Here is a 227,356-nt window from a genome sequence, read left to right as displayed (position 1 = left end):
CAATACACATGACAATATGTTGTCATGGCGATGTCGTATTGTTGACCTGACCCACGTTTTACCGGCTTTCTCTCCACTTCTGTGACTAAAATGACATCTGGTTTGTTAGCGACGGCCGTCTGCCCGACTGCAGGTGAATGCAGCATCAGTGTAACGCTCCATTCCTCCTCACTGCGTTACCGTGGTGACTTTTCACAGACGCCACTTCGACCTGAGCTGACAGCTCCGGTCGAAGTCGGTCCGAGTTTCCGTGGTTTCCTACCGTCACCATGGCGACACCACATGGCAGCAGCACCGAGCTTACCCGCTCCATGGAGATATGAATGATATGAACGGCTCATTCAGAGCTGAAAGGAACACTTCACTTTGTTGATGGGGGGGATTAGCCTATTGATGAATGAAAAACAGATTTTTGAACGAAATAATCGATTTTCATGAATAGATAGCAGGAGAAGTTACACAATGTACCTTTAAGGGTGGGGGTCACTTTTTCAAAAACTTTTGTTCTGCCATCACTATGTTGGCAGTGATTGATTCTACCAAAATCACAGTTAATTCAAAAATCCCCAAAGAGGAGGGGGATGTGAGGAGCCAAGTCTTTGGTGTGTGAGGCCACACCCTTACAGGGATATTTATACCAATTTTCTACTCATTGTCATGCCAAGGAAGGGTTTGGAGAACTTTCGGAGTCATCAAAACGCTTTTGGAGTTCATCGTTGTAAACCATTGGATGTGTGATGTAAACACGGAAGAACATCTCGCAGAAAATCTCACACGTGTGTTTTGGATGATTCAAAAGTGAGCACTATCCGCCACCATTATATGAAAATCTGTTGGTAGCCGGACCGTCCCCCTCTGGAATTCCAAAAGCGTTTTGATGACTCTGAAAGTTCTCCAAACCCTTTCTTGGCTTGACGGTGAGTGGAAAAGTGGTGAATTATCAATTTTGGGTGAAGTATCCCTTTAATATACATAATTTGAAGACTCAATTATTCAAGATTCATGCCCCACACAGTTGCCATAAATGAGGGACTTAGCTACAGGGAGCTGCTGGTTTTTGTATCAGGCTGAAAACATGTTTATTTCGGCTATAAAGCTGGACATTTTATCATGAGAGTCTATGGAAACTGAATCACTGATAAAGCCAGACTCTAATGGTCAGTAGAGGAACTGCAGTTTTCAGTAGCTACGTTGTGTTGGCCCAGGTTTTCAGTCCCACAGATTAATGCTTGTTTGTGACAGACCTTCACAAGGTTGATTGGAGGTTAAGACCTGGTTTTAACGTTCAGTTATGAGGTTTAGATTTCAGATCATGTTTTTTGTGATATGGACAATGAAGATAAAGAAGTCAAAAGAAGAAGTTTTTTTTTCATTTCATTTCAATCAAAATGTCTCTAAAGCAAAACCCACACACTGACATTCAGATTCAATACAAAGCCAGAACGAAGGTTTGAAATCATTATTTGTTACTGTTAACATAAGGTTGACACAGGTTGACACAGCTGCCATATATCACGAGTTTATAGCTAATTCATTATGGCGTAACCAGCTTCCCATGTCTAGTACATCCAGCAGACACAGACAAATACAACATGACAATCAGGTTCTCATGTGTTGTTGGTGTTTGTGTCACCTGATGAATCTCGGTTCATTGTCCCCTGTCTTGTAGTCCTGTGTGGTCTCCACCAGGTCATGAGGATCATATTTGGCTCTAAAGCTGCTAAATGCTCCCCTGTGTTTGCTGGTTGCTCTCTGACTGTGTCTGCTGATAAATCTGGTTTCCATTTCTGTAGGACTATACTTTAATTTCTTCTTCTTCATTTTCTGTGGGCACAGACACAGTCAAGCTGAAATCTAAAAGAGAATCTAAAAACTGCCATTTACAGGACATGCTAACACCACAAATGCTAATGTAAAAAAAAAAGAAACATCACTTAAAGCAGAAGTAAGTGATATATTTGTGTTAATATAAGTCTTAAATAGTTATATCTTCCGACAGCAATCACTTACATAGAGTGTTTGGACTGAAACACGGGTTTGTCAGTCCCTCTGCTCTGCTCTGAGCCGAGGAGAAAACATTTATCGTATCCTACAGTTTTTATCCAATGAGGAGAGAGAACGGCATGCAGGGCTGTGTGTGCAGCCAAGGGACGCCGTGAATGTGGCGACGTAGGGACGAGGACTGTTGGTGGTGCGTTCAAGGAAACTCGTATTTTTCCGACCAGTTCGATCTGGTACGACTTCACGGGTCGGAAGTTACGAGTGGCCGTTATAGTGACTTTCACCGGTAAAACAGGTCGGAGAAACACGAGTGGGTTGCCTGGAGCGCTACAAAGTCGTAAGTTGTGACTTGAAGCTGTAATTTACGATTTCAAAAGCCTGCCTGGAACGCAGCATTAGCGAAAACGACCGGACCACTTACTTCTGCTTTAAAGGAGCATTATCGCAAATTACAATTCTTTGTTCGGCCACTAGATGGGGCAGGTGGTGCAGCGTATCTGAAGTAAACATCCTACATAGCATGCCGTTCAGGAGCGGCCGGGCCGGCTTGTCTCATAACAAAAAGAAATGGCTATATTTTGTATACATATACTTATGGCTCCCCTCGACCTATTTATTGCATATTTCAGTTTTTTTTATTGCTATTACTGCTGTATTTGCGATAATGCTCCTTTAATGTTTAAAGGTGCTTCACGGTGATACTTACTGAACTTAACATGCTAACTAGCAAGGCCTGGCTCATCCCATCTTCTTAAACAACATTGTACCTCAAGAGGCCCAATAGTTTCACTGTAGCATCCAGCTTGCTCTCTGTTAAACATGAGAGGATGAGGAAGTAGTGCCACACAGAGGGCAAGAAAGCACATTTAGCAGAAAAGAAGTGATAGAGTTAACACTATAAGGGCCCCTTAATTAACGTTAGTTAGTACAATATTAAGCATTAGCCTAATTAACAGTTTTCAGATATATTAACAATCATTATTATGTATTAGGAAACATATTAATTAATGTAGCCTATTAGTAAGCAGTTAATTAACGTTTACTACTCAAAGTTAGTTAATAAATTGAAAAGTTGAATAATGTAATTAGTTATCATTATGTATGCATTACTCAGCATTAATTAACACATTAGTTTATATATTAATGCTTAATATACTAACTAGCATTAATTAAGGGACCCTTATTGTAAAGTGTTACCGAAGCAACAAAGGACTTAAAAGTAGTATTTCTTTTGGGAGTAGCTGAAGGAATGATGTTTAATGCTGCACTCAAATATTTCCTCTGGACTGGAGAGTAAACAACTGTTAGACGGGACATTTTATGGAAACATCACATTTTTAAGGCTCTTTAACACATATTGAAGTGGGTTCTGTCATTTTCAGGCTCCCTAGATTGAAATCCATGTTGTTCTACGAGCTGTTCCCTCAGTTGTCATTCAATGATGTCATTAGTTTTCAAATTTGCCTCCTATGAGTAGCCTACCAGTACCAGTAGAGGGGGCGGGGTGGGGTGGGGTCAGCAGTGGTTCATTTGCATTTAAAGGGACAGGCACTGAAACCAACCATTCTGAACAGGGCTGTTTTGAGCAGATATAAAGAGCTGCTGTGATGTTTGATCCTTGGGGGATTTTAACCAAATCATTTCACAGACATGTCTTTAAGACACCTGGGAACTATTTTAATTTGTGGAAAAGGGGCAGAATATGTCTCCTTTAATGCTAACTACTTTAGCTAAGTAGCAATAGCAAATACTTCCACTAACTAACCCCTTATTTTAATACTTTACCTAACTTTATTCAACAAAAGTGAACACAGCCACTGTCAGTAACTGTGTTAATGTCACTGCAGTAGATCCTAAAATCATACATTACTTGTCTGTAGCTTTTTTTTTTCCTCAACAAAACATGCACATTTCTCACCAACAACCAGAAGGGTTTTCAAACCGAGGAACAATAGATGAAGAATCAGGGAGGTGAAGAAGCAGGAACTGTTACCAGGTATGTTTCCACTCTGAGACTGTCATTGATGCCTTCTCATACTTAGTCTACTCACCTGTCATGTATCACCAAACTAAAGCATGACAGGGCTGTGTGACTGACTGACAAATGTTTGTTCCTCAGGGCTTGCCGTACCAGCGTGCATGAGACAGTTTCATCCTACGAACAATGTCACTCAGCTATTGTTGTAGACATGGTTAAGTACAGCGATTCAAGTGTCCACCTCCCATGATCCTATGGGCTTTACAGCACAAACACATCAGCCAAAAACACACGGCAATCAAACATTAGAAATGCACTGGTGGTGACTGCAGAGGCAGGAGAGCTTCATTCAGCAATCTGCAGAACAACACAAACAAAAAGGCTTTTAGACCAAAGAATTTACTGTGAGCTATCAAATTGAAGTGAATGAGAGTGAGACTCACCACTGCGACCTTGGTGATCTGCTCACGTGTCCGGATGCGCAGCTTGTTGACCGTTGTCTCGGCGATGTCTGCTCTCTCCTCTGCGTCATCCAGTTCGTGTTGAACTTTCCTGAAACGCACTGTGCTGCAGCTCACCTGCTCCTCCTGGTGGACAAACAGAAGAACGACACGTAAAAAAAAAACAGGTCTTGCATCTATTTAAAGGTCTGTTTTGTTTAATTTTATGTGATAACATAATGATAAGCCCTTACAGCATTCTCAGCCTGTCTCTTGTAGCTCTTGACTTTAGTCTGGAGCTTATCAACCAGCTCCTGCAGCCTCAGCAGAGTCTTCCTGTCCTCCTCTGACTGCAGGAACACAAGGAGAATGGATAAAGACCTCAGAGAATCAACACAACATCTGGCTGATGTGGACAGGAACAGCAGCAGGGGAATGAGAGGCGATCAGACCTGGTATGTCAGCTGTTTGACTTTCCTCTCATAGCGACGGACTCCTTTCTGGTACTCCTCACTCTTCTTCTGCTCCATTATTAGCTCCGTCTGCAGCTCCCTCACCTGCACACACAGCAGTCCAGTGTTATATTGACCCTGCTATATCTGGATCAGGATAGTTTATTGTAGTATCTTATATCATTTTGGAGATAAACAGCACCTTCCAATTCATCAGGCCTCAGCCAGGTTTAAATGGCATCTGTATAGATTGATCATGTTCTTAAAGTGTAAGTAAAAGAGCAGGGTCACTGGGAAGTGAAATCCTTTAGCTTGGATTGAATTGCTTAAAATCCACCCATCATGTTTAAAGGGATATTTCAACATTTGGGCAAATTTGCCCATTGCCGTAATCCCTATAGTTTTAAGGGTAGGTTCGTTACCTTTAATTGCCGGTGCAAGCTATTTCTCGATCGGCAGAGCAGAGATACGAGCTTCTCAGCTAACGCTACGGAGGCATATGGTATTTCCGGCTTTCCCTCATCAAACTCATCAAATACACAATCCAACAACTCCAAAATATTCTCTTGGACAAATTGTGACCTGCACATTCATCACACTATGAGATAATAATGTAACATTACGAGACAGGGATGTTTTCGAGGCAAATACGTAGCCGGGACTACATCCCAGACACGGCTGCTCAGCAGAGTGACTTCAAAAGCGCAAGTAGTTCCGAGTATTTGCTTCATGTGTCGTAATGTTACATAATTATACGTTATTATTTCAACTTGTCCACCAGAGTGTTGGAGTTGTTGGATTGTGTATTTGATGAGTTTGATTGGGGAAAACCACAAATACCATATGCCTCCGTAGCATTAGCTGAGCAGCTCTGCTCCGCCGATCGTAAAACAGCTTGCACCGACAATTACAGGTGACAAACCTACTGCTATGACTGTAGGGATTATGGCAATGGGCGACTTTGCTAAAATGTTGAACTACCCCTTTGAAAAACTTCTCCCTCTGTCTGTTAACTGTGTTTCCATTAACTTGCTTAATGTGCACTTTGAAATTGTGATCTTAAAAACGACTAATGGAAACATATGGATTTTGCTACAACAATAAAAAACATCTCTGACACATGGTTGCTGACAGATAGAAGAGGTTTGCCTTTCTGTCATGATGTGCACCAGATGCCCTCATTGCCAATTTGCCAATCAATTAGTTATTGTGGAGGATAAGATGTTCCAACACTGTAAATCCGTCACCATGTTTAATTGGAATAATATTGCGAGAGGATAAAAAACGTAGCTTCATTTGCATAACACCATGTTACCATAACAACAAAGCATCAGTTTTACTCACTCTTGACTCCAGTTTAAGAAGCTGTTTCTTTCCTCCCTTCAGTGCCATCTGCTCCGTCTCATCCAGTTTGACCTGCAGGTCTGTGAGAGGAACAAACACAGATCAGACCATCTCTGTGTTGGACAGAGGAGTCATTAGCACTGTGTGTGCTGTTATCGTACCTTTCACTGTACACTCCATGTTCTTCTTCATTCTCTCCATCATGCAACTGCTGTCCTGCTCCTTCTTCAGCTCCTCCGCCATCAGAGCCGCCTAGAGACACACATGTATGCACAGAGTACAGGTGAGTTCAGGCAGTGTTCGAATTACGGGGGAGCTCAGGGGAACCGAGTTGACAGATGATGATGTTGATGATGTCAATCATCAGGTTAAATAATGACGCAACCAGTGAGTTTTTGGTGCAAATAAGGAGGAAAGCTAGCCTAGAAATCTAGACGCACACTAGCGGCAGCAAATATATTTGCTCCGTAGGTGGGTCTAGAAACGAGCCATAGGAACTTTTTGAGCCTCGAACACCGTTTGTGTTCACCAATCACAGCGCTCTATCTGTTTAGAGAGTCGTTGGGCGGTAGCCTCGCATCACCAGGCTCTTCAGACAAGCGAAGAGCCTCCGAATTTCGTCTGCATTCTGGTTCCTGTCTGTAGCGGATACCGAAATCACCAAATTCACCAAAATAAAAGTGTTCGCCAACATAAAACTTATAAAATAAACATTAACGTGTAATACAATAAAAGCAAAATGTTAACTTAATGGCTCGGGGACTTTCTCGTAAATTATATTCCTTAAATTAAAGAGTTTTACCGCATTTTATTAGCTTGGTGCTTTTATTTTGACGGAAAGGTCTGTCTCTCTCACCCTGGATCCGTTTCCTACCAAAACAGCGAGTCAACGGCCCCAGACTAGGCTAACGTCATCCTGCTCTTTGCTTTGATTGGTCGTAGTGCTACCCTATTGCGTGCAGAGGCAGTTTGAAAGACAGCCTTCATCCCGCCCCCTGGATTGAGCTGAGGTCTACCGGTCGTTGCCAGACTAGACATTTTAATGATATAGTCTGGCTTGTCAGGCTAGAGGAAAGCAGGAAAAAAGTAAAGAAACTAAAGGACATAGAAATAGCCTATAGCAATAAGGAGGCCGAGGGTTCTATGGACAGGTTGTGGGCTCCCCCAAAAGTCGCTGTGTAATTTGAACACTGAGTACAGGTAACACTGTCGGAGCACAATAATTTAAGAATTTCAAAAAGAAGCAGAGCAGAAGGAAAAATCGTACAGCAGGAAAGAAAACAAAACAAAAAAAACAGCAGCTGGTTTGATCAGAGGTTAAAAGGTCAGAGGTCAAGGTGCAGGACTGACATCAGTGATAGCTTTCTTGGCTTTCTCCTCAGCGCTGCGACTCTCCTCCACCGCCTCGTCCACCTCTCCTGTGAGCACAGACAGATCGGCCTCCATCTTCCTCTTGTGGTTCACCAGACAAGCGTTCTGAAGCAAAAGCAGGAAATCAACACAAACACAAACACTTAACAAATAGTACCCGCTCCTACATTGAATCACTACACAACAAGGATACCAGGACCCAATTTACAAATATAGGCTACTAATGGTCAAAATTGCGATCAAAATAATAATCTCTTAGTTTCATTTTAAAACTAACCATGTTTCTTTGTTGTATAACATAATTCGGAAGGGCATTCTATATTCTATATAATACTGTACCTTGAGAGAGTGCCCTGGGTAAAATAAAATAACCTCCAGCAGCGTCCAGTTGAATAATTATGTATGTTTGAACTAAAAGATAATTTTCTATACAAAATATATGGCATTTTAGTTGTTATAATATTTCTAAGAAAAACCATCAACAAATATGACAATCTGTGCTTAACATCCAGCCAACCAAGACTGGCATGCATTTGACAAATATTCGACCTTATTCCACACATAAGTGCAACACGTGCTGCTTTATTTTGTATAAGTCGCAGTACCTGTGTAGCGAGCAGGTTAACTCTCTCCGCCACCTCCACCAGCTCGTGTTCAGCCGTCCTGCGGGCGCGGTCGCTCTGCTCCAGGACCTCACGCAGCTCCTCCTCCTCTGCCGTCATCAGAGAGCAGCGTCGCTCCAGCAGGACGATCTGTTCTCGCAGCTGATTGGTCAACTGGACTTTATCCTCCAGCTCCACCTGCTGCTCTTTCACCTGGAACCCCGTAACATTGAATAATTAAATACCATTTAGCATTTCAGAACATAAGAGTAGTATTAGAAATTCTGATGAAAAGTCTTCTGTAGCGAGACACTTTAATACTGCTGCTGGCCATGATGTATGTTCATTGAGATTTCAGGGCATAGAAGAAGTGAAACCTTTGAAAAGAGGGGGAGATAGGGAAAAAGTTTTACTGCAACGTGAAGCATTTGGGATTCACATGTTACAGACTGAGTACCCTAAAGGTATGAATGAGGGGTTGCTGTTGGGATGTTTTCTATAATGTTTTTCTGTAAAGTTTTCTATTATGTGCATATGGTGTATTTCATGTATTTTGTACTTTGTGGCTTGATGTAGGGCTTCAGTTTGGTACTTCATTTTGGTACTGGATGAGTATCATATTATATAGGGTGCTACAGCTCTTCTAGCGCTTTATTTTTTCACTGTGCTGATTTGCTCTGTCTCCTTTTATTATAATGGTTGGCCGCGCTTTTTTAATTGTTCTATTTACCTATTTACATGTATTTACCTATGATACTTTAGATGTCTGAGTTCTTGGATATTTGTGACATTTTTACATTTTTCTACATGTTTCTATTTTTCTAATATTTGTGCATTGTGAAGTTGTTATTCTTCTCAATTACCGTTACTTGTCTATCAAGTGATTGACCACAGCTGTGAGTATTTAAATACATCACTTCCTTCCTTCCACACTGTCGAAACCGGTCTGTGTGTGTTAAGCGCCGACGCAGTCTGCAATAAAACACAATGAGAAGGACACGAGTGCTGCTGGCCTTTCTTCTTTTTCTTTAAAGGGATAGTTCACCCAAAATTCAAATTTCACTCAAATGCTTGTCAATGGATACCAACTTTCTTCGTCCAAAAAAACACATCAAAAAACATCCAAATACCCCCATACTGCTTGTCTGTAATGTCCCTCTTGTATTGAAGCCCCGACATGAGAAATTGTTCCGCTGGTGATTTGCACTGACTGAGCAGTGAACCGAGACACTGGGAGCTTCCGCTACAAACAAGCTTAAAATATAGACTTATTTAATTTTTTTTGGAACAATTTCTCATGTCGGGGCTTCAATACAAGAGGGACATTATAGAGTATGGAAGTATTTGGATGTTTTTTGGTGTGTCTTTTTGGACCAAGAAAGTTGGTATCCATTGACAACCATTATATGGACAAATACTGCTGCGCGGACCCCCCCGTAACTCAGTGAAGGAACGGAGGACTCTGAAAATTCTCACAGCTCTTAGTTGACATGAGGGTGAGTAGATAATGAGTGAAATTTGAATTTTGGGTGAACTATCCCTTTAAGTGCAACTTTTGGCGGTGCACCTCCCCAGTTTGTTCCTGATCAATCATCCAGTATACAGGATGTCCTCAAGTTGAGTTTGTGGTTTTAGTATCTTGGATTGATTTGGATCAGATGGATTACCTGTGTCTGCAGGTGTCTGATGACCCTCTGGCTCTCAGCAGCCTGTTTGTTGGCGTATCCCAGCTGAACCTCCATCTCATTCAAGTCAGACTCCATCTTCTTCCTCAGACGAACTGCCTCACTGCGACTACGGATCTCTGCCTCCAAACTGGCCTGCATGGTCTCCAGGGAGCGCTGGTGGTTCCGCCTACAGGTGGGCAGCAGATTTTTTAATTGTTTTAAATTTGGTACCTGTAGTTAAAGGGATAGTTCAACATTTTGGCAAATTGGCCCATTGCCATAATCGCTATAGTCATAGCAGTGGGTTCGTTAACCTTTAATTGTCGGTGTAAGCTATTTTTAGAACGGCGGAGCAGAGCCGTGAGCTGCTCAGAGCTACGCTATTGAGGCTAAAGAAATTTCTTGGTTTCCCTCATCAAACTCATCAAATACACAATCCAACAACTCCACAACGCTCTGGTGGACAAGTTGTGACCTGCACATTCACCACGCTATGAGATAATAACACAACGTTACGAAATGGAGCCGTTTTCGAGGTAAATACAGAGACTGTTTGCTGAAAAGCTGTCCCTGAACACAACGCGCATCAGTGGTTTTGCATGAATTCACGTCTAAAACAACTCTGTCTCGTAACATTCCATTATTATCTCATTGCGTGGTGAATGTGCAGCTCACAACTTTTTGGAGTTTTTGGATTTTGTCTTTGATGAGTTTGATGAGGGAAACCAAGAAATCCCATTAGCCTCCATAGCGTAGCTCTGAGCAGCCTGCTGCTCCGCTCCGCCGTTCTAAAAATAGCTTGCACCGACAATTAAAGGTAATGAACCCACTGCTATGACTATCGCGATTATGGCAATGGGCCAATTTGCCAAAATGTTGAACTATCCCTTTAAGATGGACTGTTGAGATTGTTACTTTGCTACCTGAGGTTGTCCACCTCCTCGTCCTTCTCTGCAATCTTGCGCTCTATCTCGGTCCTTATCTGCTGCAGCTCCATCTGGAATCTCACGGTCTTGCTCTCCTCGTGCTCCAGAGTACCCTGGTGAGTAGAGATGTTGACGGGTACAGAGGTCTATTAAATAATCTGGATGGTGGAGACTTGACAGATAAAGTATCTGCAGCAGGTAGGTCAGATACCTCTGCTTCCTCCAGAGCTGCTCGGATGTTGCTCTTCTCCACATCAAGGATTTTCTTCATTCTCTCGAGTTCATTGATGGTCTTGCCTCCATGACTTATCTGATCAGTCAGGTCAAGGATCTCATCTACAATCAAAATTCAATTTGTCAATCAATTGAAAATAATCATTTCAATTAGTTTCTTTGTATTTTTCATTGCTTTTGAATAACTAGCTGGCTAATTACTTGGTTGGGAACATCATCTCCAGCAGACCTTTAAACTTCTGATATATCTCACACAAGGGCGTAATTTTCGGTTAAATATTGAGGGGGTTACAATCTCTGCCCATATAAGGATATTTTTAAGCAAAAAAGAGAAGAGCGCAAAATCATTAACTTTGATAAGAGTACAAAGCTAATGCACCTCTTACTTTTGGCATTCCCATATTAGTAACAGTAGTAAAAGGTATTTCAGTCATGCATTTTAATTTGTTGTTAATCATTTATTCTGACAGGACTAATGCTTATTAATCAATTGATCATATCACCACTTGCCATCGTGTAGCTATGTCTTACCAGGCAAATGAATTAATGACACAATTTGTGGTTTAGGCAGCTAGGCTGTAACAAGGCTAACAGTTAGCCTGCCTGCAGAGGCATCATGGACATAGAACACCACACCTTGTCATTAAAGACCAAATTGAGAGAGTTTTCAGATCAGCAACAGTAAATCCTTTTTCCTCTTTTTGAAAAAGGGTCCTATGTTCCCTGTTTTTCCCAAAAAGGGTCCTATGTTGCCTGGTCGCAATACATACTGGGGAACATAGGACCCCTTTTCTAAAAAAGGGTCCTATGTTCCTCGCTGTTGCTGGTCGATGGACTCTCCCTACTTATCTGGACTCTCTCCATCTATCTGGCCTGTTTAGCCTCCATACTAAACTTAACCAACTCCTTTCTTCATTGCCTAAACCCAACCAATGGGACAATTCCACTTCTCGCTCAAAGTCACAACTGGGACCAAAAATTGCAGGTTCCCCGGGTCCTTTTGGAAAAAAGTGGTCACATACACAGCGGGGAACATCGGACCCTTTTGGGGAAAAGCGGGGAACATAAGACCTTTTTTTTTTTTAGAAAAAGGGTCCTATGTTCCCCGGTCCCATACAAAGTGGGGAACATGATGATCCCCTAGTAAACTAGCATGTAGCTACACATTGTAAGGTTATAGAAAATATTACTTTTGGTTGCTTGTAAATTAAATTACATCAGTAAAAACAACAACTGCTTCATACCAGCTTGAAGATGTGTTATTCACTGCAATTAGCTATATGATTATGTAGGGGGGTTATATTGGCTGGATTTTTTTGGGTGGGGTTATAACACCCCTTAACCCCACCATAAATTACGGCCATGATCTCACATGAGGAGACTCTCCAGACTTAAAAACCTAGCCTAGATCCACAGGAAGTTCATCTTGTGGCTGCTGTAGGTATAGCCTAAAGGAGAGAGTACCTTGGAGGTTCCTGTTTTCTCGTTTAATCGTCTCCAGTTGGTCCAGAGCTTCTTCGTAGCAGTTCTTGAGTTTGAAGAGCTCGGTGCTCAGACTGCGAGACTCTCGCTGCGTCGACTCCAGCTCCGTCTGACTTTCCTCAAACTTCAGCTTCCAGTCACTCAACAACTGCATCAGACACAAGCAGCACTCGATTGTTTCTGAGCTTCTCTTACTGCCACCTTCCACATCTCCTATACTTACAGTCATTTCCTTTATTAAATACAAAAGGTTGCAGGATTATGTGATGTGTTGTGGACTGACCTTGTCAAAGTTACGCTGCTTCTTGTCCAGAGCCAGAGCAGCAGCGTTGGAGCGCTCCAGTTCAACCACCAGGTCTTCGATCTCTGTCTGCAGACGCACTTTGGTTTTATCCAGTGAGGAACATTTGGCCTGAGACGCCCCCACAGCTTCTTCAGCAGTCTGAAGTTTGGCCACTAACTTCTTCCTGCAAAACAACAAAACGTAGCAAACTAATGAAATTAACAACAACAACAAAAAAAAACCTTTAGGTTCCTGAAGCGTGATCCAGATCAGCTGGTGAAAGCAGTTGTAGACTGCAGTTTAAAGGGACAAGCAAAGCGTTTTCACACTACATTTATGAGCCTCCGTGCGCACCGTGAAATTCTTTGACCGGCGCAAGACAGACTCATGTTTTCATTCATCAAGAATTAAAGTCAGAGGTTCAAAGACGATCAGATACCGTCGTAGTTCTGACCATAAACGGCAATTTGGCGGCGTTATTCTCATGACTCGCCACGAAACCGGAAGTAAGGAAACGCTGGTCGGCTTGCCCAGCATTTCCACCACCACTAATAATAACAAAATAACCATAGAGACAAAACGATATATTTATCGAAAATGGGCCCAATGACAAGTGTGGGTAACGTAACGTAGATCCACATTAATATAAGACTTTTTTATTGTTGCGGAATTTTTCGTTCTGCCGATGGAGAAACTCGTTGTCCCTTTAAAAGTTGGCCACTGGAGGTAAAGTCCTTCCAGAGGGTGTTACTGTAACACAGTTACACACTCTGCAATTCATTCTAAAACCCAAATTAGCATAAATGAATAGTGTCATATGGTCTTACTTTGCATCTTCCAGTTCCTCTATCCTCAGCACAGCATCAGTCTCGTACTTGGCTCTCCACTGGATCACCTGGTTGTTGGCGTTGGACAGCGCCCTCTGCAGCTCGGCCTTGGCCTCCTGCTCCTCCTCCAGCTGCTCTTTCAGCAGACTACATTCATGACGGGAAGCCTGCACGGCGTGAGCCAGGGCTACACGGGCCTGAAACACACCCACATCCCTTCATCTACTTTGAACCACATACCTGATGCTCCTACCTACGGGTCATTTCTTTTAACACAAGTCAATTATGTGTTCTACACTCTAATGTTAAAGGGATACTAGCATTTTTTTTAAAGTGGGGTTGTATGATCTACAAATAGCCCCTAAGTACTTTAATTGCAGTAGAAGACTCTCTGTACTCCTCTCGTTAGCAACGCCAGCCCATAGCCCTGCCCAGAGATTTACAACATACAGTGTTGTGAACAGACCCAAAGAAACGGCCTATTTTCGCAGCCTAAAAGAGGTTTGCTATAATATAATTTTTTCCAGCCCCTCAAAGTGCAGGAAAAACACAGTTTTTATTTGGACCTCATGTATCCCTCCGCCCAGGGTTAGCGCCCGCCAATCAGCAGTTGGTTAGGTCCAAATAAAAACTGCGTTTTTCCTGCACTTTGAAGGGCTGGAAAAAATTATATTATAGCCAACAATGGAACTGTGTATTTTTTTCCAGGTAAAACCTCTTTTAGGCCGCGAAAATAGGCCGTTTCTTTGGGTCTGTTCACAACACTGTATGTTGTAAATCTCTGGGCAGGGCTATGGGCTGGCGTTGCTAACGGGAGGAGTACAGAGAGTCTTCTACTGCAATTGAAGTAGGGGCTATTTGTAGATCATACAACCCCACTTAAAAAAAAATGCTACTATCCCTTTAAAGGGGACATATTATGCTCATTTCTGCTTCTTGACATGGTACCTTGATGTCTAAAAGTAATGTTAGTAACATGCTTTGGTCAGAAAAACCAAAAGATTGAGCACAGCTGGGTTCTCTACACACCAGTTTCACAGCCCTGCTCTAAACGGTCGGTTTAGAATCTTCGCTCTGGTAGCTGAGGTAACCATAGTAACCATGGGAGCGAGGGCTTGAATATTTACATTACCCGGCTAGCCAGGTGAAATTAAAACGGCTTGTTAAGAGACACATTTTCTGACTATGGCTAGTTTACAAAATACAAAAATGTTGACGTAGTTGTCAAAAATGAAGCGTAGCGTTAGTTCTGGCAGGCCATGATGTCAAGCTCTTAATCAGCACAGCGTAGCTGTCTTCACCTGTGCAGATCAGCTGATGGCTCAGCTGACTCCCCGTGGCTGCTTCCTATTGGGGAGTTGCATTCAGAGCTCCGCTATTTAAACTGCTCTAGTCCGACGTCACCTCCCTTGCTGCTGCTGCTTCCTCTGCCGGCTTTTTGCAACCCACCTCCACCCCAGCTCCTCCTGTCATTGTATCTTGTTGGTTGCTCTGCTCTGTCTGGGTTTTCTTGGCTGCTGCGCTCCCTGCTTATGCCGTTCATGATGGCTCGTAAAGGGCAGGGAGGTGCTCTTCCTGCCTCAGGCTTTCCACGCAAGCGCGTGGAAGAGCAGGGGGTCCCAGAACAGTACCATACCGCCAAATAAAACTTGTGCAAGTAAATAAATATTATTTTGACATAGTGGTCCTGACAGAACTGACGTTTAAGGGGTGAGGAGGCACTCTGGAAACGCAAATACACATAGGAAAGCAATGAAAAAGTGAGTTTTGCATAATATGTCCCCTTTAAGGTCAGCCGTACTTTGCTCTCCTCCTCCATCTGCCTCTTCAGATCATCGAAGCTCTGGCAAACCCCGGTCTTAGAGCGCTGGAGCTGACCAATCATGGCGTCTCGCTCCTCCACACGACGGCTGTACTCGGCTGGAAAAGCAAAGAGAGAGAAGAAAGATGATTATCAAATGAATACAGGTTCTATCGATGTCCTTGTTAGTTTCATGTGTCTCTGATCACGAAAAATATCAACTTCACGTCATCTCTCATCCTCATTGGCCTTGGCTGAAAAATATATTTTCTAAAATGAAATTTCATTCAGGAACACTCTCATTGTTGATTAAAACCATTTAATGCTACAAATAGTGTACAGTTAGACTTGGCGCTCAGGGCTCCACTCCGGTAGCCCCCTGGATTTTACACTATGTCATTCCAGAGAGCACAAATAATAAGTGGAATTGAGGCACGACATGGGAGCCATTTGGACTCTGAGACACTGAGATGGTGGAGGCTGGGGTGGCGGCAGCAGTTTCATGAATGCAGCAGTGTTGAAGGGGAGATCAGTGTGACTGCCTAGATTTAAATAGACCGCCTACTGTGGGAGAATGAATGTGATTGGATGGAGACTAATGGGCTGGCTGTCAGCTGACTGCAGCTGGGGCTTATGAGATCTGTGTCCTGCATGGATTTATGCAGAGCTTCATTTGACAGATGATTGTTATGATTATTGTCAATTTGTCATCGATGAGTTTGTTCTGGGGGTGTGTGTTGTACCTGTCTCGGTCAGGGCTCGGGCTTTCTGAGCAGAAACTTCAGTCAGTTGTCTCTGCAGCTCGTCAGCTCTGCTCCTGCTCTCATGCAGCTGGTCCTCATAAACCCTGCACATCTTCTCCACAGCACCCTGCAACCCCCCCCCCACACACACACACACACATGCATAATGATTTCACAAGCCCTTTACTCTAAACCAGGGATGTCAAACATACGGCCCGCGGGCCAAGACCAGCCCGCCAGAGGGTCCAGTCTGGCCCGCAGGATGAATTTGCAAAGAGTGAAAATTACATAGAATCCAGCAGAACAATAATATTGTATGTCTTTTTCTCAAGAAATTTCAGTTTGTTCATAACATGTTTTGTAAAAGGAGGGTTCATTTGCACTAAATCAAAGGGAATATTTAGAGTTCTTGTTATTTATAGGTTATTATACTATTATTTCACTGGTCCGGCCCACTTCAGGAAACAAAATGAGTTTGACACCCCTGCTCTAAACTAACCATCTCAACTGAGTGCCTAACCCCAACCCTAAAACCAAGCATCTCAATCAGCCACTTAAAGGGACAATGAGGAGTTTTGGAAAGCGAAGTGTTTTCACACTACATTTCCCATGACCCGCCGGGCAGCGTCCAGGAAACCGAAATAATAATATCAAAATAACCATAAAGACAAAACTATATATTTATCGAAAATGGACCCGTTAACAAGTGTGGGTAACGTAGATTCATCCACATAAATATGAGACTCTTTTACAACCAAACGCAAACTCCTCGGGGTCTCTTTAAACTTGCGGCACATTGTTCTCTACTAATCTGTCAGTTCCTGGTTTTCAGACCCTAAAATTATAGTCTAAACTTCAATCGATAGATTAACTTCAAAGACAACTTGGTTTCCTGATTCTTCTATCACTACGGCACCTTGGATCTGGACAGCTGTTCCACGTTGGCAGCCAGGTCGTCAGCCTCCAGCCTGAACTCTGCCTTCTCCTTCTCCAGTTTCTGTTTGGCTCTCTGCAGAGCGTCGATCTGCTCGCCGAGCTCCGCCACCATGTCCGAGTGCTTCTTTCTCAGAGTGGCGGCCGTGGCCTCGTGGTGAAGCCCCGCCTCCTCCAGCTCCCGCCGCATCTTCATGAAATCTGCCTCTCGCTTCCTGTTGGACGTGAACTCGGTTACGGTTGGTTGTCACAGGGAGCACAGCTCAGATAGCTGGGATAACTACATAGTTTCAGACAGTATCTCAGGGTTTTAAAGGGATAGTTCACCCAAAATTCAAATTTCACTCATTATCTACTCACCCTCATGTCAACTAAGAGCTGTGAGAATTTTCAGAGTCCTCCGTTCCTTCTCTGAGTTACGGGGGGGTCCGCGCAGCAGTATTTGTCCATACTGTATAATGGTTGTGAATGGATACCACTTTTCTTCGTCCAAAAAGACACACCAAAAAACATCCAAATACCTCCATACTGCTCGTCTGTAATGTCCCTCTTGTATTGAAGCCCCGACATGAGAAATTGTTCCGAAAAAATTAAATAAGTCTATATTTTAAGCTTGTTTGTAGCGGAAGCTCCCAGTGTCTCGGTTCACTGCTCTTCCTGTGTCATTTGCACTGACCGGCGGAACACTTTCTCATGTCGGGGCTTCAATACAAGAGGGACATTACAGACGAGCAGTATGGAGGTATTTGGATGTTTTTTGGTGTGTCTTTTTGGATGAAGAATGAAGCTTAGCGAAAGTTCAGACAGGAAGACTATCTCTTTAAGCATGATTCATGTTTTCCCGCTATCCTCTCGCTCCACCCTTATTCTCATAATTCAACCAATCACAGTCTGCCATCCTCTTTCTCTTCCACCAATCAGTCATTAGCGTCAAATTTAAAAGTTCTCTCTCTCTCTCCTGTCATCCAGCCATCATTTCAGCAAACTCTCAGCCCACCTCCACCTCTGCACCACCTCCATCAAGATACAGACTGTCTTAATCCGGATCTTCAACCGAGAAGTTCCCTCATCCAACGACTTCAAGCTTTCCTACCACCACCAGTGTCTAGGCCCGGGGGGGATATAACTACTTCAGATGCAAGCTTCTCATCCCCAGACCAGTTTACTCGGCTGGTCTACACCCCATGGTCTAAGCGCCAAAGTTTATTTTGTTCACAATAAATATAATTTCATCTTCATCTTCAAACCTGGCTCTCTCGTCGTAAATGGTCTATCCTGATTGAAATAGCGGTATCCATTCACAACCATTATGGACAAATACTGCTGCGCGGACCCCCCCGTAACTCAGAGAAGGTACGGAGGACTCTGAAAATTCTCACAGCTCTTCGTCAACATGAGGGTGAGTAGATAATGAGTGAAATTTGAATTTTGTACAGAACTGACTCCTTGTGAATTTTTTTTTATACTCCCGCTGGTGCTTCAGAGTTGGGGAAGGGGATTGTCATCAAATCTTACCAGAGTTTTTGGACTTAAAAAAAACCCCTTTTAGTGCTGTAGATCAGAAAAACCTTACTGTAAATATGTACACTGTAAATACAAAGTATAAATACTGTGTTTGAATTTAGTCCTTTGTTTACTTTTTTACAAAACAAAGTCATTTTTATGTAACAAGCACATTTTGTTAAAGATTATGAGTAGGAAGTGTGGCTGCCAGTTCCCTGTGTTCAGTTGAACACTAACTTTGGTCACAAGCCTCAGCAGGTGAGGTGAGTGCTGTAGATCATCTCAGCCTCAGCAGAATTCTTAAAAACCTTTTGTACCTGTTACATATCAGTGCTTCAACACCCATTAAAACATTAAAAAAACAAAAACAAAAAAATAGAATTTTGGGTGAACTATCCCTTTAATGTGATGATGACCTGTTGAGAGCGATCTGAGCGGCAGAGGCTCCTCCCGCCTCCTCCAGTTTCTCTCCCAGCTCTTCCAGCTCTCTGGCGACGTCGTTCCTCTGACGTTCAGCTTTGGAGCGCCACGCCCGCTCGGCGTCCAGCGCCTCCTCCAGCTCCTCGATACGAGTCTGAGGGAGCGATCACACAACACCAGGCCTGTAGCAGCAGCAGTGATAGTGATGAAGACCAGGAAGCTAAACAAGTCCTGTTCTGGATCCACCTGACCTACCTGAAGCTCTTTGATTTTCTTCTGAAGCTGAGCAACCAAATTCTGCTCATCCTCCATTTTAGACTGAAACTGACCCAACTCAAAATCTTTTCTTGAAGGAGGTATGAAGAGAAAGGAAGAAAGAAAGAAAGAAAGAAAGAAAGAAAGAAAGAAAGAAAGAAAGAAAGAAAGAAAGAAGGACAATGGAAAAACAGAGGGGTCAGTGATAACGTTTGATTGGTTTTCCCACTCTTGTCAGTGAGGCAGACATTCGATACAAGATCAAATGTGTTTTCCTACTTCTTCAGGCTCTCCTCCAGCTGGTCCTTCTGGTTCTCCAGGTCCCTCACTGAATCCATGGACAGCTTCAGATCCGACTCCAGCTTCCGTTTGGTTCGTTCAAGATCCACCCGGACCCTCTTCTCCTGTTCCAAGGAAACCTCCACCTGCATGGGAGAACATAGATTGTTAACGCGTATTCACACCAGGAAAGTCCAATAGTTCACTTGCTTTGGTGCGGACTAAATTTTTTTTTACTTGGTGCGGTTTGTATTCACATTGCATTTTTTCACAAGCGGATCAACTTTGTAAACAAAAGCATGTGTGTCCCACAGTCGCTCAGTCATTGGATAAAAAATATCAACGGAAAAGTCACGAAAAGTCCACAATGGAGGTCATGAATGCGTTTCTTGCTGCCCTTTCAATTTGGTAGTATTTCCAGTTCACCTGTCCTGTGCTTATTCATCACTTGGAGGCTATGTGGCCGTTATGCAGCCGTCTCCGTGAAGGATGGTCAGACAACAAACACACAGACGGCTGCATGTGCGTCTGAAGGATGGTGCGCTAAAAAAGAAAATGAAAAAAAGGACGGCACAGCAAAAAACAAAACAAAAAATATTCTCTCAGGATGCCGCATTGCCGATCGGCATTTAAGCCTAGTCACATTTATTTCTGTTAACGGTTATTAATCGGATAACGACTTTCTGTTATCAGTTAAAAAATATATTAAGAATGTGCATCCTTAACGGCGACGGGTGCGTCCTCTCCAGCATCTGATAAATGTTTTCCACTGACCAGATATGAAGGAGGCAGTGTGTCTATCTGTGCTCCATGTTGATCCACGGCTCATTGTTGATCATTTCCACATTTTCTGACAACAACGGAAGCCTGTTGAATCCAAAAAGGCGCTTGGATTTTGCATTTGGTTGGGGAAAGGTTTGGATTGCATTCACACCGGACGCGAATCGCACCAGAGTTCGTTTGGGACTCTGGTGCGACCAAACAAGTGAACCGAGTCCCAGCTGCAGAGGTGGTCTCGGTTCACTTGTTTGATCCGCACCAGAGTCCGGTAGTTTGTATTCACACCTCCCCAAAAGGTCCGCACCAGAGTAAAAGTCCGTTTCAAGCGAACCAAACGAGCCTGGTGTGAATACGCCCTTAGACTCCATCACTAGAGGCTCCAGACAGTGAATGTGTGTGTGTGTGTGCACAGGCAGTTGGATCAGTTGAACTTATTTTTGAAGTTTCTCTTTGTAGAAACAGTTAAACAACTGACACTTTTCTTACACTGTCCACGTGCTGCTCAAGCCGGGCCTTGGCCTTGGCCAGCATGTTGACTTTGTCCTCCTGAGCCTGAAGGTCATTCAGAGCCTGCTGGTGAGCTTCCTGCAGCGCAGCTTTCTCTCTGCTCAGAGACATGATGGATTCATCCAGAGCGCACATCTCCTGGGACAGATTCTTCACCTGGACGGGGAGAAAATAAATCATTCAACCGACGTTGATGTTCTCGTCATCACCAGATCGAAGCTCCTCAACCCGACTCACCTTGTTCTCCACTCCATGTCTCTCTTTCTCCACTTTAGCCAGCGTCATCTCCAGATCGTCCACATCTCTCTTCAGTGACATCACCTCATCCTCCAGCTGCCGTTTCTTGGAGGTCAGCGTGGCGCTCACCTCCTCCTCGTCCTCGAGACGCTCCTGCATCTCCTTCAGTTTGGACTCCAAAGAGATTTTGGACTGAATCAGCTGATTGCAGCGATCCTCTGCATCCGTCAAGTTGTCCTGCTCCTGGATGATTAGGATGGAAAAAATATATAACCTTTGGGTTTTTGTGATTGGTTTTTAAGTTAAAGGGACAACGAGGAGTTTCTCCAACGGCAGAACGAAAAATTCCGCGCCAATAAAAAAGTCTCATATTAATGTGGATGAATCTCCGCTACCCACACTTGTTAATGGGCCCATTTTCGATAAATATATGGTTTTGTCTCTATGGTTATTTTGTTATTATTAGTGGTGGTGGAAATGCTGGGCGAGCCGACCAGCGTTTCCTTACTTTCGGTTTCGTGGCGAGTCATGAGAATAACGCCGCCGAATCGCCGTTTATGGTCGGAACTCCGACGGTATCTGAACCTCTTTGAACCTCTGAGTTTAATTCTTGATGAATGAAAACATGAGTCTGTCTTGCACCGGTCAAAGAATTTCACGGTGCGGAGGCTCATAAATGTAGTGTGAAAACACTTCGCTTTTCCAAAACTCCTCGTTGTCCCTTTAACCCATGAAGACAAGATTAATCCTGGAGACGCATGGTTTATACTGGGAGGAAACAAACTAATTACAGAGGCAGAGCTGTTCTGTCCAAGACTCAGAGCTTGAAACCAGACACAAACTCGCTGAACAAAGAACCATACAGAACCACAGAGAACTTCCATGGGACTTACAGCTTGGAGCTGCAGAGCCAGGTCGTTCTTCTCCTGAACTAAAACCACTTGCTTCTCCTCAGCCTCCCGACGCTTCACCTCCGATCTGATGGAGAAAAAAAGCAAGAAGGCAAAGAGACACAATGGAGGAACTGGAGGAGGAAACAGAAACAGCATACCTCATGAGGCTACAGTGAATTCATTCTCCACTTACACTATAATCTATACCACTTAGTAACATTGTAAAGAAGATAGAGTACAACAGCAGGCAGACAGACCTGTCGAAGGCCTCTTTCAGTTTAGCAAAGTCTTCTTTCAAAGCAGCCAGTTCTTTCTCCACCTGTGCACTCCTGAGCAGGGGGCGGAGCTTATAGAACAGCATCATCCAGGGCCAAGTCCTCACAGAGAAGAACGCTCTGAGGTTGAACTGAATCACCATCACAGCGTCTCTGATGGGAGGAATTAAAGAAGTTGCTGAATTACAATGCGAAGGCTTAGAACCAAAGGGGCGTAAGTGACATTCTATATATGAGTTCTATATATCAAAACACAGGTCTCGATGAGCTCTATCCAATGATGCCAAAAGGACCCATCTGAGATCAAACTGTATTGAATAAAGCAACAAAACAATAAAGACCTAACACAAAAGTGTGAGTAATGTTTGGAGCCGGAAGGGCGTAAGTGGACTTACGCCCTTCTGGCTCTGAAAAATACATGTAAATGCATGTAGGACCCACATGTTTGTTCAGTGTAGTTGGTGCCCTTAAACAGCATTGAAAATGGCTGAGAAAACTGCAGACATGGAACTGTCTGAGGCAGAAATGATTTTGATGAATATTATGAAACAAACCTTTATTAAAGAAGTTAAAGATGAGTCAGAGTTGGGTCATCCCTTCCCCGGATCCTATGTAGCTGTTTTGTGTGTGACTGGGGAACATAGAACCCTTTTTTTTAAGAAAAAGGGTCCTATGTTCCCCGCCTATCCCCAAAAGGACCAGGAGAACATGCAATTTTTAGTCCCATACCTGCAGTGGAGTTGTGACTTTGCAGATTTTTGCCTATTTTTGAGTGAGAAGTTGAGTTGTGACTTTGAGTGAGAAGTGGAATTGTCCCATTGGTTGGGTTTAGGCAATGAAGAAAGGAGTTGGTTAAGTTTAATACAGTAAAAAGACCAGGTAGAGGCTAGACAGGCCAGATAGAGAGAGTCCAGATAAGTAGAGAGAGTCCATCGACCGGCAACAGTGGGGAACATAGGACCCTTTTAAAATAATGAATGAATGAGTTAAATGACAATTAATTACTTATTCAAGTGTTAATTATTCAATCAGTTCAATGCATTGTTCAGCAGATACGCCCAATATGTCCTAGAAGACTTGGAAATGTTTGGTGCCAAAAAGGCGTATGTGACGTTTTTGACATATTTTTTTTAATTTTAAAATGTTTAAGAACATGTTCATTGTGTTAATATGTCATACGTTTATTACATAAATACTCATTCATATAAGTATGTCTGTGGTTGCAATGTTGTGGTTTAAGGTTAATGAATACAGTTGATTGAAGTCTGGTCAAAATTTTGTTTTGTTTTGCCTCTCCTGTAAAATTTGTCAAAAGCCACTTACGCCCTTTTGGTTCCAAGCCCTCGAATGGCACAGTTATGTAGATATAATAACTGAATAACTGAATGCAAAACAAAACGTATTATTCCTCATGTTATTTCATATTATTCATTCATTCTGTTACAGTATACTGACCTCCCCTGCATCATCTTCTGTCGTTCCATCCTCATCAGCTTCCCTCTGCACATGGCCTGGACAGTGGTGAGGATCTGAGACAGACGGGCGTCCCTCATGTCCTCGAGCAGACCCAACAGACCGGCCTTAAAAAACACCTGAGGGAGGTGTTGTGGAGATGAAGGGGATCATGTTCAATCACAATATTTACAGTGGGAGCTGCAGTAAGTTGTAGGAACAGCAGTATTAATGTTGGACCTTTGTTTGTCCAAACTTGTACTGGGTGTGGTCTATGTCCAGAGAGCCCAGCAGCTTCTCCACTGCCTTCCTGCTGTCTACAAACGAATCCTCCGGAATCGCACAAGGATTTAGGATGCGATAACTGAGAAAACACAATTACAATGTAATAATGTCTCACATAACAGCATCCAAATCATACCAAATACAAGGCCAAAACAAAATAATGATGATACAGATACAATTTCTAATACAGCATTGGTCAAAAATGTAAAAGAAATGATACTGGATGTGTTTTCTCAATCCTTTAAAATTGACCAGAATTCCCTGTTTGTGATCAGTTCTGACAACGGCAGGTCAGAACACAGCATGAATTAAAATTTTTCTGCAATTAGCACCAATACAAGTTAACAAAATGGAAGGTAGCATTTGGTAAATTGTCACACAAATGATATGTTATATATATAGAAAACAACAGTGGTCCCAGAATGGAACCCTCAGGCATGCCAGAGGAAGACCCAATAACCTGAACACACTGTTGTTCTTGCAGACACGTTGTTGGAAAACCAATTAGAGGCATGCTCAGACACAGCAATATTATGGGCTCTATCAGTCAGAATAACATAGTCTACTGTGTCAAAGGCTTTTGACAAATCAGTAAAAAGAGCTGCCCTGTATATTTTTCAGTCCAGTGCCTCAATAATGTCATTCACCACCTTAATACCAGCAGTTATTGGGCTATGTTGCTTTCTAAACCTGACTGATGTGATAAAATACACAGTATCTTTGTCTTAAAGGGATAGTGCACCCAAAATTGAAATTTCTCACTCATTATCTACTCACCCTCATGTGGACTAAGGGCTGGGAGAAGTTTCAGAGTCCTCCGTGACTTCTCTGAGTTACAGGGGGTCTCGGCGTAGCAGTGCATGTCCTGACGGTTGCAAATGGATACCAACTGTCTTCGTAACAAAAAGACACACCAAAAAACATCCAAATACCTCCATGCTGCTCGTATGTAATGTCTGTCTTGTATTGAAGCCCCGAAATGCAAAATTGTCCTGAAAAAAAAAGAAAAAAGTCTATATTTCAAGCTTGTTTTGTAGCGGAAGCTTCTCGAAGCTCCTCTTCCCGGTTTGTCCAAATTTGACGAACCGGGAAGAGGAGCTTCCACTACAAACAAGCTTGAAAAATCGACTTCTTTAATTCTTTCGGGACAATTTCGCATTTCGGGGCTTCAATACAAGACGGACATTACATACGAGCAGCATGGAGGTATTTGGATGTTTTTTGGTGTGTCTTTTTGTTACGAAGACAGTTGGTATCCATTTGCAACCATTATATGGACATGCACTGCTACGCCGAGACCCCCTGTAACTCAGAGAAGCCACGGAGGACTCTGAAACTTCTCCCAGCTGATAAGTAGATAATGAGTGAAATTTCAATTTTGGGTGAACTATCCCTTTAAAACTCTTTGAGTTGTTCATTCACAAATCTTTCATGCACTGTAGCCAAAACATAACTGAGGGATTGAGCAGTAATTGTTAACATTGGATGGGGTCTCCTTCTTTCAGCAAAGGAAGAACAGAGTAGAGGCAGATTTACGATACTAGGAATGACATCATTAGATGTGTGTGCGTAGGTATTTGGACTCACCGCTGTTTGAACTCAGCATACAGGATTCGGTTTGGAAAGCCCTTCCTGCAAATCCTGATTCCCTCAAGGACTCCGTTACACCGTAACTGGTGCAGGACCAGGAAGGGATCCATCACACCTTGGAATCAGAAAGGTCAAAGGATGTACGAAATGTAAAGTTGTTGTCAGTTTTCGTGTTTTTGTGCTTCCAGTTTACATGCTGTTTTTTTTTTTTTATCCCCTGCCTCTTGATTAACTCATTGAAACCCTTGTGATTTTCGCCTAGTTTGGTGTATGATGCATATTACTGTAAAACTTTGCAGGATTGCTAGTGAGGCTACAGACTGTTGGGTTACCTGGAATCTTGTCTTCATTGGGGATGATGCAGCGGACAAAGTGAGGCTGAGTGCTGCGGAGATTTCTCATCAGCTTGTTGAGATTCTCCTGTATTTAAGACGACAAAGAAATGGAGACAGTCTATTTAGTGTTCTGAGAGTCAGTCAAAGTAGTTGATGCTTTCATAATTGTGCCTATAGGCCCTGAAAACGAGAAGTGGAAGTAGTGATCAATTAACTCTGATCATCAACAGTCCGGCTCACCTTGTGTAACTGTGAAACTGTCTGGAAGGAAGCTCCTTTCCTCTTCCTCTGTTTGGTTTCAGCCTTGGGATCCATGGCTGAAACAGCAGCACACACAACACATGTTACATGTCTTCCCATTAAGGTGCCTGGTTTTACTCTAATTTAGAGTTTTTAAGGGGTTTTATTCATTTTAATTTTTTTTTTTGATTGTTTCTTTGTCGAGTTACCCATCTCAGAGCTGATGTAGTTCTCAAACAGTCCAGCCATCAGTTTGTTGGAGGATTTTTGGAACAGAACAACCACTGTCTCATTCAGAGGGTCTCTGTTTTTATCCAGCCAACCTGTGATGTTGTATGGCACCTGCAGTGAAATACATGTTTTTAAATTCCTCATTGTCCAATCTAGCATCCACCATGGATAGACTTAAAGTGATAGTTCACCCAAAATTCAAATTTCACTCATTATCTACTCACCCTCATGTCAACTAAGAGCTGTGAGAATTTTCAGAGTCCTCCATTCCTTCTCTGAGCTACGGGGGGGTCCGCGCAGCAGTATTTGTCCATATAATGGTTGTCAATGGATACCAACTTTCTTGGTCCAAAAAGACACACCAAAAAACATCCAAATACCTCCATAGTGCTCATCTGCAATGTCCCTCTGTATTGAAGCCCCGACATGAGAAATTGTTCCAAAAAAAATTAAATAAGTCTATATTTTAAGCTTGTTTGTAGCGGAAGCTCCCAGTGTCTCAGTTCACTGCTCTTCCTGTGTCAGTGCAAATCTCGCGTGATTTGCACTGACCGGCGGAACAATTTCTCATGTCGGGGCTTCAATACAAGAGGGACATTACAGACGAGCAGTATGGAGGTATTTGGATGTTTTTTGGTGTGTCTTTTGGACCAAGAAAGTTGGTATCCATTGGCAACCATTATATGGACAAATATTGCTGCACAGACCCCCCCGTAGCTCAGAGAAGGCACGGAGGACTCTGAAAATTCTCACAGCTCTTAGTCGACATGAGGGTGAGTAGATAATGAGTGAAATTTGAATTTTGGGTGAACTATCCCTTTAACTTCTTAAAATATTCTCTTTCAACCTCTCTGTCCTTCTTTTGGTTTCCTTTGTGTTAGTAAGAACAGATTTCACAGAGTCCCTCAAGCTTCTATTCTTGGACCTCTTCAGGATCTATTAGCAACTATTCAACTTGAGCAAAGACATGCTAAACATGAGCAGGACCACCAAAGGAATGATATGAGCTGATACCCACCACTCCAGCGTAGTGAACCACCTCAAAGTGAGTCTCATATTTGCGCTTCTTGTCCGGCCTTGGCCTCTGGAAGTTGGGCGATTTCCCCAGGTGGTTGTCGTAGAGTTTGGTTTTAAAGCTGTTGTCTGTGGCCTTGGGGAACATACACTCCTCTTCCATGATGGACAGAATACCCATAGGCTGCATGACACAATTATAGATTATTTTGGCATATTTCTCTGTATCAGATATACTATATTTTTCATCTTGGAGAGATGAATCATGCCATAATATTAACATGTGAGAAGACTCCAAACCAGCAAACCCTTTCTATGAGGTCTATGCAGGCCTGCAAGTCCAAACCGAAGTCTATAAAGGTCCACTCTATCCCCTCAGTTTTGTACTCCTCCTGCTCCAGGATGAACATGTGATGGTTGAAATACTGCTGCAGCTTCTCGTTGGTGAAGTTGATGCACAGCTGCTCAAAGTTATTGAACTGCAGAAAGACAGAAACAGTTTTGTAGTTTGTTCCGACACTTTCAGTAATTTCTGTACCATAAACAAGTTTCATATAAATCAGCCAGGCTTTCCCCTTTACCTCAAAGATTTCAAAGCCAGCGATGTCCAGGACGCCAATGAAGTACTGACGAGGCAGAGCGGTGTATAGAGACGAGTTGATGCGACCCACTAACCATTTAAACATGCGGTCGTAGGTGGCTTTGGCCAGGGCTGCCACTGCATAGTTAACCTGTACATGCATCAAATAACCAGTTATAGGCTCACTGACCATTTTGACAATTAATGTGACACAATTAGGTATCTGGATTGATCGGATCGATCTGTTACCTGCTCTACAGTCTGTCCTTTCACAATAAACTCATTTCCAACTTTAACGCGGGGGTTCAACAGGCCTTTCAGCAAATCAGCAGAGCTAATGCCCATCAGATAGGCTGCCTTATCCACACCTGAACAAACACAACACATCGTCATATACACATACAACAGATAACACCATCATAACAAATTAGTTCAGATTTCAACAGAAAAAAAATTATTATTATTAATATTATATATTCATTAATTTTATTTTCAGCTATTTGTTTTTATTGTCGTGCTGTGTGTGACTGGTTCTGTGAGGGCAGTTGACCACATCTATCTATCTATCTATCTATCTATCTATCTATCTATCTATCTATCTATCTATCTATCTATCTATCTATCTATCTATCTATCTATCTATCTATCTATCTATCTATCTATCTATCTATCTATCTATCTATCTATCTATCTATCTAAAAGTTTGCAAGTGATCACACAAATCAATGAGAAAAGGTTGGACCATGAACTATCTGCTGCAAAACTCAACCAAAGTCAAACTTGCAGCTTATGCACATAAACATATCCTCAAATTGTTTTGTTTTTTATCTTTTAAAAGTCATATCTGTGATTCCATAGTATTACAGTAAACAATAGTTCATTAGTTTACAGTAAGAAGTGGCAGCTCATGTGCACCACAATCGGACAAAGTAACTGCTGGTTTATCTCTCTCAGTGAGTATTAAAAGTATAAACCACAGCAGAAGTTTATCTGAGTACAGAACATTGTGTAACTGAAGGTGAGTCTTACTCTCGGTGCCGTCGGCCTCGGCCTGCTCCTCTCTCTGTTTCTTCTTGAACCTCATGTTACCAAAGTGCATTATGGCTCCAACAATCTTATAGCAGCCGTACTTCTCCTCTGGAGTGAAGCCCAGTGTGTCCATGGCGTGCTACACACACACACACACACACACACACACACACACACACACACACACACACAGACAGGTTAGAGGTGGTACGACCCACACATCTGTGTGTCTGTTTGGGATGATGTGTTTCTTACATCAGTGAGGTTCAACTCTTCTCCATCATTGATGCTCTCCACTGTGGTCACACCCTGAGAGCAGAAGTGGTAGTCATAGGGGTTGGTGGTCACCAGCAACATGTCTGCAACACAAAACCAGAGAAATGAATGTATGTCACTGAATAATATTTATTTATAATATTTATTAATTAACGATTTTTAATACAGGTTTTATATGGTAGTTTATAATGGTACCTTGTAGTTCTGGCTTGTGATTGGACAAGATCTGGTAGTAGATGTGGTAGCTTCTCTCTCCTGGCTGCTGGAACACAACTCTGGACTTTTCTAGAAGATCTGACATAACACTTTTCTGCTTTAGCATAAAACAAACTACAGCAGGTTGTTGTAGTTTATTAAAACACAAACACACTCACAGATGTCGATGTCAGCAGATGCCAGCCTCCCTGTTGTCCCAAAATGAATTCTGATGAACTTTCCCTGAGATGCACAAACACAGACTCACACTCATTGTAACACAACACAAACTTAAAGAGTAGGTCAAAGTGTTTCAAGTCTGTCTTAAAAACATGGTCAGACGCCTTGTCACCTGGATGAAATTGTATTGAATGACATTACAGCAAGAAAAAGCAGTCATAGTAATACAGAACTCCTGAGCCCCAGCATCAGTCTTCATAACCACTTCATGTAACTCACAAAGCGAGAAGAGTTGTCGTTGCGGATGGTTTTGGCGTTGCCAAAGGCCTCCATGGCTGGATTGGCCTCTATGATCTGGTCTTCTAGAGATCCCTGAACACGCACAGACAGAGAAAATGAGCTTAGTATGTGACACAGTACAATACCAGTATTCACAGTAATTCTGCCCTACAAAGGCAAAGTGCAGTATCTGTAAAAATGCCAAACTGAGAAAAACAGCTTTTTGTGTTTTTCATTGTCAGGTTTAAGCATCAAATTATGAATAACTACCAAGTCTATAATTGATTAGATAAAGGTGGACTGAATTAAATTAATTTTGTAGTTTGTCTTTCTGACCAATTTTGACCGTTTTTTGGCATATAAATGCCTTGGTTTTGGTGCAGATACTGCACTTTGGCTTGGTTTTACTCCAATGGATATAGAGTAAATTATAGAATGTAGGGAGTACAGTACTCTTTGCAGATGCACTTTGCCTTGGTTTCACAGTGCTTTTTTGGATGGACAGCGAAATAAAAAGCCCAATAACTCTTTTTGCAGCGCCAATATCAAATTCTACCAGATTGAAGAGAATATGCCACACTTTTGATTGGTCAAAAAAAAATGTTTTTTGAAAAAATGCAGATACTGCACTTTGCCTTTGTAGGGCAGAACTGCAATCTATAAGAAACTTACATGTATTCTCACACTAACAGCACAGACTTACCCCTTTCTTCACATTTTCTCCCAGAGCAGCAATAATGGCAAAGTATTGGATCACCCTCTTGGTGTTGACAGTTTTCCCTGCACCTGACTCACCACTGATAGAAAAGAAAACAGACTGTACCATTAGGTAGTGATAGAAAAGTTATCAAATATATATATTTTAAAGGTCCATACTGTGTGTGGAAGAACCAAAAAAACACCCCAGTGTAGATTTACAACTCCTCCCTCAGGCATCTCTAGTAGCATCAGGTCACTGAGCCAATCAGAAGAGAGGAAGCTCTGAACCTCTCTTCTGATTGGCCCACTGCTTTCTGAGTGATCCAATAAAAATACAGCAGATTTTAGGTAATGACTCAGAAAAACCAAATCCTTCAGGAATGGATGTTGGCTTTGGGTGTGACTGAGAGGTGACCGGTTTGCAAAGTTACAGAAGTCCCAAGAGCTTGTTTTACTTGACATGAATTCCTGTGATTACTTCCCAACAATGTCACTTGTGTGGGTCTGGGGATCTAGTGTCATCAATGTATGGCATCACATTTATCGGCAAGAATGCAGATGTTACAGCTGTGGTTCTGACTTACGTGATGAGCATCGACTGGTTCTCTCGATCTGTGGAGGGAAATGAAGCCACATGAAAGAATGGCAGCAGTAGAAGTAATCAATATGATTGGTGATGGTTGAGGTCAGGATGAGGCAAATATTAGAGGTCAGAGGTTAAAGGGATAGTATGATCTACAAATAGCCCCTAAGTACTTTAATTGCAGTAGAAGACTCTCTGCACTCCTCCCGTTAGCAGACAGACCCAATTATATTATAGCGAACAATGGAACTGTGTATTTTTTTTCAGGTAAAACCTCTTTTAGGCCATGAAAACAGGCCGTTTCTTTGGGTCTGTTCACAACACTGTATGTTGTAAATCTCTGGGCAGGGCTATGGGCTGGCGTTGCTAACGGGAGGAGTGCAGAGAGTCTTCTACTGCAATTAAAGTACTTAGGGGCTATTTGTAGATCATACAACCCCACTTTAAAAAAAATGCTACTATCCCTTTATAGGCGACTCACTCTGCAGCAGGTCAGAGTAGGCGTTATCGGCGATGGCGTAGATGTGGGGCGGGGTGTCTGCACGACGCCTTCCTTTGTAGGCCGTCACCACCTCAGCAGAGTAAACCGGCAGCCACTTGTACGGGTTTACTGTGACGCAGAACAGACCAGAGTAGGTCTGACACAGACACAGGGTTAGAAGTTCCATTTTAATAGAAAACAGTTCCATTGTACAAAGATCTGGAAACTTTCTGAGGGAAATGTATGAATAGTCCACTGATAGATACTAACATAGATCATCCACATGCTGTATCTCCTCTTCAGGTTGAAGAGCACTGAGGCTTCATTGAGATGAGTCAACATGGCCATGTCCTCTAGCATGTCAAACTTAGGAGGGTTCATGGGCTGGAGGTCATCTTCTTTTACAATCAGAAACTGAAACACACACATGTACAAAATCAAGGGTGAACCTCTCAGATCTTTGGGTCGGTACTGGAATCAGCTCTGCCTCAGTGCCTTTCAGTGTTGCCAGATCTCACGAGAGAAACAAACAACTGGAACTATGAAAACAAGCCCAAAACAAGCGAAACCCGACCAGACCCGACTGCTCCTTCTTTGGTCAGTCGGTTCTCATCTTGCTGTTGGTCAGGTCGGACCATGGGCTTTCCTTTTTTTTGGGGGGGGGGCTGGTGCTCATGCGTCGGGTCTGAGGTTCAACACCCACGGCGATCGTGAACTTGCAGAAAATAGAAATTGAACCGGCTTCTAACTGAGACCGGCTTTTATTTGAGAATTTACGGTAACGTTAATTCTCTTGATCAGTGGAGGAGAGTGTGGTGAAAGCGCCAGCAGTCTCGGGGTGCAGGTGGGGGGAATAAAAAACACCTCTGCTATCACTGTGGCAATGTGTGTGTACGGGGGAAAGAGAGGGGCGGAGGGAACGGGGGTGACAGATCCAGCAAGAGGATAAACTATCCTGCGTTTAAATAACATATCGAAAATATCTACTTGACAACTCATGGAGCTGGAAACAAGCCTAAATAAGCAACTATACTTTCACAACAAGCCCAAAAAAAAGTTTTTAGAAGCGATTTCACAGAAAAAGAAGTCCAAAGTCGCTTATAATAACATTACTGCTTTTTCTTGTCGGCAGCCCCCCCCTACAGCCACTGATGTCAGCTTTTGACCAGCAATTCAACTTTTTTCTTTGGTTGAGCTGCTTTTATTAGGCATTTTATGGAGCTAATTTATTCCCTCATTCTGGGGAAGATGTACTGTGGCGTGGGCGGAGTTGTGTTTTGTTTAGTTGTTTTATTTGGCCAATGTGAGGATCTAAATGAAGACCCAGGAGATTTTACCGTTTACAACATGTGACATGAATAAATACAATGGTCAGTCCAACATATTGGCCAAAATTGATGTCATCATAAACGTATCAGAGTGTATGTTCTTCATTATACTGCTGCACAGAATTGCCAGTATGTTTATAGAAAGTCCTCCTTTACATATGGACCATCAGTAAACTGGAATTGTCTGTAGTTTTTGAATTCAACAAAGGGATTGTTGTTAATAATGTATCTGTTTTATACCAACTATCCCATGTTATCAGGCTGTGGTATAAAAAGACAGCTCTGGATTTTGACTAATTGAGATTAAAATGACTTTTCCTTTGATGAGGCAAAACTATGAAAATGTCCTGACGGAGAATCCTCCAGAAAACAAGTATTAGCTATGTCCCTAAACCTGAAATCGGACATATTTACATCTGCTAAGTGAAGAGGTGAATGACTTATTGATCAGCAAAAACAGTTGATGGATCAACCCACCCGCCCGTCCTTGGTCTCCACCGTGGTCTTGTCTCCATTCAGTTCTTTGATTTCCACTTCAGTGTAGGCTTCAGTTTCATCAGGCATCCAGACACGCTTTGTACCTGAGACCAAAGATTTACACACTTATAAGCTCACAGTCTTAATGTTAATTTAAAATACACAAAAATACACATGGTGCGTGTGTGTATGTACCATCAAAAGCCTGGGCCTTCGCTGCCAGCTGCTCCAGGTTGGTGAGACGAAGGTAGTGACCAGCTTCTCCAAAGTCCTTCATATCCAGAAACCGAGACATCTGAATACGAGAACACATGGAAACATAGGTTCTTCAAAAGTGCAGTTAAGATCATAGTTTCCTTAAAGCAGATAACAGCGGCACGGCCGTTTCGGCTAATGCTGTGTTCAAGGCAGGCTTTTGAAACCGTAAGTTACAGCTTCAAGTCACAACTACGACTTGGTAGCGTTCCAGGTAACCCGTAGCTCGTGTTTTTACCGTCCTGTTGTCTGTGAAAGTTCCCTATAACGGCCACTCGTAACTTCCGACCCGTGAACTTGTACCAGATCGAACTGGTATGACTTCACAGGAAGGAAAAACACAAAGTACGAGTTTCCTTGAACGCACCATGAGTTAGCAGCCCCCGCCCTTGTCAGGCATCAATTGGTCCTCGTGCTACGTCACCACATTCACGCGCATCCCTTGGCTGCACACACAGCCCTTCATGCCGTTCTCTCCCCTCATTGGATAACACTTGTATCCCACAAGGAAAATTTTCTCCTCGGGTTACAGCAGAGCAGAGTGACGGAGAAACTCGTGTTTAGGCTGAAATACTTCATGTAAGTGATTGCTGACGGAAAATAGGACTATTTAGGACTTATATTAACAAAAACATTCCACTGATATCTGCTTTAAGGTCTGTGGTTTCTGTCTTTGGACCTTATCACCTCAGGGACACATTTCCTAATCAGGACTCCAATGAGGAACCTTGGAGTCATTTCTGACCAGGACCTTTCCTTCAGCTCCCACACAAAACACGTAACTCGGACTGCCTTCTTTTACCTGCGCAGTATAGCTAAGATTAGGAATATCCTCTGTCAGAGTGATGCTGAGAAGCTGGTGCATGCATATCACCTCGGCTGGACTACTGTAACTGAGTCTCCAGCTGGTCCAGAACGCTGCAACGAGGGTTTTGACAGGAGTTAGGAAGAGAGAGCACATCTCTTCCACTTTAGCTTCTCTCCACTGGCTTCCTGTAGGATTTAGAATAGACTTCAAAATCCTTCTGCTGACTTATAAGGCTCTTAATGATAAAGCTCTATCCTATCTGAAAGACGTCATCATTCCTTACTGTCCTACCAGAGCACTCCGCTCCCAGAACGCAGGTCTGTTAGTGACTCCCAGTATCTCTAAAAACAGACTGGGAGGTAGAGCCTTCAGTTACCGGGCTCCTTTACTGTGGAACCAGCTCTCTCCATGGGTCAAAGAGGCAGACACTCTAACTACATTTAAGTCCAGGCTTCCTCTATGACAGAGCTTATAGTCACATGGAGGTTACATGGAGGTTACTCCTCTACTCTCATGCACATTTTTGTCTTGTCTTTATCTGTGGTACCTTGTCATTTGTCCTTGGTGTCTTGCATCACAGAGTTCTCTGACTCCAGAGCTCCATCCCTCTGCACCAACTGCTGCCTGCACCATGTTTATGAACCAGCCTGCCCACCAGCAGCTGACTTCACCCACCCCTTTTCACTGAACCTCAGGGCCGCAGAGACTGTTGAGGTTTTTAAAATAGGCCTTTTAATCAGGCTTCGTATTATATTTAGTTTTTATTCTATACGATTTCAGCTAATTTTATATCCTCACTTTATTTTATCTTATTTCACTTATTTTATTTTCTATTATTTTTATACCTTTTATCTTATCTTATACTGTCTATATTATCTTACTGTTTTAGTTTTTAGCTTTTACTGTCTTAATAGGCTTAGTTCATTGGGTTTTATTTCCAGTGTTTCCTCCTGGGGGCCTGCCACTCTGGGAGTTGCTTTTGGTCTACTGATGGGGGTGCTGCCCCATGGATGGCTCTGGCCTGGGTGGCTAGAGGACAACATTTATTGCACGTCTGCCTCTCCTGGGTGAGGGATCTGTCGCTCACCCTAAGGTTTTTCCTTCTGTTTCCCTGTCAAGGGTCTGTCAATGTGAGGATCTAAGGGCAGAGGATGATGTTATCATGCTGCCTTTTGAGAAAACTGAGGAAATATTTAATATTTGTTAGGGACTGTTTTCAGAGGTGGATTAATCCATATTTGATGCTAAAATGAAGATCTGTCTCAGCAGGGGGACTGAGTTAATGACAGTGACAGTGGAGCTCTTAGGCTCAGACACACAGCACTTGCTATTAGATTAGACACAGTGTTGGTTTGTGATTCGGCATTTGTGATTTTTTTAATAACAGGACTATAGAATATCACTGTGTCAATTATTGAAGGCTTTCTTGGCATCTCACTGTCCACTTCACCTTCCTTATTTAGCTGTGTAAGTAAAACCTTAACACACAACCTAAACTGCACAATGATGTCAACAAATTGGCATGGCAGCCATTTTTACAATGTTTGGCCTACAGTACCTCAACACATTACTCAGGATTTGGGACAGAGCTACAGCTGCCACATCAGCTCAGCAGGATCCATGTGCCTCCGCCTGTATTATTTTCTTTCCATGCCTGAGGTGAGATGTTGTCGCGCCCACAAAGAAGCTGCCTGGACAAATGCTAACGGTAAATATAACCATTTGATTGTGCTGTTAGACAGCAGATGTTGCTGAGTGTGATCATGCCTTAACTTAGTCTTGATGCCTTTTATCCTTCCTTATATGTGACAAACACACATGCACACACACACACATACAATGATGAAATGATTTAGATTTTTTTTTATAAATGAGAATTTAAATTTTTCTTTTTAAGATGTTAACTTGTAAGAAGATATCTTTGTGTTTTTAGAAGCAACACTATGTAGGATTCCCAGTAGCTACTGGTACTCTGGTTGAGAAGAGCAACTGTCTGCCACTGTGTCTTTCCCAGAGAGGTACAGCCACACGGTTTACGAGTGAAATAATTCATTTGAAACATAATGTTGATCAAAATACGACTTCCATCGATTTATAATTGCATCATTTAGCGAATCTGCAAGACTGGTCACATCGCTGTTTTGCTGAGCCTCCTCCCGGTCGTGCATTTGAAGCCTTTGATAATCAAACAGTGGATCGATGGATTACCATACACGTGTTACGGTGTGTGTATTGTGTGTAGTCGTATCTGTCATAAACAAGAGATTAACTTTACTGTTTACGGGGTGCATATGTGTTGCGGAGCCGCGGTGCCACCGAGACGAGGAGAGCTGTGACACCGGGTCAGAGGCTCTGATCGCAGGTTTGGTTTCCAGCAGCGATGTGGAAGGAGCCTCCACTCTACTTGTAACAAGTTACAAGTGGTTTATCTAACATCACAGTCAGTCCGAAGCTGTTTAATGACGGTAAAAAATGAAACATAAAGTAAGTATCCTGCATAGTTTCTCTTTTCTGTGCTGTGCTGATCAGAGCGGCGTCCCTAGCAACGGTCATTATACTTGACGACGGTCATTATACAGAAATAACGGACCACAGAACGCAGCGATGGACCAATCAGAGAGCAGCATTCAATAGAGCCGCGTAATAAATAAATAAATAAATATATATATACACACATGGGACCTTTAAAGTTTTCAGGTACATTCATCATAAACTATATTTTTTTAAATGTATTTTTATTTTTATATTTTTTATTTAGAAGACAGGGATACAAGCCCAGGTGTTAATGTTCTTGTATCAAGTCTTCATGTTACCAAAAACTCAAATGCATTGGTCCTGGGCCTCTTGGGGCCTCCTGGGTCCTGGCCCCCAGTACAGTTTTTTTTTTTTCTGATTACATTCTGACTTCCACTGGACGAAGTTTCTAGTAAAGGCACCGAGACTCACGAGTAGTGTAGTTTTTTGTTTGATATTCAAGATTGAAAATTACTCCCAAAACCTAATTATGATGAAATGAGTTCCATAAAGTATAGATATCATTTAAGATAGTTAGAAATCTCTCTGGGTTGTGTACTCACTCTGCCGGGTTGGTCTGGTCTGGTCAGAAGCTCTTGATGGATTTAGTGTCTTTGCTGCAGTGTAGTTGGTGAGGATGTGCAGAGGAACAGAATAAATGACTTAACCGAGCATCACTTCACTTTATAACCTCTCTGTGAAGGTCAGCACAGCATGTGACCCCCTCCGCTGCAGCTGACTGGTCCGACTGCTCCAGCTGAACGGTCATAAAAGGCCTGCTGTGGTCAGGATGGAATCCCAAAATGAAGCAGAGAGGCAGAGCTAAAGCCACATCTGCTCTCTCTCTCTCTCCTCTCTCTCTCTCTCTCTCTCTCTCTCTCTCTCTCTCCTTCCTTCTCCTTCTGTATCTGTGGGCTATCTATGGAAACGTGTACTACTGGGTTATCTATCTATCTATCTATCTATCTATCTATCTATCTATCTATCTATCTATCTATCTATCTATCTATCTATCTATCTATCTACCTACAGTACCTATCTATATCTATCTACCTGCTGATGAAGTGCTGTCTCAATTCAATTTTCAATGAAAAGCACTTTATTAGCATGACTGTTACAAATACAGTGTTGCCAAAACAGTTACAGTTACAGTTTTACTACTTGAATTCAGAGTCAAAAGCAGCATTTGCCATTGCAGTAATGTTGACTTCAAACTTTTATCTCTGACTTTTTAAAGCAGAAGTAAGTGATATATTTGTGTTAATATAAGTCTTAAATAGTTCTATCTTCCAACAGCAATCACTTGCATAGAGTGTTTGGACTGAAACACGGGTCTGTCAGTCACTCTGCTCTGTTCTGAGCCGAGGAGAAAACCTTTATTGTATCCTACAGTTTTTATCCAATGAGGAGAGAGAACGGCATGCAGGGCTGTGTGTGCAGCCAAGGGACGCCGTGAATGTGGTGACGTAGGGACGAGGACTGTTATGGTGCGTTCAAGGAAACTCGTAACTCGTGTTTTTCCGACCTGTGAAGTGGTACCAGTTCGATCTGGTACGAGTTCACCGGTCGGAAGTTACGAGTGGCCGTTATAGTGACTTTCACCGGTAAAACAGGTCGGAAAAACACGAGTGGGTTGTCTGGAACGCTACAAAGTCGTAAGTTGTGACTTGAAGCTGTAATTTACGGTTTCAAAAGCCTGCCTGGAACGCAGCATTAGCCAAAACGACCGGATCGCTTACTTCTGCTTTAAGACAATAAGTTTGGCTGAAAATAAAAATCTTAACAAAGTTTTAATTTTTTTTTTTTTTTGCTAAATGTTAATTAGTGCAGTCTAATGATGCAATAAAAGACTGATGGAAAGTTCCCAGGTCAAAGGTCAGCACCTTCACCAGCTGATAACCATGTGTAACATCAGGAACATGCTGCCTGCGTAGTGTATATGACATGGCTGCGTCCACACTGGCTGTGTGAATGCTAATGCTAGCTACGTAGCAACAGAAAAACAAATGGGTCCCTTCAGATTAGGAAGTTATGTACAAAGTATGTAACAAAGATTTACATTGTAGTAAAACAAAATTATCTTTTAAAACAAACATGGGCTCCATGTCAAGCCACCGTCCCCCTGTATAATCCCCCCTCAGATGGTGACAGATAGATGAGGTGCTGGCACACGCTATCTTTCATTCATCGATGGTCAGACTGACACACACACACACACACACACACACACACACACACACACACACACACACACACACACACACACACACACACAGTGAGTATCATTAGGATTTGGACAGGAGTGTATTGTGGCTATTCATTTGATCTGCGGTGGGATTAAACAGGAGCAGCTTCAATATGAGGCTATTTTTACTCGTTAACTTTTGGAAGCGTCAGACCTTTGCTGTCAGTCAGTCTCATCCTCTGACCTGCAGCCTCTTCGAAACAGGCCTGTTGGCCCAGTGTGGAGTTTTCCTGTCGCCTAAATCCAAACACAAGCGACGGGACTCATGTTACTGCAGAATGTCCCTGTTGTGGACGCAAATCCTGGATCAGTTTAACAGTAAGACACTTCTAATAACTTACATGTTCTTAAAATGTCTCTTTATGTTTGTGAGTTATTATCTCAGTGTGAGTTACATAGGGCCTCTGGCTTCCTGTTGTTCAGGTCAAACCTGCACGGCCTCGCTCAGAAAGAGATCGGGTCCATGTTTATTTGACTGTAGCCGACTGTCCAAGCAGCTCCAGGCACAGCTTAGCAATCACAACGAGCCACAGTGGGTGAGTCTTTGGTTTGAAGTGTGCTTAAAAGTACCACATACATTTGTTTATAGCATCAAGGCTTTTTGACTTTGTCAGGAGTCTCTATTTACTAAAAAAAATAAAACCAAAAAAAGGGTCCATTTTGACCCGGACATAACGATAAGAACAATAACTAAAAAATTTCCTCTGGGGAAATTTTGAATGGGCCACGGGGCTACTGCCGGTTTTGCCATCTCTGTCAACATGGGAGTCAAACCCACGATCTTATGTAAGGTCAAGACAGAACTGATCATCTTTCTATAAGCACTGATATGGAGGAGCTGTAACCACATTAGGTTACGTGTGTGTGTGTGTGTGTGTGTGTGTGTGTGTGTGTGTGTGTGTGTGTGTGTGTGTGTGTGTGTGTGTGTGTGTGTGTGTGTGTGTGTGTGTGTGAGAGTATGTACAAAAAGTTCTGACCTGACAACTGTATGAAATGTGTGTGTGTTGGACGTGTGTGTCTGTTTGTGTATGAGTGTAGGATTTGTGTGTGGTTAGTGTGTGTCCATTTGTGTGTGTGTTTGTTGTGTGTGCATGTGTGTCTGTTTGTGTGTAATTGTGTAAATTGTGTATGTGTTTGGTAAGTGTATGTGTGTATGCTCATTTCATAGCTGTAGGGATCAGTGCCCGGTGCGATGGCCCGTGGCCCTAATGAGAGTTAAAACTGAAATCATAAGTGCAAAACAGTGAGTTTTACAGCCGATTTAAGACTCAGGTCAAAACTGACCCTAACACCATAGATGGTAGCAGAAAGCTGACAAGAGGAAGATTCAATTGAAGCTTGAAAAAAGCTTCAAAAAAAAAAAAAAGCCCAGAGGCCCACACCAAAAAATATTGAAACCAATATTTTCATGAATAAGGAAGCCTAACAATGTAACCAAGAGAAGAAAAACAAATTGGATGAAAAAAATATTTTTAGTGTGTTTTACAGCTGATTTAAAACAAGAGTCAAAAGTGACCCAAACACCATAGATGGTAGCAGAAAGCTGACACAAGACGAAGGTTAACATTTATAACTAGAAAATTTCCTCTCGGGAAATTTTGAATGGGCCACGGGAGCTACTGCGGGTTGTGCCATCTCTGTCAACATGGGAATCAAACCCACGATCTTAAGGTCAAGACAGAGCTGATCAGACAGACACATGATCATCTTTCTATAAGCACTGATATGGAGGAGCTGTAACCACATTAGGTTACCTGTGTGTGTGTGTGTGTGTGTGTGTGTGTGTGTGTGTGTGTGTGTGTGACTGTAATCACATGAAGCTGGCTCTAGAGTCTGTGTGTGTGTGTGTGACTGACTTGTCACATAGTTAGTTAGTAGCTGCATCCTGTGTCAGTCTGATTTAGCTGTGTCTGTGTTTATAAACATTTAAACGAGCGCCAGGTGGATTGTTTATGAAGTTAACGAGCCCTGGCCTGAGGATCAAAGAGGTTACCACGGCGATAGGGGCCCCCGCAGGCTGAGACAGACAGAAACGTGGAGAAAAACAGCCATTTTCTGCCTCGAAACCGGCCTCACAATTAGGCTTAGCATGACAAAACGGTAACTCCTATCAGAACAAAACACAGATCAACGTTGCTCTAAGGACTTACTGAAAATTTCGGTACGATTTGGTGTTTCTACAGTAAATATTTTGGCGACGCTGGCAGTTTTAAAACATCAGGCCGTTCTGCTCCTCTCAGAAAATATTTGTATTGGACTCAATGAGGAGCAGGGACAGACGTGGCCGCACTCAGAGGCTGATTCTGTAAGTTCTGTAAGTCTCTCTGATATTTTGAGCACATGACATGAGAGATAACAAGTTTGTCTTACAAATTCTGAAAAAATTATGTCTGTAGAGTGTAAATTGTGGCCGTGGTGGCAATTTATCCAGAAAAAATACAGAATGTTTCTTCACTCTCTCCCACTCTAACCGATGATGTCACGCACTCTGACACGAACATTCCATGCAATACACACCCATTATAAACTCATAATTTCTCCAAAAATGATCATGGTCATTGATCAGGGATTGATCAAAAACTATATGACCTATCAAAACGTGGAGTAATACGACAATACACAAGACTTGTGTCTACTGTTTAAAGTTTAAATGGAGTCTCTAGGTGAAAGTATGCCTGAGCAGTAGACTTTTGTTAAACTCCAATGATTGGTCTTTTTCGGTCTTTTTTTTTCGCCCGTCCCATTGACTTACATGCAAAATTTTTGCGCAGTTTTTCGCGACTACGTCGCGAAAAATTCGTAAACTGTTGAGAAAAGTAATAGCACAGCGATCCCGATCAAGACGCACGTTTTGATATATAATATGTCCTGCAACTCTTCGAGTTGCAGGACTAGTAGCACATCGAAATCTGGCCGGAAGTGGAAAAATAATAACTAGAAAATTTCCTCTCGGGAAATTTTGAATGGGCCACGGGAGCTACTGCGGGTTGTGCCATCTCTGTCAACATGGGAATCAAACCCACGATCTTAAGGTCAAGACAGAGCTGATCAGACAGACACATGATCATCTTTCTATAAGCACTGATATGGAGGAGCTGTAACCACATTAGGTTACCTGTGTGTGTGTGTGTGACTGTAATCACATGAAGCTGGCTCTAGAGTCTGTGTGTGTGTGTGTGACTGACTTGACACATAGTTAGTTAGTAGCTGCATCCTGTGTCAGTCTGATTTAGCTGTGTCTGTGTTTATAAACATTTAAACGAGCGCCAGGTGGATTGTTTATGAAGTTAACGAGCCCTGGCCTGAGGATCAAAGAGGTTACCACGGCGATAGGGGCCCCCGCAGGCTGAGACAGACAGAAACGTGGAGAAATAGAGCCATTTTCTGCCTCTAAACCGGTCTCACAATTAGGCTTAGCATGACAAAACGGTAACTCCTATCAGAACAAAACACAGATCAACGTTGCTCTAAGGACTTACTGAAAATTTCGGTACGATTCGGTGTTTCTACAGTAAATATTTTGGCGACGCTGGCAGTTTTAAAACATCAGGCCGTTCTGCTCCTCTCAGAAAATATTTGTATTGGACTCAATGAGGAGCAGAGACAGACGTGGCCGCACTCAGAGGCTGATTCTGTAAGTTCTGTAAGTCTCTCTGATATTTTGAGCACATGACATGAGAGATAACAAGTTTGTCTTACAAATTCTGAAAAAATTATGTCTGTAGAGTGTAAATTGTGGCCGTGGTCACAGTTTATCAAGAAAAAATACAGAATGTTTCTTCACTCTCTCCCACTCTAACCGATGATGTCACGCACTCTGACACGAACATTCTATGCAATACACACCCATTATAAACTCATAATCTCTCCAAAAATGATCATGGTCATTGATCAGGGATTGATCAAAAACTATATGACGTATCAAAACGTGGAGTAATGCGACAATACACAAGACTTGTGTCTACTGTTTAAAGTTTAAATGGAGTCTCTAGGTGAAAGTATGCCTGAGCAGTAGACTTTTGTTAAACTCCAATGATTGGTCTTTTTCGGTCTTTTTTTTTCGCCCGTCCCATTGACTTACATGCAAAATTTTTGCGCAGTTTTTCGCGACTACGTCGCGAAAAATTCGTAAACTGTTGAGAAAAGTAATAGCACAGCGATCCCGATCAGGACGCACATTTTGATATATAATATGTCCTGCAACTCTTCGAGTTGCAGGACTAGTAGCGAATCGAAAATCGTCCGGAAGATGAAGGAGAATAATAATAATAAGAAGAAAAAATCCACACAATAACAGTAGTGCCCGGGCTTCGCCCGGGCACTGGTCCCTGCAGCTATTTCATAGCTGTAGGGATCAGTGCCCGGTGCGATTGCCCGTGGCCCTAACTAGAAAATTTCCTCTCGGGAAATTTTGAATGGGCCACGGGAGCTACTGCGGGTTGTGCCATCTCTGTCAACATGGGAATCAAACCCACGATCTTAAGGTCAAGACAGAGCTGATCAGACAGACACATGATCATCTTTCTATAAGCACTGATATGGAGGAGCTGTAACCACATTAGGTTAACTGTGTGTGTGTGTGTGTGTGTGTGTGTGTGTGTGTGTGTGTGTGTGTGTGTGTGTGGTGTGTGTGTGTCTGTGTGTGTGTGTGTGTGTGTGTGTGACACCAACAAGGTTTAACTTTAAAACCAGATTAAATCATGGTTTAAGTTTAAATTCTGTTGCACGTTAACTGTGTTTTAATCACATGAAGGTGTGTGTGTGTGTGTTTGTGTGTGTGTGTGTGACTGTAATCACATGAAGCTGGCTCGAGAGTCTGTGTGTGTGTGTGTGTGTGTGTGTGTGTGTGTGTGTGTGTGTGTGACTGTAATCACATGAAGCTGGCTCTAGAGTCTGTGTGTGTGTGTGTGACTGACTTGACACATAGTTAGTTAGTAGCTGCATCCTGTGTCAGTCTGATTTAGCTGTGTCTGTGTTTATAAACATTTAAACGAGCGCCAGGTGGATTGTTTATGAAGTTAACGAGCCCTGGCCTGAGGATCAAAGAGGTTACCACGGCGATAGGGGCCCCCGCAGGCTGAGACAGACAGAAACGTGGAGAAATAGAGCCATTTTCTGCCTCTAAACCGGTCTCACAATTAGGCTTAGGGTGAGAAAACGGTAACTCCTATCAGAACAAAACACAGATCAACGTTGCTCTAAGGACTTACTGAAAATTTCGGTACGATTTGGTGTTTCTACAGTAAATATTTTGGCGACGCTGGCAGTTTTAAAACATCAGGCCGTTCTGCTCCTCTCAGAAAATATTTGTATTGGACTCAATGAGGAGCAGAGACAGACGTGGCCGCACTCAGAGGCTGATTCTGTAAGTTCTGTAAGTCTCTCTGATATTTTGAGCACATGACATGAGAGATAACAAGTTTGTCTTACAAATTCTGAAAAAATTATGTCTGTAGAGTGTAAATTGTGGCCGTGCTCACAGTTTATCAAGAAAAAATACAGAATGTTTCTTCACTCTCTCCCACTCTAACCGATGATGTCACGCACTCTGACACGAACATTCTATGCAATACACACCCATTATAAACTCATAATCTCTCCAAAAATGATCATGGTCATTGATCAGGGATTGATCAAAAACTATATGACGTATCAAAACGTGGAGTAATGCGACAATACACAAGACTTGTGTCTACTGTTTAAAGTTTAAATGGAGTCTCTAGGTGAAAGTATGCCTGAGCAGTAGACTTTTGTTAAACTCCAATGATTGGTCTTTTTCGGTCTTTTTTTTTCGCCCGTCCCATTGACTTACATGCAAAATTTTTGCGCAGTTTTTCGCGACTACGTCGCGAAAAATTCGTAAACTGTTGAGAAAAGTAATAGCACAGCGATCCCGATCAGGACGCACATTTTGATATATAATATGTCCTGCAACTCTTCGAGTTGCAGGACTAGTAGCGAATCGAAAATCGTCCGGAAGATGAAGGAGAATAATAATAATAATAAGAAAAAATCCACACAATAACAGTAGTGCCCGGGCTTCGCCCGGGCACTGGTCCCTGCAGCTATTTCATAGCTGTTGGGACCAGTGCCCGGTGCGATTGCCCGTGGCCCTAATAATAACTAGGAAAAAATCCACACAATAACAGTAGTGCCCGGGCTTCGCCCGGGCACTGGTCCCTGCAGCTATTTCATAGCTGTTGGGACCAGTGCCCGGTGCGATTGCCCGTGGCCCTAACTATGTTCTCATAGACGGATTTTGCATGTAAAACACGAGTGATGTTGGATTTCATATAATATATATATTAGGATCACATGTTCATATGAACTATAACTTTATAACATCTATTAAATACTCATGTGTAGTGAAAAATGTCATTATAACCTTATAAGTTATATGTGTGTTTGTTAAAGCAACATACTTAACAGTTCTCTTTGTTGGTAGATGATTTTAGGTTGATGATGATTACATTTACAGTAAACATGCCTTCTCATTCTGGTCTGAGATGTTTGGACTCTACTGTTTATCAGCTCATATTAACACGTTTGGGATGGAAATATATCCATGTGACGTGTTTCTACAGTGTTAGCACATACGTCATATCGTTCTATTTGAATGTGAAGTGAGTTCTCTCATTTCCAATACTTTCCCTACATATTTATATTTAACATTTGCCACATGGAAATTCAATACATATTACATTTGTCCGTGGGGACAGCTGTGGACACATTTCAGACACCACTTAGATTTTGAGTTGCTTCATGATTACTGTAGGCTACGTCTGTATCTCATCATGCATGAACCAAAATGAAATGAAAATACATGTGTTCTTGTAGGACATGTCAGTTTTACATCTTGTTTGTTTTGTTTGTTGTCTATGAAGCTATCTTAACTCAGTTTTTCTCAGGTTGTGTTTTCAAAACATGATCCCAACAGGCGTTGGACCACATGGAGGAGGTGTCGCTACGGAGCTGCTGGGTCACACTGCATCCAGTTTCAGTTTTATGAGCTGCTTAGCTCTTGAAACAATGACGGGCTCAAGTAAAACAAAAATAAATTGATTTCACAGAAGACGTGGGTGCATGAGTCAGGGGAACAGTGTTACAAAACTGCAGTGTGTGTGTTTGTGTGTGTGCAGTGAGTGAGTGCGCTCATGTGTGAACTGCAGGTCTATAGGGTGTTATTATGGGGGTGTGAGTCAGTATTTAGGCTTCACACAAAGTTATCCTGGATTAGGGAGAATCAACTGGAGAGACAACTGTGGAGAGAGAGGGACGGAGAGAGGGATGACAAAGAGATGAAAGAAAACTGACACTGCGAACAAAAAGGGGGCGGTGAAGGGAGATGGAGGGCTGTGACGGTAACGGGGGGGGGGGGGGGAGATTGCAGACAGACGGGATGAAGAGAAAAGGGAAATTGATTAAGATTAAAGTCCATCCTTCACTCGTTTGTTTTTTCTCCCCCTGATGAATGGAGGGATGGAAGGGAGGGAGACAGCTGTTGGGGATGGGAGGATGGACAGAGGGCTTACGTAGGTATGCAGCAGCATCAGCAGTAAGTCTGTGAGTAAACCTTTATTTATAAAACACCTTTAAACACAAAGGGTCAAAAAGAGGCTCAGCAGCAAGAAAGGAAAGTGAACAGGAGGGAAAACAATGCCTGGCGGCCATGTTGGAAATAAACGTTCTGACTTTACCGTGAACACGTTTGATTCAACTGATTGTGATTTTGTTCATTTTGCTTTGGACGTTTGATTTTACTGTATTGATTTAACTTTATGCACTATTCACTACAACAGAGTTATCACAAGGCACAGCAAAATGTGGTGGACAGAGGACACTACATCAGTCGTGTGAGACCATCATGCATTGCGGCCTCTCTTGTGAAAGTTCCACAGCAGAAGTCATCTCACTAACAGGCAAGCTGCCAATGGTAACTGTGTATTTTTTATTTGACATATACATATGCACAAACACAAACTCAACAAAAATACCGAGGAGATGTATTTTATATACAGTTAGACGTGATTGAAGTTCTTTGAAAGTCCTTTCTGATTTTCTTATGGACTAGTCACTAGATCTTAGTATTCTTATACTTACACATCATATTTCCCATAGTCCATTCACCATCCATTAGCCTCGATCGGCATACAGCATTAATAAAAGTACTTTACAAGTGAGAAAAACAAAAAAGGAAGGAAAAAAAATACACTGCTATAATAAAAGACTAGAGTTGTGGCATTGCCTGTACTAATAAGTGTTTCTGTGACTCTTGTCTCCATGAGCACCAGAAGCTGTTGCAGCCTCCAAAATGAAGGTGACTTGACACCTCTTTAACAGTTTTAACAAAAACTAAACACTGTCATGAAATGTCGTGTTCGATGTATTAGACTGTTTTATTACCTAATGAACTTCAAACTGAGTTTAAGTCCTGCAGTAAAACTGCCAACACCAAACCACTGAGGGCAACAATGCTGGAACTTTGTGATGTCTGGTCACTTTAGTTCAGCAGACCGGCCGACAGTGAACGCATCATTCACTTGATAAGATTTGATGACAGACAAACAGCCTCTCCTTTATTATAGCACAATTGAGATTTGCTGAGCACCAGCTACTCTACAAGGACATGGAATAAGAAACTTTTCCTTTTATTGAGCAAATTGTATCATGTTTTTATTTTAAGATAGACAGATTATTTTTAGATAAAGTGTTTGGATAAAGCATGCCTACCTTCTTTGTGTGTGTTGCATCGTTTTGATGACGCACAATAAGACAAATGATAGATGCAATTTGTACACACACACCACTTGCACAGTGTTAATACCATGATAATACAGCATAAACCCTCTTTATATGAGCTGAGCAACACACATTCACACCTGTCATACCTCATACTCTCTCTCTCTGTCTCTCTCTCTCTCTCACACACACACACACACACACACACACACACAACTCTATTGTACCTCTATTTTTTACGAGGACATTCACTGACAGACTGTACTCCCTGCCTCCATAAATCTGGAAAATTCATGAATTATTTTCATTTTAATTACAAATGACAAAAAATGACTAAATTGATTTCAACTCTTTTGCTGTGTAAGCTGATTTTATTCTTCTTTTTATAGCATTTAAACTGATGATGTCAGTTTTCACTATTTAATCAAAATTAGTTATCAAAAAACCAATGGAAAGATGAATAAGATAATAAAAGTAATCATTATAGTTGCAGCATCATGTGTTGATAATGTTATTATCATTTAGTTTATGGGGCCACTCTTAACAATAGCACCTTTATGTCTGAAGCCGAGGCTCAGTGAGCCCAGCAGCTGCTGCAGCTGAACAGCTGGAGGTTATTGATCCAATCAGGAGATAAGATCAGACCCACCATAAAAATACCTTTCTGGAAATGACCTTGACTAGTAAAACAAGGTATCTGGGTCACACACACACACACACACACACACACACACAGGCTGTGGTCTTGGTGACTGGGTTGGTCAGGCAGTTACTAGGCGCTGCATTCCACTGAGGCTCCACAGCAAAGCTCCAAAATCCTACTGGAAGCTCTGCAGACGCATGCAGACACACACACACACACACACACACTCACATACATTTAAAATACACATAAACCATAGGCACCACTCAGACCATGACATCACCTGTTCTTATGGAAACAAGGTAGAGAACAATGAACTGTATTCATAGGTCAGACATGTATGTACATATAGTATACATAACACACACACACACACACACACACTGACAGACAGCAGGATGAGCTCAGAACAATAAACTATTTATAGACAATCTTACACACACACACACACACACACACACACATTATATTATATACATTGTCTTGTGAGAAAAGAGAATTGATAACAGAAAAGTATTTAGGGATGTCACGATTATAGATTTTCTTAGTACGATTATTGTCAGAAATAATCACGGTATTATGATTATCACGATTATAACACTATGAATGTGTAAAATCAAATATAGTCAAAATATAAAAAATATAATTACTAAACTCTTAATATAGGACCAGTTATTAATCCCCCGGGGGAAGTGTTTTAAATATTTAAGTCATTAATTGTCATCTATACCAAACGTTTAAGTTTATTTTAATATTTTTTTTTTTCTTATTACAAATGACACGCTAACATTTAAATTCCTACCAATTCAGTGTTACGTTAGATAAATGCACCAGTATCTGTGCATCTTCCTACTTTGGCGCACATCTGCCGATACGGTTCCGTCGGAAAGTGACGGTATTTAGGAATCTTTACGATCAATTAATTGTAGCGTTTAATACCGCGATTAATTGTGAAAACAAGTAATCGTGACATCCCTAATTTACATAAATATTAAAGTATAGATTAATGTTATTTTAAGGAGCAATCAATGCCAGCAGTATAACCTCCCTGTGAACATGGTCACTTCAACATTCATGTAATTCAGTTTTACTGTAATGTAAGTGTCACTGAAACCCAAATGAGACAGAGCAGAATCTCCAGACTTCTAAATAAGTGAGAAAACATGCACTTTGTTCTTCATATGAAGTATTTTATTTTTTTTGAAGATGTGTAGTCTTCATTACACCGTCCTCCTCTCACACTGTTTCTCAGTGAACAAAGGCAAATATTATTTTCTGTTCATAAACTTGAGGCTGAGCTAAAAGCAGGTCATCCAGTGTCTGAACTAACAAGAGTTTCTCTCCATAAATATATCACTATTAAACCTTTATAATAATAATATAGATCACTTAAAAACTACATTTTCCCCAGATTTACATTTTAAAAAACAAAACACACACAAACTGGGTTCAACTCACTTCACATTCAAATAGAACGATATGACGGAAATGGTTAATTCTGCCATCAGAGAGGAGAAGCTGCATGTTTATATTAACGTCTTCTTAAAATGACAAAGGTGAGTTGATGCCTAGTTATTTTCTGAGCATACACACACATACAGTACACTTTATGGCATTCAAATTCATAACAGACATTAAAAGGTTGCAGACTTTCTTTAGCCATGTGCTTTCATGTTTGTGTAGAAACAAGTTGCAAAGTTTGTTCTGAACCATAAATCTGTAGTTAATATTTCAGCATAATAATTGGGCAAATAATGGTGCTCATGTGTGGTAATCATTTCATTGAACAACACTTGCGACAATCAAAAGTATGTGTTGATTTTCAGACAGATTTTGAGTTGGTCATTTGTTGAACTCAATCACTTCCAGGTTGATCTACACAGAACATCACCGCTGGGACTTTACAGCTGGGTCACTATTGAGTATTGGTAGCTGGACGGCTACAGAAAGGGCACAAAAACTATGAAGAGGTTCAGATTTGATCTCTGAAATGCTGATATTTCAGGCACAGGCTGAGACCAGGAACCAGAAATCTGGAAGATTCTGGACTAAACTGGTCCTGCAATCTGAACCAGGGTCAAACTGTGGACTTTAAAGATTCACTTAACTAATCTGAACATGAAAATGTCAACAATAATTTCCTGCTAACGTTAGCTTACTAAGATCATTAGCTAGCATACCAAGCTATTAGCTAAGTCACATTTTATCTATAGTATTGAATATTTGTATTTCAGGTCTAAAATGAGAAGAAAAAAAAAATCATGAGATTTTAAAAGAAATTCCAACTTTACATGCATAGGTCATCAACGGATTTAAAAGAATCAAAACATGAACCAAATTAAACTTAGCTGTGATCCTAACAAAAACATGTTTTTATTTTGCTACAGTAATGGTGTTCACTCTGTGTCCCTCTGCAGCTGCAGGTCTTGGCAAGACCCCCCCCAAAAAAACAGTAAACGCAAAAAAAAAAGAAAAAAAGTGAGAAACATCAGTTGCACATTTTATCGCTGTACTCTAGTGTTTTTCCTTATGATAACCATCATATGATGATAACCATTGTCCTTTAGAACAGTCCATCAGCCCAGCTGTATGGTTTACAGATATCGATCTTGAAGTGAGCAGTCCATCCACGTCTGACTCAGTCTGTCTTAACTCTATGACTTGTAGATCTGGTGGTTTCCTCCCGCGGCGCTGGGCGGTATGGCAGCGCTGGCTCCGGCCTGAACGTCAACGAATCCCATCCTCTGCCTCCTCTTCCTCTGCTCCGTCATCTACGGACACACAGGATTTATCTTATCACAGTGAAAAACAACAAAACTAAACTGCATGTCCCACTAGGCTCACCAGATGAGAGTCCCCCCCCCCCCCAAAAAAAAAAAACTTTGCTAAACCCTTTTTTTTTGCAAGATCTCGTTAGGCTGCTGCGGTAAACCTCCTGTGCTGCGTGTTCAGCTCCTGGAACACCAGTCTACATGTCAACAATGAATGAAAATTAGGTAACACTTTATAATTAATAAATACTGAATTCTTCATTTATAACGCATGAATAAATTAGTAGTATGTAGTTAAACACAGTTAGTGCTTATCAATGATGGGTAAAACATTTTAACTGTGTTTATTAACTACATACTAATGAGTAGGCCTATTCATGTGTTATATATGATTAATTCAGTATTTAATGATTAACTAATGCTTAATAGTGTGTACTTATTATAAAGTGTTACAGAAAATTATTATCAATTTGCGCCACTACTTTAAAAAACTAAAACGGCCATAGTTCATGTAGGAACAGCTGCAGGGGGCTGCAGGACGACTCAACCACCATGATCCTTGTTTAATGTTTTATCAGGCAGTTACCACCCCAGACTCTGCTCTAGACGATTAGGGCAGGATTCAGGACGTCTGGTCACCCTATGTACCTCCTAGTGAACAGGTGGGGTTTCCTCTTCAGGGATACAGGGGCTCTATCCCAACTACCTAGAATTAGTGACAGCCGGATTGGATTTAGTCACCTTTATTAGGCTTTATTTTTAATTTGCCTTGCTTTTTGCCTTTAATTGATAGAGAGAGACAAGAAACGAGGGAGGCAGAGAGAGGGGAAATGACATGCAGCAAAGGGCCATCGGATTCGGGAATCGAACCACCTGCAGCGAGGACTGCAGCCTCTGCTCAACCCACTGGGCTATACGGCACCCCAATTTATTAATCTTAATGGGGCGAATAATATAAATTAAAAAAGATACATATATAATAACATATCATATATTTTGTGATGTTATTATTAACACTAATCACTGTGTTTTCTCAGCACTTATTTCAACACAGAGGCGTAACACACAAGGACTTTAAGACAGTGGGCCCTAGTTTGGTGGCGCAGCGCAGGTGGCGCAAGGTAACGCAGCCGGTCTAATGCAAGTTTCGACCAGCGCAGCCTAGCGCAAAGTCAGATTGGAAGATTGGCAGATCGCGCTGCGCTGAGATAGGCGTGGCCGCGCAGCAGGGGGAGGCGTCACAGATTCAGCTTGGTGCAGTGGAAGTTTTGTGCGAAAATGTCCCACCGAGGGTGCGCTGAAAGCTCGCCACCTCCAACCAGGTCTACTCTCAGCGCAGGGCGGAGCGCAGCAGGTGCAGTGGAAGTTTGGCTGACTGACCTGCAGTGCACACACGTCACCAAGACCTCACAGGCAGATCTCCACAGTTCCAGGCACATTTCAATGCAATAAATATCCACAATAACCACTATTTAATGCAACTAACGGAATCAACACGTGAATTTATATCTATATAGATTGTCCCGTCACATCTGACGTCAGATCAAAGCAGAGATCAAAGGCTGTGGCAGCGTAATGGAAACTCCACCTGAATTAACACAGCAGGGACGAACTGGCACTGAAAAGCAGCTGTGGATGTCCCAAAAGCAGGACTGAGGGTGGATGACTGCATGTCGCTGCCGTGTTGAGATACCACTCTGCCCTTGTGATGATCGCTTTATTTATTTATTTACTTATTAATTCAGTAGCGCGCGACCGCATCACGCGGCCGTAATGAAAAACAAAACACAAATCATCATCTCTCTTAGTCCACCACAACAGCCTCGGTATCAGATAGTCAGTATATAGCCTACTACAGTATACTCAGCATCTCTATCACAGAAAAAAAAAGAGACGGACAGAGAGAGAGAGAGAGAGGAGGACAGAGAGAGAGAGAGAGAGAGGGAGAGAGAGAGCGCTCGTGCTTTACGCTGATTTAATCTCATCCACATGGCGTTTGTTTATGTTGTGATTAGTGTAGCCTACACCTCTCATCTTATACACAGAGTTTGAATAAATGTGAGTTTCTTTATTAGTTTATTAGTTGTTGTTTCTTACACTGAGCACCGGTTCTCAGTGTATCAGATCAATCCTGGTTAAGTATATTAGTAAACTCATTATTGGTCACTCTGAGCTCGGACCTCCGGACCAAAACAGCTGTTTCCTCCTGGGAGAGGTTCGGCCTCTGGCGTCGCTGTCTCCTCCGTCCATGTCAAAGTATAAAAAATGACAAACTTGCAGCGCGCATCACCCGCCGCGCAGTTAAAGGTGAGGAGAGGAGCTCATTTGATTGGTGAAGATCTGACTCGGCTGTGTCAAACCCACTCCACGCCTTTCTCTCCTCCTCCTGTCTCCCTCCCGCCCTCTCTCCTCCCTCTTCACCGTTTGCGCCGGTGGGAGGGACGAGGGGAGGGATTGCGCTGGTCTAAGTCTGACTGCGCTGTCCAGCAAACTTGCGAAATGGACCTGGGCCACACCCCGTTGGCGTGGCGAAGCTGCGCTGATGATAGACTTCACCTGGTCGACGAAACTAGGGCCCCGTGTGTCACTAAAGCTTCATATTGATAGCAGAGTAGACACTTGTAAATACACTGGTATCGGTCAACAGTTATTCTCTATGTCTTGTATTTAACTTTGATCTTTAAATATACATTTAAACAGGTGTGTTTGTGTGTGTGTGTGTGTGTGTGTGTGTGCACCTGCTCTTTCAGCTCAGTCAGCTGAGTGGTCAGGGTTGTCACCACTTTCATCGTTGATGCCAGTTTGTCCTGTAACATCCTCATCTCGTTCTGCTCCCCATCGCCGTCGGTTACAACCAGAGACATGGCCTGCATCCGTGGAAACCAGTCCAGGTTGTTGTTCTGAAACATGTTCAGGTGTGTGTTAGTCTGGATCACATTAGCAAGCAAGCAAGCTTTATTTATGTAGCACATTTCATTCCATGTGGAAGCACAATGTGCTTCACAGAACATTCCACAAGGCAGTTAAAACTATAAAAACAGTAATAGGCCACCACAAATCAAGATTAATAAATAATAAAAATGTTTTCAGATCTTTCTTAAAAGATAATAATGTTGGGTGCATCTGATGTGGAAGGGGAGGCTGTTCCATCATCTTGGGGCATCATAACTAAAGGCAGCCTCAGCAGTTTTCATGCTGACCCTGGGAACAGTCAGAAGGCCTTCTGCTGATGCAGGGCCGGCCCTAGGATGTTGGTGGCCCTAAACAAGATTTTTGTTTGTGGCCCACTCTAAGCGCAAACACCAAATCACTGGTTAAAACTGAATACAGACATGTTTATGCCCTCTGAGGTTTGAGGCCATTTTCTCAACTTTTACATATTTTCTTAAATTGATCTTTTTAACTCATTGAGTGCCACTGACGTATATATACGTCAATCAAAATCCAACGCTTGAGTGCCAATGACGTATATAGACGTCAAATGCAGTTTTCTGCGGCTGGTAAATGGGGACGCTGTCGCGCACACTGTGAGTAATTTTGGGGCTTCTGGGATGTGTAGAACGAATGAGACTGTAGATCAGAGCAAGAAGTGAAGAAGAAGGAGAAGACGAGTGCGATCGGTACAGAGATAAAAAAGTTGGGAAAAGTTTCTATTTCTAGAGGAAAACGACGGGCAGAGCCTGGAACAAGTGTAACGTGGAGCTGGAGGAAAGCTTAGCCACGGTGCTATTAGCATAGCTCCAGCATGAAGTGATCAGAGGAGGCAGGAAAGGTAAACTGATCTAGATGATCAGCACCTAAATGCCGAAGCGAAAGCGGATCGCGGAGTCAGTTTCACCAGTTGCTGTAAACCGACGTCGTGACGACGAACCGAGAGATCAGCGCGGTGCGTCGCTGCCGCGGCCGCGTCCAGCAGAGAGGCTGAAGACGCCAAGACGTCTCCCTCCCTACTGCAGAGACGAGGGGAAGCAGCAGGAGGAGAAGTAGGAGAGGGGCAGAGAGGGGGTGAGGGGAGGGGGGAGGAGAGGGTTAGGAGAGGGTGAGGGGGCAGCAACTGCAGGAGAAGGAGGAGAGCAGGCATCACTCTGCAGAGTAAGACTCCTACTTGTTGTTGTATTTTAGTTTTTTTTTTTTTTTTGTACAATGAAAAAACATGTGAAATGAAATTTTCAGATGTCTTACATGTTTTTGAAGCCAAAATTAAAACGGATAAATCACTGTTTTTCTTGACAGACTCTCTTTCACAAAAATGCATTTTTCTCAGCTTTCTAGAAAAAAAGTGGTCTTTTTGGTGCAACCAGGCTCTATTCAACTTAAGATAAATTAAGAATGGAACAAGGTACAAACAAATGGTTTTTTCCCTAGTTAAATAGAGAGTCTCCTCTTTGCTTTGAGCTATTTTGTGTTTTCAGAGTCATAGTACAAAATATTCTCTTGGTCTTAAAATATTACTCAAAATGCCCCGAAACGCTGGCACATGGCACTGACCATTTTATGAAAGGGCTGGCACTCAAAGAGTTAAGATACTTGCAGATGTAGCAATACTCAAGTGTTTTATGTCTAAATATTAGAACCCCCGCTGTAAGCACACTGAGGCCTAGATCACTGTATAAAGAAATAACTTGCTGGAAATTTGAGGTCTGCTTTTTGAAAAAAATTCAAATCGCTTGTGAAAACCATAGACTGTAAAAAGAATGGACGTAGCGTCCGTGACGTCACCCATTGGTTTTGGGGAGTCGTTTTTGTGACTCAAATATGGCGGCCTGAACAGCGCCATGTTGGATTTACCGGCCGAGAACCCGCCCACTGGCCTCGAAGCAGCTGTCCACGGAGCTGCTCGGACCTGTCACTCAACGTTTCCGCGCCCTAATTGGCCAGAGTTTTAACCTAATAACAGTCAAACGGTAGAGTTAAAAAAAATTCACCCCCCTCAGAGTGTGTGCGGGGGTAGAAACTATCGATTGAGACGAAAAAACGTTCTGACACCAGGCTTTTAACATGTTTACTGAGGACGTAAAGTCGGCGATTTTAACACGGGGGTCTATGGGGAATGCTCCCTTCTCACACCAGCCCCCAGAGGAATCCGAGGGGATTGCAGTTTTTTGAACGCGGAAGTGAGCTTCACTTCTCAGACCGACAACTGCCCCCTTGGTGAAAACACTCCTTCAGTCATGAGAATGAACTGTTTTGGTGCTTGAAATAGGATATGAATACAGTAATAGATACAGTAAGTGTAGGGCCTAGAAAACAAGTCTAAAATGAAATTTTGTAAGATTGCTTTTTGAGCACAAATGTTGTCATTCTGCCGTTCTATTTTCACCAAATGTCTCAAATGTGAGATAAAAGAAGCTGAATATTGACTTCAAATGACATATAAAGCTCATAGCGTGTGTGCAGACCTCAGGATGTTTAAATGACTTGAATGAACCCCGGTACCTTTCTGATCATGTGGCCCCCCCACCTAACGGCTGTGGCCCTAAACAACCGCATAGAGTGTTTATGCCAGGGGCCGACCCTGTGCTGATGACCTAAGGGGTCTACCTGGCTCATGATATAAAAGCATGTCTCAACTTCAACTTCAACTTTATTGTCCTCAGAGGGACATTTGCATTGCAGGCAGGTAAAAACATAAAACATATAGAGCACATTCACACAAGTTCTGACAGATCCTGAGGCGCCAGATCATGCAGGGCCTTAAAAACCAGGGTTAGCATTTTAAAATCAATTCTAAAATGTACAGGGAGCCAGTGTAAAGACTAAAGTGTTATGTGATCATATTTCCTTTTTCTCGTAACAACCCCACCAAGATGAAACCAGTAAAAAAAATATTTCTTTGTATTTCTTTTACCCTTAGGTGAATCATAAGCACAATCAATTATTTTTTTGACCTTGTGGTTTCTAAAATATTGATCTCTACCAAACAGTTGAGATGTCGTTTAATGGTTTAAGTACAGAACTTCATACAAATACCAGAGACAGTAGATACATTCACATAACATGCTAATTTATGAAGAAATAAACAACAAAAAATGTCTGGGGCATTGAATACACTATTTTTTTTTTATAGATAGATGATGATATTTATATAAAATATTAGACATTTAATTTATGTTTTTAGATGATATCAAGTGACATAATTCTGTTTAGTAAGAACACATATGTCAGAAAACTATCTGTACCTTTCAAATTTTTACTGAAAACAGTCAACATGTCGCAGATGATTTTTAGGGGCCGGGCAGCATCTAGTTAATATTTCAGCGTAATAATTGGGCAAATAATGGTGCTCATGTGTGGTAATCATTTCATTGAACAACACTTGCGACAATCAAAAGTATGTGTTGATTTTCAGACAGATTTTGAGTTGGTCATTTTGTTGAACTCAATCACTTCCAGGTTGCAATCAATCACTTCCAGGTTGCCAGGCAACTCCAAAGACATGTGCCCCCCCCTCGTAGGGGGGGCACAATAAGCGTTTAAATTTTAAAACTTTGAAAATTTCTACCAAAGCAACGGTACATGCTAAAGTTTTGAAACTTCACCAAAATGTCGCCCCAATACTGCTGAAACTTTTGTCCACTTAAACTCTTTACAAATTATGGAGTCCATCACTCTGTTATTTTCAAAAACTGTAAAACTTTTAAAACCTATCTCCTCCCACAATTTTTGCTTGATTGACACCAAACTTGCTAGAGAGCATCTTCAGACTGTCCTACACAAACCATCCACACAGATTTTTGATTTATCAAAAATTGAGCCTACAGTGCATGAAAACGTTTGACTGTAAACAGTACTGTAAACATATACCATCCAATTCTTGATAAATACATTTTCAATCTTCCTGAAAAAAATTGACAATATTTTGGTGTCATGGTTGATGAAGTTTGGCAAATATCAGAATTTTATCATTTAACATTTTGAATTCTGCTCTCATGGGAACAACTGCAGTCAATGTAAGAGTGACATTTTTAAACATCAGATTTTCTCTTATGAAGAAAAATACTTATCATTAAAAACAAATCACCAACATTTCCATGCTGTCTAGATGCAATTTATGTTTTATCTGATTTTTGTTTAGATAATACAATTTGTGACATTTTGACAATTTTGCTGAATGTTGTTTGTGTCCGCCATTTTCTTCCAGCATTCACACTATTGTTGTTTGTGTCAGCCATTTTCTTTATTATTATTAGTGTGAATCAATGAATAATCTCACATTCATAAAATTCTCAACCTCTCAAGTATTGCTATAGTCCAGTGGTAAGGTGGCTGCTTCCCAACCGCAAGGTCACTGGTTCAAATCCCACCATGCCAACTTTGTTAGTGTACCAGCCTGTTTGAACTTAAACTACTGCCACTTTCTAGCATTTTGCTTGGCTTTCAGCCATCAATGAATAACATCAAAGTGCAAACAGTCACAGTGCAAAATCCCTGTTGCAGCAAATGAGTCTCACTGTAGCTCAGTGCGTATGGTGTCAGCTTGGCAACACAAAGGATGTGGGTTCGTAACTCGCTTCAATAACCTTGTTGGTGAATTTTCCAACTGATCTGTCTCTTTACCTCTTTTTCTTTCTCTCTTGGTTTATGTTAACATGTTTCTTGTAAAATGTTCACAAGACTTTCAGACTTTTCACAATAAGTGTTTCAATGTAAAAACTTTGAAAATCTTTACCAAACTAACGTTTGCAACTCTCACCAAAATGTTGCCCCAATACTGCTGAAACTTTTGTCCACTTAAACTCATTACAAATTATTAAGTCAATCACTCTGTTTTTTTCAAAATCTGTAAAACTTATTAAACCTATCTCTTCCCACAATTTTTGCTCAATTGACATCTCTTGCTAGAGAGGATCTTCAGACTGTCCTCCACAAACGATCCACACAGATTTTTTTTTTACAGTACTGTAAACATATACCATCCAATTCTTGCTAAATACATTTTCAATCTGCTCTCATGGGAACAACTGCAGTCAAAAAAAAAAGTCAAAAAACTTTGAAAATAAATTCATAACAGATAAACCATTTGTGCTACGGCTTTGCAACTTTCACTTTCAAATTGCCCAATTTTGTCTATAAAAAAAAAATTGCCCAGCCCCGCTCATTGCTGCTTGCTGTGTTTCGGATTTCCTGGTTGTAGGGGGTGTGAAGAAGAATACTATTTAAAAACACAGTGCCCTCTAGTGGATTTCTTTAGCACAGCATACCTCAACCGAGTGGTAGAGAAGGCTTAACATGGTTGAACCAAGTTAGGCACTCCTTGCATTGAGATATAGTGACCCAAAATGAGCTCAACCAAATGGTCGAGCGGGCAGTTAAAGGGTTAAAACTTAGCATTATGGTTCATATGTTAAAATGCTAAATTAAAACTTTGCATTTTGTTTCCATTTATACTATTTCCATTAGCTGTGTGTGTGTTCTACCTTGATCATGTGTGCGACATAGCTCTCCGGTCCGGTGTAGTCCGTCTTGTTTTTCTCACGCACCAGAACGATGAAGTACAGGTAGTTCCAGATGTTGTGCTCCATTTTGATGTGCTCTTCAAACGACACCGTCTTATTGTCGAACTTGTCTCTCTCCAGCCCTGTAACGACGCACAAAACTCTGTCAGTTTAAGAAAGTGACACTTGGCAGCTGCGGATCACAGCGCACAGTGTCCGCAGTCCCCAGTGTCTCCCTGCTGTCCATCAGACAGCTGTCCCTCTCCACCCACCACAGATGAAACACGTGGTCTTCAGGACCTCCTCCTTCTTCTGCTTCTCGCTCCTCAGGTCGGCGAACGTGTCGATGATGACGCCGAAGATCAGGTTGAGGACGATGATGATGACGATGAAGTAGAACAACAGGTCGTACACAACCCGGGCTGGAAACAGTGGCTCCTATACACACACAGGTACACACACACATACACACTATTGGTGTCACATATTTTAGCTACTTACATGGGGGGATGTCTGTCAGGACCAGTCAGTTCATGTTGTCAGGATTTAGTTCAGTTTTCTGTCTTTGTCTTGTCACTTCCTGTTTTATTTTGAAGTCTGTGTCTTATGCTGCGTTCAAGACAGCGCGGAACTCAGGTTTTGCCGACCTCCTGCCAGAAAAAGTGCAATCCAACACCAAGGGGGTAGATCGGACTGCACGCAGGTGTAGCTCACAGTCGGCCATATTTGAACGGGCAACTTGCTCTGACTCTGGCTGCAGTTACAGTGCAGTAGATGGTGATCCAGTCATCTTCACTAAAAAAACGATTCATAACTCTGTGAAAAATAAATCAGTATGTAGCTATTTAGTCTACTTGCCAACAATGAGTACCCGGAAATGTTGAGTACCCCAAAGTTTTATGTTAGAAATATATAGTATGGGTCCCAGGTATTCAGAAACTGCCGGATGCTAACTTATATATATTGGGCAATTAGCATAACTGACATAATTAGCATACATTAGCATAAATGCCTATATGGGCAATATTTCAACAAAATTGACTTGGCTGATCTGGGCAATATTGGAGTGGTTTTAGGGGTTATTGATGATGCTGAATCCATTTCTGACATTTTCAAAATTCAAAATGGCTGTCTAAACCGGTGACCAGATTTTGAAATCCATCAAAATCGGCCCACTGGCGGTTAAAATCTGGTCACTTCCGGTTTAGACAGCCATTTTGAATTTTGAAAATGTCAGAAATGGATTCAGCATCATCAATAACCCCTAAAACCACTCCAATATTGCCCAGATCAGCCAAGTCAATTTTGTTGAAATATTGCCCATATAGGCAATTATGCAAATGTATGCTAATTGTGTATGTTATGCTAATTGCCCAATATATAAGTAAGTAATAAGTAATAAGTTAGCATCCGGCAGTTTCTGAATACCTGGGACCCATACTATCTATTTCTAACATAAAACTTTGGGGTACTCAACATTTCCGGGTTCACAATGGGGCCCTATGGGCTGGCAAGTAGACTAATTACTTTAACTATTTGCATAATGTCACTATAATGTTACTTTTAAAAACATCCACTGAAATGCTATTTTAATGCCAAAATACATTAAAACGTTTTGAAATACTACAATGCTCGGCGCAAAGAGGTACACTGGCCCCGATAAGCCGCTGGCTAGGGGGGGGGGGTTAGTGCTCCACTGTCTTTTGCCTGGCCATAATGAATGAATAAATGTGTTTTTTTTCTGTCCATTATGTGGGTACCGAGGACGCCAACACACATACTGTACACACCTGCGGGTATTGACTGTGCGCTCGCGCACACACACGCACTCATGTGTTTATTATACGCCGCCCGTGATGGGCGCGTTTTGAGTTCCGTGAAATACAGAGGTCTAACAGACAAGACTAGAAGTAGCGACTTTGTTTATTGTTTCCCTACGCAAGCCGGTCCGCCTGCAGCAGTGTCGGCATTGTGCCAGTTCCCCTTATCCTTATTGTAAGGGAAATTGTTACAATACAATATTTATAACTACTACTTAGTACAGATTACCTACTGATATTGTGAAACGCAATAAATTCATGTTGTTATTTCTCTTTGATTTTAAATGATCTGTTTCATTATTTTAAAATGCTTATTTTTGTGCCCTTTGTCATGTTGTAATGCTTTATGTGAAGAACTGGAAAGTTTGTGGCGGTCGGCCATGTTTTTGGTTACTCTGATGTGGTGCGTCTCAAATGCTTTGAAGTCAGAAATCTGAGGCCCTGTCCCATTTCTCCACACTTGGCTGAGTGCGCTTGGTTACGCACACACTTTGGTGATGTTTTGCTGGTGGAACGTACATTTGCATAGTGTGCAAGCATGTGCTAAGTGTTCAAGCGCGCGGGGATAGCAATTGGGACATACTTGACAAGTGCAGCCTGTCATCTGAGTGCCATTGTGCACACTACAAGTCCGACACACATGCTGCAGCACAGCAACAGTTTTGATAAACAGTGCTACTGGATCACAGTCTCATCTACTCCAAAAGTTTCTCTTATGCGCAAGATTCAAGCCCAATTCCATAATAAAAGAAAAGCACAGAGTGTGATGAAAAATATTCACATAATAATTATGCCATAACAGGTCAAGAATGATCAGATGTACAAGTAAACGTAGCCTAAAGACAACAAAACTGAAATTGAAAAATATGAGATAAAAGAATATAAAATATGAGATTAAAAAGTCATAATTATGAGATAGAAAGTTAAATTCATTTTATTGAAATTTATTCGGTGGCACTATTGGTCGTTGGAGAAATAGGACACACTTCCGCGCTTACACTAAGCACATGAACACGCAGAACTGGGCAAATTCCAATTCCGAGTTGTCTTGGAACGCAGCATTTTCCTGCCTGTGTGATCACATGCCCCGCCCTAATGCCTTTCACCTGAGTCTCCTATCCCCTCTCCCTTGTGTATATGTGCTGTGCCAGTGTCTCGTTGTCATCTTTTGTGTTTTTGGTTTTGTATTGTACTTTTGGTTGCAGACTGTTTTTGTGTTCTTTTTTCATGACGTTTGGGACTAATGCTGCATTCGAGACAACTCGGAAATTGGAGTTTCCCAATTGAAAATTACGATTTCCGACTTCAAATAGTTTGAGACGCACCGGGTCAGAATAACCAGAAACATGGCGGACCAGCACAGCGCTTCACCTAGGGGATTAAAACATTACAAAGGGCAAAAAAACTATTAAAAAAACGAAGCATTTTAAAATAATGAAACAGATGAAGAGAAATAACAACATGAATTTACTGTGTTCCACAACATCAGTAGGCAATCTGTAAGGGCAAGTAAATATTGTATATTTCATAATGTTTGTAACGACGCTGTGTTTTCTGCGCGGCTGCAGATTGCTGTATCACGTCAGACAACTGATTCTCAGAGAAGTCGGGTTAGATTTTTTTTCTCCTACTTTTGCTCCAACATGAGGTGGCGTTCAATTGCACTTTTTCAAGTAAGAGGTCAGAAAAACCTAGCCTTGTAAACCAGTCTCTCCCGGAAATGCATTTCATTTCATTTCATTTCACAGGGAGAGTCTGGCCTCATTCACGGCCTGAAACCCTCAGAAGGCCGAGCCAATCAGCATCGCCACTCAGATTTCTGTGATAACGTCACTACACCACCTCTACCACACTTTGTCTTGTGACTTTTCCAGGGGTTTTGAGTGGCGTTGACTTGCGATTTACTGTTGAGCGATGGGGCCTTCGTCTTTTAGCTGCCCGTGGTGTTTTAGAAGGCGATTATCTCTGTCGTTTCTCTGAGTCTGTTTGGGGTGGTGTAGTTTTGGGTGTAGTTGTTGCGGCCGGTTCGTTCTTTGGATAGTTTCCATTTATTGAGTGTTGATAACGATGCCTCCATTGTTTTAACTTCTTGCAAATACGAATGGATTTCCTCCTCCTTGACTTTTTAATTCTGCTTTCCTAGCGGCTCATGTCTTTTTAGTTTTTCTTTTCTTTTCCCTTTTTAGTGTTTACTTGAACTTAATTAATCTGTACCAGTTCGCTTCTTTTGTCTTGCTTTTTTTCTCACCTCTTTTCGTTTATTTATTTAGTGTTGTTATCATTACTACTACTTTTATTTTTACTATCAACATCTTTCCCGTATTTTTCATTTTTTTCCTATGTTTTTTAAAATCTTGTTATTTCTATACCTTGCACAAGGTATGTGATTATTATTTCTTTACTGTGCTTCAATTATTTGTTAGATCAAGGTGAGGTCATGTTATAAGCCTTTCGGGTTTCAGACCTCACCTGCACATTTCTTTTTCGTATCTTTCTTACTAGTAAGAGAGATAAGTAAACGTTTTGTTTTATTTTATATGTGCAAATAAATAAAGTCTAAAAAAAGTAAAAAAAAAAGTCCTGTGGCTGCAAGCGTAGTCCATATGATGCCAGACGATAAATATGCTTTGATTGTCAGGTCCTTCACGTTGATAAATCTTCTTAGTGTGTGTTAGACGGCCGTCTTTACGACAGTTTTCATTGCAGAGACGGCAAAAATCATTTATATTGGATTCGGCCATAATATTTTTCTAGTAGTTTGCTTGCGGTCACTTATTTTGAAACGCTGATTGGCTGAATGGGGTTGTCTGTCAACGCTACTACTCCCGTCCAGCTCCCGCCCACCCCATACGCTTACAGGGGGAATGAGGCCAGACTCTCTCTGTGAAATGAAATGAAATGCATTTCTGAGAGAGGCTGGTTTACGAGGCTAAAGGCCCTTTCACACCGCGGACGTAACGAATAAACGACACGAAATTGCGAAATATTCGCGGCCAAATATTTCGCATCAAAACCATTCACACCGGCGGCGACACGAATATGCGACAGATGTGACAATTAGATTCCAAAGTTTCGCTTTGCGACGGGTGTTTCCTCGCCTCCACGTCATGTCTTTAATCTGTTAATTATCCCTCACGTGTTCACTATGCCACTGTTGTCTTGTTACCAACTTCACTCAACACAGCAGCTCACTGTCTGATCACTGATCAATATCTGATCACTGTCCTGACAGTATGAACACACTCTATTGCTATTTCTCCTCCTCCTCTCCTCTTTCCACTTACCCCCCCCCCCCCCCCTCTTCCTCTCCTCTCCTCTCCTCTCCTCTCCTCTCCTCTCCTCTCCTCCGAGACACAGGTTATTTACATTGTTTACATTAGCGGCCAAGCACGTGTCCATGCGCCCGTGTGTGTGTGTCCGTGTGTGTACGTGCGGTGCGACCGTACGCCAGAGAGACGGCAGGTGGAGGGGCTGACTGGCAGAGATGAGAGCAAAGACGGTGAAACGCCAAAAAAACCCAACTTTTTTCCTGTGAGAGACTGTGGCGGCCGAGACTGTGCGGCCACCGTCTGTTATGGGAAACAGCTGTGTTCTGACGTGGGGGCTGTGACGTACCTCCTATTCACGCCACATGATTGGTTGATGCGTTTATTCGCCGGGCGAAAGCTCAGAAAAATCGACCTCGCTCCGAAAAAAAATTATGTCGCATTTTCGCCGCGACACATTCACGGTCGGTGTGAAAGGACCCGTTATGAAAACCGGGGTTCGAAAAAAAATATTGACGGGCCAATTATTCGCACGAAAAATACGTCTCCGGTGTGAAAGGGCCTTTAGAAAAACCTGAGTTCTGAGTTGTCGTGAACAATAAACCCGAAGACCTTTTATTGGTACGTGGTTTTCTTTCTGTTCAAAGACTCTTTTCATTTGCCCCTTTTTCAATAAACTACCTCATGTTACCCATCACCCTGTGGTCTGTTGCATCGGCATTTCGGTCTAGTTTTGTCCCGAAACGTGACAATATCAAAGGCGTCTTCAATCGCTCCCAGTATGTCTGGTATTATTGGATAATCGTCTTTTGCGATATATTAGTGTGGAGTAGCATTTCAATGTTGAAGCTTAGTGTCACTAAATTACAATTGTTGGGCCACAGATACAAATAAATAGTAATTGAAGGTGTGTGTGTTGAGGTGTGTGTAGGTGTGTGTGTTGAAGTGTGTGTAATGTTAAGCAGGATCCTCACGTTCTTGGATGGTTTACGGAGAACGTCTCCGACTCCTCCTCCGTTCCTCAGTCCGTGGTTCAACACAGTCACAATACACATCAACAGAGTGTCACATGCTCGCTCCGAGTTGGCCCCCTCTGAAACACACACACACACACACACACAAACACACACACTGTTGTGACTGCAGTCCTTCCTCTGTCACTTAAGGATCAGTCATGGTTGAGCTTTATAGACACAGAAACCATCCCGCATATGTTTCATTTCCTCAGCATTACACATTACCTCATGATCACAGTCATAGACAACAAATACAACACAATGAATTCTCACACCCCCAAGACAATGGATACCAGTCAGACAGAGAAACCACTTTGTTATCTCTGATGTTGATGAAGTTGTTTTATTTAAAGAGTTATTTTTGGGTCATTTTATGCTCAAGCCCGTATGGGATGTGCTCTAACTACTTGACCACTAATTCCATCATCATCATCATCATTATTAGTATATGCCGCTGAGAGAACAGCAGCTGCACTGATACACTGACTCTCACCTTCCTCCTCCTCCTCAGCAACAGCGCTGGTCTCCATGGTGCAGCTGACTCCATCTGCAGAGCACGATTTGAGGAAATCCTGAGAGGCTTCACTTTGAGGAGCTGAAGACACACACACACAAACACACACACACAGTATGAGCAATACAATGACTTCATTTGACCCCCAGCAACCCCATCCTTGTCTTATTAGCCCTTTTTATAACTTGAACTGTGGACTGAGGCTTTGATACTTTCACCGTATTAATATAGAACCTAAAGCTGCTTTATAATCACACTACACATGGACATCTACCTTTATACTGTATGGAGCTTTAACACAAACATCTACCTTTATACTGTATGGAGCTTTAACACAAACATCTACCTTTATACTGTAAGGATAGAGATAGTTCATCATTTTGGCAAATTGGCCCATTGCCATAATCGCTATAGTCATAGCAAAAACTGACCCGTTTTAGAGGTAAATTCATACAAAACCACTGATGCGTGTTGCCTTCAGGGACAGTTTTTCATCATCAGTCTCTGTATTTACCTCTAAAACAACTCCATCTCGTAACGTTCCGTTATTATCTCATAGCGTGGTGAATGTGCAGGTCACAACTTGTCCACCAGATCGTTTTGGAGTTGTTGGATTGTGTATTTGATGAGTTTGATGAGGGAAACCAAGAAATCCCATGAGCCTCCGTAGCGTAGCTCTGAGCAGCTAGCGGCTCCGATCGGCCGTTCCAAAAATAGCTTGCACCGACAAATAAAGGTAACAAACCTACTGCTATGACTATAGGGATTATGGCAATGGGCCAATTTACCAAAATGTAGAACTATCGCTTTAACACAAACATCTACTTTTATACCGTATGGAGCTTTAACACAAACATCTATCTTTATACTGTATGGTGCTTTAACACAAACATCTACCTTTATACCGTATGGAGCTTTAACACAAACATCTACCTTTATACTGTATGGTGCTTTAACCAAATGGTGGCAGTTCTACTAATGTGCGAACAGGAAAGTCCCAGTCATAGCTAAAATAAGTGGTGAGACAACAGGTTGGTGACGTGTGACAAGACCTGCAGTGAGCTGCAGCAGAGGGTCCACCTCCATGATGAAGTCCTCCTTCAGGCACAGGAAGCCCACAATGGAGAAGAGGTATACAAGGATGAGAGCCAGCAGCGCCGTCAGCAGGATGGAGCGGCCATTACGAGTCACACTTTTTATTACGTTGAAGAGAGTCTCCTCCCGGTAGATCAGGTCAAACAGCTGCACACACACACACACACAAAGATGTGGACTGTTACTTGATGTGTGTTTCTAAGTAAAAGAAGGATAAGCAGTTGTCAGGATGAGTGTGTTGTTCACCAGGATGCTGTAGAAGAGCTCGTGGACGAAGAGGCCCAGTGTGGAGGTCAGGACGTAGGCCAGGTGATACAGGAACTCCACATCCATTACCATGGCCTTATAGCCCATAATGAAGGTCCCGTTGTTCCCCACGAAGCTCACAACAAACACCACTTTATTGAGCAGCTGCAGGTGAACAGAAACACAGCAGGGCGTCACACTGACCTTCGCTTTCAGGTAGATTCAGTACCATGTACCCTTTAATTTAACCAACTAGTAAATAGAAATGCAAATGCTTTATTCTACATTATGAACACATCACTCTGGATCATGATTAAACTGCCGCTACATTAGTTATTCAGCTCAGGTGCAAATGTTAATTTCACAATTTAAAAAATCAATATTGGATCATTCGACTGAAAATCATAACTGGAAAAATAGTTTTACTCAGTCTCAAGCTCACTGAGGTTTTACTAAAGTTTTCATATCCAATTTATAATGTTTCTATTTCCTCATTAAATGGTTCCCGGGTGTTGGAGTACAAATACTTGGGTGTCTGGATAGACCATAAATTGTCTTTTAAAGGGATAGTTCAACATTTTGGCAAATTGGCCCATTGCCATAATCCCTATAGTCATAGCAGTAGGTTTGTTACCTTTAATTGTCGGTGTAAGCTATTTTTAGAACGGCGGAGCGGAGCGGCAGGCTGCTCAGGGCTATGCTATGGAAGCTAATGGGATTTCTTGGTTTCCCTCATCAAACTCCTCAAATACACAATCCAATAACTCAAAAACGCTGTCGTGGACAAGTTCTGACCTGCACATTCACCACGCTATGAGATAATAACAGAACGTTACCAGACAGAGTTGTTTTAGAGGTAAATTCATGCAAAACCGCTGATGCGCGTTGCGTTCAGGGACAGTTTTTCAGCAAGCAGACTCTGTATTTACCTCGAAAATGGCTCCATTTCGTAACATTCTGTTATTATCTCATAGCGTGGTGATGTGATGTGCAGGTCACAACTTGTCCACGAAAGCGTTTTGGAGTATTTGATGAGTTTGATGAGGGAAACCAAGAAATCCCATTAGTCTCCATAGCATAGCCCTGAGCAGCCTGCTGCTCCGCTCCGCCGTTCTAAAAATAGCTTGCACCGACAAATAAAGGTAACAAACCTACTGCTATGACTGTAGTGATTATGGCATTGGGCCAATTTGCCAAAATGTTGACTATCCGTTTTCATATTGACAATCTTGTCTGCAAGCTGCGTCAGAAGGTTGGCTTCTTGTATAGAAATAAATCCTGTTTCCCAATGCTCTGTAGAAAAGGATTGTGGAAGCAACTCTTCTTTCCACTCTAGTCTATAGTGATGTCATTTACAGTATGCAGCTGCATCAACCCTGAAATTTTTGGACTCCGTCTACCATACTGCACTAAGATTCATTACCGGTGCCAGCTATAATACCCATCATTGTCTTCTGTATAGCACTACTGCTCTGACATCTTACAATGAGGCAAGAGGCTCACTGGCTACTGTTTATCTTTAAAGCACTTCTCTGTAAATCTCCAGACTACATCTCCTCTTTGTTAGCCCCGCATGCTAATGATTATCCCACCCGACACAATGACTGAGTTCTCCTGGAGCTGCCCTACAGCCGAACAGACTTGGGCAAAACTGCCTTTTCTGTAGCCGCTGTGCGATCTTAACACATTGCAAGGCCCTTTGAAGTTGGCTTTTCCACCTTCCCTAGACGGATTTAAGCACCTTGTTTCCCAACAGTGTGAGATGACATGTTCTTGCTTTGACTGATTAATTGTAAATTGTTCTGCTCGCTTTTTGTGATTTCTGTTATTGTGCACTCAGCTCCATTGAAAATGAGGGTCTCCCTCAATGGGCCCTGAGTTATAAATACAGGTTTTGAATTGAATTTTCTTTTTCTATCCACCACTTTATTTTCCCATGATCCATTGCGTCACATCACAACGGAAGTCGGTTTTAGTAGCATTCTAGCGAGCGGCTAACTGGTAGCGTTAGCCACCGGTGTAGGTACTAAATGTGGGGGCTCCGGCCTGCCAAAACCGTTTTGACTAAATCTGATGTTTGTTAAGTCTATAAAACGAATTATTGAACAAACATTACTATTTCTGTGTGCACGTTTTTGTAATTAGTCATGGTTATCATAGTTGTTAGCTTTGCTGCTGCTGACAGCTAAGTTACTGACAGCTAACAGCAGCAGCAAACTAACGTTAACATCAGGACGTCAGCTGTTAAAACCCTCCCGTTGTCGGACACGACATGAAACTACTCCAGTTAGCTCAATCATGTTGGAACTAGGATATCGGCTAAAAAAAAATATTTTTTTCATGGGCCATTTATTGAGTTATTGTTTATTGACACTGCTAACGGCTAACAGCTAACGGTTAGCCCAGCTAATCTAAAATGTTTGTTCAACAATTCGTTTTATAGACTTCATAAACATCAGAGTAGTCGCAACGGTGATATAGTGACGTGAAAATGTGATATAAAGCTAAAAATAATAACAATAATACATTTTATTTGGAGGCGCCTTTCAAAAGGAGTGGAGGCATCATAGCAGCAATATGAAACCTTGTCCGTATTGTTCTCATTAAAATTAGGTGATGATTATAAATAAAGTCATCACGGCCAATGTCTATGCTATCAACAATACAGTAACGGTGGAATGGAGTGTCATGGCGACACCCAGCGTCATTCTCCGGAAAGTGGTGGATAGTAATGTTTATAGCTGTTCAGAGTAGAGAGTGACACATTTCCAGACTTTCACCCATGTGTAATATTCATGCTCTCAGTGACATAATGTTTCTCACGTTGAGCGAGCCGAGCAGGATGAGGGTGTTGCCGATGCCGAGGTGGTAGATGGATCTGAGGATCAGAGCCAAGCTCAGAGGCTGGAGGCCGTAACGCTGAGAGAACAGGCACAGGACCGACAGACCGGTCAGGATCCAGAAGAGCATCAGCAGCAGATTGTCGTCTATCGCTCCTACAGCGGGAGAGAGCACAGGACCATGAAAATCCACTTTACAGCCACAGGTTTAAAGATGCTGCTTGAATAAAAATGACAAGGGATATATGAGAACTGAATTTATAGTAGTACTGAGAGTACTTGTGGAACTAGTAATGGTACTTTCAGTTGTTGTAATAGTAATTTCAGCATTATTAATGGTGATTGGAGTAGTTGTAATAGTAGTAGGCTATGTGGAGGATTAGTAATGGTATCAGCAATAGTACTAATAGTATCTTGAGTAGTGGTAATAGAGCTTTGCAGTAGTAGTGCTTGCTGTAGTGGTAACACTACTTGCGGTAGTATTAAGCTATTTGCATTATTAGTAACAGTACTTGCAGTAGTAATAACAGTAACTGCAGCATGTGGTAGTGTTAATAGTACTAATGGTAGGATCAGCAGTGGTAGGAATAGTACTTGGAGATGTAGTTACTGCAGCAGTAACACACGCAGCACTAATACTTGCAGTACTAATACTTGCAGTAGTACCTTGTCCTGAGTCATAGGGGTAGAAGAAGGCGATGATGAGGTTGATGAAGACAGCGAGATTAAAGGAGATGGTTCCCCACAGACTCATCCTCCTGGAGAACCAGTACAACACCGGCATACCTACACACACACACACACACACACACACACACACACACACACACACACACACACACACACACACACACACACACACACACATTTCTGTCATCTATAAATTCACATGAGGTAAAGAAAAGTGTTTTTTTTCCACAAAACATGAAATAATTTGATTTATAAAACATCCAGAGAATATTTTTGTAAATCTTCATCAAGGTGTGTGTATGTGTGAGTGCGTGCTCCCTCACTCCTCAGCTTCTTCTGCCACTCCATCTCTCCATGCAGGAAGGAGGTTTGTTCAAAGAAGTGTGTGACCTTTGACCCCTGCTCGTCCTGCTCTGTGGTGTTGAACACTCTGGTCTTTGACTCCTCAGTCAGAAACTCACAGATGGGATGGACAGGAAACACGATCTGCTCCATGCTGCGGTCATCACGGACAATCTGAGCACAGAGACGGCTCGTTACAGTGACACAGCTCTTAAAGGAGACATATTCCGCCCCTTTAACACAAATTAAAAGTTCCCAGGTGTCTTAAAGACATGTCTGGTCTGGTCAAAATCCCCCAAGGATCAAACATCACGGCTCTTTTCATCCTCTCTAAACAGCCCTGTTCAGAACGGCTGGTTTCAGTGCCTGTCCCTTTAAATGCAAATGAACAACTGCTTGCCCCGCCCCTTCTACTGGTACCAGGTAGGGGTGGGATTATGCAAATTAGAAAACTAGTTACATCATTGTCAGACAACTGAGGGAACAGTTTGTAAAACCACATGGATTTCAACCTAGGGAGCCTGAAAATTACAGATTTTTTTGTCAATTCTCACATTTTGGGGACCAGAAGGCAAGACAAACACCTAAATATATGTTAAAGAGTCTTCAAAAAGTGATATTTCCATAATATGTCCCCTTTAAAACAGATTTTTTTCTCCATGTTTTGACAACATATCAGCCTTGTTTTTAGCATTAGCATTAGCAGCACCGCTACCTCTATCTGAGATGTCAGCTGTTCGTAATACTCGAGCGGATCCTGCTCTACCACAGCAGCTGGAGCTGTGGACTTCAACATCTGGGACAGGGGGCGGTTGTTGAGGTTGAGCTGCAGACACACAAACATCAGCGTTAGACCTGTGCAGGGCTGCTCCAGCATCACTGCATCACTGTCGCTGCTGGATGTGTGGTTACCATGGAGGAGATTCCCTCCTCGCCCTCTTTATTCTTCTTCAGTGGCTTCAAGAGGTTCTGCAGGATTTTGTTGTGCCTGGCCAACTGACAACAAACACACACGAGACCACAAAGAATTCAATTTTTTTTTGGTTTTGAATCTTTATCTCTACAGTATGAACTCTAAAAACTCTGTTAGCAAAAGGGGGCGGAGCCACTGCAGAGCTCATGTTCAGTCACCTGTTGAGCCAGGATGTAGATGTTGTGTCCCACTTCTCTAGGAGAAACCTCCACGTCTTCACACTCACTCTCCTGATGGTAGGCCTTCTTTATCACATCCATCTGTATACACACACACAAACACACACACATAATTACAATACATTTTAACACAGATCACAGACAGAGACACAAAGACGAGGGAGGACTGAAGTGATGGAGGACAGGAAGGAGGGAGATGCTCTGACCAGCTCCCGCGGTCGGAGGTTGAACAGGATCCTCTCGGCATTCTCGCTGTCGTGGCGACTTTCCATCAGAGCCAGCAGCAGCTTTGAGGCGTTGTCCTAGCAACCAGAGAGACAACAGTAGGGGTAAAACATCTGGATTGAACACAATGCCACTTCATTGACTCCATTGCTCCATCATTGACAAACACAACGTAGTAGTACAGTTGTATGTGCATGTCTGTCTTTAATAAATACCTTTATTTTCATTGATAGTTATACAGTATATATGTGTGTGTGTGTGTGTGTGTGTGTGTGTGTGTGTGTGTGTAAACAATATAACTAAGTTAACGGAAGAGATTGGGACAGACAGACGTCTGACTGATTGTATTATTTGTAGCATACATCAGTTTTAGTTCTTGGATTAAAAGGGATATTTCCTACCCCTGTCTTTAATTGGTAGAGACGGTAAAAATGAACCTACTACCTAGGCTTCTCTTTTTGTTTCAATCCCTCTCTATTAGAGTACCCGCTTTCACTTTAAAAATGTTAGATAAACTAATCTTAACATTTATATGGCAAAAGAAGAGACCAAGGGTGCAATAGGAGAATTTGCCAAAATGTTGAAATATCCCTTTAAGCCTGACAGTGGTGCAATGCATTATGGGTAAATTAAGACTTTTCTCAATATAAAAATATGGCCAAATGAGGAACCACTTTTGACATCTGACTTTGAAGTATGATGCCTACATTTTTTAGTTAAAACACTCTGACTTGCATTAGACTTAAAGGAGCATTATCGCAAATCCAAATTCTTAATTCGGCCACTAGATGGAGCCAGGCGGAGCATATCAGATATAAACAAGTGGGCAGCTGTCAGAGAGAGAGAGCAGCCTTGTTTAGTCCCCCACAACCCCTCCACCCCCCCCCCCCTCCCTCCCTCCCCCGTCCTCCCTCCTCCCTACCTCCCTCCTCCCCCCTCCTACCTCACCAGGCTGAATGAACGTGCAATCGCGGGAAAGGAAAAAGAAAACTCGCTAGTGGAAGCGGCAGCTCTACGCGCACAACCACAACAACGGCAACAACAGCAACTGCAACTTCCTCCTACGAATGTACGATCGTTGGTGTGACGTGCAGACCGCAGTGGGACGACTCCTCAGTCCATGAGTTTCATGTCTCAGACCGGATCATGCAGCTGCAGACACACACACACGTCTGTGTGATCACGTCTGGAGAGAAGCAGCCTCTCGCGGTTAATAATGTGCTGTTAAAATATAACGCTGAGAGGACAGCTGAAGAAAGACACAGGGACGTGGAGACAAAGTGTTCTACCGAGCGATTCAGTGACTGTAAGCAGCCTAACACTGCTACATTACAATTTACTGTTGCATTTTTCCGGTTCGGAGGTCGGATTTGCGAGTTCCGAGTGCAATCGAACGCAGCAAGCGCCCGGCCGGCTTGGATCATAACAAAGACAAATTCTGCATTTGCCCCACGGACACTATACTGTTGGCGATTTTTTTTGTAAATTTAGTTATGGCTCCCCCCGACCTATCTTTTGCATATTTCAGCTTATTTTATGCTATTACTGCTGTATTTGCGATAATGCTCCTTTAACTATGCCACTGAACCAACACTGACACAGACTAGTCTCTAAGGGTGCTTTCACACCTGCAGTGTTAGTGCGCACTAAATTTAGATCGCACTAAATTTGGTCCCGTTTGGGTCAGTGTGAAAGCACATCGCACTCTAATGCACCAGAACTAGTGCGGCCTGAGGAGGTGGTCTCGTCTCGTCTCGGTTCGGCTCCAGCTGAACTCTGGTGCACTAGTTGATGTGTGAAAGCAACCGCACTCTGGTGCGAGCCAACTGCCAGGCGAACTCAACAAGTTTGAGCTAAAAGGGCTCCCGTAGTCGTTGACAACGGGTTAACGCAGCGGGGAGACGCCCGGTGCTCCGGTCCTACGCAGCTCTGTCCCCACAAACGAAGCAGCAGCAGCAGCAGCAGCAGCAGCAGCAGCAGCAGCAGCAGCGGGGCAGCCGGTCGCTGCGTGTCCGCTGAGTCCGCTCAGACACCGACAGGTCGGCGGCTCCGTCCCTTGTGTCCGTGGAGCAGCTGGTTACCGTGGTTACCGAGCAGCAGAGGTCCGCCCGTGTTTAACGTTTAACCGGGAACTAACGGGACCGAGCTGGGTGAACGCAACCGGAAACCAGCCAGAAGTACCAAACAGAGTTATACATGCAAACAATATAGAAATAAATGACCAGAGCTACTAACAACCGGCCCTACTGGAGTCTCCATCATGAAAGTTTTATCAATCAGCGCTTCCAGATTTCAGCCGGTAGTCATGGAGACATGATGCTCTCCAAGTTTGGTCCCAAGTGACAAAAAGCAGGTGTGAAAGCCGCACTAACTGAAAAAATGATACAATGTATCATTTTAACATTTGGAGCGCACTAAACACGTGTGAAAACACCCTAAGTGTCACTGAAACTGATCCCAGAGCTGCTGGAACGATAACGCACCTTCAGCTGCAGCACCATCTCCATCTGGTAACGACACAACGGGCTGATGTCGTTGAGGATCAGAGCCGTGATGATGTCGATGCCGTTGGACTCGTGGGTCACGATGCACGTCTAGATCACACACACACACACACACACACACACACACACACACACACACACACACACACACACACACACACACACACACACAAACGTGTTAATGATGAGTCTACCTGCCTCTACACCCCTCCCTTCTCTGTGCTCTGCTGACCTGGTTCTCCTGGCAGGGGCCCTGACAGTACTCTGTGAGTGTCTCCAGGGTCTGGATGATGAGGTGGACGTTTGATTCGTTGATGTACAGGCCCAGAAGGCCGAGGCCTCCGGTGGTGCTTCCACACATGATGTCCAGGAACTGAAGCGTCTCACACACCAGGTTGTAGTTGGTCTTATTGTTCTGGCACCGTAGGAAGTTCTGGAAAGACGCACAAAAAAAGGCTTTATCTCATTCATTCTTCCTCACACTGAGTTCTGGTTTTTGGTCAGGTTTGCAGGTCCTGGTTGTTCATGAGTGAGGAGAAACTAACCTGCAGGTCGTGGTTGTGGTTCTCACAGAGCAGCTGGAGGAACCTCAGAATTGGCTTCATGATGGTGACGGCCGGCCCCATCTCCATCTCCACCTCCTTCTGCTCCGCCGCTGGCTGAACTGGAAGTGCGGATGAGGCTGCAGCCGGTGCGATGGACTGACCCTGGACCAACAATGGGTGACCTCCTGAACCAGGAAGTACCAATGCTGTAGAACCCCCTGTTGCAAAAAGTCAGTCAGTTCATTCACTCTAAGGGCTCTAATTTCATGGTGCAACACAGGGTGGCGCAGCGCAGCGCAGCGAATTTGGTAATTTGGTAGACCGCGGTGCGCCGAGATGGGTGTGGCGGCGTACTGTACTGAATCTGTATTATTATCTATTGTACTGTAAACTGAATGCTGCTATTTTATAACATGCTTTTGTTTTTTATTGTTACTGTATTTGTCCCAGGGAACATCTATGTATGGGACAACGGATGGAAATTAGCCTGTGGCTAAAATCCGACTTGTTTACGATTTTATGCTTCGTTCATGAACATGCACTGTCCCACCTCAAATAAATTGAATTGAATTGAATTGAATTGAATTGAATTGAATTGAATTGAGCAGGGGGAGGTGTCGACAGATTCATCTTGGTGCAGTGACAATTTCGTGACAAAAGGCTGCGCTGAGAGTGCGCCGAAAGCTTGCCAGCTCCAACCTGGTCTACTCTCAGCGCAAGGCGAAGCGCAGCCAGCGCAGTGGTAGATTGGCTGACCGGCGTGCAGTGCGCACACGTCACCAAGACCTCACAGGCAGGTTTCCACAGTTCCAGGCACATTTAAATGCAATAGGAAACAATCACAAAAACCACTATTTAATGTAACTATCTGAATCAGCACATAAACTTATACCTATATTGATTGTCCCGTCACACTGATGACAGATCAAAGGCTGTCGGCATGCGTAATGGAAACTCAGCCTGACTGAATTAACACAGATGAAACCAGGGAGGGACTGGACAAAAAAGCAGCCGTGGATGTCCCAAGAGCAGGACAGTGAGGGTGGATGACTGCATGTTGAGACTACGCACTGTGCTGTTGTGATGATCTGCTTTATTATTTATTTACTTATTAATTTATTTGCGGGTGAGCGGCCGCATCGTCACGCGGCCATAACGAAAAACTGAAAACAAATAAACGATAATCTCTCTCAGCAAACCACAATCAGCCTCGGCATCAGATAGTGAGCAGATATTGACATCTCCCATCTCAGGTAAATTCTAAAGAAAAAAGAAAAAGAGAGACGCTCCGTGATGCCTCCTTTACGCACAGCTGTTTCTGATTGCATTCCCGTTATGGTATTTGTTTATGTTGTGATCTGTGCATACGAGTTTAAATATACTTACTTAAAAGGATAGTCCACCCAAAATTCAAATTGCACTCATTATCCACTCCGTCCAAATCTCGCGCGATTTGCGCCGGCGTCAGTGCGATTACTGACGCCGGCGCAAATCGTGCGAGATTTGGATGGACCAGAGTCCGAGGAGCTTCCGCTACAAACAAGCTTGAAATATAGACTTATTTAATTTTTTTTGGAACAATTTCATATTTCGGGGCTTCAATACAAGACAGACATCACATACGAGCAGCATGGAGGTATTTGGATGTTTTTTGGTGTGTCTTTTTGTTACGAAGACAGTTGGTATCCATTTGCAACCGTTATATGGACATGCACTGCTACGCCGAGACCCCCTGTAACTCAGAGAAGCCAAGGAGGACTCTGAAACTTCTCCCAGCCCTTAGGCCGCGTTCAGACTGCCAGCCAAAATCCGATTTTTAGCCCATCCAGATTGGAACTGGATGGCTCTTTTTATGTCTGAACAGTCCCAAATCACATGAAATCCGATTTTTGCAAAACGGATCGAAACCACCTCCAGGAGGTAGTTTCAGATCGCATTTGGACAGATGCGTCTCAGTCTGAACAGCTCCAAACACTCAGATCGGTTCTGACTGTCCGTGACGTCACTCTCCGCGGCGCTGTCACTGTGTTACAGGTCCCGTATGGTCCTACCGTGTTGTCGGCGACAGGAGTGACGGCGACGGCGCGCTCCAGCTCTGGGGTGCTGGAGTTTCCCGTCTCTGTGGCTGCACACGCACACACGCACACGCACACACGCACACACGCACACACACACACACACACACACACACCAGTCTCTGGTACACGTACACACACACCAGGCGGGCTGAGGTTGAAACTAGCGGGGTAGTGCGGCTGCAGCACCGGGCAGATCACTGTGCTGCAGCTGATCTGCCCGGTGCTGCAGCCGCCGCGTCCGCGAGGCATCGCCTGTCACATACGGCGGAGCCTCCGCTCCGACGTCGTTGCTACAGCAACCTGTCAGATGGGTCAATAATGAATGTGGCCCAGTCTGAACAGAGCCAAATGCGATTTGGACACTTGCTAAAAACAGTGTGGACAGTCAGCCCTAAAAATCGGATATGAGAAGGAATCAGATTTGAATCAGATATGCCTGCAGTCTGAACGCGGCCTTAGTCTACATGAGGGTGAGTAGATAATGAGTGAAATTTGAATTTTGGGTGAACTATCCCTTTAATATGAGTGTCTTTATTAGTGGAAAAGGGGTGTGTGTTTTTTTTTTTTTTAGACTGGGTAGTTCTCAGTATGTCAGAGCAAACCTGGGTAACAATATCAGTAACCTCCTCCCTGCGAGCTTGGACCTCCCAGACCAGAACATCAGTTTCCTCCTGGGAGAAGTTTGGCCGTCTCACTGCTGTCTCCTTTTTCCATGGTGAAATTAAACTTCCGCCTCGCCCGCAGTGCATTTAAAAGCTCATTTGATTAGTGAAGAACGGACTCGGCTGTGTTAAACCCACTCCACGCCTTCTCTCCTCCCTCTTTGCCACTTGCGCCGGTGGGAGGGAAGGAAGCGGGATTGCGCCACGCCGTGCACGAAAACTGCAAACTGCGCCTGGATACACCCTGTGCGCCACGCCTGCGCCTGGTCTACGAAATTAGAGCCCTAAGTCTGAAACCTTGGCACCGTTGAAAAGATTCACCCTCAATGAACCAATGAACCAGCAGAACAAACAGATCCAAACTGAAACCTCATCACCATCAGACTTCACATCTCACCGTTCTCCAGCTCCTTCTCGTTGGCCTTGTGCGTCATCTCTCCAACGTTGACAGACACTGTAGCTTTGATGTCAGTCTGAGCTTCTTTCATCCGGTCGTGAAGAACCTTGAAGAACTTCTCCGACTTGTTGTCGCCCATCATCAGTTTATAGAACGAGTTCTGCGGGAGAAAGAAGCCGGGTCAGTGTCCAGATCTCAGTCATGCTTTGGTTCTCCCCCTCCATGCTGCCCTCAATATATAAGGTTTTTTGTTCAAATTCTTTCCTGGCTTTAGAAAAAAGTTGTCAAGAAAAGACTGTGTAGGACAGTTGGAAGATCTGGGGAAAAAAAGCTACAAAATGTGAATACTGAGTTGGGATTATTGTTGAGAAAATCTGTGCAGGTTGTTGGTGTGACTGTGTCTATGTTTATCATATATATTTATTTCATGGTGTTCTAATTTGCTTTATTTACTTACATACATGTTTAATTTCTCTATTTGTCTGAACTTGATTTATATATTTATCCTTCTGATTGACACTTTCAATAGTGCTCCACTGGGGTCCAATATCATATTAAAAACCCCTGAAATGAGCATAATATATATATAGCGGAAAGGTGAAATCCGGCAAACTGATTGGTTGTTAACTGTGATATAATGAGCGTATACCACAGCAGTAATTCTAAAGCCTTATCACAGCATATCAGTCTGCATCAGGGAAGTATGAATGGAAGTTTGTTATTGATGACAGAAACTGTGACAGTAGGTAGCAAAAGGTCGCCAGTGTTTCACCTCTGGGGAGGGTTAACAATGGAAGAGCGGATTGAGCCGTGACTTTCTCCTGAAAAAACGCTGAGGAAAAGACGACATGCAGAGGTGGGACTATTTTTTTTTTTTACAGTGGGGCTATTTTATTAGATAATTATAATGTATTTCTGCAACTACATAAATTGATGGTGTATTGCTCTTTCATATTATTGGTAACCATTTTATAAAAGCAAATTTACGTCGGGCAGAAGAACGGCCCTTAGCTGTGGTATAATGAGTGTATGTCACGGACTGGAGTGATGTATTGCTGTATTGCTTAAATATATACACTGCAAAAACTCAAAATCTTTCCAAGAATATTTGTCTTATTTCTTGTGTGCGAGCCTTTTCCTCCTGTTGCTCTCAAATGTTTTTTGGCCTACGCACCTGAAAAGAGGATGTTTTTGGACAGTGAGCAAGAGCGCAAACACCTTTTCTCCTTCTTATTTCTTGTCAAAATGTCTCATTTCGGGGTGGTGTGTGGCGCAGTGGTTAAAGCGGCCGCCCCATGTAGAGGCTATAGTCCTCAACACAGGCGTCCCCGGTTCGAATCCCGCATCGGGCAGACCTTTCCTGCATGTCATTCTCCCTCTCTCTGCCTCCCCCTTTCCTGTCTATCTATACTGTGCTATCCAAAAAAGCCAAAAAATATATACTTTAATAAAAAAGAAGTCTCATTTCTATTCAAAACTAATCTATTTCCACTTAAACTAAGACTCATCACCTAAAAATTAACTTGTTTTTAGATCATTTTCACTTGTTTCAAACACATTTTTATTTGAAATAAGTAGAAAAATCTGCCAGTGGAAGCAGTTTTTTGAGCTTGTAATAAGAAAGAAAAACTTGCTCCACTATCAGATTTTCCTACTTAATTCAAGTGAAAATATGTTTGAAAAAAAGTTAAAAGTGCCTAAAAACAAGCTACTTTTTAATGCAATGAGTCTTATTTTAAGTATAATGAGATTGTTTTGACTAGAAATGACATTTTTGACTAGAAATAAGAGCACGTCTTTCATGGCTGAGTGAGTTTAACTTCAGTACCAATAACTGCCACATGCCGTCACTTCTCCTCACTGGTACCTCGTGACTGTGACTGTGACTATACAGTACCTCCGTTACATATACTATATATATACACACAATATTTTTTTTTATATTTGCTTATTTAGCTATGTCCTTGATCTCATCTCCTGTTCTGCATGGAGCTGTGTTCTCACCTGGATCTCAGTGTTCCCTCCCTCCAGCAGACAGATGGCCAGCTGGATGCTCTCCTGGAAGATCTTGTCGTTCTTGCTGCTCATCACCAGATCTGTGAACAGCTTCGTTCCTCCTTCTCGGTCCAGTCGACACTGAATGGTCGCCACCGCCGCCCAGTCCCGCTCCTGCTCCGCGCCTGACACACACACACACACACACACTGGAGTCAGCTGTCAGTCTCTGTTGGATTGACTTTAATGTTGATTAGTGTTTGTAGCTTCATCGTTTAATAAGATACTGATAGACAAAAATGGCTTTCCAAGAGAACTGAGCCCAAATGTTTGAAGACTTTAACTCTGAAGGTGCAACAGTAATAGCCTCGTAAACCAGCCTCTCGCGGAAATGCATTTCATTTCATTTCTCGGGAGAGTCTGGCCTCATCCCCCCTCTAAGCGTTTGGGGTGGGCGGGAGCTGGGCGGGACGGTTTAATATCTTTGGTAGTAGCGTTGACAGACAACCCCATTCAGCCAATCAGCAAGTTGGTGTAGCGACTGGGCTTTGCACCAGTCGGTCCCTGATTGGCCAACGTGCTGTGTCAATCACAGCGGGCGACGCTGATTGGCTCGGCCTTCTGAGGGTTTCAGTCCAAACGCTTAGAATGGGGATGAGGCCAGACTCTCCCTCAGAATGAAATGAAACGCACTTCCACGAGAGGCTGGTTTACGAGGCTACACCAGTAAAGTACTGAGTTTGCATTAACATCAAACAGAGAAGGTAGAGTACTAAGAGTACAGTGATGATGAAACTAAAAATGACAGCTTAGATATTAACTGTGGTCAGTGTGAATAAGTGTGAATGAGAGTGAATGAGTGAACCTGCAGCTCCGATCTCTACCAGGTCGTTCTTCTGGTTGTTCTTCTTGTTGTTTGGAAACAAGTAGTTCTGCAGTAAAACTTTCCTCAGTGCGATTCCCTGCAGTAACACAAAGCAGCATCAGAGTCGCCTCCTGGTTCATCATTTAAGATCATCTTATTATAAATCTTATTAAAAATGATACCATTACATTTTGATTTGAGTCAAATCAGACAATCATGGTTATTCTGGAAATTCAAATGTCCTCTCACGCAAAAGTCAAACAGATATCAGAGTCCATCAGTTTCTCTTTTCATACTGAAGCTAGAGGGCACTACAGCTCCTGATTGCAACCAAAGTGTAAGCATCTATTTACTGTATGAGACTTAATTGGAGATGCACGATAACTATTTTTTAAAACCGATACCGATAACTTTCTGCTTCAAAAGGCCGATGCCGATGCCGATAACCGATAACATACCTGGAGATAAGAAAGACTAGTAAGGTAAGATATATCATGACATCAATACTATAAACAAAACCAAAAACAGTTCTGACTAAATGAAGATATTCTATAAGCAAACCTTTCAAACATTTGAAATCAATCAAAAAAAAAAAAGTTTAAAGGATTTTTGCTTGGCTGGTTCCATACAAATGAATAACTTTTCACTAAAGTAAATGAGGCTGTGTAGGTACTAAGCAGATCCTAGAGAGGTTTGATCCTCATCGGTCGGTCAGTCGTTTAACTGACCTTCTCATCAAAGTCCAGAGTCCTGATCAGCATTTCCTGCAGCGTTCTCAGAACTTTGATACACAACTTCTCCTCTGCCGACATCAGAGCCTTCGTGTGCTGGATCAGCCTACACACACACACACACACACACACACATCAGACCTCTGTCAGTGTGTCAGTGCAGCAGGAGGTTTTGGACCTGGACCTACTTGGAGATGAAGCCTCCAGACTCGCAGCGCTGCCGGGCGTCGGTTCCCTCCAGAAACAGCAGCTCAGGCTGATGGAGGACGTCCACCAACACAGACAGCTCTGCATTCACCAGCGGCTTCAAACGCTCCTCCAGAGTGTTGATGATGTCCTGAACACACACACACACACACACACACACACACACACACACACACACACACACACACACACACACACACACACACACACAGTTAGTTGTTGAAGCTCATGGTTTACTGCTGTGGTTTCCAACCTTTTTTGTCTTGTGGACCCCCTGAGCCTTTTTGTCAGTCCACCAGTACCCCCTCACTCATACATGTTGACGATTCTCCACAAGTGGTCATATAAAACGTTAAAGGGATAGTTCCACATTTTGACATATTGGCCCATTGCCATAATCCCTATATTCTTAGGAGTTGGTTCGTTAGCTTTAATTGTCGGTGCAAGCTATTTTTAGACCGGCGGAGCAGAGCCGTGAGCTGCTCAGAGCTACGCTACGGAGGCTAATGAGATTTCTTGTTTTCCCTCATCAAACTCATCAAATACACAATCCAACAACTCCACAACACTCTGGTGGACAAGTTGTGACCTGCACATTCAACACGCTATGAGATAATAACACAACGTTACGAGACGGAGTTTCGGTTTTAAGACAACCGAGTATGAAATTAAAATCATTTCAATTTCTCTCTTATACATATTCTCCTGCGTTTGAGTTGTTTTTGGCTGGTTTGGTGTCTGTTGTAGCCAAATGTATCTTCACAGAGTTGTAGGATTGTCACAATACTAAAATTTCAAACAGGATACCAATAAACAGGATTCAATACTCAATACAGTGTCTACCTTAGACCTTTTTTTTTGGGGGGGGGGGTCCATTATTTTATTTTTATTTTAATCAAAAGGTCCTATAACAGGTGTTATTTTTATTAACTCTTTCACTGCCTTTTTCTCAAGATTTTGGTGCCAAAATGGCTTTTTGGGCTAAACTAACCTATATTCTATTCTATTCTATTCTATTCTATTCTATATATTGCTGGAAAGTAGAGACTCTCTTATTTAATTTGATGGGTTGAATGTGTATATAGTAATAGTACATAATATATGGTGGGTCTAAAAAGATCAGTCAAAAAGCTGGAAAATGCCTGGCAAGCTGGAGGTAGCTGCTGTGAGAATGGCTGGCAGTCAAAGAGTTAAATAAAAAAGCAAACTCTAAGTTGTGCAGTTTCAGATTCCAATGTGTTTCTCTCATTTCATTACATTCATTACAATGCATTTCTCTTCTCCTCTGACAGGCGGGGTTCTCTCCTCCCTCCTCTCTCACAACACACACACATGCACTGACTGTTATTGATGTTTTTTTAAACGCACCATATGTGCGTCTTCGCTTTGTGTAGCTCTGTTATTCAGGTCCAAATGCTCCGGACGCTGCCTGCTAACCTGCTAACCCTCGGGGTACACATAGCCCTGGTTGGGAATCACTGGTTTACTGTCTGAGCTGAGCGACTCATCTGGTTTAATACACATGGAAGTAAAACCTGTAGTTTCTCTATGATGTTCTTGTAGTCCCAGGGGTTGCTGGAGGCGATGGGTCTGGAGGACCTGGAGGACGACTTGTAGTTTGGGTTGGAGCGGGACAGAGAGTTGAGAGCAGAACTGGACAACATGGAGCTGATCTGAGCCTCCAGGTCCAGAGGAATAGAGATAGAGCGACTCTTGGCTGAAAACAGAAGGAGAGAGAGTCACTGATCAGTCTGTGCAGGGGTGAGACGTGCATGTGGGTGTGTTTGTGTGTGTGTGTGTGTGTGTGTGTGTGTGTGTTACCTGTCATAGCGAGGGTCTTGATGCAGGTCTCCACCTGTCCCCTGTGCTGCTGCTGCAGCCAGGGACAGTCCAGCAGCCGGACAGACGACTGAAGCAGCTGAGTCACAATGGTGTGATGAGTCTGACAGAGCAAGAGAGAGAAGACGAGGAATTAAACCTAATGTCAAACAAAGGAAGAAATAAACAAATACATGAACAAAACCTGCAGATATAACGAGAAAAAAAGAAAAAATATAATCCTGATAAAATGAATAAAAAGGATTTTAATTTTATTTTTTTTGTCTTCATGTATTGTATTTATTAAGTCATATTATGTATCATGTGATCTCCTGACTGCAGGTGTTGCTGTTACAATACCGTATTCAATATTTAACCCTTCAGAGTCTGTGGGATTTTCTTCTGTATTTCTCTCGCCTGGTCTCCTTGTGTATTAATGTTTGTAAAACCTCTGTGATGCACAATCAAGTAATTGACATCCTTTGTTTCAGGACAACCTGGGCTTTCAGAATATTCATGCTGTAGTGGTGTCATATGAATGTAGAAAGAGCTATATCAGAAAAAATTCACATATATTTGTTGGAAACACAGAAGATTGTTATAAACTTCTTTTATGCACTATATAACTGTTCTTTGAGGTCTTGGGGATTCGGGGGAAGAGAATAAGGGCTTTGGCTATGATACAAAATATATTATTTATATTATTTACAAAAATGCCCCACTATCCTGGTATGACAACAGCATGTCTGTCCTGCAGTGAACAAACTTTCTCCTTCCACATGAGGCCCATGTCTTGGTCTCAGCTTGTGTAAATGGTAATCTATGCATAATTTATTACATTTACAGATGATTTTCTGATAATTGCAACAGAGCAACCATCTCGATCGATTGATTGAACTTTATTAATCCTCGAGGGGGGAATTAGTTTGTCCCAGACTCCCAGCAGCGCACAAAAAAACACAATAAATAGGCAGATTAAAAACCCCAAACACACAACACCCAAAAACTCCATAGATCACTCCAACATGCACACAGGCTAAAAACAAACAAACAAACAATCCAGCAATCACTCACTGCTAGGACAGGCAGCCGCTGTCACAGCGATATCGAAGGAACTAATGTGTTGATGTAAATGAAGACTCTATGGGCCCTAGTTTGGTGGCGCAGCGCAGGTGGCGCAAGGTAACGCAGCCGGTGTAATGCAAGTTTCGACCAGCGGAGCCTAGCGCAAAGTCAGATGCTGCGCTGAGATAGGTGTGGCCGCGCAGCAGGGGGAGGCGTCACAGATTCAGCTTGGTGCAGTGGAAGTTTCGTGCGAAAATGTCCCACCGAGGGTGCGCTGAAAGCTCGCCACCTCAAACCAGGTCTACTCTCAGCGCAGGGCGGAGCGCAGCAGATGCAGTGGAAGTTTGGCTGACTGACCTGCAGTGCACACACGTCACCAAGACCTCACAGGCAGATTTCCACAGTTCCAGGCACATTTCAATGCAATAAATATCCACAATAACCACTATTTAATGCACGTGAATTTATATCTATATAGATTGTCCCGTCACATCTGACGTCAGATCAAAGCAGAGATCAATGGCTGTGGCACGCGTAATGGAAACTCCACCTGAATTAACACAGCAGGGACGAACTGGCACTGAAAAGCAGCTGTGGATGTCCCAAGCAGGACTGAGGGTGGATGACTGCATGTCACTGCCGTGTTGAGATACGCACTGTGCCGTTGTGATGATCCGCTTTATTTATTTATCTACTTATTAATTCATTAGCGGCGAGCGACTGCGTCGTCACGCGGCCGCAATGAAAAACAAAACACAAATCATCATCTCTCTTAGCCCACCACAACAGCCTCGGTATCAGATAGTCAGTATATAGCCTATACTCAGCATCTCTATCACAGAAAAAAAAGAGAGGAGGACAAAGAGAGAGAGAGAGAGAGAGAGAGCGTCCTTTACGCTGATTTCATCCCGCATGGTGTTTGTTTATGTTGTGATTAGTGTAGCCTACACCTCTCATCTTTCTTACACAGGGTGTGAATAAATATGAGTTTCTTTATTAGTTTATGAGTTGTTGTTTTTTACACTGGGCAGCCGTTCTCAGTGTATCAGATCAAACCTGATTAAGGATATTAGTAAACTCATTATTCGGCCACTCTGAGCTCGGACCTCCGGACCAAAACAGCTGTTTCCTCCTGGGAGAGGTTCGGCCACTGGCGTCGCTGTCTCCTCCGTCCATGTCAAAGTATAAAAAATGACAAACTTGCAGCGCGCATCGCCCGCGGCGCAGTTAAAGGTGAGGAGAGGAGCTCATTTGATTGGTGAAGCTCCGAATCGGCCTTTCTCTCCTCCTCCTGTCTCCCTCCCGCCCTCTCTCCTCCCTCTTTGCCGTTTGCACCGGTAGGAGGGACAAGGGGAGGGCCTGCGCTGGCGTAAGTCGGACTGCGCTGCCCACCAAACTTGCGAAATGGACCTGGACACGCCTCGTTGGCGTGGTGAAGCTGCGCTGCACTTAGACTTCGCTCGGTCTAGGAAACTAGGGCCCTTTGGCCCATCCTGTGATGGGGCAGGAGTCTCCTATTGGACACGGATGTTTGAGGCAGAACTACTCTGTTTCTGGGTGAGCTACAGACACACCAGTGGACACTTCGTAAAGGCCAAAGTGTCCCGCTTTAATTAAAAAAAGAGTGAGAGTAAAACAATACCCCCTGCCATCGCCCTGACCCCAGAGGGTTAATAATATATTGTTCCTGACCTGCAGAGAGGTGCTGTTCTCAGAGAACGGCGAGCTGAAGAAGGCGTTGATGGTGTCAAAGACCACGTTGATGATGTACTTCTCCAGGACCGGATCAGAGAGACGCTTGTCTCGTTTATTACACACCTGCAGACAACATAAGCTCATATCATCATCATCATCATCATCATCATCATCATCATCATCGTAGTAGTAGTAGTAAACCTTTATTTTACCAGGCAAGAATTGCTAAGAATACATTCTTATTAAGGCAATGGCCTGGTAGGAGGTGAAGACCTCCTAAGGGGAAGGGAGAGGGGGGGTAACATTAAAATATAGACAATAAAAGCACATACAACAACAGTGACACAAAAGAAGAAAGAATAAAGACAATAAGCCAACATAACGCAATGACATACCACAGAATGACAGATTGTGACCTTCATCATCATCGTTAAAACAGCTGAAGTTCTACAATGATGATGAAGTTAAAGGGATAGTTCAACATTTTGGCAAATTGGCCCATTGCCTCAATCCCTTTAGTTTTAGCAGTAGGTTCATTACCTTTAATTGTCGGTGCAAGCTGGATTTTTTGTTGTTGTTTTTTTTATGCATGTGTTTATTAGTTTTTTGTTTCATTAAACAACAAGACATTATTACATGTCCCACCCTAACCCTACAAAGCAAACTTTTTCTCCCAATTCTCCCTCCCATCCCCTCTTCCCCTCACCAAATAAGTATAAGAAAATGGCCGGGGCAGAGACGTGTGCTCTTCACGGTACTTTCCCATTTCCCTCATCAAACTAAATACACAATCCAACAACTCCAAAAGCGTTTTGGAGTTGTTGGATTGTGTATTTGATGAGTTTAATGAGGGAAACGTGGAAATATTGCGTGCTGTGCAAAGCTTGCATCTCTGCCCCGCTGATCTCAAAACAGCTTGCACCGACAATTAAAGGTAATGAACCTACTGCTAAGACTATAGGGATTATGGCAATGGGCGAATTTGCCTAAATGTTAAACTATCCCTTTAAGCAGTGAACTGCAGTAGTCAGCTCTGTTATTACCCGGGCCATGTCCACTGTGAAGTCCTCAAACAGCTTCCAGATGTGGTTGGACGTGTAGATCTCCTTCATCTCCACTTCTGTGTCCACGTAGCAGTGATTAACAAAGTTCACGTAGGCTATCTTCACCTGGAGACCCACAGACAGAGACAGGCAGGAGAGAGAGAGAAACACAGAGACAGACCGACAGAGAGTTCAAAACAAAGTGATTCATAATTTAAACCACGGCCTAGTTTGACTGTGGTCGATACAGTTGACTGAACACCATTAATAACAGTGTGGTTTGGTGAGGTGTGCTCAGGTTAAGCAGATTAGATCTGTCAGTGGTTACAAGGCCGAAGAGATAGAGGTTAATAAAAATAAAAATAGGCAGAACACACACACACACACACACACACACACACACACACACACACACACACCTCAGTGATGCAGTCTTCGTGTGTCACCACTCTGACCACGTCCTCCAGCGGCAGCAGAGAAGTGCATTTGATCTCTGTGTAGACGTTCTTCCCCTCTGCACAGGCTGCTAACAGCTCCACCAGAGAGATGTGATACCTGCAGAGAGGAGCACACACTGTCTACACACCAACCACTGACACACAGAGACTGAACTGGTTCCCGGTCAAAGACAGATAACTCTATTCATTACTAGTATTAATTAGAAACATCACTGTTAAAAACAACTCCACTTATTCTGTATCAGAACTTAGACAAACATAATTACATCACCAGACATGATGCCACAGGAGGTAACTTATCACTTTGCCAAAAGCAAAGACAAATGTTATCAAAAGAGCAGTCATGTAGCAATGGAATTCACTCCAAAGAAACATCAAACATAAGAACAGTCAATTTAAAGGGATAGTTCAACATTTTGGCAAATTGGCCCATTGCCATAACCCCTATAGCAGTGGGTTCGTTACCTTTATTTGTCGGTGCAAGCTATTTCTAGAACGGCGGAGTGGAGCTGCGAGCTACTCAGAGCTACACTACGGAGGCTAATGGGATTTTTTGGTTTCCCTTATCAAACTCATCAAATACACAATCCAACAACTCCAAAACACTCTGGTAGACAAGTTGTGACCTGCACATTCACCACGCTATGAGATAATAACAGAACGTTACCAGACAGAGTTGTTTTCGAGGTAAATACAGAGACTGTTTGCTGAAAAACTGTCCCCGACAGCAACACACATCGGCGGTTTTGCATGAATTTACCTCTAAAACAACTCTGTCTCGTAACGTTCCGTTATTATCTCATAGTGTGGTGATTGTGCAGGTCACAACTTGTCCACCAGACCGTTTTGGAGTTGTTGGATTGCGTATTTGATGAGTTTGATGAGGGAAACCAAGAAATCCCATTAGCCTCCGTAGCGTAGCTCTGAGCAGCTCGCCTCTCCACTCGGTGGTTCTGAAAATAGCTCACACCGACAAATAAAGGTAACGAACCTATGGGCCAATTCGCCAAAATGTTGAACTATCACTTTAAACTAATTGTAAAACAGTATCTTTTAAATAGAGATGTTTTGTTTGCCCAGTCAACTACTAATTGATTGATTGATTGAATGATCAATTGTATTGATATTTATTTTATTATTATTATATATTCATTATATTGTTTTCTTTTGTTGTGTATAAAGAAATCATGTACTTCTATGTATAATAGTCGGACCCCAGTAAGAGCTAATGGGGATCCTAACTAATACCCCTTTCCCACTGGCCAAAAAACCCGTTTAAACCCGCTAACAATCGGCTTTTGGTGGCAGTGGGAAAGGCGCACCGAGCCACTCAGCAAGCGACGCGGGTTACAATCGCCTTTAATCGGCTCGGCTCTGCTCGGCTTGCAGTGGGAACGCCAGACCCGCGTCAACCCGCTAATTTACGTGATGACACTGAACGTTACGTGACGCTACGTCATCGCGCCGGTCGCGTCTCATATCACGTACCAAAACAAAGCTCTGCTCCGCTCTGCTCTCATCCGAGACTGGGATCAAAAGATCAAACAACACTGACCAAAAACGAAAAGAAAAGAAGCGACAGTCTGTTTAACTGACGTGTTGTGCCGCGGACGTCCGTCATCCGGCCGCAGCAGACTCTCTGTCCTCCGCGGTCCTGGTGCTCCAGGTCAGCCAGCCAGAGAGTCTGCCTCGGCGGACGGACACTCCGCGGCGAGCGGCTGTGGCATGACTGTGTGTGTCTCTTGCACCGCGGATGAGAGCGGGGCGACTGGTTTATGCTCTGTCTGATCCCTCAGCGGGGGGCAGACTCGGCTCATTTTGGTCAATGGGAAAGGAGCCAAATGCCGATTGTTAGCGGGTCGACCCGCGTTTAAAAAACCCGCGTCGACCCGCTAATTTTAGTGGGAAAACGGCTAAACAAAACTAAACAACTCCCATGAACAGCAGCAGCAGTGACTTATGAAGGTGGCTGCTGGTCTGATTGATAAGTAACTAAAGTGAGAGTGGTCAAAAACTTCAATTTTCTGGTCAAATGTGAAGACACACCCAAAAATGAATTAAATGCATCTTTAAATATTGAGTTTATATTGGCAGTAAAATACATATGAACAAGTCTACATAGTGGTAAAAGATACGAGCAGCACGTAAACGCAGCAGAAAGAGCTTGAGTGTTGCACGCAGTCGACATTCAGGATTTTCAAGAAATTTCAGCATCATCTCCTCACAGTCGTTGTCATGGTTACCTGAGCGGGCTGTTCTCACTGACCCCCTCCCTGCTCTCCGCCATCAACCCCAACATGACGTTAAAGGAGGTTTTGTCATTGTAGAAGACGACCACGTCCTCCCCGGCGTTCGTCAACTGAGGGGAGAGACCACAGGACGACATCATCACACAGACAGACAGACGGATGGATGGACAGACACAAACACAACACTCTGGATGCATCTTGTCCTCGCCTTCGTCCTCGCGCTCACCTCGGTCATGATCATATCCTGACACTTCTTCACGTACTTCCCCTCGGCCTTGATGATGGTGTGGAGGAAGTTGAGGTACTGGACGTGGCGGCCGTGCGTGGCCAGACAGTGGATGAAGTGCTGCAGGACGCTCTCGGAGATCTCGGTGCACAGCTGGTAGTTGTTGCTGAAGATGTGCTGCACTGTCTCGGCCTCCAGCAGCTACACAGAGGAGGAGGAGGAGGGATCTCAGTGCAACAACTTTACTGCGACTGTTACTCAATTCATCAGTTTCACATTTCATTCATAAACGGTCAGGGTGTCAGAGTGACTCCACCTGTACCTGAGATCATTGATATTTAAAAAACCCTTACCAGCTAAACTTTCTAAAGCTTTCTACAGCTCAGCCTTTTCCCCACACTAAATTATTGTCATTATCTTAAAAATCAACCTCTAATGTTTTGACCTGCAAAGACTGGAAGGTTTTTCTCATCCTGTTTGCTGGGTGGTAACTATTTTCCTTATTTTTGTTTTTAAATGAATTTGTGTATAAAATGCCATAAATTAACAAAAACAAGTTCCCATCTCAGATGGTTGAGCAACATCTGAACATCTACAGGTTTAATTGTCTGTTTTTAAAGGGATAGTTCACCCAAAATTCAAATTTCACTCATTATCTACTCACCCTCATGTCGACTAAGGGCTGGGAGAATTTTCAGAGTCCTCCGTTCCTTCTCTGAGTTACGGGGGGGGTCAGCTCAGCAGTATTTGTCCATATAATGGTTGTGAACGGAGCTCACTTTTCTTCGTCCAAAAAGACACACCAAAAAACATCCAAATACTTCCATACTGCTCGTCTGTAATGTCCCTCTTGTATTGAAGCCCCGACATGAGAAATAGTTTGGAAAAAAATTTAAAAAGTCTATATTTTAAGCTTGTTTGTAGCGGAAGCTCCCATTGTCTCGGTTCACGGCTCTTCCTGTGTCAATGCAAATCTTGCGTGACCGGCAGTACAATTTCTCATGTCGGGGCTTCAATACAAGAGGGACATGACAGACGAGCAGTATGGAGGTATTTGGATGTTTTTTGGTGTGTCTTTTTGGATGAAGAAAAGCTAGGCCCATTCACAACCATTATATGGACAAATACTGCTGCGTGGACCCCCCCGTAACTCAGAGAAGGAACGGAGGACTCTGAAAATTCTCACAGCTCTTAGTCGACATGAGGGTGAGTAGATAGATAATGAGTGAAATTTGAATTTTGGGTGAAATATCCCTTTAAGTATGTTCTCTAAAGCAAAATAAAACAAATCTCACGTTCATTTGACTTAATTCTGAATTCTGAAGACAAAAGTGAACAACCCAAATGAGACGTCTACCTTATCAGAGGTTTTAACTCTTGGGATGCTGCCATCACTTTTCTTTTCATCTCACACATGTTGTAAAAGTTCCATAACATTATGTGTTGTTTTGGTGACATGTCGCACACCAGCGTGTGTGTCATCACATTATGTTATATGCATGTATGGTAATGTAAAGACATACAGAAAAACATATAATGTAACATACAGTATGTTATATAATATCATGTTATGTTATGTTATGTTTAGTGCTGTCAAAAATATTGCCTTATTAAAGTAGCACCGCCGGGCCAGCTTGTCTCATAACAAAGAAGAATTCTGCATTTGCTCCACAGGCACACCACTGGCTATATTTTGTGTACAGATAGTTATGGCTCCCCTGGACCTATTTATTGCATATTTCAGTTTTTTTTTATTGCTATTACTGCTGTATTTGCGATAGTGCTACTTTAACGTGTTAACGCAAATCAATTTTAACGGCATAATTTTTTTTATTGCAAGATTAACATTCTTTATGACTTAGTGAACTTGCAGTTTTTTCATAAACTGTGGCCACCGGACTTCTGAAGTCTGGTATGTCTAACTAACTGCAAAACATCTTGAGGATACGTCTGACTTAGACCGATGTTTTCAATGACGGAAAGTACATTCACTCAAGCTGTAATTTTTGTTTACCGTTCGGGTGTCATAGTTCTGATGGTTAGACACACAACGTATATACTCATGTATACAGAGCTGGAGCTGAGCTGGAGCTGTGGCCCTGCTGTCTGAGCAGGCTGAAGTCTGAACTCTCTCCTCTTTTTTTCATAATCTTTCTCATCAGATGAGTCAAAACTTTCAGCCTCTGAAGCACCGTCATCCTCCGTGTATTGATAGACAGTGTTACAATGTGTGAGATTTAGCTTCAAATGGGAATGACTGCTCAAAGTGAGAATGTGAAATATAACACTACTAAAAAACATGTACATAAAGCAATCCTATCCACTTTTTCCATGTGGATAAGAGTATTAAAATGATAATTCAAGGGACATTCAGAATAGATAAAAATGTGATTAATTTGCGATTATTCGCAAGTTAATTATGACATTCATGAGATTAATCGCGATTAAATATTTTAATCGATTGACAGCACTAGTTATGTTATGTTATGCCACGTACCCCAGGGTTGAGGAAGAGATTGAGGCTCTTGTGCAGCAGAACCTGGTTCTCCTGGTTCCCCATACAAAACTTCTGCAGGAACAGGTGAGTGTACCTAATGATCTCCTGCATCTTCACATCATTCTGCAGAAGGAAAGAGAGATGGGGATTAAGATGAAAAGCTGAATCACAAACCTCACTCAAACATGGGTCCAGATTTCTTTAAAACATTTTTGAGGAATACCTTATCCAACACATAGGCTACAGCCAGTAATGCCACTTTTTATTATCCACAATTAGACCACTTATAAGTCTTATTTCTTAAAATCCGGTGTCACCTGTCCTAATGCTTAAATTATTGGTCCAGGGCTTGGTAAAGATGCTTTTATTTTGGCGGTAGCCTGTCTTACCTGGTCGTAGGACACCTGCAGCAGGTCTAGCATGACTTTATGAGCTCCCATGTTCTTCAACAACCTCTGCTGTTTCTTCCAAACTCCACTGCTGCACATCTTATTCAGCCTCTCCAGGATCTGCAAATGAAAGAGAAGATGGAGAAGAGGGAGGTGGAGCAGAGTTAGATGAGACAGAGTTATTTCCCCCCCACAGAAAATAAAAAAAAACTTTCTCTCTTCTGATTAGTATGTTTGTCAAACACACAGATATATTTTTTCAATTATCTCCCTCCTTAATTCAATTCACTTGTGATAAATGACACTGAAAATGAAAGAGTGTCTGAAATCATTTCCGAGTTGAAGTGACGATTGATGCATTATAACAAAACAGAATGGAAATCCCACTACAGGAAGGCAAAGCAATCACCGTGTATGATTAGATAAGACTTTTTCAATCTGCCTCAAATATACAGAAAGTTTTTACAGTGAAAACAAATCAATTTAAAAAATCACTGTATTCCAGGTACATGTCTGAGTTCTTGGAATATTTGTGGTGAATGCTAAAAGCTGAATTTTGAATGTTAAAAAGGTTCTTTTAGAAAAATGAAACAAACAAATGTGACAGGTGAAATGGTATTCTGGAATTGCTGTGGTAGTTGTGGTTCCTGATAATGAGCTGGTGCGTGTAAGGTTCTTTTATGGCAAGATGGCTACCTGATGATGAGCTGAATGTACTTAGTGGTATAATGAATGGGATGAAAATCACTTTGGATGGACATTAGCCCGACTGCGCTGTAACAAAAAATCTAGGTCACTTGGATCCACTCCTGTCAACTTCACTTGAAAGTGCAGATTTGAAACATGATAGACATGATAGTTTCAATTTGATAATACAAAAAATATTTATCTGAGCATAAAAGTAGGATTGGATGGGTGGGCGTTTGCCTTTCTTTCCATATATTCTCATTTTACGAAACAAAAAAAAAGTTAATCAGCTGAGTACTTAGTACTCTATGTGATTTTTGTGTACTTTTGGACCGAATATGTTAATAAAGGTTAAAGTGAAATAAATAATTGCCAGATCATATAGGTGAAGTATGGTAAACATTTCTTTATGTGTTATATTAAGGCAAAATCAAAAATATTCAAAAACAGCCAAAATAGTCTCAGACCCTTGAGGGTTAAACTCTGCTGACAGAAAGCTCATTTAAAAGAACAAAGAACCACGTGGTTTTGGATCTGGAGATTGGACACAAAGCAACAACCGAACAAATAATCATTGGGAAGCAAAGTTTGATCAGACAATCATTTTGATTGGTTGACCTTACAAAACAACAACTGTATTGTCTTTCTTTTCTCACAGTGTATTGTAGCAGTCAATGTGTGTTATTTACTTTAAGGGCATGAGTCTATTTGATAAAGATTAATTTTAGGATATTCAAACTATACTTTGTTTTCCTCTTTATTTACAATTGTGATGCTGTTGACCAAAGTCACTATAGGAAAAAAATGATTACATGTGATTATTCTGAGCTGTGAAAGCCACCATTGCTGCAGAGACAACGCAAAGAGCACCACATAGAGGACCTCATCAACTGAAAGACACATCCCAGGTGACAGGTGAGCTCACAAACTGCAGAAACACCACAACGGAGATGGCCACCGAAAAAACAAAAACAAAAGATGGACAAACATTCTCACCTCTTTGACTTTCTGGTAGTTCTCGTTGCCCTTCTCCAGTTTCTCTTTCTTGGGCGTTGCTTCCTCTGACGGGCCCTGCAGGACTCAGAGGTTAAGACAGCACATGCAGTCCTCTCTGGGTATGGTTCTACTTTATACACACTCGAATAATAACTCATTCTGTTATTTATTACAGTATACTGTATGTGTTGTAATACAACAAGCTTGTATGATTTCCTTCATAGAGATGATTTCCTTTTGTTGTGATGTTCCATTAATGGGAAAAGTGTAGTAAGATGTATGACAATGGCAAAATAGATCTAGACATTTTGGTGCATTATCTGGCTTTTTTAACAGTAGAAATAAACAATAAAGAGAGAGAAGGAGGTGTGACATGCAACAAAAATCCCCAAAACAAATGTGAACCCAGGACAATGTAGACACCAGCAAGCCCCACACCAAGTACAGTAAGTTCAAAAACCAGGATGCAAAGTTTAAAAAGTTTAGTTACATGAGTAATATTCTGATAATTAATAAATGTTAATATGTTACTCAGTGGTGGTTTATAAAGTGACTTTGGGTTAGTTTGTTAGTGGGTTAATATAGTAAATTTTTTATACAGAATCTTGAAATATCACTCAACCATCTAGACTTGAAGATGATGATGAGTACTAGTTCTGAAATCTTTGAAAGTCCGACAATAATTTTGCTACTATCCACCTTTTTCCGAACGTCAAAAACGTAGCCTGTTTTACCGGTTTTGCTCTTCCGGTGGAATTTTATGTTTACGTTTCCATGGTTTCGGTAGTCGCGGTAAATGCATGGATTTCTTTTTTTTTTTTTTTCAATGAAAATCTGTAAAACGCATGGATCATCAAACCAGCTTTTAAGTAAGGGATAATGCCCGACGAGGTGTCCATAATCAGAAATTAATGGACGACGCGGAGGCTTCGCGTCGGACGGTTGCTTCCACGAAGTCCATTAATTTCTGATAATCGGACACCTCGAAGGGCATTATCCCGCTTATACCATGGTCACTTACGAGAAAAATACATATTAAATCATTCACTCATGATTTAATGTTGTTTTTACCGTTAAAATCATACGTTTAACAATAAGCGGCTGAGTGGACTATTTAATAACTCTCGTCGGCGATAAAAGAAAAAAAAGAGGGACCCGCTGTGACCGCAGCGTAACGTTACACAGCCAGTGACTCTGCCACAGCCTGATAGCTGATCAATGAAGGGAGGTGAGGTGCGCGCACACACACACACACACACACACACATACATGTACAAGTTCGCTAGGACTTCGTTCCCTCCTTGCGCAGCGTTATACACATTTTTTCTTTTGTGTTAAACAAATAAACACACACACCCTGATCATGTGCCTGAGTCATGTCACACCTGTCATACTGTCTGACTAGCTGGACACAAGCCTCTTGTACAACACTAAAATCTGTGGTCTATCATCAGGCTGTAAAAGTACTGGACAAGAAGTCAAATGCTCATCATCATTGTCACAGCAGTACAAATTACAATTCACTGAGCTGGGATAACTTCATTAAATTCAAAAATGTCCAGTGCTTCTTACCGCTTGTGTGTTTACAGACTCCAGTGCCGTGATGCGCTGAAAAAAAGTTGTTATGGTCCGAGTGTCCGTTGCCGTGGTTACCAACAAGTGTTTGAGCCAGCGCAGTAATATTTAGAACGTAATCAGGCAATTTGACCGGAACATCTTTATGGGTGTCCATTATCACTTTTTAATGGACACCCCGCAGCCAATCAGAATCGAGTATTCACCCAGACCATGGTATAACAGTGGATATCACACAAATTGACATCCGTGTTAAAAGCCAGCGTTAATAGATCCATGCGTTTACCGCAACTATGACAACGACTGAAAACCATGGAAACGTAAACGTACAATTCCACCAAACCGGCAAAACCGGAAGCCGGTTTTGACCATAGATGACGTTTGGAAACTTGTGGATAGCATTAACCTCACGTTCTTGTAGGAACTCTGAAGCTGTAGGTGAAGCTATACGCTGATGACACTGCACTTTTCTCCACCCCCTTGTCTCTCTTTCTTAAAACTTGTGTTGTTGTTTTTTTTTCAAACCCCTTTCACTGTTAACTCATTGAGTGCCGCGCTCCTTTCCAAAGTTTTAGTCAAGTGTACCGGCAAATTAGACCATATTTGACTTTTTATTTTAGAGCCATAGTGTATTCTATATTATTGCCACCAACACATACTGTAGCTCATTTGAAAGGTTTAACTTTATCCTTCAAATGGCCACAAACCGTTTGTTTCTACGTGCCTCCGTTCCTGAGAAAAGTCAAGCTAAACATGGCTGGGTTTCACCAAAATCCCTCCTTTTTTTCTAGAAAAGGAGATAGAGCGTCTTTTATGAAAGGTGCGCTGTTTGTGTCTGTCGCTCTTCTCACACTCGCATTTCTGGATCAAAGGGCTCGTATAAGATAAATATACACAACAATTGTTGTTCTATTCACAAAACCACCATCGGGGGCGGGGGGGGCGCCACTAAACAACAATAACACAGACGCACCGTGCCGTGTCACAGCCTCTCGCCGCGGAACGTGAGGGTCTGTCGGCCACAGCGGCTCAGGAACACCGGTCCCGCCGGTGGTCGCGGTCCTTCTGTGGTACGGGTCGGTGGTGCCGGTCTGCTTTGGTCCAGAGACCATCAGATTTTACCGCGGGAGGACTTTGGGGAGGACACGGTGTTGCTCCAGATGAAGACCGGGCGGGACAGTGGGCTGAGAGCTTCCTGGTTCAGCTCCCAGCTGCTGCAGCCTCGCGGGTGAGAGCGGAGCAGCAGCGGAGCAGCTGCTGCATCCACATGCAGAACTCCGTTTGCAGAAGCTGAGTTATGATAAAAACTTCCAGATCATGAGCTGTCATGTGACTTTGATCGTCATCTATTTCAGTTCTCCTCGTCGTAGAGTCCCCAAATTTACATATAATGTGTATTAAAGTGTCTATTTTCATAATTTAAAAAAAAAGCAAAAAACGAAAAATTTCGTTTTTGGCACTCAACGCATGGGAACGAAAAACGAGAAATTACGTGGTTGGCACTCAATGAGTTAACTAGTTGGTGGGCTTAGCACTGAGACACTGATCTCTGTAGCTATTTTATAGCTATAGAAACAGATATGAGCCTCTGAGTGAGGCCAGTCCCACCCAACTGTCTATTAACTCCAATACAAAATTTGAAGCTGATTTTCTGAGAGAAGCCAAAGCGCCTCTTTCTTTTAGTGTAAGAGTCTCTAGAAACACCAAAAACACGTTCAGGAAGTCCTCAGGTCGCTCACGGTCTTCTTCTTGTTCTGATCCGAGCTACTGTTTTGTCAGAATAAAGGCCCTTTCACACCGGGGACGTATTTTTCGAGCGAATAATTAGCACGTCAATACTTTTTACCTTTTTTTTAAAAACCCGGTTTTCATTACAAGTCCTTTCACACCGGCTGTGAATATTACGCAGCGAAAATACAACATAACATTTTTTCTGAGCTTTCGCCCGGCAAATAAACGCATCAACCAATCATGTAGCATGAAAAGGAGGTACGTCACAACACCATGACAACAATGTCAACCTGTCTCTCACCAAAGACGGTTTAAGGAATAGAGTAGGACCGTATAGGCCCAAATGTGAGACTAGTGCCTCGAGACCAATTCATTAATCAGGGACTCCTATGACATGCACTTTATCGACTATTTCACTGAGCCCTTTGTTCCATACATTTATATAAAGTCACAGTGCAACACAACCCATGCCTATTCGAGTCGCCGCCGGTGTGAGTGGTTTTGAGGCAAAATATTCGCCAACAAATATTTTGCAATTTTGTTTCATTTATTCGTCATGTCCCCGGTGTGAAAGGACCGTATAGGCCCAAATGTGAGACTAGTGCCTCGAGACCAATTCATTAATCAGGGACTCCTATGACATGCACTTTATCGACTATTTCACTGAGCCCTTTGTTCCATACATTTATATAAAGTCACAGTGCAACACAACCCTGCATGCATGCGCGCACACACACACACACACACACACACACACACACATACATGTACAAGTTCGCTAGGACTTCGTTCCCTCCTTGCGCAGCGTTATACACATTTTTTCTTTTGTGTTAAACAAATAAACACACACACCCTGATCATGTGCCTGAGTCATGTCACACCTGTCATACTGTCTGACTAGCTGGACACAAGCCTCTTGTACAACACTAAAATCTGTGGTCTATCATCAGGCTGTAAAAGTACTGGACAAGAAGTCAAATGCTCATCATCATTGTCACAGCAGTACAAATTACAATTCACTGAGCTGGGATAACTTCATTAAATTCAAAAATGTACCGCTTGTGTGTTTACAGACTCCAGTGCCGTGATGCGCTGAAAAAAAGTTGTTATGGTCCGAGTGTCCGTTGCCGTGGTTACCAACAAGTGTTTGAGCCAGCGCAGTAATATTTAGAACGTAATCAGGCAATTTGACCGGAACATCTTTATGGGTGTCCATTATCACTTTTTAATGGACACCCCGCAGCCAATCAGAATCGAGTATTCACCCAGACCATGGTATAACAGTGGATATCACACAAATTGACATCCGTGTTAAAAGCCAGCGTTAATAGATCCATGCGTTTACCGCAACTATGACAACGACTGAAAACCATGGAAACGTAAACGTACAATTCCACCAAACCGGCAAAACCGGAAGCCGGTTTTGACCATAGATGACGTTTGGAAACTTGTGGATAGCATTAACCTCACGTTCTTGTAGGAACTCTGAAGCTGTAGGTGAAGCTATACGCTGATGACACTGCACTTTTCTCCACCCCCTTGTCTCTCTTTCTTAAAACTTGTGTTGTTGTTTTTTTTTCAAACCCCTTTCACTGTTAACTAGTTGGTGGGCTTAGCACTGAGACACTGATCTCTGTAGCTATTTTATAGCTATAGAAACAGATATGAGCCTCTGAGTGAGGCCAGTCCCATCCAACTGTCTATTAACTCCAATACAAAATTTGAAGCTGATTTTCTGAGAGAAGCCAAAGCGCCTCTTTCTTTTAGTGTAAGAGTCTCTAGAACAGCGGTACTCAATAGGCGGCCCGCGGGCCGCATCCGGCCCACCGAACCTTCCAATCAGACCCGCGACTGAGTTCTACTAGTTTACATATTACTGTATACTGTATTTCTCGGGCTCCGTGCGCCTGTAAGTCAAAGCGCTGGGACATGGAAACACGCGCGGAGCGTTTATGTGTGCCTGTGAGGCGCTGCACTGGGATACAGAAACGCCGACGAACCCAAATCACCATGCGCGAGTGTTTGGGGAGTCGGCTGGACTGCAGGGTTTTCCCTGCCTGTCTGCAGAGACCGTGGGTGATTTTCACCGCCGTCTTGGTTCAACTGTGTGTGCATCATGCATGGGGGGCCGTTCAGATGAAGCGTCTTTTGCGCGCGCTCAAACCCATTCAATGTAGCCGCACGTCATGCTCACAACTCAAAAGCCGTAGCCGCGCGCATTTGATGAGACGCAATTGTTTTTTCGTGCACGTCTGCGGCGCACAGCTGCACGACCTGCTTCTCCCCCGCTGTTGTGTCCCGGTGCCCTCGGCCTGTGTCTCCTACTGTTTCCCACTGAGCTCTGCCTCGTTTGAAAGGTGAAGGAAGCCCATGTGTGGAAAGATGTCTCCTCCGAGATGTAGAATGTGTGTTATAGAAGAGAAACACACATTTCAGGACCAATGACTTGTATCCTCAGAGCAGAGTCAGACGTCCTGTGATGGTCAGGTCATATTTAAGTTGAAAATCACAGGGCATGTCTGAGGATACAAGTCAGCAGTGTAAAGCTCCAGCATGATATGTAAATGATGATATGATAATGTCAAGACATTTACAAAACACCGTGAAGTGTATAAATAAAAATTATGTGCTTACAAGTAAAATAAAAATATTTAAATTATTAGACGAAAAAAGGTGAATTTAATTTCAATCTCGGCCTATTTGAATGTTCGGCCCCCAAGGTGTCTGTTAAGAAAAATTCTGGCCCTTTGACAAATGTATTTGAGTACCCCTGCTCTAGAAACACCAAAAACACGTTCAGGAAGTCCTCAGGTCGCTCACGGTCTTCTTCTTGTTCTGATCCGAGCTACTGTTTTGTCAGAATAAAGGCCCTTTCACACCGGGGACGTATTTTTCGAGCGAATAATTAGCACGTCAATACTTTTTACCTTTTTTTTAAAAACCCGGTTTTCATTACAAGTCCTTTCACACCGGCTGTGAATATTACGCAGCGAAAATACAACATAACATTTTTTCTGAGCTTTCGCCCGGCAAATAAACGCATCAACCAATCATGTAGCATGAAAAGGAGGTACGTCACAACACCATGACAACAATGTCAACCTGTCTCTCACCAAAGACGGTTTAAGGAATAGAGTATCTCACCACCTTCTCACCATCTCTTTTTATATACAGTCTATGTTCACCATCTTGTCTTGTTTGACAAGGGACACAAACTTTACAAAGACAACGGAATGAAGGACAGTGATCAGATATTGATCAGACAGTGATCAGACAGTGAGCTGCTGTGTTCATATAGTAAAGTTGGTAACAAGACGACAGTGGCAGTGTGTTAAACGGGTTTAAAGCAGTACTAAAGAACTTTCAGTTTTGGTTGAGTTTGGCGGCGCCAGTGGCCCAAAGCGGTAGTGTTTTGCCTGTAGGAAGACTCCATTTCCCATGAGCACCAGCGCGTAGCGCCGTAAACATCCTGATCTCCCGGTGCATAGAAATTAACAGAAGACGTCCAAACTAAGTTTCTGTTACCAGTGGATCATTTCTCAGTAAACACACATACACAATCCGACGGGAACGTGCCGCATTGCTGCTCCCTCCTCGTCGTGACTCGCAAAAGTGAAAGTGAGACTTAAGTGAGAGCCGGGTTCCTACCATGCTCCTCAAAGCTGCTTAGTGCCAGTGAAGGCGATACAGACCATAATGATACAGACCCCCTCAGGCCATGACAGAGGTGTTATTCAACCTGTTGTAAGTCCATGTACCATCACAAAAGTTATGAAAATATTATATGAAGGTTGAAAAGTTCCTTAGTAAGAACCACCCGTCACAAAGCGAAACTTTGGTTTATAATTGTTGCATCTGATGCCTATTCGAGTCGCCGCCGGTGTGAGTGGTTTTGAGGCAAAATATTCGCCAACAAATATTTTGCAATTTTGTTTCATTTATTCGTCATGTGCCCGGTGTGAAAGGACCGTATAGGCCCAAATGTGAGACTAGTGCCTCAAGACCAATTCATTAATCAGGGACTCCTATGACATGCACTTTATCGACTATTTCACTGAGCCCTTTGTTCCATACATTTATATAAAGTCACAGTGCAACACAACCCTGCATGCATGCGCGCACACACACACACACACACACACACACACACACACACACACACACACACACATACATGTACAAGTTCGCTAGGACTTCGTTCCCTCCTTGCGCAGCGTTATACACATTTTTTCTTTTGTGTTAAACAAATAAACACACACACCCTGATCATGTGCCTGAGTCATGTCACACCTGTCATACTGTCTGACTAGCTGGACACAAGCCTCTTGTACAACACTAAAATCTGTGGTCTATCATCAGGCTGTAAAAGTACTGGACAAGAAGTCAAATGCTCATCATCATTGTCACAGCATTACAAATTACAATTCACTGAGCTGGGATAACTTCATTAAATTCAAAAATGCCTGCATGGCATGCCCGCTTTTTTCTTTTAAAATAAATCTAAAACTATGGTTGAGAGATGGTCAAGTATGTGACCATCTGCTCTGAAACTGTAATGTATTTGTATTTTGTAATCTCTGTAATATATTGTATTGTAATGTATTGTATACCATGTATTTTAAGTAGGCATAGTACTGTTTTTTTTTAATGAATTTTAATTATTGTAGTGCTCAAGTCACCTGCCCCAGAGACTACGGTTGAAAATTAGCCAACTTGGCTAAACCGGCATGTTTACAGAAATGTTTATTAATTTGCACTGTCTCTGTATATTTAAACCAATAAACTAAACTAAATAAACTGTACAATATGTGACTCTTGATCTAAAGGTGGTGGGTTTGATTCTCATGTTGACAGAGATCACTCCCAGCAGCGCCCCCCGTGACACTCTCAAAATTTCTATGTAGAAATTTTTTAGTCTTTCAATTGCTTCACAGGCAGACAGACAGTTCACAAATGTTAGTTTAGCCTTTCACCTTTGATATTAGTGCTATTTACAATGATATTCATCATGAAAATCATGTTTTTACTCCTTACCTCTCCTTTCTCCTTCTTGTCCTTCTTGTCTTTCTTCCCGTCTCCTCCTGAGCTCTTCTTCTCAACCCACAGTTCAGATTTCTCCACCAGTGTCCGGAGGCGATCCAGATCAGCCTTAATCAGCTTGTAGTTTTCCACATCCTGAGCTGAGATCAGCAACTGGACCTAAAGATGCAGCAAGAAATAACAACAATGTGTTTTCAGTGAGTTTGTTAACCCTCACTTGCATTCTACTGTTTTGACCAGCAAATTTGATGAGGTGGCCCAAACTTAGCCAGTGGTAGGACATCCAGCTTATTTGAGAATGTACTGTTTAATTTTAAAAAAAGAATTCAAACCTGGATTTGACAAAAATACGAAGACTGTAGGAAATCAATACAACCACAATAATATATCCTAATAATAATAGTATAATAAAATAAAACAACAAACCATTTGTAAAGGCAGAACTTGTATTTCATGTACAAAGACTGCCTGCATCATTTTATTCTTTTCACTGATGTTGTTCATTCATACACATTCATACACATTCACTGCCTTGACCAAGACAACTCTTTTTTTTTTAAAGTATATTTTTTGGCTTTTTCATGCCTTTATTAGATAGGACAGTTCAGAGTGTGACAGGAAATGGGAGGCAGAGACGGGGGGATGACACGCAGGATAGGGCAGTCCGACGCAGGACTCGAACCGAGGCCGCCTGCAGCGAGGACTATAGCCTCTACACATGGGGTAGGTGCGCTACCAAATGAGCTAAACACCATGCAGTGTTACAGTACATACAGTTAGATTCAGCATCAAATTTTCATTCATCTGAAAGTCTGATGCTCTACCAACCACTTTTTCATTTTGTGAAAAAATTGCCTGGATTCAAAATCTCTTGTAAATATAAATGAGTGATTAACCATTCTTACAGAGATTCTGAATCAGATTTGCAAACTGGACTTGGCTCACAAGAGAGTCCACATTGCTTCATGAAGTAATGTCTGCTTTGAACTCTACTACAGTGTTTATAATGTGAACACTTACCTAAAGGCTTCGCCCGAACAGGGACTTGAACCCTGGACCCTCAGATTAAAAGTCTGATGCTCTACCGACTGAGCTACCCGGGCTTCAACTTGCTGTCTCATCTTGAGAAATATTTGCCTGAGTTCCACATCTCTTTTGCTAAATGGAGGACGCTTGATGCAAAGATTTGGATCTGCCACAGGGGATTAATGAAACTCTTCAAGGACTGGGTTCACAAGAGAGCCCACATTTCTACACGATCCATCAGCATGTAACGTCTGCTTTAAGCTCTACTACAGTGTTTATAATGTGAACACGTACCTTAAAGATAGTGCTCCGCCTGAACAGGGACTTGAACCCTGGACCCTCAGATTAAAAGTCTGATGCTCTACCGACTGAGCTACCCAGGCTTCACACAACTTTTTCATCTCATTATTGGAAGTCTGATGGAAACCCTTGGGGGCACTTGGAGCGCACTTTTTCCAAATTAGGGTTTAGTGCTTTTTTCCAGAGATTATAATGTTAATTAAACTGAAGTCTGCTCTACTCTCTGAGCTACACAGGTGTCATTTCTCCATTCGTCTTGAGGAAATGTACAGTTTAACAAACTTAAAGAAATTACATTTTTTTCAGTCACAGACTTGTCTTTAGGGTCCGGGCAGCTAAGCTGCCGGGACACTATTGTATTCCTAGGAATTCTTTAGGGTCCGGGCAGCTAAGCTGCCGGGACACTATTGTATTCCTAGGAATTCTTCTTCTTTCTTTCTTTCTTTCTTTCTTTCTTCTTCCAAGGAAGTCATACTTCCCATGGGCGAAAACTCACCAAACTTCACAGAAACATCCGACCCCATGCCAGATTCACTCAACTCCAAGGACATGTGCCCCCCCCTCCTAGGGGGGGCACAATAAGCGTTTAAATTTAAAAACTTTAAAAATTCCTACCAAACCAACGGTAGATGCTACAGTGTTGAAACTTCACCACAATGTAGCCTCAATACTGCTGAAACTTTTGTCCACTTAAAGTCATTACAAATTATGAAGTCCATCACTCTGTTTTTTTCAATAACTGTAAAACTTTTAAAATGTATCTCCTCCCACAATTTTTGCTCAATTGTCACCAAACTTGCTACAGAGCATCTCCAGACCGTCCTCCACAAAACTTGTTTCTCGGATTTTTGATTAAGCAAAAATTGAGCCTACAGTGCATGAAAACGTTTGACTGTAAACACTACTGTAAACATATACCATCAAATTCTTGCTAAATACATTTTCAAACTTCCTGAAAAAAAATTAGAATATTTTGGAGTCATGGTTAATGAAGTTTGGCAAATATCAGAATTTTAATTCAAAAACTGAATTTTTGAGAACATTTTGAATTCTGCTCTCATGGGAACAACTGCAGTCAATGTGAGTGTGGAATTTTTAAACATCAGATTTTCTCTTATGAAGCAAAACACTTATCATTAAAAACAAATCACCAACATTTTCATGCTGTCAAGATGCAATTTATGTATTATCAGATTTTTGTTTAGATGACTGAATTTCTGAAATTTTGACCATTTCATCACAACAGCTGCCCGGGCACTGGCTCACCTGAGTGGATAAATGAAGCTACACAGCAGGTCTCACTACAAGCCAATTAGCTCAGCCAGTTAGGAGCTGGTTCTTGGTGTCAGAGGCTGTGGGTTCGAGTCCCAGCAAGGGTGATGATGATGATGATGACAGATCAAAATGTCAGTTGTCCTCAACACGAAACACAAGACAATTGTCCTAATGGTGGCACCACAGCAAGCTTCTAATTTAAAAAATCCAAATAGCTTGGACTGGACTATGTGCGAAGGCTCCTAACATCTTAGAGTCACAGTAGATGTTTAACAAATACATATCATTACCTCAAAAACTGATTTTTCTTTTTACTGTGGTTTCAAATCTGCCTACACGACAGTGAATGGCTTACTCAATTTGTGAAGCCACTGTTGAACTGCCACTTGTCAATTAGCTCAGTGCGATAGACAACGGTCTTTGGTTCCCGAGGTTGTGGGTTCAATCCTCAACTGGTCCAAACTGGACATTATAAGGACAACTGTCTTGTCTTCCTATTCTCCTGTTTGTTGCTCAGAATTGCCTAAATTTGCCCAAAAGTAGCCCGGACCCGACCCATCGCTGCGCAGCAGCTATAATCTTCTTCTTCTTCTTTCTTCTTCTTCCAAGGAAGTCATACTTCCCATGGGTGAAAACTCACCAAACTTCACAGAAACATCCAACCCCATGCCAGATTCACTCAACTCCAAGGACATGTGCCCCCCCCTCCTAGGGGGGGCACAATAAGCATTTAAATTTAAAAACTTTAAAAATTCCTACCATACCAACGGTAGATGCTACAGTTTTGAAACTTCACCACAATGTAGCCTCAATACTGCTGAAACTTTTGTCCACTTAAACTTATTACAAATTATGAAGTCCATCACTCTGTTTTTTTCAATAACTGTAAAACTTTTAAAATGTATCTCCTCCCACAATTTTTGCTCAATTGACACCAAACTTGCTACAGAGCATCTCCAGACCGTCCTCCACAAAACTTGTTTCTCGGATTTTTGATTAAGCAAAAATTGAGCCTACAGTGCATGAAAACGTTTGACTGTAAACACTACTGTAAACATATACCATCAAATTCTTGCTAAATACATTTTCAATCTTCCTGAAAAAAAATGAGAATATTCTGGAGTCATGGTTGATGAAGTTTGGCAAATATCAGAATTTTATCTCAAAAACTGAATTTTCTAGAACATTTTGAATTCTGCTCTCATGGGAACAACTGCAGTCAATGTGAGAGTGGAATTTATAAACATCATATTTTCTCTTATGAAGCAAAACACTTATCATTAAAAACAAATCACCAACATTTCCATGCTGTCAAGATGCAATTTATGTATTATCAGATTTTTGTTTAGATGACTGAATTTCTGAAATTTTGACCATTTCATCACAACAGCTGGCCGGGCACTGGCTCACCTGAGTGGATAAATGAAGCTACACAGCAGGTCTCACTACCAGCCAATTAGCTCAGCGAGTTAGGAGCTGGTTCTTGGTGTCAGAGATTGTGAGTTCGAGACCCAGCAAGGGTGATGATGATGATGACAGATCAAAATGTCACATGTCCTCAAGCTGTTTTGCTGTCTAGATGCAATTTATGTATTAACAGATTTTTGTTTAGATAATAGAATTTCTGACTTTTTGACCATTTTTGAAATCTGCGTTCACAACAGCTGCCCGGGCACTGACTCACCTGAGTGGATAAATGAAGCTACACAGCAGGTCTCTCTACCAGCTAATTAGCTCAGCGGGTTAAGAGCTGGTTCTTGGTGTCAGAGGTTGTGAGTTCAAGACCCAGCAAGGGTGATGATGATGATGATGACAGATTGATATGTCAGATATCCTCAACATGAAATACAAGACAACTGTCCTAATTGTCGAGTCACAGAAAGCCTCTAAGTTTAAAAATCCAAATAGCTTGGACTGGACCATGTGCAAAGGCTCCTAACATCTTAGATTCATAGTAGATGTTTGACAAATACATATCATTATTTTACCTCAAAAACTGATTTTTCTTTTTACTGTGGTTTCAAATCTGCCTACACGACAGTGAATGGCTTACTCAATTTGTGAAGCCACTGTTGTATGCCATTTGTCAATTAGCTCAGTGCGAAAGACAACAGTCTTTGGTTCTAGAGGTTGTGGGTTCAATCCTCAACTGATGCAAATTGAACATTATAAGGTCAACTGTCTTGTCTTCCTATTCTCCTGTTTGTTGCTCAGAATTGCCTAAATTTGCCCAAAAGTAGCCCGGACCCGACCCATCGCTGCGCAGCAGCTATAATCTTGCTTGTGTGTTTTATATGCTTCTACGTGCTTTTGTTTGTTTATGTTGGATATTCATATGAATGTTAATAAATAATTAGTTTGATTGGATAATAAGTTAATTATAAATAGGCAGAAGGTTAGTTAAATTCATTTGATTTAATTCATGTTTATTTAAAAATATGTTTTGGAACCTTTTGTTAGAAGCCATTTTTATGTTACTGTCACTTTAAGAAAACAGGTCTTCAGCGTACACATTCATTTGAGGTACCTGAGGCTTAATTAAGGACTGAGCCACACAGTTTTTTAACCGTAGTGCCTTTTCTGATGAGGAAACCTTGGTTTTGAAATAATCCTGTAACAAGATACCTTGGAAAACTTTGGAAATAAATACATCTTTGTTTAATCTTTTTACACCGGAGTCTGGTTGACGTTTTTTTCCATCCAGTGAAGGTGCACGAGTTAAGTTAACCTCGTTTAAAGCTACAACTCCCACATTGCTTAACACTCTACCAGGACACTAAGGGAGGGAGCTTTCCAAATGCACTATTCAATGAATGTAAAGCTGGCAACCTTTTTTACACTCCTTGAGGTAGTGTGTATGTTTTGTGTGTACCTGTTTGAAGGTGTGCAGAACTTCCTGTCTCTGGCTGAAGTGTCTGAAGAGCAGCTGCAGGGCTCCAGATACCAGAGGAGGGTAGTCATGCATGGTGAGGTGGGTCAGCACTCGCAGAAACATACGACCGCCTTCATCATCCACCTCTAGGATACTGTTTCCCTTACTGTACACACACACATGCACACACAATCAAAAATATATTAAACAGTGATGCAGGTTTTACACACAGTGCATGTTTTTATCGAGTAGATGCAGAATTATGTACCCGACTCCAAACATGGCCTCTGCCTGCTCTCCAATGTGCTGCAGGTTGATGGTGGCTGAGAAGGGACAAACACACAGAGGTTAACAGACACATAGGTGGCTCTGACAAATGTTAAAGAAAATATGGCACAGTTGTAATGTGTTTGCACAGAAACCGAGAAAAGTACACAAAGGTGGATGAACTGATCCTAAGTATTAAACACTGACAGATTTTCGAGTTTATCTAAGTTCTACCTGGTGTTTCCATGTTGACTGGGACATCTGCAAGCGTTGGGGAAAATTAACAACACAAAACACTGTCGGAAGTGTGTTGAAGTGGATGACACCCACAAGATATTTTCAAAGGTTACACAGTTCTCTACCTCTACTGTACACATGGTATTGCAAACAGCAGATTATTATGACTGTAAATTTCATAAAGGTGGATAAACTGATCCTAAATTGATGTTCTCAGGCACCTGTTCACTCAACCCATATGTTTTGGTCTTGTCCTATGTTAAAAGAATATTGGAGATTTTTTTTACATTTCTAACAGAAGTACTGGAGTTGAACACTGAACCATCACCAGAGATAGCCATTTTTGGCACTCCAGGAATTAGGATTAAATTGAACCCAATACAGAAAAATGTAATCTCTTTTTCATCTTTGATAGCTCGCCGTCAAATTCTTTTACAGTGGAAAGACCCTTTACCACCTTCAAAAGATTCCTGGCTTAAAGACCTGATGACATTTTTGAAGCTAGAGAAGGTCAAATTTACACTTCGGGGATCCACCGATAAATTCTATAAACACTGGCAACCTCTTATATCGAATTTTGAGAATATGAATTGTACATCATTAGACTAAGATACGTATTTTTCTAACTGCTTTATGTATGTGCTCATGCTGATAATGTGATCTGGATAAAAGATTTATAATTCTTTTCTTCAATTTTTAAAAAAAACTATTATACATATATATACATTGTTATTATTATGATTGCTATTATCATTTTATTTTTTGTTTTTTATTTGCTTTTCTTTTTTATTTATTTATTTTTGTTTGTTTGTTTGTTTTGTAAATTTGTTTGGTAGTTTTGTTTGTGGGGAGACATCGGGTGGGATGGGAGGGGGAAAAAACCCACTTATGTATTGTTGATTTGTAAGGTGAATTCTCTGAACCAAAATGGAATAAATAAATAATAAAAAATAAAAATAAAATAAAAACTGATCCTAAGTATTAAACACTGACAGATTAGTTTATAAGTTCTACCTGGTGTTTCCATGTTGACTGGGACATCTGCGAGCGTTGGGGAAAATTAACAACACAAAACACTGTCGGAAGTGTGTTGAAGTGGATGACACCCACAGTTCTCTACCTCTACTGTACACATGGTATTGCAAACAACAGATTATTATGACTGTAAATTTCATAAAGGTGGATGAACTGATCCTAAGTATAAACACTGACAGATTTTTAGAGTTTATCTAAGTTCTACCTGGTGTTTCCATGTTGACTGGGACATCTGCAAGAGTTGGGGGAAATTAACAACACAAAACACTGTCGGAAGTGTGTTGAAGTGGATGACACCCACAAGATATTTTCAAAACTTACACAGTTCTCTACCTGTAACTGTACACATGGTATTGCAAACAGCAGATTATTATGAATGTAAATTTCATAAAATCTTTCATCAGTTGTGTCTCCATATTACACTGACAGCGGAAAAAAAGAAAAACGTTTCCATCGACTCTGTGTGTATCTGCACCTGCTTGCTCCATGTTAGTGGTGGCATCTGCATCCGCCATGGAATAGACATCCACAAACTCCTTCTTAAAGACAGACAGCAGGAATGAGATGCGATAGTCCAGACGCACGTTCAGGATGAACTGATGAAGAGCAGAGTCTAGTTCAATGACAGTTTAACAAATAAAATAAAACAGTAACAACTCAACTGACAGGATTTTACAACATCACAGTGTAGAGCGGGAAGTGGTGACTGCTGCTTGACAAAGGTACAAGAGGATAAAGTAGCCTACACCCTCAGTGCAGTTCTGATGGGCCATGGCTAACGAGTTAGCATGCTAACTTCAATAGTAGAGAAGGTGCCATAGATACAGTTAGAGCTTTCAATGCTGATGCACTATGTACCAATAATAAAACTTACAGTGGGCTATGTATAACTCTACCTCTAGCTAACAGTATTTAGCCAGCATCAGGTCATACCAATCACAATAGTTAGTTCTTTAGTGCAGTTGTGTGCAACATCATCACTTACTATAATCTTGATGCAAAAACATCATAATTGCTTGAGAAACCCTGAACATTATGATCATTATAAAAGTAGGGGGCAAAGGCTATTAGATTGCATTATATTGTACAGATGTGATTATTAGAGTGGCCAATGAGTGAGTATTCTGTGTGATTAAACATTTTTTATAAAATTTACCTGTAATATCTCCAGTATCTTCAGCTTGGTGTCCATCACTGTCAGGTCCATTTTGTCAATACTGTCTTTTGAGCCTCTCGGTCCATCAAGTGCCATCCCTGCCCCCAGCCCTGCCCCCCGGGCACCTGAGCCTCCAAATATGGACTGCTTCCTGTTCAAGACCATGGTGGACATAATCTGACCCATCCCATGAATGGAGCGCTTCACATTCTTCCCTTCAGATGGAAAACACAATGGAAAATGGTATCTATTATATAGAGCCAATGTATATATATTTGCTTTATTGTGTATATTGCCACAATAATTATTTCTGAATGTGAAAAGATATCATCATTTGTCTATGAATCTTTTTCATTTGCTGTTTAATTTTCCATGTTTGGGGGAGTTTCCTACTAGCTATTTTACATTCACATCATAATAGCTCAATGCTGACAGTTTCACATCAATTTACATCTATTTACTCAAGTAATTTGACTCAGACATCTCCCACAGCTGCAATGTGTTACCTAACGACTCATTAGTAAGGTGCACTGAAGAAACATTTTGGAAGAGTGATAAAACATCAAAGAATCAAAACACACTGACAAAGTATAATTTCCAAAAAGACACAAGAATACATTTTCAATTGTTAACTCAACAATCAAAATGAAAATGTATAGATTAAAGTTGATTGTTCAAGAACAAAAAGAGTGGTGATCAGTGATTGGTTATCATTGGGCACACACATTCACTCATCATCATCATCATCATCATCATCATCATTTACATATCTGCCTGGCTGGTGATTGGTCAGCTGAACCTGATGACTACCTGCCAATGGGATCTATGCACAGCTCCACCACTTCCTGAATTTAAGGCAGGTCCTTCATTTCCTGTCTTACATTATTGGACAAACTGATTAATCCAGGTGTGTCTGACCATTGTGACTACTCAGACACACCTGGATTAATCAGTTTGTCCAATAATGGCCCATAGGGCCGGATTTACTAAGATCCCAGATAGCGGGCGCTAAATTGTTTGCACCCGCTAAAATATCGCGTGCTTGGTTAGTGCACGTGTAGCCGATGTCATATCTGGCCCTCTGCGTTGTGTTTCTCACGGCCTGCCCTAGGTGGGGTTCGATCCCACAACCTCCCGCACCGGAGACGACGATGCTAACCTCTTCGCCAAGAGGTTGACAACCACTTGGAAGGTTGGTTAGCACGTCTTTTATGGGTGGAGTGAGTGCACATCCGTTACACACGCAAAACAGCTGATCTACTAAGAGTAACCCGCTAAATGAAAACACGTGCAAACCGCAGTATTCAAATGAGGGTTTTGCGCGTGGTAATCGTTTCCACCATGGAGAGTGTGGACAGAGAGCTGGACGGACGAAGGGACAGAATGACATTTGATCCGATGCATACAATGACAGCATGTGTGTTCATCTCTCTCGCGCTCTGTTTAGATTAATAAACACAAATCGCTACAGGGCCCAACTCATCATATAGTGACGAAAAGGCAGCAGCTGCAGCGACAATCACACACCCATAATATGTGTGTGTGTGTGTGTGTGTGTGCCGCTGCCCATGATCCAGTGGATTAATAGAGAGCTCAGGTGGGACACACGGATCTAAACGCTCTGACCACTGACCAGAGGGATCAAAGACGGGTGAAGGCAGCGGTGACGTCTCTCAGTCCGGGACCGGGACTGAGAGACGGAGCTGAGCAGCCAGGTGAGAGGAGAGGAGAGGAGAGGAGAGGAGCGCACTGCAGGACAGACGTGTGCCGTGCGTAACGGCGCGTAAAAGACTTTTAACACGGCTGAAAAACTGTTAGAGAATTACCCAGACATGAGGAAATGCAGAGATATAAGATCATGGGGTTGTATCAGTTAGTACATGGTTTTCAGACGTGGTAAATAAAGACGCAAAAACAGCCACCGCAATCTCTTCTTGGTTTGGTAAATCACATTGCGTGCGCTAAATAAATCAATTTGTATCTACTCCTCCCAGTATTTTGCGCGTTCTGGCTGAAACGCCGATATTTACATATTCATCAAGGCAAACACGCTGAGAGACGCAATCCTCGGTGCGCCCGGTTAGTAGATCAGGTTCCACATGTGTTTGCGTGTGCAATCACATTTGCACACGTTTTAATACACGCAAACCTTTAGTAAATCCGGCCCATAGACTCTACAATCACCACTGTTCAATTATTAACCGTGGCTCTTCGCTCCCTTAACTCCGGTCGTCCCTCCTTGTCCTCCCGGCCACCACATCAGCTGACTTCACCAACGGACCAGTCTCGTCAGAGCCCCCCGCGAAGGTCAGTAGCACACACCCAGGTGCTGCGCCCCCCCTCCCTGCTCGTGATCGGCACATCACTAGTCAGGCATGTAGCGGTGCCCGGAGGGAGGACATTCTGTCACCCAGGTGCAACTGTTAATGACATTAAATCAGCTGCTCTGCTCCTAAGCGACCAGCACAGGTCTGTCGCTACCTTAGTCCTTGAGGCAGGCGTAAATGATATAAAAAATCAGCGGTCGGAGGAGGTCAAACAGGATTTTACCCGCCTCGTTGACGCACTGCTGGACACCGGTAAACAGCTAATCATTTCCGGTCCGCTGCCCGCTCCGCGATTCGGCGATCTTAAATTCAGCCGCCTCCGTCAGCTCCACACCTGGCTGAAAGGCTACTGTATGCACAAAGGTATCCCCTTTGTGGATAACTTCGCAGCCTTCCTGAAAAGACCGCAGTTCTTTAAAAGAGATGGCTTACATCCAAACCGTGAAGGCTCAGGCCTCCTAGCCTCCAACATTGAATTGACTCTCCAATCATGCTCCGCCTGACTCACTGTAACCCCGTATAGCTCCCCCTACCTCTGTAGCAGCTTCACTACACCTAAGAGCATCCCTGTAAGAGTGACAAATAGACCACACAGATCATTCATTCTGCCTACAACTAATTCTAGAAATCCACTCAACCTGGTTCCAGTCAGATCTTCTTCTCGCCTTATAACCTGCCTGTCAGCTATCACTCCAGTCTCTAGTACTGCCGAGTCATTAGTTCCACCCCAGCTCAGTGAACTCAGGTCAATACATGAATTTCAAACCTGTGATGGGCTTAAATTCCTGCATTTAAATATAAGGAGTTTGCTGTCAAAGCTTGATTTTATTAATGTGCTGATTACCGAATCAAACCTTGACATTTTAGTCATCACAGAGTCATGGCTCTCTGGAAAAGTGTCAGACTCGGATGTAGCCATTAAGGGTTTCAATCTGTTTAGAGCAGACAGGAAATCAAGAGGGGGCGGGGTCATAATCTACATCAAAGAGCATCTGGTAGTGCACGTAATTTCCTCTGCCTCTGTGCCCAATTGTTGTGAATGTATTATTCTGGATGTCAGTGTTGGGGGCGATAGTCATATCACAATTAGTGGGATTTATCGTCCACCCTCTGCCCCTATCTCAGCCTTAGAAGAGCTAGGAAAACTATTCTCTCCCTATATTTCCTCTGAGTTAGTTATACTGGGTGATCTGAATTTAGATTGGTTGTCTCCCTGTTCATCTAAGCTTAAAGAGTTATGCCTCGAATTAAATTTGTCCCAGCTGATCTCCTATCCCACTAGGCCTAATAATAAGGATAACTCTAAATCCACGTTGATTGATCTTATTCTGACTAACAGGCCGCAGAAATATCCATGTAGCGGAGTTCTCGCTCAGGATATCAGTGACCACTGTCCTATAGCCTGTGTTAGAATGACCAAAAGTCAGAGTTCCAGGGGACGTACCATCAGAAAGCGCAACTTTAAAAACTTCAATGAGCAAGCTTTTATAAATGACTTGTCTCATGTTGACCTAAAAAAGGTTGACTTAATCCCGGACTCTGAGCTGGCCTTTGAGTATTTTCGAAGTGTTTTTAGCTCTCTCATAGATAAACATGCCCCGTACAAGAAATTCCGTATAAAAAACCGGTCCAATCCCTGGTTCACTCCTGACCTATCTGAAGCTATCCATGTCAGAGATCTGGCCTGGTCTAAGGCCAGACTCTCTAACAGCCCATCTGATTGGCTGCTCTTCAGAAAGCTGCGCAACAAATGCATCAGCTCAATCAGGAGGGCTAAATCCACTTTCTATTTATCCTCTCTTGCTTCCAGCCAAGGTGATGCTACTAAATTTTGGAAAACCATTAAATCTCTAAATTCCACACCTATCTCTACTCTCCCCTCGCAAATAACTTGTGGTAACTCCTGCATTTCTAATAAATCGGATATGTGTGATGCTTTTAATCACCATTTCATAGCCTCTAGTCATTTGTTTGATAGCAACATTGTCCCAGCTCCTCCTGACCCAGTATTCGTGACTGCATCCAACCCACTAGCAGTCTTTACAATGAGACCGGTAAGCCATGCCGAGGTAATGAAAGCAATCATTCACCTTGACTGCAAGAAATCCAAAGGTGAAGATGACCTTGATCCATATCTTCTGCACTTGAGTGCCCCCTTAATTGCCGCACCGCTTACACACATCTTTAATATGACATTTTCATCTGGTAAAATCCCTGCTGTGTGGAAGGCTGCGCAGGTTGTTCCATTATTCAAGGGTGGTATTGCTAATAATTTAGATAACTATCGACCAATCTCAAAGCTCTGCTGTTTAGCCAAAATTTTAGAATCCCTTGTAAACTCCCAACTGCGAGCCTTTTTGGACTCAAACAACATTCTTCAACTAGAACAGTCAGGTTTCAGACCGGGTCACAGCACTACCACAGCTACAGCACTTGTTATTAATAACATCATTAATGGGTTAGACTCTCACCAGCATTGCACAGCTCTTTTCATTGATTTGTCAAAAGCTTTTGACACTGTAGACCATAACATCCTGTTACACAAGCTCTCGTCCATCGGCCTTGATAGCCCGTCTCTCAACTGGTTCTCCAATTATCTCACTGGGAGAACGCAAGCAGTTGCTGTAGATGGATTTAGATCCAGCTCGCTCTCATTGCAAAAAGGTGTTCCGCAAGGGTCCATTCTTGGTCCCCTTCTATTCTCTCTTTATGTCAATAATATTGTTACCCCATCCCCAGCCTGCAATGTCCATTATTACGCAGACGATACTATCTTATATAGCATTGCCCCTACTCTCACCTCAGCTGTTGTTAATTTACAATCTACCTTCAACCATTTCCAGTCATCTCTTGTAGCTTATAAACTTGTACTGAACTCCAGCAAAACTAAATGTATGTTGTTCACAAGGTCCCATGAAAGCATCTCCCCTCTCAGTATCCACACATTAGATGGTCAGCTTATTGAAACGGTCAACGCTTACAAATACTTAGGCATCTGGCTGGACTCCAGGCTTTCCTTTCGTAACCACGTGGACCACCTTATCAACAAACTTAGGTCCAGAATTGGTTTTCTATACAGAAACAAGTCTTGCTTCTCATCACAGAGCAAGAAGATTATTGTTCATGCCACTGTAATGTCTGTTCTTGATTTCAATGATGTGATATATATGCATGCCTCAGCCTCAGCACTGAAACCCCTAGACTCTATCTTTCATAGTGCCCTACGCTTTATCACCGGGGACCCATATTTAACACACCACTGCTCTTTATATAGCAAGGTGGGTTGGCCATCACTCACCACCCGCAGAGAACAGCATTGTCTACTATTCATCTACAAAGCTCTACTCGGAATGCTTCCCCCGTATTTAACTTCACTTTTGCATTCTCGCTCTACAGGTCTCCCTACCCGCTCCCAGTCCCATATCAGACTCCATCTCCCTTACACAAACTCAGAGCTAGGAAAAACTGCCTTCTCCTTCTATGCCCCACACCGATGGAACAAATTACAAAACTCACTGAAAATCGATAGACTTATCTCACTTGAGGCTTTCAAAAACCTACTTCTCACCGCAGTTTTGGGGGCTCAGACGTGCACTTGCTTTAGTTAGTAATTTCACTACTCCTGTTTTCATAACTGTATTTTATTGTGTTGTATTGATGTTTGATGTTTCATTTCTGTGAACTCTGTATGCTACAGGGCATCCTTGAAAAAGAGAGCTTGCTCTCAATGGATCTACCCTGTTAAAATAAAGGTAAAATAAATAAATAACCAATTTCCTACAACATATTTTATTATTCAACTGAAACATAATTAAGCAATGACATTAATCTTATTTCTGCCAAAATTATTTAATATCATCCCAATTAAACTTTCTGTCATTTTCTTTGTGGAAAATTAGCAAATCATTTATTTTTGTGGCCTCAGTAACAGTGGTTGTAAACTTAAAATGCCTTTTGAAGCACGTTTTTCAACAGTTTTTTGATTCAGTGATCATGCACTGTAGAATTACCTACCTGATCCATCATCATGGAATAATAGCCCAGCATGTCCAGGATTGGGTCTACAATCAATAATGCCCAGCAGGGTTCGGGTGAGTCTCAGCAGCTCAAAGAAACTGTAGAAACCAAAGTAGATCAAGTGTCTGGCCAAACTCACGACCTGAAGAGAACAGAAGAAATTATCACAGGAGAAAATACAAAAATGTAATATTGGAGGAAGTTGCAAAATGAAAGGTAAGAAGAGGAGCAAAGACACACCTCATATGTGAGTTTGTTTTTCTCCTCATTGTGGAATGGCAATTCATCATTCAGGACATTATTGAGATATTCCTCCATGAATGCCATGGTGTTGGAGAAACGGTTCTTCTTGTTGTCTCTGCTGTCGTCCATATTGGAGTCATAACTGAGAATGACATGAATCACAACGAATGAATGACAAAATAATACATGCTTATGAGCATAGATCTTTGACCTAGAAAACAATGATGGTTAATAACAATAACATCTTAAAGGGACAACGAGGAGTTTCTATTTGGTTATAAAAAAGTCTCACGTTAATGTGGATGAATCTACGCTACCCACACTTGTTAATGACTTTAATTATTGATGAATGAAAACATGAGTCCGTCTTGCGCCGATCAAAGAATTTGAAAATGGTCACTTGGAATTTTGGTCGTATGATGATACTACTGTACCAGTAACCTGACATCATCATTTCTGAGAACAGGATTAAGCAAAACATCTGTAGACTTTGAAACATGAACAAGCAAGTGACCACTCCTACAACGGTTCCAAAATTGAAGGGCAGACTTATCAACTTGTGGTGACCAACGTGCATCTGCCACAGGGGATTAATGAAATTCTTCAAGAACTGGGTTCACAAGATAACCCACATTCATGATCCATCAACTTGTAATGTCTACTTTGAACTCTACTACAATATGTATAATGTGAACACGTACCTAAAAGACAGCACTACACCTGGACCAGTGGCGGCTGGTCAATAGAGGGCGCTCGGGCGCCGCCCCCCCTGATGAAAAGCGATTTTTAATTATTATAATTTTTTCCAAAATAATAATTTAAAATTAATATTTTTTTCTTATTGTACCTGTGAATGTGATAGGAATTCTTAAAATCGAGCTGTATATAAAATAAAACCATTATTTAGAGGCTAATTTGCCTACAGGTTCATTTACTGTCTCTGTTATATCTATCGCTCTGTGTCTGGGGCGCTGGAGAAGTCGCCCGAGCAGTGTACCGGCTCAGCCAATCAGTGACTGTTGCTAAGTAAAAAATATACGGAGCAACAGGTAATTTAGCCAATCAGCGTCGTCGGATTTTATGCCTTTGGGGCGCAGAAAATATCGCCCCAAACCAAACATTTTGGTCTCCCGTGGCAACCAGAAATCGAGGGGGAAATTAACCGAGGAGCTGTCCTCGGTAGCAGGATGGCTACGCAGTTTTCATCAGTTTCAAATTCTGTTTCCCGTATAATTTACTTTTTTAAAAAAGGGAGGACAGATACCACACGGACTGTTACTGGAGTTAGAGACCTATTTATCTGAACAGATTACAAAACATGAACTCTCAAGGGACACATGAACGGTGCTGTCAGCTAACGTTAGCCAAGCTAGGCAGAAGTCAGGACTAGCAGCAGAGCTTCACAGCTGGATGAAAAACACGGTTTCACGGTGAGGAAATACAACCAACAGGTGGATAAAACTCTGTGGGCCTGTGGCGGGAGGCTGCTATGATGTGACAGGAGGCCGCGTAGTGTGTGGGAGGAGCACCGGAGGACCGGAGCACCGTTAACCGGCACGTTAGAGACTGCTCTCTCTTGATGCTCGGAGCGAACTTTTGGACTACATGCTGTTGGTTCATCCGCGGTGCGTTCACAGCTCGTCCGAGAGCGTTTTTATTAGTTCATCCAGCTTCTGGGACACTGGACTGGACACTGTTATTCCTAAGTGACACCAGGGGAAACTACTCACCCAGGCTGTGACAGGACGTCTGTGATGCGGAGCATCAGGCTGCAGCGCACTGTTCAATATGTTTACAGGTGTGACCAGTACGTTCACAGTTAGACTCGTCATCAAACCTGATAATGCAGCAGTTAAAATCTCACATCAGCTAGGTCAGACCAAACTTAATCACGTTATGTTCCTCCTATAGTGTTCCTGTCACACTTTGTCTATAGTTAACATTAATCACTGCTGTAGGTTACATCATACACATGCCTTTTAATAACCATATTTTTGTATTAAGAGTATTTGCTAATATATTTCACGTCCACTGTGTGCCACCAGTGAAAGACTACTGTTTGTTCATTGTCATTATCTGTCAAACTGCTGATTTATGAAGGCAAATGAATAATTAATGTTTATCCCTAAAAATGGGTTTGGGGTTCTTTTATCAAGATGGTCACCAAAAACTTCAGGGACAAACAGCCCCACCTAGAATATTTTTCACCAGCCGCCACTGACCTGGACCCTCAGATTAAAAGTCTGATGCTCTACCGACTGAGCTACCCAGGCTTCATCCTGGTGGATCATCTTGTAAGAAATTCAGCTGGGGTCAAAATCTCCATTTGACGCATTAATAAAGAGGTAACCACTACAATGGTTCCAAAATTGAAGGGCAGACTTGTCAACTTGCTGGTGGTGAGCAACGTGCATCTGCCACAGGGGATTACGGGAACTGTTCAAGGAGTAGGTTCACAAAAGAGGCTACATTTCCATCAGCATGTAATGTCTGCTTTGAACTCTGCTACAGTGTTTATAATGTGAACACATAGTGCTCCACCGGGACTTTAAACTCTACTACAGTGTTTATAATGTGAACATGTACCTTAAAGATAGTGACCCACCTGAACAGGGACTTGAACCCTGGACCCTCAGATTAAAAGTCTGATGCTCTACCGACTGAGCTACCCAGGCTTCATAGAGATGCTTTATCTTCTAAGAAATTCGGCTGGGTTCAAAACCTCTTTTGAAACATGGGCAAAGAGGTAACCACTCCTACAATGGTTCCAGAATTGAAGGGCAGACTTGTCAACTTGCGAGAGTAGAGCAATGGGCATCTGCCACAGGGGATTAATGAAACTCTTCAAGGACTGGGTTCACAAGAGAGCCCACATTTCTACACGATCCATCAGCTTGTAACGTCTGATTTCAGCTCTACTTCAGTGTTTATAATGTGAACACGTACCTTAAAGATAGTGCCACGCCTGAACAGGGACTTGAACCCTGGACCCTCAGATTAAAAGTCTGATGCTCTACCGACTGAGCTATCCAGGCTTCATAGAGATGGTTTATCTTGTAAGAAATTCGGCTGGGTTCAAAACCTCTTTTGAAACATGGCCAAAGAGGTAACCACACCTACAATGGTTCCGGAATTGAAGGGCAGACTTGTCAACTTGCTAGTGTAGAGCAATGGGCATCTGCCACAGGGGACTAATGAAACTCTTCAAGGACTGGGTTTACAAGAGAGCCCACATTTCTACACGATCCATCAGCATGTAACGTCTGCTTTAAGCTCTACTACAGTGTTTATAATGTGAACACATATCTTAAGGACAGTACTCCGCCTGAACAGGGACTTGAACCCTGGACCCTCAGATTAAAAGTCTGATGCTCTACCGACTGAGCTACCCAGGCTTCATAGAGATGCTTTATCTTCTAAGAAATTCGGCTGGGTTCAAAACCTCTTTTGAAACATGGGCAAAGAGGTAACCACTCCTACAATGGTTCCAGAATTGAAGGGCAGACTTGTCAACTTGCGAGAGTAGAGCAATGGGCATCTGCCACAGGGGATTAATGAAACTCTTCAAGGACTGGGTTCACAAGAGAGCCCACATTTCTACACGATCCATCAGCTTGTAACGTCTGATTTCAGCTCTACTTCAGTGTTTATAATGTGAACACGTACCTTAAAGATAGTGCCACGCCTGAACAGGGACTTGAACCCTGGACCCTCAGATTAAAAGTCTGATGCTCTACCGACTGAGCTATCCAGGCTTCATAGAGATGGTTTATCTTGTAAGAAATTCGGCTGGGTTCAAAACCTCTTTTGAAACATGGCCAAAGAGGTAACCACACCTACAATGGTTCCGGAATTGAAGGGCAGACTTGTCAACTTGCTAGTGTAGAGCAATGGGCATCTGCCACAGGGGACTAATGAAACTCTTCAAGGACTGGGTTTACAAGAGAGCCCACATTTCTACACGATCCATCAGCATGTAACGTCTGCTTTAAGCTCTACTACAGTGTTTATAATGTGAACACATATCTTAAGGACAGTACTCCGCCTGAACAGGGACTTGAACCCTGGACCCTCAGATTAAAAGTCTGATGCTCTACCGACTGAGCTACCCAGGCTTCATCCTGCTGCTCTATCTTGTAAGAAATTCGGCTGGGTTCAAATCCTCTTTTGAAACATGGACAAAGAGGTAACCACTCCTACAATGGTTCCAGAACTGAAGGGCAGACTTGTCAATTTGCGAGAGTAGAGCAATGGGCATCTGCCACACGGGAATAATGAAACTCTTCAAGGACAGGGTTCACAAGAGAGCACACATTTCTACACGATCCATCAGCATGTAACGTCTGATTTCAGCTCTACTTCAGTGTTTATAATGTGAACACATATCTTAAGGACAGTACTCCGCCTGAACAGGGACTTTAACCCTGGACACTCAGATTAAAAGTCTGATGCTCTACCGACTGAGCTACCCAGGCTTCATCCTGCTGCTCTATCTTGTAAGAAATTCGGCTGGGTTCAAAACCTCTTTTGAAACATGGACAAAGAGGTACCCACTCCTACAATGGTTCCAGAATTGAAGGGCAGACTTGTCAACTTGCTAGTGTAGAGCAATGGGCATCTGCCACACGGGATTAATGAAACGCTTCAAGGACTGGGTTCACAAGAGAGCCCACATTTCTACACGATCCATCAGCATGTAACGTCTGATTTCAGCTCTACTTCAGTGTTTATAATGTGAACACGTACCTTAAAGACAGTGCCACGCCTGAACAGGGACTTGAACCCTCGACCCTCAGATTAAAAGTCTGATGCTCTACCGACTGAGCTACCCAGGCTCCATAGAGATGTTTTATCTTGTAAGAAATTCGGCTGGGTTCAAAACCTCTTTTGAAACATGAACAAAGAGGTACCCATTCCTACAATGGTTCCAAAATTGAAGGGCAGACTTGTCAACTTGCTAGTGTAGAGCAATGGGACACAGGGGACTAATGAAACTCTTCAAGGACTGGGTTTACAAGAGAGCCCACATTTCTACACGATCCATCAGCATGTAATGTCTGCTTTAAGCTCTACTACAGTGTTTATAATGTGAACACATATCTTAAGGACAGTACTCCGCCTGAACAGGGACTTGAACCCTGGACCCTCAGATTAAAAGTCTGAAGCTCTACCGACTGAGCTACCCAGGCTTCATCCTGCTGCTCTATCTTGTAAGAAATTCGGCTGGGTTCAAATCCTCTTTTGAAACATGGACAAAGAGGTAACCACTCCTACAATGGTTCCAGAACTGAAGGGCAGACTTGTCAACTTGCTAGTGTAGAGCAATGGGCATCTGCCACACGGGATTAATGAAACTCTTCAAGGACGGGGTTCACAAGAGAGCCCACATTTCTACACGATCCATCAGCATGTAACGTCTGATTTCAGCTCTACTTCCGTGTTTATAATGTGAACACGTACCTTAAAGATAGTGCCACGCCTGAACAGGGACTTGAACCCTGGACCCTCAGATTAAAAGTCTGATGCTCTACCGACTGAGCTATCCAGGCTTCATAGAGATGTTTTATCTTGTAAGAAATTCGGCTGGGTTCAAAACCTCTTTTGAAATATGGACAAAGAGGTAACCACACCTACAATGGTTCCGGAATTGAAGGGCAGACTTGTCAACTTGCGAGAGTAGAGCAATGGGCATCTGCCACACGGGATTAATGAAACTCTTCAAGGACTGGGTTCACAAGAGAGCCCACATTTCTACACGATCCATCAGCATGTAACGTCTGATTTCAGCTCTACTTCAGTGTTTATAATGTGAACACGTACCTTAAAGATAGTGCCACGCCTGAACAGGGACTTGAACCCTGGACCCTCAGATTAAAAGTCTGATGCTCTACCGACTGAGCTATCCAGGCTTCATAGAGATGTTTTATCTTGTAAGAAATTCGGCTGGGTTCAAAACCTCTTTTGAAACATGGACAAAGAGGTAACCACACCTACAATGGTTCCGGAATTGAAGGGCAGACTTGTCAACTTGCGAGAGTAGAGCAATGGGCATCTGCCACACGGGATTAATGAAACGCTTCAAGGACGGGGTTCACAAGAGAGCCCACATTTCTACACGATCCATCAGCATGTAACGTCTGATTTCAGCTCTACTTCAGTGTTTATAATGTGAACACGTACCTTAAAGATGGTGCCACGCCTGAACAGGGACTTGAACCCTGGACCCTCAGATTAAAAGTCTGATGCTCTACCGACTGAGCTATCCAGGCTTCATAGAGATGTTTTATCTTGTAAGAAATTCGGCTGGGTTCAAAACCTCTTTTGAAACATGGACTAAGAGGTAACCACACCTACAATGGTTCCGGAATTGAAGGGCAGACTTGTCAACTTGCGAGAGTAGAGCAAAGGGCATCTGCCACAGGGGATTAATGAAACTCTTCAAGGACTGGGTTCACAAGAGAGACCACATTTCTACACGATCCATCAGCATGTAACGTCTGATTTCAGCTCTACTTCAGTGTTTATAATGTAAGAAATTCGGCTAGTGCCACGCCTGAACAGGGACTTGAACCCTGGACCCTCAGATTAAAAGTCTGATGCTCTACCGACTGAGCTACCCAGGCTTCAGAGAGATGTTTTATCTTGTAAGAACATCGGCTGGGTTCAAAACCTCTTTTGAAACATGAACAAAGAGGTACCCATACCTACAATGGTTCCGAAATTGAAGGGCAGACTTGTCAACTTGCTAGTGTAGAGCAATGGGCATCTGCCACAGGGGACTAATGAAACTCTTCAAGGACTGGGTTCACAAGAGAGCCCACATTTCTACACGATCCATCAGCATGTAACGTATGCTTTAAACTCTACTACAGTGTTTATAATGTGAACACATATCTTAAGGACAGTACTCCGCCTGAACAGGGACTTGAACCCTGGACCCTCAGATTAAAAGTCTGATGCTCTACCGACTGAGCTATCCAGGCTTCATAGAGATGTTTTATCTTGTAAGAAATTCGGCTGGGTTCAAAACCTCTTTTGAAACATGGACAAAGAGGTAACCACTCCTACAATGGTTCCAGAATTGAAGGGCAGACTCGTCAACTTGCTAGTGTAGAGCAATGGGCATCTGCCACAGGGGATTAATGAAACTCTTCAAGGACTGGGTTCACAAGAGAGCCCACATTTCTACACGATCCATCAGCATGTAACGTCTGCTTTAAACTCTACTACAGTGTTTATAATGTGAACACATATCTTAAGGACAGTACTCCGCCTGAACAGGGACTTGAACCCTGGACCCTCAGATTAAAAGTCTGATGCTCTACCGACTGAGCTACCCAGGCTTCATCCTGCTGCTCTATCTTGTAAGAAATTCGGCTGGGTTCAAATCCTCTTTTGAAACATGGACAAAGAGGTAACCACTCCTACAATGGATCCAGAATTGAAGGGCAGACTTGTCAACTTGCTAGTGTAGAGCAATGGGCATCTACCACAGGGGATTAATGAAACTCTTCAAGGACTGGGTTCACAAGAGAGCCCACATTTCTACACGATCCATCAGCATGTAACGTCTGAATTCAGCTCTACTTCATTGTTTATAATGTGAACACGTACCTTAAAGATGGTGCCACGCCTGAACAGGGACTTGAACCCTGGACCCTCAGATTAAAAGTCTGATGCTCTACCGACTGAGCTATCCAGGCTTCATAGAGATGTTTTATCTTGTAAGAAATTCGGCTGGGTTCAAAACCTCTTTTGAAACATGGACAAAGAGGTAACCACACCTACAATGGTTCCGGAATTGAAGGGCAGACTTGTCAACTTGCGAGAGTAGAGCAAAGGGCATCTGCCACAGGGGATTAATGAAACTCTTCAAGGACTGGGTTCACAAGAGAGACCACATTTCTACACGATCCATCAGCATGTAACGTCTGATTTCAGCTCTACGTCAGTGTTTAGAATGTGAACACATATCTTAAGGACAGTACTCCGCCTGAACAGGGACTTGAACCCTGGACCCTCAGATTAAAAGTCTGATGCTCTACCGACTGAGCTATCCAGGCTTCATAGAGATGTTTTATCTTGTAAGAAATTCGGCTGGGTTCAAAACCTCTTTTGAAACATGGACAAAGAGGTAACCACACCTACAATGGTTCCGGAATTGAAGGGCAGACTTGTCAACTTGCGAGAGTAGAGCAATAACCCGTTTCGCAAATACCGCCATCTTGGACATCCCGCAATGCATTGTGGGTATGCACCGATGCACTCTGGGATTGAAAGCGTCCAAACAACACCGCAGCACCGTGCTCCGTGGCTCTGACAGACGGGCCATGGCCGCAATGGACACAGAAGTTAACTTTAGTAATATGACGGTTAGTCATAAATGTAAACGGAATCAAAATAAAACTAGTGAAACTAGTAAATCAACTTGGAGCACGAGCGTTTATAAGAACCAGGCGCATATTTGCAACAGGCTACTTATTTTTGCAATGACCATTATGCACAGAACAAGGAGGTCACTGCAGGAACACTGGAATAAAACTACTTTAACCCCCGACATATCTTTATTGACATCAGACAATAAATACGACAGCTTGTCTGTGTTACCACGACACAGTCCTTATTAGTCCAGCACAACCTGTCACTGTCTCTGTGTCTGTGTGCACCTGCATGCGAGAGAGCGAGCGGGAGGAGCCGCTGACTGACAGGTGAGGACGCTGTAACACAATATTATTCTATTAAGGGATGTGAACATGTACTAAAATATGTACACGTGTAAACTGTGCAATGCTTTCCATTTTAAACGTGTACACGGCACGGTTGCCGCCCCCCCCTCCCGACACATGACAGCTGTAACCTGTGTACATATTTTAGTTCACATCCCTTGTATATGACCAAATAGTAATAGGCTATGTGTTATACCGTCCTCACCTGTCAACAGCGGCTCCTCCTGCTCGCGACACAGACACACAGAGACCTGAGGTTGTGCTGGACTAATAGAAGCTCTGATCTAGGAGTGTCAACATCTACACGTGTAAACAGGTACACGGATAACAAATCATAACCGTTTAGAAAAATCAATAGTCGTTTACACGTCTTTTTCCCCCCTCCTCCTCGATCATTTCTCACCAATATATATTTTTAGGGGTGATAATGTTGCCTGAACTGCGTGTCAATCCCCCCCTCTATCTGCGCGTAGCCTACCGGTCTCTTTCCAGCTGTCCCTTCAGAATAAAGGCCGAGGGGGGAAAAAAACAACAACAACACCGACTCCTCCGGCCTGTACTGCGAAGGAGACTCGTCTTTGTGTTCATATTCCATCTTAACAAAACCTCAAGCCCCGGTCCGAGTGAACACGGTACGAAGCTGGTTATCAACTTGCTGCTAACGCTCAGCTCAACAGGTGAGCAGCGTATTCCCTCAGCTGAACATCTGCAGGCGGAGACGCTCAGAGAGAAAGTAAACAGCAGCAGATCAGCTGATCTCTCCCTCCGTACAAACGCAGACAGAGGCGGCCGCCTCAATATTTATAATTCAGAAAAAACCCTGGTAGTAAATGTTTTCGAGCCGAACCTGTCCGGTCGTGCCCGGTCCGATGACTGAGCCAAGGGAAGAGCCGGTAACCTAAGCTGTGGCCGTACATTTATTCAGAAAAGGTGTAGGCTATTGGTGCAGATTAAACTTGTAAATGAATGCTGCTCTCGATCCGACCCTTCCTTCTATTCTGACTCTTTTGAACAGTAACAACAACAGAGATTATATTATATATTTTCTGTGCTGAGCATAAGAATTGTTTGAAAATAAAAAGCCTTTGTTAGACACAAAACAAATTGTAAACGTTGACACCCCTACTCTGATCAGCTCCTGTGTCGTGGTAACACAGACAAGCTGTCGTATTTATTGTCTGATGTCAATAAAGATATGTCGGGGGAAAAGTAGTTTTATTCCAGTGTTCCTGCAGTGACCTCCTTGTTCTGTGCATAATGGGTGCTGGTCATTGCAAAAATAAGTAGCCTGTTGCAAATATGCGCCTGGTTCTTATAAACGCTCGAGCTCCAAGTTGATTTAGTAGTTTCACTAGTTTTATTTTGATTCCGTTTACATTTATGACTGACCGTCATATTACGAAAGTTAACTTCTGTGTCCATTGCGGCCGTGGCCCGTCTGACAGAGCCACGGAGCACGGTGCTGCCGGGTGCTGCGGTGTTGTTTGGACGCTTTCAATCCCAGAGTGCATCGGTGCATACCCACAATGCATTGCGGGATGTCAAAAATGGCGGTATTTGCGTAACGGGTTATGGGCATCTGCCACACGGGATTAATGAAACGCTTCAAGGACGGGGTTCACAAGAGAGCCCACATTTCTACACGATCCATCAGCATGTAACGTCTGATTTCAGCTCTACTTCAGTGTTTATAATGTGAACACATATCTTAAGGACAGTACTCCGCCTGAACAGGGACTTGAACCCTGGACCCTCAGATTAAAAGTCTGATGCTCTACCGACTGAGCTATCCAGGCTTCATAGAGATGTTTTATCTTGTAAGAAATTCGGCTGGGTTCAAAACCTCTTTTGAAACATGGACTAAGAGGTAACCACACCTACAATGGTTCCGGAATTGAAGGGCAGACTTGTCAACTTGCGAGAGTAGAGCAAAGGGCATCTGCCACAGGGGATTAATGAAACTCTTCAAGGACTGGGTTCACAAGAGAGACCACATTTCTACACGATCCATCAGCATGTAACGTCTGATTTCAGCTCTACTTCAGTGTTTATAATGTGAACACGTACCTTAAAGACAGTGCCACGCCTGAACAGGGACTTGAACCCTGGACCCTCAGATTAAAAGTCTGATGCTCTACCGACTGAGCTATCCAGGCTTCATAGAGATGTTTTATCTTGTAAGAAATTCGGCTGGGTTCAAAACCTCTTTTGAAACATGGACAAAGAGCTAACCACTCCTACAATGGTTCCGAAATTGAAGGGCAGACTTGTCAACTTGCTAGTGTAGAGCAATGGGCATCTGCCACAGGGGACTAATGAAACTCTTCAAGGACTGGGTTCACAAGAGAGCCCACATTTCTACACGATCCATCAGCATGTAACGTATGCTTTAAGCTCTACTACAGTGTTTATAATGTGAACACGTACCTTAAAGATGGTGCCACGCCTGAACAGGGACTTGAACCCTGGACCCTCAGATTAAAAGTCTGATGCTCTACCGACTGAGCTATCCAGGCTTCATAGAGATGTTTTATCTTGTAAGAAATTCGGCTGGGTTCAAAACCTCTTTTGAAACATGGACAAAGAGGTAACCACACCTACAATGGTTCCGGAATTGAAGGGCAGACTTGTCAACTTGCGAGAGTAGAGCAATGGGCATCTGCCACACGGGATTAATGAAACTCTTCAAGGACGGGGTTCACAAGAGAGCCCACATTTCTACACGATCCATCAGCATGTAACGTCTGATTTCAGCTCTACTTCAGTGTTTATAATGTGAACACGTACCTTAAAGACAGTGCCACGCCTGAACAGGGACTTGAACCCTGGACCCTCAGATTAAAAGTCTGATGCTCTACCGACTGAGCTACCCAGGCTTCATAGAGATGTTTTATCTTGTAAGAAATTCGGCTGGGTTCAAATCCTCTTTTGAAACATGAACAAAGAGGTACCCATTCCTACAATGGTTCCGAAATTGAAGGGCAGACTTGTCAACTTGCTAGTGTAGAGCAACGGGCATCTGCCACAGAGGATTAATGAAACTCTTCAAGGACGGGGTTCACAAGAGAGCCCACATTTCTACACGCTCCATCAGCATGTAACGTCTGATTTCAGCTCTACTTCAGTGTTTATAATGTGAACACGTACCTTAAAGACAGTGCCACGCCTGAACAGGGACTTGAACCCTGGACCCTCAGATTAAAAGTCTGATGCTCTACCGACTGAGCTACCCAGGCTTCATAGAGATGTTTTATCTTGTAAGAAATTCGGCTGGGTTCAAATCCTCTTTTGAAACATGGACAAAGAGGTAACCACTCCTACAATGGTTCCGAAATTGAAGGGCAGACTTGTCAACTTGCTAGTGTAGAGCAACGGGCATCTGCCACAGAGGATTAATGAAACTCTTCAAGGACGGGGTTCACAAGAGAGCCCACATTTCTACACGCTCCGTCAGCATGTAACGTCTGATTTCAGCTCTACTTCAGTGTTTATAATGTGAACACGTACCTTAAAGACAGTGCCACGCCTGAACAGGGACTTGAACCCTGGACCCTCAGATTAAAAGTCTGATGCTCTACCGACTGAGCTACCCAGGCTTCATAGAGATGTTTTATCTTGTAAGAAATTCGGCTGGGTTCAAATCCTCTTTTGAAACATGAACAAAGAGGTACCCATTCCTACAATGGTTCCGAAATTGAAGGGCAGACTTGTCAACTTGCTAGTGTAGAGCAACGGGCATCTGCCACAGAGGATTAATGAAACTCTTCAAGGACGGGGTTCACAAGAGAGCCCACATTTCTACACGATCCATCAGCATGTAACGTCTGATTTCAGCTCTACTTCAGTGTTTATAATGTGAACACGTACCTTAAAGACAGTGCCACGCCTGAACAGGGACTTGAACCCTGGACCCTCAGATTAAAAGTCTGATGCTCTACCGACTGAGCTACCCAGGCTTCATAGAGATGTTTTATCTTGTAAGAAATTCGGCTGGGTTCAAAACCTCTTTTGAAACATGGACAAAGAGGTAACCACTCCTACAATGGTTCCGAAATTGAAGGGCAGACTTGTCAACTTGCTAGTGTAGAGCAACGGGCATCTGCCACAGAGGATTAATGAAACTCTTCAAGGACGGGGTTCACAAGAGAGCCCACATTTCTACACGCTCCATCAGCATGTAACGTCTGATTTCAGCTCTACTTCAGTGTTTATAATGTGAACACGTACCTTAAAGACAGTGCCACGCCTGAACAGGGACTTGAACCCTGGACCCTCAGATTAAAAGTCTGATGCTCTACCGACTGAGCTATCCAGGCTTCATAGAGATGTTTTATCTTGTAAGAAATTCGGCTGGGTTCAAAACCTCTTTTGAAACATGGACTAAGAGGTAACCACACCTACAATGGTTCCGAAATTGAAGGGCAGACTTGTCAACTTGCTAGTGTAGAGCAACGGGCATCTGCCACAGAGGATTAATGAAACTCTTCAAGGACGGGGTTCACAAGAGAGCCCACATTTCTACACGATCCATCAGCATGTAACGTCTGATTTCAGCTCTACTTCAGTGTTTATAATGTGAACACGTACCTTAAAGACAGTGCCACGCCTGAACAGGGACTTGAACCCTGGACCCTCAGATTAAAAGTCTGATGCTCTACCGACTGAGCTACCCAGGCTTCATAGAGATGTTTTATCTTGTAAGAAATTCGGCTGGGTTCAAATCCTCTTTTGAAACATGAACAAAGAGGTACCCATTCCTACAATGGTTCCGAAATTGAAGGGCAGACTTGTCAACTTGCTAGTGTAGAGCAATGGGCATCTGCCACAGGGGACTAATGAAACTCTTCAAGGACTGGGTTCACAAGAGAGCCCACATTTCTACACGATCCATCAGCATGTAACGTATGCTTTAAGCTCTACTACAGTGTTTATAATGTGAACACGTACCTTAAAGATGGTGCCACGCCTGAACAGGGACTTGAACCCTGGACCCTCAGATTAAAAGTCTGATGCTCTACCGACTGAGCTATCCAGGCTTCATAGAGATGTTTTATCTTGTAAGAAATTCGGCTGGGTTCAAAACCTCTTTTGAAACATGGACAAAGAGGTAACCACACCTACAATGGTTCCGAAATTGAAGGGCAGACTTGTCAACTTGCTAGTGTAGAGCAATGGGCATCTGCCACAGGGGACTAATGAAACTCTTCAAGGACTGGGTTCACAAGAGAGCCCACATTTCTACACGATCCATCAGCATGTAACGTATGCTTTAAGCTCTACTACAGTGTTTATAATGTGAACACGTACCTTAAAGATGGTGCCACGCCTGAACAGGGACTTGAACCCTGGACCCTCAGATTAAAAGTCTGATGCTCTACCGACTGAGCTATCCAGGCTTCATAGAGATGTTTTATCTTGTAAGAAATTCGGCTGGGTTCAAAACCTCTTTTGAAACATGGACAAAGAGGTAACCACACCTACAATGGTTCCGGAATTGAAGGGCAGACTTGTCAACTTGCGAGAGTAGAGCAATGGGCATCTGCCACACGGGATTAAAGCAGAACTATGCAGCTCGGCCGGAAATAGCTCGCTCCTTCGTTGGTTTCTCTTTTTTCCCTCTCCGGAGCTCCCCCACAGTTCTGGTAGGCACATGTCACTGTCGTAAAAAAAAAAAAAAAAAAACTCGCCGCCGCCACCTCCTCCACCCCCCCTACACGTGCTTGTGTTTACTGCTGTTTGCTAAGCCCTGCTAACACCGAGCTAACGCTAACACGGCGCTAATGCTAACACGGAGCTAATGCTAACACCGAGCTAACGCTATGCTAACACGGAGCTAATGCTAACACGGCGCTAACGCTAATACAGCCACACACAGGCACAAAGACACAGACATACACACACAGGAATAAAGGTTCCAAAACGCGAAGGTGTGTGTGTGTGTGTCATGATGTATTACATTATCTTATAAAAGACCCATGGTGTGTGTATCTGTGTTAGCATTAGCTCCCTGTTAGCCACAAGCTGAACTTCATCAGTAAACATTTCATGTTTCCATGGTTTCCTCCGACTTTCCGAACTCAAACCAATCACGATTCGTGACATGCATGACGTCATATGCGTTCTTATCTCGTACTGCCGTAAAGCAGTTTCTCGCGATACTTCTATCCATTGACGAGATTTGTAACACCGAGACGGACGACTGATCTTGCAAGTGCGGTTTTCAGCCAGTGGGGGGGGTGAGCGCATTGGCCTAGACCCCATTCACTTCATAACAGGTCACTCAACCATCACAGTGACTCTGAGCCACAATAATTACAGCCCAAATCCTGCATAGTTCTGCTTTAATGAAACTCTTCAAGGACGGGGTTCACAAGAGAGCCCACATTTCTACACGATCCATCAGCATGTAACGTCTGATTTCAGCTCTACTTCAGTGTTTATAATGTGAACACGTACCTTAAAGACAGTGCCACGCCTGAACAGGGAATTGAACCCTGGACCCTCAGATTAAAAGTCTGATGCTCTACCGACTGAGCTATCCAGGCTTCATAGAGATGTTTTATCTTGTAAGAAATTCGGCTGGGTTCAAAACCTCTTTTGAAACATGGACAAAGAGGTAACCACACCTACAATGGTTCCGAAATTGAAGGGCAGACTTGTCAACTTGCTAGTGTAGAGCAATGGGCATCTGCCACAGGGGACTAATGAAACTCTTCAAGGACTGGGTTCACAAGAGAGCCCACATTTCTACACGATCCATCAGCATGTAACGTATGCTTTAAGCTCTACTACAGTGTTTATAATGTGAACACGTACCTTAAAGATGGTGCCACGCCTGAACAGGGACTTGAACCCTGGACCCTCAGATTAAAAGTCTGATGCTCTACCGACTGAGCTATCCAGGCTTCAAAGAGATGTTTTATCTTGTAAGAAATTCGGCTGGGTTCAAAACCTCTTTTGAAACATGGACTAAGAGGTAACCACACCTACAATGGTTCCGGAATTGAAGGGCAGACTTGTCAACTTGCGAGAGTAGAGCAAAGGGCATCTGCCACAGGGGACTAATGAAACTCTTCAAGGACTGGGTTCACAAGAGAGCCCACATTTCTACACGATCCATCAGCATGTAACGTATGCTTTAAGCTCTACTACAGTGTTTATAATGTGAACACGTACCTTAAAGATGGTGCCACGCCTGAACAGGGACTTGAATCCTGGACCCTCAGATTAAAAGTCTGATGCTCTACCGACTGAGCTATCCAGGCTTCAAAGAGATGTTTTATCTTGTAAGAAATTCGGCTGGGTTCAAAACCTCTTTTGAAACATGGACAAAGAGGTAACCACACCTACAATGGTTCCGGAATTGAAGGGCAGACTTGTCAACTTGCGAGAGTAGAGCAATGGGCATCTGCCACACGGGATTAATGAAACTCTTCAAGGACGGGGTTCACAAGAGAGCCCACATTTCTACACGATCCATCAGCATGTAACGTCTGATTTCAGCTCTACTTCAGTGTTTATAATGTGAACACGTACCTTAAAGACAGTGCCACGCCTGAACAGGGACTTGAACCTTGGACCCTCAGATTAAAAGTCTGATGCTCTACCGACTAAGCTACCCAGGCTTCATAGAGATGTTTTATCTTGTAAGAAATTCGGCTGGGTTCAAATCCTCTTTTGAAACATGAACAAAGAGGTACCCATTCCTACAATGGTTCCGAAATTGAAGGGCAGACTTGTCAACTTGCTAGTGTAGAGCAACGGGCATCTGCCACAGAGGATTAATGAAACTCTTCAAGGACGGGGTTCACAAGAGAGCCCACATTTCTACACGCTCCATCAGCATGTAACGTCTGATTTCAGCTCTACTTCAGTGTTTATAATGTGAACACGTACCTTAAAGACAGTGCCACGCCTGAACAGGGACTTGAACCCTGGACCCTCAGATTAAAAGTCTGATGCTCTACCGACTGAGCTATCCAGGCTTCATAGAGATGTTTTATCTTGTAAGAAATTCGGCTGGGTTCAAAACCTCTTTTGAAACATGGACAAAGAGGTAACCACACCTACAATGGTTCCGGAATTGAAGGGCAGACTTGTCAACTTGCGAGAGTAGAGCAATGGGCATCTGCCACACGGGATTAATGAAACTCTTCAAGGACGGGGTTCACAAGAGAGCCCACATTTCTACACGATCCATCAGCATGTAACGTCTGATTTCAGCTCTACGTCAGTGTTTAGAATGTGAACACGTACCTTAAATATAGTGCCACGCCTGAACAGGGACTTGAACCCTGGACCCTCAGATTAAAAGTCTGATGCTCTACCGACTGAGCTACCCAGGCTTCAGAAAGATGTTTTATCTTTTAAGAACATCGGCTGGGTTCAAAACCTCTTTTGAAACATGAACAAAGAGGTACCCATTCCTACAATGGTTCCGAAATTGAAGGGCAGACTTGTCAACTTGCTAGTGTAGAGCAATGGGCATCTGCCACAGGGGACTAATGAAACTCTTCAAGGACTGGGTTCACAAGAGAGCCCACATTTCTACACGATCCATCAGCATGTAACGTCTGATTTCAGCTCTACTTCAGTGTTTATAATGTGAACACATATCTTAAGGACAGTACTCCGCCTGAACAGGGACTTGAACCCTGGACCCTCAGATTAAAAGTCTGATGCTCTACCGTCTGAGCTACCCAGGCTTCATCCTGCTGCTCTATCTTGTTAGAAATTTGTCTGGGTTCAAAACCTCTTTTGAAACATGGACAAAGAGCTAACCACTCCTACAATGGTTCCGAAATTGAAGGGCAGACTTGTCAACTTGCTAGTGTAGAGCAATGGGCATCTGCCACAGGGGACTAATGAAACTCTTCAAGGACTGGGTTCACAAGAGAGCCCACATTTCTACACGATCCATCAGCATGTAACGTCTGATTTCAGCTCTACTTCAGTGTTTATAATGTGAACACGTACCTTAAAGGATCATAGGGCAGGATTAATGAGAACGGCCAGTGACGCGACGGCCGCTGCGCGTAACTACAGCAACCAGCGAAGCCACCGGCACGGGAGCGCGCACAGACTCTTCGCTGTTTACTTTACTCTTTACAGTCTTTCCTATCTGGGGAGGGAGGGGGGGGGGGGGGTATTTTACTGTAGGTTCTCTCTCTCTCTCTCTCACACACACACACACACACACAGACAGACAGACAGACAGACACACACACACACACACACACACACACACACCTGCCTCTTCACTGTGCTGCAGCAGGGGGCTGCTGTCTGTTCCTCTGAGCTCCTCTGCATGGATCTGTATGGGCTCCTACTCCTACAGGCCGGTACTGAGAATTAACGCGCCGGGTCCGGGTGTCGGACCACATCTGTCAGGGTCCGCGGTCCCATGAAAACCAATCAACACCGGACATATTCATGATTTCATTAAAAAAAAAAAAAAACGGACGCGTCGCGTCAGGACGTGAAAAGTGGACGTGTCCGGGCAAAAGAGGACGTTTGTCCACCTGCCTGATAACGTTGTTAAAGTTATAACGTCGGCTTTTAACCACTAGCTGCGGCTAACGGCTAATAATAAGACAGTAGTGAAGAGGGAGAGGGTGTGTAAGTGACCTGCCTGCTGCTGTGAGCGTGTGTGAAGGGAGGGGGAGAGAGAGTGGCGGCGGCGGTGGGGGGGGGGGGTTAACAGGGCTTTCAGTTGTGCTGGGTCGTTTGCTGGCAGTAACAGTAGGCCTAATTTGGATCCACCCTGGTTCAGAGCGATTGATATAACAGGGAGTGTCGCCATTCTGTTACTGTATCAGTCGCTCTGCCGCGGTTGCCCTCTTCATGTCTCCATTCCATTGATCCATTCGAAGGCAGTCGTGGACGCGCTGACGTCAGGTCCGCCGGCCAGCGCGCGAAATTCACCCCCTGAATTGCAACGCATTTTGCAGCACAGACCCCGTTCAGGGCAATCGAGAGATACGCGGATGGGCTCGTTCTTTTTGGTTTTGAACGCTTCCTCACCCATTATTATTTAAAAAACGTAAAACGCATGGGTATTTTCCGGTATTTTCTCACAAATCCTGCCCTATGATCCTTTAAAGATAGTGCCACGCCTGAACAGGGACTTGAACCCTGGACCCTCAGATTAAAAGTCTAATGCTCTACCGACTGAGCTATCCAGGCTTCATAGAGATGTTTTATCTTGTAAGAAATTTCGCTGGGTTCAAAACCTCTTTTGAAACATGGACAAAGAGGTAACTACACCTACAATGGTTCCGGAATTGAAGGGCAGACTTGTCAACTTGCTCTACCGACTGAGCTATCCAGGCTTCATAGAGATGTTTTATCTTGTAAGAAATTCGGCTGGGTTCAAAACCTCTTTTGAAACGTGGACAAAGAGGTAACCACACCTACAATGGTTCCGGAATTGACCCTTCGCCAACTCCTCCCACAAACGGCTATTGTCCAATCCTACGTTAGCAACCGTAACTATAGGCCTGGTAAGCTTTCCGCAGTGAGTCATTACGTTTGCTTTTGTGGACACATTTTGAGACTAGGACGAAAAACATTTGTTTGTAGAGAAGGATGTTGTTGTTGCTGCTGCTACTACGGCGGCGGCGGCAGCAGCAATATAGAGATGTTCAGATACGAGCGGACTTTTTTTTCGACTTGAGCAAGTGTAAATATGGGGATAACCATATGTTCACCTCCGATATGACAGCTGTACTTTTAGGGCTTTTACCTGGGCTTTTAGGCCAGGGATCCTCCAGGCAGGGACTGCTTTCACTGACTGATACAGCGGTGGGAGAAAACAAAACAGCAGCGAAAGCTGTATGTGGTTCACAATCGCCCAAAAACTTGCAGTTTGACAACGTTTCATGACCAGTGAGATGACGTAAGTCTTGGTGGGTTGATAGACGGTAAAATTACCGGTCCTTACTGCTGCTCTGTACATTGTCCAGTCGTGTCGTTGAACAGATGTTTTATCCTCCTGCGCGAGTCACGTCACTGAAAACTATGAATGATCTTTGTGACTTCTTCTCTCTATTATCTCAGAACAGTTTACCCAGAAATTTGCTGAAATTTCCTTTGAAATCGATACCAAATATTGCCAGGAGCATGGCTGGGAGTGAAAGCTTGCCCGCCGTAGCAACAGTAACCAAGGGGGCGGGGCTTACGCGAAGGGTCAATTGAAGGGCAGACTTGTCAACTTGCGAGAGTAGAGCAAAGGGCATCTGCCACAGGGGATTAATGAAACTCTTCAAGGACTGGGTTCACAAGAGAGCCCACATTTCTACACGATCCATCAGCATGTAACGTCTGCTTTAAGCTCTACTACAGTGTTTATAATGTGAACACATATCTTAAGGACAGTACTCCGCCTGAACAGGGACTTGAACCCTGGACCCTCAGATTAAAAGTCTGATGCTCTACCGACTGAGCTACCCAGGCTTCATCCTGCTGCTCTATCTTGTAAGAAATTCGGCTGGGTTCAAAACCTCATGAAACATGGACAAAGAGGTAACCACTCCGACAACGGTACCGAAATTGAAGGGCAGACTTGTCAACTTGCTAGTGGTGAGCAATGGGCATCTGCTACAGGGGATTAATGGAAGTCTTCAAGGACTGGGTTCACAAGAGAGCCCACATTTCTACACGATCCATCAGCACTAAAATGAGGGAGCACCTGAGTTATTTTTCCCAAAGAATTAGATTCTATTTGTGGTGCTAGCAAATAGGGGTCTTAAATGTATGAAGCTATAGCCTACATTATATCAAATAAATATTACATTAATTTAAATTATTTCACAATAACATAATATTTGGATGTGGATCACTTCAGCCAGCCTATTCTCTGCACCAACAACAATCCTTTCTCTCGTGGATGCTCATGTTTTCACTATTCTGTTGAAAAATTATTCCACCAGCCGTTCTGTATAAAATGTACGAACAGAACAAGGAATGGGGAGCATCGCTGTTCCGCCGTTAAACCAGCAGCGGAGGAGGTCGTCACAGAGTCGACTGGACGTCTGTATAAGAGGGAGAGCCCCATGTAAACAACAATGTATACAACGCCAGCATAATGAGGGGTTGGAAATATAACGGAATCGCTGTTTTAAACAGGCTTCAGTGTGTAGGAGAGGAGGGCCAGTTCACAGACAGGTCCGCTGTCAATGTGTGTGTGACAGAGAGAGAGCAGGTCAAGGAGGGGCTGCGTCAATAGGTGCGCTGCGCGCAGCTCTGCAGGGAAATAAGATGTTACATGCGGGCAAAAAATAGAAAATCAATGTGTCGTCTGCTTAACGCTGCGGTTTGTGGGTGGTCTGTGCAGGCATATATTAAATTCTTCTTTCCTGTTTTACTGGTGGTCGGCGGTTAGCGCGGCGGTCGGTGCAGCAGTCAGCGTGAATGAAAATTGCTAAAGCAACGTTAGAACTGGTTCCATCCGATTCTCGTGACCCAACCCTAATCTTATGTACATACAGTTTGGTGACGTGCATTTGTCAAAGGGAGTTAATAGGAGTCTTAAAAAGGACTGGGCTCTACACAATTCTTACACCACTAGCATATACTTTAAATTCACCAATTGTACCTGAATGCAAAGGTCACATTTGCGATTGGCTTTAAGCTCACAAAGATTCAAAATTTGAATTGCAGACTTGTCAACTTGCCAAACACACCACCAGGCAATCCATTTAGACTCTAAAAACCATTAAGGCATAAGAAAGACAATCAAACAAGGCACATCAGTATTAAAATCTACCAACTCTTTGATGGTGATGGAGGTGGGGATTTCGGTCCAAAGGCGGGCAAATTTAACAGGGGTCACAAGCTCCTGAGGGTCTCGGTCAACATGGGCATGGAGCATGAGGCGACAGAAGGAGGCTCGTAGGTCAAAGGGTAGTGTCTCATCCATCATGCACAGGAAGATGAGCTCCACATCCAGCTGCTTGGAGATCTCGTCTATGGCCAAATACTGACGGTCCAAGCACATCCGGGCAAAGAGCTTCAGCTGGTACCTGACAAGGTCAAGACAGTATACAGTGTAATAATGTCCTGTACAACTTTGGCACAGTTTTAAATTTAAAGCAAGATTAGTTAATTATAAAAGTTGTCAGCAACATTGGTATTCTCAAATCTTGTAGAAAACTGTTCCAGTGCATTCACTGACAAGTTAATGGTGGAATCTTTAATAGATGTTGACATTCATGAACCCAGAGGATTACACTCCTGTGTGTTTTTCTACCTGTAATAGGTAAGGACATTCTCATCATGAGCATTCCCCTGCCTCGCCTCCTGAGCCAGCTGTCTGATGCTCTTCTCCTGTCTCTCATTGGTCTTATCTGTCCACACCAGCCACACCTACATATAGAGAAATATTTACAATGGCAATAGAAATATAGCAGGTAGAGAGTATTTGCTATGGGTTAGTCATTTTCTCTTCTTCTTTGTTAGTTGTTGTGTTCCAATTCAGGGGCTAAAACAACACAATTGTTGCATTTTTCCTTTGGGTCTTTTGTGGTCCCAAGTCCCAACAGTCCCAAGTGGTCCAAAGTTGTAAACACATGCGCGAGCCAATTGTCCTCTCATTGGTCAGAAATCTTACGGAGGAGGTTACCCAGGAAAAACAAAAACCATGGAATAGAGTTCTCAACAGGCCTGAAAATTAAAACCCACCCGGCCCAACCCGCGGTTAAAGCCCGGACTCGACCCAATCCAAGTTATTTTACATATATTCGGCCTGAATACATGCCGAATCCAGCCCGAAAAAATAAGGAGGCCGGTGCCCGACCTGACCTAAGTCATCCTATATATTTTCATCCAGAGGTCTGGTCGGGCTGGCCCAGCCCCATGAGAACCATAGAACATCAGCATCATGTTGCATGTTGTGTCGGTTGCTGAATTGATTACATCTCACTGCAAACAAACCATTCCAGGGCTCGAATGGAAACAAACCAAGACCACCCCTTCTTGGCAATCTCGGCGTGCTTGTTTTAGCTGGCATCCCTTGCGGGATTGCTGTTTTCTCATATGCCCAAACGAACAGATCTTTGGGGTTAAATGCTCCCTCTCTCTGAACAACTGCTCCAAACGAGCTAGGTCTGAATACACCCTTAAATAGGCAAACTTACCTCATCCTCATCTCCATAATCATCCATTGTCATGTACTCTCCCTGAACACCACCAGGGGGTGCCTCTTTTGGGACACGACGTCTACAGATTTCAAAAAGAAAAAGAGCAGAAGTGTCAGTGCCTCATGCTGACATGAAAAGAACAGTAAAAAAAAAAACAGTACGAGTCTGAGGTAAAATTGCTATTGTAATTTAAGAATTTCGAATTATTTTTGTGAAACATGCTCATGCTAAAATAAAGTCTGGATTATTTAAAATCTAACGTTTGTTCTGATCACCTGGAAGACAGCAATGAAAATCATGTAAAACATTTGGGACCACTAGACTAGGACTACTGTCACTAAAGACCTCCCCCACCACTCTGTCCTTACTCTGTCTTGATGAGAATATCCTGGTTTTTGGGGTCCAGTACACATTTACAGATGAGCTCCTGAGTGACTGGGATGGCAACATTGTTGGACACGCACAGGTCTGACAGATAGTCCAGAAACCTGCACAAACACAAACACATTAAGCTTAGTACAGTACAGGAAGCAAACAACCATAATAACAACATGATCTCTCTCTAGCCTCATTCCTTGTTTACCTAGGCTCTCGGTTCTTGCGGACAAGGCTGACGAAGGTCTCCACCTCAGTCTTGGTGATGTGTTTCTCCAGCAGTTTGCGGTTGTTGTGCAGCAGGGCAGTAATGGTGTCCTCAGCTAGGATGTCATAACCAATCTGACTCTGCATTACACCAAACTGTTTTGCTATGTGCTCCTGGTGGGTGAGGGGGGGAGGCGGTAGGTGAGAGAACAGGCATAATCAACCAAACCTATTTATTTGTCTTCTTGTCTGTCTTTTGTGGCAATGGAGTAGCAATATAGAATCACTGAAGTGCGCCTCCAAATGGCACTTCTTGACAATTACCCTTAAGTCAGGGCGAGATTCAATTGGTTCAACAGTAGACTACAGTGTCATCAGCATAAAACCGTAAAGGATTGTATTGAATAATCAGGTTCCTCCTCACCTGGTTCTTGCGATAGTCTTCCTGGGAATGTCGGAGGACTCTATAGCATAGTCTCAGCATGTACTGGTAGGGAGCATTTTTCTGGTCAGCCAGCTCCTCCAGACACAGCAGGGGACCCTCCCCTCCCCCCCGGTCCTTAAAAGGAGCCTTAATGATGCCAAAGATCTAAACACACAGTAACACACAAGGTGTTAGTCACTGAATTTTGCTTTTTGCTTTTGTTTAAATCCCGGTGTAAAGTTCGGATCAAACCTGTTTGAGGATGTTCTGTTCTCTCATCAGTTTCTGTCGCTCTCGATTGGCTTTGGTCATGACGACATCAATGACTGGCTGACCACTATTAATGACATCGGCCACAAAGAAAACCACATCCTCCAGCAGCTTGATGGCAAATCTGAGAAACATAAACATCCATAGATAATAACTCTTCCACAGCCCCTGTCTCTTCCCCTCTTTATGATCTTGCTTGTGCTCCCATGAATATCTCTTTAATCAGTGCTTAGCATTTGGAAATAATTCAGTCAATATTCACCTGCAATGGGAGAAACATTTTCGTCAAAAATCCTGGTTCTTCACATTTGTGGATATAAAACAAGCTTTCAAACTCACACACAGGCACAGCAGTTGTACTCATAACATACACACACAGTGTTGTACCTCCGGTCATTCTGGCTGATGAAGCCCTGGTTGAACTGGTCCACCACAGTGCTCAACATTGCACTGGCATCATTGGCAAAGTCCAGATCTCTGATCTCCATCACAGGAACTGAGACAATGGCAAAGGCCTCCTTATCCTCTTTAGTGGGACATGTTCCTAACTGCAGGATGAGGATATGGGATGTTTACATACACTTTACACACTGAAGGAACTTACAAATATTCATGGTCTACAGAGGATGCGTCATGATAACTGTTGATCCTCATCATCAACAACTGTTTGACAGCTATCCCTTAATTTTTTCTTCTTTTTTTGATGGCAATGTACCTGTATTGTTTTCTGACTTCTGTACTTGTTTTCACTTTAAAACAATAAAAAGTTGTTCACAAAAAAAACAACAACTGTTGGACAGATTGTGGTGAAATGTAGGTCAGACATTCATGTTCCCCTCAGGATGAATCTCTAGCACCATCACAGGTCAGGATGTGGCTACCTGTTCATTTCATGTATTTATTATATTATTTCACCAAGCACTCACCATGAGTCTGATGGGTCTCTCCTCATCAATGTCGATAGGGACGTTGGTGCTCTGGATCCAGGTGTTGGTACACAGATGTCTCAACCGTACATATGAGTTTCTGGAAGACAAGCAGCTCAGTTGAGACTATTCACACTCTTTGTATGATCTGAGGCAGTGTTTGTGTGTGTCTGATCTCTGCTTAAGAGAACATCTGCATCAGTTTTTTCCTACCGTGGCACAAATGAATCAGTTTTCTGCAACGTGGTCGGGTCCAGCTCGAACAGTGAGGCAATGTCGTTCCCATGAGGCACTGCCACCAGCTTGTACTTGATCCTCTCGCCGTGGGAGCGCTTGTTGCTACGACTACCATCCATCTACAGAGAGGTCAGAGGCGAGGGTAAGGTTGAGGAGGCTCTGTACCTCAGATAGAGGTATTACTGATTATTTTTCTTTATTTTTAAAAATTTAACCTTTATTTAACCAGGCAGAATCATTAAGAACGAGTTCTTATTTACAATGATGGCCTGACAAGAGGCACAAGCTTCTTGAGGGGAGGGGAGTACAGTATTCAAACTGTACAGCTGGACTCACCGAGGAGGAGAGGTCTGCACTGTCCCCTTTATATCCTGGATTCTCCTAGAACAACAGCAGACACCACGGTTTAAAGATACTTCAAAGGAAACCACAAAGAAGAGTAAATACTTGCCATCCATCCATCCATCCATCCATCCATCCATCCATCCATCCATCCATCCATCCATCCATCCATCCATCCAACCAACCATCCATCCATCCATCCATCCATCCAACCAACCATCCATCCCTCCCTCCATCCATCCAGCCAGCCAACCATCCATCCATCCAACCAACCAACCATCCATCCAACCATCCATCCATCCAACCAACCAACCATCCATCCATCCATCCATCCATCCATCCATCCATCCATCCATCCATCCATCCATCCATCCATCCATCCATCCACCCATCCCATCCACCCACCCATCCATCCATCCACCCATCCATCCATCCATCCATCCACCCATCCATCCATCCATCCACCCATCCATCCAACCAAGCATCCATCCACCCATCCATCCAACCAAGCATCCATCCATCCATCCATCCATCCATCCATCCATCCATCCATCCATCCATCCATCCATCCATCCATCCATCCATCCATCCATCCATCCATCCATCCATCCATCCATCCATCCATCCATCCATCCATCAATCCATCCATCCATCCATCCATCCATCCATCCATCCATCCATCCATCCAACCAACCAAGCATCCATCCATAAATCCAACCAACCAAGCATCCATCCATCCATCCATCCAACCAACCAAGCATCCATCCAACCATCCATAATTTCACCACAACCACAACTAAATTCATAAAAGTTATTGAAAATATTTTTCTAAACAAAACAACACATTTATTTTTTAAGTACAAAATCACTGCCACAGTGATTAAGTGGCAGAAATATTCAGATATTCTTTCATGTCTACCAAGTACATTATTTTAGTCAATCCACAATTATCATCCATTCCTTTGTGCATTCATCCATCCATCCAGCATTGCCGTGGTTACCTCAGCAGCTAGGTAGTTGCCAGTGGCCAGATGTTTGAATCTATAGAGGCTGTTCCAGTGTCCCGCCCCCCCACGACAGGGGTCATGATGGACAACCTGACAGACCAATCAGAACATAAACAAATCTTGACACCAATTCAGAGGAAATGTCCTGTGTTAGTGTGTACTTGTGTGTATGTGTGCGTGTGTTTACCTCAACCTCCCACAGAGCGTTGGAGCTGGTTGCTGAGGTTGCAGACTGCCTCAACGTGGTTCGCAGGAAAACGTGAAGTTTGCTCTTGTACTCATCGCAAGTCAAAAACTTCTCTTGTTCAGCGTGAAACAAACGCACCACATCGCCCTGAGAGAGAGAGGGAGTTAGGGCTAGAGAGACAATTAAAGAAGCAATAAAGGACCATTTAAGAAGTACCAGTAGTTTCTGCTCAATATAATAGGTGCCCCTATTACTGAAATATAATAGGGGATTACTGAAATCCCATAAGAACAAGTCTCATTGTCACATTGTCACTTAAAACTCTCCTGGTCAAAGATGAGAAACTTGAAACATCTGGTTCTTTGATTGAAAACAAAAAACAAAAAACAAAGGTACAAGTCTGTGGTTACAAAAAAGGGATTATAAGAAAGATCAAATAAAAGTGAAGGAATTTTCAAAAAGTCATTGTGATTCTTAGCCTTTGCTCTAATATTTGGTTTTCTTACACAGAATTTCAAGAGCTTTGGGCCTTTTAAAATTGTTTAAATGAATTATTCTTTGAACTGATAATCTAACCACTGGTCACAGATCAAGGGGAGCTAAAGAGCTGATCAACTGTGAGAGCGGCTGTACTGTTCACTCACTCCTTTGAGGACTTCCTCTCTGTGGTCGCTGAACATCATGAAGAGGTTGATCTTCCAGCTGGTGTTGCAGTTCACAGAGTTCACCTGCAGAGGGAGTATACAACCTGCATTAGAAGCACTGCTGAGAGTGTAGGCTTGGTTTCAAAGAAGAAGTGTGATGCTGCCCAGCTTTGGTGAACTGATGGAAATTAAATCTCTAATGGCAAACAACAAGAGTGACAGATGTTTATGTGAGTACAGAATATTATTTATCAGTTTTCCAGCTGGTTCTGAGGCAGTCATAATCCTGATCAGTCCCAGTCTCAGTCTCAGTTTGAGTATGAGCAGCTCTCACTGTGTGTGTGTGTGTGTGTGTGTGTGTGTGTGTGTGTGTGTGTGTGTGTGTGTGTGTGTGTGTGTGTGTGTGTGTGTGTGTGTGTGTGTGTGTGTTTAGTGTACGTCTCACCTCTTTGCAGCCTGGATGGTCAGTCAGTTCGTAGTTTGAGGCGTGCAGCGGCTGACCAGCATTCACCGGGTTCAGAATCACCTTATCTCCCACCACCACCTGCATCAAACAGCTCACACTCAATCCTCACACCGCTACTGATATGTCTGAGACGTTCTGATCTACATGATGGTACATGATGAACCGGTATCAGTTATAGTCTTAATAACACTTTACAACTTTACACTGATGCTTTGTACTGCAACTAATACTATTCCATTGTCATTCTGGGGTACGACGAGTTCTGCCACACAACCCCAAACGGTCTAGAGTAAAGGTTTTGGTTTGGATTTTTATTTATCAATAATAACAATTGATAACTCTGCCTTTGTTGTGTTTTCTCTCTTTTTCTTTCTTTTTTCTTTAATAATTTGCAGATCGATATATAATTTATTTTAATTTTTTTTTGTGTTATAGCTGTTCGTGTTTTTTTATTTATTTATTATTATAATATATATTTTTAGTTATTTACTTATTTTATTTTTATTTTCCATTACTCACTTGATACTTGTGTTATGTTATTATTACTGATTCGATGACTAGTAACATAATTTACTATTGTATTAATCAGTATAGGTACGCATGAGAGGGTATGTTTTGTTTTGTTTCTTTTTGTTTGTTTTTTTGTGTGTATGTGTATATATGATATGGATTAACTGAAGAAAGAAATTAAAAATAAATTTAATAAAAAGAGAACTCTGCCTGTACAACTACAACTAGAGCAGATGGTAGAGGTAAATTAATGCACCCTATTGCCATTAGATATTAGACATGCTCCCTGCATCTCTATTGTTCATAAGGTTTAGTCCACTGTCAATACAAATACAATCATGTATTTGTTCCTTTGTGTTTTCTTGTTGTATTAGTATTTTTTTGTCTATATAGTATATTTGCTGTGATTTTCTTTACTTATCTGTTGTGTTACTTACTTTTATCATTATTACTGTCATTGGTAAAGCAGTTCACTCAGCTCAAGCTGCGTTTAAAAGCTCTAGAAATAGAGTTCACTTGAAAAGTGAATTCTTCATTCTTAGATAAATGTCTGGCTACTGATTTGACTCAATGTCTATTTATGAGATTTTTCACACAGCTGATGGAAGCTGTGAGGCTCCAGAAGTAGAAAGTATGTGATCCTTGAGTTATAATTTACAGTCAATTTACCACAATATTGTTTCTAATAATGGTGCTTCTGTTATGTGCTTAAATGTGCTGTATCAATATAGTTTTGCTCCAATTATTACTGGCCTACAGGTGTTACAACAGGAAAGGGTAATTGGAAGTATGAAAATATTGAGAAAATATGTATTCTATTTCATTATAGAACTAAAATATTTGTCATTATGGCACGACAGCAGTAAAAGTCAGGTCATTAGGATTCCTCATTTGGGGACGAGCAGTCAGTTTCCTGTAAACCTGGCCTGCGGTGCGCGACTTCCTGTACTGATGTGTGCTGTGATGTGTGTTTACATTGTCTCCATTGGCACGGAGCTTCCAGAAGGGCTGGATGAAGAGCCAGGAGCCTTCATTCCCTGTCCCATCCAGGGTGACTCGCATGGCGTTCTTCTCCAGCAGAGCCGGCAGGCGCTTGTTTACAGTCAGGTATTTATTACTCTTCATGTGGAGCAGCTGGAGACACAGATCACATCACATGTCCATTCATTTCACTGTATGTTTATGAAAATTGCACTGAAAACCAAGCTCAAACCAAGCAATCCTGTCCTGCTGACACAGATACTCATTACAGCACCAAATGCATCCTAATCCACCTCCGGAAATAGTCTTAAAATAACATTCAAGTGTCTATGTGAGCATTATAATTGTTAGTCATTGTTGCAATCCTTACTCTTGATTATGCCGGCCTTTAAAAGATCATTTCCCAACGACCTGAGTTCTTTAAATGAGCTGGACATCCTGCAAAGTTACAGTCTTTTAAATATCTTTGTGTTTCCCAGATGATCTGTGAAAGAGTCAGTGGTAACAAATAAAAGACCTTTGCACAAATCCACCTGATTTGTCAAACTCTGTTGGCTGAAACCTCGTGGAAGGACGACTGTGGACACTGTCATTCATGAGATCATCTTTTAATTTCTACTCAGTAGAAAGAACAATCACGACAAGCAAAAACTCTCTTGGTGTTCACAATTACACCTGGGAATTTGAAAAAAAGTAGTGTGAGCCTATCCTTAAAAAATGGAACTATATATTTGTAAGGTGTTTGTAAAGGGGCAATGTCTAATGTTAGCTGCAATGGCAAAAGTTAAGTTTTCTATCTGCAATATGAACCAGTGGGCCTGGAGCTGAGAGACCAACATATTGTTAGTTTGAAGCTGAACATGAAAAACTGAAAATACAGAATTTATAAAATAGAATATGTGTGTGTTCAAACATGTTCTACGGATATATTGCTTATACTGCAGTTTAAGGGAGTGCTATGGCTATGACCCACATTACTCTCTCCACACCTTCTACACACACACACACACACACACACACACACACACCTTTATCCCACAGGAATCTTTATCTAAATAATCTAACTCTGTTTCACTCAACAAGGTCCACACCCAGCCTGTCGCTGTGAGTTTTCGTGTGTGTGTGTGTGTGTGTGTGTGTGTGTGTGTGTGTGTGTGTGTGTGTACAGTATGATGATAGGTCTTCAGCTATATACATATCGGCACAATCAAAAGGACATGTTGCCACTGTAAAAATGGGAAGGGAGGAGTGTGAGTCAGCCCAGTGTCATAGCAGTAGATGTTACCTTACACACACTGGTTCACCTGATAATTAGATTTTTTTTAAAGTATGATAAGTAAAAGTATGAGTTTATATTTTTTTATGAAATTTAACCCTTTGTAGTTTGATGTGATAGATACAGTATCAGCCTCATTATTTCTTGTGAAACAGTCACAGGAAATACATGTATTTATCCTTAAAACTGCAGACGCTTTTTTGTTTATCAAGTACAACATGCAACAAAAAGTAGCAAACTGAGGCTAAGTTATCGAAAGTTGGTTTGAAAAGGTCTCACCTTAAGTAAATACAAATGTCAGCAGAAATAAATGGAAAACGCAACTGGACACAACCAGACAGAAGCTCAGTCTGGGAGCAGAATGTAGTGAGGCAAAGACACAGCTTGAGTATAAAATTGATCAATACGACAGACCACGAACGACAAAGTTATGGTAAATCATAACTTAAAACATGGTTTCATGAAAATATTAAGATTGACACCAACGGACAGAAGAAATAAGCTGAATGTCCAACTGTTCAGTCATAAACTCCTTCTGGCATTGAAATCATTGTTAACAGTGGTAATCATTCTCTCATATATCACAACTCAGCAGGCTTTTCAAGTGGTCATACTGTCATAGCTGAATTCATAACAACATTTTGGAGGAACATGTGAGATGTCAGGCATATTATACTAATTCTATTTAACAGTGCATATGCTTTGTCTACACAATACATTAGTATAAAGTAAAAAGACAGATACAGCAATAATGGATATGTGATGAAATTAACATTAGACTGTTACAAATTGAGTGTAGGATGAAAAATTGTTGATGAATTGAATAATTGTACAGGGTGATGTGAACACAGGTGTGTGTGCGTGTAGGGGCACACAACATCTTTGGCTTATTTCCCCTGGCTTTTAAATATTGAATGTCAATTTGAATGTGTTGCTGAGACTCTTTTCATGTCATGCTGGTTGTGGTATTGTATTGTCCTTTGTTTATTTATGTATTTATTCACCATGGCTAGGTGCAACTGCAAACTGAATTGCCCATTGGGATCAATAGAGTTCTCTCTCTCTCTCTCTCTCTCTCTCTCTCGTCATAGTTTGCAGTCACACTATCCAAACGGTGAGACCACACAAAATATCTACAAACATTTTTTTTTTAATCTAAGAAAACACAGTTTTTAATATTGGCATGTAAATCTATTTATGTATTTGTTTCTTCTTTTTCTTTTTTAAATATATACTACAATTAATCAAATATTTAAGAATGCAATTCCTAATTTGATCGAAAAATAAATGCCTATTTATCCAACTGTGCACCTCAACCTTGATAAATAAATCAGGAGAATGTTGTTCTCCTGAAGCTGTCACACATCTGACAGGCCACCGTCCACCACAGGAAATATTCGCCAACATAGTTAGTTGTTAGTTAGTCTGACATTTGTTGTCACTATAGTGTTTGTATTTTCGGACGATTCCACAGAATGCGGGAAAATCCTGTCTGGTATTGATTCAAAACGAAATGCTCTATTTAATCCTCAAATACGGGTGGCAACCCTACACGTGTTGTTACCAGCTGTCAGCTCTCTGTCCTGTGGCTGTTTGTAGAGGATAAACATGATTGTATGAACTTTAAAACTGGTTGTTTCAGTCTCTTTGACATCAGTTTTTTGCTTTGTGGTGTTGTATCTTTATGACTGTTGCAGGCTCTTGACCAGGACCATGATCAAATATTATCTTCCTTTGTCAGCTGCGCACACACACACACACCACTTGAATCAGGTTGTGCGTTGTCTCGTCAGTGGTGTCTGATGCTGAAATGTGACGACAGATTATAAACAAGTTATTTACCTGCATGACAGTTCCATATTTTACAACGTCTCCATGGACCTTCTTGTTTTCTGTCTCATTCTGCTTCTGCTCCAGATTCGATGCATGCTGTAAGACACACACACACGTATCATATGTGTTTAACACAAAGACTGAAAACTCTCTGATGAAGGTTTCAGGTGTGTGTGGAATGTGTGTGTGTCTGTTACCTGCAGTTTCTGCAGTAGAACCACATCACCAATCTTGTCCTTCTCATGTTTGGCTTGTTTGGCTTTCCAGAACTGTTTCTGAGCTGAGTACCGGCTCATAGGACACACCTTGAACAGGCAGTCTAGGTGAACACACAGGAGAGCAAATCATACAGACACAGTCATTAGTCATTTGGTCTCAATTTCTAAAAAAAAATTAAAAAAAATAAAGTAACTTTTTGGTTTTATTATGCATATTCTGTTTAAATTTGAATTTAATTCAGTTTTATTCTACAGTTAGAGTCGATCAGAGTTTGTGCTGCGTTGTAACTGTGATTAGTCATGATTGGTCAGTGGAGTGAGCATTCTGAAACTAATTGGCTGTTTTGGTTTCAGAACATCAAACTGGTGAAGCATCTGACATTAATCCTATCTCTGCCCCCTACCCAGACCCAGACTTCCTGTCAATAAGATTATAAAACAGCAGTGAGTAAAACCTTCAATCAGTGTTAATAACCATCAAAGACTATAGAATGTATAGAAACTCTTTGGCACACACACACGTATACATGCTTACAACACTCAGAATTAGCACACTGGCTTGCTAAATGAGTGCTATTGTAACTGACCCTTTTGAGAAGGGTCCAACTACAAACCTCCTCTCAGGAGGACTTGATCTGCAAACAACTTTTATTCTTTCAGGACAAAAGGCAGAGAGGATGTGATGCAGTTTTGTTTGGTAAGTTAAGATGAGGTTGTAGGGACAAATCTCACACTGTCAATCTTGTAAGATAGAATTTCTTTTTAGGGTAACCTCATATTATACATAATAGTGTTGTCAGCACATGACAAGTTAACTATTGACACCGGAGAAATGTAATGTTATTCATAATGACTGCAGCTTGTCCTCTAGTAAGGTTAGGTACAGTATGGTAAGGTAAGGTATAGTATGCTATGGTTAAATTAGGCATAGTAAGGTAAGGTAAACTAAGCTAAGCTAAGGTAAGGTAAGGTAAGGTAAGGTAAGGTAAGGTAAGGTAAGGTAAACTAAGCTAAGCTAAGGTAAGGTAAGGTAAGGTAAGGTAAGGTAAGGTAAGGTAAGGTAAGGTAAGCTATGGTAATACAAGTTGGGGACAGTAAGGTATTGTTTCAATTCCACCATTAAGTGACAAAGTTGACTTTGACTTTGACAAGCTTCACATGTTGAACGTGAGGAAGTAATAAAATACTGATTATAGTGATAAAAAGTTTATAAAAGTTTAGTAGGTTTGACAAAATACAAAAGCCTCTCTAATAAAACAAGAAATAAACATAGGATAAGGTAAGGTACAGTATGATAAGGTAAGGCACAGTATGGTAAGGTAAGGTATAGTAGGCTATGTTATGGTTAAATTTAGCATAGTATGGTAAGATAAGGACAGTATGGTACAGTAAAATTAGGTAAGGTATAGTAAGGTATGGTAATACAAGTTAAGGAACAGTAAGTAAGGTAAAGTATGGTATGATAAAATTAAGTTAGGTCAGGTAAGGAAAAATAAGGTACAGTTACGTAAGAGTACAAAAATCATACATACCAACAACATTCTACAACACAACACTAGCCATTTATTATTAACATACTGTACATAACTGATCAATGTATATAAAATGTTCTTTTATTAGGTATTTTATACTTAGATGTTGGTCTGGATGTCTTTTTGTCTTGAATGTTGATTGATTGTATGTTGCATTGTGCAAAATGACGAGCAAAATGTTGTTTCAATTCCACCATAAAGTGACAAAGCTGACTTTGACAAGCTTCACATGTTGAATGTAAGGAAGTGATAAAACGCTGATTACAGTGATAAAACCAAGTTTAGTAGGTTTGACAAAATACGAAAGCCCCTCTAATAAAACAAGACATAACCAAAGGAAGACTTCAACTGTTTCAATAATAATCTAGATACTGTACATGATGTTTTGTATGACTATTGTCAGCATTAGTAATATTAACTATTAACTATTATTATTATTATAGAAAGAGAAAAAATCTTGATGAAGAGAATGTATTCTGAGGGTACTGGGAACGGGACTAGATAAGCTTTTGCTTCTCCCGCTGTCCCTTTTGGCCATGTTGCTGTATTACTTTAACTGAGATGATGTGTGATGAAGTCTGTTAACATGTCCGAAATGAATGAATAAAATAAAAAGAAATTAGGCAATAAAATGTGATACAAGACAAAAGCTGGAGTAGAGAATCCAGTGGTTAAAGGATGTAAGAGAAAACAGAGAGGAGAGGTAAATATTGACTCTCCTCCAGCAGATCCTGCACACTGTGTGTGTGTGTGTGTGTGTGTGCGTGTGTGTGCGTGTGTGTGCGTGTGTGTGTGTGTGTGTGTGTGTGTGTGTGTGTGTGTGCAGGTGTGTGGGGTTCTAAAGCAAACAGCACTTGCCTATGTGTAATCACTCCAAATGGTACTGTTAATATCTACATCCAGGTTTTAAGTCATCTTGACTTAGGGAAATGAGTTTTTAACATGTGTACACAGCCACACACAGACACGTACAACCACACACACACACACACGCTTGGTTGTGTCTTTAGGACTTAATTAATTTCCGGTTCGGTGTTTTTTGTCATGAAACACAACCTTGTGTTTGTCTTCACTATTCAGCCTTCTGTTTTTTTCCTGAATACAATGCTGACAACATGTTGGATGGTGAAAGTCTTGATAATGTGGTGCAATCACAAAAATCTAAAAAGAAAACAAACAATGGAAAACCATTGTTATTCTCTATCCCATCGCCTCATGTCTCTATCAGCTCCAATAAAGGAAAAGTATTTCTCTCCTCTCCCGCTTGCTGTCCAGGACTGAGATCAAGTTTGTAGGCTCTCCAACGCACAGTGTCATCTGGTGGACCCTGGTCTGGACCCAGTTCAGAGCAATCCGTCTCTCTCAGTAGTGACTGGCACTTCTTGATGATATCACATCAGCTCACACACACTGAGACGTGTTCAAAAATGGAAGATAACTAGAGGCTCTGGCTTGTTACTAAGATTTAAATGTTTGATACCATGCTCAGAGATGGCAGCCAACCAATCAAGATGTTTCCAGATGAGCAGGTCGTTATAAATAAACTAAATGACAGTAAATCAACATCTTCACTCTGATTATTGGAGCAGGAGAAGTTTGAGAGGCGTCAGTCACTCACTATGATCTACTTCTAAACTAGTTCAACTGTCCCAGAACTCACAGAGCAGATGGTAACCTGCTGCTTTATATTTATATAGCCTATATATATATATATATATATGAGTGTGCCCTCATCAGTCAGGGGCCAGTGGAAAATGTTCCCTCTCTCTCTGATGATTGAAGCTGGACTTGCATCACACACACACATTATTTATATTTCATACACTGGGGGTTTTGATGGGTCCCCATGGTAACACCCAGGACTGAGGACCTAAACCAGGACGGAGGAGGCTGGGCCCCCACCAGGAAATACTACATCATAATGTGCAATAAGTTCTATCTTACATAAATTGACAAAATAAAATTCTCATAATTCCACATTTCCTGATATATAAATGGTTCTCCTGTTGATGTCAACAAACCTGTAACATCAGTGAACATTAGTTCTTGAGGACTTAGTATGGACACCTACCAACAAACCAGCTTGTTTATTCTTTTTTTATGTAGCTATACTACAATTAATCCTAAAATATTGAAGAATGCAATTTCCCAACTGATCAAAAAATAAATTCCTATGTATCCAACTGTGCACATAAATCAGGAGAATAGAGCCTTTATTGTCCCATAAGGGAAATTCATCTTCACACTCTGTCACTGAACAACATACAACACTGAGCCACATGAATACATAACCAAAAACAGAAACATCACGAACACTGAGCAATGTTGTTCTCTGGGTCTAAATCACTATTAGTCGTTGTTTTGATAACTGATCACACTGATTAACTCTGTCTCAGTGAAGAACATATTATATTAGTATTTAATTTAGTTTATCAGTTTATTAATCAACCACAAAACTTAGTCAGAACTCATTTGAAAGTAATTTTCTAACCCTAACCCAAGCTAGAAAACAGTATAAAACTGTATGTCGAATAACTGAGCTCTTATCTGAGTTCACACCCACCCACACACACACACACACACACAGTCCTACCTCTGAATTTCTTTGGAGGATTCTCCAAATCTCCAGCTGCGGGTTCGACCACACAACGGTCATCTACCAACCTGCAGACAGAGACCAGACAAGGAGACACATCATTAGTCATTCAGGTGCTGATGATGGGATTTAAGGGGTTAATTAATAACATTTTTTTGCTGCTGTCTGGGTATTTTAATTTGCTGCACATTTGCACTTTTGATGCTCAAAATCAACCGATATACTGAGTGTTTTATTTCTCACTGTGTTAGCTGACAATTAATTCCCCAAAAGAGAATGTTGACTTAAATACACACCCTAAGTTTAGATTCACACTGATATGACGCTCATTCTTTATGTTTCACACTTCCACTGAGCGAGCAGGATCAGATAAAACAGTGATGTTGCGCAAACTTTGCAAACTGATCTGAACTCAGTAGCAGTAGCGACAACCATGAAACATAATAATTCACCTTCACAGACATGTGCATGAGAGGTGAGCAGAGATGAATCACTATGTGAACTGATGGTTTGACCCGCAGCCGGCTGTGGGGTGACTTGCAGTTGATCTGTTAAAAATTTGTGAAGACATAATGATACGGTGCTTTTTTTTGTTTTTCTGAAGAGGACAGGAAACGACACCCTGACGCTTCGCTTCGATCTGCCGCTTGTGGTTACTCCTCTTCTATTTTTAGACGCTTGTTCTCACCGGACGGTTTTGTGAGTTCACACTGAGACGTCAAGTGGCGTCAAGCGGCTCAGTCACACTGGTCAACTTGTCAGCTGCTGTGAAGCGATGACACACACAGCTGGTGGTCCTCACATTCACAACTTTTTAGCATCTTATGACCAACATACGTTCAGAGAGAGCAGAGGTCCCCGGGCTCAGATAGTATTCACCGCACCGCTGACCCCAATCAAACACGTCTGTCGTTCAACAGCAGGATCTGTAGTTTCTCTTTCGCTGATAGCATGCAGCAGCTCAGCGTGTCACATCTAAAATGCACCAATGCAACACAACACATCTCAGGATCCAGTGTGGGACCAGAACTTTTTAACAAATCAACCGCAAGTCATATCAGTCTGCATTTTCTATTAGGACTGCTCGTGAATGGAATTCTATTCCAACTCACATTAGAAATATTTCAAATTATGCCTCCTTTAAACACTTTTTAAAAAAGTGTCTAGTTAGTGGTCAAGGCTGTGAACATTAAATTTCTTGTCATGTTGTCTGTCAGTGTATTAATTGTCTAGTATTGTTGCTTTTTGTGCATGGTTTCTAATGTGTTTAATGTGTATAATGTTATTGTGTCTTGTGTACTTTTTTTTTTTTTTTTTCTGTTGGTGTTGGTGTTGCTATTAATGTTGCTTCTGTTTTGTCTGTAGCGGCTGCTGTTTGAGTTGAGTTTTATGTTAGTTTGTGTGTGTATGCATGGACCTTCACTGAGCTCTCTTGTCTTTTGTCCACTATTCAGCTTTTTAATCATTGAATGTATTATTTGTATGTTGTTAACCCAAAATTTTTTATAATTTTTCTTTTAGGGTGACCTTAAACATCAGTCCAGGGACAACAGATGCAAAATAGCCTTTTGGCTAATTCTGGCATGTTTACATTTGTTTAAATGTTTTTATTAATGTGCAATGTCCCTGATCCTTAAACCTTAAATAAAATGGTAGGTTTAAAGGGATAGTTCACCCAAAATTGAAATTTCACTCATTATCTACTCACCCTCCTGTCGACTAAGGGCTGGGAGAAGTTTCAGAGTCCTCCGTGGCTTCTCTGAGTTACAGGGGGTCTCGGCGTAGCAGTGCATGTCCATATAACGGTTGCAAATGGACACCAACTGTCTTCGTAACAAAAAGACACACCAAAAAACATCCAAATACCTCCATGCTGCTTGTATGTAATGTCCGTCTTGTATTGAAGCATCGAAATGCGAAATTGTCCCGAAAAAAATTAAATAAGTCTATATTTCAAGCTTGTTTGTAGCGGTAGCTTCTCGAAGCTCCTCTTCCCGGTTCGTCAAAGTTGGACGAACCGGGAAGAGGAGCTTCGAGAAGCTTCCGCTACAAAACAAGCTTGAAATATAGACTTATTTAATTTTAATTATTTAACAGGGCTTCAATACAAGAGGGGACATTACATACGAGCAGCATGGAGGTATTTGGATGTTTTTTGGTGTGTCTTTTTGTTACGAAGACAGTTGGTATCCATTTGCAACTGTTATATGGACATGCACTGCTACGCCGAGACCCCCTGTAACTCAGAGAAGCCACGGAGGACTCTGAAACTTCTCCCAGCCCTTAGTCCACATGAGGGTGAGTAGATAATGAGTGAAATTTCAATTTTGGGTGAACTATCCCTTTAATAAGAATAAAAAATAAAAAAAAAACATCTGCCTCAAAACATCTGTCCCTCAGAGCATTTCTTTGTGACCTCTTCAATCTGCTTTTTTTTCTTCTCATTTTTGTTCCAGTTGCGCAAAAAGAAACAGGAAGTAGTTCTAGCAAAACACAAAACTAAATATGTTTACTGTATTTACATGTTCAAAATAGCTACAGAAACTGCTGCATTTGGATACGAGTTGTCAGTGGAGGGCATGCAGCGGATGAGTGCAGGAAAGGGAGAATAAAAGAGACGTCATGGAGGTGTGACTGCAGAGATGATTTAAAAGGGACAAAACCCTCTGGATTCAGCCGGAAAACATCTGATCACGACATTAAATATCTATCAGCGTCTGTGTTTTAAGGTCTAGCTAGGTGATCATGGAGGTTCATGCTTTCTATTTCTCTTTGGTCTGGAAGCAAGTGGAAAAAGTAATTTTGATGTGTAGTAATCTTGTTTTCTGCAGGTTTACGGCTCAGAATTTAGACATTTAGCTTCGTGTTCTCTTTTCTTTTTCTTTTTCTGTTTATGTAAAGTACATGTGACTATTTAAGGTCAGAGCAGGGATACCTGACCAGTCAGAGCACGACTCTGTGTGCGGTCATTAGAGGAAATCTCTCTTACCATCAGTGTTTAGGAAACAGAGGGGGGCTCGGTGGAGACACACACACACACACACACACACACACACACACACACACACACACCTGTTAAATCTCTCTTTTCATGCAGTGAGCAGACAGACTGCACTCAGCAGGATTACCTGTCCATTCATAAACACATTAACTACAATCAGCAGGAGGCCAGGTGTGTGTGTCTGTGTCTGTGTGTGTGGTCCTGGTATTACTCATGCTGCTGGGACCTACATTTGTTTACACCATCACATTAAGGGGACTTGTATTTCTTAAGGGGACAAAAGCCTCAATCATTAATTCCAAGGTGAGTGTGTGAGTTAGGAGATAACTGGTGATGGTTCAGGTTCCAGGAAATGTTGAAAAGTAACATATTTTCTCACACTGTGGTTTCCCTCCCCTGAACCAGAACAAGTAGAAACCAAGATGATCCACTGGACTGTGACATAATCAATGTTTCATTACCTTTATTTTCACAATAAGAGTCTAGCTTTGTATGATGTGTCTGCAAATATGGTTTAACACGCAATATCTTTTAAACTGCTGCAATAAGATGAATTGAATGTGTAAACTCACAACGTGACTCTTTTGAATAATTGTGTACATGACTGGGGTCAGACATTTGCATGCTGGTTCAGACCCATACGAGCCAATTACAAAGCAAAACCAAAGCATGTAAACAAAACAGGTGTGTGAAGTGATTTCAGCTGCAGCTGCAATTTATTAGAAGATGAAGAAGCTGCTTTTATGAGCTCTGCTCACATAACTCATCTAATCACTGAACTCATGACAGGCAGAGAGGGAAGATGGACATTGGCTGATTGTGGTTATATAAAGTTAAGATGACACATGTTCACAATACAGTTTTGCAGTTATCACCTACAAAGCTCTGGGCTTTATCTCCAACCTGCTCAGCCCATATACTGTATAAGGATTCATCCTGAGGTGTTCAGGAACTGTCTGCTGCCCTGCACCGACACTGTGGATTAACTGCACTTTTTAATATCACAACCCCAGTAGTTCACTTTATGTGTTGCCTTTTTAAACTGTCTGATTTTAGAACTCCCAGAAATATACTGTAACATAATATAATACTAATATAAAGAAAATTAATAATATACATTACATTGACTTTATGCAATTAAATCACAAGAACAGAAACTCTGAGTGTGTCTGTGTAATTGGTTTGTCAGATTGTGTGAAATGTTTTAGTTTCTAAAAGTTTCGCCCTCTCTGATAAATGCTGCACATCCTGGATCTGCAAACAAATCTGCAGTTTTACGTTTTCCTTTGCGTCATTATCACTTTTCCTTTTTCCAATTCTTTCACCAACTCTTTTCTTTCTTTCTTTCTTTCTTTCTTTCTCCAACCAGTGACAACAGCCAATCAGTTCTTTTGTCTGCCTGTCAGGTGTGTCCCAGTCCCAGGTGTGTGTGTGCATGTCTTTCCCGACGCCTGTGGGTGGGTACTGCTGATTGCTCTTTTCACAAAGTACACACACACACGTACGTACACACACACACACACACACACACACACATGTACGTGTACACACACACACACAGGTATGTTGATTCAATGACTAACGTTTGGCTCAGGTGACCCACTGTCAACATCTGTGTGAGGATTCCTATCAGACTGACTTCAACTCTGTCTCTGGGCCGACACTGAAACTGTGTCATTCCCTCTTGGCTTCTGGCTTTCTTCATTCCTTACCCTCCTCTTCTCTCTTGTCCTGTTTCATTGTCCTTTGTTCTCACACTAATTATTCAGCTCTCAAACTTTTTTCCATTTCTTTATTCACTTTCCTTCTTCGTATCTTTCCCCACATCCTTTATTTTCTTCATTCCCCTTCCCTCCTGTTTCTACTTGTCATTCTTTTCTTTTTACATTATTTTTCTTTCAGTCATTCATCATATATTTTCCTACACTTCCCTCCCTTTTTTCCCCATTCTTTACTTCTCTCCATGTTTTCAGTTTCAAATGAGTGACTTTCTAAACACTGATGCCTCTGCAGCTTCACTGGCTGTGACCCATCCTCCAATGACAACAGAAAAGTCTTGGTGTTTTTTTTTCCTCTGTGAGCTCCTCCCTCTTTTTTCATTCCAGCGTTAAGCTGAAGTTAATGCATGTCACTATCAACCACAAACTCTGTCAGTACGTTTACATGCAGAGCTTAATCGAGCTATGCTCAAAATTCGATTTTGGCGTCAAGTCGGACTTCTGTCCTTGTCTCAATATACATGCAACTGAGAAAATGTAATAACTGACGGGGTCCGCCCCCTCATGCGGCGTCACCCGTTGCTTCAGCAGGTTAATACCCCGCCTGTCCTGTTGACTTTTCTGTCACCTCCTAAAAAACTGAATATAAACAACTTAGTAAGCTTATTAATAAATTCTCAACTGCAGTTCCCGACCAGACGCACCAGTCTGGGCCGGATTCACGCTGAGAATAGGATACTCTCTCTCTCTCTCTCTCTCTCTCTAATAAAACACTCTTGCTGGTTGCGCTGTGTGAAATGCATTGAATCTGCGCTGACGTTGGGTTTTTTTTCTTTACTTTGCGGGGTTCGGGCGGCTTCTCTGCTCCACTTGGTGCCGTCTCTACTGTTGTGGAGCAGCGCACATGCATTGTCCAGTTCTACTCCGACTAAGGTGTATACATGACGGAGAAAATCGAATTCCAATCGCATTATCTGGGTGTCTTAATCGGAGTTCTCAACTCCGATTTCAGTCGGACTAAGGTGTTTACATGCACTTCAGTTGTCCAGTTATAGTCGGATTAAGGCAATAATTCGTTTTTTTCAAGTGTCATGTAAACGTACAGAGTGACTCACAGATTCTCTTTGGTCAAACTGAGGACAAAATGTAAACTGTGGTCAGCTGCCCCCACCGCTTCCCCTCCCCCGCCCTCCCGCCTGCAGGAAAACGGATTTGAATATGGATTGAGGTATTTGAATTCATCCAGGTGTCTTCCACCTCTGCTGCTTGACAACAGGAAAAAACCCAACCCCACAATTACTATACAAAAACATTTGCTTAAAGGGATAGTAGCATTTTTTTAAAGTGGGGTTGTATGATCTACAAATAGCCCCTAAGTACTTTAATTGCAGTAGAAGACTCTCTACACTCCTCTCATTAGCAACGCCAGCCCATAGCCCTGCCCAGAGATTTACAACATACATTGTTGTGAAAGAAACGGCCTATTTTCATGGCCTAGAAAAGGGCTAGAAAAAATTATATTATAGTGAACAATGGAACTGTGTATTTTTTTCCCGTGTAAAACCTCTTTTAGGCCACGAAAATAGGCCGTTTCTTTGGGTCTGTTCACATCACTGTATGTTGTAAATCTCTGGGCAGGGCTATGGGCTGGTGTTGCTAACGGGAGGAGTGCAGAGAGTCTTCTACTGCAATTAAAGTACTTAGGGGCTATTTGTAGATCATACAACCCCACTTTAAAAAAAATGCTACTATCCCTTTAATCAAAATACCTGGACAGGTAATGAAAAGTAATCATCAGCAATCAAAATCAATCTGAGGGGAATTAAAGGGAGAGGCTTGTCACTTACACAATGTATAATAGACTCTTGTCTTGTAACATCAACGATGGCTGAAACTCTTGGTAAAGAACCATCAACACAACCTGCTGGCAGCAAGAAGCCATGTGTGGAGGCTGAGAAAACCTCTAGCAGAAAGCAAACAGTCAAGTTAGGTGGACAAACTGTAAATAATGCTGACATATTGGTTCTGCAGGAAGAATCTCCACAGACATCATCTCAGCTTTAACTCTCATATCAACAATTATTCATGAGCAATGCTGCTGGGATGTTCAGGGAGGTGGAATATACTCCAGGAACGTGGACATGGAAGGTGGAGATGGAATGAGAGCTGAAGTTTTTCTAAATGAAAAACAGCAGCTGAAATGTGAAATGTTTGTGAGCTCAGTTCCTGTTTGAATCTAGTTTGTGTTGATGCAGCAGAATTTGACTGTAGGGAAACCTGTTGGTCTCCCTCTCTCGATCTGTCTCATGTGTCTCACAGGTTCTCCCTATTCAAATGTCTCCAGCTCAGTTTACTCCAACTGGACACAGGCAATGAGCAAACAAACACGCAAAGGCACCTGGCCTGTTTAAAACTTACTTAATGGCCAAAAGTATGTGGACAGCTTAACATCTCCGCATCCATTCAGGCACCATCACTCAGGTCCAGCACTGATGTTGGTGGCCAGGTTTGGATCACAGGGGTCAGGACTCTGCAGGCTAATCCAATGCCCAAACAGGAAATCCACCACAAAGGTTTTCAGTCGTCCAGGTCACGATTATCCCAGAGAACTCAACTTAAAGGGATAGTTCACCCAAAATTGAAATTGAAGTTTCAGAGTCCTCCATGGCTTCTCTGAGTTACAGGGGGTCTCGGCGTAGCAGTGCATGTCCATTAGGGCTGTTTTCGACTAAGGATTTTCATAGTCGAATCTGATTCGTCAGATTTTGCCGTAGTCGACTGATCGTCGAACCTTTTTTTTTTAGATAGCAGCAAATTTCCGACTTTTTCCCGTTTCAAACAAAAGAGCTAAAACACCCAAAAAAAATATGGTAGATGTAAAACAAATACCTTTATTTATTTTCCACACTTTGGATAATTTTTAGTAGCCATTGTGAGCCAGGGTATGCGTTTATGTTACGTTGCCCTGGACAACGCTCCTTTTGCTCGGACTGTGAGTGGCAAATCAAACATCCCTCAACGTGATGAAGGATAGCGGTGGTCGTGGACACAGAGAAACCGGGTAAAACATGTAGTATCAAAACAAACGGACGTCAGAAGGACTCGACAATCCGTACATTACGTTAATCAATCCTGTAACACACACAGTGTGACCGCGGCACCGGCAGAGAGACAGACAGGCTGCAGAGGGACGAGATTACAGCTGTGACTCCCGACACTTATGGTGCGTTCATTACAACTCGGAAGTCGGAAAAAAAACAAGTTCCTCTTCTGAAAAACTCTGACATGTCAAACTTTAGGATGTGTTAGGGACTAATTCATCTGTCTAACCATGAGAACTATTGACACTTGAAACGGTAAACACAGCTGATCCATCGAAAAAAAAATCACTGCTGGAGTTAATTTATTTTCCGTGGTTGAAAGCAGGTTCTTGAATGTAACTGGGTCGAAGTCAGATGTATCCTCACAATGTTTTGCTGTTCTGTCAGGTCATAAATGTTGACAAAGTTAGACTGTCAGACTTCCTTGACTTTAAACTTTGGCGGCTCTGCCCCTCGTCTTTTTGCCACTCCGTGAGTGTTCTGCAGTGACTTCTGAGTACTGTGACTTTGACGGTCCTACTGCTCACCTCTGCTCATTTGAAAAAAAAAAAAACCTCCGCTCATTTGATTGTGCAACTGCAGTGGGTGATTTATTAATACGTAGTAAGAAGCTAAGACTACCGTTTAAACGCACACATAATTTTGAACTCTTTATTAACAGAAAGTAGGCAGATTTGTATCAAAATAGTCTTTTTATAACGAAAAAAGACATTATATGTAACAATTTATGCTCAGCAGCCGTGGGCACCCCCATATAGTCAGAATGGTATGGTCTTGGTTAGATTCGACTACGAGGTTCATAGTCGAATCAGACCCCTCCGAATCGAATCGTCGAATAGTCGACTTTTGGAGGTCAGCCCTAATGCCCATATAACGGTTGCAAATGGATACCAACTGTCTTCGTAACAAAAAGACACACCAAAAAACATCCAAATACCTCCAAGCTCCTCTTCCCGGTTCATCCAATTTGGACAAACCAGGGTCCGTCCTCTTCCCGGTTCGTCCAAATTTGACGAACCGGGAAGAGGAGCTTCCGCTACAAAACAAGCTTGAAATCCTAGACTTATTTAAAGGGACAACAAGGAGTTTCTATTTGGTTATTTAAAAGTCTCACGTTAATGTGGATGAATCTACGCTACCCACACTTGTTAATGGCTCCATTTTCGATAAATATATTGTTTTGTCTCTAACGTTATTTTGTTATTATTAGTGGTGGCGAAAATGCTGGTCGAGCCGACCAGCGTTTCTTTACTTTCGGTTTCGTGGCAAGTCATGAGAATAACGCCACTGAATCGCCGTTTATGGTCGGAACTACGACGGTATGTGATCGTCTTTGAACCTCTGACTTTAATTCTTGATGAATGAAAACATGAGTCTGTCTTGCGCCGGTCAAGGAATTTTACGGTGCGCGCGGAGGCTCATAAATGTAGTGTGAAAACGCTTCGCTTTTCCAAAACTCCTCGTTGTCCCTTTTATTTTTTTTGGAACAATTTTGCATTTCGGGGCTTCAATACAAGACGGACATTACATACGAGCAGCATGGAGGTATTTGGATGTTTTTTGGTGTGTCTTTTTGTTACGGAGAACAAAGGGAATGGCGTGCTCGACTCTTGTGTAGAGGTAAAACTGGGTGGCGGCTCAAAAATCGAAACAATGAAAAAAACTGAAATGGCAGCACTCACAAAATAAACTTGAAACATTTATTTAACGCACAGCAGTGCCTGACGGACGCGTTTCAGCCCTTGGCTTTCTTCAGCGTCGACGCTTGTTACGAAGACAGTTGGTATCCATTTGCAACCGTTATATGGACATGCACTGCTACGCCGAGACCCCCTGTAACTCAGAGAAGCCACGGAGGACTCTGAAACTTCTCCCAGCCCTTAGTCCACATGATGGTGAGTAGATAATGAGTGAAATTTCAATTTTGGGTGAACTATCCCTTTAACAAGTCCAGTTTCCTTAGACATCAACTGTTGTGGGTGTCTGCACACTTTTGGCTACAAAGTGCAGAACTACATGCAAGTACAAATATATCTGCAGTCAGAGAGATAACCATAAACGGAGGTGAATGTGGAACTGAAGGATTAATCAGAAATGGACACCATTTGATGAATCAGCCATTAATTATTAAACCCCAGACTGAGGCAGAACTCAGACACAGTTTTGTTCTCTTTGTGGGTTTGTTGTGTTTGATTAAACGGGTGGAGGACGGACACAAGGAAGTAGGCTACAGCTTTATTTACACTTCTGTTTCCGACTGTGTAAACAAGTTTGTACTAAGAGCTGGTATAATATGATGATAATAATGATCATTACCTGTGTTTGTACAGTTACTAAAGTTCTATCTGTTCAGTAGCACCTGAACTCTGTAAATCTCTTGGAATTTTATTTATCCTTCTGTTGACCTTCAGACCAGAGGTCCTAGTCTTGAGGTCTGAAGTTGGACTCTCCGGGCCTTTGGGCTGTTGGGGATTAACCTCCTGAGGGGCGCTGCGCAAACATTTGCTTTTGGGCCCCTGTAACCCTCCCACTATAAATGGTATAAAAGATTAGATGATTGATTAATTTATCTATTTATTGGTTGAAAGAAAAGTTCTTGGCAATTGTGATTATTGATCAAATTCACAAGTTACAGATTTATTTCCAAATGCCCCAGTGTCTGTCTATGATATTACACATGAGGCTGTGAGTTAAGAAGCCTAAATGATGCATTCATTATTAATGAGTTGTCAGACTAATCAAATGATAATAAATAATGGAGCACTAATACACTACTTCAGATTTGAACACACAGTGTTACCAACAAATACACAAGAGAACAACATAAGATACAATATGTTCAATTAGGGCTGCATGATGTGCAAAAAACATCATACTGTATTATATGGGCACGTATTGTGATTGCAAATGTCCCTTTATGGTTATGGTTACGGTTCATTGTGCTGCCCTAAGATAAATAAATAAAACTTTGATACGTCTCAGGACCACAAGATTCACTCAGAATTTAACTAGAGCTTTAGTGGGTCCAGTTCATGAACAGTAAAACCAGTGGTAACAGTGAACTGGGCTCTGGTGGTCCAGGAGAAAAAACATTTTTTACACAAACATGCCTGAACAATTCTCTGTGGACAAATTGAGCCAATGACGTCTCTTTCCTCACAGCTGTTAGAACATGACGCTAATGTGACTAAACCAAGTGACCTACAGTTTGCATTGTTGCCACTGAGATCAGTGAAAGTCAACAAGAAGTTAAAAAAGGTCAAGTAAAAGGTCAAGATCCAGTCACACACACTAGGGTGGGTGTAATAACACAGCACAGGAAACACACTCACACACTGGCACATTGGCACAATGGAAATCTCTCTCGGACATACTCCGTACCACTTCCTTTTCCTGACGTACAAGCAGACATAGCTACTACCAATGTGTGTGTGGTGTGTGTTAAAGGTTATATGCTACACAGTACAGCAGACACTCACTTAAGAGTAAAATGGTTTGAGACTGACTGAAACTGAAAAAAAAACAAAACAGTTTCATAGCTTAAAGCCTGAATCTGTAGAAATTGCATTTACTGTATTTCTACTGTAACTTCTCCTTTTTGTCTAAAGGCAGAAATTAAATGATCTAATGTCCGAATAAGAGCCAGAAAATACTCCTGTTGTGCTGTTTTTCCAAAACTGGCAAAGATATGTTTGAGGTCATTTAGAAAGAGTCTAATTACAGACTTTATCCAGCAGAGCTGAGGCTGGACTGGGACCTGCTCCAGGCCTGGGCCGCTTCACCCCAACATTCAAAAAATAACTGAAAAGTATTTTTATTTTGTCATGAACAATTTGAGCAACCATAAACATGCTCTATTCAAATAATCAAAGTTTCCTGACACCTGCCTGGTTGATGTGGCCATATAAAAACTGGACACAGAAGTTCTAGGGTTTGTTGATTGATAAATTTGTATCACTTTTTTAACAAGGACATAAAGTTGTTTTTCAAAATAAGGCTAAAAATTAACACATGTTAGTGGAGTGAATAAAAAGATGTTTTTTCTCTTTTTAAGAGGCTGTAACAGAGTCAAATCTTTTAGACACATCCTGCCGATAAGTTTCTGTTTTACTTAGAGAGGGGAAACCAGCCGCCCACCCTGCTAACAATAACACTGATTACAAGACTTTAGTTGGTGGGGTTATTGTTGATGACTGATTGACTCAACAGGCGGTTGACTAGATACTTGGGAGCACATATGTATGCTCCACCTTTTTGCCCATGCTAGGGGTGGAGTCACTGGCAAGATGGAGAAGGTGAAGCAGCTCACTTAAAGGGATACGCCAACTTTTTTTTTTTCGTGTCTTGCCTCACTCCCGAGTCCATGACAAGCAGATAGACACCATCCTTTCGACTGTGCGTGCAGTAACAAGGGAGATAGAGCTGTATCGCACGTAATTAGCTTAGCTCAAACGCTGGAAGTGCATAGGTAGTGTTAGCCTGCCTCCACCTAAAGTCATCACTCTTCAGCAACTCTAAACGGGCCGATCTTCGTCTCAGAGCTGACAAAACTCTCCGGTAAGGCATCTTGAGCGGTCAAATGCCGGTAACGGGACGAGGTCGGTCAAAACGGAGGGTTCAAGCAAAGACGGTTAATTTTGGTTCAAGCTAGCTACATTGAGGGTAGGTTAGCTTCCTATTTCAAAGTAAAAGCACAAATTCTATCGTCATGGTTTTCTGTATGTAAAGGGAAACGGGTGTTTTATTTTGTGAAAGTAACCAGAAGTGCGTTGGTCACAACGGCTAGCTTGAGTAGGGCCGAATTTGTCAGAACAAAATTGTAAACAGTTGGTATTTAGACAAATTAACAACACACTGCTCATCTAAACGGCTACTTTCTCGCCTATTAGAACACGGCTCTCTTGAATACTCGATTCTGATTGGTCAATCACCAATATTCTGCGGTGTTTATTTCTCGATAGACCACCGCTGAGCGGACCGTTGCTAGGGACTCCATAGCAACGGCCGACTCTGCATGTCCGGTCACGGCCGCTGTTTTGCTGAGCCTCCTCCCGTTCGTGCATTTGAAGCCTTTGATAATCAAACAGTGGATCGATGGATTACCATACACGTTACGTGTATTTTGTGTAGTCCTATCTGTCATAAACAAGAGATTATGGGGTGCGTTTGTGTCACGGAGCTACAGAGAGGAGAGGAGCTGTGACACGGTCAGAGGTTCTGATGCAAGTTTACTTTTCAGCCACGATGTGGAAATAACTTAGGAGCCTCCACTCTCCCTGTAACAGGTTACAAGTCGTTTATCTAACATCACAATTAGTCCGAAGCTGTTTAATGACGGTAAAAATGAAACATAAAGTAAATATCCTGCATAGTTTCTCTTTTCTGTGCTGCGCTGGTCAGAGCGGCGTCCCGAGCAACGGTCTAATTTTACATGAATAAAATCTCTTTTTATCATTATTTTGTGTTACATTATTGAACGATTTAGTTGTAGGCCGTGTTCTAAGCGGGATAATGTATAGTTGGTCGGTTGTTATGGAGAAATAAACCCCTTCAGGTTGTATGTTCCATACAACCTGAAGGGGTTTATTTCGGGGTTTATTTCTCCATAACAACCTCCGAACTATACATTATCCCTTACATAATGTTTAGAAAGTGATATATTTACAGAGTTTAGAGCTAAAATGAAATCAGCTTCTGACTGCTGATTTTGGCTCGGGTAGGAGGCAGGCTAACACTACCCATACACTTCCAGCGTTTGAGCTAAGCTAAGTACGGGCGATACAGGCTTGTTACGTACAGTCGAAAGGATGGTGTCTATCTGCTTGTCATGGACTCGGGAGTGAGGCAAGACACGGAAAAAAAAAGTCGCCGTATCTCTTTAAAGGTAGAGTCTGGGGATTTGTTCATTGCAGTTTGTGGGTTTAAACAAAACATTAAAACTGGGCCCCTCCTCTTTGGCTCAACTGTGCAGGGCTCCCGCCCCTGATAGCAGCAGCAGCAGTAGTCAGGACTGCAAAGAAAAGGAAATGCAGCCCGAGTGAAGCGCTGGAGTGACGAACCGATACCCGGCCGTCCCTGAAAACGGGTGTTAAGCTGTAACGAGTAGGAGGGCTGCTGTGGTGAGCTGGGAAGCGGGTGGTAGTGGTGGATGCTAGCCGCTACCGCTAGCGGAAGTTAGCGTCAAGCTAGCACTCGCTAACATCCAGGACAGCTAGTTGGGCTAGCAGCCCTGAGCCCTCCTACTCCTGCTGCACAGAGCTTCACCTGAGCTCTGTCATTGGCTGGAGAGAAAACACAGACTCTCCACCCAGAAACGTCCCCGTGCACAACAAAACAAAGCAAAAGACCAAAATACAGGCGGTGGGAGGGGGCTCTGCAGAGACAGTCACCACCACACAGGACTAGAAGCCCATAGGTGATGATTAAGCCAGATTTCCTAGGTCTAGCATTTATTTTTGAGCAAAAACCTCCAGGCTCAACCTTTAAAAACGGTTTTTCAGAAACTATCACAGAGGCTACTTCCATCTTACAGTCTGCTTCATTTCCTGTAATGTCTGGCAAAGCAGATCATTCAGGGAACGAATAACTGAGACGGAGCCTGATGCTAAACCTGCTGCAGCCATATGCTGTGCTTCAGCTTGCCATGCTTACGCTCATCCTTTTTGTTTTGACTCAGATTTAGGATAAATTTGACTAAATACTGTATGATTCAAACTGACACTAGGTTTTCATCTCAGGCCCAACAGACTCTGATAGGGAAAGAAACACAAGCAGCCACTACTGCCTTTGGTGACAAAACTGAGAGGACTCATACCCTAACTCATGATAAACATTTTTAAACAATAGCTGAACCCTAAGTGGGTTTGTTTTCAGCTACTTAAAGCAGAAGTAAGTGATATATTTGTGTTAATATAAGTCTTAAATAGTTGTATCTTCCGACAGCAATCACTTACATAGAGTGTTTGGACCGAAACACGGGTCTGTCAGTCACTCTGCTCTGCTCTGAGCCGAGGAGAAAACATTTATCGTATCCTACAGTTTTTATCCAATGAGGAGAGAGAACGGCATAAAGGGCTGTGTGTTCAGCCAAGGGATGCGCCTGAATGTGGTGACGTAGGGACGAGGACTGTTATGGTGCGTTCAAGGCAACTCGTATTTTTCCGACCTGTGAAGTCGTACCAGTTCGATCTGGTACATAGACCGTAAAAAAAGACGTACTGGTACGATTTCACGAGTCGGAAGTTACGAGTGGCCGTTATAGTGACTTTCACAGGTAAAACAGGTCAGAAAAACATGAGTGGGTTGCCTGGAACGCTACAAAGTCGTAAGTCGTGACTTGAAGCTGTAATTTACGGTTTCAAAAGCTTGCCTGGAACGCAGCATTAGCCAAAACGACCGGATCGCTTACTTCTGCTTTAATGTAAAAAGTACGTGATACATTTTATCAGACCAAGTTTAGGGTGATTCTCTTTGAATCCATCAGCAAGAGAGACACAAGAGACTGAAGGGTGGTGGGAGAAGAACAGGGTGGAGCTTTTCATGGTCTGTAGGGACCAGAAGAACCTAACAGACCTTGTCCTGGACAACACAGACATAAAATAATAAAAAGACCCCTTACATTTGACTTTTCCACAGTCTTCTCCCACAGTCGCCTTGTATCAGCAGTGCCCACTACAGAGCAGCAACAACAGCTTGGCGGACAGTGCACTGCACCTGCAGAGCAGACTGTGTGCAGGTTGCTGAGCACACCATAATGGTGTAACATCTGCTGATCATCAGCAGTTCTCACATGGCTGCTAGTTAGCATTGTCTGCCTGTGCTTCGTGGTTTCAGATGTGGTGAACTAGGGGTGGGCAGTATGAACAGTATACAGTAGAAACTATATGAATTTGGCCAATGGTAGAGGGCCTATCGAGATAGCACATGCTGATGATGCCATTAAAAGTGTACAGAAAAGAAAATTGAATTTAAGCCCACTCTGGGTCATAAAATTAGTATAATAACTCATCTTTCAGACGATGTAGGCCAAACTTTGTGCAAAATTCTATTTTTGAGTAAATCCGGGATGAAAGTGTGTATTTTTTTTTTCGCATTGGATAATGCAGGTGCACGGAGTCAGCCTGTACACGATTCACCAGCCACTGATATTGGATCCGTCTGAGACACGCACACACACACGGAGCTCGGGCTCGCCCCAAGCTTTGAATATCCCACCCGCTCAATAACGACCAATCAAATTTGTTTTCCTTACTCGGGTAAACTCGTGTTGCAGCTTGTGACAACTCAGCGCGACAAACAGGACAAACGGCCATTTCTGTACACCTTTAAGTTGCGTTCGTTTTGGTCGAAAGCATGGCAGAGGCTGCAAGCATGGAGCTAACACGGGTGGAGGGAAGAGGAGGCGGAGGTGTTCGTAAAAAAGACCGGTGCAACATCAGTCGTATGGACCTGGTTTGGTTTTAAGGAGACGGATGACAGTAATAGCGAAGAGAGGGAATACAAGCGATTTGTTTTTATCACCCACAAACTTGTGTTCCTGGCAAACAACCTCTGATGTGCAAGTCTAATCACTACACGCAAGGAACATAAGCACTAATGTTCAGCGTTCGTATTTGCACTTAATATTGCAAGTTTAAAATTTGTTGTTCTGGGGCGGTGCCTGGCGCAGTGGTTAAAGCGGCCACCCCATATAGAGGCTACAGTCCTCCAACGCAGGCGTCCGGTTCGAATTCGGTGTCGGGCAGACCTTTCCTGCATGTCATTCCCCCTCTCTCTGCCTCCCCCTTTCCTGTCTGTCTCACTGTGCTATGAAATAAAGGCGAAAAACCCCAAAAAATATACTTAAAAAAAAAAAAAAAATTGTTGTTCTATATTCTAAGGAAAAGAAACATGTTGATCTTGAAGGACTTATTTTTCAAATATGTGCAGCTTTATTTTTGTGCAATATAAAAAAATATAACGCAAAATTCTCTGTTATACCGACAAAGCTTCAATTTATACTGTAATATAAATTGAAGGCCATATCGCCCAGCCCCATGGTGAACTCATAGTGATGGGTAGTCCTGTGACCTGAGTGTAAAGCCATGGAGTAGCATACAAGAGGTAATAATGATACACTGAGGCCACAGGCGGAGCTTATCTACTCCCAGCTGGTCCACACCTGTATGTCAGAGGGCTCAGATTCACCTGTTCATGTCTTAAAGCTGAAGTCAAATAACAAACAGGTGAAACCAGAGCATCTGGGCTCTGGTCCAGATGAAAAGCTCCTTCAAAACCCCACTGACATTTATAACAACAACAGCCATAACTAATGATCCACGCTCAGAACAGAGATTCAACAGTTTCCAGCATGTCAGGTGATGCTAAATGGGAGTTTTCAGTAAGTTACAACAGCTGGTGGAACACAGGCCAGACAGGAAGTGAGGTCACAACTTTTGCACACACTCAGAAGACAATAACAAAATAACTATACAAGTCAAAACAAATACCAGCGGACTGTAGTTGATGTCTAAGTGTGTTGCAGATCAGATCAGAGCAGTGTTGAGTAGAGATTTGAAGGGGGGCATGACTGGAGCTGTGGTAACACACATAGGTTCATATGGCAAGCGGATTTAACATTTAAAAGCTAAGTTTGACTATCCGGAATTAACATTGTAGATATCAACAACGTCTTTCTGACTAGTCGTAACTACATTTTGAATAGTTGGATTTTTTTATTCAAGATATCTGTAATTCAGTTTTGCCTAGTCAAAAAGAACATTTCAGATATCCGCAACTACATTCTTCCTATCCACAATTGTGATTTCAAATATCCACAACTACGTTCTTCCTAGGACATATGATGTCACTTTTGCCATTCATGTGTATGGGGTTTGTCGTTACAGATATCTACAATTCAGTTGCAGATATCCGCTATGTGAATTACGGATATCTGTAACTAAATTACGACTAGTACAAATTCCAGTTGGAGATATCTACAATTTGATTCTGACTAGTCATAATTCCAGTTACAGATATCTACAACGTCATTTCGCCTAGTCAAAACTTAATTTAAGATATTCGAAAAGGGACATGTAGATATCTTTAATTGAGGTGAATTAAATCTTGAAAAGGAATTATGACTAGTCAGAATCAAATTGTAGATATCTCAAACTGGAATTAGTACTAGTCGTAATTCTGTTACAGATTTCTGTAATTCACATAGCGGATATCCGCAACTGAATTGTAGATATCTGTAATGACAAACCCCATACACATGAATGGAAAAAGTGACGTCATTTGTCCTAGGAAGAATGTAGTTGTGGATATCTGAAATCACAATTGTGGATAGGAAGAATGTAGTTGCAGATATCTGAAATGTTCTTTTTGACTAGGCAAAACTGAATTACAGATATGTACAACACATATCCAGTCTGGCTTTTAAATGTTAAAATGGCTTGCCATAGTGTTCACACAATGCGCACACACACAGTTCTCTACCTGTTCAGACATGTCTCTGTTGCTTTAACCAGCAGGTTGACACATTCAGCTTCAAATTTTTTTTTAAGTATATTTTTTGAGCTTTTAATGCCTTTAATTGATAACACAGTGGAGAGAGAGACAGGAAATGGGGAGGCAGAGAGGGGGAATGACATGCAGGAAAGGGCCGTCCGATGCGGGATTCGAACCGCAGTGAGGACTATAACTTCAACGTGGGACAGCAGCTCTACCAATTCAGCTTCAGTTACGGTAATACTCTAAAAAGTATTCTACACAACTTACTAAACCTTTTCAGCTTGAAAAGTCAAATGTCAGGTCAGGTGCTTGAACAGTTTAAAAGGATAGTTCACCCAAAATTGAAAAAAATGTGGTTACAGGACATTTAAAGTTCAGAATACAGTAGTGGAAACACTGGAGACTGTCTTGAGAAATATGAAAATAATTAAATAATTTTTCTCAGGTCCCTCTTGGTGGTCTTTAGCCTCGGGCTGGTGGGAGTCACTGCTCCACAGCACCTTAAAGTGATAGTTCACCCAAAATTGAAATTTCACTCGACTAAGGGCTGGGAGAAGTTTCAGAGTCCTCCGTGGCTTCTCTGAGTTACAGGGGGTCTCGGCATAGCAGTGCATGTCCATATAACGGTTGCAAATGGATACCAACTGTCTTTGTAACAAAAAGACACACCAAAAAACATCCAAATACCTCCATGCTGCTCGTATGTAATGTCTGTCTTGTATTGAAGCCCCGAAATGCGAAATTGTCCCCAAAAAAATTAAATAAGTCTACGGTATATTTCAAGCTTGTTTTGTAGTGGAAGCTTCTCGAAGCTCCTCTTCCCAGTTCGTCCAAATTTGATGAACCGGGAAGAGGAGCAACCGTTATATGGACATGCACTGCTACGCCAAGACCCCCTGTAACTCAGAGAAGCCACGGAGGACTCTGAAACTTCTCCCAGCCCATGAGGGTGAGTAGAGGGTTAGTAGAAATTTCAATTTTGGGTGAAGTATCACTTTAAGGTGCTGTGGAGCAGTGACTCCCAGCCTGAGGCTAAAGACCACCAAGAGGGACCTGAGAAAAATTATTTAATTATTTTCATATTTCTCAAGACAGTCTCCAGTGTTTCCACTACTGTATTCTGAACTTTAAAAGTCCTGTAACCACATGATGTCACAAGGACCACGACTGTGAATGTGATGTGCATCTACTTAAGCTAGTGTTTTTTTATTTTTTACAGCTAAGAGCCATTGTACATCACAGCAACAGCAAACTAAATCCTGATCACTGGAGTCTTGGCAGTGGTGGCACCAGAGGAAGAAGAGAACAGGGTCTAGGATCTAAACTACGGAAACCAAGAGAGTCCACATCAGATTGAATGAAAATCTAATGGATCCAGACACGCAAGGCTAAACAGACAGAAACAAGTGATAAGGTGAATCTGCTTCATGTTATTGTGTCCGGCTCCCTTGTAACAGTCTGTCTCTGTATGTTCCCGGTTTGTGCCTGCAATGAATTTATGGTCACCTTGTCCCCCTGTTTGGTGTTTTATCTACAGTGTGGTGTCAATATATCGCTGTCGTCTGTTATTTGTACAGTAACTCAATGAACTGTAATATAACACAGCATCATCGTCATGGTTCCTACAGAGAATGGACAGTGTGTGTACAAATCTGCAGGGAGCCACGTTAGGGTTTGTGTAGCTCGGTGGATTTGAAGTCAGATGATCATGATTTAATGTTACAGATGTTCTACCACTGTTAGTTTATGGCAATCTTCAGTATATTTTGTTACTGGTAAAAAAAAAGGAGTAAGTAGCACTGAACATGAGAAACTGTTAAAGGTCCATACAGTATAAAGGTAGATTCTCATGTCTACGTTCTATATTAATACAGTGAAAGTATCAAAACCTCAGTCCACATCCTCAATTCACACAGACTATATTCAGGAACTGAGCCCTGAAACCAGCTGTCAGGACTTCTGTCACTTTGTGATGTCACAACAAATCAGTCGCCACACCTAAAGCCACTCCCACCTTGACTCACTATCAGAACCTTACGAACTTTGGTTTCTCTTGGTGCAGTGTTTCCTCTACATTCATTTAGGAGTGGCGGGCCTCTCAATTTTTTCAATCGCGTCACCAGGCTCTTCAGACAAGCAAAGAGCCTGATGTCTGTTAACTCCGAATATAAAACTTATAAAATAGATATTAACTTGTAATACAATAAAAGCAAAATGTTAACTTAATGGCTCTGGGACTTTCTTGTAAATTATATTCCTTAAATTAAAGAGTTTCACCTCATTTTATTAGCTTGGTGCTTTTATTTTGACGGAAAGGCCTGTGTCTCTCGTCCTGGTTCCGTTTCCTACCAGAACAGTGAGTCAACGGCCCCAGACTAGTGGTGTTTAGCTAAAATCTGCTATATTCTTATTGGATCATTCAGAAAACAGCTAGCAAATCAGAAGATAGCCTCAGAACCTCCTCTCCTCTGATTAGCTGGCTGACTGACCTGTTGTTACCAGAGCTCCAGAGATAAATCTGACACAAATTGCACCACAAACCCCACTCTCATGAGATTCTGTTACTTATGGATGGCAGGGTTTCCCGCAGCGCTTTCCTGTTAAGGCGGCCGCCTTAACAACTAAGAGCTGCCGCCTAAACTAACGTCTTAAAAAAAAAAAAATGTAGCGATATTCGCCGCCCCCCCCCCCGCGGACGATCGATCGACCCGCTCGCACTCCCCCACCCCGCCAACAGGACAGACACCACCTTAACTAACAAATTTTCTGGGGGAGACACTGGATGGGATTATACTGAAAAATGAAATCATCCATCTTTTCACTCAAGGCCCCTCTAGGTCCCCGGACCCACTGGGAAACACTGCTCATGTGTGTTCATACACAGATAAAAGCTGAATAATTAATCAAAACTGAAATCGTAACATGGCCAAGCACAATATCCAAATCAGAGGAGGTCCTATTTTTGATAAAGATAAAATGTGAGACATTGTTGTGCATTGTAAACACCATTAGTGTAGTGCTGATACAGGCCTACAAAGCATTTCCTCCAGACACGAGGGAACATGTTGTTAAAGTTTGGTAAAGGGACCAACAAAAATCACCATATATATTTTTTTAAATTTTCATTGAAAATGTAAAAAAATAATCATTCCTACTAAAACCACAGCTCACAATTTGGCAAAGTTACCCCAACTTGAATTTTTACCATATTATCCATCCCACACAGAACCACATATTTCTTTCTCATGATACTGCAAATATCTGGAGACCACAACAATAAGTCACATTTGCCCAGTTTCTGACGGCTGCAGTTAAAGTCAGGAGTCAGATTTGCACTGGCACACGTTCGATCCCCTGCCCCTCCTGTCCACCTTACACAACCGCTTAGATATCAGTTTGAGTAATAGAAAGTTGAATAACACTTCAGATACAAGAGGCAAAAAAGTTAAATATCAAAAGAGAAACAAAGGACATAGCCTATGATGGGAAATTTGTTTTATCGTAAAAAGTCATGTTGTTATTAATTTCACAGGTATTGTGATTCCAGTTCATTTTTGTAAACCTTGTACCGAATAAACTGCTGAGAATATGATTTTCTGACCGGGGGTCTGTATAGCAATGGTGTGTGTAACAATGTCCTTACACATTTTACTTTTTTTTCTTTTCTTTTCTTTTGGATATGGCCATACCGCAGATTACTTCAATGAGGCCTAAACTGAATTATCCAATAATAATAAGAGACACACTCTTCTGATTGAAAACACTCAGCATGTCCATGCACAGACCAGATAAATATAAAAGTGGCCACAACAATACATGGTCAAATAAAAATGAGAGAGACTAACTTCACCGACTTATCTCAGCACTTTGAGGTCAAAGGTCAAGCAACGTGAACATTATCGCCTAGTAACCTCAGTTGCGTGTCTCGTGCCGCTCTGAGCTCCCACTCGGGGCCGTGTGCAGGTGTTTCCCCCCACACCTGTCCGCTGACTGACGACCTGCGACGGGACAGAGACAGAGACAGAGACAAGACTCACCCCAGGGTGCTGATGAAGCCGTTGACCGACCCCTCTGCGTACAGGGACACGATATCCCCGATGTGGAGGAAGCTGGAGGCAGAGTCCGACATCCTGGACCTGGACCTGGAGCGGATCCGGGTCCCGACGACCACCACAACAACAACAGCAGCAGCAGCAGCAGCAGCGGTGGTGGTGGTGGTGGTGGTGAACCAGCAGGTCGTGGAGGAGAGGAGACACTTTCTCCTCCGCGGAGACACGAGGACTACAGGGTCTGTCTGAGCCTCACAGAAAGCAGAGAGACCAGGGGGAAGACTCCAGTCCCGACCTGGACGATCACCCTGGACAGCTCACACCGCTCACACACACACACTCACACACTCACTCACTGCCGGGTTCTGCAAGACGGCAAACTCCTCAACCCCCCCGCAGAAGTTGGCAGATCAACAACCATGAGAGCAACAGCTGATCGGTCCTGGAGGCTGCAGAACACACCGCACAGCTACACTGATCCTGTGTGTGTGCGTGTGTACGTGTGTGTATGTGTGCGTGCGTGTGTGTGTGTACGTGTGTGTGTGCGTGTGTGTGTTCGGATGTTATGTGTGTGTCGGTCCAGGAGTTGAAAATGTGCGCGCAGAGGTGTGGAGCCAGAAGAGCGCGGCACCGCGCTGCTCCCGCCTTCCCTGCGCTTGTCAGTCAGTGTGTATGGGGGCGTGCGTGTGCGCGCTCACGCCAGAGACTCCGGTATTTAAAACCAGGAAGTAAGTCGAAGTGTTGATAAGGCTGACAGACAGCTTCAAGAAAACTGCCGCAGGCACACACACACACACACACACACACACACACACACACACACACACACACACACACACACACACACACACATACAGGCAACAAATGCAGCAACCCAAGTGTGACACACAAGCAAGGGAGCGTGCAAGGGTAGGGCCCCCACAAAAAAATCTCCTATTACCAAAATACACACAAAATAAAATAAATGAAAAATAAAATAAAAAGTAGGAAAGTTCTGAATCGAAAAATAAAATCTTACATCGAGTGTCACCTGAATTAAGTTTCTCCACAGTCTGTTGCTCAGATTCTTCATGAGCAAACCTTCAGCTTTACACTACATCTTTTGAGAATAGGTTACAGGCTAAACATACAGACACATCTTCATAAATGTTTTTTGTGGAGAAAATATTTTATGTTGTTAATAAAATAGAGGAAGGTCCATATTTACATTTATCCTGTGTTTATTATTTATTAGTAGCCTAATGATATGTTTGCAAAGTTTAGGCTACATCTTTTCTCTCAGGCTTCGCTCTGGGGCTATAAGGGCAGTCAGCCAATCAGAAGAGAGGAGGTTCTGAACCTATTTTCTAATTGGCTTGCTGTTTTCTGAGTGATCAAATAAAATACAGCAAATTCAGGTAAAACACTCAAGAGAAACTATAACCTGCCAGATTTGGGGCCGGGTACAAGTGGGCGGGGCTCGGTGACTGCTTTATTGTGACGTCACAAAGTCCTGATGGCTTGTTTTAAAGCTCAGTTTGTGAAAACAGGCTGTCTGAGCGCTTTCATACAAAACCCAGACCTGCTTTAAAATCAAAAGCACATGGACATCTGCCTCTCTACTGTATGGACCTTTAAAAAAGGATTTTCAGAGGAGGGTGTTCAGTGCTCGACCTCAATAAGGCACATCAGGAGTTTTTATGAGAAACCATGACATTGAACATGATTCCAAATTGCACGTTGAACATAGAAAAGTGGGACTTTTTATTAATGATGATGATAAAATTCATTTAGATTGAATCATAACTTCAGGAGTAAGTCTCTCACCAGTTTCCACTGTACATGGACTGAATGATACTGTACTTTGTGTGGTTCATTGACACTAGTCAATTCGAGAGAAAGTTGTTTTGTATTGTCAAGTAGTGTGACATTATAAATATAGCAGTCTGATCTCACAGGCAACTTCTACTTATTCTGACACTGTTAAAAGCCTCGTCTCTCCTCTGACATGAGCCGACGCCGTTACTGCTGAAAACCTGCAGGTGTCAAACATGTGATGTGCGGAAGTCTGTGGTTTTCTATATCGTAAACCACAATTCTGGTGAGAATGTGTTACAGAGATGAATTTTAAGGGACTCGTCCTTTTGCGTCTGAAAAAACTCAGCTACTTTGTAAGGTTCAGATTTTATTCACCAAATACAAATAACAATGATATGCATTTTTTGTGTAGTTCCAGTTTTTTATTGTGAGTAAAATTCTCACAATAAAATATGAATGCATCAGCAATAAACATTTCTTTAGCTGATAGCGCTTCTGCAGATTCAGTTTAGTGAAGTTGTTTTACGTTGTGGAGTTTTTAAAAGATCAGAGGTCTCCTGCCACTGTTGACACACTGATGTCTGTGTGTGTGTAAAGTCATGCTGACTGGACTTCCTGTCTTAGCTGTTAAAACAGTAGGCTGTTACACCCAGTAGGAGAACCACTGGTGGTTTGTGACTCACTGGGCTCCATGATCTGCCTCCTCCTCCTCCTCCTCCTCCTCCTCCTCCTCCTCCTTCTTCTACTTCTACTTCTTGTGGTCACTGTATAGGGCACGCAAACACATATTACACACACACTGAGGTGACAGCAAAAGAGAGACCAAACCTTTGAACTAGATGTCAAATCCCCTGCTTCACAGAACAAACACATTGACAACACAGCCAAAGAAAACACTGTCTCCTGATTGGTACGGAGGGCGTATTACAAGATACCTCATTGTGTCTGTTAACTTTCCAGACCACCGCCCACATGCCCAGTCAACTTCCTGAGGAGCTAGCTAGCTAGATAACATTATATTCACAATGATAATGACAAATAACCGCAGATCACAACAAAAATATTTCCACCTCCCTAAAAGAAAACATTAAGATGAAGTGTCATAAAAATGGCAATTCAATCCTGAAATGATGTCAACTTCTTTACACCTCAACTCAAAACACCACTGACATTTGTAACTACTTTAATATCTATAGCAGCTCTATAGCTATATCTCAATGTCATGTGTCTAACTTCATATCTTTTGGATAAGGATGTGTTGCGGCATTTGTTATGAGAAGTGACATATAAGTCTGAAAACAACAAGACCAATGAATATTTTGTGTTGATTTGAATAGTTAGAATATACTTATTTCTCGTGTTCTTATGTTGTTTCACTCCACCGTGGCTCTATCATTGCTAATTGCCATTATCTGCCTACAAACATTGCAACATGCTCTTTAACACCACTTAATGGATGAAAGTGTACATTTCAACAGGGTTTGGAGTACAAGGCAAAGTGGAGAATCAGGAGACAAGAGTGAACTATGTATGACCCCTTGTAACACCTGTTGTTTTGCTAAAAGTTGTTATGCTAGTGCAAATCCGTTATAAGGCCACCAGAAAAGGGCTGTACAGGGGCTGAGAAAAGGGATTTCAGAGTCGTATGAAAGTCTATGGGCAGCCTCTTGGAATACAGTGGCAGAATGGCATGATAAGAGAATGGATACAAGGCTGAAATCGAGGCTGCAACAGGGATGAGGCCACGGGGTGGGAAAGTACCTAAAACCACAGACACACCAGCATATAAGCCACACACTGATGATGTGAAAGTCAGTCACTTCGACCCTTCTGTCGACACTTTTTCTTTTTCATATACTTTGTATCTTGTAAGTGACTCGAGGTGTTAATTTGTGCTTTACTTTGTCTAAGAATGAATAAAAGACAACTCTGCGTCGGATCCATCCTTTTCCAGCGTTTTATTGGAGTCTTCAAAGTTATTAAATTAAAGTGATGCTAAATAGGTTCAAGGCCCAAAAAGACAAGCTTATTTTACATCAGATGATCAGTGAATCAGTTGTTTATAATTCATAAGTTACATTTTTCAGGAACCTTCAATAAACTAAAAATCACAAGCCCCGGTTGTTTACAGGCTGGTGAAGGGGGCAGTTTTTTTTAAAAGCAGAAGTAAGCGATATTTTTGTGTTAATATAAGTCTTAAATAGTTATATCTTCCGACAGCAATCAATCAATAGAGTGTTTGGACCGAAACACGGGTCTGTCAGTCACTCTGCTCTGCTCTGAGCCGAGGAGAAAACTTTTCTTGTATCCTACAATTTTTATCCAATGAGGAGAGAGAACGGCATGAAGGGCTGTGTGTGCAGCCAAGGGATGCGCGTGAATGTGGTGACGTAGGGACGAGGACCAATAGATCCATGACGAGGGCGGGGGCTGCTAACTCCATCGGCTGACAAGAAGTTATGGTGCGTTCAAGGCAGCCCGTAATTCGTGTTTTTCCAACCTGTGAAGTCGTACCAGTTCGATCTGGTACGAGTTCACGGGTCGGAAGTTACGAGTGGCCGTTATAGTGACTTTCACAGACAACAGGTCGGAGAAACGCGAGTTGCGGGTTGCCTGGAACGCTACAAAGTCGTAAGTTGTGACTTGAAGCTGTAATTTACGGTTTCAAAAGCCTGCCTGGAACGCAGAATTAGCCAAAACGACCGGATCGCTTACTTCTGCTTTAAGTGTGCTATTGAGTTTTATGGACATGGATGAAACCAAGGTTAGGGTGTATGGAGCTACACCACGGCCAATAGTTTGGTAATTGAAAAGCAAGATTTTATTTTTTCAGATTTAGATCTTACTTTTTGGAGTGGCAAATCTTCACTTTTATATTTTATACTTTTATTTCATTTATTTTTTTCACTTTCAGATCAGGCTTGATTATTAGAATCAGACTTATGTAGAATGAGGATGTACTGTAAGTACCCACACCGTGTCTCATAGGAATCATGGATTATTAAATCATGTAAAGGTTTCAATTTCTTATGTCAGTTGAGATGATTTGTCTTAAAATATGGAAACTAACTAAATAACTAACCTCAAAGACAGCATGTCAAATTTTTCAGAAGTACCAGTAAATCAGAGGCTGACTGAGAGATTTACCTGTTCAGTTTCAGTGTCTGCTGGGAGCAGGTGAAGGACTTTGTTCAGTATGAAGATAAAAACACAAGTCGATGCTCAAGTTGAAGCTTTTACTTTAAACAGCTTCACCAACACTGTGCTCGTGTTTACTATTAGCAGTCTATTCACTCCACCTGTCCGCTCCATTAACAGATTTAAAATGTGTGTGTCTGTGTGTGTGTGCGTGAGTGAGTGAGTGTGTGTTGGTCTCCAGGGTGACATTGGGCAGTCTGAGAGTCTGTGATCTCTATGGTGATGGATCAAACAAGCCAACAATGCATTTGTTTCAGTGGAGGCCTAAAACTTCCGCAGAGCTGAAAGGACAACTCTAGACCTGTGTGTGTGTGTGTGTGTGTGTGTGTGTGTGTGTGTTTATCGTACTGTAGGCTATACTATCACCCTCTGTTGTTCTGCTTTAGTAGTGTGATCTATATGTACGTGAGTACTTGATTTAAAGATACTCAGTTATTCATAAGTATTTTTTTATTGTTGTATTGTACATTTACAGAACCTAATGACAGAGGTTCAACACTGTCGAATGAGATTCAAAAATGCCAGTTTACCACAGAGACTAAGGGTTTTTCACTGCTGAAATTTGAACTGGAGTAAATGGAGGCATTTGAAAACACGTGACAGAGAGTGTGTGTATGTGACATAGTTACCGTCGGAAGTGATGTGGGCTGGAACGCTCAGTGGATGGACTGATTTAGGAAAAGACAGCTGTCCGCATGGGGGAGATGGGGAGAAGAAGATCTAAAAAAAAAAAAAAAAAAAAAAAAGAAAGAAAGAGAGAGAGAAAAAAGGAGTTTCCATCTGAACCTGAAAACGAGCCACATACTTCTCTGGAGGTTACGGACCCGGACGAGGTTGGTTAACTGGAACAAAGTGAGGCAGAGGAGGAGGGTAAAACCAGTCAGAGACATAATCTAACACACAATAAGGTGGCGGAAAAAATAATGAAAGCTACAAAAGATTTGGGTTTTATTTAGCTTGAACCGGTCAAACGCTGCTGGCCTGTGCTTGTCCAGATGAGATTTCACTGTGTCTGGGTGTCACTGGGCAAATCCAGTGACACATTATCTAAAATGTGCACACTGATGCAGATAGGCTGTAACTTATGTCATTTCTTACACAGCGTTCATGAATGGAAATTTAAAAAAATAGTGACAATGGCCACTGTGAGCCACTGCTGCTGTTGTTAGGTTGTTGTTAGTGTTGTTGTTTGTGAATGAGAGCAAACAAGTAGAGCAGCTGTTATCAGGACCAGAGCTACTGGTTTACCCACATCCACGGACAGGACAGGACAGGAAGCTAACATGTTTGTTAGCCCTTGGGGAACCTGTGTGTATAGCTTCTGGCAAACTGAGACAGCTGACAGGACAGGTAGCTACAGTAAGATAAGGAGACGTTAGTTAAGTGCTGCTACACAGATCTAGCCTATAGAAACTTGTAGCTGTGAGTTTGTGACAGTCAGTTTAAAACCTTTAAAACAGGTGTCAAATAAAAAGGAACTGTTGTACATGTTGTACTTGTGACTTCTTCCAAAACTTAATCTTAGTAGTTTTGTATTACTCTGTAGTGTGCATGAACAAACAGTGGCTGGCCTGGCTGTGGCTCAGGAAATGGAGCGGTTGGTGGGTCAACCCCCAGCTCCTACTGGGCAAGACCCAGAACTGCCTCTGATGTGTCATGGGACCAGAAGAGGGGTTCTGGGGTAAGTTGAGCCACTTCCCATATTTAGGATGATTACATCAAGGCAATTATAGTTTTGTAAACTCATATATCTGCGTATATATTTCAGGATGTTGTTCATCTCTACAAACAAACAGAAAAGACTGTAAAAAAAACATGGACGTAGCACCCGTGACGTCACCCATTGGTTTTGGGGAGTCGTTTTTGTGACTCAAATATTGCGGCCTGATCAGCGCCATGTTGGATTTTGGTGGGCGTGTACTTTCCATATTTGGAGGAGAGGTGGTAACTCAACGGGTCAACCGGCCGAGAACCCGCCCACTGGCCTCGAAGCAACTACCAAACCTGCTCCGGACCTGTCACTCAACCTTTCCACGCCCTAATTTATGCGAGAATTTTAAACCTAATAACAGTAAAACGGTAGAGTTTAAAAAAAAAATTCCCCCCCCTCAGAGTGTGTGCGGGGGTAGAAACTATCGGTTGAGACCAAAAAACATTCTGACACCAGGCTTTGATCATGTTTATTGAGGATGTAAAGTCGGTGATTTTAACATGGGGGTCTATGGGGAATGCTGCTTTCTGACACCAGCCCCCAGAGGAAGCCGAGGGGATTGCAGTTCTTTTGAACGTGGAAGTGAGCTCCAAAAAAAATCGTCTCGTGGCACAACTTACCCCATGTTGAGTATAGGAGCGGGGGAAGTTGACACCCTTCCATCTGTCTCCCTCCTCACTCAATATTCCACCTGTCCAGGCTGCAGGTGAATACAAACTGCTGGGACACCAACTCAGTGAGGTTTGCAGTTACATCACATCTTGGGAAAGAATCCTTTTCTTCACTTCATTTCACTTTAGTTCAACTCATGGCCACATACATAGTATGGAGCACAAACATTAAACCATATCAATAATCAAACATAGCAAGTGGCAGGGCTATAGCCTACATGTTTTCCAGCTCTGACAATTGGAAAAAAAAAAAAAAAAAAAATCACTTAAACAAAGGAAGGACACTTTTCAAACAGGCACCTAACTTGTAAATAACTTTTAGTTTATCAGATTGTAGTAATAAAATCAGTTTAAACATTGACGGGCAATTTACATAATATTTTGAAAGTAAAGCTTGGCTTACCATAAACAGCGTTGCCTCTTCTCAGGAACTTACCTACAATAAGCAAAAAAAAATCCAGACTCTTGATTTAATAATTAGGATATTAACAGACAAAATATACTCATTAGGAGTATGGGACAGGTGACTCAACATACCCCAGAGTTACCATATTATTACTCCTCACAGCTAAAATGGTTCACTTTCATGCTCTTGTGTTGTAGCTCATAGATACCACAACTGATGTATATAACGAATGTATATTTATATCTTTTCTAAACACAATTTTCATGAAACTTATGACTGAATGAATTCACTTTCAAGAGTGAAAAATGTTTTTATGGACATACAGTAGCCGTGTCACACCACTTGACCCATGTGGTTCTTACCGGGGTCATCCCTATGTTCCCCAGGTCCTACTGTATGTTCCCCACTTTGTATGGGACCGGGGAACATAGGACCCTTTTGGGGAAAAGCGGGGAACATAGAACCCTTAAAAGTGTTCCCCGCTTTTCCCCCCAAAGGACCCGGGGAACATGCAATTTTTGTACCCATATCTGGAAGTGGAGTTGTGACTTTGCAGATTTTTGCCTATTTCTGAGTAAAAAGTTGAGTTGTGACTTTGAGTGAGAAGTGGAATTGTTCCATTGGTTGGGTTTAGGCAATGAAGAAAGGAGTTGGTTAAGTTTAGTAAAAAGACCAGGTAGAGGCTAGACAGGCCAGATACATGGAGTCCAGATAAGTACAGAGAGTTCATTGACCAGCAACAGCAGGGAACATCAGACTCTTTTTTTGAAAAAAGGTCCTATGTTCCCCAGTATGTATTGCGACCAGGGAACATACCCTTTTTGGGAAAAACGGGGAACATAGGACCCTCTTTTTGAAAAAGGGTCCTATGTTCCTCCATGAAATATGCTTTCCTCCTAAATATTTGGTCACATAGGGTAAGGGTATCCTAGCAACAAGGGCTAAATCTGCCTCTATGATCAATTAACCCCAGTCTCCCCTAAATGATATTAACACTCCTTGACACGCTAACTGCTATGCTATGCTAACGGCCTAATGGCGGGCGTTGGGTTGATATTGGCCTTCTCCTCTCGCTGTCAGCAATAAAACAAAGGTTTGATGAGATATGGAGATGTGTTTAATGTCATCAGCTACTATAGATCTGTGTGTGAATTGGTACTTGTTAAGTTTTACTGCTGGGGCAGGGTCTTGGTGAAGACACAGAGACTGGTCTCATTCAAAGATGATGGAGGTGACCTGTGTGTGGATTGAGTCTGGATAGGTCTGATTGTGTTTTTTCTGATTGTTGAAGTTATCTTTGAGGAGCAGTGTGATGTTCGCTCCAAACCAAACACGACTGTCAGCTCTGGGAGATTTAGATTGGATTTAAGAGGAGGAATTTCACGCTCTGTTGTTTCTCTCCAACATTTTCCACAGACTTTCTCTCCCATATAAGGTGTGTGTGTGTGTATATGTGTGTGTGTCCACTGACCCGTGCTGCCCTCCACGTCTTTCCACCAGAGAGACTGACGACCTTATATAGAGCTGCAGGAGCCGAATGGACTGAGGACAGTGAGTCCATGAGCAGTTAGAGTGGACTCACCTGATGTATCACCTGTCACCTGTTAGTCTGGGGTTGAACTGGGGTTTATGACAAGTGCCCAGTGAGGTTGAGGGCTGGATCATGGGTGGGGTTGGTTTCCACAGACCAAAATGGGCATAGGGAATATTTATTCAGTGGACAGTTATACCTAATAAATAAGTGGATGTGATTAAAGATGCTGCTGCTGAATTCTCCACATGACAGTGTGGAATCCATAGTTCACCACAATCTGTTGCCTAATTCACACATCACTGCTGTAAATATTGCTGCATTTAAACAATATGTCTAAAGCCTCCCTGTAACCATCTAAGGTATGGGCCACAAAGAAAACTTGATTCCCCAGGGGAAATGGCAGATTTGATGGAGCTGGACTCATCCTCGTGATCTTTTGTTTCTAGTGGTAGTTTACTGTAGAAACTACGTCTATATGCAGAGAAGCATTCAGGTTAAGACCATAGTGAGATCAGGATGCCACATTAGAGAATTGAACCCAGTACTTTAAAGCTCCATGTTAGCTTTTTCTTCTGTGTTTTATTTGAAGTATTGATCCATAAAATGATATATTTGTGGTTTAAAAGTGTACAGAAAAGAAAATTGAATTTGAGCCCACTTTGGGTCATAAAATTAGTGTAATAACTCATCTATCAGACGATGTAGGCCAAACTTTGTGCAAAATTCTATTTTTGAGTGAATCTGGGATGAAAGTGTGTTTTTTTTTCCGCATTGGATAACGCAGGCGCACGGATTATACGTCAGCCTGTACACGATTCACCAGCCACTGATATTGGATCCGTAATCCGTCGTTCAAATGTCTGAGACACACACACACACACGGCGCTCGGTCTCGCCCCAAGCTTTGAATATCCCGCCCACTCGATAACAACCAATCAAATTCGTTTTCCTTTTTCGGGTAAACTCGTGTTGCAGCTTGTGACAACTCGGCGCGACAACCAGGACAAACGGCCATTTCTGTAGTACACCTTTAAGGACCAAAACCCATCTCAGCATAGTTTTACATCTCCTCTCTCGGCTTCTCTCTGAGGATCTGGTAACAACAGGTCAATGAGCCAATCAGAAGAGAGGAGGCTCTGAAGCTCTCTTCTGATTAGCTGTTTTCTGAATGATCCAATAAAAATATAGCAGCATGGCAGTTAAGCACTCAGAGAAACCTAAACCTGCAAGGTTGGATGGTGGGTCCAGGTGGGTGGGGCTTGGTCCATGGTTTAGAGCTGTGACTGCTCTGTTGTGATGTCACAAAGTAACAGAAGTCCTGAACACTCATTTTAAGGCTCAGTTTCTGAATACAGACTGGAGGCATTTTTCTGTTGACTGAGGCTTTGAGATTTTCACAGTTTTAATACAGAAGTGTGGAGGGTGTAGACTCTGATAGGAGATGAGATGAAGCTGAGGTCCAGAGGGCTGTGGCCCAGTTTTAGCCCAGAGTGTGTACTTCGGTATCACTGGAAGCTTGTGTTCAGACCGAAGATGGCGTGGCAGGGCCGTCCACTAAGGCACTTGACTGTCTGATCAAATACATGCACATTCTTGGTAGATTGCTCCTCAACATGAACTCTGTTTTTCTGCTACTGAGACTGTAGAATAAATGCTGTGGGAAAGCAGTTAGTGTTTTATCTTTACGGCCCTCTGGTGAGCATGAAACATTGCACAAACATCAGAACTGCTGAAAAGTATAGAGGGTATGCGTTTACGTCACGTTGCCCTCGGCAACGCCCCGTTCGATCGGACTGAGTGGCAAAACAAGCGTCCCTCAACATGCTGGCGGATAGCGGTGGACTCATAAACTGGATAAAATATCTTATATCAAAACAAATTGATGTCAAAAGGAATCGACAACCAGCTCCACAAAACCGTCTGCTCCACGGACACTGACTGTAACACACAGTGTGACCGCGGTACCTGCAGGCCCACTGTTACTGTGCAGAGGGACGAGATTACAGCTGTTACTGTCGTCCTGACAGTGACTCCCGACGCTTAAACCTGCGCGCTGCTTTTATTCTGAAAAACTCTGACAAGTCAAACTGTAGGATGTGTTAGAGGACTAATTTATCTGTCTAAACATCAGAACTACGACACCTGAAACTGTAAACACAGCTGATCGATCGAAAAAAAAAGACCGCTCCAGTGAATTTACTTTCCGTCATTGAGAACAGGTTCTTGAATGTAACTCGGTCAAAGTGAGACGTATCCTCAAGATTTCTAGCAGCTCTGTTAGGTCATGCTGCTGCTTTACATGCTGGCAAAGCTAGACATGTCAGACTTGTGTGGGCTCGGAGAAAATCGCTTCGTTACTTGCTCGTTTTTAAACTTTAGCGGCTCTGCCACTCGTCTTTTTGCCACTCAGTGGACGTTCCACAGTGACTTCCGAGTACCGTGACGTCATGTGCATACCCTCTATAGATGAAGATCTAAGCCTGGCAAAATGGCTGGAAATCAGTTGGCATATTAAACATGCCAAGACCAGTGGCGGCCTTAGACATCTGGGGGCCCGTTTCAATATTTCATATGAGGCTCTACCCTGTTAAACATAAAATTATTTGCCAGCTATGTGCCCATGTGTCGCTGATGCTTAAACCCTGAAAGGACGCAGTAAACGCACTATCCATGCATCCCAGGTACACATTAAGTGTTAAAATCACTATCTGGGCAAGAACCCAGGACTTAGCAGAAAAAACGAGGACTGAAGTTGGTTTTCATCAAAAAGCAAAATCATTATGTACATTTTCAGACAAACTACAGGCTTTAACAATATTCTGAATTTAAATTGGCAACAAAAGTAATGAGAGCAAAGTGCTCCGCGTTAACAAGGAAAGGACGAGACATGTGGACAGACAGACGTACAGGTGCTGATCCTGTCGGTGCTGCAGTGCTGGAGCAGCAGACAGACAGCTGTCTCCTCCATTATTACAATCTGTAAATAAGCTGCCAATAATATCACATTTTAGTTGTGCTCTCGCTGTGTTTTATTTCTCTGTTAAGTTAGGACGTACTCATAGATCGCCTGTTTAGAAGTATTTTAACCCGAGGAAAAAAAGGAAAGAGGAGGAAAGTGATTGACAGACGTCAATCATCAGGTTACGCAACTGGGCGCACGTCAGGAGGAAAGCAGGAAAAACAAAAGGACATTAGAAAATGAATAATACTGGGAGAAGGAAAAGGAGGGTCTATTGATAGTTTGCGGGCCGTTTTCAAAGGTAAGCCTACGTTGTTACTGATATTTCCTGCCGTATTATTAATTAGGAGCGATTGGTACAGTCGCGGTGTGGCATGATACGCACATCAGTGGTTGTAGAGCGGATCAGGGGTCGAGTGTGTGACCGCACGGTGGACAGAGCTGTTTGTGTGTGTGGTGGATGTAGGCCTGTGTGTGTGTATTATAAGGTGAAACCTATGAATTATTGTAGGCCTACTCTCTTTTACTTGGTGGCTGGCAGCTGGGGGCCCCCCTGGTGGCTGGGGCCCGTTTCAATTGAAACGGTTGAAACATAGGTAAGGCCGCCTATGGCCAAGACACACAAAAAATCCCTCTGGCAGCAACAGTCTAACACAAATGAAGGAAGGTGGCCATTTTCATTACAATGTGCAATTTTGGCACTGTTTTTACAGTTACCCTAACTAACTCCTCCCAGGGGTTTCATCCAATCAACTCACATCTGGTCAACCTCATATTAAGATCTTTGTCTAAAAGGTTTTTCAACAAATCAGAATGTTGCACTTTAAAGTAAACAGCAAAATCTACTTCATCCTAGCTGAGCTCATAAATTATGATGTCAAGTAACATTTTGGTTGCTTTTTATGATTTGATATGGGTAGATGATATTGTCTCATATCGATCGACCCCTGAATCAAATCAAATTGAAATCCTATAATGATAGACTTTATGAATCATTGTCCATTGAATTGATATATGTGATAATTTTACTGTGATTTACCCAGTGTGCGAAATACCCATCAATATTCGGGGGGGTCCCTAACTCGCGATTGTTGCGCAGTACCGTTATTTTTTTTTCTTTTTATAAAGTAGGACTATAACATTACAATAAGCCAAGAAAATTAGCCTATAGCCTAAAAAGGAGAGGCAAAGTTGTGCATTGCAATGCAGAAAGTAATTGATAATAAATAGACGATAATTCAATAAATAAAAGACAATAATTGGCACCACACTGGCACACTTGAACAATGAATAAATGCCAGGTATAGGAGACTGGCGCGCGATCAGGGCAATGCAGAAACGAATATAGACAATAAATAAAATACAACAATTAAAATGAATGAAAGACACCAAACTCGTGCACTCAAATAACAACCAACTGTATAAATCTGGAGATCGGAGACTGACGTGCAATTATGTGCACGAGATCCTCAGCCTGCAACTATGACCGATCATGTAGCCTTATCTAACCATCCATCTAGCAAATACGTTTAAACACAGCATTGAACACATCCACAAATCACATTCGTATAATGGGCCATCATGAAAATTGAAAAAGCACAGACACATGGCTCACAACAGGCGCCTGGCCAAACAACACCACTGGGGGTTCAGGCCATAGTATGCTGAAGCAGGCTAGCCTCTTACCTCAAGTTATTTTCCTGCCTTAATGTCAAGCCAAGGGTTGCGGTATTTCCATTACCCCACCTGCTTAGGTGTAAAAAAAAAAAAGAAAAGAAAAGCGGCCAATCACCAGTGCTAGCAGCAGGGGCTGCGGCTACGTCTTCAGAGCACTCGGCCTCAACTTCACTTTCTTCGGCAGAGGGTGGGAGAGGAACGGGATCCTCTGTTCTGATAGCGAGTGGGCTCGACTCCTGCGCTGGGCTGGCGCACATGGCTAATTTGCATAATGCGCAGGTGACACGGTTCAGCTTAATGTTAAACGAATAAATGTTTTGAATTATGAATACTGGACATGGTGATCTTAAACACATTTAATTGACCACAATAAAATTATTGTATTATATTATATTATTTTTTTTTTTGACAAGATTGAGACCCCCCTCAGATTTTGCTTTTGAGTCTTTCAGGGGGTCTCAAGGGGTTAATCGGGGGGGTCCAACCCCCCCAAACCCCCCCGTATTTCGCACTATGGATTTACCGCTTCAATGATTGACCATGAAAAATCAAACTGTTATAACTCAAGTTTCCAAACTGCCCCAAACTTAGTTTGTTTGGCAAGAGTTGCTCCCTGAAGAAACCGTTCTGGCTATTAAGGCAAATTATCGCTCCAACTTTAACCACTTGAGTCTCAGATGGTTTATCTGTAAAAAGACTAAGACTAAGTATGTCTATGTGTGTCACTGTCTTAAATTGCTAAAATATTTTAGATATCTGGAGAGATCTGGTGCACTGTTTAGAGCTTCATCTGTCATCTCTGAGAGTGATGTATTTTCACGTCACTTCCTTGGGCACTGGCTGTTGTGCAGGACTGAAATGAAAGATAAACTGGCTTTTTTCATCATAAATGATCAAATACAGTATTCAGACCCCCACCATTTGTTATTTTGCAGCTTTATGTTAAAATCAATAAAATTATTATTTTTTCTCATCAATCTACACTCACCACCCCATCATGACAGCAAAAACCCAACATTTTTGAAGAAACATAAGTATTCAGACCCTTTGCTGTGACACTCCTTTTGGTCATTCAGGTGCCGTCAATTTCTTTTATTCATCTTTGAGATGGTTTTACACCTTCATCTGAGTCCAGCTGTGTTGAATTAAATATTTTGTACATGATTTGGAAGGTACACACCTGTGCATATCTGAGCCAAATGAGATCCATGAGGTCGAAGGAACTGCCCCAAGAGCTCAAAAACAGAACTGTAGCAAGGTACAGAAGGTCATGTTATAATTCTGTTTTTCTTTTTTAATTTAATTTGCAAAAAATTCTAAAATTCTAGGTTTGTGCTGTCATGATGGGGTGGTGAGTGTAGACTGATGAGGAGAAAAAAAGAATTTTATTGATTTATTGAATAGAATAGAATAGAATAGAATAGAATAAACTTTATTGTCAGTGTAAATAGTGTTACAACGAAATTGGTTTAGGATACCCTAACCATAGTGCCATAGTATAAAATAGTAATGACAATAAATATAAAACAATAAATATATATAAAAGCAATAGAATGTAAAAATAAAATACAACATACTAAAACTATAAACTGTCCCACCCACGCATCATTCATATATTGTTCAAGAGCCTGATAGCCCAAGGGTAAAAAGTGTTTCTGAGCCTGTTTGTGCGTCGCCTCAAGACGCCAGAGGGTTGCAGGTTAAAGAGGCTATGACCGGGGTGAGCCGGATCAAGGAGGATTTCATCATACAGCTGCAACATAAAAAATGGTGAAAATGTATAGGGAGGTGGAATAATACAATTTAGATGTCTGTCCACAAGAATCTCAAGATCTCAATTTCACACACTGACCACGTCTGCATACTCACTAAGTGGAAATTTTGTAGCCGCTGTGATATTAATCACGTTTCAATGAGACTTCAGCTTATTTCCATCACTCTAGTCTCCGTTGAGTAAAAGTGTCTTTTCCTCTTCTGCGGTTGATCACAACAATTGTCCTGAGGATGACAGAGAAAACCACATATCTGTTTAGCTACATAAAAAAAAAACGTAATCCTTTGTGTGATGGTCAGTATGTGGCACTGAGTTTCAGCATCAGAGAAAATGAAGCTAAGATGAATTTCGAGAGGAAATGAAAGGAGTTAAGGCTTACGGCAAATGTGGCGACGCATTTAGCTTCATGCCTGAATCGCAGCGTCGCTTGCAGTTTTGCGGGACTTGATGTTGGATGCTGGAACATAAACAAAACAAGTTCATACATGTGAACTAGAGTCAGACAGTGGAATGCATGAAGAGTGAAACTTTTTAAATAAACAGAAAGAGGCTTATGCTAACATATGCCATAATCAGATGTTACCATCCATACAGTTATACAGCATGTTACCTATTAGTTTGCTAGCATGTTAAATGTTACCATGCATACAGTTACAGTAGCATGTTGAGATGCTATCACTATATCTCTTCAACCAGAGCTGTTTGCTGTAAATTTCAGAGACTTCAGTCCATTCAACAGTTGCCCAGGTGTTTTATTTGGCTCAAAATTCAACAGACTTTGGGCCTTTCAGAACAAGTCAGCCTCAGCTAAAAGTATTAATTACAGTACCTACGGTTTCTTTCTTCTTTTCTCTGTGTGCACTCTGTTTAATTCGGAAACACTGACGCCCAGATCACTCAGACAGGTAGCTGCACGTCCTGATCACTAAAATCTGAGTCAGCAGTCGTTGTTTGTTGTTGCTAATGCAGGCTTCCCACAGCCCAAAGAAGTTAGGAAGCGATAAGGATATTACAAGTTACTCTTCCACAGCCCCTTGGAAGCCTGTGTTCTGCTGTGTAACCAGGTCAGGGGCGAGGCAGCACCAGCAGCAGTCTACACACTGACTGAGGCCCTCAGTGCTCCTCCTGACACTGTGAAATGTGAAGTGATGAGCAATATGTGGAAATGAGGTTAGGCTCAGAGTTATCTGTGTCTTCTCTGAGTTACAGGGGGTCTCGGCGTAGCAGTGCATGTCCATATAACGGTTGCAAATGGATACCAACTGTCTTCTTAACAAAAAGACACACCAAAAAACATCCAAATACCTCCATGCTGCCCGTATGTAATGTCCGTCTTATATTGAAGCCCTGAAATGCGAAATTCTTCTGAAAAAAATTAAGTAAGTCTATTTTTCAAGCTTGTTTGTAGCGGAAGCTCCTCTTCCCGGTTTGTCCAAATTACGGACCCTGGTTCGTCCCGAGAAGAGGAGCTTCCGCTACAAACAAGCTTGAAATATAGACTTATTTAATTTTTTTCGGGACAATTTCGCATTTCGGGGCTTCAATACAAGACGGACATTACATACGAGCAGCATGGAGGTATTTGGATGTTTTTTGGTGTGTCTTTTTGTCACGAAGACAGTTGGTATCCATTTGCAACCGTTATATGGACATGCACTGCTACGCCGAGACCCCCTGTAACTCAGAGAAGCCACGGAGGACTCTGAAACTTCTCCCAGCCCTTAGTCCACATAAGGGTGAGTAGATAATGAGTGAAATTTCAATTTTGGGTGAACTATCCCTTTAATCTGCCCCTCTGCATTGTGTTTTGGTACAGACTGCCCCAGGTGGGGTTTGACGATGCAAACCGTTTTGCCAAGAGATCAATGACCGCTTGGCAGTCAGGTCTGCACGTCCTTTATGGGAGAGTAAGTGCACCCGGTCCCTCCGTTACACTTGTCCTGTTTTTACATATTTCCTTATTTATTGAGCCTGTACAGTTTATCATTATTTGTACAGCATTCACAAGCACTAGAGAGAATTAGCATATAAACAGCAGTATTAATAAGTATTATGATGACAAAATAAATAAAACAACCGTACAATAATGATTATAGGATAAGATAAAAAATAAATAAACAAATAAATACATGGTAGAATCATTTAAAAGAAAGAGCATAAAAGTAGGTACCAAGGTGCTACTTAAAAACCATCAAGTCAGGAAGCTTCTCTTACCTACAGGTAGTCTGATCCAGTCTACGATACACAGGCCGGATCAGAGGACCTGAGCGAGCCAGCTGGAACATAAACAGATCAAAGGTCAGTTAGGTAAGAAGGTAATGTATGATGTAATGACCACTGTGTGTCTGTTCAGATCGCACTCATGAAATACATCCCACTGACTCGGATGTGTACTCTGTTTGCTCCAGGATTCAGCAGCGTCTTTCTACTTGGTTTGATAATTTATCAGTTAAGATCTCAAATAAGCAGACTGGTTCATTTTGCAATGAAAGTGATGGGGGTGAAAGAAAAGGTGAAATATGCTTTTTGATAAAATCATTGTGAGACAGGCTAAGAAAATCACCACCGACCCCTCTTATGTCCTACACGGTGAATACGAGCTGCTCCCATCCAGCAGATGCTATAGAGTTCCAGTTAAAGGTACAGTATGTAAGAAATCTAAAGCAACTGGCCGTAAAATCCTCCTAATATGTCACAGAGACTCAGGAATAATGTTCATATAACATGATGAACTCACCAACAACAATAGTACAGCCAGAGTATTTGCATTAAAAATCATTTTTTGCAGACTGCAAATCATGTTTATGTTTTGAATTTACGTGTTTACATGTTGCGCCACCTAGCGCTCTCTCCCAGTCACAGCGGCGTCAGTGGCATTTCAGCCTCCGGTCTGGTCCACTGAGCTGCCGCTACGACTGGGAGAAAAAATGAGATCGCTGTGTTTTGAATTTGACTGCAGTAACCGTTTTTGGCCACATTCTTACATATGGCACCTTTAAGAATAAAAAAACGCTACCTCAATAGATACAGGAACTCCTTCATTCCACTTTCAGTGGGTCTCCTGAACTCAAAGCAGTATCGATGCTGATATAGTGTATTGTGATTGTATGATTATAAATTTTTGTATTTATATTTGTGGACGTATTGTACAGGCACTCATGTCCTGTCCATGCACTATGCACTATTGTATATATGTAGCAGCCTGCATGCATGTCCTAGACAAATTTCCTACAGGACATTTAACTAACTTACTAACTAATTAAGATGCTAAATCGTGGGATGATTTTAAAATCAATCCTAAAAGCAACAGGAAGCCAAATGCAGGGAGGCAGGTGTAATGTGATCTCTCATCCTGGTCGAGGTTTAAACTCTGGCTGCTGCTTTTTTTATTTTTTTTACAAGCTATTATTTTTGTGTAAACCAGTAAAAAAGTGCATTGCAGTAATCTAAGAGTGAGAAAATGAAGGCATGCAACAGCTTTTGGGATCTTCCAGGGAGAAGTAGGGTCTCACTGATGTTTCTCAGGTGAAAGATGATCATTGCAACACTGGTAAAAAAAATGTGGCATAAAATCCGACACCCAGGTTTATATGACATTCTCACTCTGTACAGCCAGACCACTGGATCTACTGGAAATAATTAATTTTTGTGTCTTAGAGCCAATAGGCTCTATGCCGAGGGTCACATGACCAAAACGGAAACCGGGTAACTCCACTTCCGCTTAGATTCTGACAAGCACAACGCGCGGTAAAAACGAATCAAACCCACTTCATTTTTCCACGATTTTGTTGTTGCTCTTCCCAGCATGGCACAACAACTTTTTTATTCACGATGCCTGCAGGAATTACCCAATCTGAGCATGTCCGACATCCATCGAATCATATCTAAAGCTCCTACCACGAAAATGGACAAGCTTAATGTTAATAGTTGTGCTAATGCTAACTCTCGCTGTCTGTAACTTACTGCCAGGTTATAGACTACTTGTTCCCTGGAGGTTAAATCGAAAGCAACTGGACTTAGTTATTTGTCTAGGAAGACGTTTCACCTCTCATCCAAGAGGCTTCATCAGTTCATGTACGCATCTGACCAGGCTGGGACTGGTCAGATGCGTACCAGGACCAGTCCCAGCCTGGTCAGATGCGTACATGAACTGATGAAGCCTCTTGGATGAGAGGTGAAACGTCTTCCTAGACAAATAACTAAGTCCAGTTGCTTTCGATTTAACCTCCTTTGAAATACTATGACCTGGGCAAATGAGAATATGCACCGGCTTGTTCCCTGCAAATTCTCACGATTGATTACTGGCTGAGTTAATCTGTTTTTATGAGCCTGTCATCGGTTCACTGCTATTCCAACATGGAAATAAACATTAAGACTTCCACTGCTTATTTTCTTCATATGTAATGTAGCCTATAATGTAAAAAACATCTTGTGGACATGGTAAAAAGGTTAAAAGCTCTAAAAAATGCCTTCTCTATATTTCTGTATACTTTGCAATTACCAGTTTGAAAAAAAGATTACACAAAGGAATGAAATATGAAGTGTATTCAACAATGTCCATTGTTAACATAAAAAAACCCATTTAATATACAACTTGTAACCTCCTTGTATGACGTCGGTCTGAAGGAAGTGCCGGCTGCAGACGGTGGTGCTCTTTTTTATTATTAAGTTTTTTCTTTTAATATTGTGAATCCACTTCTTTCTTTGGTCCACATCCTTGGGGAACGAATGGAAACTGACAGAGCTGTTGAATCTCCCTGACATAGGGCATTCAGGAACACAGCAAAAGCTGAGGTTGCTAGCACTTCACCTTCTTTTCCCTGTCTTTACTCGACATTTTTCAAACATAAAACATAAAAGCGATAAAATACATTATACATTACATACAACATAAAAGAGACTATAACGTTATAACTACCTGTAGCAAAAGAACGCGTAGAAGTAGCTGGCTGTGGTCTGTTTGATTTGTTTTTACCGCGCGTTGTGCTTGTCAGAATCTAAGCGGAAGTGGAGTTACCTGGTTTCCGGTTTGGTCATGTGACCCTCGGCATAGAGCCTATTGTCTTGTCATTATTCAATTGTAGAAACTCTGCTCTCACCCAGCGTTTAATGGGGGACAGACAGGTCACCAGGGGGACTGAGAATGTTGGAAATTGAAATTGACGTGGAAATTTGTCTTTGGCTTCTTTAAAAAACACATCTAAATCTATGTATACTTTTTCTGGAATGTTGCAGTTGTAGAAAATAACATAAATCAATGAATAAATAATTTTCATCAATGGTGCCATAAAAATAGTAATTAAAATACTCAGGTTTTCTGACAAGAAAGAGAAAGAGCAGTCTGAGGAAATGTAAGTCCAGTGCTGTGACATCAACACTGGTGCATCATGGGAGGACACCTGATGATCTGTGGAACTTAATGACCCACACAAAAAAGAAACACCGCCCATTTAGGCAAACACTGTACAGAGACCAATCGACTTCTCTCTCCCATAAACACACTCAACAAATACATTAACTGCACACATTCATACCTGACATACAGGTTGTGTTCCCACAAACAATATATCCATTCACATGCACGCACATGAAGAGTAAAGATTTGTGGGTGGGTGTGAACCAGTTGTTTGCACAGAGAACTGATAACACACTGATAACGCGACCTTTGTAAATCTTCAAGATGAAATTTTGATGGACTTCAGGTTGATTATTACTTTGAATAAAGTTTTGTTGAAAACAGAGTCCCTGCTCTGGAGACCTGTTCTCACTCTGACCTTTGTATTGATCTTTGAAGAGTCTGGAGACTGTGCCTTTGAGACAGTCAATTTCACCAACACAGAGCAACGCTGCCCTCCAATGGCACAAAGAAACACTGCAGGTATGTGACCCTCCACCACCTAATGACCCGACTAATGACTTCACTTTAACCTCCACAGTTTGGTTTGTCTCATTTTTACTCAGATTTTAACCACAGATTGAGAATCTCTGTGTGTTTCTCTATAAACATAGACTGGAGACTCCTGGTTTAAAGCAAGATCTGGTGAACAAACATGTCTGATGGATTATGGGTAATTGAGTCATGATGATTTAAGAAAACATGCAGATGTTTTTGTTTTTTTTAAATCCATTTAAAGGGGGAATTGCCGTTTTTTACAATCTGGACCTTATTTCTAGCATAAAATACGATTATTTACTCACCCAGATAACTTTGGTGTCAGTACAAGTCGTTCGAACGAAATTAGCTCCAGCCGAGTATATCTGTATAATGCGAGTCTACAGGGCAGCAGAATGCAGCCTCTAAATAACACATTATCTGCTGCAAAACTCATTAATTTCACCAATATTTTGTTATGACAGGCTAGTGCTATTCCCTCTGAGTCCGGGGTGACCTGTTATCAACATCCGTGGTCTGTAGGTTGACCTACTGACCTCTGACCTGGATGATGTCATCTCAGAGTGCTGCACGGCTCATTCTGATAATAATCATTCCACTTTTAGCGCAACTAGCTTTAGTGAGTCCAGGGGCCTCATTTATCAAAGAGGGTGTAAAACTGCTACTAAATTTTTGCGTACGGCGAAAAGACGAAAATGGCGTACACCCAAAATATTTACACCTTTTTCAGATCTATCAAACTGTGCGTACGCACAACTCTCCGCAATTTCTCTTTGATAAATCACACCGGACCCGAGTATGGTGCGCACGTGAACACACCTCATACTCCGTCCCCGGAACGCCTATATACAACCATATATGGTCAGCACGTGCATATTAAGTAGCCATGTGCGCTCTGTGGAGCGGCAACAAAGTGACAACGAAGACAACGGGCGGAGGGTAGGGGAAAGAAGCAGAACTTCTCCGAAAGCAGATACACGGTGACATCGGGCAATAAATCAGTCAGAAAACTGATCTTGCATTTTAATAAGCTACAATAAAAACAAAAACCTCCCAAATCTCAACAAAAGGGAGCAGAAAGAAGAATAATCTTATGTAATCTGCCCCTTTATCCCAGAAAATCTTTTTTTTTTTTTTTACCTAGATGTTAAAACAATGTAAAGCAGGACGATAGTTACCATTACTTTGCACGCCTTTCCACTACACAGTTACAGCTCTACTGGACTCGGTTTAGGTCATTTTCCATTACAGCTGTGTCCTTTTTCCTCCTCAGAGCCGCGTTGTCTCGTATGAGGGGCCGTACAAGCCATAATTCATTCTTTCACTCACACATACATACATTCTCTTTACACATACATATATTTTCACTCACACATACATACATTCTCCTTACACATACATACATTCTCCTTACACATACATACATTTTCACTCTCACACACATACATTCTCCTTTCACATAGATATATTTTCACTCAAACATACATACATTCTCCTTACACATACACATACATATATTTTCACTCACACATACATATATTTTCACTCTCATATTTATACATTTTCATACTAGAAGTATGTATGTATGTGAGAGTGAGAATATATGTATGTGAAAGGAGAATGTATGTATGTGTGAGTGAAAGTATAGTGGAAACGGAAGGCAGCATTTATCGTCTACATACTCCGGTACAGTAGGTGGCGGTATACACCTAATAAGCAATGGTTGCAACCCGAAGGAAGAGGGAGAAGAAGGTAATTTATCCCTCTGTGATAGGCTCTGTGCACAAGTCCCGTGACATAGCTACTTCCGCTTTCCCCGGTTGTCGGCATTTCTGCTTCATTCGCTTACTATTATAGAGCGTCTGTCACAATAAACTTTTCGAGATGCCTGCAAAATCTGCCCAAAATATAGATCAACGATGTTCACCGCATTGTGAATACCCACTCCTCTGCTCCCAAAAGCAAACGAGAGAATGGCTTTCGTCTTTATATATCGAGTTACGTGCACTAGTTAGTAGAAGTTGTTGTTGTTGTTAGCTGACCAGATAACGTTAGCGACGTGCTATTTTTAAAACTTTGCGTTTGTTTCGTATAAAAGTTTGTTGTTGTACTGACTGTGTTCACTATGAGGGGTGTACTGCGAAGCCAGTTTAGTGGGTTAGCGAGGTATGTTGAGTGTAAAGCCAGGCTCTCCTGTACTACAAAGGTGGCTCTCTTTTAACCCGGCTAGATCACCATGGTAACTTATGCTTAGCCCATAACCTGTGGTCCCGACCAGGTTCAGAGTTTAATCATAAAATCGGCTCTAAAGGCGCCGCTGTTTCACCATTTAATTCATTTTCAGCTGCGTCACCTTTACTTTGAAAGTCCAGAGCTGGATCAGAGCGGAGCGTTTGTACGGAGGGAGAGATCAGCTGATCCGCTGCTGTTGACTTTCTCCGCCTACAGTTGTTCTCCTCACCCGTTGAGCTGAGCGTCAGGAGCTCATTATATAATAATCTATATATTTTACTTTTATATACAGTCAGGGTCACACTGAAAGTTGTCCGCTCGCAGCAGGACATGGATAATCAGATGGTTTCACTTAATGTGGCCATGAATAAATTAAATTAAAATTTTGCCTGTTATGTGTTGCCCAAACGCAAGTCTTGAATAGGTCCACACTGTTTTCACATTTACAAAGGTCTTGTTGTCTTTGTACAGAGACAATGCTTGTAGCCACAGCACCAAAAAAAAAAAAAAAAAAGCACAAAATCCACTGTTTCCATACGCACATCCAGCCTGGCCACTACTTCTTGCGATCAGTGAAATAGGCTATATGAAAACAATAGCCTATAAAACACAATTTAAAATAACAGTTGTTATTGCTCTAGTTTATTGAATAAATCTTCAGCCGCTGTCTTATCTATCCTAGCTTCACCATACACTCAAAAGAAAGTCAACAGCAGCGGATCAGCTGATCTCTCCCTCCGTACAAACGCTCCGTTCTGATCCAGCTCTGGACTTTCAAAGTAAAGGTGACGCCAGCTGAAAATGAGTTAAATAGTGAAACAGTGGCGCCTTTAGAGCCGATTTTATGATTAAACTTGTATCTATCGCTCTGCACAGAGCCTATCACAGAGGGATAAATTACCTTCTTCTCCCTCTTCCTTCGGGTTGCAACCATTACTTATTAGGTGTATACCGCCACCCAGGGTGCGATTTGTGAAAAAAACAGAGGGGGGGATACTTTGCGGGGGGGGGGGGTCACTATAGGAGCCCCCCCCCCCCCGCCGCACCGTACCTCCGCACCTGACAACTACCGTTCTTAACCAGACTCTGGTCTCCTAGTGGACCGGGTCTGGCTCCAAGTTTGAGCAAATAAATAAAAAAAAAACCTGTAGTTGTGTTCATAGAGACGTAACAGGTGTGGCACGACAAGCTGTGATCAGCTGTGGTCATTGAATAGACTAGCCTACACTATAGGTCATTTCAATTTGCGCATCTGTGTTTTTTTCCTTTTTATTTTGTTTTATAACAAAATATGCGCATCGAGAGTGAGTGAGTGAGCGAGCGAGCGCGAGAGAGAAACAGCGGTGCACCAGATGATTGCCAACCGACAAAAACTGAAATGAGACGGTTAAAGAGAAGAAAAACACAGAATATACAACATATGTCCAAGAGACTTTGTCCCGAGGAAGGATCGGATGGTGGCCCAGGTTTAGTGATGAAGAAACTGTCACTGTCAGCTGCCCATCTGTCAGCAGCTGCTCCAAACAGACACGTCACTAACTTTATTTTGAAGGGACAGATTAGATGTTGATTTTGTTAACAGTGACTTTGTTGCACCCAAACATTAAGCATAGAGACCCGGCCTTTATTTGCTCAAACCTGGAGACAGACCCGACCCACTGTGCAACCGGCATCTCGAGACTCGCCTTTTTTTCCCTTTTTCTTTTGGAGAATTTACAGTAGCTACATATGACGGTCTGGGAGACGATGTGCGCTACTGTGGGGGGGATGAGAGGCTCGCGGTTCAAATGATGTAGACTTGATCTAAAGTAGAGGGGGGGACAACACGTATCCCCACCGGGGGGGACATCGAAAACAGAGGGGGGGGGGGAATCCCAACCATCCCCCCCGGCAAATCGCACCCTGCCGCCACCTACTGTACCGGAGTATGTAGACGATAAATGCTGCCTTCCGTTTCCACTATACTTTCACTCTCACATACATACATTCTCCTTTCACATACATATATTCTCACTCTCACATACATACATAGTCTATTTAATAAAGTGGGAGGTATTGATTTTTTACTAACATGTGACTTTGAAATATCCAAATTACCTATAAAACTCTCTACGTTCCATCAACAGGTATTGTTACAGTGGAAAATGATATTCAGACACAACTTTACCCCTCATAATGTTCCATTTTGGAATAACAGAGTTGTATTGTGTAGAAGGAAATCTATTTTTATGGAAGACTGGATGGAAAAACAAATATGGTCAATTGTACATTTAATAGATGGTTGTGGAAATATACTCGAACTGGAGGAATTTAAGAATAAATATAATATTGACTGCTCCATTGTAAATTACAAGAAAGTAACACAGAATATCCCAAGTGCCTTCATTCATTTAGTAAAGAACAATTTACTGAACATCACAACACCAAGACTGCCCAAGCTTAAAATTGATGGTGTAGACCTTGTGAATGAAAAATGTCATAATAAATTTCTGAGACAATACTTTGTAAACATTGTCTACCCAGGTAGAACCAGAAGTACACTTATTCTTCAAGACTATAACAAACATGATATATCAACCATTAGAACTAAATTCTTAAAATTTCCAATTCCCCCTAAATATAAAGAAATTCACTTCAAAACAATAAATGACATATCCCTCTAATGAATTCATAAAGAAAAGATTTAAATTTGAGGTAGAGAATTGTCATACATGTAATACAAATGTTGAAACTACTGAGCATTTATTTTATGGGTGTGGAGCGGTTCAGAATGTATGGAGAGATCTTCACAATCTGCTTTCCTCCAGATCTATAGAAATAGATTTCTTCTCTTATCAAGATATTCAAATGGGTGTAATTCTCAAAAATAAAAAAGAATGAATTTTTGGTTAATAATTTATTTATAGCATCAAAATACTACATACATAAATGTCGGTTTGCTAAGTCCTCCCCCTCATGGCCGGCTCTTAAAAATGAGCTCTCTCTGTTTCAAAGATGTCTGAAAAAAATAGATAATGCCCAAGTTAAGAAACTGTACACACTTATGGAAATACTTCAATTGTGATGAACCCCTTGTACTTTTTATTTGTATTTTATTTATTTATTTTTTCTTTCTGATTACTTCTTTTATTTATTTCATGTATTCATTTTCATACTCTCTATAGGCTCTGGTACTCAGCCTTTATAGAAAATACTTTGATTTCCTATGTAATGCAGGAGGTGTGATTTTTCTTTCAATGGGAATTTATTGGCACATATGGACAGAAATGAGTATGTCATTGTATCTGTTCTTCATGTTTACATGTTTAATAAAGCAAGTTAAAAAAAAAAAAAAGAAAAGAAAAAAACATACATACATAGTCTAGTATGAAAATGTATAAATATGAGAGTGAAAATATATGTATGTGTGAGTGAAAATATATGAATGTGTAAGGAGAATGTATGTATGTGTGAGTGAAAATATATGAATGTGTAAGGAGAATGTATGTATGTGTGAGTGAAAATATATGTATGTGAAAGGAGAATGTATGTGTGTGAGAATGAAAATATATGTATGTGTAAGGAGAATGTGTATGTATGTGTGAGTGAAAATAGTGAATGTGTAAGGAGAATGTATGTGTGTGAGAGTGAAAGAATGAATTATGGCTTGTACGGCCCCTCATAGTCTCGCTCTTTATTCTCTCCTCTCGTCAGCTCCAAACTCACGTGCACCTCGTTAACTCAGGTGACAGAATAATAACAGTCTCAGTAGCTGAAGATCAGTGCGCTGCTGCCGATGTGTTTTTAAACTTGGCGGGTTGGATCCTTCTCGGACGTCACACATAACCTAATCAAAAAAGCAAAATCCTCAATCCGCTCTGTTTATCAATTAACATAGAGCCTAGTGTTATTATAGAGCGGGTTGGATTGCCAGCATCAACCACTAGCCTACTTACTTCAAAAAATCCTAGGGGAAACACTGTGCTCTTCTAAATGTAGGTAGCCTACTCTCCGCTCCTCTCTCCCTCTCACACTGCAGTTCTCTGACTCAGCAACGGTGTCGCCAATTCCTCCTGTTCTTCAAAAAAGGTGTAAATCTCGGTACGCCAGGGTCAAAATGGGTGCAAATGTCCGCACTTTTCCCCGTCAGGTTTTGGCTTGATAGATCCCAAATTTGGCGGAGAAAAGTGCGTACGCACAAAACGGGGGAAAAAGGGTGTAAAAAAAGGTGTATCCACAATGATAAATGAGGCCCCAGGTTGTGGAGAGGAAGCCTGTGGAAGCTGAACTTCGTCCAGCTGCTCATTTTGTTCTGATGTCGGAAGTCGGAAACACACAGAAACGAACCATAGCATTAGCGGTAGCAACAGGCTCTCAGAAGCCATGTTTCCATCCAAAGTGATTCGAATTACTGGGAAATGCACATTAAAAGAAATTCGAATCGTGTGTGTTTCCATCTACGGATTTTGCACCCCCCCCCCCCAGACGGACTGATGGTCTAATTTGAACACATTAGCGCGATTTAGCGCATATGTTTATTACCTTACGCAACCTGTCCGTGTGTGTGTGTGTGAGAGAGAGAGAGAGAGAGAGAGAGAGAGAGAGAGAGAGAGAGAGAGAGAGAGAGAGAGAGAGAGAGAGAGAGACTTTATTAATGATAAACGCTGGATGCGCTGGTTGATAAGTTTCGTTTTTACTGAGGAGGAACTATGAAGAAGTGCATTAACATCATTATGAAGGTGTGTGGGGGCTTTTGTTTTGCCGTGGCGGTGCCACAATTACAGTTTTTCTCAATTGCTAAAACACTAAACCCTGTTGTCTGAACCAAATTCTCAGTTGCCTGAACCCACTGATTGAATCAGTCACTCTTTTGGCAAAACCATCAGCACTTTTCACCTGTTTAGACACAACTTACCAACACATTTTCATTGTGATGCACCTGTGTTGCAAAATGCTGAGCACAGGTGGCAAAAGTCAAACACAAGTAAAGCACAAGTTTCACCGGTTGAACACAACAACTCAAAATTGATAACACTTGTGTCCAATGATGTGAGGGCACATATACTGTAAGCCAGTTCAGGATGAAGTCCTGTGGCCTGACCCAGTACAGAGAAATTACGCTGTGGCTGAGTTGTGCACTTCTCATTTCTATATTTTTGTACTTTATTTTTACGTAGGCTTACTGTATACAAGTACTAAATGCACAAGATTTCTGTTTGTCTTTGTACTGTACAAGTGCTACGTGTAAATGCACAAGATTTCTGGTTTTTATACTCCTTTTTTTTTTACTATGTACAAGTGCTAAATGCACAGGTTTTTTGTTTTGCAAGAGGAGAAGATGAGAGGCGACAGGGTGAAGAAAGAAAGGATGAGGGAGGGAGGGAGGGAGGGATGAACTGGGCAGAAAAAAAGAAGGAAGGAAAAGGGGATGAAATGGATGTGGAGAGGTAAGGAGGAGGGTGAAAGAAAGGGAAGGAGAAAAGTGCTACAGTGTAAATGCACAGGTTTTTTGTTTTGCAACATGTATTTAGCTACAGTGAACGATAAACATTTATTTCTACAGCTTCATGTGCTGTGCATTGTGTTTTCTATTTTTCTATGTAGTGTTTAGTGGCTGCTCAGTAGTGTTTTTAATTTTGATTGACTCGGGGCACGATTTGGCAACAAAGTTCAGTTTTGGGCACAGATTGAACTGTTTTGAGGTGAAAGTTTGGTTTTGCAAGAAGAGTCTGAGGTTTTGTGAATGTAGCTTGAAAATTGGGGTTTGTGTTCACAGTTTAGAGAAAATGAGAGAAGCTTTCGAGAAATGTGTCTTAGCAATCGAGAAAAACTGTAATTACATGTAGTGAAACCCTGATGTTGTCTTGTGAGTGAACTGCAAACACGGGAGCAGACGGGGTGAAAGTGCGCTACGTCACACTTAATTCGAATCATCAACCAAAACCCGGCGCTAGCGAGTGTATTTCAGTTTGTGCGAATCAGGGGATTTTAATTCGAATCACGGCGTTTCCATCATCATTTTCTGATGCAATACATCTCGATGCGCATCTAAACAGCTGATGGAAACGCACCTAGAGATGACATCATCCAGGTCAGAGGTTAGTAGGTCAACCTACAGACCCCGGATGTTGATAACAGCTAACCCCGGACTCAGAGGGGAATAGCACTAGCCTATCAGAACTAAATATTGGTGAAATGAAGAGTTAGAGTTGCCCTGTAGACTCGCATTATACGGATATACGCGGCTCTTGGCTGGAGCTAATTTCATTGAAACAACTTGTAATGACACCAAAGTTATCTGGGTGAGTAAATGATCGTATTTTAAGATAGAAATAAGGTCCAGATTGTAAAAAACGGCAATTCTCCTTTAATAATGAATCCTTGTGATATTCTCCATGGTCCTTCATGTCAACATTAACCATGTGCAGATACAAACAGCACTGCACTGTGTGTGAGAGAGAGATATAAACTAACATGTTGGTTTGAGGAATAAGAATGTAATTAAATGATAGCACGGGACTAATCCATTAAGTTAGCTTGTTTGGGTAGAAGAAGACAAACATTTGATTGATTTTTAGGTTTTATTTTCTTCATTGTGTTCCATTGTGTCTGGTTTATAATCAATGTAATAACTGAGATCACAGTTCATGGTGTAGTGCTAAAAAAAAAAGCTGCCAAATCTGTTCTCATCCTGCAAAAATGTTCTCACACTGGTTCCCACAGAGAGAGAGAGCTAGCGAGAGAGAAAAGCAGCTTCATCAGTATTCGATTCACACGTGTTTCTGTCAGTGAAATCAGCTGCTTTAGTTCCCACTGAAACAACCACCAGGGGGCAGCAGAACTGAGAGTGATTGAATGTGTCCCTCAATGTGTGTGTGTGTGTTTGTGTGAGAAAGAGAGAGCCAAAAAGAGCAAAAGAAAACTATGCATGCATGATTGTGCAGACAAATGTGTGAGTTTGTGTGTGTGCCAACCTTATTTGTATGCCTGTGTTTGTGAGCTTGTCAGTGTGTGTGTGTGTGTGTGTGTGTGTGTGTGTGTGCGCGCCCTGACAAAGGCTCCATCCAGCCATACTGCAGAGGGCTGCTTGTTCCCAGAGACCCTCAGAGCTCCAGGACACCCAGTCTCTCTGCTGCCTGCAGCCCAGACACAGCAGCCCCGACACGGACCCTCACCCAGCGGGCCCCCCTCCTCCTCCTGGAGCTCCACAACACCTGTTTGGATTGTACTGATAGATGGGGAAAACAAAGTTGGACTTTCAAGCAGGAAAGTGTGGGTGGCACAGAGTTTGAAGAGAGAAACCTGAGAAGAGAAGAGAAGAGAAGAGAAGAGAAGAGAAGAGAAGAGAAGAGAAGAGAAGAGAAGAGAAGAGAAGAGAAGAGAAGAGAAGAGAAGAGGATCGTCATCTTGGGTGGACTACAAATTTATGAAAAGTTGGAGGTGAATCTATCAAAATTGTGGAATTGTTGACTTTAACAAAGTTTTGTCTGTTGTTCATCATTCAAGGATTTTAGAACAAAACTGGAAACTCTGATCAAACTCATAATTTTATTCTTTGAAACATCTTGGGAACATTTCTGGAGTTTTATTGGAGTGCCGTCAACTGACACTGACTATCTAGTCCAATTCTAAGAGGAACCTTTCACGTTTAGAATCTGCGTCATGGCTCCGTCTGTCAGTCTGTGGTTGTGTCTGTACTTGTCGCTGCTCTTCGCAGATGCAAAGAGCGTTGAACAACATGACAGCCAGCGCGACGCTGTCGACAAATCCTCCTCTCATGTGGAACTGGAGCCTCTGTGGACCACCAAGCAACTCAAAGTTCAGGACAACGCCTACGCCCAGGACCAAAGCCTTCCTCTCCCTGAGATGCTGGATCTGGATGCAGACCAGCAGCACCGCCGCCTGGTTCGCGGCGCCGATGAGGACGAGCAACAGTCCACTTTCAGCCAGTCCTTCGAGAACGACTCGGTGACACCGCCGCAGGTCACCGAGTTCCACAATGTGACACAGGTGTCAGCAGATGATGATGAGAATGTTAATCTCCATAAAAATGCCACCAACGCCGACCGCGACGCACCGGGACTCTTCAACCCGTTCTACCCGCTGGTTGAGAGTTCGTACGCAGCCTATGCCGTCCTGTTCCTGGCCGGCCTGGTGCTGGCGGTGGGTGTGGTGGGAAACATGGCGGTGATGTGCATTGTGTGGAACAACTACTACATGAGGTCTGCCTGGAACTACCTGCTAGCCAGCATGGCATTCTGGGACTTCTTGGTCTTGGTGCTCTGCCTCCCTGTGGTGGTCCTAAATCAGCTCTCCCATAGGCGGATTCTTGGTGACATCACCTGCCGCATGGTGCCTTATATGGAGGTGGGTGGGGCTTATCAGGGAGGGAGCTCACTGTGATTGCTACAAATTGTTCCTTTTTTTTATTATGTTTCCATGGTTTCAGGACTTTCATGGCTACATCTACAACTGCATTTCTAAGATCATGGTTTTTAATCAAGTTCACTGGTTCGTGTCACCATCAGTCTCGTTTTACACACGTTTGTGTATCTGGTACAGTGGCAATGTCGCGGCTGTCATGGTGTTTGACATTACTCGAGATGGACTGAAGATGGCACAGAAGGAAATCAAAAGAAATGTCTAGCATTTAAAGGAGACATATTCTGCCCCCTTTCCACAAATTAAAATAGTTCCCAGGTGTCTTAAAGACATGTCTGTGACATGCTTCAGTCAAAGTCCACCAAGGATCAAACATCACAGCTCTTTTCATCCTCTCTAAACAGCCCTGTTCAGAACAGCTGGTTTCAGTGTCTGTCCCTTTAAATGCAAATGAACCACTGCTTGCCCCGCCCCTTCTACTGGTACCAGGTAGGGGTGGTATTATACAAATTCAAAAGCTAGTTACATCACTGGAAGACAACTGAGGGAACAGCTCATAAAACCACATGGATTTCAACCTAGGGAGCCTGAAAATTACAGATTTTTTGTCAATTCTCACATTTTGGAGGCCAGAAGGCAAGACAAACACCTAAATATATGAAAGTGATATTTCCATAATATGTCCCCTTTAAAGGATTGACTGTCAGCATGAAGGTGTTCAGTGTAAATTTTAATGGCAGTCTGAGTTTAGACTTTGCTATATTTTGTGCAATTGTGCAACATTTTTTGTCCTGACAGTGGTGCTGGGGGAAAGAACAAGGGCTCGTGGGAGGGTGTTTCACACCTGGTTTTAACCTGTATTCTGTATGTAGCAGAACCTGGAAAGACCATAAAGATATGAATGGAGGAGGACACATTGACATTAAAGGGGACACATTATGGAAATATCACTTTTTAAAGGCTCTTTAACATATATTTAGGTGTTTGTCTTGCCTTCTGGCCCCCAAAATGTGAGACCTGACAAAAAAATCTGTAATTTTCAGGCTCCCTAGGTTGAAATCCATGTGGTTTTATGAGCTGTTCCCTCAGATGTCTTCCAGTGATGTAACTAGGTTTCAAATTTGTATAATACCACCCCTACTCGGTACCAGTAGAAGGGGCGGGGCAAGCAGTGGTTCCTTTGCATTTAAAGGGACAGACACTGAAACCAGCCGTTCTGAACAGGGCTGTTTAGAGAGGATGAAAAGAGCTGTGATGTTTGATCCTTGGGGGATTTTGACCGAAGCATGTCATAAACATGTCTTTAAGACACCTGGGAACTATTTTAATTTGTGGAAAGGGGGCAGAATATGTCTCCTTTAACATGTCCAGAACACATTTGAACATTTTGAAGCTGTGACGTCGCTTGATACCAAATCTTCCTGTTGTCTCAAGCTGCCCATCTAAATAAAAAATGTAGTAGCAGAGCCTGAAGACCTTTGATCTGATGTCATTGTCCAGATCCAGATCACAAGTAAAGATGAGGTCCAGATGGGTTTACCAAGCCTTTCCATTCATTATCAAGCAAAAGAAATTATGATTTGTAAAGGTGAATTCTGGTATTTATAAAAATACAGTTTTTTTCTTTTAGCTTTAAAAAACCTAAGTGATCACATGTAGTGTGTATCTTGCAGATTTCTTCTTCACTGCCTGTGTTGAGTTATTGCTGCATTTTTTGTTGTTGATGTTGTTGCCACCACCTGTTGATCAGAGGAGAACCATAAACATGGAGTGAGCTTTATGTGGCTGCAGGGCAAAAAAGGAAAAAACAGAAAACAGGCATTTGTCATAACATTGCTTTCTATGTCAAACAGGGCTTTCACTGCCCTGATCCGTCTCTGTGAGTCTCTCCCCACAGCTGAGACCGAGGCTTAGTTGCCATGGTGACCTGTAACCAAGTCTATAGGAATGTCCTGCTGCTGTTTTCATGGTTTGACAGGAACAAATTTGGGGTTAAAATTTGTTTGTATGATTGGCAAACCCTGTCTGTGGCGGCCATATTGGAGGTCCTCAGTCCAGAGAGCAGCTGATGGTGTCTCTGTGAGGACTCATCAGAACCGAGCAAACATGATTCGTGTGTTTCCCAGAGTCAGACAGACATAGAAAGACTTCCAGAAAGATTTCCTGTCTCTGTGAACAGCACTGAAGCTAAAGTCCAGTTAACTTTAGGTACAGTATATCAACACCGATTATATATGCATACCTTCTGTTTCTGCTGATCGGTCACACAGGACGGCAGTAGAGGAGACAGTGCCAGAATCTGGTCTCTCTGTTACTTTCCATTTAACTCACAGGAGGTCAAAGGGGGTAAATCTGAGACAAGTTACAACCCTAATTCAAAATTTGACGTTTTTAATCATCTAAAACTGTGACGACGATGAGTCACTTCAGCAGGATCAGATATCTGACTTTAAAATGCGTCCAAGAAGCTTTAAAGACCAACTGAACCTGACTGTAGACCACATTTGGAGGCCCATCCTGGTGTGATGTAACCCTGTCCCCCCAGATCAGTTCAAACACAATGACCTTTGTTCTGCTCAGAGCTGAAGTTCTTCTTATTCTGCTGTTTTTTTTTTTTTTTTTTTACCAATTACCAAATAGCTTTAGGTGCATTAGCCTCTTCCTGGACCGATAGGGGACTGACCATGGTCTCTAGCAAAAAAAATCAGATGTAGATTTGTGTAAATGGGTTTGAAGTGTAGGAAGCAGCTTCAGATGATATACTCATTTTTTAGACTGTTTGTTGTTTCTCTTTCTTGTCTGAAGATAGTTTATCAATCACAATTTAATTTAAGCAGCAGCAAAAGTAAAACTGGGCTAAATGTTTACAATGATCCACTTGCACAAGCCTGGAGCTTGTTCAAGTTAACTCTTATAATGCATGGGAATAAGTGGAGACGATGGCTGTTTTCATACCATTTAAATGGAAGCCAAAGTGGAGCCAAACAATCAACAATACTATGATTGTGATTTGTATTTTTGAACTTTAGACAGAGCCAAGCAAAACATCTCCATCCACCTCCAGTCTTCATGCTAAGCTAAGTTAAGCCTCCTGTTGTCCTTATGGGTCAAATTGACCCAATCTGTTCTCTTCCTCCATCCTTCCTTCTGTCCACAATCGTTATTCCCTTCCTTCTTTCCTTCCTTCCTTCCTCCCCTTCATCCTTACTTCCTTCCTCTTTTGATCCAATTGACCTGATCTGTTCCCTCCCTCCATCTTTCTTTCGTTCCTTTTCCCCTTCCTTCATTCCTTCCTTCCTTCCCTTCGTCCTTCCTTTCTTCTTCTTTTGATCCAATTGACCTGATCTGTTCCCTCCCTTCTTTCCCTTCTCCCTTCCTTTTTCTTTCTTCTTTGAACAAATCTATTCCCTCCCTCCATCTTTCTTTCCTTCCTTTTTCTCTCCCTTCCTTTCTTCCTTCCTTCCCTTCGTCCTTACTTCTTCCTTCCTCTTTGACCCAATCAACCCAATCTGTTCCCTCCCTCCTTCTATCTTACTTCCCTTTTCCCTTCCTTCATTCCTCCCATCTTTCCCTTTGTCCTTCCTTCCATTCTTCTTTCCCTTCGTCCTTCCTTCCTTCCTTCCTTGACCCAGGAGGACAACAGGAGGGATAAGCCTATCAGAATCTGAGCTTCTAGAAGAGAATAAGAGGATTTTGCAAAACATAAAAAATCAGATGTTAAAGAAAAAAAAATACTCACAGATGTTTTCTTCCTCCTCCTCCTCCTCCTCCTCCACAGGTGGTGTCTCTAGGCATCACCTCCTTCACCCTGTGCGCTCTGGGCATCGATCGTTTTCACGCTGCTACCTCCTCATCGCAGCCTAAAGCCCGGCGGGTGGAGCGCTGCCGCACGGTGCTGCTGAAGCTGCTGCTGGTGTGGCTGGCCGCTCTGCTGCTGTCCAGCCCAGAGATCTTCCTGTGGCAGCTCAGCCAGGCTGTGTCCCCCTCCACCGGCCGGCTGGTGGACTCCTGCACCATCACCCCCTCCTCTCCCCTGTCGCTCTACCTCCCTGACTCCCTGCATTCCCTGCTGCTCAGGTATCACCAGGTGAGTCCCTGCTCTGGAGTTACTGCCTGCTATCAGGAGTCAAAGGGCTTCACCCACAGGTATCACATGATGATGACAATGATACATGCTAACAGATCTATATCAATGATGTTGGAGGCAATGGTGGACTTAAGGTTAGAGAGGGAGGCTTGTGATCAGTCACAAGCTTCCTCTTAGACTTGATCTAGGTGTGACTTAGTCAACCAGTGACCATCCATGACTGAATCAACTAAGTAGCACATGCAGTGAATCTGGACAATCTGACCTCAGCCCCAGTAGTAACCCTGTTACTGCATGAAGCTTTCACAGGGTTTGTTATTTATAGTGGTATAGCACATTTCTGTCAGTTATAGATACAATTGATTTCAAGTTAACCTGAAGTCTCCAACATGAAACAAAGTTGATGTAAAGTTAATAAAAGATCAAAAGCTTTAAATTTTCGGTTTTCTCTTTTAGATGGTCCTTCATGTTCTGATCTCTCGTCTTTCAGTTTGTTTTGCTTTGAAGTTGCTTCTTTCCACAGCAACAAATGTTGCTTGTACCTTCTCCTACTCAGAATTTGTCCATTCACTGTCTTTTTTTGTGTATTTTGGGGGTACATTTTATGCCTTTATATAGGACAGTGAAGAGAGACAGGAAAACATTGAGAGAGACTGGGGGAATGACATGAAGGAAAGATTGCCTTGGTTTGGAGTCAGAACGGCGTTGACTGACTATGCTCTGACCACTTGACCACTGCGCACCCCATCCATTTACTTTTGAAAAGTCTTTCTCAGTTTCATTTCCATACACAGTTCTGTCCTTCAGAGCTGGGTGATATGACTTCAAACCATTTTTTTTTTACAAACATTTACTCCAATGACAGTTCGTGATCATTTGGTGTTTGTGGGTTTCTCTATTTTTTACAAACCATGCTCTCCAAGTGGGTGACTGAAATATTGGTGATGATGTTACCTTTGGTGTCCATCCAGGTTGCATTTACCGATCAGGTCAAAAATAAATTAAATATAATCCAGACTAAAACGTATCAATATGGACATATCCTGAGGCACAGTGTTTGTACTTGTGTCATTGATATCACCATCTTCACTTTCAGTGAACATGGACTAATGTTAGTTTGGCGGGGACGAGACATTTGTCCAAGGGGACAGTTATGGAAGCCCATTTCTGACACTTGATGAAAAAAATAAGATATAATGACTCAAAATAATGAGATACTAACTCAAAATTATGAGATACTAAGTCACTAGACATAAGACACTAGGATTTCCTTCAGGATCAATAAAGTTTATTCAATTCAATAACCCTAGTACCAAGTATCAATTTGTTTTCACGTAATCAGATTACTTCTGTACCTACTATCTATCTGTTTCAGGGTCGTATGTGGTGGTGTTTCGGCTGCTACTTCTGCCTTCCCGTCCTCTTCACCATCCTTTGCCAGCTGGCTACCCGCAATGTCAACAGCGATTACAGCTCTGCCCAAAAGCAGCGTAACCACGACGACCGCTCCTCCAATCAGAAGCGCCAGCAGCACCAGGCGGTGGAGCGTCAGCTGAACTGCACGCTGTTAGCATTGGCTGTGGTCTACGGCATCTGCGCATTGCCCGAACACGTCTGCAACATCACGTTGGCCTACACGCACATCACCGTCTCTGAAGACACGGCCACCATGCTGGCTCTGCTGCATCACTTCCTGTTGTTCTTCAAGTCATCTGTGACACCGGTGCTTTTGCTCTGCCTCTGTAAGGTAGGTCTGATGGTTAATGGTTCAGCAGTTCCATCCAGACACATCAGGCAAACCCCAACATCTCCAATGTGTGTGAGCAAGGGGGTCTTAGAAACCTCAATTCCAAAGACCACCTGAAAATCTCAACATTCATTTCTTTGTGATGTCGAAAATGAAGGCACTATTGCACTTATATGTCATGGGTACAATAACTGCTATTAAAGGGGAACTATGCAAGTCCTGTAGCTCTACTGCTGTTTTGCTAACCCTCCTCCTGGCCATGTGCATTTGTTTTCAACGAAGCTGGCAAAAAAGCAATCCACTGAGCGGTGGATAATGTTATACATTACGGTGTATATCTGTGTAGTCATACCTGGCATAAGCAAGAGATTATGGGTTACGGGGCGTGTTTGTGTTGCGGTGCCACCAAGACCAGAGCTGGGACACCGGGTCGGAGGCTCTGATCTTACAAGGTTGGTTTTCAGCCAAGAGACGCTAGGTGGAAGGCAGAGAGCCTCCATTCTCCTTGTAACGAGTTACACGTTTTATTTATTTATTATGTTTTATTTATTTAACCATCACAATTACGGCAAAGCTGATTAATTAAAGTAAAAATCTTGCATAGCTCCTCTTTAACACTACAACTTGTTCAGTCAGCCTTCACAGCAGCAATACTAAAACTCCCTCAGTAAAACAATAATCTGGTACCTCTCCTGTCACTAGTAGTGCAAACTACAGTAATATCACTCAGGAACATACAGTACATACTTTCTTCTCACAGGGTATATACAGGAATCTTGAAGTTAATTCTAATACCTTTTTAAGACTTTTTCAAGACCTTCTCAACATTTTTTAACACCTCACCGCCGCTTCAAGCTGTAACCACTTACATCAGTGACACTTTTAACTGAACAGCTTTAGTTTGTGATAAAGACTATAGACCACTATGATACAACAGAATTAAAAAAAGGCTGGGATAATAAATCAAAGGCAAAGTTTATCAAAAAAAAACATTGCTCAACTCTCAAAAAAACAAAAACAACAATCTTCTTTTCTTTTTCATGAACCGGTTCATCTTTGTTTTTTAATAAAACAAATAAATTCACACACTTCCGCAATGTTTTTTACAACTCAAACTCTTGGACAGCTAATTAAAAAAAAATACCTACAATATTTAAGACTTTATAAAGTTGTGAAAAGACTTTTTAATACTTTTTAAGGGTCTTAATTTTCCCAAAATTGATTTATCACCTTTTAATACTTTTCAAGACCCCGCGGATACCCTGTCTCAAAGTACAGCCCAGATTTGTGTTTGTTTTGTTTTTTTTACATTTCTGAAATGAGATTCAAACTGTTCATCAATGAAATGTAGAGGTTGTAGCTGGTATGTTAGGTAGAACTTTGGACTGTGTCAGGCTATATATTTCCTGTCCTTGTGCTAATCTAGGCTAGCAAAGAGGCTACAAAGTTGCATACTCCTGTTTACCAGCATCTGGTTTATCTCCACCCCAGTGTGCATTGTTCTTGTGCAAAATTTGGTGGCCTTAAACCCTATTCGCACGGGATTAGTATTACCTTGGGACGTCTGGTAATTTGTAAATGACCCCCCCACGTCTGTGTTTCTTGCGGTGCATTCGCACAGGATAAGTGAAGTCTGTATTTTACTTTTATTTTTATTTACTGACATTAAGGCTCCGATATGACGTCAAAGCTGTGCACGTCGTAACATCCGCTGCTGTCACATCCATGTGCGAAGCAAATGTAAATAAAATGTCAAAGCAGCAACGTGGCTTCGCAACAGTGCAGTTGTCACAACAACAGGCCGTCATGGCATTTGTATTAAAAAGCTGTCTGTCAATATCCTCCGAAATTTCGCTCTTTTTATGGATCTGAGCTGTTTCTTCAAATGGGTCTCCAGTACCGAGACAGGACTGTATAATTGCACCTAAAATGGTGTCAAAATTGCCGCTCATAATTTCCACCGCAGCCTCCATGGTTCAACCGGGAAAGAAGTAGAAAAAGGCGCACAATAAAAACAAAAAATGCTCCTCAATTACTGAGATGCAGATTCGCACGGGACTAGTTTTACCACGGGATGTCGGTCTTTGGTGAAATATAGTAGGTCATTTGTGGGGGAATTTTTACTTTACAAATTACTGACATGGCGCATTCGCACGGGATTAAGATCACAGACGTCCTCCGCAATTATTACAAATTACCAGACGTCCCCAGGTAATACTAATCCTGTGCGAATAGGGCTTTAGACACTAGATGTTGGTCAGGTTCAGACCTGTTAGTCAGATATTAAAAGTCAGGAAATAGCAGTGAGCCACCAGAGAGTGATGTTGTTCTGAGATGAAGACACCTTTAGAAACATGTTTGTGTGTTTCAGGCTCTTGGTCAGGCCTTCATGGACTGCTGCTGCTGCTGCTGTCAGGAGTGTCAGCCAAACACAACTCAAGGCTCGCCAGGCTCCGCTCAGGTCAAACTGAAGGCAGCCAACGAGACGTCCATCCTGTTCGACAAGGCTAAAGAAACGTCGGCCATCTTGTCCATCTCCAGCTAGAGCCATGGGTCTCTCTTTTGACCATCTGTTTATCATTCCCACCTCCATAAATCCTGTCCATCATTTTCTTCTTCCTTGTCTTAAAGTGATCACTTTCCTTTCTCCTTCCCTTGCTGTTTTGCCATGAACCCGATTATCCTTCCTCTACAAGTTCTTTCCATCTATGAACACCCAATCATCGCCTTTCTTCATCTTTATCTCTATCCTCTCCTTCTCTTTCAGAGCTCTGTTTGTATGATATTATTCTATGGACACGGTTCCCCATCCAGCTTCATCTCTGTGCAGGAAAAGATGTTTAATCTGTAGTGAGATTAGAAAAGTTGCTGTACTTGCACAAAGCAGCTGTTGTAAAAGCAGGAGCCTGTTTCAGGACTCTCCCAGCGGACTCTTCCCTCCAGCCTCCTGCCAAGATGTTTGTCAAGTAGAATGAAAAAAAAGAAGAAGATGCAGAATAGACAGAAGACTCCGGATGTCATGATTTGGTTGCACTTAAGAGGGATGAGATGAAGCCGAAGTTGAACTGTTTCATGAAAAAGCAGTAGTTTGTGTAATATACATGATAAGCTTCAATCAGTTTGCTGCAGTCTGATGCTGCTTTGGCCGGATGTGGATTTGATGACAGGCTGGGTATTAGTTTGAATCAAATCAATCAATCAAATCAAATAATCAGACTGATGTTGAAAGCCCTCCACTGGAATGTATTATATGAGACAAAACTCACAAGCAAAAAGCAAAAGTTTTTATTGTTCAAAATTTTTAAATTGGATGATTAACCTAATATGTTCACAACAAACATCAAATTTGAATTCATAAAAGCTTTATTGGCATGAATGTTAAGATTACACTGTTGCCAAAGCTCTGTTACATATTGGTGCAGACTCGTACCAACATATATGTTGCATCAATGCCCAGGCCTAAATGAATACTTCTTGAAGACATAGTTGCTGAGGAGGCAAGACATATGACATTGGCTCTGTTAAAAATTGAGCTATTTTCTAAACTCAACAAGCTGAAAAGAGAGTACAGTCAGTGCACACATGAAAATATGGGGTTTTGTTTTAGACCCACTAGTCATGGGGTCAAGGGACAGGATTATCATTAACTTTACTGGCCCCACAAGATGATTCATAATACTTTGGTTGACTACCTGTCTCACATCCGATTCTGACTAATTGGTCCATGACAAGGTATCCTGATAATCAACTGGAAGCTGTCTTGTTGCACCACCTAAAGGTGCAGTTTGACTGAATTTCACAAGCCAAAACACTGTTTTAGTCGAATAGTGTGCCTAAAGGAATAAAGATTTTAATGACAATTCAGTGATCTTTATACGCTACACTGATGTTTTGAGTGTATTGATCAGTGGCCTTTAGCTGACAAGTGGAATCAAAGATCAAAAGATCAAAGGTGGGAGTTTTGTTAGACTTCAGAAGATAAAACTGAATTTCTTTAGATGCGAGACTGCCAATGATCTGATCCATTGTTTCTGCCTCCAAAGCAGCTTTGGCTTTAAGAAATGTTCCAACATGTGGATGAATTGGATCACACTGTGATCTCAGACATGAATGTGAGTATGATGATAAATCATGGCATTGTTTAAGGATTTGAAGTAATTTTCACAAATTCTCTTTCTGTGAAGGATTTGGTGCTTAATTAAGCCACTAATGCAGTGAAGTGGAAAGTTGTTAAGTATAAAGGGCAGGGAGGACATGTAGAGTATTTGAACAGGACTCGAAACCCTCTCAGTATTGAGGCGGTCTCTTTGTACAGAAAATTAAACTGTGTAGAAAGTTGTGTATTAATGTCTTTAGCACAGTGCTCTCACTGTCCAACTCAAACAACTAGAAGAAACGAAGAAACAGAAGATATGAATGTAGCTTATTAATGCTAGATGTTTGACTAATTACATCTTTATATGAAAGGAAGTGATGAAGTCTTTTTTTATGTCACGAGAACGTCTATGCCTTTGTAATATTCAGTGTCACAGTGTTAAAGTGGTGGTATTATGTGTGTCAGAGCCGACTGTGCCTTAGCGTCTCCTCAGCCCTCAGCCCTGGACCGTCAGTCTGAACACAGAAGACTGAACACCCGCCAGTAGACACTGTAGTCAGACTAACTTTGTTTTCACTCTATGAGCAGCTTGTTCAAACTCCTGAAAGGGAGAAAACTGCATGTATAGTATGTTCAACAAATGTCAGAGCAGGTATTTAGTAACTGGTCGTAGATATTCTCAATGCCAGGTCATTAAGCTGAACTGATAGAGTTGTCACTTCTTTACATTTAAAAATTCAAACTTTATCTGATCTGTTTGATTTCGAAATTCCACCCCCAGCATCCCTGCAAGATGTCTTTGCTAATAGAGAAAAACTAATTACAACAAATTACAGCACTAAACTGTAGCATTGTGGATTCAACACTGTAATATCAGACAGGGGTACGACTGAGTTTGTGATACATTTCTAATGATCCATTCTACACCAAGTGTTTGTGGAGGTAAATGGGTTAACCATGTTCACATTTATTTAATCAAATTACATTTGTTTGATTTTGCCCATTCTTTTTTTTAAAGCAGCAGGGGTCATCTAGCCTATATTATATAAAAATTAGCAAAAGAAAAACGGATAGGGGTTCCTGTTAGTTACATATAAGACGACAAACACTTTATTATTCCCTTGCTGGCTTCAGTTCTCTGGCCATATGGCTAATCCACAAATTTAAGTAAGTTATCTGTGTCCCAATTCAGGAGCTGGACCATGAAGGTCCAACTAAAATAAAATGTTTAACATACAATTATGTTTTTCGATCAATTTGTTGTCTATAAAAGGATGGTGCATTTGAAGGAGCCTTTAAAAAGGCACAGTGGTCATACCGCTGTCGATCTTTGGAAGCAGCCTCTGGGGATGAGGCAGCTGAATTGGGACACAGCTGTTGCTAGGAAAGTGACATAAGTCAATAGATTTTTCTAAAACCTTATATAATAATCTACAAGGACCATGAGACAGTTCATTCAGCCGGTTTACATTAGATATGCAGGGGTGCGAAACTCGTGTTCAACATGTTTTGTGTCCCGTTTTACAGCTGAACCTTCACGTGCACTTTGTGTTTCTGATTCTTTCCTTTGTCGTCTCAGTCATTGGACAAAATAAATGAGTCAAACTAACAGCTCAAGACCTCGCTGATGTGTTGGGAGTTCACTGTAAATGTGAACAAAGCCTGGCTGCTCTTTCATAATCTTTTAATAAAGGTACAGTCCACACAAAACAAATTCATGAAGTCTGTTGAGTGTTGTGTCACTTCAGGTTGTTTTTATCTTTGGAGTTAGGCATGAACCAACCAATTGGATGTAGAGCTGGTAATTTATAAATAAAGGTGTGTCATTCAAATTACAGTTGTTTTGAAAACTTATTGATTCAATAATGATTGATTAGTGATCACTTGTGCTATACGTCCGCACTGCTATGTTTCTGTTTTGCATCTCTTTTGCTTGGTAACTCTGGTGTTTTAGAGCAATGGTTCTCAAACTTTTTTAGATCAAGGACCCCTAAACTGACACAAATTAGACCACAGACCCCCCATTGGACAAAATTTTGAAACAAAAACCACAAATACACAAATATTTGTTCTGAGAGTGAATAAGGTTACCTTTTTTAGTCAGTGTACATTCAAATTAGGGCCATGAAATTCTGGAAAGAAAAAAAAAAATTCTGGAAAAAAAGTAGTACAATTTCGAGAAAAAGTTGGGGACCCCTTTTAACCCTCCTGTCGTCCTTCTGGGTCAAATTATCCCAATCTGTTCCTTTCCTCCATCCTTCCTTCTTTCCACAATCCTTTTTCCCTTCCTTCTTTCTTTCCTTCCTTCCCTTCGTCCTTACCTCTTCTTCCTTCCTCTTTTGATCCAATTGACCTGATCTGTTCCCTATCTTTCTTTCCTTTTCCCTTCCTTCTTCCCCTTCTTCCTTCCTTGAACAAATCTGTTCCCTCCCTCCATCTTTCTTTCCTTCCCTTTCTCTTCCTTCTTTCCACAATCCTTTTTCCCTCCCTTTCTTCCTTCCCTTCGTCCTTACTTCTTCCTTCCTTTCTGTTCCCTCCCTCCTTCTATCTTTCCTCCCATCTTTCCCTTGTCCTTCCTTCCTTACTTCTTTCCCTTTGCCCTTTCTTCCTTTCTTCCTTGACCCAGGAGGACAACAGGAGGGTTAACCCTCTCATGGACCCCTGGGGGTCCCTGGACCCCACTTTGAGAACCACTGTTTTAGAGCACCAATACTAAGCGCCATGGAAATGCTGCTGACCCTGTTTTAGAAATCTTCAGGGCTGTGTTGTCATCATGACTGGACATTGGGAAATGATGAAGTAGAGCCAGTGATGGCTCCCTGATTGGGTCTTATCTGTCCAGAGTGTCCGAGGTGGAAACAACGAGGTTAGTGTTGGTGTTGTCTTCACTTGCTGTTGGTTGCTGTTGTAGTGAAATTATGCACTTCAACATGGCAGCTCTCATTTGTTGTTCCTTGTTGCAACTAATTAGTTGCAGAGATTAGGGATCAACTGATATGTTTTTTTCAGGGCTGATACCGATTATTAGTGATCAAGGAAACCGATAACTGATATTCATATGCAGCAAAAATTAAAATGTTGGTGTCAAAATTAAGAATAACGCACCTGGGATTAGACTGAATACACTATACTGTTTGTTTTTTGTATACTGTAAAAAACTGTGATAAAAAGACCTTACATTTCTGTAGTAACACAAATTCCAACACAGATCTTGGTTCAGTGGGCGGGACACTGTTACACAGCCAAGAGTAGCTGCTGCATCAGAGCCGAAGGAGCGTACATTTATTTTATTGGTGATCGGTGAAAAAAAGTGGCCTTCATCTTCCTCTCACATGCATTGGCCATCTCCAAATTTCTTGTGTGAATTGAGCGTGAATGATGCGTGGTTGTTTTTTGTCCAGGGTGCACGCAGAATACACGCTGTGTGTAGGGCCCCGGGATCCATGGGGGGCCCCCACTTTGCAGAAGCTGTTAATAGTTTTTTGTAGGACATTCAGGTTTAAGTAACTTTTTTCTTTTTTAAACAAAAACATCTTTTGTTGTAGAGACCCGAAGGAGTTTGCTTCTGGTTATAAAAAAAAGTCTCATATTAATGTGGATGAATCTACGTTACACAATTATTAATAGGTCCATTTTCGATAAATATATCGTTTTGCTTTTATAGTTATTAGTAAATATATCTTTTTATTATATATATAGTTATTATTATTTAGTGGTCGACTTGCCCAGCATTTCCTAGTTTCAGTTTCCTGGACGCTGCCCGGCGGGTCATGGGAATAACACCGCCGAATTGCTGTTTATGGTCAGAACTATGTGTGTAACACTGAGGCGTGAGCTTTCATTGGTCCACTCTAGGGTTGTGCCGATTGGCGATCCAATCGTCTATCGGCGATTGGAAGGACGATCGGCGATGTTTTGTTTTCTTGCCGATTTTACACACACACGTTCGCTACTTTTTTATTGATCTAATGCGCAATCTGTTTGTTTTGTTTTAATGAAGCCGCTTGGCTTGCTGCTTCCAACTATACTCTGTCAAATGACAGTGTTTCACCAATCAAATGCAGCCACTGGCGACGTCCAATCAGACGGAGCCAGGTAGTCATATGACCGCACACAACATCTCTGTGGTAAACAGGGTGGCCACTCCGCCTCAAATTTGAGGAAACACGTTTAGCTGGTGTTGTGGCTGTCTATGCTAGGCTGCCGACGCCAGCCCTGTATGTCACAGCCCGACGACGTGTTCACTGATATGCAACGCAATAGCGTTCCGTTCATTGATCATAGCGCTCTTTCTCCGTTATTAGCCCTCACACACACACACACACACAGAGAGAAGCGCGCATGCATGACAGCAGGGCACGGTAAAAGCGATACTCATACGCCGAACGAACACGTGGAACGGCCTCCGCCGCCAACCCCCCCCCCCCGGACCCCGGCGATAGATAGGTCTATCGGCGATCTCCAGGGAGGGCGATTGGGACGATCTGAGAATGTCAAAATCGCCCAACACTAGTCCACTCTGCTATATAGCCCAGGGGCCTCATTTATCAAAGAGGGTGTAAAACTGCTACTAAATTTTTACGTACGGCGAAAAGACGAAAATGGCGTAAACCCAAAATATTTACACCTTTTTCAGATCTATCAAACTGTGCGTACGCACAACTCTCCGCAATTTCTCTTTGATAAATCACACCGGACCCAAGAATGGTGCACACGTGAACACACCTCTTACTCCACCCCCGGAACGCCTATACACAACCATATATGGTCTGCACGTGCATATTAAGTAGCCATGTGCGCTCTGTGGAGCGGCAACAAAGTGACAACAAATCAAGGGCGGAGGGCTAGGGAAAGAAGCGGGACTTCTCCGAAAGCGAGATACACGGCGACATGGGGCAAAAACTCAGTCAGAAAAATGATCTTGCATTTTAATAAGCTACAATAAAAACACAAACCTCCCAAATCTCAACAAAAGGGAGCAGAAAGAAGAATAATCTTATGTAATCTGCCCCTATATCCCAGAAAATCTTTTTTTTTTTTTTTTTACCTAGATGTTAAAACAATGTAAAGCAGGATTTCCACGATAGTTACCATTACTTTGAACGCCTTTCCACTACACAGTTACAGCTCTACTGGACTCGGTTTAGGTCATTTTCCATTACAGCTGAGTCCTTCATATTCCTCAGGGCCATGTTGTCTCGCTCTTTATTCTCTCCTCTCGTTAGGTCCAAACTCACGTGCACCTCGTTAACTCAGGTGACAGAATAATAACAGACTCAGTAGCTGCAGATCAGTGTGTGCTGCTGCCGATGTGTTTTTAAACTTGGCAGGATTAATCCTTGTCGGACGTCACACTAGAGTGTGTAAAAGCAAAAAAGCAAAATCCTCAATCCGCTCTGTTTATCAATTAACATATAGCCTAGTGTTATTATAGAGCAGGTTGGATTGCCAGCATCAACGGTCCACCACTACCACTAGCCTACTTACTTCAAAAAATCCTACTGTGCTCTTCTAAATGTACTCCGTGCTCCTCTCTCCCTCTCACACTGCAGTTCTCTGACTCAGCGACGGTGTCGCCAATTCCTCCTGTTCCTCAAAAAAGGTGTAAATCACGGTACGCCAGGGTCAAAATGGGTGTCAATATCCGCACTTTTTCCCCTCAGGTTTTGGCTTGATAGATCCCAAATTTGGCGGAGAAAAGTGCGTACGCACAAAACGGGGGAAAAAGGGTGTAAAAAAAGTTGTATCCACAATGATAAATGAGGCCCCAGATTGGTGGAGGCTTGGTGGAGGCTGCACCAATGGCTCATCTTCTGAGCCATCTTCTGTAACTTTCTCCCTTCTCCCAAAAGGATCTCTGGAGCTCAGCTTTTTTTGCTTTTGGGGTTCTTTGTTACCTTTCTAACCAACTCTCACCAACTCCGCCAACTGTTCAGTTTGGCTGGATGGCCAGCTCTACCAAGAGTCCTGGTTGGCCCAAACCTTTGATGGAAGCCACTGTGCTCTTAGAAACAATAAGTGCAGCAGGTCTTCTTTTGTAGCCTTGTCCAGATCTGTGTCTTGCTACAATTATGTCTCTGTATTTACCGCAGATCTGTGCAGTTGCAACTGTCAAGAGTTACAAGATCTTTGAAATCATCCAACAAAGGATTGCCCATTCTAGTAATAGATCAATTTACTACATTCATTAACTTCATTTAATTTATAATAACTTTGGAATGATAAGGCTCCAGTGCTTCTCTACCCCTTCCAGATGCTTTTGCGTCTTTGCACAACTAATCCATAATGATACTGTAATGCATGTTTTATACGTCATTTGGAAGGTTACTGGTCAGTGCACAAATTAAAAGCAGGAAATTAGCTAACATCAATTATCTTGTTAAGACTTCAGAAAAATGACATTTTCATCATATAATTTGATCAAGAGAATATGGTTCTTTTTATAGATATTTCAAAAAATTCTGGTGGGCTCCTAGGCTAAAATTGTATAGTAGGTACTGACGTAGCCTCGTGCCAAATTTCACACTTTTATCTGCTCCGTAACGGTAAGCCCAGAAAAGTGTGCTAAGCCCCCTGACTATTCGTAGTAGTTGTCATCATGGTCATTTTGAGGAGAACTTCAGCTTAAACGGGAGAGGTTAGCT

General features: G+C 42.3%; 3 protein-coding genes and 38 non-coding genes across 42 annotated transcripts; 1 reads left to right on the top strand and 40 right to left on the bottom strand.

The window, feature by feature from the left end:
- Positions 1-4,147: 4,147 nt before the first annotated feature.
- Positions 4,148-37,910, bottom strand: LOC146984011 (myosin-7B-like). Of its 2 annotated transcripts, none has more exons than XM_085780811.1 (46): positions 37,628-37,910; positions 33,683-33,782; positions 33,488-33,591; positions 31,953-32,096; positions 31,683-31,839; positions 31,203-31,230; positions 30,623-30,716; positions 29,920-30,012; positions 29,640-29,703; positions 29,461-29,559; positions 29,245-29,348; positions 28,990-29,128; positions 28,210-28,328; positions 27,962-28,111; positions 27,689-27,859; positions 27,385-27,564; positions 26,345-26,477; positions 26,136-26,212; positions 25,893-25,980; positions 25,558-25,675; positions 23,926-24,049; positions 23,689-23,825; positions 22,216-22,386; positions 21,959-22,043; positions 21,066-21,308; positions 20,808-20,984; positions 19,542-19,687; positions 19,263-19,353; positions 19,004-19,161; positions 17,068-17,299; positions 16,152-16,278; positions 15,409-15,527; positions 13,608-13,804; positions 12,781-12,964; positions 12,480-12,645; positions 10,993-11,117; positions 10,779-10,894; positions 9,856-10,042; positions 8,192-8,401; positions 7,566-7,691; positions 6,377-6,467; positions 6,216-6,295; positions 4,872-4,976; positions 4,674-4,769; positions 4,423-4,566; positions 4,148-4,231 (listed from the first exon to the last, which is right to left on the bottom strand). In XM_085780811.1, exons 2-46 carry the CDS (start codon positions 33,780-33,782, stop codon positions 4,169-4,171), a joined length of 5,862 nt encoding a protein of 1,953 aa, XP_085636937.1. In that variant the 5' UTR covers positions 37,628-37,910; the 3' UTR covers positions 4,148-4,168. The 2 variants fall into 2 exon arrangements, with proteins under 2 accessions (XP_085636937.1, XP_085636938.1); XM_085780812.1 differs by lacking the exon at positions 4,148-4,231 and adding an exon at positions 4,243-4,336.
- Positions 37,911-49,859: 11,949 nt separating this feature from the next.
- itpr3 (inositol 1,4,5-trisphosphate receptor, type 3) lies at positions 49,860-179,243 on the bottom strand. Its single transcript, XM_085780810.1, has 60 exons — positions 178,558-179,243; positions 156,204-156,274; positions 152,058-152,179; positions 151,870-151,956; positions 148,746-148,904; positions 147,240-147,338; positions 146,795-146,878; positions 146,151-146,297; positions 145,958-146,053; positions 144,951-144,995; positions 144,591-144,733; positions 144,378-144,477; positions 143,839-143,999; positions 143,434-143,575; positions 143,182-143,346; positions 142,759-142,931; positions 142,544-142,663; positions 142,173-142,254; positions 141,287-141,402; positions 140,808-141,059; positions 119,309-119,453; positions 119,066-119,210; positions 112,725-112,939; positions 112,044-112,164; positions 110,298-110,352; positions 110,030-110,195; positions 104,551-104,715; positions 96,211-96,285; positions 94,528-94,647; positions 94,139-94,261; positions 91,642-91,842; positions 91,410-91,525; positions 89,128-89,263; positions 88,709-88,834; positions 87,663-87,788; positions 84,909-85,029; positions 84,623-84,804; positions 83,069-83,217; positions 82,878-82,986; positions 82,150-82,246; positions 81,294-81,469; positions 79,290-79,449; positions 76,153-76,370; positions 75,840-76,040; positions 75,587-75,697; positions 73,085-73,180; positions 72,858-72,959; positions 72,639-72,722; positions 72,442-72,552; positions 71,708-71,900; positions 71,361-71,480; positions 70,678-70,850; positions 67,855-68,019; positions 67,566-67,755; positions 66,493-66,594; positions 65,958-66,076; positions 60,170-60,335; positions 59,880-60,040; positions 54,201-54,362; positions 49,860-51,462 (listed from the first exon to the last, which is right to left on the bottom strand). The coding sequence occupies exons 1-60, from the start codon at positions 178,647-178,649 to the stop codon at positions 51,346-51,348; spliced, it is 8,076 nt and encodes a 2,691-aa protein (XP_085636936.1). The 5' UTR covers positions 178,650-179,243; the 3' UTR covers positions 49,860-51,345.
- Positions 105,587-105,659, bottom strand: trnak-uuu (transfer RNA lysine (anticodon UUU)). Its single transcript has one exon. It is a non-coding gene; the product is annotated as a tRNA-Lys (tRNA).
- trnak-uuu (transfer RNA lysine (anticodon UUU)) lies at positions 105,893-105,965 on the bottom strand. Its single transcript has one exon. It is a non-coding gene; the product is annotated as a tRNA-Lys (tRNA).
- On the bottom strand, positions 121,914-121,986 carry trnak-uuu (transfer RNA lysine (anticodon UUU)). The gene has a single exon. It is a non-coding gene; the product is annotated as a tRNA-Lys (tRNA).
- On the bottom strand, positions 122,274-122,346 carry trnak-uuu (transfer RNA lysine (anticodon UUU)). The gene has a single exon. It is a non-coding gene; the product is annotated as a tRNA-Lys (tRNA).
- On the bottom strand, positions 122,634-122,706 carry trnak-uuu (transfer RNA lysine (anticodon UUU)). Its single transcript has one exon. It is a non-coding gene; the product is annotated as a tRNA-Lys (tRNA).
- Positions 122,994-123,066, bottom strand: trnak-uuu (transfer RNA lysine (anticodon UUU)). Its single transcript has one exon. It is a non-coding gene; the product is annotated as a tRNA-Lys (tRNA).
- On the bottom strand, positions 123,354-123,426 carry trnak-uuu (transfer RNA lysine (anticodon UUU)). The gene has a single exon. It is a non-coding gene; the product is annotated as a tRNA-Lys (tRNA).
- trnak-uuu (transfer RNA lysine (anticodon UUU)) lies at positions 123,714-123,786 on the bottom strand. Its single transcript has one exon. It is a non-coding gene; the product is annotated as a tRNA-Lys (tRNA).
- Positions 124,074-124,146, bottom strand: trnak-uuu (transfer RNA lysine (anticodon UUU)). Its single transcript has one exon. It is a non-coding gene; the product is annotated as a tRNA-Lys (tRNA).
- Positions 124,428-124,500, bottom strand: trnak-uuu (transfer RNA lysine (anticodon UUU)). The gene has a single exon. It is a non-coding gene; the product is annotated as a tRNA-Lys (tRNA).
- Positions 124,788-124,860, bottom strand: trnak-uuu (transfer RNA lysine (anticodon UUU)). The gene has a single exon. It is a non-coding gene; the product is annotated as a tRNA-Lys (tRNA).
- On the bottom strand, positions 125,148-125,220 carry trnak-uuu (transfer RNA lysine (anticodon UUU)). Its single transcript has one exon. It is a non-coding gene; the product is annotated as a tRNA-Lys (tRNA).
- Positions 125,508-125,580, bottom strand: trnak-uuu (transfer RNA lysine (anticodon UUU)). Its single transcript has one exon. It is a non-coding gene; the product is annotated as a tRNA-Lys (tRNA).
- Positions 125,862-125,934, bottom strand: trnak-uuu (transfer RNA lysine (anticodon UUU)). The gene has a single exon. It is a non-coding gene; the product is annotated as a tRNA-Lys (tRNA).
- On the bottom strand, positions 126,222-126,294 carry trnak-uuu (transfer RNA lysine (anticodon UUU)). The gene has a single exon. It is a non-coding gene; the product is annotated as a tRNA-Lys (tRNA).
- trnak-uuu (transfer RNA lysine (anticodon UUU)) lies at positions 126,582-126,654 on the bottom strand. Its single transcript has one exon. It is a non-coding gene; the product is annotated as a tRNA-Lys (tRNA).
- Positions 126,942-127,014, bottom strand: trnak-uuu (transfer RNA lysine (anticodon UUU)). The gene has a single exon. It is a non-coding gene; the product is annotated as a tRNA-Lys (tRNA).
- trnak-uuu (transfer RNA lysine (anticodon UUU)) lies at positions 127,302-127,374 on the bottom strand. Its single transcript has one exon. It is a non-coding gene; the product is annotated as a tRNA-Lys (tRNA).
- On the bottom strand, positions 129,761-129,833 carry trnak-uuu (transfer RNA lysine (anticodon UUU)). The gene has a single exon. It is a non-coding gene; the product is annotated as a tRNA-Lys (tRNA).
- trnak-uuu (transfer RNA lysine (anticodon UUU)) lies at positions 130,121-130,193 on the bottom strand. The gene has a single exon. It is a non-coding gene; the product is annotated as a tRNA-Lys (tRNA).
- trnak-uuu (transfer RNA lysine (anticodon UUU)) lies at positions 130,481-130,553 on the bottom strand. The gene has a single exon. It is a non-coding gene; the product is annotated as a tRNA-Lys (tRNA).
- trnak-uuu (transfer RNA lysine (anticodon UUU)) lies at positions 130,841-130,913 on the bottom strand. Its single transcript has one exon. It is a non-coding gene; the product is annotated as a tRNA-Lys (tRNA).
- On the bottom strand, positions 131,201-131,273 carry trnak-uuu (transfer RNA lysine (anticodon UUU)). The gene has a single exon. It is a non-coding gene; the product is annotated as a tRNA-Lys (tRNA).
- Positions 131,561-131,633, bottom strand: trnak-uuu (transfer RNA lysine (anticodon UUU)). Its single transcript has one exon. It is a non-coding gene; the product is annotated as a tRNA-Lys (tRNA).
- Positions 131,921-131,993, bottom strand: trnak-uuu (transfer RNA lysine (anticodon UUU)). Its single transcript has one exon. It is a non-coding gene; the product is annotated as a tRNA-Lys (tRNA).
- Positions 132,281-132,353, bottom strand: trnak-uuu (transfer RNA lysine (anticodon UUU)). Its single transcript has one exon. It is a non-coding gene; the product is annotated as a tRNA-Lys (tRNA).
- Positions 132,641-132,713, bottom strand: trnak-uuu (transfer RNA lysine (anticodon UUU)). Its single transcript has one exon. It is a non-coding gene; the product is annotated as a tRNA-Lys (tRNA).
- On the bottom strand, positions 133,001-133,073 carry trnak-uuu (transfer RNA lysine (anticodon UUU)). The gene has a single exon. It is a non-coding gene; the product is annotated as a tRNA-Lys (tRNA).
- Positions 133,361-133,433, bottom strand: trnak-uuu (transfer RNA lysine (anticodon UUU)). Its single transcript has one exon. It is a non-coding gene; the product is annotated as a tRNA-Lys (tRNA).
- trnak-uuu (transfer RNA lysine (anticodon UUU)) lies at positions 134,510-134,582 on the bottom strand. Its single transcript has one exon. It is a non-coding gene; the product is annotated as a tRNA-Lys (tRNA).
- Positions 134,870-134,942, bottom strand: trnak-uuu (transfer RNA lysine (anticodon UUU)). Its single transcript has one exon. It is a non-coding gene; the product is annotated as a tRNA-Lys (tRNA).
- trnak-uuu (transfer RNA lysine (anticodon UUU)) lies at positions 135,230-135,302 on the bottom strand. The gene has a single exon. It is a non-coding gene; the product is annotated as a tRNA-Lys (tRNA).
- On the bottom strand, positions 135,590-135,662 carry trnak-uuu (transfer RNA lysine (anticodon UUU)). The gene has a single exon. It is a non-coding gene; the product is annotated as a tRNA-Lys (tRNA).
- trnak-uuu (transfer RNA lysine (anticodon UUU)) lies at positions 135,950-136,022 on the bottom strand. Its single transcript has one exon. It is a non-coding gene; the product is annotated as a tRNA-Lys (tRNA).
- Positions 136,310-136,382, bottom strand: trnak-uuu (transfer RNA lysine (anticodon UUU)). The gene has a single exon. It is a non-coding gene; the product is annotated as a tRNA-Lys (tRNA).
- trnak-uuu (transfer RNA lysine (anticodon UUU)) lies at positions 136,670-136,742 on the bottom strand. The gene has a single exon. It is a non-coding gene; the product is annotated as a tRNA-Lys (tRNA).
- trnak-uuu (transfer RNA lysine (anticodon UUU)) lies at positions 138,150-138,222 on the bottom strand. The gene has a single exon. It is a non-coding gene; the product is annotated as a tRNA-Lys (tRNA).
- On the bottom strand, positions 139,419-139,491 carry trnak-uuu (transfer RNA lysine (anticodon UUU)). The gene has a single exon. It is a non-coding gene; the product is annotated as a tRNA-Lys (tRNA).
- Positions 179,244-209,436: 30,193 nt separating the features above from the next.
- Positions 209,437-220,468, top strand: LOC146983971 (G protein-coupled receptor 37-like 1). Its single transcript, XM_085780821.1, has 4 exons — positions 209,437-210,767; positions 214,561-214,869; positions 216,245-216,616; positions 218,988-220,468. Exons 1-4 carry the CDS (start codon positions 210,063-210,065, stop codon positions 219,159-219,161), a joined length of 1,560 nt encoding a protein of 519 aa, XP_085636947.1. The 5' UTR covers positions 209,437-210,062; the 3' UTR covers positions 219,162-220,468.
- Positions 220,469-227,356: the final 6,888 nt, after the last annotated feature.

This window comes from Trachurus japonicus, chromosome 7 (assembly GCF_045865225.1).
Source record: "Trachurus japonicus isolate A0001 chromosome 7, Traja_1.0".
NCBI lineage: Eukaryota > Metazoa > Chordata > Actinopteri > Carangiformes > Carangidae > Trachurus > Trachurus japonicus.
Note: the sequence above shows the minus strand (reverse complement) of the source record. Positions and strands in the feature narration are given on the sequence as shown.

Excerpts from the sequence above, each read along its gene's own strand:
- itpr3 (XM_085780810.1), bottom strand. The coding sequence starts at position 178,649 with ATGTCGGACTCTGCCTCCAGCTTCCTCCACATCGGGGATATCGTGTCC. Across the intron at positions 144,000-144,377 it reads AGAGACCCATCAGACTCATG|TTAGGAACATGTCCCACTAA; the intron begins GTGAGTGCTTGG and ends CTCATCCTGCAG. Across the intron at positions 143,347-143,433 it reads AACAGAACATCCTCAAACAG|ATCTTTGGCATCATTAAGGC; the intron begins GTTTGATCCGAA and ends CTGTGTGTTTAG.
- LOC146984011 (XM_085780811.1), bottom strand. The coding sequence starts at position 33,782 with ATGTCTCGGTTTCTGGATATGAAGGACTTTGGAGAAGCTGGTCACTAC. Across the intron at positions 31,840-31,952 it reads ACAGCATGTGGATGATCTAT|ACCTACTCTGGTCTGTTCTG; the intron begins GTTAGTATCTAT and ends TGTCTGTGTCAG. Across the intron at positions 29,349-29,460 it reads TCACAAGCCAGAACTACAAG|ACATGTTGCTGGTGACCACC; the intron begins GTACCATTATAA and ends TTTGTGTTGCAG.
- LOC146983971 (XM_085780821.1), top strand. The coding sequence starts at position 210,063 with ATGGCTCCGTCTGTCAGTCTGTGGTTGTGTCTGTACTTGTCGCTGCTC. Across the intron at positions 210,768-214,560 it reads GCATGGTGCCTTATATGGAG|GTGGTGTCTCTAGGCATCAC; the intron begins GTGGGTGGGGCT and ends CCTCCTCCACAG. Across the intron at positions 214,870-216,244 it reads TGCTGCTCAGGTATCACCAG|GGTCGTATGTGGTGGTGTTT; the intron begins GTGAGTCCCTGC and ends TATCTGTTTCAG.